The 288,358-nt window shown below is 41.8% G+C and overlaps 3 protein-coding genes, 1 long non-coding RNA gene and 1 other non-coding gene across 8 annotated transcripts; 2 read left to right on the top strand and 3 right to left on the bottom strand.

Annotated features, from left to right (window-relative positions):
* Window positions 1–2,705: 2,705 nt before the first annotated feature.
* Window positions 2,706–19,957, bottom strand: CPLX4 (complexin 4). The gene is made up of 3 exons (XM_036418312.2): window positions 19,599–19,957; window positions 14,401–14,488; window positions 2,706–3,928 (listed from the first exon to the last, which is right to left on the bottom strand). Exons 1-3 carry the CDS (start codon window positions 19,763–19,765, stop codon window positions 3,701–3,703), a joined length of 483 nt encoding a protein of 160 aa, XP_036274205.1. The 5' UTR covers window positions 19,766–19,957; the 3' UTR covers window positions 2,706–3,700.
* A 3,563-nt stretch (window positions 19,958–23,520) lies between these two features.
* Window positions 23,521–45,191, bottom strand: LMAN1 (lectin, mannose binding 1). 3 transcript variants are annotated; one of them, XM_036418309.2, is made up of 14 exons: window positions 44,920–45,190; window positions 41,433–41,587; window positions 41,242–41,349; window positions 39,787–39,848; window positions 38,474–38,573; window positions 37,081–37,204; window positions 35,471–35,529; window positions 34,908–35,040; window positions 32,909–33,102; window positions 32,700–32,770; window positions 29,356–29,509; window positions 27,216–27,337; window positions 26,860–26,922; window positions 23,521–23,594 (listed from the first exon to the last, which is right to left on the bottom strand). In XM_036418309.2, the coding sequence occupies exons 1-13, from the start codon at window positions 45,155–45,157 to the stop codon at window positions 26,886–26,888; spliced, it is 1,557 nt and encodes a 518-aa protein (XP_036274202.1). In that variant the 5' UTR covers window positions 45,158–45,190; the 3' UTR covers window positions 23,521–23,594; window positions 26,860–26,885. The 3 variants fall into 3 exon arrangements, with proteins under 3 accessions (XP_036274202.1, XP_036274203.1, XP_036274201.1); XM_036418310.2 differs by lacking the exon at window positions 23,521–23,594 and having other exon boundaries at window positions 23,651–26,922; window positions 32,909–33,099; window positions 44,920–45,191; XM_036418308.2 differs by lacking the exon at window positions 23,521–23,594 and having other exon boundaries at window positions 23,651–26,922; window positions 44,920–45,189.
* Window positions 39,370–56,131, top strand: LOC118707666. Its single transcript, XR_004984355.2, has 3 exons — window positions 39,370–39,448; window positions 52,689–52,695; window positions 56,120–56,131. It is a non-coding gene; the product is annotated as an uncharacterized LOC118707666 (long non-coding RNA).
* A 31,517-nt stretch (window positions 56,132–87,648) lies between these two features.
* CCBE1 (collagen and calcium binding EGF domains 1) lies at window positions 87,649–254,600 on the bottom strand. Of its 2 annotated transcripts, none has more exons than XM_036418581.2 (11): window positions 253,950–254,600; window positions 253,476–253,556; window positions 112,311–112,363; window positions 107,563–107,697; window positions 105,224–105,376; window positions 95,947–96,050; window positions 94,953–95,073; window positions 94,031–94,170; window positions 93,897–93,932; window positions 93,009–93,044; window positions 87,649–91,781 (listed from the first exon to the last, which is right to left on the bottom strand). In XM_036418581.2, the coding sequence occupies exons 1-11, from the start codon at window positions 254,078–254,080 to the stop codon at window positions 91,545–91,547; spliced, it is 1,227 nt and encodes a 408-aa protein (XP_036274474.1). In that variant the 5' UTR covers window positions 254,081–254,600; the 3' UTR covers window positions 87,649–91,544. The 2 variants fall into 2 exon arrangements, with proteins under 2 accessions (XP_036274474.1, XP_045430251.1); XM_045574295.1 differs by having other exon boundaries at window positions 91,612–91,781; window positions 92,947–93,044.
* Window positions 254,601–260,079: 5,479 nt separating this feature from the next.
* Window positions 260,080–260,214, top strand: LOC118708548. The gene has a single exon (XR_004984623.1). It is a non-coding gene; the product is annotated as a small nucleolar RNA SNORA20 (small nucleolar RNA).
* Window positions 260,215–288,358: the final 28,144 nt, after the last annotated feature.

Below are 288,358 nucleotides of genomic sequence, written 5' to 3'. Positions count from 1 at the left end.
AGATAATCTTGCAAAAATATAAATCAAATGATGCCACTCCCTGCATAAAACCCTTCACAGGCTTACTATTTTTTACACTTAGGATAAGATCCAAATCCGTGCATTTCTCTAGAACTCTTCCCCCTTCCCCATTTCTCAAATAGCCTCATTGAGCACTCTGGCCACTCTCCTATCTGCCCCAACTTGCTCTCCAGCTACTGCCACCTGGGCTTTTTTTCTCTTTTTGAAACCCTCCAGGCCCCTCCCGGCTTCCCGACCTTTGCGCAGACTGTTCGCACTCCCTGAAATGCCTGACCCCAAATATATACATGATCTTTCTTGTAATTTTATTTTTCTCATAGCACCTTCCATTCTCCACAACTAATTTATTATTATTGATTTACTTGTTGGTTACCCATCTACCCTCACTAGAATTTAAGCTGCATGAGGTTAGAACTTTTCTATTGGCATCCAGAATATATGTTGTGCAGAGTGGTGGTTGATTGAATGATTAACTGCAAGAACCTCTATTTTACAGATGAGGAGGCAGGTTAAGTAACTTGTCTAATTTCACACTGCTGTTAATTAACACGAGGATACATTTTTATTTTTATTTACATTCCTATAGTCAGTCATCAAGATTAATTCTTTCTCAGGTGTTGGGAAAATGTCAAACTGTTTTTGCTTTCCTTCCCAAATAGTCCACAGAAATCATTTGATCGTTTTCAAAAGCCAGTTGTGTCTGTTCAGGTCTTGTTAGCTTCAGCGCCGGCCTGGGTCTCCTCCACCTCCTTTGATGTGCATTTTCCTGGAATGAGGAGGCCAGCGCACTCAGCTCCCACCTCTCCTCTGAACGGGAAGCAGCATTGTAGGGAGTGCTGTTCTCCTCCCAAAGTGGCTCCTGTAACTCTACTGCAGGCTAATAGCTTTAGTTTACTTTTACAGTTGACAGCAGTTTGATAGACATTTGTTTGTCAATTTTTAATGTACTTTCTCCTTTGACCCCTTAATCCCCCAAAATGCTGATCTTATATGACCTGACCCAACTAATTAGCCTCATTTACCCTCCAGATGCTTTCAATAAGGCTCTCAGGATGCTCCCATGAAGGGTCTTCATTCAAATGTCAGGAGCTTACCACACTCACTGAGGGGTTAGCATCCTAAGTTAAAGGAAGAGCTTTAAAGAAACACAACTTGGAAATGTTTAAAGGTTTTCTGAAATGACATAAGAGAATGAGCAAGCATCACTTGGTACATTTATGCTATCATTCTACAGCTCCAGGAATTAGACATCATTGAAGAATGATGCTGTTAGTTTACAGACAAAGTTATAACAACATAGTATAGTGTCCCAAGGATAGCAGCACTTTAGGGCAAAGAAGCTAAACTTGGGTACATGTGGATTTGTTGTACTTATATTTCTAGTTTTGGTAAGGTTTGGACTTTTTCCATAGTAAACTTTTTTTTTCCAAACATATTATAAGATTTCTGAATGTAAATTTAATTTGTACAATACCTAATTTTATAACATTCTTCAAGCATAATTTTCCCCACTATATTTTCCCCATTCAATCTTGTCTGACACAATTGGATAGACAGAAAGTGCAAGGACCCTTTTTTCTTGCATCTGCACGGGAACCTTAGCAGCAACTCCAAGTATAATTTTTGTAGTTCTCCAAATTGCTCATTCTTAAAAAAAAAAAAAAAAACCCAAAACCATATATCTATATCTATCTATCTATATATATATATATATATAATTTATATCTAGTGTGAATCAATGGGTTGGAGTGTCATCCCATGCACAGAAAGGTCTCAGGTTTGATTCCTGATTAGAGCACATACCCAGGTTGCAAGTTTGATCCCTCGTTGGGGTTTGTACAGAAGGCAACCGATCCATGTTTCTCTCTCATATTGATGTTTCCCTCTCTCCCTTTTTCTCTAAAATCAATAAAAATAGCCGAAACCGGTTTGGCTTAATGGATAGAGCGTTGGCTTGGGGACTGAAAGGTCCCGGGTTCAATTCCGGTCAAGGGCATGTACCTTGGTTGCGGGCATATCCCCAGTAGGGGTGTGCAAGAGGCAGCTGATCAATGACTCTCTCTCATCGATGTTTCTAAGTCTCTATCTCTCTCCCTTCCTCTCTGTACAAAATCAATAAAATATATTTAAAAAAAAATAAAATCAATAAAAATATATCCTCAGGTGAGGACTATATATATATATATATATATATATATATATATATATATATATATAATTTATTTATTGTGAAGGATAGCACACATAGAGAAAAGTGATTAAAACATAAATTACAGTGAGTTATTACAAAGTGAATATAGAGGCAAGGTCAGCTTCATGGGTGTTGCAACACCTTTAGAAGGATCCTGTCCTTAGTTTAATGCTATACTGTAAATATTAAAATTCATAATTGTTCTTCAACAACCTTTCCCTTGGCATCTGGAAGCACATCTGGCTCCAACTCAGCATCCCTTTGAAAGGAGGTTACACTGACTGCAGAGACAGCCATGACCTTTTCATTTTGTACTAGGCCCCACAAGTGAATAAATAAAACTCTGCCAACAACTCAGAGAAGCTCCCGGTATTCCCCTCACTATTGAGGTAAGAACATTTTCGAATTACCATTGTGATATCTTTTGACTTGGGGTTACTTCAGAAGTTTGAATATTTCTAATTTTATTTTTATTGAAATTTTTCTATTTTTCAATTACAGTTTTACATTTAATATTATTTGTATCCAAGCTGCTATTTCTAATGTAGACAAAAACCTAAGGATGATTCAGCATTTCACAAAATTTCACTAAAAAAGTTGAAAGCAAGGACTAGAATATTTGTTTGCTCATGTTCATAGTACTTTTATTCACAATCATCAATTGTTAAAGCAACCCAAGTTCCTTGGATGGGATGAATGGATAAACCAAATGTGGCATATACTAGTATATCCAATGAAATGTTATTCAACCTTAAAAAGAAAAGAACTTACGATACATGCTACAAAAGATATGAACCCTGAGGACATTGTGCTAAGTGAAATAAGCCAGTCAGGAAGGATGAATATTGTATGATCCACTCATGAGGTTCCTAGGATGCTCTACAAGTCTAAGGGCTAATGAAGTCTGTTCTCTGCCTTCATACCTCATCTTTTATCACATCCCCACTACTGCCCCTTGGCTTCCAACTGTCCAAGTGCCACACTTGATAAAAAACATAACAATGTTAAGGAGCCTGGGAGCAGGGGGTGGTGTGGTCTTTCTCTGTTGGTGTTTGCAGCCTGGGCTCCTGGTGGCACCCTGACCTTCCACATCTTTCTCTGAAGGGCTCTGCAGTCATGCTAATGATTGGACTAATTGAGACTTTGAGGAAGGAAATCAAAGAGAAAATTCCATTTGCTTTTATTTCTTTCTGGCTGTCCTGAAGATTTTTAAGCAGATATGTGTTCTGTGTCATTCTCAGCTGAAATTCCATGTTAGCCACATTTATAGCTAAAAGGAAAGTATCATTTTCTGCTGCCAGGTGCTAAATAAATATTCTATCAGGAACAATTAGAACATTAAGTTGTTGTCTACGTGTCTGTAGAGAGTTTTGCCATCATGGGTTTTCTATCCCTGCTCACTGCATTGAATAAGTGCTGCTCAAGACTTCCATAGGAGAGGGGTCACCTAGCCTTGACCGGGTCCCCTCCTCCAGCCCCACCCGCCCCTCACATCATAGAACACTTCTGCTCTGCCGTTTGCTTGATTTCTGTGATCGTGGCCTGGGCTTTTTCTTTTATGGTGTCCAAGTCCATATTCTGAAGATTCTGTAACTGCCCCAGAATAGAATCCTTATCTTCTTCCTCCTCGTGATCTTCATCTACCATTTTCCGGAGGTCTTCAGGCAAATCCACATCATCTCCAGCCATCTGGATTTGGTTCTCATCCATTTCACTCTATGTGGAAAAACAAATGCAGAGACAGAGAGACCACTCTAAAACAAGCAAACAAATGAATAAACATTAAAAGGAGCAGGAAAACAAAGGTCTGTTGAGGAATGAAGGGAATGGCATGCCTGGCTGTCTCTCACCAGAGCCTGGGCCTGGTAGCTGTCATGGAGGCTGGGGGTCCTGGTTGAGACACCCCCCTTTCAGTGCACTTGGGTGGATCAGAACCTCTAGCACAGTGATTCCCTGGACCCAGCAGCCTCATTATCATGTAAAAACATGTTAGAAAGATAAATTTCCGGGCTTCACCCCAGACTAGTGAATCAGATACTCCCAGTGGGGCCCAGCATCTCTGTTTTTTTTTTTTTTTTAAAGTATATTTTATTGATTTTTTACAGAGAGGAAGGGAGAGGGATAGAGAGTTAGAAACATGGATGAGAGAGAAACATCTATCAGCTGCCTCATGCACACTCCCTACTGGGGATGTGCCCGCAACCAAGGTATATGCCCTTGACCGGAATCGAACCAGGGACCCTTCAGTCCACAGGCCGACCCTCTATCCATTGAGCCAAACCGGTTAGGGCAGCAATCTGTGTTTTAAGAAGTCCTCTCTGTTGTGCTGATGATGCAAAGCTTGAGAATCAGGCACCATCAGGGCTACGGGCTTCGGGCTTTGGCAGCTAACAGCCTCAGGCTGTGACTCAGTGGCCCTGGCTGTTATGATTCTGGAGGGTGGGGTTTGGGTGTGAAGTGGCCTGACAGTGCTCCCCCATTTTAGTCATCACTCTTGACTGGCAACTTCTACTTAACTATTACCCCTTCCGTCCCTTCTACTAGATGGGGGCTCCTCCTGGGTGCAGAATCTTGTCAACTTCAGCCTTCCATTCTTGGCACCTGGAAGCACGTCTGGCTCCAACTCAGCATTCCTGACTAGTCACAGTTTGCCTTACAACTTCATCTTGTGGTTCTAGGCATGGCTGTCCCAGATTTCTAAAAGCAGGCCACCTGGTATCTTTGTTTTGTAATGAGAAAGAAGAATGTAGAGAAAAAGTTTCCCTAGATGGCTGCAATGAGATAATTATCTGAGATCAGGTTGTAACAGGTGCTAAACTGGGCCTCAGGGGCAGAGACGATTTAAGAGGTTGTCAGAAAAGCAAATGATAGGAAATATCTAAGTAGAATTGAGGGCCCACCTTGATATGTTGTGACCAGTCTTGAGTTTGTCACCAAAGCACATGACAAATCATGTAAATATAAAATGATCATCTTAGTCTTAATCAGACCACACACTAGGTTTGGTTTTAGAAAGATTTTGACACCTGCTGAGTCCAAGGTGGAGTTCAATCAGCATCTACAGAGAGCATCCCTCCCGACTTGCCTGGTATTTAGTAGTGAGAACCATAACAAATACTGGTTGTCTCCAGGTCCAAATGGTGAGGCAGGGCCATGTGTAAACTTGAGTCTCCATCTCCAAAGTGGATCTCTGAGCATCTTCCCATTCTAACTGTCCAAGGTTCCATATTTCTTCAGCAGATCCTTTGAGAAACTGGAGGCCCCAGCCTTTCCACAGAGTTGCTTTCTGTATTTGTTTCTCTGGTCAGACTAACAGCGAGCCTGACTCTTATACAGCTGGACAGGCAGCCTCCTCATGACAGTGCCCCAGAGGCATGGTCCTCACACAGGTCTTCCTGGGTTCTCCTGAAGGCCATTGAGAAGGCCCATTCCCAGCATCGCCTCCTGAGGTCAGAGAAGCCTCTCCTGCACGTAGCCAAGCCTTGGCCCTTCAAAGTGCTTAATGGATTAATTAGTTCCTAGTCAAACTGTTGTGAGGATTAATTAGTTAGTTAATCTCCGGGGACTCTCAGCCAATCCTCTCTGTCAATTTTTTATTTATTTATTTACCAACCCAAGCGGTTGCCTTCCTGCTGATCACCCTCTGGGCAGTTTTGCTGGGAGGAGAGGAGACATGGGATTGCAGCCTGTAGAGTCTATGAAGGACATGTCAATGAGGGACATCTCTTATGCACCCCAAAATAACATGTAATGATTTGAAAAGGCATTCTTGGGAATTCGGACACCCCATCCTTCTAGTTGGTAATAAGATCTCTGCGGATGTCACCAGGCCCTCACAGGGGGTGGGGGTTTGCACTGGGTCATTGTGACTCCTGTACTCATGGTCAGCCCCATGAGAAAGCCTTGCTCTCTTGGCACTTTACCTCTGGCCTAGGAATAGCCTATTTTTGCTCAATAGGCTCAGCTTTCCTAGAAACCTGGGCCTATTCATTTTCCATTTGTTACTAGGCCCTCAATTCTGGGAGAAAGCCACCTAGACTGTCAGACCCAACCTCATGTTTATTGAACACAGAGGATGAGCACTGATAAAGGTCCCAGCTCATAACCTGGCCTTCCTTTGTCCAGGCTGTGGCTCCATCTCTCCCTGTGCGTATGCTTCCCAGACACCTGCCCTACTCTTCAGCCCTAGCAATACTCAGGCCAGCAGCTCAGAGTACTCTCAGGATAATAGAACAGGTGCCGAGGCCCCAGAATGCATTTAGGCAGGGAATTTGGTCCTGGGCAGATAGAGTATGGTCTAAAAGAGGGGTTTGAGCTCTGAATAGGCCCATCCCTTTGGCCTTGCAGAATTCTCACCCCATGTGAAGGAGTGTGGCCTGAGAAAAGAAAGCGGGGAATCCTATAGCATGGATCCAAGGCAGGTGGCCCAAGTTGTCCAGTGTAAAGGCAGTATTGGGTGCCATGGTTGGTGTGGCTCAGTTGGTTGGAGCATCATCCTGGGCATCAAAAGGTGGTGGTTCGCTGAAACTGGTTTGGCTCAGTGGATAAAGCATCAGCCTGCGGACTGAAGGGTCCCAGGTTCGATTCTGGTTAAGGGCATGTACCTTGGTTACCTGCACATCTCCAATGGAGGGTGTGCAGGAGGCAGCTGATTGATGTTTCTCTCTCATTGATGTTTCTCTCTCATTGATGTTTCTAACTCTCTATCCCTCTCTCTTCCTCTCTGTAAAAAAACAATAAAATATATATTTTTTAAAAAGGTGGTGGTTCAACACCAGTCAGGGCACATACCTAGGTGGTAGGCTCAATCCTCAATCAGTAATGCTGGGGTCAACTGATTGATGTCTCTCTCTCTCTCTCTCTCTCTCTCTCTCTCTCTCTCTCTCTCTCTCCCTCTCTCTCCTTCTCTTTCTCCAAATAAAATAAGTAAATAAAGGCAGTGTTGGGTGTGGTCAGTGACTGTGGTCAGAGTTCTACAATCACCATCCTTCTAGAAGGACAATGCTGCTAACCATCTATCAGCAGCACAGTTGCTTCTGGTGATATTTCTAGTATTGGAATCAGTTTCCTGGGTTGTGGACACCTTATGCCTAAGGGTAGGACAGGGCCGTTGAGTGGTTAGAGGACAAAATGACATGTTCTGGAGCCAAGACTGGACTCCTGGCCTCATTAGCCCTGGATCCTCACCAAGTGAGCCAGCTGAGACCTAACAGGCCAAGGGCCAGAGTCCCATTTGTAAAAAGCTGAAGCAGATGCACACTGCTTTCCTGCAGAGATGGCCTAGGACCGTGGAGAGATCATGGGGTTTGGAGTCAGGAGACTTGGTTTGTGCCCCAGTTCTGTCATTTGCCTACTGCATGACTTTGGGCAAGTCAACAAACATTTCTAGTGAGGGCCCCCTCAGAGGATTATTGAGCAGACTGAATGAGACATGTTGTGAAACAGATTTGTAAATGTCTAAGACTGGGACAAACAGTGTCTGTGGTTACTAATGTTTTAGAGGAAGAAGGGCAACTTGGTATCAAGGTCTCTGCTAAAAGGGTGCCTGGGGTACAGAAGGCATGGACAAGTGAAACAGTATAGGGGTATAGGCCCTTAAGAGAAGGATCTGGGACAGAGCAGGCAATTAAGGAGTATAAGTGGGGTTTTTACAGAGGGCCCTGGGCAGCCTTGACTTCTCCTGTCTAATGAACTGCCTGCCAATGGGACCGTGTCTGCAATACAAACAATGAATGTCTTGTCCAGACTTTCTGCTGCCCACTGACAGATCTCAGGTTGGATATTTTGACACTGCTCTCACATATAGGAAAGGCAGTAATGCCTCATTGCATCCCACAAATATAAGTGCAATTATAGCCAATAGGAATCAGCTCCAGGGAGGGGAGGCTTGGTGCTGAGAACCTAGGCATGCATGAATGAATCAATAAATAAAGGAAGGAATGAGTGAATGAAGTGAACTAGCATACAATTAGGGGATTGATAAGCTACACGGTATTCTTACAGGTTCTGTTTCAGAGGTCTTCTCATTTCTAGAAATCTTATCAATTTGGGATATTGTTTAATGCAGTTAAGAGCTCATTCTTTTTATGCTGACTCAGTTTTAATCTCTTGGTTTTTAACTAGATTTATAATATTAATCACCACATACTGAATGCCCCATTAAAATAGCCCCATATCCTGCCTTTGTTCTTCTATATGATGATTGATGACTTCTCATTGAAGGATAAGCACGAACCTGGATCCAGACTTCCTATGCCTTGGCTTTTGATCAACTGCCCTTCATCTTGTAGCAGACTTGATATATAATGACAAATTGTCATAGATGGTTAAATAGTCAAAATGGTTATATATATCAAAATGCTAAGCATTCATTAGAAGCATTGTTAGAGTCTAGTCAACCAGCGTGGTGTGTAAGCAACCACCAGTGTGTTGGATGCTAGCTAGCTTTGATTTGTTTTGGGCTTATCTATTTTGGTCTACCTGATACCAGGCAGCTAGGTTAATAGCTTTCTTTCATTCTTTCATTTTGGTGATCTAACATTTGATGTTTACATATTTGTGAGGATCATGGACTTCAACAGTCACTTGTGTTCATCAACCACCCCCCACAGCCTCTAGTCCTGGTGACGGCAACCCCTGGTTCCTGTTCTGCCAGAGCTTAGGTGAGTGGGAATATAGAGCAAAGAATACAGCCAGTCAACAAACACCTCCTTAGAAAGGAAAAGCAAGCAAAGTAAGGGGGATCTGGGACAGGCCAGAGAGGAGTAGGCATGAGGATTTTGGGGACCAGACTCCTGAAATATTCATCTGACCAGGGGATCTCATATTGCCCTGACATTTACAGACTGTGTAACCGTGGGAAGTCTCTTTCCCTCTCTCAGCTGGTGTTCTTATCTATAAGGGTGAATGGGAGGGTAAGCTGGGAAAGCTGGTATGGCTAAGAAACATGTATTACATTCCCACTGTGCAGCACCAGGGTCCCAGGATTCTTTCTTCCCTTCCTCATGTCCCCTTAGGATGTTCAGTCCACAGCTCTTTCAAGGGGGTGAGTAGGAGCAAACTGAACTGGGGTAGGATGGAAGGAGAAGGAACAGAGGGCCTTCGCTGCGCCTCTGATGGCCTCTTCATCAGCCCCTTCCCCCCCCCCCCCCCCCCCGCAAGCAACTGCTCAGAAGTAGGAGGTTCCAGAGTCCTGCTGAACAGCCCCAAATTCAAAGGAGGAGGGCAAAGAAAGGTTCACAGAACCACATTTTTCTTTAAGAGGCAAATTTTAAATTCAATTCTAATGGAGCTTTCAGTGTGATACTTTGAAAGACAATTCTATTGATAGACTGTCTTCTACCTTCATCTTTATTCAAACTGAACGGTGCCCTTAATACAGCAGACAAACACCAGGTGTAACTAAATCATGGAGCTCAGCAGGGGGCATGACATTATTTTTCAGTGACTAACTAGATTGACAATTCTGTTAATAGGATTAGGGTTCATTGTGGAACTGTTTTCTCTTATTAATTTGGCTTGACTTATTATACATATATATCTTGAATTGGCTAGGAAGAGGGGGGCAACTTTGTTTTTAGACATAATCTTGTGGCTTTATTTAAAATGTACCACTTCCTCTAGTTAAAGAAATATGGCATCTTAATTATAATGTCAAAGAGCCTTTGCATTTTATACAGAATTATAATTTTGTATTATAATATTATGATCACAAATTCAGACTTGTTCTTTACATGAAAATTTATTTTAATATAACTCTCATGGCAGATAGATTCTTTCTGCTGTTTCTGATACTTTGTTCTTTGGGTATGGTTTCTCCCCGCCACCTTCTCTCCTGCCCCCCCCCCCCCCCTCCAGCCCCAACCTCTTTTTACCAATAACAACAATCATAGTAAACCTTTTGCTTGTAACTTTCACATGCCAGGATCCATATATGGCATTGAGATAATGATGAAAAACTGAGCCCCTTTTCGTTAAGCAGCACAGTGTAGTTAGTGAGAATATTGAGGGTGGAAAAGGCATAAGAGACATGAACTTAAGTATTACAGGAGCAAGAAGGAGAGTGGGAGAGAGAGGTCTTGGAAGGTTCTGGAAGAAATGGCACTAGACCAAAGTCTTACAGGAGGGAAGGGGACCACAAGTAATAGGGTATAGAGAACAAAGTGGGAGAAAAGTACAGTCCAGGCAGGGAGTGGCACGAGGCAGGAAAGTCAGGAGCCACATAATGGGGCCAAGGGTTGTGACTTCATTCTAAAAAGTTGTGATAAGACTCCCCCCTCCCTCTCTCCCTCTCCCCCCTCTTTCAACAGGATCAGATTTGCCTTTTGGAAACCTCCCTCTGATGTTTTAAGAGGAACAAGACTCAAAGTCAAAAAGCTATTAAAGAGCTATTAAAATAAGAGGTGAGGAATGATGAGGCCTGAACTTGGGATGGAGTTGAGAATTGTTTAGGAGGTGAAATTAGTGTGACATGGTTATTTGCTGGAGAAGGGTTAAGACTTCCAGTTTTTTTTTGGGGGGGGGAGGGTGTGCAGTAGAAAAGTGCAGGGGATGAGGAGCTGGCCAGGGTGAAGCCTCCAGGAAGCCCTGTTTAAGGGATAATGAAAGACTCCGTTCTGAAGATGAGGTTTGAGGAGCCCCAAAGAGAGGTGACAGTTAGGGAGATAGTGTGGGCTGGAAGTCTGCACAGCAACACACTCATAGATGGTTGCTGGAAGCAACAGCAAAATGTAGCCATCTGGGGAAAATGTTTGACGGGAGAGGGAAAAGAGCAGATGGAGGGAGCACCCTCCAAATTTGGGGCAGGTTAGCCATGAAGAAGATGGAGGAGAAATAGTTTGAGGAGAATGAGAACCAGAGGGTGGTGTCCAGAAGCTGAGAGAGGGCTTCAGGGAGGAAGAAGTAACCAGTGCCCAACAAAGCAACGAGAAACAAAAAGATAATGGAACCATTTGACTGAGTGTCTGAAGAAGGCGTTTCGGCAGAATGATGGCCACCAGTCCTTTAGGGAGGACACCTAGAAAGCACGTTTATTCTGTGTGTTTTCGTTGGGAGAGATCCAACTCCTTTGTAAAGGAAAAACCAATAGAGAGGAAAACCTGAGCATACAGAATTAATGGACTGAGATCCAAGTCCAACGTGAGCATCACAGCTTGCCATAGCATCTGAGGCCCTCTAATTACTAGTGATTGGGACACCAGAGGAAATCAGCAGAGCGGACGTGGACATGAGCACGATCATGGCCGATGCATTTTCTTAGATGTGCTGCAGATGCTCCTCTAGTAAGTAATGACTCCTTGTGTCATTACTACAATAAAATGTGGTCATCAGAAGATGGGTGTGACATATAGGACTGTCACTGACAGTAAGCAATAACCTCAGAGAGGAGACCTTGTGTAGTTTGTCTCTTTCTTGCAGCCTAAGCTCCCTTTCCCTACTCAGCAACCCAGAGACAACATTATTTTCCACAGAAAACACCCGCCAAACAACTTAGAAAATATAGTGTTAATTCCTCAATGTGATATTGTTATCCCCGACAGCTCCTGGGAAGACAAATTCCTCAGGTCTGCTCTCTACTGGGCCTGCATAAAGGGGCCCAGAACCGCCTCCTGCTGGCTACACGATCATGAACAGACGTGACCCTGAGGAATTGTGAATGAGGCACTCAGTTGTCCCTTGTTAGCAGGGGAACATGTTGAGTGTGTCCAGCTCCCGGAGGACTGTTGATATTAGTGTGGGGGCTTGCCCACCATGGACTTTATAAGATGGCCCAGAGCTAAGAATTCTGCAAACCTCGAGGGAGGGGAAGGTTGTCATTAGGAGCCCATTAAGGCCTGGGTGACCAGATCCTTCTGCCCCACACCTTTTTTCTTGTTGTTAGACAGTTGTGTTCAGTTCTCAACTCTATTATACCATCCTGGGTGCAGAAACACAGGTGGACTTGGGGAAGATCAGATGAAACTCAATTTACAGGAGTTTCATGATTATGAGCCTATGCCTACATCATGTGCTTTTCTGTAGATAAAAAATAAGTTCAATAAAAAGAGAAATAACACCCAGCACTGGGGTGAATGAGCCAAAGTGCCATGGCAGCTCAGGAACCCACACCCTGTCTAGGAAGAGACAGAGGAAGAGGAAGGGGCTTCCATTGTGTTCCCCAGATGTTCCCGCCTACCCCAAAAGTTACTGCTGACTATTAATAGCAATACCATTTGCCTTACGGATGACTTTTGATCACCATTTTAAAAAAGTCATCATACTGTACATTACAGCCCCAGGGCCTATTTTCCTTCTAAATGAAAGTTTGTTCTCTTGACCCCCTTCACCCATTTTGCCCACCCCAACCCTTGCTTCTGGCAACCTGTTCTCTCCCTCTATGAGTTTTTTTTTTTTTTTTTTAAGACTGCACATATGAGTAAGATCATACAGTATTTGTCTTTCTCTGACTTATTTCATCTAGCCTAATGCCCTCAAAGCCCATCCACGTTGTCACAAATGGCAGGATTTTCTTCTTTTTTATGGCCAAATAATATTCCATTGTATATACACCATGGTGACCATTTTTAACTGCAGTAAGGAGATAAGTAATCAATTACGTACAGGAATCAAGGTGCCCCCATGAAGGAGATGTATGTGGTGACTTAGGCATCTGTTGTCCCATCTCCACCCTACCAGTTCCTCACCGGCCCAGGCCTCTGTCCACCTCCTGCTGCGTTAGGAGGGTTACCTTGGCCAGTCAGTCCCTCATACCTTTCCCTCCAATTCACTGGACATGTTGCCATGGTATGGAGCTTTCCTAATCACCATGATGCCCCTGGGCACTGCCTAGCCTTCCAGGGTCTCCCTGGCCCTCAGGGTGCATCTAGGAAATGAAAACCTGTAAGTCCCCATGGTTTTCAGATGGCACTCCAGAGTTCTTCTGCAGAATCAAAGGAGGACTTAACATTACACCCAGTTCCGTAGTAGTGGCAGCATGAGCCCCTCCACATGCAGGGACTTGACCCAGCCTGAGATCAAAGCATGGCATTCAGGCCCTCGGAAGTGGCTATTGCACTCATCTTTCCCCTAGTCATCTCCTCTCAAGGCTGCATATGCCAATTCCACAAGTACTGCCAGTCTTTCAAGACCCCTGACTACCCTGGTTGCTGTGGAGACAGCTAAATCTCCATCCTGGCATGCCGTGCATGGGAGCCCGCTGCTCAAATTCCCCCTCCCACCTGCCCCACCCAGGTCCCTGATGCGTGCTGCCACCTCTTGCTTTGTGACAGCTGCTTCTAAGAGGGCCCGCCAGGCTCTTCCAGGCTTGCTAGCACAGCCGTTTCAGAATAAAAATGTGCAATTAAAAGAATGGACTTTAAAAAATGATCCTCAGACATTTTCTGTTCCCCAACAGCACCACTGTCCCTGCTACAGCCCACAGTTCCTGCAGAAGAATGAAAACAGTCCCAGCGAGGGTGCGTTTCCCTGGGGCTGCCCGTGCCCTCTGCGACTAGGGACACCAGGGGGCGCCAGGGGCCCGGATTCCCATCCGGCACAGCTGTACAGACAGGAAGCCGCAGCCCGAGGTGTGATGTCTGATGGGTTGGGTGTGAGGGAGTGGAGACTGGAAAATGTGGCTCTCCCCCAGCGCCCCTTTCTAGCCGAGAGGCTATCGAAGGCCCTGCTGCACCCAGAGCCTCAATGGGGCGGATGGGAGGGGAACTGCAACCTGTGTCAGCCACGAGGCAGAGGAAGTGCCCAAGTGGGGGCTGGAGGCAAATGCAAAGTACTGCGTTGAGGTTGGGGCATTCGCCACATCTGGGGATAACTGGACAAAGTGGAACATGATGGATTATAACTCCCCCACCCCCCAAAAGCAACAGTTGTATTATTAACTATTTTCTACACCATAGGGAAATTCTTTTTTTTTTTAAATATTTTATTGATTTTTCACAGAGAGGAAGAGAGAGGGAAAGAGAGTCAGAAACATCGATGAGAGAGAATCATCGATCAGCTGCCTCTTGCACACCCCATACTGGGTATGTGCCCACAACCAAGGTATTCGATACATGCCCTTGCCCGGAATCGAATCCGGGACCCTTGAGTCCGCAGGCCGACGCTCCATCCACTGAGCCAAACCAGTCCCGGCGCACAGGGAAATTCTTGAAGCAAGAAATGGCTGGATGTTTATTGTGTTAAGGGTGCCTCACCTTTGGAAGTCTGTATTTTTCTCTGAGATGAACTCTGAGGCACGCCCTCTCTGCCTTTTTTTGTGTAAATGAAGCATCTCTTTCCATCCTAAAGGGAAAGAATAGAAGAAAGGATCAGAGGGTGTAGAGCTAAGGAATTCAGAGCCCAGCTCAGAGGAGCCAGACTCGGGGCTACACCTTCCAGTCCCATTGCCCTCAGACATATTTAACAAGCTCCTGAGTGACTTTCCAGCCGGCTCAAACATCCAGACCTGGGGCTGCTTTGGAGGCACATGGTATTGGGAATGTAATATACAGCCATTTCCCTTCCTTGCCACCCCCACCACCCACCTCCCAGGGGTGTTCCCTTCCATTTGAAAGGAGGCAGCCCTTCAAAATGAGACTGATTGTACACTGCTCTGGGGACCACTTAACTGGACTTGTGACTGTGCTGGTTTGAAATAAATTCCCTTGCTTATGATCCCGACAGAGGCAGACACCTTTGGGAATATCTGCAAAGTTCACAATACCACCTCCCCTCCACAGAAGTGTATCACTGGGGCTAAATTTACATACTCCTCTAGCTGGATTGGATTGGACTAAACTGGGTAAATGAAACTTCTTCTCTGGGAATTTGGGTGGGACTGAGGAAGTGGCTGGAGCCGGGGGCTGGAGCTGTGACAGGTGGACACGGGTCACCTGGTCTGGGTAACAGATCGAGGAGAGAGCTCCCTGTTGAGAAGGAAGAGCAAAGTTGCCTTGTGAGTTAGAAGCAACAGCAAGGGATGGAAAAGAGTGCTAGTGGCTTCCCAACTGCTCTCTGCATCTCCGATTAGGTCCAGGTGGGGCCTGATGGGATTTCTGCTCTTGGGTTTGGGGAAGCATCTTTGCATGAAGCACTATTTGCATTAAAATAAAGTGTTTCATTTTCAGGTGGCTAAACTAATTTCTATTCTCAACCGCAAGTTTTGAAATCATCTTAACCATGATGTGGAAGGCTGACTGCTGAAAGGGCTGGGTCTGAAGCACTCAGATTACCAGTAAACTGCTCAGTGGGCACCCCCTGAACCGACTGCCCGCCACAAAATGTCTGGCCTGGAATAGGCAGGAGTGCATGCTGGGTTCAATCTTCTCGTTTTGGAGTGGGAAACAGAATAAGCGACTTATTTAAGTAACTTATCCTGTGGCATGGGCAGAAGCAGGTTTTCTTGTTCCAATATGTTATCATAAAAAATTTCAAACATTCAGAAAACATACTCACCATCCAGATTCCACAATAAGCATCACTAAGTCATGTTTTATCATATATCTATCCCCCTCTAACCATTCATTTATCCATCTTATTTTTTGATGCATTTCAAGATTGTAGAAATCAGTACTCTCTTCCCCACTGCCACATGCATGACCTTTAATTATAGTTATGTCTTTGTTTATAGGTTTATTATCTATTTACCATGTATCTATCTGCCTATCTTTGTTCTATTGATTCTGTTTCTGTGTATAACACAAACTCATTTAAAGATATAAAAAGCACTGTCACTTGAGCACATTCCCTCATCATCTTTCCCCAGCAACATCTACTGTGTCCTTGTCATCACAGATTGGTTTTGCCTGTTCTAGAACCTCACCTATGCATTCTTTTGTGTGAGGCTTCTTTCATTCAACATAGAAAACTTTAGAGATTTACCCAAGTTTTTCATTTATCAGTTTGTTCCTTTTTATTACCAGGTGTATTCTACCATATGGATATATCACCTTTGCTTATTCATCCTGCTGCTGATGGACACCTGGGCTATTTCTGATTTGGAGCTACTGAGAATGAAGCTGCTGTGAACATTTTTGTACAAATCTTTTTGTAAGTATATTCATTTTTCCTAGGTAATATCTAGGCATGGAGTTACTAAGTGATAGGGTAATTTGGTTGTCTAAGTATAGTTTTATTAGAAACTGTCAGACCTTTACCCCAGTGGTTATATTCTCATACAGTCATCAAGCAGAAGAATTCTATCACATTTAGGCCAACTTTTAGTACTGTGTTTTTTTAATTTTAGCAATTTTGGTATGTGTGTAATGGTACCTTACTGTGATTTTAATTTTCATTTCCATGACAACTAATGATATTGGGCTTTTTTTTTTTTTTTTTTTAAATGTACTCATTGGCCATTAATATATCTTTGTAAAGTATTCTTTCTCTTTTTAAAAAATAAGTTAAAAAAGTATATTTTTATTGATTTCATAGAGGAAGGGAGAGGGAGCGATAGAAATATCAGTGATGAGAAAGCATGCCCCACATTGGGGACTGAGCCCACAACCCAGGCATGTGCCCTGACCAGAACTCGAACTGTGACCTCCTCGTTCATAGGTTGAGCCATGCTGGCCAGGCTAGAAATTATTTTTATATTCTAGATCCCAGTACTTCATAGACATGTTTTGCAAATATTTTCTATATTTGCGGCTTGCCTATTTATTTTCTTAATGGTGTCTTTTGATGCACAGTTTTTAATTTTGACATCTATTTTATTACTTAAAATTTGTATGGTAATTGCTTTCAGAGTATTGTTTAAAAAATCTTTGCCTACTAGATATTCTATGCTTTTTTCTAAGTGCTTTATAATTTTAGCTTTTATATTTTGGTCTGTGTTGCATATCAAAGTTCAAGTTACAAGCGTTACTATAGTAATTATTATACCATAGCTAAAATAAAGGGACATTTTAATGTAGAGACATGGAGGGATAAGCAGATTGCTGTTTTATTTAGACTTTTCCAATTGTTTTCTGTTTAGGTATAAACCTATTTCAGTATTAATCTTATCAGTAGTGGGGGAAAAATCTGAAGATAGAAGTAAAATAAAAACAAATGTGCAGTAGAATGCATTGTTAAGTAGGTTTCAGTTTACAATTAGTGAAGTCAACCCCACAACTTTTCTAAAATGATGAGGACAGGTTTAGAAGGTTTCTATTTACTAGTATTCATATTAATGATTGCATGTACTATGATGTCTATAGCTCTCTCTACATGAAACTTGTGATGAACCATTTTGATGCTCACATTTTTATGTTGTATTTTTGGCAATGAAGCTCTTGAAAGCTCAAGCAATGGACTAGAAGTCATGCCTCTTGCCATGGAGAAGCAGGCTGGTCCCATTGTCTTGTTAATCTTTCTTTCTTTAGATGACTACATAAATTTATAATATTCACACACACACATACACACACACACACAAGTAGTTGGCAAATAACCCAATTCAATAAATAAAAATATCATTTGAGTGTTTTGGTCTTTGATCTGTCTAGAAATAAAATTAAGGAAAACCAGGACATTAGTTAATCAAACAGATGCCATATCTTTGAGCAGATTTATTACTGAGACATATTAAATATTTTACAAGGTCAGGTGTATAGTCTAAATACGTGACCATTTTGCCCAACCAGTGTGGCTTGGTGGTTGAGCATTGATTGACCTATGAACCAGGAGTTCACATGGTTCAATTCTCGGTCACGGCACATGCCCAGGTTACAGGCTCATTCCCAGTGGGGGATGTGAAAGAGGCAGCTGATGAGTGATTCTTTCTCATCATTGATTTTTCTATCTCTCTCTCCCTCTCCCTTCCTCTTTGAAATCAATCAATCAATCAATCAATAAGTACTTGACAATTTTCCTTTTATAAGCCCACTTGAGCTGAGAATTTGGTGCTATTACTCTATTTCTATTTCTTTATTATACTTGTTTGTTTTTTTTACATGCCATAGGCAAAACTAGACAATATTCAAGGAATGCTGCTTTATTATTTTTCCTAAGTATTATCTTAGCATCAACATCACTTTGTAGTTGTATTTACTTTTTAAAGCTGACTTTCACTTACTGCAGAGCTAAGCATAATACCAGTCTAAGCCATGATTTCTTTCAGAATAATATATACAATTGACAAGATTTCCTTTCAGTGTAGGCCTTTGAACTTAGTTTCCTCCAGGTCATTAACCTTTTCATTTATAATCATCTTAGCAATAGGACTTAGGCAACTCTTATGTAACTGATCGTTAGCAAAATAGCCATAGTGGCAAAAATATTTTTCTTTTGTAACATATACTGAACATTTAACCTCAAGGTCAATGTTTCAATTCTTACTTGATTACTAAAAAACTCTTAAATTGATTCAACTTTGAACTTAAAAAAATTACATATAAATTGCATTTATTTAAAGATCAGTATTTAGTAGTAAAAAATTGTTGGTGATATTCACATTCCATAATACCCAACTAAAATATAATGAATATTTTATTTTTATTACATTTATATAGCCATCAGAATGTCCTTAATTTTTGGAGGTATATGGCTGAAATAGAGGTGTAGTATGATGATTCCTGTAGTTTTCTTTAAAAGTTGTTCTATTTATCTATCCATCTAACTAATCTATCTATAAGCAAATATGTCACAATATCATATGCTCTGGCCAGTGGGACTCAGTTGGTAGGAGCATCGTCCCATATACTGAAAGGTCATAGGTTCGAATCTTGTCAGGGCACGTGCCAATCGGTTTGCCTGCAGGAGACAACAGATTGATGCTTCTCTCTCACATCAATGTTGTCCAATCTCTCTCCTTTTCCCTCTCTAAAAATAACAATGAAAGTATCCTTGGGTAAGGATTTAAAAACTATATATAATAGGCATATATGGGTATTCATTATACTGTTCTTTTTCCTGTGTCTTTAAAATTTTCATAATATACAGCCCACAAATTTATTCATAGTCTGAGAAGCAAGTCACATTGTGCTTTCTAAGCTTTTATTTGCACATGTGAGATCAAGATGGCTGTACTCGATGTTCTTTAAGGCCCTCTTCCAGGTGCCAAGTCTGAAGTCTTAACATTTGAAAGCTTTCTATGTGCTAGGAGAATGAAGTTCAGAAAACTGATAAAGATAGGCTCACATTTTTTTAAATGAGAATATTTAAATTGAGGTTGATTAAAACGTGCCTGGATCAGAAAGTGTTAAGCTGCTTAAAAACGTCATATAGATTCACTTTTTCTTCTTTCTTTCTATTCATACAGGTAGGATGCTACAAAACTGTCACTTTAGCAGAACACTTTTCACAAGGTTGGAGGCAGACAGCACAAGGAAAGGCATCCACAGGGCAAAGAGAAATACTGGGGAGCTGGTGAAGGTAGGGCCGGCAGAAACTCCGGTTGGTTTTTAAGGGAAATGAAGTTGCAGGTACTCACTTATCCTCGATCATTTGCTTTTGATATTCCTCATATTCCTCTCTGGTCATCCCTTGAGCTGCGGCAGCATCCGAGGGCCCTCCTTCTTCTTTATTTTCTTCAGACTTGCCACCAAATCCTAAATTCTTTACCTGGTTACTTATCATAGTTTTCATAAAGAAAGCCATTGTTTCTGCTCCAGAAAGAGGAAACCTAAAACTCAGACTAAATCTAAAGAGAGAAAAAGACAAACTCTCCAAATATCTTCAATGACAGCCACGCCTTTAAGAGCAAAGGGTTTTGCAGGGCCTCATCTCCTCAAGGGCATCCTGATGGAGAAGAGAGGTTTGCGGCTGTAAGCTGGATTAGAGGCGAGCTACCTTGGATGCAGAGGCAGATGGTTCAGATTATGGAGGCCTACAATCAGATGGAACCGACTACTTTCTGAATTAATACACTAAGCTAATTTTAGAGGGGAAAAAATCCTTCCCATTTTCGACCCGCCCTCCTCACCCATTTTTAAATTTTATATTATAAGCACAGCAGGGCTTACATCCAGAGTTCTTCAATTAAATCAGTCTGACATTATATGGCTGTAGTATAATTTCCAAATTCTAGCCCAGAGCATAATGTCCTATTGAAAAGTGAGTCCAGTGAGACTCAAAACTCAAAATGCTCATTAAGCAAAAATAATCCTTTGATCCATCATTTTATATTATTGGACTTTGTGCTATGCAAGGATTTGCCTTTGGTTTGCTTGGATTCTGTTCTGCTTCAGTGGTTACTGTGTCCTATCTATCTATCTATCTATCTATCTATCTATCTATCTATCTATCATCTATCTATCTATAAAAAGCCAGCGATCATAATGCCATAACAACTCTAACAACCGGTTGCTATGACACTCACTGTAGCTAGTGAACCAGCCTACTTCAGGGGGTGGGGCCGGCCAGCCAACCTCCTTCGGCCCCTCCCCCCCAGCCGGCCCGCCCCTGATCAGACTCTCCCATCCCAATCAAGGGCAGGGCCAGCTGGCCAAATGCCCCCCAGCCTCCCCCCAGCCCCATCCCTGATCACCCTCTCTCACCCCAATGAGGGCAGGGCTGGCTGGCCAACCTCTTGAAGTCCTTACCTCTGTCCAGCCCCACCCCAGATCTACCCCCCTACCCTGATCAGGGGCAGGGCTGGCCAGCCAACCATGGCCCCTCCCCCAGGCCGCTGAACCCCTCCCTGATCAGTACCCCACACCCCATTTGGGGGTGAGGCTGGCCAGCCCACCACCCAGAGCCCCTTCCTACTGCAGGCCCCGCAGCCAATCAGCCCCCCAACCCCAACTGGAGGTGGGGCCCACCCACCAATCGTCCGTAGCCCCTCCCCCCAGCCAGCCAACCTCCCTCCATCTCCTCTTCCCAACAGGCCCAGCCCTGATCCCCACAATTGGGGCCGGCCGGCCTACCAGACCCCACCAGTGCATGGATTCGTGCACCTCTAGTATATAAATACTTAACTGTGGCAAGCCTAAAGGGACGGCCAGTGAGTCCTTATTTTACATCTGGAAGGTTCTCTCAGCCTTCTGCACTGAAATGGTGCACTCTTGCATGGAAGTGATGCTCTGGACACTTTCGGTGCTCCCATCCAGAGGGTAGGGACTTATAGGTCATGCCGTCAATGTGCGATAGATCGCCTTTTCTTACATTCAGTCCACTTCCTGGGTGCTCTCTTTAAGCTCAGTGGTGTACAGTACTTGGAGAAAACCTTTGACAATGTCTAGTCATGCAGCAGATTCTCAATGGTCCTGGTTTTCCTCAGGTCAAGGGAGGAATTGAGTACGGCTAAGACTTTAATCTACATTAGTATCTTTCTAATTAAATCATTCCAAAGCAGGGGTGAGGAGATGTAGGCTATTTTTTAAAATCTTTATTACTGAAAGTATCACATCACCCCCCCCACCCCTCCTATTAACCTCTTCCAGCCTGCTTCCGTTCCTCCCAACCTTACACCCCTAGCCTTGTCTGTATCCATGGGTTATGCATACAAGCTCATTGGTTGATCTCTTCCCACCCATCCACCCTCATCTGGCTTCCCTCTGAGGTACAACAGTCTATTCATGATTTTTGTCACTGGGTCTATTTTTAAAAAATATATATTTTTTTTTTTTAGAGAGAGAGAGTTAGAAACATCGATGACAGAGAATCATCGATCAGCTGCCTCTTGCACACCCGCTACTGGGGATACGCCCGCAACCAAGATACATGCCTTTAACCGGAATAGAACCTGGGACCTTTCAGTTCGCAGGCCAATGCTCTACCCAATGAGTCAAACTGGTTTAGGCACTGGGTCTAATTTTGATCATCAACTTATTTAGTTCATTAGATTCCATGTATGAGTGAGATCATGTGGTACTAATCTTTCTCTGACTGGTTTATTTCACTCAGCATAACAATATCGGTGTCCATCCATGCTGTTGCAAATTTGGGTTTTCTTTTTTATTGCAACATAGTATTCTTTGTGTAGATTTACCATAACTTTTTCATCTACACTTGTCTGCTGATGGGCACTTAGGCTGTTTCCAAATCTGTTATTGTAAATTGCGCTGCTATTATCGATATATAAACATAGGGGTATATATCAATATATATATTCTTTTGAGTGTATTGAGTTTCTTAGGATATATTCCTAGAAGTGGGATCACTGGTCAAATGGGAATTCCATTTTCAAGTGATGTGGGCTAGTTGCAACTTATGCCTATTTTAAATGTAGACATGAGCCTTTCCAGGAAATAGATGACTATCCTTCAGATTGTACAGAACTATGTCATCTGCATTTCTGCCTAAAATGCTTGTTATATATACTTCAGGATCTGCTTTCCCTTTTGCTAACCTATCTAAATAAAAATTTTATTTCCCAAAACAATGACTATTTGCTGAAGTTTTGTCCTATTATAATAGTTTTGGTCAGAAAGTGAAATTCCCCAAAGCCAACATGAATTTGGTGATTCTGACAAAACAATAAAAATTTGCTTCATTATATCCTTTTCTGTGTGTGTGTGTGTGTACGGTGGGGCAGGCCTAGCATTAGAGATCCTTAGGTGGTAGCTATCCTCTTGGGTATTGCTTTGTTTCATTAAGTCAAGTCTCTCATTGTCTCCCCAAAAGATAATTCTATTGAAAATGGGATCTTTGAAAACTTTTTAATCCTTATTTTATTACAATGGCCTTTCTACTTGGGACATTCAGTAACTGTATTTGCTGCTGTGTGTAGAATCATTCATCCCTCCAGAAAGGGAAAATAAATGGGACCACTAGGTGTTACCCATCTAAAGGCTTCTTGAATAACTCCCACATGTTCACTCACTCGGGCCTGCAAGGCCATGCCCCAATACCCCAAAAAGTGTATAGTGAGGGCCTTTAGAGCATCTAGTTTCCACCATACAGTTCCCTGCAAGTTCACTAATCAGGCCCAAGTTTCCTTTGATTTCTTTTAAACCCATCTAATTTATTTAAATGTTTTATTTTATCCAGTATTCTCATAAGAGGGGTCCATTTTCTTAGTCTACCATTTTCTAAAACCACTTTATAAAGATTCTCTTTTACATGCCACCAATCATGGGGGAGAGTACTATGGAAACTGAAGGTCCTCTTTACTGAGGGGTGGAGCAAAATTCAAGCCCAAATTTGTCTGACCTAAAGCTCTATTCTTTCCTTCTTATACTGCAAGACTCTCAGAATTAGAATTACTTGGTTAAATGGTGCTTGCTAAAAAGATTAAAAGACTTTTTTACTGCCATTAGTAATGAATGACTAGGAGTCCCAGATTAATTATACTTTTACCAGTATTTGATTATTAAAAGTGAAAACATCAAATACATTGTTTTAATTAATTTATATTTTTCATTATCAGCAGGTTAACATTTATCCATTACCAATTTCTACCTCTCTTCTTATGCTCCCATGTGGTATGCCACCCAGGGCTGAGCACACAGTGCATCATAAATGAAATACTATCACAAATCAGGGCCTATCTGGAAAATAAATAGCTACCGATTACTGGAGAACAATGAAGGAAAAAGTAAGTTTACTAAAATATTTCTTTATTTGAATAAGGTCAATGTCATTTCTTGAATTCCAGCTAGCATCAATAACAATCAAAAAAACAAAACAAAACACTTGACAAAATGTTATCCAATTAAAATTAACAGTGGGTAGAAAATTCTTTTAAACTTTAAAATATATTAAACAGGCAACATACAGATCTAAAAAGTTGCAAGTGGTGATTTCACATTAGATCATATATCGATAAATAAAATAATCCCTAATATAATCACTTGTTCATGATCTCCCTGTGAAAAGCACTCTGCAGGAAAAGATATCACATCTGAATATTCACAACTGTCACGTTCTTTACAGACACCGTGTCTCTACGATGCAGTGGACCTGGCAATCCCTTATTCAAGTAGTTTCTGTTTTCCCCAAGTTATCAAAAAGTACAACTGTCTGAGATAAAATGTCACAAAAATCGCAAGCAGGAAGGCAAAAAGCTTTAGCAGGCAGACATGAAGATGAGAGTTTTCATGGCTTGGCCATGATCTGAAAATGATTTTGTAAGTTTAAAAGCCATCAACTAAAGTACAAAGAGCTATAGGCAGCAATGTTTGTAGCTACTACTAAACCAAGAGTTTCAGTAAAAAGAACGTTAAACAAATTGCGAGTATAAAAGACTCAGTGCACAATGCTAATATAATTGACAACAAAAGTTATATTATGTGCTTAGCTTAGCTTTAAGCCAACAAAACAATGCTCATTTTCCTCCACTCCCCTTCTTAGTGGTTCTCAAACATTAGTGTGCTCAGAATTACCTGAGGTGCCTGTTGAAAACAGATTCTGAAGCCAACCCCTGAGTTTGGGTTTGGGATGAAGCCCTGGGATCTGCATACTTAACAAGCACTCCAGGACCCAAAGGTCCATGGACCACACTGAGAAACACTGCTATCCCTTTAATATTTAACCAAAAAAACGGTTTATTGTTTGTGGTTTCATAGGAAAGTTTCCAGATGCATAAAACATCTAAACAATTAGGACACAAATAGGCACATTAAGTAAGGGTGTCAACCATTGTGTAATTGCATTTTTTTTTTAAAGTGGCATCATAAGCATGACTTACAGTAAAATTTAAAAATCAATTTTGTTTTAATCCAAGGCACCTATAAAATACTTGCTGGTGTGAGACAAGTTAACAAATTCAATTATACAAAAATAGTACAAAAAAGAAAGAATCCTGGCAGTGACTGAATTTTCCCATAGAGCAAATACATTTTTCTTCAGAAATTAGCTCAAGTCAATTGTTTTGAGGAAAATAAAACAAATTTTAATTAATATGATCAACACCTGTGCAAACTGCTTTGCCAAGTAATTTTTAGCAAATTAAATTATTAAGTAGATCTTTCATAATAGCTGTCTTTGTTTCTATTAGGATGGTCAGAATGACTCCTCTGGAATTTCAGGCTGACAATATACACTGCATAGATTGGTATTCCTCACTAAGTCCAGGCACGTGTGACCATGGATTTGTAATACTGAATATTTGGAAGCCTTTTATCTCAAGAGGATTTCCCAGTACCTAGTCAGTCTTCAAACTTAAACACTTTTCTGAAGGTATTAATTTTTTTTAATAAAATAAGAGTAAATTCTGTGATGATGATGATGTCTTTCAAACATGAATTCAAAATGTTAACACTACCAGGAAAAGCAATAGGCAAGCATTTTCTACGTTGAAGTGACTGAAGTGTCAGTAATGATTAGAATATTCTCGTTCAGTGTTCTAGGAGAAATGCTAATATTATATAAAAAGCAATGTTAGGACTGTTGGGATATGTAGCTCAAGTTAGGTATTAATAGCATGTAGAATTCTTCAGAGTCTTTGTATAGATTTTAAGCAGTCCAATCTGTTAACGACATTTCAGAATAAACTTATGACGGCTTGGAAGAATTAAATAGCACTACTTTACAAAACAATGTTATTTTGGACAAATGAAAGATAACAACTTTAGCTAAAAGAGATAAAAGTATTTTGAAGCCAGCAAAAATAAGCCTACATCAGCTGTGAAAACAAAATGAAGTGCACTTTATTTTGTTTTAGTCTTTTTCTTTTAAAGTGCATTTTAAAACGTCATTGACAGACTGTTTCAATAATACCCAGGATTCTGTACAAAGTCTACACCAATACCTTCCATTCTGACATTTCAAGGTCAAGCTTACCAACAAGTGCTTCACAACATCCTCAGTTCTGGCATTAAATGAAGGGAATCAGAAATATTAACTCTTCTCAAATTTTGTCTTCAAAAATCTTAACACTGCTCCTGCCCAGCTTCCTTGGATTTACACAAGCATGCAGAGTCGGTAACACCAGGCTGTATGGACTAATGTAAACTAGGATGTCACGTGGGTTTTGTGAACTAAAATATCCTCTGAACGTGCAACCTGAGCTGAATTCACAAGCTGCATAGATGGGGAGAAGTTTCTCAAATCACAAATACAAATGCAAACATTTTCATGATACTGAACTGACACTGTTAGAATAAAGACATTCAAGCATATGAGTGATCATGAAATGAACACATTATCAGGCAAAATACCCATAAAAACTATTATCAGAGGAAGGCATTCATCTAATTTATTTTTTTTAGGCAAAGAGCAGCTCTTAATTTCCCCCAAAATTTCCTTTAAAGATGAAATATATAATTGATAATCGGAGGGAAAAATACTTCAATAAACATCATGGAAAATATTATCTAGATCTTAATTCTCTCAGACAACATATTCTTTGATTTCAGAGGGAGTAGTATTAGATATAGGATTGCAGGACTGGGTCTTAGAGTAAGAAATTCTGACCTTTAAAAAAGACTGTTACAAAATAATCATGATGAGGAGCTCTTAGACCTCATATGGGGGAGAGGGGCAGGAGAGAAGTGTGTTTTTATTAAATAAAGAAACCTCCAACATCCGAGACTTGGGGCTATCTTTCATATCTGAGGGTTGTCCCATTTTCTGTTATTTTTCCTCTTATTTATCAATATTCTGTTCAGTGGTTATATTCTACTGGCCAGAAATTCAGAGAAATTTAAATAGATTTTATGTACTATGAACAAATTTACATCTCATTGTCTTTATGGTCCATTCTTACTGCAAATCAGTGTTCAAAGTTATTTTATACAAAATTTAATAATTTAGCCTATGAGCAATTTAAATACAGTCCCTCAAAAAGACAACATTTTGTACATACATACATGATGTACACATATGAAAATGGTGGTCAAAAGAATTTTTTGGCAGCTGCTTCTTGCTGAGTCCTAAGGAAAGAGAAAAAAAAAAAACACACACACAAAGAATTTATATACACTTTACTTTGGAAAGAAATAGGACTGCTTAAAATAAAAATATATAGTATCTTTTGAAGTATAAAACACATTAAGTATACATTCTGCACATGCATTCCCATATGAACTGAAATAGACTAGAAATATTTGCTTTGTATAAACCTAATTTATAGGTACTGAAAGAAAGTTCTATTATGAACATGGAAAACTTCATTTAGTATTTCAAATTAAACACAAAAATGTTGGGTCAAGTTTTATAGACTTACCTATACATGATATAACCAATGAATAGCACCGTTTGTATCACTACGAATATAACGAAGTGAACCGTAGATAAACATGATGGAAATGGTGGTAGTTCTGGGCATTTTGGTCTTTCATTTGATGGCTATAAGGCAAAGAACTCTCTATTATAATTAGTCAAATTAGTATTTTAGAAAGAGAAATAAGAAATCTTTATAAAACTCATGGTCTATTGTGTAAACTTGAGTATCTTCAATTATTCATCCTATAAATATGTTCTATCCCCTTAACTTTCACCACCAGGAACTTTCTGATAGTTGGCACTGGATGGCCTCCACCTTTCACGGTCCAGTCACTAACTCACTGCCACCTAGCTCCCAGCTTCATCATATGACAGTAATTTTAGTGTCCCTGAAGGTCAGAGACCAGGCACTCCCAGCTGACGCTTGCTGTAATGGAGGAATTCTTAATAGCATCACCTTCAGATGGGTAAACCATGTAACTGTCTGAACTAGAACACTTGAGAGCATTCAGCACCACTCTCAAAAGTGCTCTGGTTCAGACAAGCACATGGCTACACTCTCAATGAATTGCTGACAAATCTGCCGAAACCGGTTTGGCTCAATGAATAGAGCGTCGGCTTGGGGACTGAAAGGTCCCGGGTTCGATTCCGGTCAAGGGCATGTACCTTGGTTGCGGGCATATCCCCAGTAGGGGGTGTGCAAGAGGCAGCTGATTGATGACTCTCTCTCATCGATGTTTCTAAGTCTCTATCTCTCTCCCTTCCTCTCTGTACAAAATCAATAAAATATATTAAAAAAAAAAAAAAAGAATTGCTGACAAATCTATTGGCTTTATTGTAGTTCTCAAGCATTTGACATTACTAGTTAGTATTCTAAAAAATGTTTTTTCCCACCCTGGCCAGGTAGGTCAGATTTTTAGAGCATTGACCCAATATGCCAAGGTTGCAGGGTTGATCCCCAGTCAGAGGCATATACAAAAAGCAACCGATGAGTGCATAAGTCAGTGGAACGATAGATCCATGTTTCTCTCCCCTCCTCACGCCTGTAAAATCTATACAATAAAAAAGGAAGAATGTTTCTTTTCTTATTTCCATGAGTATTCCTTCTATTATAAGGAGATAATTAAATATCAGAGACAAAGATTCCCTCAAGGTATGTAGACAGAATGGCTTTTAAGATTATTTGTTTTCAATATGTTTACATGTATGGGACAAAGTTCTTCAGTATATATAATACCCACAACGTCAACATGGTCCTTCCAACAAAGGCTCAAGTGGGGGGAAAATAATCTCCAACAAAATTAAGGAAGTAGATAATAATGATTAGGATGAGAGGTAGCGATCATCAATAAGAAACTACTGAGCCATATTTGGAAAACAGAAGAAGAGGCAAATGCTACCAGCATTTGTGAATTTTATAAGGGCTTTTAGAGCCAATAATTAAGAAAAAAAAGTACTAGAGATCTGTCTTCTAATATTGTCTCTTATGCATCTCACATTTTAAAAAAATGTTAGTTATTTTTAATATTTATTGACAATCTCCAAAAATGTAGGGGGCTTACACTATAAAAAATACCTAATAAACACAAAAAAGTTTTTAAAAATGAAACAAGACAGGAAAAGTAGCTGAAAAAAAGAATCTTGCTTAGAGAAAGCTGCTATCAGCTATAGATCTGTACTTCCTAAACATCCGAAAGAGAAATCCGGGTTACCTGGCATAGTCTAGACAGACTAAGATTTCAAAGTTGTTGTTGAGAGATATCATTACTGAAAACAAGAACTATTATTAAAATAAAACTTACAGAAAATAATCTTTAAAAAGTCTGAGATTAAGATAGTTCACTAATTGGAATAGCAACCAATTTTTAAAAATTCTATTCAATACACTATGGAAGCATGATATAAAAGTTGCAGACATATGTAACAATTCTATCTAATATGGGGGGAGTAGGTTAATAACAATAATAATACAAAAAAAATGGTAATATAAGAATAAACTATTTTGAGTACTCACAATGGTAAACCTACTTTTGCCCACCTGTATTATAAAAGAATATTAACTAAAAGAATAGAATAGAATGTATGTCCTCCCTTTCCTAAGGAAGGCTGGTCATTAGGAAGCTAGAAAGAAGAGAGCTCACCGCGTTCCGCAGCACTAGGGACTCTATGTCCCGCTTCACTACGTGAAGGTGCTCTTTGATGTCATTGAAGTGCTGGGTGGCCTCATACACGCCTCCTGCGGACCCAGGATGCTGGATGCTGCTGACTAGCCTGACAGTGTCACTCATGGAATTCCTGGAATAGAAAATTCCTTTAGGCAATGGAATCACCGGAAAGATGACTTTTTTTCCATTACAGATTTTCAAATGATTAGAATCACTTCCACGCTCAATTATTTCAGATAATAAAAACAGATAGAGAATATAAATATTTTAGAACACAAAATTATCTCCAACATTGGAAAATAATTTATAAAACTGTAACTTAACATTATGCCTTTATCTTTTACAAAAGGTCATCAAATCACAGAGAATAACACTAAACAAATTGTGTTAAAAACCAGTATTATAAATGGATATTATATAACGTAATGAATTCAAATCTTTCTAGATGTTTAATGCTGGGCAGTAAAGAACTAACCCTACATATTCCAAAGGTTTTTCAGAACTGGCCCTTGACCAGTCCCTGAGAGGTAACCTCTAAGCCCCTGAAATATTCTGCATGGTAAGAGTGTTTTTGTCTACCTGGGGCCTTGGACCCCACCACATAGTTTATGCTAAGGCTCCAGTTTGCCTGGAGCCTTAGGTGTTATATGTGTTTGACCTCTGGGGGACTGCAGACTGTGCAGTTAAGGTCAGTCACATGGGTGCTTCATGACTAGGTGACTGGCATCTAATACAAATTCCGGACCCCAAGGCTAGGGTGAGCTTTCTCACTGAACATGTCACAGGACATTCCTGAGAGGAACAAGCACTGTGCATGGGACTCCACTGGGGGCAGGAACAATTGAAAGTTTAACCTGGTTTCTCCAACTCTATCCTACTTACCTTTTTCCTTTGATTTTATTCTATCCTTTTGTTGTTATAAAACAGAACTGTGAGTATAGCAGCTTTTCCGAGTTCTGTGCACTTTTAGTAAATCATAGAACCTAGGAACCCCTAGGAACCTAGAGCCAGATGTAATTCTATTTCCCTTGCTGGAAGCAGGTATTTGGGATTTATTTATCTTCTATAATTGAAACTTTGTGGCCTTGAGTGGAGGCCAAGGCCAGCCAGGGTGGGCAGGAAGCTTGGCTTCCTCCATTGCTGGGGGCAACCCAAGCCTCCTGCTTGTTCGAGCTCCCTGGCCGCCGCCATATTTGTTGGGTTGACTTGCATACTCGCTGACTGGCTGATGGGCATAGAAGAGGGAAAGTCAATTTGCATGTTTCTCTTTTTAGTGTAGATTGATGGATACAAAAATAGAGAAATGTGTACATGTGTGGATTAGTATATGTACATCTATTCCCTGAGAGGGCCTAGAATCAATGGTATCCCAGTAGTTATGAGCACACCTAGTGCCAGATCTTGGTTCCTAAAAATACCTTTCTCCAATAAAAGAAACCAGATCTCAATGGAAAACTGGTTGATTCTAGAGCTGGAGCACAGAAAATACAAGATTTGCCTGAAACAGTGTGGTATCAGAAAGTAAAGAGATGCATAAGAAATGATGGTGGCTTGTTGAAAGAACACAAAAGCCAACATGGAGAGACTTCTAATGACCAGAGCTGGTACAATTTGAATAACAAAATAAATAATGATAGTATTGGATTACATCCCTTAGAATAAATATTCATGAGTCCATACTGATATAAATAATTGATTAAAGAAATAAATAGGGGAGGAGGAACAGCTAATCCATACAGAATTCCAATAAATAAATGTAGAAGAAATAATGGAAATAGAAAAATCTGCATTTGGTAAATACCACATTCTTGTTTCAGGCAAGACATCAATAATGCTAAAATCAATGAGCAAAAGTTTAAAGTGAAACAGGATATTTATAGTCTCAAAGTATCTTTCCTACAATATTTATTAACCACCAAGGGAAAGACAGTAACTTTAATGCAGTGAAACTGTGAAGAAACCATCACTTGTTGGCAAGTGATCACACATTCGGATATCATGAACATGATACACTGTTGTATTCTTGTAAAAAAAATAGCAGAACCTCCACCCAATCATGAGCAAATACCGATAAACCCAAATTGAGGAGCAATAAACTAAATAACTGATCAATGCTCTTGGAATTTGTATGGTCATGAAAGACAAAAATGAATTATTCCAGACTGCAGAAGTCTAACTAGAAATAACTTAATGCATTGTGAGAACCTAGAACAGAAAAAAGGCATTAGTGGAAAACTGGTAAAATATGATTAAGCTCATTAGTTAATAGTACTGTACCAATGTTAGTTTCTTGGTTCTGATAATTATACTGTATTTATGTAAGATGTTAACATTAGGGGAAGATGGGTAGGGGATATATGGAAACTGTACTATTTTTGAAACTTCTTAAGTCTAAAATTAGCTAAAAATATTTAAACAATTTTTACATGATCCAGTCTATTTCTAAAAGTATTTAACTATTCATTTAGCATCATATATATTTTAATCATGAATTAACAACTTGAAGATTTTTTTAAATGTTTGACAGTACAATTGAAAGAAATACAAATTTGCTGTTAAAGTTAGGTTACCTTTAATGTCTAGGTACTTGAGTTTCACCTTCTATTCAACCTAATCCTGTTTAATTTTCTAATCCTAAAGAACTCATCTTGACATTCCTGTTTGTCAAGGGTTGTACTGATTGGGGTAGTGCTCTAAAGTATTAGCTTATGAAACATGACATTTTGGCTGTTTCTTTGCTCCTGGTATTGAAAGCTGTTAATTATTTGTATAAGTGGATCCTCTGTAGAAACTTATCATTCATTGTAATAAGGATACAGTATCTTTTCTCTGCTCCAACTCTTTGTCCAGCATCTTACAATACAAGATGGAATGAAAGAGAGATAGTCATAAATTTAGCATATTTCCTTCAAAATGCTTTCATTCCAGTGTAAGTTCTTGCATCAGGTATGATTGTACTTCAGTCCTACAATGGTATGCATGCTTACTTGCTAGTAGTTTTCAAAGGGTTGTTATATACTACCCATATGCTTTTTATGTATGACTAGGTCTGCCTTGTGTCAAATACTTAGGACAAATTTATTTTTTTAAAGATTCTACAGCGTTTTTTTCTTATCTAGCTTAGAACAATTAAAAAATTTAGATGTTTGTAGTTTCTAAATGTCAAAAGTTCCTGTATTTTACATTAACTTTAGTATTTATAAAATGAATCTTGAATGTGATTCTTACCCTCATGCAGGAACCTTAATAATATTTAGAGAAGTCACAAATTTAGGATAAAAATAGCACCTAACACTAAGACATTACTATTGTAAACTTACTTCATTTCATTTACGTGTCTCAGAACCTCATGCTGAGTGTTCACAATGGTATCCAGTTCTTGCTGAGAGATCTGGAGGAAAAACAAAAATGAACAGCCAGCTCAATGATCCACATTCTATAGGAACATACAGCACAGTAGCCTTTCTTTTCTACCTCTTCTCCCATCAGGCCAACTAAGTAGGGCATATCTGCATATTTCAAAGCTCACCTGTCCATGATGCCCTGGGATTCCTGCTCCTCTTTTAGAGATCTCTTCTGTCAAGGAAGAGACATATTTTCTCTGTTCATCAAGAATCATATCTAACTGTCGGTTCAGCTGCTTGATTTCAAGATGAATACGATTCTGTCCTTCAAAGATTTGTCTCAGCTCACGATCTCCTACACTCTCAAATATTTCATCTGCTGAAATGGAAATTACAAATTAAAATTATTAGAATCACTTATGCACATGTAGTTTTCAAAATACGGTAAGTGACCCAGGTATCAATATATATTAAAATTAGAACATCACCAACATAGTGGTATAATGGTATAATCTCCCAAATAGTGAATATGCAGATAATTTCAATCATGATTAAATTATTATTTGTTTTTGTCATGTCTGGAGGTTGAACATTTATTGTAAATTCAGTCTGACTTTTTTTACCTAAAAATAATTTTCTCTTTCAAATGTACTGTGAGATTCTATTTATAATGGGCAGAACTAATTTATGTTAATAAAATCAGAATAGTGGTTGCTTCTATGGAGGGGGTTTGATTTGAAAGAGATACAAGAGAATTTTCTGTGTATTGATCTAGTGATGGTAAAATGGGTATTCACATCTTGTCAAAATTCATCAAACTATACTCTTAAAATTTGTGCGTAAACAATTAAAAAATGGAGGGAAGAAGACCTGATTTTCCTTTTATACCTTCATCCACATTTCAATATATACCGTGTTTCCCCAAAAATAAGACATCCTCCGAAAATAAGACCTACTTACAGGTTTCTTTCTGAGTGAAATATAAGCCCCCCCCCGCCCCCCAAGGCTAAACATGAGAGATTTGGTCCACTAATTCTGAAAGAAATAAAGTCACAAGAAATTCACCAGGAAATTTAGGAATTGGATTGTTATGATGATGTTCCAGAAGATGATGACATGATTGTCATTGAATAAATGAGTAAATTCTTGATACTGTAGGATTGATTCACAGTTTGTCTGGTTTGTGTTGACAACTATCGTACTACTGTACCATATACAGGTAATAAATTTCCTTTATTTTCATTTAACAATAAATGTGTACCATATTCTTCATGGAAAAATAAGACATCCCCTGAAAATAAGACCTAGCGCATCTTTGGGAGCAAAAATTAATATAAGACACTGTCTTATTTTAGGGGATACAGGGTAGTTTCATCCACATGTTACAATAAGCTTCAAGATATGCTCACTAAACACATGATACTTAAAACAAATTCGAGAAAAGAGTAAAATTTTTAACTTATTTTTAACTTAAGTGTGAATCATACTGTTGGTCACTTAGGAATCACACACTACAAACAGTTCAATTGTGCTGATGAAGAACAATTCAGATAGCAAAAGTTAGCACATAAAATAAAGTCATTCTATTTGGCCTTGACATGTTTTATTTTTGATATGTAGAGTACTTAGGTTCTTAATTACAGTGGCTTAGACAAGTATTTTAAAATTTTCAACCTTTAAAGTCCAGAATTCGGTTGCATAGTAAGGGGAAGAGAGTTAAGCAATCATTTCACACTACTCTCCCAATAGTTTAGTTTTCAAGTATTATCTCTGTATAAATAAGGTAATTGTGTGCCACTAAGAGACAAGAAATCAACTTTAGCCCATTTCCTTCAACAAAATTTATTGAGTTTTTCAACTACTAGGTCAGCATGGTTGCTTTTAGGTTTAGGGGACACAGAAGTAAAAACAACAACGTCCCTGCCCTCATGAGGCTTACACTGCACTGAGCACTGCTTATCTATGGCACCGCTGGAGTCCTTACTGCACACTGCACTATTTCACTGTGACTGCTGAAAACATCAATCTCCAAGACCTTTAACGACTGAAGATTTGCTTAGAGATTATTTCCGGAAATGATTTGGCAGGTGCCAGATAAGAGACGCTGAGGTGAATGAAAGTGTTAGGGCACACACAGGCCACCACCAATGCTGCAGTCCTGAGGACAGCTTCGCTACAACTCACCAGGTTGCCCTTGAAGGTCAGGGTGGCCCTTCTGAAATTCCTCCTTTTTTTTATCCAGTTCTTGTTGAAAGTGCTCAAATTCCTCCTGATATTTTTCTTTTTCTTTTTCTGAAATTTCTTTATCTGGTGTAGGCTTTTTTGGAAATTAAGGACAAATCATTAAAAAAAAAATTAAGAAAACAATAAACCTCAATAAATGTCCTTTTCTCATTTTAACTACTCCAGCACTAGTTGAAAGGTTAACATGAAAATGTTAATATATTGTTGCTACTAATAATTCCAACAAAAAATAATAACAGCCAATCCCATTCATCGAGAGCTTGCTAGAAGTACACTGCTTTATTTAGTGCTTACAGAGGTCCAAAGATAGCCAATACAAACACCTGTTTACCAGTGAAGAAACGCAAAGTAACTCGCAGAAGGTCAAACGGCAGTAATTGGCAGAAACAAGAGCCAAACCTAAGTCAGTCTCCCCAAGTTTTCAAGTTACAATTTCTCTTTAATCTGACTGCCTATCTAGATCTAACCTGAAAATAAATATTTGAAAACCCGTTTATACTTACTGGCTCTTTCCCAGGCTCAGTCAATTGGAAAGTCAGAAAAGAAAGGACATCATGGTCATCTATAAATTAAAAAAAAAAAAAAATTGGAAAAAGTTCCATAACAGGTTATTTTATGGTTGTAAATCTGTAGATAGTTATTGCTTTAAAAAATAATAATCAGTAAGGAAAATAAAAATTAGCTCTAATTTGGTAAATGCAATGGTGTTCTTTGAGCTTAAACAAAAATGCATCAGAAACATTTACATTAGAAATAAGCAAAATTCACTCTTTTCAACCCTAAATCAGAACTTTTAGCAGTGTTTAAAATAAAACAGATGTTTAATAGATGTCTAATAAAGGAATGAATAAGCAAATGAAGGGTCAAATCAAGCCCAAACTCCTAACCCTGGCACCAACATCCTACCATATTTTCCCATAAACCTTCATGGACTATATGTCCCACTCAAGTAAGACAAAATCCTGTCCTACACATATTTCCTGCACCTGTCTGTCTCTACCTACCTAGCACTTACCACTTCGTGCTTTACTTTCTATTTATAACCCTGACACTGGTGTCCTGGTTTACAGGGAGTATCCTGATTTATCCACATTGCCCTGGCATTACTAAGAGCATCTCCTTTTACTCTCAAAGCATTCCAATTTAGATAATATGATTCCTCTATACAGTATGCATAACTGTTTCCTGCACACAGCATATATTAACAATTTTATTTTATATAAAAAATAAAATTAATTTCAAGCTGTTTAAGCTGCAAACAGGGACCTAACAGATCAAACCTCCTAAGATTGAACTGAAATGCCAATCCTGGCTTGTCACATCAACAAAGCAAGAGCAATTAATTCCAACTGTGCAGCAATCTTGAAGCTTTCTGCCACTATGATGGAGATCTAGATATGCAGCCAGATTAAAGAGAAAAACGGTAGTAGTACAGTGTAGGTAAGGCTTAGGCGCAGTCATACAATGAAATAAAGCCCTGGACTCAGAGGAGTTAGAAATACAAACCAAGTCCTGCCTAGATCTGACCGTTACTGGCCATGTGATCTTTAGAAAGTCCTTTAATTCAAGATTTGGCAAACTCACCTAAAGTCAAGTAAAAATCTATAATGTTTCTCTCCCTCCTTGTGTAAGCAACAATTCATATATTTGAAAATAATAAAAATATTGTATAATGTACCATATAAACCAGATGGTATTAATGTCTGTTTATGATCAAACATGGGAAAAAAAAAAGGTAAATATATTTAGTCCTCAATAACATTTCCTCAGGACACCAAATCCATGTACATGTGTAGTGACACCGCTCAGGATCCTAAAACATTTGGCAACTAACCTTTATAGATTCAACTTTAAATGTCTCCTTCACTATGAAACGGCAGCCGCACCGCTGCTCTAACTTACATCAGTGTATGTAGCCCCAGCCAACTGTATTCCTGCAGATTCTAAGTAGAGAATAAGCAGTCCCAAGAAACCAAAAGACTGGCCCTGTTGGCTATGAAAAGCTTACTAGTCTTAAAGGTTAAAAGTAAACAAGTCTACACATCTCCAAAATATACTATTACCAACAAAACTCAATTCACAAGTTTTTAATGTTAAAGATGGCAAGATTTACCTGCAAGACCTCCAGTTGCAGCAGATATTCCAAAATGTCCTTGTGAAGGGATAAACATATTTTCCACTTTGGCACAAAATTCATAATCATTTTTATCTGGTGTGAAGCCATTATTGATCATTACCTAGAGAGATGTACAGTAGTTACAGCTTTTACAACAGACATCATAAAATGGATTTCAAGTAGTCAATTTATGTCTAATATTAATTGATCTTTATATTTGGTCTAATAACCAATTGTCAAAAAGCTATCAGCTTCCTCTCACTATTATAAAGGGTAGTTGTCTATTAAAAAAACCTCACTTATTTTTGGTAATTATTTCACTTAAGAAAATGGCTTTTGCCTTACTATGTGCCAAAGGCTTACAGAGAAAAATGTGATAATTTCCCGTGAAAATCTTTCTAAAATAGAATATGGTTCACCTTTTTTTCAAGAATTAGAAGGAAACCATGATTTCTTTGAATGGTTCACACAAAAGAGGGATCAGATTTGTTCTGAAACCCTCTGTGACAGAGCTCAAAAGAATAGGTTGCATTTACAACTTTTACCATAACTAATTGAAAATTAGATAGATTACCTTATTAGCAAATAGTGAGCTCCTCATTAAATTAGGAAGGTAATTGGACTGTCATTTGGTTAGCAGAAAAACAGAAGTGACAGAAGTCATATTGACAGAAACAATGAGAAATGAAAACACTAAAAAGACACTATTTTTGAAGAAATGAATGAGATGTCTTAAAGGATTCCTGGGATTCTAAGCACAAGAATCAACCTGACACATAAGTACTCTTCTCATGACCCAAATCTGATCATTTCATTTTCTTTCTTAAAACTTAAAGCACGTCGATGAGGCATGCTTGCTTTAAACTGTTTCTTATGATATAAACAACACGAGACCTGAAGAACTTGTTTAAGCTACACTCTTGATCCATTAAGGCTGCAGTCACCAACCTTTCGGACCTCACGGACCAACAGTGGTCCACGGACCATCTGTTGGCGACCGCTGCTTTAAGGGGTATCTGTGTTGTAGCAATCACCACCCAGCATAGTAATGCACACAAGTACCTCCTGCATTAGATTACAAGCTCTTTGGAGAAAATGATCTTTGCCTTTCTTATATTTGTATCCCGAAGGCTTGGATATGCATATAACGTGTGGCACTTAACAGGATGCTTAAAAATTTACTTACTAAATGCAAACCTAGAGGCCGGGTTTTATAACACATGACCACTTTCATCAAGCTTTGAAACCACTTCTGTTTTCTCATATTAACATTCATGAGTACATGAACAATACCCAAATTTAAATGCATTTAATTTATATCAAAGCTTCAAAATTAAAAGTTATATAAGAATACTGTTCATTTGATTATCACTCAATACATGGTACTTACTGTCAATGTTTGCTGGTAATATATAATCTTTGCCCGAACAGGGTAAGGTTTATTACGAAAATCCCTCTGGCAACTTGCTAAAGCTTGATCAGCACCATCACTAAAGTATAAAGGAAAGGAAAACAAAAAGAAACGTAAGCTTTTCAATATTTAAAAACTCATATTTAAAATCATTCATGTCTAGAAAGATTAAAATAATATTAAGTTAAGACAAAGTCTCTGGATAACATGAGGAGCCACTGTTAGCATGTGCTGACAGCGAGGAAAAAATTATAAATAGCTCCACAGGTGTCTACCAGAGTAAAAGAATCACCAAGGTAGGTAACAGTAAACTGGAATGCGGACAAAGAATTTTTCTTACAATTTCATTGACTGGCTAGAAGGTAATTCCTCCCACAACAAACATGTAGAATTAAATACATTACAAATACACTAAATACTTAGAAGCTTTGTGCTCGCTCCCCCCCCCCCCCCGAATCTTAAAATATATCAATAGCAATTCTAAGGTGGAAGAAGGTGGCATAAATTTCTTAGTCGTTAGTTTAGTCAAGGTTTCAAACCTTATTTTTGAAAGATCAAAGATCCCTTTTAATAAAAACAAACAAACATGATAAATGGCATCACTGAGAGCCAAGAACATTTCATTAACTTTTTAAAAGTATTATATAGCCCTGGCCAAGTAGCAAGGTGGGGGGACATCTGGCCCACAAAATCATTTGGTCTGGCCCTGCCAAGACATTAGAGGTGAATTAATTGTTTGAACAAATATAGCAGGCTAATTTTTAAGTTGATAATTTTGTATGGCCCTCAAATGATGTTACAAATATCCAAAAGGCCTTGCCAGCAAAAAGATTTCCTACCACTAGCCTACTGTTCATTTGATCATCCAGATACATTAAGGTTGAGGGTTTGACCCTGGTTAGAACACATACAGGAATCAACCAATGAATGCATGAATAAGTGGAACAAATCGATGTCTGCTTCTCTCTCTCTCTCTCTCTCTCTCTCTCTCTCTCTCTCTCTCTCTCTCTCTCTCTCTTTCTTTCCCCCTCTCCCTCCCTCCCTCCCTCCCTCCCTCCCTTCCTCCCTCCTCTACTCTCTCTAAAAATGGAAAAAATATCCTAGAGTGAGGATTAATAACAACAACGAAGAACCAAATTAAAATAAGACCTTTCCAACAAGTTATATAATAAATCTCAAGAAAAAGAACAATCTTATTTCATCTGGAAAATGTTCATTTTTGAAATAATATATTTTATAAGGTTTCCAAAAAGAAGCTGAAATCAGGAATAATGTAAAAAACACATACTTACTTTTGATGGTCATAATGGATTTGTCCATTGTTGCCTACAATTACTATAGCGGGATTATTTTTCTAAAAATAAAGACAATATGTTTGTTTAAAGCCCTTAGCCAAAGAATTTCAGATAATTTTGGATGTACTATAATGCTTCTTATATCTCTAACATGCTAGAACTGAAATTTAAAAAAAAAAAAAATATATATATATATATATATATATATTTAAATATATTTTATTGATTTTTTACAGAGAGAAAGAGAGAGGGATAGAGAGTTAGAAACATCGATGAGAGAGAATCATCAATCAGCTGCCTCTTGCACAACCCCTACTGGGAATGTGCCCACAACCGAGGTACATGCCCTTGACCGGAATCGAACCTGGAACCTTATCCACTGAGCCAAACCGGTTTCGGCTAGAACTGAAATTTTTAAATAATAGAAGAGATTTCTACATAATGTAGAAAAAATTTAGTAAACTCTTACAATCATTCAAAAAGTGTCAACACCCCAATAAAGACTGATGACATGTTTTCTCTTTGAATAATCAACTCAACATGTATTTGAGGACACACTGTGGGTATGGGACAAGTGTGGGACTTGTGGAAGCTAAAACATGAGGATGAACATGGCTTCAGCACTCAAGGATTTAATAAAGTTCTCTTTTAAATTGTTAATAATGACTCCAGTAGAGAAACAACCAGCTGAAATGGAGATGATCAATTTTAAGGCTGCTCAAACACAAGTTAATTTTCCCAATTTGTAAGTATATTTTGTTCTTAACTGTTTTAGGAGAGATGAGAGAAATTGGTTGATCAAAAAGAATGATTAATACAGGAAGAGAAAAAAAATACAGGAATAGATATAAACTTGTGAGCTAGTAGTAGCAATGAACATGGGTATTTTCATAAAAACAAGTTATAACACAGATAGTATGGCTCAGTGGTTGAGCACTGACCCATGAACCAGGAGGTCACGATTCAATTCCCGGTCAGGGCACATGCCTGGGTTTTGGGTTCGATTTCCACTGGGATGTGAAGGAGGCAGCCAATTGATGATTCTCTCTAGTCATTGATATTTCTATCTCTGTCTCCTCTCCTTTTCTCTCTCTGAATCAATAAAAAGCATTTCCAACAATGTTTAGTTGACTCTAAACACTAATGGTTTCATTGCTTACATCTAAATAACTCATGCTTATCCATCAAAATCACTGTGACATACAGGGTGCTAGGGAGGGGGGCATCGCAAAATTATCAGTTAGGGCTCCGCTATGATCTCAAGTTGAAGCAAGACAAATCAGGAATGCATAGCTTTAAATGTATAAATTCCCAGTTACATAAAGACTAATTATCATACTTTGGGGAGTTCTCTACTATTAAACTACTAAAGTATTAAGTAAATTGTATTTCTCACAGCTTAACTATTAGCAGATATATTAAAGTAGATAACAGTCCTGACAACAAATATACCTTTCCATCATTGTCAAAAGAATCGAAGAATATTCCAACACCATTCCACATATCAGCTGATCCAAATACAGGACCCTCCAAGCCTTGATTTTCTGTATACCAAATTGCCTGTAAATGTGCAACAGGGAACATTTAGAGGCTGGTGGTATATGCATTTATATACATTTTCTAAGTTAAAGAAATTATCATACCAGGCCATCAGCTCCAATTCGACCTCTTCCAGTCACTCGAAATGTCACCTCAATTTCCCAGTTCTCAAAGGCTGCTTTTGTCTTTGTCCACACTGATCCTCTTTGGCTTTTTAAGGATGGTGCTATTCGAATTTGATCTGAGCTTGGAATAGCATCTAGAACAAAAATCAGGGGAAAACTTTGTTATAATTAGATAAAACTCAATGAGTCCTCACCAAACTGTTACATATACTTATAAAGATCTAATTTTAACTTAGTAAGCTGCATAATAATTTTGTTAGGAAAAAAATTCACGTTGACAGTTTCAACTTTAAAATTTTAGGGCTTTCTAACACAGCTCCTCTTATCTTTTGAGTAATGAACTATCTCTGGAAAAAAACAATTGAAGCTGTAACCATATACTAAAAATGCAAGGACAGGAGGGAGAAAATTTTGGCTAAAGTCAAACCAAATATTTAATTCTTATTTTCAAATATTTTTAAAAACTGTGATGTTTTTTTTTTTAAATCAATCTTTATTGTTCATATTATTACAAAGGTTCCTCATTTCTTCCCCTTCCACCAGGTTCCCACCCCATGTGATGTGTTTTTGTCAGTTTACAAATGTTAGAAAGCTTAAACAGTGTGAAAAGAATTTATCACTAGGAATCAAGAGACTTATTTCTAGTCTCATTTCAGCTGAATGACTTTGAGCAAATAATTTCTTACCCTCTTGGGCTCACCATATGTTCACCTGTAAAACGAAGGGGTTGGCCTCAACCATTTCCACAAAACCCCCAAACGCTATTTGCAAAATTTTGTGTATATATATATTCTCCTAGGGCAGTGGACGGCAAACTCATTAGTCAACAGAGCCAAATATCAAGAGTACAATGATTGAAATTTCTTTTGAGAGCCAATTTTTTAAAATTTAAACTTCTTCTAAAGCCACTTCTTCAAAATAGACTCTCCAAGGCCGTGGTATTCTGTGGAAGAGCCACACTCAAGGGGCCAAAGAGCCGCATGTGGCTCTCAAGCCGCAGTTTGCCGACCATAGTCCTAGGGTGAGGGTCAACTGAATTTCAAGTCAGTGAATAGTGCTTCAGCATCAGCAATTCTCAGAGGGAAGAGGTCCCCAAAATGGTGGTTCCCATTTCTAAGCTAGTTTCAAGTCCTAGCTCCACCACTTACTAGCTGTTTATCAATAGGCAAGTTTTGCCAACAACCTCAGAGGTATATCTCAATAAATGTAGCTCTTCCTAATACTGGACTAAATAATTATTAAAGTAACGATCAGGCCTACATTTGAACAATTCTAGCACACACTCTAAAATATTAACCAGTTCTGACATTTATGCTGGAAAATAACTGTAGAAAACACTGACAAGTTGAGATAGTTTAGTAACACCAGCCACTGTTTGTCACCATCACTTTCAAACATTTAAGGGGGCAGGCAATCCAGAAAGAGTTCTAGTCTGACAACTAGCTATGCAACCTTTTTCAAGACACTTAACTTTTCTGAACATCAGTTTTTGCATCTATAAAAGAGAGAACAGCCGCCATGCCTACTCAGGATTAAATCAGAATGAAGGTGAAAGAGCTCTGAGAGCTTTTTATAAGGGGTTATAAATTGTTATCATTTTTTTGCCCTTATGGAACCACAGATGTGTACTGACAGTACAAAAGGTCATTAGAGTTAAGGCGAGGAAACACCAAAAATTTGTCCTAATTTGGGGATGAGTAAAGGGCCATGTTTAAACTAAATTTAAAATGTTTCTTTTCCCCCCCAAAATTGTTTTAAATCACAGTGACAACAAAAGCAAAGGATACCTATGGCAGTGTTTCCCAGCGTCAATAAATAGAGGTGTTGTGGCTAATACACTAACCCCTTTATTTCAAATTCAGTCTAGTCAAACAACTTTAATTCACCCACATACATTACCTGACATTTCTGCAGTAAACTTAGTTGGTTATAGGCTCTGTAGAGAAAGCCAAGACAACTAATGTGGGTAGTTAATTGACACTGCTAATTAGCTGGTTATGTGGCCTAAGCATGAGGGAAGAGCAAGCAGGCAATGGAAGGATGCAGAAGTGAAAAGGGTAAACAAATTCATCACCACTATTTACAAATTCATCATCATTCCATAAAGAAAAACAAAAAACTCCAAAGCTTGTGTCTGGTATATTAGCATCATCTTTGTGTAATTAAGAACGCTATTTTGATAACAAATGCCCAGGAAGTACCAGATGAATGGGCACATAATTATTGTCTTCTGAGTAACAAAATAATTGCTCTCTACTTCAAATACTTAATATCTTGGTCATTATGTTAAATTGAAATCTATACCTTTTAATTATACATTAATTTCAGTGAAACGGGTCTTCCGAGAAGTGTGCTTCCTAGTCAATAATCACTTTCTAGAAATGGAGCATTTCGTTCCAAATATTGGACAGCCTAAAATGATGTATACAAATCTTATATAAATGACTTCTTAACTACATATAAGGACAGAAGTCAAATGGCCAGAGGCAGCATGTCAAGTGCTGTGACTGATTCCTTAGTCAGCAATGACACATCAGCACTCAGGTACAGATTCGCTTCTTGCACATATGTAAATGTCTAGCAGGCAAACTCTTATCTACTAACAGTGCCAAACAGAGAGTGACTGAAACAAAACAGAGCGCAGATTACTTTGATTTTTCAAAAAAACCCTTTTTTTTAAAAAGCTGTAAATATAATAATAATAGAATCAAGTTCTGAAACAATATAAAAAAGATACTATCCGTTGGTCTACTAAATAAAGGGACATGTGTGACTATTCAGTTACATAATGGTTTAACACAGAGCATTCAAGGAAAGATCAAAGACCACACCAAGTCACTGAGAGTGGCAACTTTAAGGTATCGTTCCAACAGGGTTGCCAGAATATCCTCACATAAAAACGTAAAAAATGACCATAAACCCCAAAATGTACCATCTCTGGAACTGATATTGGATGTAATACCACTTGTTCAGGAGGCATGGGGTACAATCTGGAGCATTAACCTTTGCTAACATCAGGTTTAAAAAAAAGCAGGGGAGGGCCGAGGAGAAGGGGAAGGGACATAGAGGGGCAGGTGGTCAGATCTCAGGGTAGCATCGCCAGGGGTGGGATGCCAGACGTTTCCCCGGGGGACGACGTGGCGTCGGGGTGAAACGTGATGCCCAGAAGCGAGTTTAAGTGACTGCTTAGGAGTGCAAGTAACAAAAGACTCTCAGAACAAACGGAAAGAGCCGGCGAGATCAAGGAGAAGACCGGCGGAAAGAGGAGTGGGGGGAGGGAGGCCAGACTGGAGGGAAGCTGGGGGGCAGGTGCAGGGACCTCCTAGGGGCCCAGAGCCGACCTGCAGGAGGGGCTGCCTAGAGGGTCCTTCCCACCGCGCACAGGGGGAGCAGCTGAAAGGAGGCGAAGCGAAGGAGGCGCCAGGCGAGGATGGGCCCCGGCCCCCCGCCCTCGGCCCCGGCTTACTCCCCGCGTGGGCCCAGAAAGGCACGGTCCCGTCGCTCTGCACCAGGTGCGGCCCCTTGAAGCTGTATTTGTACTCGAAACGGCGGTGTGGCGGCGGGGCCAGGGTGCCCGCGGCACCGGCGGACCCGGGGTGGCTTCCCACGCCGTCACCCCAGACGAAGTGGCTGAGCGACAGCAGCAGGGCGCAGAAAAGTGGCCGGACTCTGGCCCGGGGACCCCTCTGCCTGGATCCCGCCATCTTGGATTCTGGAAAGCAGAGGCTCGCGGCAGGGGGCGGGGCGCAGGAGCCACGGTCGGCCAACAGGGCGCTTGCTGATTGGCCGAGCCCGAGGTACCCTGAGGGCAAGGGTGAGCTCCGCCCCCCGGCCTCCGCCGACCCGGCGGCCGCTGGCCCCGGAGCATCTGTGGGCGGGGCCACACCAAAGGGGGCGGGGCCTGGAGGCGGGTCCGTGCGCACGCTCCTCCTCCAATCCTGGGTTAGGAAAGAGTGGCTGCACTCTACCCACGTGACACAGGGAGCCCACTGTTGCAGGAGCCAACTCTTAACACTTTTAGAGGTGGAGTTTGGGGACAGCCCTCCAAGGCTATAGTAAACCTTTACAGTGTCAGTGTTAGAAGAAAGGCATTTCTTTGGATATAATACCACTTGTTCAGTATCTGGTTTTCTTTTCTTCTTTTTTTTTTTTTTTAAATATATTTTATTGATTTTTTACAGAGAGGAAGGGAGGGGGATAGAGAGTTAGAAACACTGATGAGAGAGAATCATTGATCAGCTGCCTCTTGCACACCCCCTACTGGGGATGTTCCCGCAACCAAGGTACATGCCCTTGACCTGAATCGAACCTGGGACCTTTCAGTCCGTAGGCTGATGCTCTAACCACTGAACAAAACCGGTTTCGGCTCTGGTTTTCATTAGGTGTTCTTTGCAGAAACAGGTCTTTTCAGGAGGCATAATCCCAGCCCATTGAACTCCACCAACCAGTGTTAGGGCATTTCAAACTGGGAACCAGTGATCCGCAGGGCTGTGGAGGCCCTAGGACCTTTTTGTTGATGTTGAATCGGGGTTCCTCTGGATATGGCACTCAGTCTTTACCTCTCTCAAAATTTAATTCCAAGAGCCAAGCATGATGGCCCAGGAAGCCAGAGGAGCTCCTATTTTAAGGATTTTGTTGAGTCCCTCTGGCAGACCAGGTCTACCTATCTCTAGACTTCTATTTTCTAAGATAAGACCCTGGTTCATTTAAGCCAGAATTTGTTACCTTCACTCCTGATACCAGAATTTATATGTATTGAGTGCTACTACATATCAGGCACTGTTCTGGGTGACAAATATGCATTCAATCACTTAAAAGGAAATTAATCTAAGGTTTTCATTTAATATCAGGCATTGCTGTAGCTGTTTCACTTATTAAAAACAGTCCTTTCCCCCCAAACCTGTCTATCTTCCCTAAAAGAACATGTTGAACATTTTAAAAGCTCTTCTTCAAGTTTTCAGCAATTGCAAATCAGTGGTGAAGCACAAAGGCTTTGGATTCAACTGGCTGAATCCTGATTTTCCCAGTGTGTGATCTTGCATGAGGTGTTTAACCTCTCTAACACTTGGTTTTCACATCTAGACAAGGGAAATTAATAACAGTAACCATGCCATTCTATTTTAGAAGGAATTCCGTGCCGGGTACCCAGTACGCTCCCAATAAACAGGAGCTGTTCTAGTGACATTTATTCATTCTTCCACTGATTGCAAAGACAAGACTGATTCAGCTCCCATTAAGTCAGTCACATTGTGGTTGCATACATTCCAACACATAGTCCATCTCATTTTCTTCTTAAGAAAACACAGCCAGTGCAGTCATATTTAGACAGTGAACACTGAAGTAATATAAAGTTTACTTTATATTAACACAAGCTGCCTAACTTCTTTTTTGGTAAGTGGCAGATATTTTATAAATAGCCTGAAGGTCATCACACAGATCTGGTCAGATCAGAGCTAATACAATGAATTTGGTATGTTTTAATTGTATTGTTATATATTATGCTAGTGTTAAAAAATTTGTTATTATAATTAAATTTCCAATTTAATTTTTCATGTTAATGAATAAAACATGTAGGTAAGAATTGCTTTGGATGAACTTTAGGTTAGAAAAGAGAAGAGAGAATGATGCTATATTTGCACAGTATGTATTGATATCTGTTGCTTATGTATTAACATGTTATGTGTGGGTTAAGCTATCAAATAGTATTTGTCATACAGTCAGTGTATGTGAAGATACTCTTCTTGATCCTGCTAAATTTACATAGCCTAATTGACCCCATTTTAACCTTTAATAATAATAATTATATATATATATTATTTAGTAAATGTAAAATCAGGGCTCACACTTGAAAGAGGATATGTTGCTTATTATAAATAAAAGCTGTTTAATTTTTCTTTGTATCTGAAAAGGTCAGGAATAATATGCCCCTTTACATTGGTATAAAACATTGTCTTTCATTCATTTGACAAATTTAAGGCACAGTTAAGTGGAAAAGTAGGCAGGATAATAGAAAGCAAAAGAGGAGAGAAAACAATGTTTGGAGAGGGAAGAAAAATGTTCTTATTTGAACTATGGTATCTGCACCATTTTGACCTCAGAATAAATATTTGTAGATATTGATTTCCCAATGTAGATTGACAATGGATCCATTAGAAGGAAGCTAAGCAAAACATTTAAACCAGGACTCAAAGCTGGATCTAAAAAAAAGAGGGCATGTACAGAGATGGAACAATTGCACACCTCCACTACATTAATGAAAAATTGAAACAGATATTTCAAGGGGCTTTTAAAAATCCATTCTCTAGAGACAAAGTCTTTTGCATACATTTGGGATGTTAGAGCATGTTCACGAAGTTCAAAGAAATTTCAATGACATGTGAGGTAATAATAAAAACTTTTTGTCAGTTACTGACTAGCTCCAAAAGTAAAGGATTTTTCTATTTGTTCCATAGTGTTACAAGTTGTGACACCCATGGCAAGATGACATTGGAAAAAGCATTGTCAATTGTGAACCTCCAGCAATGCAAATCTCCCACCAGACAAACAAATGCTTCAAACAACTTAGGTCAGAATTAGGGGTTTCTTCCTCTCCCCCCACAAAACAGCAAGCACATGGTAAAGCTGAGCATCATTTCAAACTCAGTAATTTGAAACATGGGATATTTCACTCAAATCAGCGTTAGCTGAAATTTGCCATAATTTGAGGTTGCTAAGCAAATTCATAGCAGCACATTAAATCTAATTCAAAAAGCAAACAATTTTAGCTTATTAATTATGCAGGAGAAATAATACATGCCGATAATTACAGATTAGTTAGCTTGCTCGTTAAAACAACATTGTAATTCCACTTGTTATCATTGTTACAATATATAACTGAAATAAATAAAACTCCATTAAAATTTCTGACAATGTATAAATTAATATTTCATGAAAATCAATCCTGCTTTAACATCTCCACTAAATCAAAGTGTTTTTCATCTTATTTGTTATGTTGAGTGAAGTTTTTTGTTTTTTATTTTTTAAATATTTTTTATTGATTTTTTACAGAGAGGAAGAGAGAGGGATAGAGAGTTAGAAACATTGATCAGCTGCCTCTTGAACACCCCCTACTGGGCATGTGCCCGCAAACAAGGTACATGCCCTTGACCAGAATCGAATCTGGGACCTTTCAGTCTGCAGGCCAAAGCTCTATCCACTGAGCCAAACCAGTTTTGGCCTGAGTGAAGTTTTGCTATATGTTTTAAAGCATAAGAATAAATCATTTATTAAATCATCTATATCATCCCAGAATTCAAGGAAGCTTCAATATTAAGAAATTTACTAATGTAATATACTACATAAAGTGATGATAATATCTCAATAGATGCAGAAAAGAATTCCATCAAATAATTCTCATTAATGACAAGAAGTTTTAGTAACTTAGGAAAAAAGATAATTCCTTAACTTGATAAAACTGATTTTTCAAAAACCTACAGCAAATACTATTCTTTTTTTTTTAATTATAAGTACCAATCTTAATGGTAAGCTTTTAAAAACTATTTTCATGACAGTTTCAAATAATGATTTTTATTATTACCTTTATTTTTTAATACTAGAGGCCCAGTGCATGAAATTCAGGCATGGGTAAGGTCCCTAGGCCTATTAGGTTCCCTGCCTCCTCACCTCCTCCTTCCCTTGCTCCCTCAGCACTTTGCCGCTGCTGCTGTTCGCCTTTCATGTTCCACACCAGCCCCTGGTCCTCAGCGTACATCATAGTGTGCGATTGAACTCCCGGTCTCCCAGTCAAACTCCTCAGGGGACACTTTGTATACACACACACACACACACACACACACACACACACACACACACACTAGGGACCCAGTGCACAAAGATTCATGTGCTGGGGGTGGGTTCCTCAGCCCCACCTGTACCCTCTCCAATCTGGGACCCCTCAGGGAGCCCTCTCCAATTCGGGAGTGTCTGTCTTCTTGCTTCATTGGTGGAGATTTCCTGGAAGTTTTATATCTTCCCTTTAATTTTTCCTAGACATTCTGATTTTACTTATGTCTCTCACCTTTGTTTTCCCTCCATCCCCCACCGCTACAGTAATTTGCTCCAGCCTCTAGTGTCTAGGGGAGATCTGTCTGCCACCAGAACTACGATTCCCAGCATTCCTGGTGCTGCCTGCGCTCTGGGCTTCTACTTCCAGTCGTGGGGCTGCCACCAGAACTACTAATACCAGAATTCCTTGTGCTCCCGGCACTCCGGGATTTTTTTCTGTTAGACAGACTGTTCTTTTAACTCTACTAATTATGATCATTTTTATAATGGCACAGGACTATAGAGCCCAATGGATCAGAATAAAGCCCATAAACACACACATGTATAGAAATATTGAAGTTTTTATTACAAGGTCTTAAATATATGTTGGACTATTCAATAAATGATGCTGGGAAAATTAGTAATTCATTTGAAATAAAAAAATAAAATGAATTCTTACCTTTCACCTTACATAAAATGAAATTTCAAGTGAATTGAAGATCAATATCTTAAAAAGCAAAATTAGAAATCTTTGAGAAGAAAATATAAGTGAATATATTTATATGTAGGGAAATATTTCTTTCAAATATATACAAAAAGCTCAACTCATAAGGAGGAAAGATTGATAAATTTACCCACTATAAATTCTCAAAAAACTTCTATTCAACAAAAGACACACTAAACAAAAAGGAAACAATATTACAGATAGGAAGAGTATAACTTCAGTACATAAATCTGGCAAGGGATTAGAATCTAGAATACAAAAAAAAAAAAAGAAAGAACTGGAAATCAAGAGGAAAAAATATACAACATAATTATCAAAACAAAACAAAGGTTAGAACAGACCATTTCTCCAAAAGGAAATCTGAATTGCCAAGAAATAAATGTTAGGTATTTATTTCAAGTAAAGTGAATTAAATCAGAAATTTGAATGAAAACAATGATATACCATTTCTTAGTCATTAGACTAATAAAAATTTAAAATTATTTTAATGTGAAATATTGGCTAATATAGAGAGGATGGGTACTCTCAAAAACTTCCCTCACCAATGGCCACATTCATTTTTTAAAAAAAATCATCACCTGAAAATATGTTTGTCTCCTGTATACACTTCAACCAGAAATCGAACCCAAAACCTAGGTATGTGCCCTGACCAGAATTGAACCTGTGAACCTTTGGTGCACGGGACGATGGCTCAAACAATAAGCCACACCAGCCAGGACTGGCACACAAATCAGAGGGAAAATCTATGGTCTATGAGACACTTCAGTAACCTTGTAATTGACCTGACTTTTTTTCATAAGCTAGCGGGAAAGGATTTCACTTAGTTTAAACAAAAATAGTGTTAAAACTAAAGTTGCACAATTCATTGTTTGCATTCGTGGATTAATTATTATTGGAACCTCATAATGATGTTGAACCTGTTTTATTTGTTAAGAGTAATGAACATGATAGCTGTTTGCTCCTTCAGTGTATGATCATTTTTTTCATTCATGCATGTGTCCATTCGCATTCACTCATCAAACATAATTGAATGCTCACTATACTAGAGGCAAGGCAGGAGGAATACCACCTCCTTGGGAAGTTCAGATTTAATCTTAAAATTTAGAAAACTATTATACATATTTAAATAAGTGGGATATTTTAGGCTGCAAGGTAAAAAAACAACAACAAACTTAATGCAAAGTGGCTGAAACAGTAAGGAAACCTGTTATCTCACAGGACTGTAAGTTAGAGGTAGGACTGGGTACAGGAGGACACAAACAGGCTCTGCTCTGCATCTTTGAGATGTCCCTGGCTCCATATTGCATTGACTTGATCTTCAGGCTATTCTCAGGGTTTTAAGATTGCAGTTTCTTCCTCATGTTGAGAGAGAGAGAGAGAGAGAGAGAGAGAGAGAGAGAGAGAGAGAGAGAGAATCTCTCTTTCAACCTTGGAATACAATTTCTGCCCTTCATTCTGATTAGGTCAACTTAGGTTACATGTCCATCTTTGGAACACTAAGGCAGCCTGGGAAAGGCCAGGCACTGTATCAATTATTGGCAAGGAGCATAGGATTACCAGGTTTGTTTAAGAACAGAGGTTCTCAAAGTGGCGTGATAAAAAAATCACCTGCAGCCGAAACCGGTTTGGCTCAGTGGACAGAGCGTCGGCCTGCCGACTGAAGGGTCCCTGGTTTGATTCCGGTCAGGGGCATATACCTTGGTTGCGGGCACATCAATGATTCTCTGTCATCGATGTTCTATCCCTTTCTCTTCCTCTCTGTGAAAAATCAATAAAATATATTTTTTTAAAAAATCACCTGCAGAGCCCATCCCAGGCATTTCTAGTTTAGTAGGTTAAGAATAGCGCCCAAGAATTTGCATTGCTAATATATTCCAAGTAAAGTTAATGCTGCTTGCCCAGGGACTACACCTTTTTGAGAATCACTGGCTTTGGTAGACAAATCATAACTTATCCCAGAAGTTGGGGATAGAGGTAGCTTCTCTAAGTCACATGGCTATGTGTGAGAGGGGGAACATTTGATCAAAGCAGAGCAGAAAGAAGATTGAATTGAAAGATTGAAAGGAAACCAACAGTGCCTCCTACACATATGTAAGCAAGAACATGGTATTGTCTTATAGGTTTTATAGATTATTTATTAAGGATGCAAAAATGCAAGAGTGATCTAGGTTAGGAGGACATGATAACATGAGTTTTCAATTCAAGATTACACCCCAGTTAAAATAATTTTTTTATTTTTTCTTTATTTATTTTGAATCAACAGGAAAACAAGAGGTAAGGTTTCTAAGGAGGATGAACATGGAGTTGAATCAGTTCTCTATGGAGAACTGCCACTTGTCTCTCCGGATCATCTCTATTCTGGGTTCATGGAGTAATTATTGTCTTTGCAAGGCTAGTGTGTAACTGCTAGGGCAGGGCTACAAAGCTACTTGCTTAAATTCATCTGAGGTTTTAAATTAGAGTACCTTTTTGTAGGTGAAGATGTGATAATGGAATGTTTGATTCGTCAAATTTTTTATTAGTTGCATTTGCACCTATTAACCAAAGCAGGGTAAGAAAAACCCAAAGGTGTTTCTCAAACTGTGCTCCTTAAAACTCATAGGCCCCAAGAGCTGCTATGAGGTACTACGAGAAGAATTCTATGAGCAAGTAAGTTTGAGACTTGACTTTTCACTTGCACCCTTTCAAGTGTTAAAAGATCAGGGAAGTTCTCTAGTGTGGAAGGTTATTTGATCACAGAATCCCTTTTACATAACATATTAATATATTGCAGGAGTTCTGTTTGTGGAACACATTTTAGGAAAAGCTGAACAAAGGTACTTTTAAAACGCTGTCAAAGATCTGTTTCCATTGGCAACCACTCCACAGTTTACCAAACTTCTCTTTAAATTCATTCTGACAGCTAATCTAAGCGTTCCATAGTCAAAGTCAATTTCCTGATGTCTCACACATACCAAGATTAAGCTGTGAGCCAATGTAATAAAAGGATTTTCCTATGACTTTTCTGCTAATTCTTACTCTGACTACTACAGTTGAACAAAATGAGGGCTGCACAATGCCTTATACACAATAGATGCTTAAACAGTTTTAAAGGTTGCACGTAGCCAAGGAATATAATCATGAATACACAAAGTGTTTTCTGTGTAACCAGTCAAGCATTCTGATTGAAAAAGATTTTAGCAATTTGCCAATGACTCCTTCAGAAATCTGAGTACCATAAGTAATTGGAGTGTTGCATCACCAGTGAAGTTTATTTCTAATACATTCAATTCAGTTCAGTTTCCTAAACACTTTTTGGGTGGATGCCTATGAGATTCCAGGCTCTGTACTATTTCTAGTTTGATACTTTGATGTTGTGAATGACAACATTTAAAATTTTAAGACATTTCCCCTCCTTAACTACATTCAATAATTTCATTATAGTAGATAGATTAAAATCTGATAATGCTGAATGTAAGCTCTTACGATAATTCTCAATTGATACCTGCATTTACTCATCTTTTACTTATTTGCAAAGACCATTGAAAGAGGCATCTCTTTAGCTACATTCTAAGAATCCTTCCTTTCCACTCATCTCCTTCTGAGGCCATAAAATGCTAGGCAGGACACTCTGGTGCTCAAACTTTCCACCACAAAGTGTTTACTTTCTGGTTTTTAAAAATGGTTTGGGTTTTTTTTTTTTCTTCAGTTCCCTCACTTGTCCAACATTGGTACCCGAAGCCTTGTAATTGTGTAAATGCAAAGAGCAAACCCCTGCAATTATGATTTAAAAATATGCCCTTCAATTTAAAGTAGTGAGTTATCAAAGATAAATGGAGGCAGGATCCTAACCAGAATGAATCTGCACAATATTGACATAGAGAATTGTCCTGAGAAGATTAAACCCCAACTAGAGAAGCAGGCGGAGGGACAGTGAGTGACAGGGGCTTTGTGGGAGGGTGGGGGGATGTGCCTCCCAAGGGGAGAGTTCATCTTCTTTCTCAAAGAGACGCCTTCAGGGATCATGGAACTTGAATTCCCTGCGAATTCAGTGTCATCTTAGCTTGACCAGCTCTGGAAGAACATATTAACCTTCGCTTATGATTTTCAGAAAACCATTCTAATTTAGCAAGTAATTAAGGGTCACATGGAGGATAAAGAGCTAGATAATCTTGGATTACCCACAGGAAGCTTTGTCTCCAAGGCAACCCCCGATGGAGGGGCTGTTAATGCGAAGGCCAGTCGGTTAATGAACTGGGAATGGGTACTGCCTCCCAGACTCTTTTGAGCCAGAGAAATGGAAATAACAATTATATGGCCATTGAAGGATTCAGCAATAGAAAATAAGTGCTTCAAAAGTCAGGGGAGGCAAAACATTTAGAGAAGGATATAATTGTTACTGTTCTGCCAGACCAAGCCTATGGATCTAAAATTAGCTTATCTTGAACTCAAGCTATGCCTATTTCATTTATGAATTTTAACCTGGTCTCCAGCTGAACCCTCTGGTTTCAGTGCTTCCTATGACCTAATTATTCCAGAGCCTTCTTTCTCCAGAGGGACACAGCCTCAGCATCCACATCAGGCTGGGAGATCAGCCCAAGGGACCTTTGGAAGAGAGACAAAAGTGGCATTGTCCAGCAGAGTCTTTGATTTCTCACGCCGGGCTGAAAAATAAGTTAAGGTTGCACAGATAAGCACCATAAGAGGATTTTAGACCAGGTTGGTAAAGGTGGAAGAGAAAAGTGCAGGCGACCTAATGAGAGTGCTGTGACAAATGAGAAGGAAACAAAAGCAGCTTCTGGGAGGGACTGAGTGGAAAACTCAAGCATCCACCAAGATTCCTCATTGCTTCTCTCAATTTTCTCCTAATGGCCAAGTTTGGGTCTTACATTCTCCATGAAGCTTTCTGCAACTCCGTGAGCCCTTATTCAATGCCCTTCTTTGAACACTTACTGAAACCCATTTCACACTCCATGGTAGTTTCTCTTTCAGGGTTCATTAAGTCTCACCTAGTTTATGTCTCTTGGCTTATAAGTCATGATATATGTATTCATATTCTATAAACATAAAGTAAGAGTCAATTGTGAGGTAGGCACTGTGCTAGGTGCTGGAGAGACAAAGATGAATAAAATATGGTCCTGACAGCAGGTGCTCACAGACTAGAGAAGAGGCAGGTAGGTAGGCAGAAATGTGTTATAAGCTCCCAGAGAGATGTAGACACAGCTGGACATACATCTGGCACTGTATGTCATTCTTGAATAGTGGGTAGCAAGAAAGAGAGCTAGTAACATGAAAGACATTTATCACCAACGCCAAGGCCAATGGCATGGCTGAATAAGACATTTTAAGGAAATATTGGCAGTGAAATATTTTAGCTCATAATAACTAAATCTAGAAATAGATGAGCAGCAGAGGGTATTGAACTTCTGGGTTAAGGCAGAAAAAGATAAGGAGCAAGGAAGATATATTGATGGAGATTTACTATGATTTCCTTACCAGGAAAATAAGACAAGTGTGATGTTTCCATTTGAGTGATCAGGGCCGGCACCGGGTACTGGCACCAGGTGCAAGCAGCAGCTCTGGCACCAGCAGCAGGTGCGAGTGCCAGGCAGGACCGTGGCACATGGGAGCAAAGAATTTTCAGTAACTGCCAGAGGCTCGCCCTCATGCCCTGATGATAGCAACTGGCACCCCACCTTGGTCTGGCGCGCCCCCCTACCCCACCTACTCCACCATCCCTCCATGGCCCATGCCCGCCATGTTCCCTAGCTGCCCCCTGGTGGTCATCACATGCATAGTAACTGGTTGGTTGGTTGTCCCGCCGTTCCATTTATTTGCATATTATACATATATGAAAGACAAAAGGAAACCTGGTAGAATAAAGCCCCAAAATTAAGTGATCTGAGTGAGAAGCAGGGTCCCAAACAAGATCCAAATAAATTCGGAGCCTTCAGGTCCAAAGAGGCCAGCTTCACCAAGGGAAGTGGAGAACACTTCCTTGTATAGTGGGGAAAACATGCCTCCTTAAGAGCTGACTTCGGGGAAAGCCCTCCTGGAAATAGATGACCCTCGGCTAAGCTGTTTACACAGCTGTGTGCATTTACACAAAAGGCAGAGATAGAAGGCATATCTTACTATCCTGTCTCTGAATATTTGTAAGCAGATAGAAAAGGGAAAATAGATTTAGAGTGGGAAAGGAAGTAGATCTGGAAGTAGAGACAATGATGAAGCCTATGGGAGGTTGAGATAAACGGAAACCATTTTTCTGATGACTGTTTAACTGGCCTGGGAGTATGCAGGATGGTACTTCATATCTATAATTATGGTAATAATTTATAACCTCTTCTGGGTTAAATTTCAGATATGTGAGGCCACATATGAAAACCATGGAGATGGGCAAAAAGGGTCTAAAACTGTCACCAATTCATTTAGTAATTCTTCTATTGCACACCTATATGTGCTGAGCACTGCTATAAACATTAGGGGTAGAAAAATGAATTATACAGAGGAGGTATTGGTCTCATACTATTTTACATGCTAGTGCAGATAGAGACTAAAACTGTGATCACATATCTTAAAAGAAAGTTTCAAATTCTGATATTGATAAGCAACCAACCACCACCACCACCACCAAAACAAACATAGTAATGGGATTGAGAGTGACTGTGGGTAGAGTGGGCAGGGGAAACCTCACTTTGGGGAGAGGGCCTTGGGGAGGCCTCTCTGTGGGGGAGACAGTTAACCTGAGGCCTGAGGGATGAAGAGGCAGCCAAGTGAGGATGAGGGGCAGAGTGTCCCAGGCAGAGGGGACAGGCGTGGAACGTCTCTGGAAAGCTGTGGCTTGTTCAGAGAGCAGGAGAGAAGCCCAGAATGATTGGAGCGTGGTCAGTAGTTGGAGAACAATGGAGAGGAGGCATGAAGGATGGCAGGGGCCTTCTGACCATGATAAAGTGTTTGCATTTTTTTCCTAATCATAGATGACAGCTACTGGAGCGCTTCTAGGCAGTGACAACTATAATCCTGTTCTGTGATCTCTGCCAATTTAAGAGCCTCGTGGGCCAGCAGCACCGGTGTAATCTGGGAATTTGTTAGAAGTGTGGATTTCTGATCCCACCCCAGACAGATTGAATAAAAATCTGTATTTTAAAAGATCCCCAAGTGTTGCACAGATGCACGAAACCTTACGAAGCACCGCTATAATCATGTTGACGCTTTGAAAAGACTTTAAGGAACACCTACTTAAGATGGCTACAATTTCTTTAAAAAAAAAAAAAAAAAAAAAAAAAAAGGAAAGTGAGTGTTGGTGAGGATGTGGAGAAATTGGGACCCTTATACATTGCAGGTGGGAATGTGAAATGGTGCAGTCACTATGGAAACCGGTCTGACTATTCCTCAATAACTTAAAGATAGCTTATCATATGACTCAGCAACTCCACTCCTGGATATATACACAAAAGAACTGAAAACAGGTGTTCAAACAAAAACTTGTACATGAATGTTCATCGCAGCACTGTTCACAAAAGCCAAAAGGTGGAAACAACACCAATGCCCATTAACTGATGAAGGGTCAACAAAATTTGATGACATTATTCATCCATGAAAGGAATGTAGTACTGATACATGCTAAACATGGATGAACATTGAAAACATTATGCTAAGTAAGAGAAGCCACATATCATATGGGTTCATTTATATGAAATATTCAAAATGGGCAAATCTATTAAGACAGAAAGCATGTTGGTGGTTGCCAGAGGCAGTGGGAAGGGATGCAGGAGGATGATTGCTTAATTGCTATAGGATTTCCTTTAGGGGAGATGAAAATGTTTAGGAGCTAGACAACGGTGATGGTTGTATGATAATGTAAATGTTGTACTTGTCACTAATGGCAAGTTTCATGTTATGTGTATTGTATTATTTAAAAAAAAAAAATGAAAAACACACCACATGGCATTTCCTCAAGGGTCATTTGTGGGTGGAGTTGCTAATTGTGTTTAAATTTTGTAACATTCCATTCATGAACAGGATACTAAAACTTTAGCATGCACATGCTTTTAGAAAACATTACCTTGTTGAATGCTAACATTAAAATGAACTTGGCCAAATTAGGCTAGAATCAAGTAGAATGCAGTTCCACAAGGTTAAGCAGATAAATAAACAGTTGCTGAGGGCAGGCGAGAGAGGTACAAGAGTTTAAAAGAATCGAGGCGCCAGAAAGTATGGCTAGAGAGAACTCTGTGGACAAAAATTGGTTTTAGTATCTGGATTCATGTACTGGTGAACCACAGAGACACCACCAGGCTCCTTTGTCATTCCATTTAACATCCCTTGGATGCATTTTCAAATTGTGCTTCCAATTCTGGGATAAATTGGGGAACCCATGAGAGCCATGAATTGGTTGGACTTAGATTATGAACCTTACCAATATGATGAGAAGTCTTGCATATTCATGTATTTATTTGTCACCCACTTCCCTCCTCCATCCAATCTCTCCATGTCCTGAGAGACAGTAGAGTATGAGAGGTCTGTGTCTGGAGTGGTCTTGATTCACGCATGCCACCACCACTTATTACGTGTAATACTGTGCAAATCACTTCATCTTGTGTGCCTCTGTTTTCTCATCTGTAAAATGGGGATAATGATTCAGAGTTCAGAGAATTAACTGAGTCAATACATGGAAAAAGCATGGAACAATGCTTGGGACCTAGGAATCACTCTACCCCATTAGCTGCTATTATTGTTACTCATCTGAGCATTTGGGATTATGGAGAGAATAAGGTGTTTTTCCTGCTATGGCAGAGCGCACCTCTGGTGGGAAACAGACCACAATATTGCCTGGCAAACACAAAGAAATAGGTGGGCACAAAGTGCTTTTGGGTCCCAGAGGGTTTTCATTCTGCTCAGGAGGAAATGTGAGGGTTCAAAGACCAGAGGGCATCTGAGCAAACCAGGAGATGGATGGCATTTATTGTAGCCCAAGGGAACAATACACGCAAAGGTCAGAGGTGTGTAAGACCTGACTCCCTGAAGGAGCTGTGACTGCTTTGTGCAGCAGAAAGGTGTGAGGGAGGGATCTCTGCAGATGAGGTGGGAAGCCAGCTCTGCTAGCTTCTGGAGGTTGTGGTAAACCTTGGCATTTCTTGGCTTATGGATACATCATCAGGCAAATTTCTAACTCCATGTTCAGATGGCCATCTTCCCTCTGTGTTTCTGGGCCTGAATTTCTTTCTTCTATGGACTCCAGTCACTGGTTAAGGTCTTCCCTAATCCAGGATGATCTCAATCTAACTTGATTACATCAGCAAAAACCCTGTTTCCAAATGAGGCCACATTCATAGATACTGGTGATTGGACTAAAACAAATCTTTGGGGGTTGGAGGAGAAAAGGGATACAATTCAACCCCCAATAGAGATTGGCCAGTTAGAACAAGGGAGAAATGCACATCAATAACACACTTTACAAGGATGAGTCTGGAGGTTTGAGGTGAGGAGACTAAAGGACTATATAACACTGGAGGATCAGTTAGGAATTTATTTCAAAACAGTAAAAACTGCCGAGGCCCTGACAAAGGCCATGCCTGAAAATGCTGAGCCATCAGAAGCACTGGCCACCCCAGCCAGAATTTTTGGCAAGAATCATTCTTAGGCTTTGGGCCATGTGTGCTTCCACTAGCAGCCACTGACAATTACTTCTTGGATCCATTATTTAATTAGGTTTGATGAGATGTTTATATTCTAATCCCATCATTTCTTCTTCATTTTTTTAGTTGGATGCTTCCATAAAAAGAGACTTCTCATCAACTATTTACTTTGATCTACAGTTTATTTAATGACAAGAAAACTGCTTGATTCTTTCCTTTAAAAACAAAACAAAACACACACACACACACACACACACACACACACACACACACACAAACAGTTTCAAAGCTAGAGTTAGTTCCCAGGCATCCTTCAAAAGTATGTTTTTGTTGTTGGGTGTTGTTTTCCTGTTTATTGTAAGGTGTCATTTTGAACTCATGTGGGTTTTTTGTTTTGTTTTGTTTTTTTGCCTTAAACATATTGATGCATTTTAACCCAGTTCAATTATTGTCCTTTTTAATGCTCACATCGTTTCTGTGGGTCCCCCTTCAAGCTGCCTCCTCAGTCCCGTTGATACAATCCCAGGAAACTTTGATAGGTTTTCTTGCTTTCTGGTACAATTCATTGAACTTTTCCAATCTCACAGGTGAAAAGTGTTACATCATGGAGTCATTTGCATTTCTTTTATTAATCCGAGTATTTCATGTATTTAATTGAATGGATTTTCACTTTGCAGCTGACCAATACATGGGCCAGACAGGTGTCAGGGTGACCAGGAGCCCTGCTGTCTAATGTTACCATTGGTTTGACCTGTAAGGAAGTCACAGATCTTCCTGGAACTTTGTTTCTTATCACACTGCGGGAGAGGGGTGTCTTTACAATCTTCACATTTTAGCTAAAATGCTGAAAACTTAATTCTTGGCTCTCGTGTGTCCCAAAGGTTTTTGTTTTGTTTTGTTTTGATTTGTTTTGTTTATTCAGTAAAGGCAATTGAATCCTATATAATAAAAGGCTAATATGCAAATTGTCCCCTTGAGAGTTTGACCAGGAGACTGGGAGTTCGATCACTCATTATAACATGCGCTGACCATCAGGGGATGGCACCAAACAAGGTGAGTGACCAGCGTGGTGGTGGTGGGGCCCTGAGGGAGCAAGGGAAGGAGGAGGCGAGGAGGTGGGAAATCAGATTGGCCCTGATAGCCAGCCAGGCTTAGGGACCCTACCTGTGCACAATTTTTGTGCACTAGGCCTCTAGTTCATTTTAATTGTTGTCTAGTGCAAGTTATTTTGTCAAATTAATTTGTAAAATGGAACAATTTGTGAGATTATGTGCTCTGCTTTTTAAAATTATTTACGATAAAATGTAGTGGCTGCCCTAATAGAGACCCTCAGCTTGCTCTTTTAGAAGTTGCAGCCCTCTGCAAATAGCATCCCAGCATCTGCTGGTGCTCTCAGGTTGTTGAGGGTGCTCCTCCTCCAGCCTCCCCACCCTCCTCTTCAGGCTGCTCATTCACTCATTAGAAGCTGCTTTCATAGCAAGTGGTGTGTGTGTGTGTGTGTGTGTGTGTGTGTGTGTGTGTGTTCTGCTGTTTGCTGACTTGTAGCTCAGGGTTTTCAAAGCATTTGCCTCAATGTCACCTGGAGTCTTGGGTAAATGACGTATAGCATTCACCTGCTCTGGCATCACACCCTGCTTTTCCTCCATAGCACTCAGCACAACGTCAGGAATCAGCCCATTCCTTGTTTAAGTCTTTGTCAGGCCTGCCTCCTGCATGGCACAGGAAGCTCCATGAGAGCAGGCTGTGTCGGGCTATGTTCTGGTTTTGCTCACCTTCAGATACCCAGCACTCAGCTTAGGTTATGGTATTTGCAGGCGTCTGAGTATTTGCTGGATGCTGAATGTAAGGGTACATGAGTGACCAAATAAATCAGTTTGGTGGAGAGTCACCCAGATATACAGAGACCTTCCTGTTGATGTTTAAATTGTCCATGAGAGTTTAAAGAAGGAATTCCCCCCAAATTGGGGCCAACGTGTAGGTCTAGGGACTAATATGTGTGTGCAAATGCATGCACATGTATGCAAGGACATCAGAGCGCTCCTGTTCTAATCTCACATTATCAGGAGCTTCAGTGGAGGAGGCTAGCTCATTCCTGGTCCTATGGGGCTGCTGAGCACTGGCCTGGCAGGCTGGAGATATATATAAAGTCTGGTGTGGACTCCACCACTCGAGGTGACCTGGGCGATGGTGAGCAACTTCTTCTTCTGCACAGCAGTGGCACCTGTAGGCATCTTTGCACCACTGTCACCTTAAGGTTCTCCACAAGGAGAGTGTTGTCTCCCCAACCTGGAGCCAGGACACTGGTGGGCTACCTTCTCAGTCCATAAATGACAAACGATTTTCGTTACAAATATCTTCCCACAAACCAATTCTTCCTTAGATTTACAGTTTCCCAACCACATGCAGCATCTTTTCCCTTGCGTGTCAGTTTTGTCTTTTAGGATTTTGCTTCCCACGGTTACCTCTCTTCTCATTCTCAGTCTCCACGTGTCTCTCAACTGTAAGTTACTGACTCCTAACTGTGTGCCAGGCACCGTTCCAAGCACTTGACATGTATCGACTCATTTCACAAAGGATAAAATTCAATCCCACTAGGATTTGCACACATCATGTGCTCGACCTGCAGCATGTCAATTTCATATTTTTTTATGAAAAAATATGAAATTGTGTGTGTGTGTGTGTGTGTTTCTGCTGCCTGCTGAAACACACACACACACACACACACACACACACACACACACACACACCTCCCTAATGGCCGCTTCTCTGTGACCAGCCGCCAGGGCTGGAGCCCGCTTTCTCCTCACACAGTGTTCTTTAAGTGTTCTCTTGCTAGCATGGCTGGATTTTACATTAAGGCAGCTTGGAAAACGTAACATAAGCCCTTGAATACTTAGGCGGGAATGGAAGAAGCTGGGGGGAGGGAAAGGGAAGACCCACAGTTTAGCATGACACATGCTTCTATATACTCTCTTCTTGCAGTTTTGGAAAGGAGCCAGAGAGTTGAAGCATAAAGACTTTAGCCTGAATTCAGAGAATTGTGAGAACTAAATATGAGAATTGAAGGGAAAACACAGCTGGGCTAACCAGATTATTCCCTTTCTAGCTTAACCTCTGAAGATGCTTTAGAAAGATTTTTAAATAAAATATCTCTGCTGCCTGCCCCTGTCTCCCATCACGCCTCTCCCTGTCACCCCTCCTAGACATGGCAAATGACAGCTTTATTTTTTTGTCTAGCTACACTTTGTAAGTTTTTTCTCTCTCTGTCTCTTTTGTCTCATTAACTCCACTCTCTCAGTCTCCCCAGATTTCCCAATGATTAAAGTAGTGGGCTTTTTAAAAGAGCCTCCAATTTGCACCTCATCAGCTTCAATTAGGGGAGACAAAAGCAGGGTAAAGATAACTCAATGAGAGAGGCCCGCACAACCTCATGTAATCACTTAAGACAAGCATTGAGCATTCTCTCTGCTGACCACGCTGGGCCCATTCACCTTTCTTTCTTCCCTTTGGATGCATTTAAGACTGTTTTGCTGGGAAGACAGGCCTCCCAGGAATCTCATAATTCCTTATTCAGAGGCTACCTGTTTACAGCTCCTGGAGCTCAAGGACCTAAACAATCCCACATTGTCTGCCCAGGGCTCCCTTAAACCTCGCCTCCCTAATGGCCGCTTCTCTGTGACCAGCCGCCTGGGCTGGAGCCGGCTTTCTCCTCACAGAGTGTTCTTGTACTGTCTTCTAATTACACGGGGCAGCCACAATGTATTTTTTTTTTTCAATGAGAGTTCTTTGGAGCAGTTAATTTGGTGCCTGTCCTAAATGCCCCCAAACATTAATTAGGGTGGAAGGAACCCTAATTTCCCCCGCAGCTTTCCCCTCCACTTACTTCCCTCGTTTTCACATAGGCCTGGATGAGTCTCTGTAATGAAATTACCTCATTAATGCCTTTATTCTTCACAGTAACTCATTCAAAACCAACCATTTAGCTTTAATTTAATGCTGTCAAAAGGAAAAAGGTGCATTCATGGCTTTGATTAGCAAAAAATTTTCCCCCCTGAGGGGCGGACAGATTTAAATTATGAAGATGGTAAGTAGTGAGTTATAATTGGGCACAAGCAGCACTTTAGGGAAGCTTAACTGCTTTCAAAGCCTAGCCTGGCTGGCCCGCAGACTATTAACTGTGTCCACTGCCTTGTTCTATTTGAATTGATGGCAACTTAACTATAAAAAAGAAAATGGGGTTTAATTTTTGTTTAATACACAGTGGGGTTGTATTTACCCACAGAGCAATAGCTTTGTTCTCTTAATAATTTATGATCTGGGCTTTTGAACATGCGTTTTGAAGGGCGCCATGCAGGCCTCCCTTTCTAGGGGGGAAAAGAACCCCTAAGTGCGCTGGCTGGGCAAGACAGTGGTTGACCTAACACCTCGGCCAGGGCCACGCCAAGTACATGGGCTCTGATAATGTACTTCATAATGATTTTAAAGTTACAGACCTGCGAGGAGTTAACCTTCAATAAATGCGTTCCTCGACATTTTCTCGTTTGCTAGAAAATTCCTATGAAGTAAGACTTAGATATTAAGCGCCCATGAAAAAGCAGAGGTTTAGAAAGTCTGAGGGATTATGCTATTATGGGTTGACTTGTCTTCCCCCCCAGATAATGATTGAAGTTCTAACCCCCCAGAACCTGGGAATATGACCTTATTTGGAAATAGAATCTTTGCAGATGCAATTAGTTAAGATGAGGTTATACTGGAATGGTGTGGACCTAATATGATCGGGTATCCTTATAAAAAGGTGAAATTTGGACACAGAGACAGACTCACAGGGAGGACAGATGATGTGAAGACACAGGGAGAACACCATGAGAAGAGAGAAGACTGGAGTGAAGCACTGACAAGCACCAAAGATTGCTGATGAGAGCCAGGTCCTAGGAAAGAGGACTTCAGAGGGAGCATGGCACCGCCAACACCTTGACTTTGGACTTCTGGCCTCCAGAATTGTGAGATAAGTTACTGTTTCTTAAGCCACCAAATTTGTGGTACTTTGTTTTGGCAGATGGAGGAAACAAACACAGGTTTGATACTGAAGAACAGTAACCTCCATCTTGAATAAAAAACCCCTGCTGTTTGAAACTCTGCTATTGTTAGATAGTCCCTAGTCCTGTAAACTCTGTCATTATACACTCTGCCACTTTAAGACAGTCTGTTATTCTGTAAACAACTTTGTTCTTTAGTTCAAATAATAGAAAAAGATAAACTTAACTGTCTGACCTTGTAAGCTAGCCATCTAATGTAATAGAATAAAATAGACTAATACTGATAATAATTATGCCAAGTACAAACTCATCATGTATTCAAGGCTACAACTGTCTGTAACAATAACTCACACAGAGCCCTTTGTAATATCTGCAAAGAGGCTCAAAAAGTATAAATAAGAAAAAAACTTCCTGTGTGAGCGGCTCAGAGATTTGGAAGAAACACCTCCCTTTGGGCCGAGTGCAATGAATGATTCAATTAATTGACTCCTTAAGGGTCTTGTATCTCATTCGATGGTTTACAATACAACAATACAAATACTTTTAGAGTTGATTATTTCACTTTGTAATAAGTAATGGACCTTATCTTTCTGTCATCATGATTATCAGTAGTACAGTGATTTATGATATAAATCATGTTAATATATCTTATTAGAGCAATACCTTTTTGTTAATATAATCTTTCCCCCCAAAGACCTTTAAGCAAAAACATTTTGATCATTGCAAGATATTTATTAGAAAATATATTCCTGCCGGGACCGGTTTGGCTCAATGGATAGAGCGTCGGCTTGGGGACTGAAGGGTCCCGGGTTCGATTCCGGTCAAGGGCATGTACCTTGGTTGCGGGCATATCCCCAGTAGGGGGTGTGCAAGAGGCAGCTGATCGATGACTCTCTCTCATTGATGTTTCTAACTCTCTATCTCTCTCCCTTCCTCTCTGTATAAAATCAATAAAATATATTTAAAAAAAAAAAAGAAAAAAAAAGAAAAGAAAATATATTCCTGAGGCACCCTCTGACACTCCCCTTTTTCACCCCCCAAATCAAATACCATATGCACAGGCCTCCTCCATGTCCTACCTTTTCTCTGTGGTGTTCTTGACCATAGGGACAGACCATATGTCCAGGCGACCTTCTCACTAACAGGAAGTCATTTTCATCTTTGTTAAAATGAAGATAATATGTACATTTCAAAAGTTATAGGAGAAATTATATATTTATAGCATCGACAGACCCAAGAACCAAGGAGTACATGAAAATCTCCTTAAGCAAGTGAGAAACAAGGTTGAAAGTGTCTAGTTCAATGGTTGGTACATAGTAAGTGCTTAACAGATATCCACCTCCTTCCTCCTCTCCCCTCTTTCACACAATCAGGCAGCAAATCCACTTGTAATTATAGAGCTAGGTGGGAGATGCTTAAAGAATTTTGTAAACTATTTAGTGTGTGTTAGGCATACTCAGTGCACTTGGATATAACCTTTTCCAGCTCTGAAGGGCACCTTGACATCTGGTATTTTTCTGTGGTCAACAACACATAGCACCTTGTTCCTTTAAGCACAGCCTGCTGTGGCTACTATTTGTGTTCATTAATGAGCTCGTCTAACAGACTGTAAGCTCCTAAAGGGCAGGAGTTCTTTTCCTCTTTTTTTTGGTTTTGGTCCATGATTACCAAATCACTTTCTATCTTGCTCCAGTGTTCTCACTCCAACCCTCTCTACTTTGTTTACATATCTGCCTTCTCCAATAGGCTGTGATCTCTTCAAAGGCAAGTGCAAACACTCAGGTACATTCTTATTATTTCCTGCTCTGGGCCCTGGCCAACTTCATGCCCATTTCAAAATCACTCTTCTTTCTGGCAAAATCCTCCTGGACCTGCACTGGCTTCCTCTTTTGGGCCAGAGCCAAGAATTTGAACTTACTCCACATGAAGTGTTTCCACAACATAACTCAGGACTGGGCACCTTGTATAGTCCATCCATACATAATTATACGAGTTATGATTTGGCATATCATAGTTCTAAATTGCCCAGTCCTGTGATATGTGATGTTCATAAAGAACAGTTCATATACAGAAAAAAAAAAAATGCCATGGTTGTATGGCAGTGTAGGGAGTGAGGTTAACTGAGGACAATTAATGAATAAGAAAACAAAAATGCTAGCCATCCCTAAAATAATAGTGTTTTCACTTTACAGGGCATAATTTTCTATGAGTAAATGAAACTGTGAGCCATTAGGGGCAGTCCTCACAGTCGATTGCTGGCTCATTTGATTCATACAAACTCAGGGTCCATTTGGAAGAACCGGGAGACAGTCTATAATTATGCCTTGGAAGTACACAATTTCATCCTCTTCACCACGGCTACATGGAAGGGAAGCCGAACACAAGCCCCCTTTTTCTCTCTCCTCTCTTCCTTGTTGCATCTGGTCAATTCCAACAAACATTACTAATGACCAGGCTATATCGGCATTACCTAGTCAAGTAGCCCATTCAGTTTGTTCAAAAGAGCACAGACATAATCAAGCATTTGGCTGAATGCACAATTCACACTGAATAGGGCAAATATTTGGATTCAAGTATAGGTCAGCCTCAAGCAATTGAAATATTAATAAAGGAAGCCTGTGGGAACCAAATGTACATAAAGGCAGGACAGAAGGAAAGAGAAAAAAGGAGGTTTTCAAAGGGTGGCCACAAAGACCACAGGGGCGATTCGTCTCTTTGCCTTAGCTTGGGAGGGGAGCAAAGCCAGCCCTGACCATCTTATTCCAGTTTCAGAAAACGGTATGTTCAAACTGTTTTTGTTTGATTCCGAAGTGGAATTCATAATATGCTACAAATGCATCATGAAGCTTTCTAATAGGAACTCCCCTGCCCCAGGCACCCAGCTTTATTTAAAAAGAGCAGTAGGCTGAAGCCTCTTTATGACTTCTTTATATTGTCCTAGTTGGCCACCAGATCACACCAGGGTCAATTTTACTGACTGGAAAACCCTGTTGGGCCCAGAGAAGGTCTTGGTAACCTCCTGTACTCCAACGCCCGTCATCCATTCACCCGTGACACTGCTCAGCACATCCAGACCTCTGCAGCCCAAAGTCAATGTTTGCCACACACACAGCTCATTTATAATGCCCTGCTTTATGAATGGCTTAATTCTCAAACATTCACTCTGCATGTGGGCATTCATGTGCCCCAGTGCCGCTCTCAGCCACACCCTTTCCCTCCTGAAAGGGCCAGAAATCCCAATTTCCAACTTCCCCAGAATACTTGGCTGTTTTAGCAATCCCCTACTCTGCCAGGCACCAAGCAACTCTACCTGTCTAGCTCAATCCCTCCCTCCAGTCACCCCCTAGCTCTTTGAAACCCACCAGTGAGCAGTGGTTGGAAGGAGTTCTGAGTTCCAATCTTACCCAGCTTGCTCCCTGCCCTTGGAATTGTGGTGGCCACCTTGCCAGCAACTTGTGCCAGCAGCACCCAGAGCTTTGCTGAACTTGTGGGGTTGGAGGTAATCGTTTGGCAGCCAAGGCTCACTCCTTGGGAACGAAGGTTCTGCCTCCAGCCTGCAGAGTGAATCCAAATATGTGCTTCAGGGAAGAGGGGATGTTCAAAGCTTGTTCAGCTGTATGGGGAGCAGGTGAAGGGAAATGACATCAGGCCTCAGGTTATTTCTGGGGGGAGGTATAAAGCCTGAAACTAATAAAAGCACACTGGATACACATTTAAGCTCTCAGAAATTTCTCCCCAAATCCAGGTATATAAAATGTTGATTATTTGGCATTCTATTAATCTGCCTCTTAATTAAACTTGGAGTTTTAACCTTATTGGATGAAGACAATTGGTATTAAGAAAAAGGAGCTATGCCCTGACTGGTTTGGCTCAGTGGATAGAGCGTTGGCCTGAGGACTGAGGAGTCCCAGGTTTGATTCCAGTCAAGGGCATATACCTTGGTTGTGGGCACATCCCCAGTAGGGGGTGTGCAAGAGGCAACTGATTGATGTTTCTAATTTTCTATTCCTCTCTGTAAAAAATCAATAAAGTATATATTTTTAAAAAAGGAGCTGTAACATGCTCTGTGGTAAAATGTGCTCAGAGTAAATTGTTCTGTCTAGTTCTTTGATTTTTTCCTTTTTTTGTTTATGGCATATATGATCTTTATATAATAATCAGAATATTTATCTTGACCACCTCCCACTCAATCAGATATCTTATTGTCCTTGACTTATAATAAATGATCATTTAAATGTTAAATGTAAGACTCTTACCCCAAACCACAGGCCAATCAATGGAGTGTATCCTAGAGAGCATACACATGGGTCTCTCATTCAGAAGATTCTTGCTCCCTCCCAACCAGCACATGGGTATCCTGGGCTATTAGAAGCTTGGACAAGAGGGTGTGGGTGAGTCAACAAAACCCTTGATCATACCTTGAGAAAGAGGCAACGTCTGAACTGGAGAAGTAGAGTAATGGGTGGGGCTATGCATGCAGCAGTCATGGCTTAGCAAGACTGTTACAATATCAGAGGTAGAACCCCATTGAAAAAAGTAAAAAAGGTAGGGTGAGTTTTTGCAAGGACAACAAGAGTCTCAGAACAGGAGAAGCAGCTGGGCTTTGCAAGGAAGATAAATAATAAAAGACAAGGCCATCAGGAAGGAAGGCACAGGGCCCTGGTCCAACCCCCATGCCTTCTGCCTCTCTGTGATCTGTGGGTATCAGTGTGATTTCAGAACATTCACATCATGCTGATTTCATTTATTCTTGACAAGAATTGGCAAGTACCATGCCTTATCTTTTCTAAGATGCCTTAGGTTATAAGACTTAAGTCTTACTAAAGAGGAAAAACCACTGCCCATTGAACACTGATACCATCTTAAACAGTCCTTTGCAATGCATGAATTGATGTCACTGGCTTCTGATTGCTTTGACATTTCTTTCATTCACCCTGAGGAATTTGACCCTTTTTTCTGCCTTGTATTGCATTGTTTGGAGCCTGGTAAGTAACCTTTCAGCATGTTTCTCAGTAGATAATAAGTGAGGAAGCTTTACTTGTTTGAGAATATCTACATTTCTTAAATCTTCTAAAGTGATTTGCAAAAAAAATATAGAATTATGATCATACTGCCATGGAAGAATATTAGCTTTATTAATACTTGCCCAGTTGTTCTAGTTCTGTGCCTTTTTGTGAACACAATAATTTTTTGTTTCAATATTGAATCAGAGGGAGTTTTTTTGAAGCCACCATAAAGGGCATGGAGTACCAATAATCCATATAACTCAATGGAAGTGGTGATAATGATGTGGCCAGCTATGGGTAAGTTGGCAGATACCCAGGTGATACAATTACATAAAGACTGTCACCTGGTTGACAATTATTATAAAAAAGCCTTTGGTTTGTAAGATGCATATGCTTTTGTAGATGTTTAAGTGGGAAACAATGTGCATCTCATTGAAGAATTGATTAAATATAGTATGTGCATGATGAATATTGGGAATAGAGATCTACAAAGGGGACAAAGATGAAACTTCTTCCAGAACATAACTTTATATAGTGCTGTGAGAAGGCTACTTGCTAGGAGGGAGTGTCCACTTCTGGTGTCTAGTGTAACCCAGGAGCTTTAAAGAGCTGAGAACCTGGAGCAGTAGGGAGACAAAGGGCCTGACCAGATCACACCATCCATCCCTGGGTGGCAGAGACAGGTTGTGGAGCTTAGATTTGTGTGGCTCCATGTGTGCTTTCCCCATGCCACCCTGGGATGGAGAGTTGGGGACAGTTAAGGACTTGCAGGGATTCTGCATGAATGAATGAATCACAAGAAATAGCTTAGGGCTGGAGATGAACCTTTGATAAATCAAATTTTAAAAAGAATAGTTCCTTCAGTAGAGAGTAATGTAGGTGATAGTTGAATATTCCCCAGCAGGTCTTGGGTAGAGAATATATGGAACAGTAGAGAAACCATTATCTGTTGGGGTCTTGAAATTTATGCATATCTATCCATCTATCTTTGCAAATTATAGATGTGAAATCAAAGGAGGCCATCTGTGATTAAGATGATGTTCTAAAACCATTCTTAACAAATGTTTATGGAATGAAAGGATCTAGCCATGACCTTAAGTTGACCTTCATGTACTCTATCCATTGGAGGAACATCTTGTTGTTTTTGCTACTATATCATAAATTAAACAAAAATAGTGATGAGTGCAGTTGTACTGTGTTTAACACATATAGAGCCTCCCATGGTAAGGAGTAGTTGGTTGGCTAATTGAGAAATTCCATCAAATCACAGACTTCTTAAAAAACACACACAACACATTTCATTTGGCTTAAAGCATAGACATATATACTCACACCAATCTTGAGATGTAAACTTATTGTCTTTTCTTTGTGTAGGACCCATTGATTTGAGCTCTTTATCATTTGTTTCGCACAAATCACATCTTTAATATATTGACAATGATGTCCAGAGATACTGCAAAACAATAACAGTGTAGAATTCTATTAAATATTAATACATTTTCCCTAAACTTTTATAGTGATCTTACCCATATGTGATAAAAAAAAAAATGTCTGAGTGACTACATATTTGTTTTTACCCAGTGTCTTCAATGTGTTCAATTTTGTTTTCTTTTTATGTGTACTCATGTGCTCATAGATTTAGTCAATAATTAATTAGCTTCATAATTATGCCAACAACTATATGCATTTATACTTGCATGATGACCTGACCACTCTCAATCAGGCCTGGTTCCTTCTTCACTTTCTCAAACAGGACTTTCCTCTAAAAGCATCTATGTACATCAAATTCCATATTTGCATCTGCTTCTTCCTCAGACTGACACAGCACACACTACATTTATTGTAGAAAAAAATTAGTGTGGCAGAAATACACACTAAAACTTGACTAAACTTTCAGACTTTCTGAGACCTGGATCCACACTAACAAAAGGTTAGTCTCCAAAGGTGCCTGTTGAGAACTGCTCAGAAATAGGAGCCTGAATTTCAGTATTCTTAAACTTAAACAAAAGCTCAGTGCTCTGGTTTGGACTATGCATTAAGCCAGGAAACTGGGCTTGTGTGTTTACTAAATATGTCTACTACTATAGAAATATCGTAACTCCTTCATGAGAGATTAGAAGAGAAGAGAGAAAAAGGAATCTTGCCTGCTAACTAAACTATTGTTATTTTGGTGAAGGGCAAATTAATGAATTTTAGAAAAGTTTTACAAAGATTGAAGCAAACAGGATTGTGGATTAACCTTCAAGTAACCAGAACATCCAGGAACCCCTCGGCTGTTCTCAAATAATTGCAGGACAGCCCTGTTCTGTGGGAATCTGTAATGGACCCAGCTTTCTAGTCCTTTCCTTGGTGGCCTGGCAAGTTGAAGTGGAGTGGAAGGTAGCTCAGGGGACAAACCAAGTAGGTATCCCATTTCCCAGGCTGACTGTGGTGGACTGAAGTGTTGTTCCATCTGATATCACAGCTGCATCATCAGACAGGAATCAAGGGCTCAGCCCCCTGTGAGAGGTCTCCACCCTGTGTTGTAATCAAATTCAGCACCAGGTGTGCCAAAGTCTTGGATTTTGCAGTTGAGAGAGGTGCTAGGTAATTACTGCAAAACCCGATGCTTTCTCAGAGTTTTGGAAGGCAGCTAAAGGCACTCCCCATGCTTTGGGGCACTCCCTGACCTTCTACACCAGTGGCTTGTAACAGTGGCAATACTGCTTCCTAGGGGTTTTTAGGAAATTATGAATGGCGTGTGTGTGTGTGTGTGTGTGTGTGTGTGTGTGTGTGTAGGAGGTGAAGGAGGGATTGTCACAAGTAATAAATATCAGACTCTGTTTTAAATATAAACACAATTTATATTTTATATATTTAATCTACAATAACTCCATGTAAATTAAGAAAATATTATACTTATATTTGATTGGAAATTTACTGAGAGTTATTCAATAATACAATGCAGCTCATGGTAGTTGAGTTACCACCACCTATTCTGTGTTGTGGCTGTCACAGACTACTGAGGACGTACAGGCACAGACATCAGACTACTCCCTTATGTCTTCTACCTATAACTGTGGCTCAGAATTTACATGTTGAAACACATATTAATGTATTATGACGACTTTGTTTTTATTTCTCCTTTATATACCGTTACGTCATTAGAGTGAGTGAAATATTACCTGTGTAGATAAGTTGGATCTGTGCATCTCATTTTAGGACACTATAGGGAACACTTATACCATATTTGTTATGAAAGGGGGGCATTGGGTCTGATAGGGTCGAGAAGTGCTATTCAATTGAACTTGCAGTCCCAATAAGGCTGCTGTGCTGGAATAATCTGGCATTTTGTGGTGCTCTGGGATATGGCTGCTAGGGGCTCTGCCCTGGCACACAGTAGTGCCTATTCATTTGCTGGACATTCTGCAATTTTTCCACAGGTGCCCTGAGCTCAATCCTCCACTCTTCATGTGGGTCTAGTGCTTACCCAGCTTTCAGAAGCCTGGCAGACCAGGACATGTTTTTTGGATCCTGGAAAGTTAGGTGCCGAATTCAAGCTCATAAACTTCTGAGAACTGGCATAGGAAAGGTGGCCCGTATAAGGAGCTGCCTGTGGATGTCCTATTCTAATCTGTACCCACCCTCAAGCACCAACTTCCCTTCATCCAAGTAGACTGCAAAATGGGGAGACAACATATTCCCCTTGATTCCAAAAGCCACCTTCATGAAACCCAGGTATGTAACAGTCTTCCTAACAGAATATGAACTGATAAGAAGTTGGCCCCTAAAGAAGCACCTCTGAAGCTTGTCTGAGAGCCTGCAGAAAAGCAATAGAGATTTGGCTTCCCTGCCCCAGGCATAACAGTGACTGACTTTGCATCTATGAGAGCCTCCAGGTGGCTCGGGGTTCATGGGAAACCTCAGACTGTATTTCAGCACTGCTGTTGCTGCCCCTACTAGGATGGATGCCTCATCTGATGGACATTCAAGAAAGAATATAAATGGGCAAACAAAATAGGAACAAACTCATAGTTACAGAGATCAGACAGAAGGTTACCAGAGGGGATGACAGTGGGGGAAGGGGGAAGATCTAGCTCAGTGGTCGGCAAACTCATTAGTCAACAGAGCCAAATATCAATAGTACAATGATTAAAATTTCTTTTGAGAGCCAAATTTTTAAAACTTAAACTTCTTCTAACACCACTTCTTCAAATTAAACTTGCCCAAGCTGTGGTGTTTTGTGGAAGAGCCGCACTCAAGGGGCCAAAGAGCCGCATGTGCTTGCGAGCCGCAGTTTGCCGACCACGGGTCTAGGTGAAAAAGGTGAAGAGATTACAAAATACAGATAGGAAATATAGTCAATAATATTCTAATATCGATTTTTGGTGCCAGGTGGGTACTGGAAATATGGAAATATCAGGGAACTGAGTGGTTAGATAATTCACTATGATGTACTCCTGAAACTAATACAAGTAATACTGAATGTAAACTGTAATTGAAAAAAAAGAAATGCATTAAACTTTATGAGTGACTCTGGCATTCCCTAAGAGAGAGAGGGGGGGAGGGAAGGAGAGAGAGAGAGACACACACACACACACACACACACACACACACACACACAGAGAATGAGAATGTAGGGTTGTCTCCAATGAGAGCAGCACAGGGCAGTTGCTTTTTGAGGAAGTGACTCAGGCCAGCTGTGCTGAGGCTCATCGTGCAGTTCAATTGCTCCATCTGCCGGGTCAGCTAGGAAATGCAGAACCTGCTGGAGAAAGGAGGGATATAGGAAGGAGGGGAAACAGACAAGATAACTTCTGGTCCCCATATTGAGTTGTCCATTACATTTATGGTACAGAGAAATCCATATGTATAAGGAAATTATTGTTATACCCATTTCAGAGGCACGGAAAGTGAGACGCAGAGAGACTGAATTATTTTGTTCAAATTCATACACCTGTTTACGTTAAGGTGACCAGATTTTAACATTGGTAAAGTGGGACACCATTGACTGGGAAAGGGGAGGGAGGGTATGGGGGAGGTTTCTTGATTAAAAATTTGGTCTATATGGAGCAACAAAAATTTTCATAGAATACAAAAATAGTATTGTAATTTTTTTAAAAATTTCAACGTAAGTACAAGTTACAAATAAAATTATGTATAATATTATTTTATTCTTTGGCATATTTCTCATTTGAGGAAAGGTGGGGGGTGAAGGGGTAAGAGATCAATCAAAGGACTTGTTTGCATCTATATTTGCATAACTAATGGATACAGACAGTGCGGGGGTGAGGGCCTTAAAAATATTGATGCATAGAGCAAAATGCCCTTCTAAAATGTTTATACTTACTAGCAACATCTGCCTTTCTTATTAACTTTGTTAATTGGCACTTTAAAATGTTGGCAATCTTTTGGGTGAGAGTATCTTAATTAAAAAAGTGTATTTCTCTCATTCTTAGTGAGTCTAAGCATCTCATGTTTATCAACCAATCCTATCTTGAATTACCCATTATGCCTTTCTTTCTATAAAATTGTTTATTTTTCATTGTTATATATAGTTTTTCATTTAAATAAATGTATTACCTTTTAATATAGTCAAATTAATCTTTCCCCTTTATGACCCTTAGTTTTTATGGGTTGATTAAAAGGTTTCACATACAGTATATAGGTTCCTATATAGCATTTTCTTTTAATACTTTTATATTTATATTTAAATTATATTTAACTTATATTAGGGGTGTGAACTTAAGAACAAAATAGTTTTTCCAAATGGAAAGCCTATATTCAAACAATATTTATTAATGATCTACCAAATGATTTAAAGTGCAAATTTCATTATGGACTACATTTAAATATATACCTAAGCCCATTTCTGATACCTATTGTATCCTTTATTGATTTTTCTATTTATTCACCTTCTGGTATAAAAATATTATGCCTTTTTAATCATGGTGGTTATATAATGTGTTTAATATTTGTTTGGGCAAATCTTTTCTTGTTTTGTTCTTGTGCTTTTCAGTTTCCTTTGGGGATTTTAGGATGAGCTTGTCAAGTTACAAGAAAATCATGGGGAAATGTTGTTTGAGGTTTTTTGAACTTATATATTAAATTTGGGAAATGTAAAAAACTTACAATATTGAAACTTTCTAAGAGCATTTTTTTTAAAATCACCATTTTCCAAGTTTGTTTTTAAATGTTTGTCAGGAAAGTTTATAGTTTCTACATAAAGGCCACATACCTTTCTTGTTAGGTTTACTCCTGGGTCCTTTATAGTGTTTGTTGCTATGGTGAACAGAATCTTTTAAAAATGATCTTTCTATTGCTTATGGCTGACACCTGGCTAATAAAGGTAGTTTGGCCTAGCCTTTCCTATATTTGTATATATTTTTTTATTTTCTTGAGCTCTTCAATTTTACTATATATAGGTCAGTTTTCCAATTAATTGTATTTTTGTTTGGCTTCCTGAGTCTGAGAAATGCTCTCTCTCTCTCTCTCTCTCTCTCTCTCTCTCTCTTTTTTTAATAGTTTAGAAAAATTTCTCAGCCATTTTCTCTTTATCTTCAATTTATCACTTTTTAAAAAAAATTAAATTTGTTTAGTTTTTACTGAGATAGAGGTAGGGCGAGAGAAAAAGAGATATTTGTTGTTCTACTGATTTAGGCATTCATTGGTTGATTCTTGTATGTGCCCTGATTGGGGATTGAACTTGAAACCCTGGTACATTGGACAAAATCCCAATCAACTGAGCCACCTATCCAGGGCTCTATCACTTTCTAATACTTCCTTCTAGAATTCCAATTAGTTGTATTTTAGTTCTTGTCATATTGTCCCATATGTCTCTTCATATTTTCCATATCTTTCTTTGTCTACATTCTGCATAACGTCTTTAGCTCTCTCTTCTAGTCCATCAATTCTGCTATCACTTACCTATATTTAAACCACCCATTTCATTTTTCAAATAGTGATTATACTCTTTTTTATAGTTTTGTTGATTTCTTTTCTAAATATTCCTGATTAAATTTAACAGTCCCATGTTCCTCCTACTATTTTCTATGCCTTTCTTCTTAAATTATGTTGAATATACTTAATTTATATTTTGCATCTAGTTTCCATATCTGTGTTCTTTGCAGTTCTCATTGTTTCCATCAACCCTCACTCTTGTTTCCTTGTGTTTAATGATTTTTGAGCAAGGGTTCATGTTTCTTGGAAAGTTATCTGTGGAATTTTTCTTTAAGATCTGGAGAGATTTGTGATTGCTTCTGCCAGGTGCCTGGGAACATTACCAGGCTGAGGGTCATTCTAACCAAAATTTTCAGCCGTGAGTACTTCCCTTCTCAGGAGTAGTTTAAAGCTCAGCTTGTGATGGGTACATCTTGTGGTTCCTCTGTGGGTGCTTTCTCCCTCTCCTTCGCCTACTGAGCTGGTCATTTTGTGTGTGTCCAGGCTTTGGGTGGGATGCAAGTATCCAGTCCAGTCACCTCCCACTCCCCAACTCTCCCACCCCCATGTTAGTTTCCTTGGGCTGCCTTAACAAGCATCACAGACTGAGTGGCTTTAACAGCAGAAATTTGTTCTCTCACAGCCTGGAGGCTGGGAGTCTGAAATCCAGGCATCATAGGGTTGGCTCCTTCTGAACTGTGAATCTGCTCCATGCTGCCCCCTGGCCATCTTCAGTATTCCTTGGCTTGTAGAAGCATCATCCTGATCTCTGCCTTCATCTTATATGGCTTTCTCGCTTGCACAGATGTGTGTCCAAATTTCTCCCTTTTATAAGGACACCAGTTATATTGGAGTAGGGCCTACCCTAACGAACTTAACACTTAACTAATTGCATCTGCAATGACCTTATTTCCAAAAAAGGTTACCATCTGGTGTAGGAGGGGTTAAGACCTCAACATATTAATTTGGGTGGGGGCACAACTAAACCCATAACTCTCTGCTTGGTCCCAGACTTTGTTTCCAGTCCACATGTACATGGTCCATTAAAATGGAATTTCAAGGTGACCATGGACTAATGGATACCCAGAGGTAAATGCCAACTCAAATTCTCACTTGTCTGTTAGGATTTGTCACTTTCAATCTCCAAGTAATTCCTAGTTTCCTGCTATGTCAACCAGCTATTAAAAAAAAAAAAAAAGTTGACAAAATTGTATCCATCACCTCAAAGTTCACAAAAAGAGTGTTTTTCCTGAATATCTGCTCCAAAATATTCCTGCAAACGGGAATGCCTTATGGTGCAAGGTGAATGCAAAAGTTCTCCATGATTTCTCCTTGGAAAGAAGTAAGAATTTCAAATGATTGGTTCAATGTGACCAACATTATTTTTTTAAACAAATCTCCTAAATATTCTTCATGTTAAAATAGCACAAGATATGAAAATTAAACAAAATACAATCCTGGCAGGAATTCTATGTTTAGAAAAGGAAAATATTTAGCAATCCTGAGCATCCTGTTTGAACTGGTGGGATGCTAATATGAATTTGCAACTATTCAAGCTTAAGTTAGTTTTCTCTGCTCTGATACATTAAACATTTTTTAAGCAATCCTCCAGTAACTATCCTAAGGGCACACTGTTTGGCTCCAGAATGAGGACTATTTATCCACACATCAGATCCAACTATAATAATGAATGTTGCTTAAATGGTTTGATGCTTACAAAGTCTTGATGCACTTGCTAGTTCTCTGGGTGGTGAGTATTGCATACAGGGTTTGTGTTTGCACCTGCCAGTTACAGTTTCACAATAACTCTGTTCTTTTAAAAGATTGATTTGCTTCTTTCCCACCTACCTCTTTCACAACAGTGAAGTTAATCCTTAGCTTCTTTGCTCCAAGTCTCTCTTCCCTGCCCTCCACCCCAAGGCCTTGGTTACCAGCACTGCCTTTGGTCATGCCTCTGCAGAGCCTCCTCCAAAGGACCTTTTCCTCCCTCTCTCAGTGTTTTTGAAAATGAGATGCATTCTGGGAAAGATTCTCTTTTCATTAACCCTTCTCATCTTCAGTTCTGCATTTGGGTAGAGTACCTTGACACTTGTTAATTATTTCTACCTGGTTATATTTCCACTGGTCAATGAGAAAACCAATATTGAAAGGAGTCACCTATATGTTATTTCTATTCATAGTCAAAGGCAGGGGTTCTGGAAGGGTGGCTTATAGAACTTGCTAGAGACACAACTGTTCTGTTCCTATCCCAGAACCACTGGATTGCAAACTCTGGATGTGGGATCCAGCAGTCTGTTTTTAAAGAAGCTCTTTGAGTGAATATGATGCTCGCTCAAGTCTGAGAAGCTTAGGGCTAATGTCTCCCTTTTCTACTTTCCTTCTCTTACTAAGTGTGTATGCAGCCCCTGGAGGTGCTGACAAGCATTGGGTCTGGGGAAAGTGAATTCCCAAAGAGCAGCGGGCAGACATGTACGTTGTAGCATTTAGTTGCACCACCCACCCGCAATCTCTTCAAGATTAGTCTTTGGATGGGGGGAAAAAAGCAAGTCTGGGAGCAAGCAGCCACTCAAAAATGACTCAATGCCACAGCCAAAGAAAGTAAGATATCTCCAGTCCCCATCTTTTCAGAACTCAGTTTACTAACCCTGGGGCAAAAGGCCAGGTGCTGAATGACTGTCTCCTCACCACTGAAATATGCTAGGGAATGTTGTCCATTCCAGACCTGGGGCAGAGTTTCGGAGAGTCTCCCAACTGGTCTGAGGATTTGCTATTTTTCATTTGGAAAGAATTTGTCTGCTGAGGGTTTTATCAGATCAGATAAGGTTTAACTGCACATTACAGAAAACAAAACAAAACAAAACAAAATACCAGTAATTCAAGTGGTTAAAAGAGATAGTTCATTTTCATCTCACATATAAGGCCAGAGTTAGGCAGCCAAGGATTAGTGGGATGGCTCCAAGATATCAGGGATCCTGGCTCCATTTTCTTTCTGCTTTATATATAAAATAGCTGCTTACGGTCTCTATATTACGCCTGAATTCCAGCCAGCAGGAAGGAGGAAAAGAGCATGCCCCTCCCTTTAAGGACAAATCTGGAAGTTAAATATAAAATTTTGCTTACTGGTACTTAGTCATATGACATCTCTTATTGCAATGGAGTATGGAAAATGCATTATTTATTTAGGATGGACACAAGCCCAGCTACAAAGCAGGAGATTTCATACTAAGATAGAAGGTTAAGGACAATGAACAGTCTCTACAGAGGTCCAATTGTAAGGGCTGCTGATCACACCTACATCACTCTGGATCTCTATGTCCACCCAGAGTCCCTTGCTTGAGCTCTTTTGGGGTCCAGTTCTGCTGATAGACTTACCTCTCTGTTTTTCTCATTACTAATTAGATTCATCAGCTGCAAGAGATCACTTGGGTCTGTTGGGTAGTGAGGAAGTTCAGAATTGCTTATTAATCCTTTACATTATTCCATGCAGCTCACTTTGTAGACTTCTGAGGCTACAAGAATTATTCTGTGATTCTCTGGGGAAACAAAAGCAGATTATCATAGTTCTTTCTATAAGAACATGAAAACAAAACAGTCTTTACTGGGCCATAGTATGATCATGAATTTGGCATGGATTCCACCCATGGTTACGTGTGTTCTAGGCAATTGAGACAGTTCACTCAAAAGCTTCAACCTTTGTACTTTAACTCCAAAAAGCAACTCTTAATGTTGAGGTTTTGTAAACATTCACGTAGTTTAGCATTACCACTCTATCCTGAGCCTGTCCATTCTTAAAATGCCTCTGGGGTATATTCTAACCATTACTCAAAGCCTTTGTTTTGGTTCACATGTCTCACAAATATTACATCTCACAAATTTCTGATGGCAGTTAGCTCATATTAGAGGTCCTAAGAACTGATTCACTGTACGTTCCACAGCCATATGGACCCATTCATAATGATTGGTCAGACCCATGAGAATGAGCTCAGTAAGGAATCATGACTATACCACCTAAGTTATTCTGTAGTAACCAACAAGTCCAATAGAAATCCAATTCAACTATTTTAAGCAACAAGGGAAATGACTGAATCATATACCTGAAAAATGCTGGGGTAGTCTTACTCTGGGTCTGTTCCAGGTGTTCATCTTATTGTTCAGATTCTTTTTTTATGTCTCTTGGCTCTGCTTTCTCCTATGCTGACTTTATTCTCAGGCAAGCTTTTTCCATGTGGCAGAAAATATGACTTGCTGCCATAAATGGTCGCTCTTTAGGGTATTCAATAATAGTTAAAAATGTGACAGGGTGTTGAGGAGAAAAAGTTTGAGAATTGCTGGGATATACACACCAGTGAATTGATCACTGGAGTCAAGATTTCTTTCACTATCAAGTGAAATTCTCATCCTTTCATTCATTTAGTTTTAACTGTTCACCTATGTGCTCTAGGCACTGCTTGGCAGCAGAGATACCATGTAGATAGGCCTGGGTTAAATATGTATCCTGCTCTGTGGTAGAAAAGGGGGCAGCCATACTCCAACCACATCAAATGGGTTCCCCAAAGATTTTGTTACCAGGAAAAGATAGAATTGCTGGTTAATCAACAACAGAGATACCCTCTCAGCACTGTAGATGCTGTGTTTGTTTAGGCCAAAGGATGCTATATCTCACAATGATGAAAGAACATGTCTAAATGTTCAGGTCCACGGCTTATTGGGTACTTGTGTTAGATTGTGATTGGATCCTTCAAAGATAAAACAAGATCATCTCCAGGCATAAATAAAAGTAACTGGGCAGGCCTTACAGCTTGCTAAATCCACCTGTAATACATTAGTGTGGGAAGAGGCAGCAGGAGAAGCAGCCTCATCTTACTGGCCATTATGTAAAGGTGGATTCTTTTCCTAAAAAGGGGTGAAAGTCAGAAAAGGTGATATTATCTAGGATGCAGAATCCAATTTTGAGTTGCAAAATAAATATTCTCCAGGAAATTCTGTACAGAGGAAAATTAAAAAGCTGGTGGGGCTTCAGTGTGTGTTGACAGAGCTTTGTGACTTCACTCACTAGACCATAATTCTACCCACACAAGGACTGGGGCTGATCTTTGCATCCATTGTATTTCCAGTGTGTAAGTCATATTGAGGCAGTCAGTACATACTTGTTGAATAATAATTGAATGAACAGAAGCAATTGGGGAGTGGGGTGGGCAATAGTGGCTGTATTCTTAGCAATCAGTTTCTTCCTGAGAACATTTCCTGAACTCTTATTGTGCACTAAGTATTGTCCTAAGTCCCTCAGTAGCTATGAAGATGGTTAACATTCTTATCCTCAAGAAGTTTATGAGTAAGGGTAGGAGATTGGCACAATTACCTCCCAATAAAGTGTCCAGATTCCATTAGGGAGAAAATAAGACCCTGTCTTTGAAGCCAGCAAGGAGTGGGAGATGGAGAATCCCCTGACACAGCTCCTACATGGGCACAGAATGGTCCAAATTGTTGTGAGGCTGGATCTTTGCCTCATGTTCCCCTAGTATGACAGGGGGGTCGCCTAGCTAAAAATGGAAGTGACCCAGAACACCCCCCCCCCCCCCGCCCAAGTTTAAAACGATGGTTAGTGGAAAGAACATTCATTGTACTGGAAGAGAAAGTGCATTAGAGATAATAAAGCTCATGGGTTGCTATCTTGGCTTATTTTATAATCCACTGCCTTCCTGGGAACTAGTAATGCCTGAGTTTAGCTCTCAGATTAGATCTGTTTCTTTCTCTTCACTTTATCTCACTAATTCTCTCAAAATTGCTTTCTGTTGGATCTTAACATGGAGTCAGGTGATTAACTTCTGCATGTGCCTGCTGGTTATTGGATAAATCAGTATCCATAACCAAAAGCCGTAGCATGTGAATGGTCCCTAAGAAGGGAAGTTAGTGGTGAGAATTGCAGGCTTGAGGCAGACTCGTAGTGAGGCACTTGGTATTTGGGGTTGTCAGGTGCATATTCCCTATCCCCTCAGAGGGTGGCTCTTCACTTCTCTGAGGCCCATTCTGTGCAGATTGGATGAGATCCCCTCCATAGGCCTGTGTGATTCTGTGTGTGTGTGTGTGTGTGTGTGTGTGTGTGTGTGTGTGTGTGTGTGGGAGGGGAGCAACACTCCCCTGAGAACATTCACCAGATTACTTGGTCTCACCTGGGACCTTGGAACCAAAGCAAAGGCAAAAAAGAGACTGATTTGCCTGAGGAAGCAATGCATGTGAGCTGCCCATATACCTCTCCAGAAAATGGGTTTAGGGGGACAGCGTGCCTGCAGCCCTCCAGTCCCACCTGACCATGAACCAAGAGGAACTTCAAGTCCAGTAATCAGAGAACTGACCAGAGGAAGTACCAGAGGCAACAAAGTGGGTATTATGACTCAACTAAGAGTTGCTAAGAGAAAGTGACTCCTCCATGATCCCGGGTTTTAACTGTGGTAGAAGGATGCCGGTGTAGCTGGGAAAGTCTATCCTTTTATATTGTTTTTGGAACACCCAAACCAAATCATATTAACACAGAGGCTTTCATCCCACCTCATGTGAATATTTATACATAAAATGTGTCAATCTGGCCTGTGGTGTTGAACCTCAGCTGCCAACAACACTATCGAATAAGCCCAGAAAAAAACTGTACTTGGCTGCTGTCCCAGGAAGCTTGTTTTGAAGGGACCTCTTCTTGAAATGTTTTGCAGCTGTTATTTCCTTTCTGAATGATCTGAACCTAATTCAACTTGTGTTACCTTCTCTCTTCCAGACCTTTGCAGAAAGCCAGTTACCGGCATACGGCTCTTAGTCATCTCTAAGTTCCCTGGTTTTGGCTGAGACTTTTACTGAATCGTAAATCAGTGGCCCTCAGGGTACAGGGGAAAGTATTCCACGTCACGTGATCTTTCAATTACAGGCGTGATAGCAGCCTAGCGAGATGCTGTGTATTATCTGCAGGATGCTGGGGGTAACACGGTTGACAGCCATCCCCAAACTGACTCGCGGTAGATCCAGCACGTTACTGGGTTTCAGCGAGGGAGACAGGCAAGGCAGAGAGAGCCAAGGACACCCATGGATCACAGTGAGAAAAAAAATACAACAACAGCATTTGACTGTGGAAACAGTTCCATCCTCATATATCACCAAAACTATTTATAAAGGAAAACATGACTCCATAGATACGACTTTCCTTTTGGTTGAGTCATTTCCCCACAGCTCCCAGTCCAGTGTGGCCCTCAGCAATGTTAGAGGTGGAAGAGGATACACAGCCACAGAAAATGGACTGGAGGAGAAGTGAGAATCCAAAACATAAGTTGTCACCTTGTCAGAGTGGGAAGAGTCCCTCCACCTCCTGGGGATGCTGGTGAAGACAGCACACCATGCAGGAATGGGGCCTTGTCTAGTTCTGCTGAGTTGGTGGATTGTGTGGACTTCATTTCTGCCTTCCTGTCTCTGGACCCAGTCTCTACAGTCTTGTGAACCAAATCCATAAAACAAATCTCTCTGTAATAATAAGCACACACACATATACATCCATCTATCCACATCACTCACACACACACACACACACACACACACACACACACTCATTCACAGTTGTGAGTACACAAAACACATTTTCTTCTTGTATTATTGTTTATTAATTATTGTATTATTTTCCAGTCAAAACCGGTTTGGCTCAGTGGATAGAGCGTCAGCCTGTGGACTGAAAGGTCCTGGATTCGATTCCGGTCAAGGGCATGTACCTTGGTTGCGGGCACATCCCCAGTAGGGGGTGTGCAAGAGGCAGCTGATCGATGATTCTCTCTCATCGATGTTTCTAACTCTCTATCCCTCTCTCTTCCTCTCTGCAAAAAAATCAATAAAATATATTTTAAAAAATTATTGTATTATTTTCCATATGAACAACTGTAAACCTACTTTTGCCCCAACCAGTATATAGACATCCATTCTATGGGTTCATTTTCTCTGGAGAACCCTAATAATACATTTGTCTGTCTTTCTGGACCAGAATGCATAGTCCACGAGAGCAGGGACTTTGTATTTTCACTACTTTATATCCTTGGCCATCAATACATTTTCATTGAGTGAAGTGGGCAAGTAAAAATTTCAGACTGTCCCTGGCCAGTTTGGCTCAGTGATTAGAGCATCAGCCTGCAGACTGAAGGGTCATGGGTTTGATTCCCAGTCAAGACCATGTACCTCAGTTGGAGGTTCTCAACCCTAGCAACCAATCAATGTGTCTCTCTCACATCAATGTTTTTCTCTCTTCCCCTTCTTTCTCCCTTCCACTCTCTGTAGAAATCAATGAAAAACATATCCTCATAAAAAAAAAATTAGGTTGGAAAAACCCTGTTAAAGGAAATAAGCAGGGTGATATGAGCCAATGGATAGAGAGAAAATTTCCTTTTGCACTGGGTTGAAGTGTCGCCTTCCCCCAATTCATGGCTACCTGGAACCTGAGGATGTGACCTTATTTGGAAACAGGATCTCTGCAGATATAATCAGTTAAATTGAGATGAGGTCATACCGGATTAGGGTGAGCCCTCATCCAGTAAGTCTTTACAAAAAGCAGAGACATGGAACCCACGGCAAGAACACCACGTGAAGACAGAGAGACAAAGGGACAGGAAGGAGGAACAGCATGTGACATCACAGGCAAATAACACCAGGATGGCTGGTGACCACCAGAACCTGGACAGAGAGCCTCTCAGAGGTAGGGACACCTCTTGGACTTGCAGCTTCCAGGACTGTAAGAAAATACTTTTCTGATGTTTAAGCACCTGGATGTAGTGCTTTGCTACCACAGCCCTAGGAAATAAACACACACTCATCATCACATTTCTGCCAGTTCCCCAGAACCTTTCAATTCAACTGCAGTTGCCCACACATAACTTTCAAGGTTTCCTTGTGACTCCAACCCCCAGTAGCTAAATGCAGATTCGCACCTGGCCACTCTGGAACCTGGAATCTGGACCTGAGCCGGTATTTAAATCTCCAAGTGCAGATTTTCTCCAGGAGCTGGGGGTGTTTCTGAAGCATAACATGCTCTTTCAAAACTGCGGTCTACCAGGTAGGGAGAAACTGGCCTCAGGTTCCACTGGGATCCACACTAGAGCGTGAGGTTACCATGCGGGGTGTCCAGAAGCAGTGAGGATGTTTCAGCCAGTGTGGGCTCGTTGAGCTGCTTTTTAAATGAAGAACAGGAAATATGAAACATAAAGGGGCATCCCAGATTTCCATCGACTGCTGCTTCACCCAGAGGATTAGGGAAGCTTTTCTCTGTGAGGGCCGAGGTCTGCTGTGGTGGTGGTATGAACACTGTTGGGTCCTGTGGGGTGCTCCATTAGTGACTGGGAAGCAAAGGGCGGGTCCTACTGGCATGAGCTGCTATTGGCTCTTGCAGCACTTACAGCTCTTCATAGCACTTATCAGTTTGTAATTGCATGTTTATATGATTTATTTTGCCTGGAAGGATTCTTGCCTGTTTTGACAAAAATCCCCAGGAGGACGGGGATTATGGCCTTTTTGCTCTCCATGGTGTCTGTAGTGCATAGCACAGTGCACAGCTTTCAGCAAGCATTTGATAAATATCTCCCAAAGGAAAGGGAGATGTGTAAATATGGATGCCTTCAGGATGCTAAAGGCACCCTCTGGGGTGGGAAAAATCCATTAGAAGTAACTTCCCTTTTTATTGCTATACTAGAGGCCTGGTGAACAAAAATTGTGCACTAGATGGGCAGGTCCCTCAGCCTGGCCTGCACCTCTCACAATTCGGGACCTGTCAGTGGACACCCTTAGTGCTGCTGCTGAGGTGGGAGAGGCTCCCACCACCATCACTGTGCTAACCATGAGCCTGGCTCATTTTTAGATTCACATTTGATAGAACAGTGCATGGGTCATAGTGACTGCTCAATAAATAGCAGTATAAGCATTAAATACATGAATAAATTAAAAAAGAATACATTATTATACATTACTATAATACTATCCTATATAATAAAAGCCTAATATGCTAAGTGTCCAAAAGTCTGGTCAGCCATTTAACCAATCAAAGTGTAATATGCTAATGATATGGTAAGGCTGCTCAACCCCTCACTATGATGTGCACTGTTGACCAGCAGGCAGCTCCTGCATTGAGTGGGATTGTACTGAAACCAGCTCTCCAACATCACCTGAAGGTCCAGGAGAGAGGGTGTAGGCCAAGCCAAGGGACCCCACCAGTGCATCATCAGGATCGGGGAGGGATATAGAAGGTTGACCAGCCAGGAAAGGACTACAGGAGAGCTCCAGGACATGTCCAGCCTGTCTCACTCAGCCCCAATCAGCCAGACTCCAGCAGCAAGCTAACCTACCAATCAGAGCATCTGTCCCCTGGTGGTCAGTGCACATCATAACAACTGGTTGACCAGTTGACTGTCTGCCCCTTATGGTCAGTGCACCCCATTGCAAGTGGTTGAGAGCCTTAGCATGTCATTAGCATATTACACTGATTGGTTGAATGGACAACTAGATGACTAGACACTTAGCATATTAGGCTTTTATTATATAGGAGAACTGCCTCCTATATGGCCGAGCTAGTGAAAATTCCCTTCCTCTGATCCTCACATAGGATCCTCACTTCACTTACCAACTCATGGGGCTTCCTCCCCTCAACTCTATCTATTTTAACCATTTTAAGGTAGTCATTTTTTTTTCCCTCCGAAGGAAACCTAATGAGAAATTCTAATCCAAAACCAACTAAAAGTTGAGTTGCTTGAGGTGCAGTGTAGGTAAAACCCTCATAGGCCCTCCATACATGAGTGCCTTAGGCACCTCCAGTGATTCCCTGGGGGTCCCTGGTTTGAAGACTCCACCCTGTGGTCCCAGAGAATCCCATCTGGGGAATGTGGGTCTCTGAGTGGGACCTAGACCTTCAGACCTGGATTCAGGCTCAAATGTTGGGACCATACTGGTATCCCAGGAGGTGGCCTACCCAGAATAGAAGTTCCAGCTCTGGAGAGAGCTCCCTCTCTGCATCCCTTGTCTTCATCTTGTAGAGTGACAACACATTGCACCGGACTGCATATCAGGACAAAACACAGAACAACCACATAAGAAAAATAACTTTGTTATTAAGCATATACAATCTTATAAAAAGTACTTCATAGTATCACATCCATTACTATTGGCATACTAGCTCAGCTGTTATGTGGACCTCTTATAAATAATGAACAAAATAGTTGCTGAAGAATAAGACTAGTCCCTGGGCAGTAAAGGCAATCCCCACACGGATGACACCCGCCCCAGGGCACTTGCTTTGGGGAAATAACAAAGAACACTGAGGTCCCTGGGGGGGTGTGGAAAGCTCTTCTTCCTATGGTTTCCCTAAAGCACTGAAAGTATTTGTTGAAGGAGCACGTGAAACCCAAGATTTTTAACAATTATGTCATGGTCGAATGTTTTTTTTCTCAAATGGAAAATCATTTTTTGATTTGTTGTGAGACATACATGCTGACAGTGCCAGGGAAAATCCATCAACTTCCCTGAATTCTCATTATTAATAGTTTCAGATGGCTCTATACTAATTGTTTGGCCCAGATTCCTGCAAATACACGTCTTTTTCAGGAAGGCTAGCTGATAGATGTTAAATTTGCACAATGAGGCTGCTTCTCTCTGTGATAGGCTGGAGTGGGGGGGAGGGGGGCAAAGACAGGGGGAGTAACATTCAAAGTATGATGAGGGATTTGCTCTCACCCCAAGGACACGTCTGGCATGGAGACTGTCTTTCCCAGCATGTCCGGAAATGGGGCTCACAAGGCCAAAGCAGTCACGAACCCTAGAGAGGGAGCATGACCAGAACCAGGGTGCCCTCCACCTAGTATGTGGTGGGGTAATACTATCACTGATGCCCACGTGCAATTTATCATTTACTTGTTTAACTATGGACACACCTGTCTGCATTTATACAATAGAAATGACTTTAGTTGGTCAATTCATTTTGTGGCAGGTGTGGGAATTAACAGGGAAGAAGAGAGAAGACTGCCTTCCCTCTGTACCCCATGCTCTTTGGCATAGTGAAGCTTATACTTTCTTTCTCTGGAACTGGGAAGGAAGGGAGATATTCCCAAACTAAAATGATTGCCTTCCCTGCATTGTTTCTGATAGCAGATTTTTATTTTCATCGCTGTCCCGAAACAGAAGCAATCTATTTAAGTCCTATTCACAAGTCCTAGTTATCAGGGTGCAAAACATGGGAGTCCACATTTCTGCTGGAGGGGTGAAGAGGTTACAAAGATCTTTTTCCCCTTGAACCATGAAGTGGTTTAGCAAAAATGCAGCAAATTTTACCCCCAAAATGGCTTTTCCTTTTGGTTTTGAGCAGCTGGCCTGTTTAGATAGCGAAGCTTTGGTTTTCTATCTATAACTGAAAGATACGTTAGAAATAACAGTGCCTTATTATGTCTTATCTTTGAAAAATATAATTTGGGCATCCAGAGTGCATATTTAGTCCTGTGGTCTTAGTCCAACTGTTGAAAATCCGAGGATGAAAAATTATTTTATAAATTGACCTGATCCAGCAGACTGAGATGATAGAGGTTATTGTGTGTTTATCTAGAATAGTCTCATGAATCCAAGATGTTACTATCATCAGTTCACACTTTTAATATGTTTATCCTAGCTTCTGCATGTCCACCATGCAGCTTGCTTGCATTTTGTGAGCATTTAGCAATAAAGATTATAGTTCTAAACACAGTTCACTGTTAAAAGAAAAGGCAATAACATTCCTCATTAAAAAAAAAAAATCAAAGACAGACTTAATAATTTCTCATAGAGCTTGTGCACAATTATCTTTAGCATTCATCCACCCACACCCTTTAAATACTGTACTCCACAAGCAGGCAAACATTACATATATTCCAGATGCGAAGCAATAGCTGCTCAATTCATTGCCTTGTAAACCCGTGCCGGCTGGGCTGGAGAGGGAAGGGAAGTGCCACGAGAGGAGCGATGGGAACCTGTGGCTTTCAGCTGTGACATTCTGGTGGACAGTCCTTAGGAATTTGCACAAGAAAGAAGGATGGACATGCTTGTGAAAAACTTGGCCGTTGGCTGACTGACTGGAGTCCCGAGTCTCTAATGATGGGAGGGAAGGCTGCTGTCACTTGAGATTCTCAAACAGAAGCCCTTCCTGTCAACCTGAAGCCAGCTGGAACAGTGACATGCAAACACCAACAGCAGTTCTCTTGAAACCAGTTTCCCAGGAAGAGAGTTAAATGATGGGAAAAGAAAACTGCACATGAATCTCCCAGAAATATGGGGGGAGGGGGAATCATATAGGATGGGAAATGGAAACCCCAACACAAGCAAACATGAGCTGTGGCAGGATAACTGGTGAGGTTCACTGTGAGGATGAAGGGCTCTGGACCAAGTGGATGAAAAGCCAGTCCATGTGTCAAATGAGAACTTGTACTTCAAGGAAGCCGCACGCTGCCCTCAAAGCTAAGCGGTTCCCCAGTGATAGAAGGGAGAAGCCGCTCCTCTGGTCCTTGGGAGCGCTTCCTCTCACTCCTGCCTCTGCGATCCAGAGATAGCCTGCTCCTGAGCCTGCTTCCCCTGGGATCCAGTGGTGTACAAGCAAACACTGCAGATGAGAGGTGGGAATATACCCCTTTCCCAGGCCTTCCACATTGGCTCGGAAAGGGAAATCAACGAGAAGGCCTGCAACATCTGGAACTTGTTGTTGGACTAAATGATGGACAATTAAGGAAAAAAAAGGACTAGTGGGGAGGAAATTTCTGCCACACTGGTTTTTCCCCTTCCTCATCTAGAGCTTTTAATAGCATTCTCTATGCTGGCAAGCTCTGCTGGCCCCAGATGAGGACTTCTAATCCCCAAGGAGAGCAAATGACTTGTCTCTGTGGTTAGTGTGCCCTTCCTGAGATTCCCCTTACCCCTAACCAATAACCGGAGCCAGCCACCTGTGCATCGACTCAACCTGAATCATAGTCTAATGGCACCTCTGTTTCTTTAATGGGCACCCAATCAGAGCCTGGGAATGTCTGCAACTCTCTCTATGGGTCAGCCACTTTTGTTCAACCAATAATTTGTGATTTACTGAACAGGCCCACTTGTTTAATCAAACAGCTCTAAAATGTCCTGGCAAAACAGGAACCCATTGTCCTAATGCAAATCAGGATGCTTATTCATTTATATTTTTTGAAAAGAGGACTTAGTCCTACATCTATGTAACTTCCTTCTCTGAGGAGGATATTTATAGACAAGCATGACATGAACATTTAATAGTTGTATTTGAATTTAGAATGCAGCAACCTATATAATAGTAAATATTATGACTAATTGTTTCCATCTTCCCTAATCTCTGCTTTTTCTTCACTTTCTCCTATCTTTCATTGAAATTGGGAAGTGAGGTTGGACAGGAGACTAGAATATTGAACATCTATTAGATCAACAAGGACAAAGAATTATCCACCAAAGTAAATATACACTGTTGTCTTGACCTTTTCATTGAAGAGCCTTGTTTTGATATTGAAGAGTTATAGTCTCTTTTGGACACGTGTCTAATTTTTAAAATAAGTTACCTAACATTTCTTGGAGCTGACCCCTTGCCACTTTTCCCTTTTATTCTATCAAATTTAAGATACTGTGAGAGTACTTAACTCAGAAACCCAGAAGTTCCAAAAATATATATAAATAAATAAAAGAGCAGTTCCAATGTCAACTGCTCTCAGAGGGAGGTATGTAAACCAATCATTTTCTCCCTCATATAACCAGTACCTCTAGGAGGGGCCTCTGAAAATAGTATTTGGGAAGAAAAAAGTAGGGAGAAGGCAGGAAAAGAGCAAAGGCAATTAAAATGTATCTTTTCTAGGTCTCCAGTGGTGGGTTTTTTGTTTTTGTTTGTTTGTTTGTTTTTTGTCTTCTCTTTAGATGATTTAATTGCAGGTGTGCAAACTTCTCTTCCTCTGGCATGAAGATGCTGGCCTGTGCTAAGGATAAAAGTCCCTGGGGGTCCCCACGTCTCTTGTCTCAGTCCCCTTTGAGTAGTCATCTCCAGAGCCCAAGTCCATGGTCTCCGGATGGCTGGCAAATTCCTGAGGTAAGAACTCCTCTGCCGAAGAGTGGGGAGAGTGAGTCTGGTGCCTGAACACCTCCTGCAGCTCAGCGATGTCATTGCGGATGTCAGCCAGGATCAGCAGCAGGAAGTCGAAAGAACCAGGTGGCCCCTGTGCAAGAGAGGAATCAAAACCAGAACCACAGACTCAGCCCCTTGCAAAGTGAAGGTTTGCTATGTCTGCTGTGTGCTGGCAGCTACTGAGACAATAATTCTGGGTCCCAAATGGAGAAGACACACAGACTGTTAGCATAGCCTGGGGGATTCTTTAGATTGCCTTCTGATTCCCTTACCACGTATATAACCTTTGTTCCCTCCCAATTCTAGGCTATATCAAATCTGGCAGAATGAAAGAATAGGAGAATAACCTTTCCAATGTGATTTTCCAAAGAAACCTGGACGATGCTATAGAGGCAGAAAGTAGGGGTCAAGAGAGTGGGGCTCTGTTGGGCTTGAATCTCACCACTGCCGCTTACTAGCTTGTCTTGGACAAGTTACTTAATTTCTTTGGGTTTCCATCTCCCCATCCATAAAAGGGAGATAACAGACTCAAGTCACTGGATTTCATAGGCTTCCAAGGGCGTCTATAAATGAGTTAATAAATGCAAAAGGCTGAGACCATAGTAAATGCTAAAAAAATGTTATATTTTAAGGCAAAATTATTAGTGTTTATAAGGATGCCTGACTATAACTACAACCTAAATGAAGTGGAGAGAACCTCCATGCTGCGCTAGAAACAGCAGCTCACATATGCAAATACTTTTTTCAGAAATGACGCTGGCCTCTTCAAAAGCAATGGAGTTAACTTGAATTTTCTGTGCTTTGGATAAGAGATTGGATACCACTGATTTTCATTTTCAACCTCCCAGATACTATACATTTATCCAGCTAGTTTCTTCTCAGTGGTCCCAACCTCCCTGCATGCATCTGTACTCTCTGGAGGGGATGGTCACCTGACCTGCTAGAGCTATAGCAGTGGCTAAATTCTGAAGCGTTGAGTCAGGACTTAGCCCATAGATTTCTCTTCTCATCTCCTTCAGATGTTTCATGACATACTTAAAAACAGACTCATGGCATTCTGAGGTTTTGAAGCTTAAGACATTCCAAATAAAGATTAGCCATGATAAAAAGAAAAAGAAATGGAAAACAAAATTTCAAAATAAATTCCAAGCAGCTGCTGAAGGCCTCCGTGATTCCCCTCCTAACCACCGCGTTCTGTTTGGGCAGGCTGAGTGACAGCCGGAGGAAGCCAGCTTTTGCTATTAAGACCAACTTACAGGCTTCTCAGAGCTGCATTCCCGGGATCATTTGGGGAAGCGAGGCGGATGGTACTACTCACCGGAGACCCTCTGGGTCCAGGAGCTCCTTTCTCCCCCTAAAAGCAGAGAAAGGTCAGGGTTAGCTTCTTGATGCTACCACCTTAGTCTCCGTGTAGACTCCCGCCAGGACCATCTCCCTGCCCAAAACAACAAATATTTTCCATCGGAAACAAATGTAAGCTTAAGCTGGACTCATGGGACCACTTATTTTAACAGGCTGCTAGGGTCAAGTGTCTCTCATTCATTTTTCCCCCGAGGTCATATGTTTTAAAACCAGATCTGACAAGAGGAATGCCTGCATTTCCAGGCAGGGTGTGGGATAATTTAGGAGTTTTCTAAAGAAACTCCCACTGACTTTATGAGGCAAGGAGCAGGCAGCTCTCAAAGTGAAACCACCCCCACTTGCACAGAAGGGACCTGCTGCTGTTGACTTAAGCACATCACACACAAAATAGCCCTACAGAAGAACATTGGCTAAAGAGAAAAGCATGTGCTACTCTGACAACACAGGGGCTTGTTTAAAATTCATAAGAGGGGGTGGGGGGAAGGGGCCCTAGTATAAGGTGACAGGAGAAGATTTGACTTTGGGTGGTGGGCACACGGTGCGATATACAAATCTTGCAACATAGAAACCCACACCTGAAACCTATATGTTCAGGTTGACCAATGTCACCCCAATTAATTTAACAAATAAAATGTCTCTCTGAGGAGTGGTTTTGGTGGTTGTTTTGTTATTATGGTTATTTCATATCTTAAGGAAATTGCTTTTTAGATTTTCTTCCCAGCATTGGGGGGAAAAGTGTATCTGTGTCTCAATTTTGTCACACACAATGGGGACAGTAAACAGTGCTTGAGTTTTACTGAACTTGGGAAACCTTAGGCTGTTAAGGACCACTCATGAGACTTACCTTAGAGCCATCTCTTCCTGGTGCACCTGGTGGGCCCTACAAGACAAAGGAATCGCATTCAACAAAGGAGAAAGCAGGGAGCAAGAACACAATTTCCTCAACAACAGCAAGTGGATGGCTGAGAAAATACTGACCACAGGGCCTCTCCGGCCTTGCTTAATGTGGGATAGGTCAGGGGGTGGTCCCATGGGTCCCATGGAGCCCCGTGGGCCCGGCTGCCCAGGAGGGCCTGGCATACCCGGGAAGCCTGGGCTGCCCTTGGGTCCTGGCGAGCCTGCAATCAAAGAACAGCTCATTAGCTCCGCATCCTGCGAGGAAGGCCAGGGTGCTGGCTCACAAGTCTGTGAGCCCTTGCAGCCATTTCTCTGTGCACTCTGCTTGTGCCTTCTGACACCTCCTCTGGGATTCTCCCTGGCATTTTAAATTTAACCCAGTCTAAATGGGCTTCCGCATCTCCCTCTCTTGTCATAAACCACCTGCCCACTCAAACCAGAATCTTGAAAGTCTTCCTATAGATTTCCTTGTTTCCACAGCCCCTCATCCAATCTGTGACCAGTTCCTCTACATTTTGCCTCTTTCACATCTCTTAGAACTGCTGGCTCCTCTGAATCCCATCAATCATAGCAGGGTGGTGGTTACCACACCTGGAGAGTGGTCAAGAGTGCAGGGTTCAGCATCTGGGAGACGTAGGGAATAGGGGACACCAGGCTGGCCCTGAGTTCGCAGAGCTGGGCAATAATCTGTAGTTCACTACACCAATCTATTTTTATAGAGATCAATGTTAAAAAATAGTTTTCATATTGTTTCTCTGTAGTTTAAAATGGTCTCTAAGAATCTTATCCAAGCCCAGGACAATGACCTTTTTCTCTCAAATTACTATTGGTTATTAGGGTTTCTCAGTCTTGAGGGCCAACTTCCCAAGGCCCTCTGGCCACACAGGTGTGGGTGCTCCCTGGACTCCTGCTTCTGCTCTCATGCATGGAAGCTAGAGAACTCCGTCAGCACCCACTAACCGTGAACCCTTGGCTGCTGACTCTTGTCCTTGTCCACACTCACCAGGAGGGCCCTGACCCCCAGGCAGGCCAGGTGGCCCTGGAAGGTAGGCGTTTGAGGCCAGCACCTTGTCACCAGTGTTGTACTTGCCCAGGTCAGCAGCACTGTTGGGGAGCAGGGCGATCTGCAGAGAGAAGAGAAACCCCACTCAGGAAGCGATGGCTCCACTGCCAGGAGACTCTTCACACTATTGATAATTTCCCTCTATCTGAGCCAGTTAGAGCTCAGAGGGGATATAGAGATCCTCCTTCTAAACCCAGAGTTTATGTTTTATCAGCATAAGCACAATGTCTGAGCTGCTGGCAAACAGGTGAAGTGATTGATTGACTGTAGGTGTAATGGATACCATTGATGTGGGGGAGGACGCTTGTTTAAGAAACCAGGTCAGCAGGTCCATCTCAGGGCATTACCCACAGCACATCGCCATTATTAGGACCCTGGTGTTCTGCCAGGCATTCATGGGAGAGTCAGTCCTCACCCTCAGTGACAAGGGTACCCAAACGGCTGCTATCCGAAGTGCACGGAGACCAAAGCACAGGCTATCATTTTTAAATGTGAAAAATAAAGCTGCCACAGAAAGTCATCACCAGCTTAAGGAAGTGTATAGAGAGGATGTTCCTGTTGACAGAAAATAGGCAAAATATCAGATAAAATAGAATCACCTATGTTGGCCCCAGGGCCATGTGTCTGGATGATCATTTCACAAAAAGTCTCAATCATCTTAATTCATCCTCCACAGCTCCACCACGTCCCCTGACCTGGGGGCCTGTTAGTCACCCAGTCCATGCCCTGCCTTCATTGTGTTCTGCTGCCCCTCAGACGGTCAGCTCTGAGGATGGAGGGCAAAGCGTTCAAGCCTAACCCTAGTTGGCATCAACCCCAGGGAATGCTCAATGAGGTTGCAGATTTACTTCCTTCTCATTTTTAAGCATTCGTCCACTTTATTTCTGCCAAGTGCTCCCGTTCTGTGATTGTGTCTAACACGTGGGGCATGTACCTTTTGCTTCAGCTGCAGCACCGTCTGCTTCATCTGGTGAAACTCCTTGCATGAAGCGCAGCAGGTTCCGGCTCTCACCGCGTTCTCAGCCTTCTCATCGTGCCCTGAGAGAGGAGAGGGGCTTTGGTCCATCTGGGAGGCCGAAGGACACCCAGTCCCGCAGACAGCATCACGGAAGGCAGACGTGGGCAGACTGGCTGATCATGGAACGTGCGAGGGTTTTTTGGTCTTCAGGGGAGCACTGACAGTATGCCCAGATGGTAGAGCGAGCGAGAGGGACCTTCTATGTTTGGGGCTCAGCTGTTTCCATTTAGGCATCCCTGCCTCTTTCTCTTTCGTGTGGGAAAATGTGAACCCTCGCCCTTTTATCAGGACTTTCCGGGAGGCAAGCTGCATCAACGCGACATGATTTATACTCCCTTCCTAAAGCCAATGCTCACACGCCGTAAATTATCCCCAAGCTTAGGCAGTGGGCTCACAGAGCTGGTCCTTATCACCTCTGTCATCCAGCCGATCAAAGGCAGCATTGCCAGACCAGGTGGGGTCACAGGTCAGGGCTAGGCACTGACCTCCATGGAGGTGTGAAGCTGGGATGGAAAACGTGACAGACACTCTGAACGCACCCACTTGGGGACAAATGAAAGAGGCCCTGAGAAGGCACCCTGGCTGGCCGTCCACTGGGAAGGATCCTAATGACATCTTATAGAGCACTGGGAGCTCCAAGGGCTTTTTGTAAAATTATATTTCACTAAAGAAAGAGTGGGTCAAATGGTGCCGTGGCCAAGAATTTACACAGCTCTCATCCTACCGGCACTGAAATGCCTACAGACACCTGCGTGCTGGAGACTAGACCCTGGAGCAACCTTGGTACTGATGCGGAGGTGAAGACCACCAAGGCTGTGTGGAGGCAGCAGTGGTGTGGGCCAAGAGTAGGGTGCACGGATGTTTTCTTGGGGCGGATAGGGCAGTGTGACTCCAGGTAAGTGGAAACCCTCCTCCTGGCTTAGGAGGCCTTTGGTGTGGGACCAGGTGTGCTGTTTGTGATGGATAATACTGCTACCTGGAATATAACACAGGGGCAGTAGAGTAACGTCTCTCCCAAGCCATTTCCCGTGCCTCTTGGCCCACGTTCTTTTCTTATTATTCCTTTCTGGGAAGGCCTCTTGACTGCCTCCGCTAGTGAATTCTACCAACTAGCAAGACCCAGCTCGAGTGTCTACAAAGCCTGCCTCTCTGTCTACAGAGATCCTTCAGGGCTCTGAGGTCAATGGTGTTGACCACGTGTCCCACTCAAGTGGTGGGTGCCCCAGGCTTCCCTGCAGAGGGGATACTGGTGCAGAGTGGGAGCCACCTAAGAACTGGAGTAGCTTCTTGGTAGCTCACAGAGTGGATGCTCGAAAAATGTCTGTGAAACAGAATGTTAGATGTTGAATTGTCCCCGCCTCCCAAATTCATATGTTGAAACCTGAACCCCCAGGCTATCACGAACAAGTTTTATTTCTACTTTTATATACTCAATTGAACGCACCAAGAGGTGGTAATAACTCAGGTAATTTGGTATTTTCATAAAAGAAAACCTTTTTACCAGGTTCTAGACTATTATTCATTTATATCACGGAGTGTTAGGACTAATGTATCTTCAGTTCAGTCTCCTTTACAGATAAGGTCTCCCAGAGCGCCATGTGCAGAGACTGAGCACTGTGGGGGTGCAGGGAGTTCTGAACCACCTGAGGACCATCTGCCAGGCTGGCTCTAGGGCAGTGGTTCCCACATGTGAGCAACAGACCTGCAGCAGCACCAGCACCATAACACGCGGAGACCTGTTCTTTGAAATCTAAAATCCTGGGAGTAGGCCTAGAGCCTGTCCATCAAAGCCCTCCAAACGACCCACATTCACTGACCCAGAGAACAGCCCCACTGAGTGACCTTTGACCTAGAAGTACTCGGCCTGTTTGCAGTCTCTTTGTGAAATGATCAGAATGAGATCAAGATGAACTTTGCTCTGAGATTTTCAAATCAAATGCATCAGGAAGATATTGACTACAAACTTTTTAAATGAATTCCTCAGGATCCATGGACATAATCTCAGAGCTCTGGGGGTTCCCTGTACGAAATTTTTCATTTTATGTTTTTAAAAAATAATCATTAAAAAATTTACATATTCTAAATTATGTATATGACTGTCTTATAATGAAACTGTCCCACAGACACACACAAAGATAAATTTTGCTCCAAAGACATCTGAAGCTTCCACAGAAAAAGAAACATACTAGTACTGTGTTTCCCCAAAAATAAGACATCCTCCGAAAATAAGACCTACTTACAGGTTTCCTTCTGAGTGAAATATAAGGCATCCCCCCAGAAATAAGGCCCCCCTAGGCTAAACATGAGAGATTTGGTCCACTGATTCTGAAAGAAATGGAGTCACAAGAAATTCACCAGGAAATTCAGGAATTGGATTGTTATGATGATGTTCCAGAAGATGATGACATGATTGTCATTGAATAAATGAGTAAATTCTTGATACTGTAGGATTCACAGTTTGTCTGGTTTGTGTTGACAACTACCGTACTACCGTACTGTATACAGGTAATAAACTTCCTTTATTTTCATTTAACAATAAATCTGTACTGTATTCTTCTCCCTGGAAAAATAAGACCTAACTCATCTTTGGGAGCAAAAATTAATATAAGACACTGTCTTATTTTTGGGGAAACAGGGTAGTAGCAAGGGGTGTAGGCTCTGGTGGAGTCCTGTGATCAGGACGGAATCCTGATGTTGTTGCTTTGTACCTTTTGGGCTGGAAGTCACAGCCTCTGTGAGCATCCTTCCTTTGAAACATGATAAGTGACAATGACACTTAACACGTGGAATTGCTATGAATTCCCAGAACAGAGCCTACTACATGACAAATGCTCTGTAAATGCTGATATGATTGTTGATGCTGGTATCTTTTAAAAATGATGTTACCTACAAAATTACAGATGTCTTTCCTTTGGAAAGAGTTCTTAGAGGGTTTGAAGATAAATAACCGTGTATAGATCAGAGCATACAATCTCTTCTGAATTGGGGCTTATCTCTTCTGGAATTTGTCTACAGTACTGTCAAATGTGATAAATAATCCTGTGGGTGCTACATTAATAATTCATATAAAAATCTGGGTAGGAATCTTGAACTTTGTTTCAATACTCTCAATGTAGTCACTGAGTATCTCTGACTGTGACTATGACCATGTCCAGTGAAGTATGCTACATAATAAAAGGCTAATAATATGCAAATAAACCAAATGGTGGAACAACCAGAACAATGAAACAGCTGAACAACAGATTGTTATGACATGTGCTGACCAGCAGTGGGTGTGTGCAGAACATGGCAGGCATTGGCTACAGCAGGATGGTGGAGCAAGTGAACAGGGGCACCAGACTAAGGCAGGGCACCAGTCACTGTCATCAGGGTGAGCCTCTGGTGGTTACTGAAAATTCTTTGCTCCCAAATGCTGCGGTTCCACCCGGTGCTCGCACCCACTGCCAGTGCCCAGCACCCGTTCTGATCACTTGGCACCATCAGCTGGTGTGAGCAGCAGCTGCCAGCCCTGATTACCACTGAGGGCTTCTCCATCTCCCCCTGCTCCTGTGGGGTGGTCAGGGCAGCAGCTGCTGCTTGAACACACTGTCAGTGCTGGCCCCACTTGAACCCGCTGCTAGCACCAGCCCCAATTGCTCCACGCCATCATCGGGTGTGAGTGGGGCCAGTGAGTGAGACTGGTGGTGATGGCTGTGGGCTGCTGGCAGACAGGGGACCAGGGCAGCAGTGGGTGGAGGCATAGAGGATGGGTCGAGACCTGTTCCTGAGCCTACAGCAGCCTCACAGCCCACAGTTCCTTTCAAGGTGCAAGAATTCATGCACTGGGCCCCTGGTCACAATATATTGCTCCAACCTGCTCAGATAAAGGTGCAATATTATCAATTAGCCACATGGGGGCAGATAGCTCTAATTTTTACTGACATTGAGCAGTGTATATATCCTAAGCACTAGAGATAGAATTCCTTACATACCAAATTAGTAATATTTAATAAACTTAGAAAAACTAAAGAATGTTCCCAACACACTTCATACCAGCAGTGTCACAAATGAACAAAGCATGTTTGTTTTTAAAAGTCGATGGTGCAGATTTGTGCCCTGGCAGCAGTTCTCAACCCTGGTGGCACATGCAACTGCTTAGGGGGCTTTTAAAAATTCCACTGACTGTTTTGTACCCCTCCCAGCAGGGAGTCACAGCACGGGATGGCATCAGCATTTTTTCAAGCCCCCCAGGGGGAGAACCACTGACCTATGGATTAGTGGAGCTTGAAAGTTATATGAAACACCTGCCGTCCCTGACACTTTGAACTGTACTAAGTGGCACTGGGGGTCACGGTCACTTTATCAGAAAGTAAACAAAACTTGATAAATAGCTAATTACTATGGAGCCGACTTGCCCTTAATTCTTCTCCTCACAGGGGCTGCATAGACTCCCTGGAGTGAATCAGCTAGCTCCAGCTACATATTTTCAGAGAATCAAAGTGACTGAGCGAGCCATTCTTGCCTATTAGCCAGCCGAGACACTGCGCCTGTGTGTGCACAGTGACCTTTCCATTATGAGACACAGTTCCACGGCCAGCCCCTTCTGCTCTCCGCCTGCTCTCTGGATAAAGAGCTGAGGCCGTCCTTGACTTTAAATTCCTCTAACTGTAACGTTACAGACATTGGACAATGCAAAGTTTAAAAATAAAACAACACACACACAGGAGGAGGCAAGGTTTTACATCATGTGTTTATACTTAATAATCATTACCTCCTCATCCAAAAAAAATTGACCGTGATGAAATATTGGACTTATTAATTAGTCCAGAACAGATGAAATCACTTAACTGCCTCTGATGTTCCAGATATGAGGCTCATCTGGCCCACAACTTTTCTTAGTGCTGAGCCGAATAGCTGGACATTGGTGCTTCATCTGTTGAGATTCAGTAAGTTCTCTGTTTTGCTAGTGAAGCTGTGCATGTCTTGGAGTCTTGGCATTGGCTTATATGCAGGATAAAGACGTGACTGCACAGGGACTCCCAGTGCTGGGAGAGCTTATATTACTTTTCCTGAAGCTACATCACACCACACTGGAAAAAAAAATATTTGCAAAGGGCAAAAGGGTCTTCAGAGCTCCCCTTGTCCAACCCTCTTGTCTACAGAGGAGGAAGCTGAGGCCTGGAGACCAGCCCACGACAGCTGGTTAATACTAACGCAGCTCCAGCTACCAGCTCTCCTAGCTTCTATGCCAAGGAACTTTTGGGGCGTCACTGCTGTCATCCAGGGCTCTTGCCTTTTGTGGCCAGAACCGCCAAAGCCAGCCCCTCACTTTCTCGGTGGCCCAAATTATGACTTTAACATTCCGGGCAAGCAATGTGCCTGTCCTTTTTCATAATTTTGTGTATGAATTACTCCTCTCAGGCTGTGACTCCCTGATTTCCTTGGTTACGCGTGTTGGAATGTTTTTCTTAGTAAAATGCTAAAACCAAATGCTAAGTCCTCTGCGCGTGTGTGGTGAATTCAATAGAGACCAGTTACTGAACATGAAATACTGAGAAATTCTTTTATAATATTGCTTCTGGAGCGGGGCGAGTAAGATACAACTGACAGTGACCTTTCAGGTTTTAAAAAGTCATTTGAGGCTGTTATATGTAGAGGAGGAGGAGGAGGGAGAGAATCGGCAGTGAGGAGTTCGTTACAATGAAGCACAGCGGTAGAGCCACCAGACAATTCTTTCTGATTAAACAGAAGCGCACCCCCTCCCAGCCCCTGTAAATTGAACCTCCTTTCTCTCGGAGGAGGAGTACCGCCCTGTTTTGTTCATCAGATACTCTGCTGTCTGCAGCGAATGGCTTCCCTCTGGACTTCGTGGCTGCGTCCAAAAACAACCTTCCCTGAAAATCGACCAGATGACCTACCAAGTTGAGCCCCAAAGCTCAGAGTTTTGATGCTAGTTGCTGGAAACCGATTCCAGCATGTAATACTTACAAGAGTTCCACTTCCCCCAAACCTGAATAGGATTGCTAACTGCCAGACAACTCAGGGAATGTTATTGCCTCCTGTTGGCCAAGCACCTGAACAGCTGTAAACTATTCCCCAAACTGATAATGCTTCTATATTCTACCCTTTGATACTTTACCCTTTGAAGTGTATATGTCCACCTTGCCTTAGGATAAATCGTGTGAATAAAAGCACGGGTCCTTGGTCAAGGAGAAGTCTTTAGCTCCCTTCAGCTGAAGCTCCTCTGACCCCCAATGCCTTTCAAAATTATCTTTTGTCTCCGGACTCTAATCATTTACGCACAGCCCCTTTCTCTAGAATGCTGAACACTTTGTAAGGCTGGGAAAAAACCGCAGCACTCGTAAGTTAGAACTTTCCAAACTCTAATTTCCAGAACACCACCAACTGGGAGATGTTAGAAGGTATTTCTTAAGAAACTAATTTTGGGTAATTCAGGTTTCATTAAAATTAACATTTTTTTTTTTGTAGGAAATGGCCATCTCTCAGAGCTTTTAATGCACTGGCATCATGAATCCTTAAGAAGTGGGTGCAGTAACACATTCTTCCCCAAAACTCTGAACACAGAAGCTCCTTAAGGAAGAAAGGCTCAGCAATACCCATAGGACCCCAAAGTTGTATAGAACACAACGTGAGAAAATGCTGTAATAAATGGTTAAAGTCACATATGCCTTTACATGAAAGTAATACTAGAGAAGATACCCAAAAAGCTGCAAATACATATCCCTTTTAATTATGACTGCTTAGGATTTTACTGAACTCTCAGCTGCAGAAGTTAAATGGTCATTTCGTAACTAAAATTCTTGATCTCTTGAACTGAAACTTTGTGTGTGTTTGAGAAATTGTGTCTCAGGGACAGAAACAAGAGCAGGGTCTCAAAACTGAGCACTATCAGCTACTAATTTCATCTTTTAAAAAATATATTTTTGTATTGATTTCAGAGAGGAAGGGAGAGGGAGAGAGAGATAGAAACATTAGTGGTGAGACAGAATAATTGATCGGCTGCTTCCTGCATGCCTCCAACTGGAGATTGAGCCTTCAACCCAATCTTGTACCCTGGACTGGGAACTGAAACATGACCTCCTGGTTCATAGAGTGATGCTCAACCACTGAGCCAGGCCAGCTGGGCAGGTTACTAATTTTAAAGATGCAGCGAGACCTTCCCGTACCCCTGCCCTGTGGCTGGGCCCCTCCTGCGTGCACACTGCAAAGCAGGCAGTGAGTGCCACCAAGGCTACCTTGCCCTGCTCAGCGACATCCCTCGGGAACCACACAGCAGTACAATGTATGAGACGGAAGAGGGATGTGGTTGCAGAACCTAAGAATCATTGCAAGAGGTGGAAGCCACTGAGACCAAAGAACCAGTAAATCCAGTGAATAACATCTTACACTAGTCTCTGCTTTTCTGGTATCTGCTGGTTAAGACCAGGTCACTTTGCCCCACCTGGAGGAGCGGGGCCAGGTCTTACCAGATCCCTAGCATCAAAGGCCACCCTGACACTCGGTAGTAAGCACTGGTTGCTGTTTCTGATGGTTGTGCTCTAGACTGGTTTGCTCAGCATTGCCCCTCATGCCCATGTAAAGTTGGCAGGCTGAGTAGCCCATAGCCTCTCTGGCTGCCTGGCTCAGAGAGCAGCTAGAAATCCAATTCCAGAATGAAAAATGGGAATGCTGCTCTCTTGCTGCTAATTCTTAAAGTCGACCCACACGTCAATGTACCAGTGATGTAGAGGCTGCACCTCATTTTTTCAGTGAGATTCTCCCTTTCAATATAGGACATAACCTAAGAGGTAAGTTACACATCCCACCCTTCCCCCACCCTCTCCACCATGAAACAAAAATGAAGGGATTTTAAAGTGAATTATAAGAAAAGCCACCTGCACACATTTTTTCCCCAAGGGGCCTCTGCTTTAAGCACCTGTGAGCACTTGGGTCCTGCGTGCTTCCGGCTTTCAGTAGATTTCACAGGGCCCTCTGATTCATTCACATTATCCCAAATTGCCCAATTCTGAGCTAGATCCAAACAGATATTTTGCCTCTATTTCTAATATATGGTGGCTTCCTCATGACTCAACCTTATAATTGTGCTTTGTAGTTTTTCCTGTGGGAGGCAGCTGGTCCCCAGCTATTTGTTGTAGTGAGCTGATGGCAACTGCCTTCCAGCCCTTTGTGAACCTCAGACTACGTCCCAAAATCGCTAACTAGCTCCTGAGTACCCAGACAGTTCTGGCCTTTTATTGCCTGGTACCTGGGGCTCGCTCCCTCCCCACCCACAGATGGCCCAGACCCAGGCAGCCTTGCCACCGCCAGCATCCAAGCCCCTTTCCCTCCTTAGGATGACAGAGAGGATCTGAGCCCTGGGTCCTGGAAGATGAAAACTTCCTGGCCTTGTGAGCCTTGGATAGGGAGAACAAAGGCTTCTTCTTTCCTTCCTTTCCCTCTACCTCCTTTCTTTCCTTCTGCCCCCCCCTTCCCCTCCAAACTTAAATAACGAAGTAACTCAATATGCAAGCTAATCATATCCTTAGGGATCAGACATCTCAGTTCAATCAGCTTCTCAAATGCTGCGAAGAAGGGCCAGCTTTTAAAAATATCCACTCCACTGTGATTGTATTTGCAAAATACATTTAAAACAAATTGCTAGAAAAATAAAGCATAAAATATCAGCAGAAATCTTTGGATCTAAACAAAATTTCTCTGTCAAATCAGAATAAAAACTTCTAAACACTCTCAACTTCTGTTTCTATCCTGTCCTGAACCAAATCACAAATAGCTCATCGGCAGGCACAGGGCCATGGACTATGCACTTTGAGCCTCACTGATGTAGATAGCTTCCTTACATGGAAATGTTTCATATTTATATTCAGCCCACTCTCTTTTGAGAGAATGTAGTGTTTCTGGTCTCTTCTTTGCTCATCCTAGTTTGGTCTAAGCAAGTAACTAAGCTCTACTAATTATCCATGAGCAACCACCTCTGCTTGGTGGAGAGCTTCCTCAAATGCACACCAGTTCACAACCTTGCTGTTCAAGGTCATTGCTATCATCAGGTCTCTTTAGGAGAGACTTGACCTGATGTCCTACCCTCTTCTTACCCAACCACACCTTCCATTCATATAAATACCTCTTCTTAGTGTCCAGCCAGCCAGCCACCCACCCACCCACCCACCCACCCACCCACCATACTTGCTCCACTCACCAGTGTCATTGGGATATTTGTCTCCCTTGATGCATGTCCTCCCATCGTCCTCCTGGATGTAGCCCTCCCGGCATTCACAGCGGTAGCTGCCCAAGGTGTTGACACAGATGTGTGCACACAGAGTCTCATTGCTGGTGGCACACTCGTCGATATCTAGGTTTGGACCAAATGCAGACAACACTTAGTTTCCAAGAACTGACTTCCAACACAAATGACATGTTTATGTCTGCAAAACACATTTTGTCAGACTTTAGCAGAGAAGCCTGGAATAGAGCAGGAAGCTAGAAACCTGAGTGACAGGAAGATATCAGGCAGCTTCACCATGGTTACAACTGATGGGGTTCCTGGTTGCGGCTCTGCCATTACCAAGTCAGGTGGTTGGCACAGGCATCGCCAGCCTTCACAGTTCTCACCTATAACCCGTGATAATGCAGACTTCCCTACACACTTCATACGGCACCTTAGGTGAGAAAACAAGCCCCCCAATGGCAACATACTTTGAAAAATGAGCATCATAGAAACAGTTTTCTGCAAAAGTGAGCATTATGGAAATGGTTTTCTGCAAGGACCCAGTATGCACGGGTTTTAGGTTTTCTTTATGTTTAGCTATCATTCCAAGTAGCATTTGGTGACCCAAGGCCACTTAGGCAGGACTTCTTCCCAGTTAAGAGACATGATAGTCCCTGGGAAAAGCCACTTCTGATAAAAGAAAACAGTCCTAATGGGCCTAACGGAAATCTCCCTAGGATATTTCAGCCTCATCAATGGCCCAAACAGACTCCTTGTGAGCTCTGGAAATGAGCTGTGAGACCATCAAACACGTAACCGGTAAGAGTCCATGTGAATGGAGCACATCACAGACTTGCTCCCCTACTGAGTGGGGTAGAAACAAAACCATTCCCCACCAGGAAGAAGAGAGAGAACCCCAGTCTGGTTTCTCTCACTCTGGGTGGCAGTGAGTGGGAGACTGCACATGTGGTAGCTGACTCAGCCCAGCTCTTGCTTCCGGATTCCAACAGGAATTCCAACTACTCCCCCGACCAGCTGCCATGGACCCACCTCTGGCAGGCCATGTGTGTGTGCCTAGGGGCATGTGGTCATTTTTCCCCCTTGGCAGTACATGCTACGTCATCTGTAGATGATGTTACATAGCTGGATCCTCCCCTGCAGTTCTCAGGCTGACCACGCTCTCCACGTGCCCCTGCCCTACACCTAAGCGTGGAGCTAACCTTTATGTCTAGAGGAGGCTGAGAGGTAGAAATGGATGGAACTCAGCAGAAAGCTGGCTTTGCTGACCTCCAAATGAAAAGAACAGGGCACCGTACCAGAAATATGAGCCCTTGTGCCTGGGACCTCAGGGTTTCAGAGTGGCATCCTATGCTTTCTGTAGGAGAGACCATGGGTCCCCACTCCATTCATTTGGTTCCCTCAATTCCATTCCTTGTCAGCATGGGGCATTTCCAAGGTGCCCTAATATCTAGAGACCTAATATCTAGAACTTCTTTTGAATGATTCTCTTTAAAGCCCTTGTTCATTGCAGCTCCTTTATTTTCCATGTGGGTCATGCACCAGTCTCCTAGGTTCATCCTTAAGCTGATGGTCTTACTTGACTGTGCCTGGGAGTCACGAGAGGTATTTGCATATATGCAGATTTCCAGTCCTACCTTCAGAGTCTGGAGGGGAGGCCAAACACCTTTTTTTTTTTTTGAGAGAGAGAACCTTAGATGCTTCTGAGATAGGTTAGCCAGGACCAATCATACTTTGAAACATGGCTCCAAGGGACAATAAAACTGACTCAGAAATTCAGAGTGCAGGCTTGGGGAGGGAACATGCCCATGGCAATGGCAGCACTGATTTTGCTAAGCTGCATTCCTGGCGGCTGGCTCCAGCTCCCTCTGACTCCCAACCTATCTGCCACATGGACGCCCTCTTTCCCAGCCTCTCCCCCTAATCCTCTTTTGAGAGGATGCTTAATCTCATTTCTGTTTTTATGTTTCTTCCCACTTAATGTTCTGTTTTATACTCTCCTTGTTTACATTTGCTAATGTTCTCCTTTTCTTGCTCATATATCTCACTGCCCATGAAGACCTGAGTGGCACCAACTTCCTGAAGAATTCTGTGGCCATCATTCACTCAGTAATTGAGGTGAAAGGTAGTGATCCCCTAGGATAATGCCAACACACTGCATCTAACAAATATCAGGGGGAAGGGACAGGAATCAAAGGTCAAAGCGACCCCTGGGAGCTGGTCCCACTGATGAAGAGTGTCCACACAAACATAGACTCATCTGAAAGAGGCACAGTGTCAGGAGCTGAAAAATATGAGCATTGCAAACACACCCAGGCAGTAGGGCTTTTCCCGTTTCCGGTGTCTCTCACGGTCATAGCGGTATCCCGGATAACAAGTACACAGCACGCGGCCGAAGTTATCTGTGCACTGCTGCTCACAGGGGGCCTCGGCACACACATCGTAATCTGAAAGAGGAAAGTGTGAGTTCATGTCAATTGCAGTCACTCCGAGACAGAGGGGGGTCGGTCACCTGGCTCTAGCTGGAACAGACTTTCTGGGCTGTGCTCTGTTCTAGGGCAACTGTGACGTGTGAACTCTTCCAGTCATGGGGGTCTCTGAGAAACGTGGTGTCCAGCTTCGCAGTGGTTAGAAGCTAACATCACTTGTGATTTCCCCCTGGGGGGTCACCATCTCATCCTTTGGTCTTTGTCCCTCATCCCAAGAGCAAAGGAGCTCTAGTTGGCCAGGCTCTGTTTTGCAACATTACCAGGGCCTGTTTTGTTGTTGTTTTTAACCAACTGCTGTAGAGTCAGGGAGTTCCTTCTGGTGGAACACTCAAGGACAGTAAGCCCTGGTGATAAGTGTTGTCCCTATAATGTGGAGAGCAGGCTGGCTCCTAGGAGTGTGAGGGAGGCTTTGGAATGGAGATGTGTGTGAGTTAGTGTGTGGGTTGAAGGTGTGCATGCCAGGGGTTGATTCTGCATGCTGAGAAGGGGCTGGGTAAGGTTGAATAGCTAGAGATCTCATTCTGGCCCTAAGCCTGTGTGGATTGGATGGGTGGTCTATTACTTGTAAAGACTTAGAGCATCTCCTTGTCTCCATCCTTACAAACTGGTAGTTAATGAGCCTCTGAAGGGATTTGGCTCTCTGTCAGGTGCTCAGGCTGAACATTTACTTGCCGAGTAGATCCAGCCTCTCATTAATCACAGCACTATCTTCCCCAGTGCTGACAGACAAGCTACCCTTGGCTTTGCTCTGGGACACATGAAGGTGGAATGTTGGGCTGGCAGCTCCTGCTTTAGGAGGGGTCCTTGTGACAAGGCTCATGCCATTTTCATGATGACCTGGGAAGCCTCCCTGACTAAGTGCTTCTCCCTAAGATGGGGATTCCTGGCTGCTTTGCCTGTGTGTGTCCCTGGTCAAACACACCTTCCTTAACTAAGCATCACCTCCAGGCATCAGTGTTCTGTGTCCTGCATTTCTCATGTTCATGGGCTTCCACATGGTTATCAAATGTCTACTCTGTGCAGGCCCTATTCTAGGAGGGTGCCACCCTGAGGTGAAGTGTGCAGGTTCTGGAGCCAACCTTGCCAACTCTGCCACAATTTCTGTGATCTTGGGTTCTTTAAACCTTCGCTTCCCTACCTATAAAATAGGTAACAGCAATACCGACTTCAGGGTGTTTTTATGAGATTACATAGGATGATGCATTAAGCACAATGCCCGACACACAGGGAGAGCTTCACCGGCTCTTCTGCTTTTTAAATTCTTAGTTCTTACACTTGTTTGGGTACCTGACAGGGACTGAGTCCTCTGGATTGCCAACAGGTGGTCCATGGACCATTGGTGGTCTGTGAAGTCTGAAAGGCTGGCGATTGTTGGTTTAAGGAAACCTTTGGAGCAGCGGTTGCCAACCAGGGGTCCGCAAATCACTGGTGGTCTGTGAGGTCTGAAAGGTTGGTGACCACTGCTCTGGAGTATAGCACCATTCCCCTCCTATAGTTTATACTCAATTAATAATGGTTGAACTGGAACAAATCAGATCATCTTATCACTTGGCCAATTAAGATAATACAGCATGGTGGTGGTGGTGGTGGGGCGGATATATCTGGTTGGCCAGATAATATTTTTAGCTTTGCAGGCCTTTGTTGAGACTATTCAACTCTGCTGTTGTAGGGCAAAAGCATTCACAGGCAGCACTTAAATTGATGGGTAGGACTATGTCCCAATAGAACTTTATTTAAAAAACTCACAGTGGGTCAGATGTGGCCCATAAGCATAGCTTGCTGACTCTTGACTTCCAGAACTACAACTATAATATGAGGCAATAACACTGTTTTAATTACAGCTTCTATTCTTTATTTAGCTTTAAATAAAATGAAATAAAATAAAATAAAATAAATTCTAGTCTCTTTTTACTATCTATGAGGTTAATTTATGTGTCAACTTGGCTAGGTCACACTACCCAGGTATTTATTTAAAAATTCTAGGTGTTTCTGAGGAGATATTTTTCAGATGAGATTAACATTTAAATTAGTAGACTTTGAGTAAAACAGATTGCTCTTCACAATGATGGTAGCATCATTCAATTAGGCCTTAATAGAGAAAAGATGGACCTCCCCTGCTAATTCTGTCAGCAGATGGTTTCTGGATTCAAAGTCTGACTCTCTCCTGGGTTTCCAATCTGCTGGCCTACTCTGTGGACTTTGGAGTTCCCAGCCTCCACATCTTGTCAGCCAATTCTTTAAAAATTAATATCTCTCAAGAATCCTAACTAACACACCATCTTTTCTGAGATCCTATATTTATACATTGCATTTTTGGGCAATAGAAACCTTTATGACTAAATATATTTTTAGTAAGTGATAAGCCAATACTGACTTATTTTTACAAATTAAAAGGAATTAACTTTAAAAATGTATATTTTATTGATTTTTTACAGAGAGGAAGAGAGTTAGTTAGAAACATCGATGAGAGAGAAAACATCGATCAGCTGCCTCCTGCACCCTTCCTCCCTCACTGGGGATGTGCCCACAACCAAGGTACATGCCCTTAACTTGACTGGAATTGAACCTGGGACCCCTGAGTTCACAGGCTGATGCTCTATCCACTGAGCCAAACCAGTTAGGCAAAACGAATTAACTTTTGAAAGTGTTCTAGCAAAAGCAAGAGAGCAGAGAATTAGCTACGACAGAGCAGGTTTCAGCTCCTGAGACCACTTTTCCTGGAAATACTCAGTTCTAGGCTACATTAATCATATGTGCTGTGGCCCCACCTCAGGATGAGGGAGATTAGTTTTGTCCCAGATGTTTGAAACCACAATACCTAACATTTAAAGGAACTGTAAGTATGTGGTATCCATATAATGTGTTTTTAATTAGTTGGGGTAAGGTCTTTAGCTGGGATCTTAAAATGATTGGCCTACACTTAATTTTTTTTTCAGTAGCTGCCACATTGAAATATAAAAGACACAGCTGGTGACTAAGAAAAGCTTGCTTATAAAAGAATGCAATTACTTTAACTTTTGTGGTTTTTCTCCCACCACGCTCTTAGCAATGGAATTGGCTGGCTGTGAGAAAGTCAGTCTTTCAGAGACCCGAGGCCATATAAACCATCGTGGGGGAAGAGATTTCCTAACAGCCTTCCTCACCCAGCTTCCTCAGAGGTCCCAGCTATGGATTAATGAACTCGCCCTCCTTCCACCGAAGAGAGCAATCAATGGGAGGGATTCATTTATTTCTAACAGATAAAACAATTGCTCTTCATGAGATAACACAACATGCAGTTGGCTGGGCTCAGAGACCTGGGTGCTGGGGCAACAGTGAAGAAACGCATGTCACATCACTCTCTCACCTGCCTGTTCCCAGCTTTGGGCCAACTAATCTCACGCTTTTCAAATGGTTCTTAGCCTTCCCTGTGTCAGTGCTGAATCCTTTGCAGTCTTCTTCCTCCTACTTGTCTAGGTTCTTGGCAGCCTCCCCAGATAACCTAGCTCGAGTCTCCCTCCTCTTAGATACCACCTCTGACCGCGCTGGTCCTCTGTGAGATGTGCCCCCCACACCCTTGAACATTTGCTGCACTGCAGGCCTCTAGTGCACATATTTTAGTTATTATTCATAACAACAGCAACAATAACAGTAACTGCTACTTACCAAGCTTCTAAGTACTTTAGATGCGGTAATAGTCTTAAACAACCACATGAATCAAATACTGATACTTTTCCTGCAAAATCTAATTTAGAAAGTAACTTGCCAAAGATCATTACTAATAGGGAAGTGTGCTGTGGACTGAATGCCTGCATGCTCTTGAAATCCATAAGGGGAATCCTAACCCTCAATGTGATGGTACTGGGAGGTGATTGGGCCACGAGGGTGGAGCCCTGATGAATGGGATTAATGACCTTGTAAAAGAGACACCAGTGAGCTCCCTTGCCCTTTTTGCCATGTGAAGACACAGCAAGAAGACAGCTGTGTATTAAACAGGAAGCTCTTTCCAGATACTGAATCTTGCAGCACCTGGATCTTGGACTTGCCAGCCTTTAGAACTCTAAGACACAAATGCTGGTTATGTAAATCGCCTTTATATGGTATTTTTTGGTATAGTAGTTGGAATGGACTAAGGTGGCATGGAACCATGAGGAAATCCAGTTCTGATTCTGTGCTGTCTAGACCCTGTCTACTTAGCTGGAGGGTGAGGGTGTTGAGGACTGGGCCTCTGTCTCCACAGAGCTGGGCTGTACACAGGGCTTGCTAATGGTCATGTGAAGGGATTTCAAGTTTAACACATGAAAAGCAGGTAGAAAGGTAGGGGAGGGCAGCTGTGTTCTGTGTGTGATATGCTGATTAGAGAATTACTCAATATATGATTATATGTTATGTAATGATTTAGACAGAGCATGCTACATGTAACCAAATCAGCATTGGAAGGATATAATGCCCCCACACAGAAATTACACATACACATGTACAGATAATCAGACACAGATAACACACGTCATTCCAGGCACACCTGAACGTTACAGACATCTGGTGATTAGTCATGAAGAAGGTGAGAAGGCAGAATCTTCCCTATGACATACCTTCTGGAATGCATTGTCCGAGAACAAATTTATACCCTTTGCAGCACTTTTTCCTAAGAGACAAACAAATAAAACACATTTTAAATGGACATGTTAGATAAAAACATCATTCTTTCCAGTTACTGGTCTTGAATTAAATAACTTGTGCCCAGAAAACACTGAAGCAACACTGGGTGAGTTGTTTTAAAGGAAATCTGAGATAAAAAGGGAAAATATTGTCAATATCACATGATCACATCTTCTAATAGCAGAATGTTCTTCTCATTACATAATACATGGAATTATTCCTTTGAATCCCACGAAGTGAATTCACTCAGAGATTTCAAGATACTATTTAAATTAAATAATTCCATATCTGCAGAATTAGGTATGAAAAGAACCTTCAAGGCTGACCTGGCCCCTCATATTACACACTAAGGATTCACAGAACTTGCTAATTATAATAACAGGTAGGGGCCCAGGGCACAAATACTTGCATCTTGAAAGGAACTGGCCATGAGGGCCACAGGGTGTGGGAGGCACAGGGGCGGGCCTGGGCCTACCCTCTGCACCCCCACCCAGCCCCTCCTGCTGTGACCCCCTGATCCTCTGTCTGCCAGCAGCTCAGCTCTCACAGCTGCTGCTCCCACAGGCTGACAGTATCAGACCTGCTTGCATCCACTGAAGGCGTGGGCCGGTGCCAGCAGTGGTACAAGGGGCTGCTGCCCTGATTGCCCCTCCGAAGCTGGGGAATGTGAAGAAGCCCTCAGGGGTGATCAAGGCTGGCAGCTGCTACTTGCACCCACTGATGGCACCTAGTGATTGGAACCAGCACTGGCAGTGGGTGTGAGTGGCGGCTTGAGTGGTAGCTTCAGCGTCATTGTTGGCAGTGGGTGTGAGAGGCAGCTGCCAGCCCTCAGGAGCAGGGGGAGGTGGAGAAGCCCAGAGGGGTGACTGGGGCTGGCAGCTACCACTTGAACCCACTGATGGCATTGAGTAATTGGGGCCAGTGCCAGGTGCTGGCAGTGGATTTGAGTGGCAGCTTCAATGCTGGCAGCAGGTGCAAGCAACAGGTGGTATTGTGGCATGCAGGAGCAAAGAATTTTCAGTAACTACCAGAAGTTTGCCCTGATGACAGTGACCAACCAGCACCTCGCATTGGTCTGGCACCCAGGCTCGCCTGATCCACCATCCCACCATGGCTAACGCTTGCCATGTCCCATGCATGGCCCTTGGTGGTCAGTGCACGTCATAGTGACTGGTTGGTTTTTCTGCTGTTTGGTCTATTTGCATATTAGCCTTTTATTATATAGGCTTAGCTAAGTATAATCACCACTGGATAATTATAACATGATTGCTAGTTATAGTAGAAGATGAGGACTGGAACCCAAGCATTCTAACTCCCACTGGAGTGCTTTTTTTAATGCCCATACCACGGAAGATACTGAAAGGGACCTAAATTAGCTAAGGATGAAAAGCTGCCAACAAGCAATTACTCACACACATATCCAAGTCTTAATCTCTGTCTGCGGTAGAGAAATGGTGCTATCCATTCCAAATGGGAATCTTCCCAGTGAAGATTCCAGCTCTGGTAGGAATGGGGGCGGGCCCTCCTAACAGGCCCGACCCTCAGCTGATAGCAGCTGCACCCTCCGGACAAAACAAGTACATCAAGTACATGAGAGTTCCAGAGAGGCAATCAAACAGGCAGACTTAGGAAGAGAGTTAAAATTTTGAACAGGGGACCAACATGAGGTAATTATTATTTTTATTAGAAATAATCAAAGGTGGGAACTAAAGCAAGTGCCCTCAACCATGTTAGACAAGACCTGCTGTTGAAGAATAATTTGTACACTTAGATGTCTTTTTTCTATCACATTGTAGTAAAAAAAATAAATTAACAGTATTGATTTCTACTTTTGCATATAATATACTCTATATACTATTGGTCAAATCCATTCTTGTAGACTGGTCTGCTAGATGGATTTCAATCTGTTGGGTGAAAGAAAAACTCCAGCAATCTCTTCCTATGACTTCTAATATTTAGAAAAATTTTATTCAATCTGTCACAAGTTTTACATAAAATTTATGAAAAATGTATACATCTTGTAAACATTGCATCTGGCAGGAGAAGTTTCTGGGCCTTATCAAGTGCTGCTATACTGCCTCCTTTCTCTCTGCAATACGTCTCATGTGCAGCCCAGCTGCGAGAGATAATCTTACTTCAAAGGCATAACACTGGACTTCCACTGGAAAACACAATGGCATCTGGGATGCTCTCGAAACCGACTTGAGGGAACTAGCTCAGGGTCCCCTGTGCTGCAAAGGACACATTTGCCTATTCAATATAGACTATTTTGAATCTTTCTTCAGCATATTTATATCAAAAGGGAGTGTATATGTATTTTATGTATGTATTTTAATGTATATGCAGGTATTTCTTCATATATAAATAAAATGTACTGATATAAATGGCGTGTGACAATGTCCAGAGTTTTCCTATTAGATATATGTCATACCATCTCCAGCTGAATTATAATTTTAGATGACAAAAGAATCCCATGGGGTATGAATTTATGATAATTACTATTTCTAACAGAATGTAGAGGATCTACTTTTATATTCCATGAAAACTTACTAGTAAATTCTACCTAGTTCTCCATAGTTTAACAAAGACCAAATTCCTAACAACCAAGAAGAAAATTGGCTTAATTGAGCATTCATTACAATGTTATGGTTATTAGTTACTGTGCTACATGAGGCTGTCCAACAGAAATCTATAAGAGGAAAAGCGGTACACTCCATGGTTTGAAACTAAGTGATTCATAGGAGAGTTAAATGGAGGGGGAAACATGTGTTTTTGATACTCATGTCTCAAGGATAACACCACATTTAAACATATGGTTCTGTGTTGCTCTTCCTACTTAAATGATGCATCCAAGGTACAGCTTCAGAGGTATTGGATAGCATTTAAAATTCATGCAAATGGATGCAATCCTTACAATCTCTCTTTCCACATCTCAGACATTCAACTTGGGCATTCTGACCTTGTTGAGCATTTCAAGGGCTTCGGATTGTCCACATGGTGGAGTCCAAAGTAACCTGCCTTTTGCCTTGTTACAAAATTAAGTGAGAACGCAGTGATATGATATGTTTTCAAAAGGCTACGGAGCTCTGTCGGAAACAGATCTGAGCTTCAGGATGGCCGCGCTTCATTTAAATACCTGCTCAGCTATGATTAACCTCCCCCTCTGCTGCTTTTTCTTAATTGCATAACTAATGCCATGTCTCTGCTCAAGAATAGGAGGTTTGAGAGGCCTCCACAACCTCCTGTCTCCCCCAGAATTCCTGGGGATGCAGCATTATTTTGCATGTTAAACACACATCCATCATAAATCACCATTTAAAATAAACAATGAAATATTCCAAAAACAATCACTGACTACACATGTTCTACCAGTTCAAAGATTACTTAGAACATAATTTGCGCATAATGAAGTTGAGATAGCCCACGTCAAATCCCTTCCTGGTTATGCAAGCACTTGCTAGTCCTAACTACACACAGGGCTGTGTAGTTTTTATCTTTAAGCAAAACAAACTCAGACGGGGGAAAGCTCATGTGGATTCAGGGGAGGCCGTCCTTCTTAATATGCTTCACGTGGCGCAGCTTGGTTTTCCAAATGCAAATGCTTTCCTCATTTCTTGGCAAGAGGCCGTAGCGATTAGACAGTTGTTACGCAGAAAGGGTGACATCTGGTAATTAGGAAAGTCTGTGGAGCTTTCCCCTGGGTGCCTCTGAGTAAGTAACACACATAAAAAAATCATAAATAAAAACAGTGCAGCCCGAAGTATATCCCATCAACCAATGTGTGCGAGAACTTTTGGAAGGGAAAACTAAATCAAGGCAATGAAGATAACAGAGGTACGGCCATCCACCGTCTGCTGTTAGCTATCAGATTCTAGAAAAGAATTTTAAAAAATAACATTAGAGGACTACAAGGGACTTCGAAAGGTCAAGTGAATTAGTAGGCAAGAAATATGTCAACACATGCTCCAAGGCAACAGTAAATTTTCCTATGATTTACTTGGGGTTTTCTTTCCAGAACTGCCTAGACATGCACCAGATAGATCATTTTTTTTTTATTTTTTTTTTTAATGAGAGACCTGCGCTTTTGTGAGTTCTTGGTGCCAAGCTCTGTGCAGTGGGTGAAGCAATGGCTTTAGGGTCAAGCAAACCAGGCTTGTGGTTTGGAAGAGCTCAGGATGTGGCCTCAGGCTCATTTCTAAAACTCGCTGAGCTTCAGGTTCCTCATGGATGAAACATGAATAATAACATTTGCTTCACAGGATTATCACACTGATTACAGATATCAAAGTACCTAGCACAGGGCCTGGTTCAGGGTCAGAATAGTGTGCTAGCTGCAGCTTTCTTTTCTTTTTTGTTTTTTACTCTCACCCAAGGATATGTTTTTATTCATTTGAGAGGGAGAGGAAGGGAGACAGAAAGAACCATCATCAGTTATCTCCCATACGTGCCCCAACCCTGATCTGGGATCAAACCCACAATCTACGTATGAGCCCTGTCAGGGAATTGAACCTGAAACTTTTTGGTGTAAGGGATGATGCTCCAACCAACTGAGCCACCTGTCTAGGGCTTTTTTTTTTTTTTTTTTTTTTTTTTGCTTTATAAATTACTTATTCTTCTTTTGTTTTTTTAATTGAACTTATACGGGAACAGGTTTCAAGTGTATTACTCAATAAATGATCATCTGCACACTGCATCGTGCACCCATCACCCCTAGCAATAAGTGAATAAAAAAAGCTGTGTTACTTTTCACAACAGAATACTAGCTGCAGCTTTATGAACATGGCAAGAAAACAACAAAGCCACTCCACCCAGATGCCTTCATCTTAAGACTCATATCTTTCTTCCACTTCTTATTCAGTGGTAGATGCCATGTCTTCTCCCAAAAAAAGAAGGGGGGAGAAACTTCTGGTTTCAAGATGATGGAAAAGTCATGTTTTTTGCCTTCTTCTTCCACAGGTTAATCCCAAATAACAAAATGAACATGAAATGAAAATGCAAGCTCATATCCCATGGATTCAGGAGTTTTCTCTAACTTGGAACATGGCCAGCGGATGGAAGGATGGGATGGATTTTGCAGACTGGAGTAACTCAAACCTAAGTGTCTCCAGAGGAGTTCATCACAGAGCAAGGCTTAGTAGTTGCAGACACCAGGCATCGAAAAAAGTGGAGGCCAGAAGAGAGCAAGATGAACTGATAGTCTGGTGAGAAGTTGGATTCCCAGTCCCCCACCTATACCCCCCAAAAATCCAAGCAGTTAGCCTGATAACCTTTCTTACTCCTGCAAAAGGCAGAAGTTTGTGAAAACTGTACGGGAGAAACTCAAGATTAGGACACCAAGCCAGGGAACTGAGTGGAATCCTGACATGCAGAGTTCCAGATGTTCTTAAAGAACCCCTTCAATTTAATATTTCATATTTCATTTTAAAACATTGAAGCTCTTCTGATGATAGCTTCTAAAGGCAAACTGATGGTGGCTTCCTCTCATCAACTAGTCAGTTCCAAAGGAAGACGCATGAGACTGAAAATCTGTAGAGCCCAACTTGCTTAATCCATGTTCACCATTCCAACTGTGGCATGCTGTGGAGGGGGTCCATGAGAAACTTTAGTCAGGAAGAACACAGGACAGGGATTCCTTGAGGCTATAATTAAGGGCCCGAGGATCTAAAAGTGGTCCTGAATGTCCTTGTCAAGCTCCTAAGTGTGAGGAAGCCTTCCTCTCTTCCTTTTAACCTTCTTGCTTTCCAAAACTTTTATTGAGCTTTGCGTGACTTCCTGTGAACTATTAGGATTCCTCTCATGCTAGAAGTCCTGAGAACAGAACCCAGTAAAATGACTCACCTCCCATCTCGGCATGCTTGGTTCCAGCCATTAAACCAGAATGTACACCCCACCCCCCGAAAACGGAATATGTTTACTACAGCAATCAGTAAACTGAAGACCAAACAAACCTACCCATTTATTCATCTATGTATTATCTTGTTACTGCTGCATCAATGTCTATACTAAAAGAATTGTAAGGAATCTGTTATGGATAACTTGCTGTAGTGTATGCAATTTCTGATGGTGAAGATCAAATGATGGAAACAGTATGGCAGTTCCTAAAAGAATTAAGCAGAGTTACCACGTGATTCAACAATTCCACTTCTGAGTAAATAGCCCAAAGAGTTGAAAGCAGATTTGAATGGATGTTGGTTCTTGGCAGCACCTTTCACAGTAGCTAAAAGGTGGTGACAACCCAAATGTTCATCATCAGTTGACTGGATAAACAAATGTGCTATATACACACAACAGATATGCAGATATGAAAAGGAAGAAAATCCTGACACAGGCTACGATATGGAGAAAACTTAAAAACATTATGCCAAATGAAATAACACAGGACAAATATTGGGTCATTCCACTTATATGAGATACCTAGAATAGTCAAACCCACAGAAACAGAGAGAATGGTGGTTGTCAGAGTCGGGGGGGGGGGAGGAGGGGAGAGGAATGGGAAGTTATGGTTAGGGTGTTAATTTGGGAAGATGTTCTAGAGATGAATGGTGATGATAATTGCATGACAATGTGGAAAAACTTAATGTCACTGTACTAAATACCTAAAAATAGTAAGTTTGATGATGTACATATTTTACGACACAAATATAAAATGATCAAATGAGGAAGGAACATCATTGAAGTTACTCCTCTAATCATTAATACCCTGGTCATGGTGTCATCTGGGTTTTAGCTATGTGAATTACAGAGGGAAAGTGTGTGGGGGCTATTCTTAAATGGAGCTAAGGTAACAAACCAGAAGTTATTTACCCCCACAAGACTGTGGGTGATAATTATTTCTTCATTCAACAAACATTCATATTGCATCTACCCAAAGGCAGAATAGCTGATGGTGAGGGCCTTGGGCCTTGGGGATGTATCTTCTGGGTTTGAATCCAGGCTCTGCTGCTTTCCAGCTGTGGGACCTTAGACAAGCGACTTTAAGTTTCTCCTCATCTGTAAAATGGGAACAGCTTGGTGTGAGGGTTCAATGAGTTAGGGTGCAAGGACCTTAGTACTTCACTGCTGGCCTACATTCATTCCAACAGAAAATATAAGAAGAAATATGATGGGTTTCCTGTTGTGTCACTGCTCTGCCCTCACCTTCAAGGACCCTGGAATGTTGCAGAGGAGGGAGGGTCAGGAAATCTGCGGCCCGCCATAGGCAGACTTCCCATGGGCCTGCTTCAAGTGAGAGGCAGAGCAATCAATACAAGGGCCGGTATCTTGGCCATATTTGTTTCCACGCAAAAGCCTGTGTGCAGATGATCTTATCGGATCATCTTGCAGGAGAAGTGAAACCCTAAAGCATTCCATCTCCCTCTCTCTGATCAGCATGGTATCTGTTCTCAGTGATGAAATGCACATGTTTGGAACTCTGACTGTTTACTCAAAGCTGGCCCAGGAGCACACGGCAATTCAGACGACAGCCCAGGGTGCGGGCTGAGAACACTTATGGTCACTTTTGCAGGGTGTTTCTGCCGGCACCTCCCCACCTCCCTGGCACAGTGTCCTCAGACTCACAGGGTCAAGGACCTCCACAGCAGGCCACCTGGGATTGATTCAACTCCTCCTCTTCGTACCTATGCCAATGTCAGCTCAACCCTCTTCTTGAACAATCCCCCCCCCCCCCCTTATTTATGTCCCCAAATGAGCTTCTACCTCATCAACCTCAATTGTCTTGTTGGCTATCTGCCTTTTCCCAATTTCTGAAATATAAGAAAAATTTTTTAACAAATTATAAAAAAGTAGCTTGGTATTATATTTGTAAAAATGTAAAATTGTATCTATGTACATACTTAATATATGTATAGGTTGTGAGATAATTTTATATTATTGTAAAATACAAAGATCACATTGGGTAGTCATTAAGTTGACTTATGTGGATGTGATGTTTTTCTCATGTTCTTTTCTGTGTGTTCTCTGGTTTTTCTGTAATGAGCAGGTGTTGATTTTGTAGCAAAAGAAAATAGAGGGAATAAAATAGAGAGATCTTTAGGAACTTTCAGGTGTCTTGGCACATTTTGAATGCCAGGCTTGGCAACAGTTTCAGAAACTCTGGATTTGAAATTTGGTTAGGGTGTAATGCTCATGAACACATGTTTGAGAATCACTGCCTACAGGGTTATTTAACCAATCCAGAGACTGAGCAGTGACATTTTGGAACAACTTGACCACTGAGGTTTCAACCAAACTGCTTTTGACCAAGTCACCTGGAACCAATATATGGTATTTATTAAGAAACTAGAGGCTCAGGGCACAGATTTGAGCACATTGAAAGGAAATTAATTATAAGAAATGTTTTAGAGGCCTGAGAGTGACTGAGGGAGGTTGGCTCCAGGTAATGTCCAGCCCATCTTGCCCAGTCGTGATTGTCTGGACTCCAGCAGCAAGCTAACCTACTGGTCAGAGCATCTGCTCCCTGGTGGTCAGTGCATGTCATAGCAACTGGTTAAACAGTTAAACAGTCGGACACTTTAGCATATTAGGCTTTTATTATATTATAGATGGCCTGAGGGATTTAGTGCACCATTTGGCAGGATATTCATTATTTTTTCACCTCAAGTAACTGGTTTAATAGAGATTTCTCATAGAGAGGATTTTAATGAACAATTTTCTCTATTTGTGAGACGCATTTAAACCAAGGAATCTCTGCTCATGTTTAGAAATAAACATGCTAATTTTCAGAAGCACTGATGGCTGTGAACTGTGTCTCATTGTCCCTGGACAGTACAGTGACACTGTGGGACCCAAAGCTCTCACTGTTGACTTATTTTTATTCTAACCTTAACTTTCTCAGCATTCTAGAATCACCTGAATGGCATTCTCCAAGAAAACCTATCTTCAAGAATTGAGTTATTCATGATAAATTGAGCCATACAAGTTATCTACGGTGGTTACCAAGGTATTTCTGGAAGTTTCCTGACTGCTCCTCCACCTTCTCCTCCCACTCAGGGCTTTCTCTATAGATGAGCCATTGTTTCTTCACTCTCTCTTTTTCAAAGGGTAGTTATAGCCTTAGGATTTCAACTCTCACCTCTCTAACTCATGACTCTTAAACTGCAAACTTACAAGGATCTTAATGGCCTTCATTTTGCTTGTCTGCATTTTCTAAGTTTTCTATAATTATCAGATATTACTTTCGAAATGAGAAAATGTGCTATTAATATTTTAAAACTAAGTAGAAAAATATTATTTCTCACTGCCAAGGTTGAATAGAATAAAATCCTTGATGGACTGAGAGCATAAAGGCAAATAATCCATAATCCTGTTTTATAAATATTGTCCTCTAATTTTTTCCCCTAGTAGAAGCCCCACAACAGCTGCCTTTTCAAAAGCTCACTACTGGGTCAGAGATAACTAGCTGTTTTCCTAAATCTATCTTCTCTTTTTTGTTCAGTAACAAAATCCCAAATTACATCTGAGTATATAACCACCCAGAATAAAGGAAATGTTTCCCAGACTCTTGTTCTACCAGGCATAGCCTTATGAATAAGCCTGGCCAATGGGAGGTGAGTGACAATGACATGTGCAACTTTGAGGTGCAGCCCCTAAATAGAAGAGGCACACGCCCTCCATTTTTCACCTTCCCATGAGTGGGAACTTAAAAGAAGTGGTGGTGAGCCATCTTGGACAATGAGATTGACACCTTAACAATGAGTGGATGGGCATACAAGGGAGCTGAGTCAATGATGTTATTCACCACCGTGTGAGCTAAGGTTTCCTGATAGTTTTGGTAAGAGAAACAAGCTTCCATCTTGTTTAAGCTATTATTTTTGGTTTCAGCTGCAGGAGCCTAAGCTAAAATAACTGATGGAAATGAATCCTTGGGGAAAAGTCTATTGAAATGCAAGGTTCATAAGTCAAAAGGGGCCCAGAGAAGACATGGCCTTTCATTTTGCTCCAGTAATAACTGTGCATGGAATCCTTGAGTCTTATAAAATACTGACCCTTGAAATATAAATGTCTGGGACCTTCTCTGTAAATTATCCAAAGCTACAGAGCTCTCTGCTTTGATAGGAGTTCTCTCCACACAGTAGACAGAATTTTGTTGGTGCTCATCCCCCTTTCCTATACTTCACCATGTCAATGAGGCATTCCAGAGAGATCTCAGCATAGGAAACATAAATACAATTCACTGATTCAAATTTTTACCCACAGGTCAGTCACTTGGGAATTAAATGAGGCAGTTTTAGAGAGTGTTACTTGTAATGATGTGGAAAGACAGAAAGGATCCCAATCTGAGATTTTCTCTTTTAGGTTAATTAATCATGATGTCACACAGCCCATTCCTCACATGCATAAAACCCTCATGGAAAAATAAAATACAACTGACATTGATTCAGATCTAGGTTACTGGAGGGTAGAAATTCAAATAACACTGAAAATGGGATTTCTACCTACACATCACTTACAGATAAGAGTAGGAATCTTCTATTTGCTTTAGACAATATCAAGCAAAAATTTCAATTCATATTAGTTAAGAACTGGAAGCACTGAGTCTGACTTAATTCAACACACACTTATTTGAGAGCTCACTTATACACTAAGCCAGCATTTTCCATAGATTGTTTAATTTAATTCTCATAACCACCCTTTCTAAATATGGGAAAACTGAAGCACAGAACACTTAAGTAACTTGTTCAAATTGGTAGCTGAGCTGGATAAATTAATCCCAGGCTGCAGGACTCCCGAGGCCACTTCTTCCATGAACTGGGTGTTACAGGAGAAATGGAAATGATTAAGATTTGCATTTAGCCCTTGAAGACAATGTAGGAATGTAAGATATATATATATATATATATATATATATATATATATATATATATATATATCCCGAGAGAGTATTAAAAGCATCCTAACACAAATAGAATGTGTTCTTTCGGAAGAGTATTAACTCAGTTTCAGCGGCTGCAGAAATTAGGACCCATTGGAATTGGTCCTGCCCGAGAAAAATATACCAGGCCCCGTATAAAGGGGCACCCGCCCTCACAACCTACCAGTCTTGCCTCTCCAGCTTGGTCCCAAATTCAGTTTGCCAGCTGGTTCGCTATCTCAGCTTCCCTCTGGGGAAGATGTCCCTGTCTTTGGTTCAGGGTGTCCTCAGACCACCTTTAGGATCTGCCTTTCAAGCCCAAACTTTATTTAATCTGTAAGCCAGAGAGTCATATATAGACTCAGCAGAGAGGTAGAAAAGACAAGACTGTAGAGTCTACAGTGTAGACAGAGAGAGCAGCTAGAACCAGAATCCAGGGGCTGCTTAGCAGCTCAGCCACCATTCTAGGGTAGTTAGCTCACAATACAATATACAGATGTATTATAGAATGGTACATTTGAAACTTATATCCCAATAAACCCAATAAAAAAGAAAAAAAATCAAATGTGTTTTACAAGCCTGAGCTTGCTTTAAATAACATGGAAGTTCTAGTATCTCTGGCAATATGAATGCATAATTCATTGGCAGTACCTCGGTGCTCTCTGTCTTCTGTTTGGCTTGCCCTAGGTCTGGATCCTTACTCTCAGCCAAAATAAATCCTTCTGTGGGTTCCATTAGAGAGAAGGGTTCAGACTGATAAACAGATGCACTGTATCATGTACTTGACCACTCCTTGTTGTTGAATTATTAACTGACTCCACTCCTCCAGATCTTTGAAATGCTTTCTCATCTGTTCTTCTGATGTAACCTCAGGCCATCGGGCTCTCAGAAGTTGGAGAGAGCAGTTTTTCCCCCCCATTCCAAGAATGGCATTTAAGATAAAGAGAAAATAGTGCCATACAATTAAGTGTAATCTGTAACCTTGAAAACCTGCCATAGTGGCTTCAGTATCATTTACTCACACATCCCAAAGCATTGCTAGAAGGTCTAGTCTATAGTGACAGAGGATTCCTTTTATTTAATTTTAGGGGTCAAACAAAAGTCCACCAGGAGAACAGGGCATCCTCAAAAAAGACCACTATTTCAGGGCATCAGGGCGTGTTCAACTCAGGGGAGTAACTCTTTGATGGAATTCCAGGCTCTATAATAAAGGACAGAATCTGGGTATTGTGGTGGGAGTGATGCCTTATAGTAAGTTGAAGTCGAGTTGCTTTCTGAAGTCTAATAAAGGACACCAGTAGCTGGCTTTTCTTGCAGAACTTCTGGGACTGACGTGTGCTTGGTAGCAGGATGGAGGGATGGTGGTAGAGCACAGGTATAGATGAGATGGCCCTTTCCCAAGGAACCATAGTGCTATAGGTGACTCCATTTGGGGCCAGTATCTTCCCAGGGACAGGAGCTCATGGGGCCTTGGACAGTTGTGAAAAAGGCTAACACAGGTATATATTATGAAATCAGAGTCTACTAGATGGCAGAATTCTACAAGGTAGGCCTTAACCCTTACAGGAGCTTCCCTGAGTCAAAAGGTAACATCCAGAGTAGAACAAGAATACCCTGACAACCACCCAGATGAGCCTCAGCTCCAGGACACCTGATCAGCAGCAGCCTGAGGCTGATCCTACTGCACAACTGTAGGCTATATGCTGACCAGCTGGGCCTAAGCACGATGCTTTCCCGCAAATCATGGGAGACCCTCTGCAGTGCCATTTTCTCACCTGTGATTTGTTCTGGAAGATAATGATAGCAACACCCTTTCTATATTTCCACTGACACAGAGAAGGCAGCTCTGACAGCAGTGGGGACCTTCAGGTCTAGCAGGTTCCCGGTATGTGACTTTCCTTTGGTTTGTTGGCTTTTTTCTGCTGACAGAGACCATAGTTCTAGTTGGCCTCCTGAGCATTCTTCTAGAAAGAGTCTCCCAGCAGGTGCTGCTTCTTCTAACAAATTTCCAATGATACCATTCAATATCCCCATCCCACCTTCTAACGAGGAGGCTCTGTAAGACCCACTGTCTGATAAAACCTGGACAGCAGGCTTTATGTTGAAAGGCAGTGGTGGTAGAATCAGCAGAACAGTGGTAACATTTACTGCTTTCTGTGCACAGCCTGGTACGTCATGCCCTCCAGCAGAAGCCAGCAAGCCAAGGAGAAATCACATACCCAGGTCCTGCCCACCTTTCCCTAAAGACTGTGTTCCTGCTGCCGCCGGGCTTCTTGCCTTGGGGGTCTCACAGAGAGTTACAAGGTAAGAAACTGCCCCTTCTATGGTTTCCGTGAATCATCAAGAACAGCAAGATAATCTATGACTATCCCCATTTTACAGGTGAGGAAATTGAGGACCAGGCAGTTCAAGAATCTCCCCCAAGGTCACACCATGAAGAACAAGGACAGCCGAGATGTCAGTCCCCAAAGAGAGAAGCACAATGTCTAGTTCTGAATGGTCACTGATTAACATCGGAATGAAAAAAAAAAATGCAGATGTGGAAGTCCTCACACCACCATGAGCAGAGCCCACTTCTGAGGCCAGGAGTGCTAGAGCCACTCAGCTGGACCATCAGTCTGATGGCACCGTGTGCTGGGCTGCTCTCTCCTCCTGGGCACAGCACCCATCGTTCCATCCCCTGGCTCTAGGCGGGGAGCTCTGGACACATGGTTATTGGGTTAGGGCACAAAGGTGGGTAAAACCAGTTTGTGTCTCGCCAGCGTGGCCGAGGGTGAACCTGAGTGGGGGCGGCTGAAAGGCTTAGAAAGGACAGACAAGGGAATGAAAGCTGAGTCTCGGTGGGATGCTGCTTCTCTGAGAGACAGCGACTATGCCCACATATAGCAGATGCTACCATGCAAAGTAAGGGCGTAATCAAGATGTTTACAACATGAGTTTCAGTCCTACTCAACTACATGCACCTGAACTCTATCAAGCATACATTACTTAGGCACGTAGGGCCATGTGATCGGACCATAGGTTCAAGCTTACAACTGCAACTGTTGGCTATAATTGTGCTGGGAGGGCCCTGCCCTCCAAGCTGGGACTTGCACATGGCAATGAGAGGACTGTGTCCTCTCATCAGTCTGAGGCTTGAACCTGTCCAAACACTGTAGCTGCTCCCCACACCAGTTCATCCTTCCTAGGACACAGTGAGGATGATGGGCAGTTCACATTCTGAGTGAGTGCCAGGTTGAATTGAGAGGGTTTCAGAATTACTAGAAAACCTGCTGAGATGTAGAGGAAATCCCTCCTGTTTTGACTTGGATTAAAATGTAAATAGCTTTCCCTGTCTGATCCCAAACACATCTAATGCACTCTTCAGAGGCCCTCCTCCTAGAAGCCTTGGAATTCCACCCCAGGCAGGGGTTTCCACTTTCTCTGAACATTCACATTCTTACAACCTGCATCCATCCCAGGATATCTAGAAAAAACAAACAAACCAAAGAAAACAGTGATTCTTAATCCTGGCTGCATGCTATATCTACCAGAGAACTGTTTAAAAATAAAAGATGAAAAAATATTTATGCCCAGGCCCAGCCTTGAAGTAAATAAAATCAGAATCTCTGGGCTGGAACCAGAGAACTGGTATTTTAAGAAAAGTTCCAGGGGGTACTGAAGGCCTAGGTGGTGGTGGTGGTGGTGTGGGCTGGAGGGGGTCAAAAGGGAGGGAAGAAGACATATGAAATACTTCCAACAATAAAGAATTATCCTATATAATAAAAGGCTAATATGCAAACTGACCAAACAGAGGAACACCAGTCACTATGATGTGCACTGACCACGAGGGGGCAGACGCTCAATGCAGGAGCTGCCCCCTGGTGGTCAGTGCACTTCCTCAGGGGGGGCACCGCTCAGCCAGAAGCCCTGAGCTGGGCTCACAGCTGGCAAGTGCAGCTGCTGTGCCGGGAGCCTCTCCTGCCTCCAAGACATCCCCTGAGGGCTCCTGGACTGCAAGAGGGCACAGGCCAGACTGAGGGGCCCTCCCCACAAATGCAGAAGTTTTATGCACAAGGTCTCTAGTTTAAAAAAAAAAAATCTTAAAAGAAAAGAAAAGCACCAGGACTGAGAAGAAACGCCTTGGGATTTCACTATATCCTTTTCCCCACCCAGCTGGGCACTCCTCTGAGAAAGGCCCCAGCCTGGTGTTGTGCTGCCCTCAGCATCGAGCCCAAGCCTTACCCATAGTCAGCGCTCCTCAAATGTGTGCTGAGTAACTGCATCTTCGCCAGAAAATCAAGCAGTGCCCCAAGGGGAGAGGGAGCATTGCTTTGATTGTAAGGTAAAAGCTGTATGTGTGTCATCTCCTGGGTTGGGCAATCCGAGTACATGAATTCCAAGGAAAATAAATTTCCCCATGTTAACATCCCGAGGGAGGAACAAGCTATGTTGTTGGTTATCTCCTGCTTTCAATTAAAGAGCCTGCAGCCAGATTCCTTTGTGCTCCTAGGTTTGTAAATGGCACACTCTCAATTATTTATCTAATTAAAGGTGAGCCAGAGGGCAGCGCCAAACACTCGCCTGGTGAACCTGAGCACCACTTCGAGCCCTTGGAATTCTCAAGCTTATACGACTCGGCTTTGTGGATCCAATTTCCAAAAAAAAAAAAAAAAAAAAGGAAAAACAAGGCACAGTAGATAGAAGGCCATAAATTCCATTTCAGAAATGAAAGCATGCAAGCCGGCTGGCATGGAGCGGTGAGGATGCTGTGCAGTGTGGCTGGCGGTTTTGTTGCTAGGCTGCCTAAATCAAACAGCCCTAACTCCCTGGCAGGGAGGCAGTCCTAGGCATCCCTACCTCCCAGGGTTGCGCTCTCTCTCCCATCAAAGGATGCTTAACTTTTTAAATCACCAATGAACAATAAATCCTCTTAAAAAAGGAACAGGGACCAACCCAGGGTGATCTGCAAGTGGAAGTGGAGGAAAGAACATCTTTCACATGCAAAGACAGGCTCCGGGCTCATTGTCAGTAAGACAAGTGTTGTGAATTGTTGTTAGTGGGGTGGGTCTGTGCCAATTCTTTCTAAGGACCAGCCTGTGATGTGCATATGACACAGCCTGCTGTGCTGTGGGTACAGTTGGTGGCTGTGGAGTGAGCAATGAGAATGACCCCAGCGGAAATCAAGTGTCTCTCCCCCGGCCCCCAACCTTTACTTGCCATGAAGTGTCAGCTGCTGCGAAAGAGTGATTTGGGAACAATAACCCAGCTGGAAGTCAGGATACTTGGGTGTGAGAGTACCAGGAGCAGTAGTAACAATAGCTAGTGTTTTTAAAAAATATATATTATTGATAGTTTACAGAGAGGAAGGGAGAGGGATATAAAGTTAGAAACATCGATGAGAGAGAAACATCAATCAGCTGCCTCCTGCACACTCCCTACTGGGTAGGTGTCTGAAACCAAGGTACATGCCCTAGACCAGAATCGAATCTGGGACCCTTGAGTCCCCAGGCTGATGCTCTATCCTCTGAGCCAAACCAGTTAGGGCAATAGCTAGTGTTTAATGAGCACATGCTATGTGCCTTTCATTGATTGCCCTGCACTATAGTACCATGAAGAGGCATTATCCTTACTTTACGGATCAGGAAACTGAGGTCCAGAGTAGTTAAGCAACTTGCCCAAGTCACACAGCTGCTAAGTGACAGGGCTGGAACCTGTACCCAAACCTTCTGGCTCTAGACTTCCTAATCATCCTGTTCTATAACCTCACAACTGGAACCCACCTCTCTTCTCCATCCCTGCTGCCACCTTAGGATCTCTTACCCTTACCCTTTTTAAAGCTTCTTCATTCATCTTCCTGCTTCCAATCTTTCCCTCATCACATCAAGCAGGTATTTTAAAGCATATCTACTTAATTCCTCTGTATAATGTCTCTTGGCTCCCACCGCCTGTAACTCAAGTCCAACCCTTAGCAAAGCACAAGCAACCCCATTCCACCCTTTCAATCTTTACTCTGTCATTCCCCAGCATGATCCTGTCCCATCAGACAGGAGATCCCTTCAGTAAGGCATCCTGTTTTCTCCTTCAGTCTCATCTGTTTACGTGTTTGTCCTTCTACCCAAGATGTGAGCTAAGGAGGCAAGAGACTTGCCTTGTTCACCTTGGTCATTTCCATAGGGGTTGGCAGAAAATACATGCTCATATATGTTATATTGTTGACTCGCTTACTGACCAAATAAACAGAATCTCATGGGGGGTAATTAGCAAAGATCATTATGTTTTTACCAACTGACTATATATGTAATCCTAACAATCTCTGTGCTACAATTTGAAATTTTACTTATTTTTGGAATAAACATAAGAAACTGGAGTCTTTGGGGGTCTTTGATGTCTTCCTGTCTTCTGCACAGTGAAATGGAACTTAGCTAACCTCTGCCCACACTTCAATTTTGAAGTTTGCTCCATTTCTTCTTCCTTTTTGACTCCATCCCTGGTTCTCAGAGCCTAGCAGGAAGTGACTTCCTCTCTCCTTGAACTTCATAGCACTCACTCACGGTACTATTCAGATTTGTCAAGGTAACATGCAGCACCTCAGGGGGGCAAGGACCCTGCATAAGATCACTGTCCCTGCTGTAACACGAATGCATCATTGACTGTGGGTGTGGAGTCACCTCTCTGGACCTTCATCTATTCATTACAAAATAGCTGGGGTACACGGCCGTTCAGCTTTCTTCCAGCTCTAAAATTCTATGAAAAATGCCAGATATCTTGATACTATTCAAAAACTCCCTAGTGGGGTGCATGATGAAGTGCAAAAGTATAGAACTTTGGGTCACATTCAAACTATTGAGTTGAAGGGATTTGGATGTTATATTCCTCTTCATTTTCCAAAGGACATTGGCATTCTCAAACTAAGCATGCAACCAAAAGATGGCCAGCAGGGAAGACTTACTGGGCCTGATGCTGTGGGTTATATAAGCTATGCTGAGAAATGTGCATCATGAAAAGGCTGGGTTATCACAATTATTCACAAACTCAGCATTACACACAACAAACACACACACACACACACACACACACACACACAGAGAGAGAGAGAGAGAGAGAGAGAGAGAGAGAGAGAGAGAGAGAGAGAGAGAGAGAAACCAAACAAACTCCATTCCTTTTAGTCATGATCAACCATGGAATTCAAGACATAATTCTTTAGATTAGCCAAATGTACTTCCCCCAAAATGTGAAAAATAGCTGCTTGAATATGATTCCTCTGAGGGTAAGCTATAAATTGTAAGCAATCTGGCAAGAGAGAGGAAGACTTGGAGAACCAGCCTTTTTCTTACTAAATTATACAATTTCATATCTTTTAAAATAATTCATAAAGACACATTAAAATGAGAACAAAATAACAGAGTCATTTGAAAGGAAAAGAGCAATAGAGCAGGACTTTAAAGAGAGCTTCTGTAGTTGAGCACTATGTTCAGGGCTAATTTTCCAGACAGCTGATCTCCAAAAGGGGGCTTTGATGAGTTCATTTTAATATAGGTTTGTATAAGATGTAAGACATTTACCAGAAGGATGTTCATCAGTCAGATCTTCAACTGAAATAGAAAGGAAATAGAAGGCATGGTAAAATTAGGGTAAATCCATCAGTGGTCGTTTATGAAGGGACTAAAATACAAATACATGGGCAAGGTGTAGGGGAACCATAAGATCACGTGCAGGGACATAGAGCTGACCACAGAAGAGCTGTTACCTCCTATAATAGGTTGAATAGTGCTCCTATCCTTCCAGCCCCATTCATGTCCCTCCCAGGAACCTCAGAACATGACCTTATTTGGAAATAGGTTCTTACAGATATCAGATTATACTAGATTATACTAGATTAGGATGGGTCCTCAATCTAGTGACAATCCTTGTAAGAGACAGAAGAGGAAACATAGAGACAGAGACCCAGAGAAGGCAACCACTTAAAGATGGAAGCAAAGATTACAGTGAGGTGTTTACAAACCAAGGAACATCAAAGATTGTTAACAACCACCAGAAAAGAGAATCATAAGATAGTATCTTCCTAAGAACCTCCAGAAGGAACAAACCCTGACAACATCTTGATTTCAGACTTCTGACCTCCTAAACTGTAAGAGAATGAGTGTCTGTTGTTGGAAGTCATTCCGTTTGTGGTGATTTGCTGTGGCAGCCCTGGGACACAGACACACCACCCCATCTCTTCAAGGGGTGAAAGGATGGCTAAGAAAGATGTTATAGTGATTAAGAGCTTGGACTTTGGAGTCAGACAGACATGAGTTAGAATTCAAGCCCATTGATATACAACCTGGGTTACCTAAAACAACTTATTTCCTCCTGTCTGTGCCTCCGTTTTCTCAATTGTTAAACAGCTTTTTGAAACTTACCTCATAGTGTTATTGTGAAAGTAAGAATGGATAATTTATGTAAGACACTTAGCATAGTGCAGCATAAAATTAGGCTGTTAATACAGTGAACAACAAAGACATGTAATTTATACTCAAGGCCAATAAGTGAATATAGTTTTTAATCAGATGCAGCCAGATATGGATATTTGGCTGCTGGTCACATAGAAAGCCAACATTTTTGCTCAATAACGATGGAGTTCAGAACAAGCAGAAATTAGTTTCTAGATCAGAGTTTTTCCAAACAATGAAACCGGGAATGAGTGTTTCCATTTATCCTACAGTGGATAGTGGCTGTCATATTATTTTCATACTTATCAACATTGCTAGCTGCCTGTAGGGCAAGCATGTCAAACTCAAAGGCTAACATGGGCCAAATAAACAAGGTTTAAGTTTATGTGGGCCACAAAAACAAACAAAACACACAAAAGCTTCTCTTTTCATAGAAACATGGGTTTATTTTGATAGAGACATGCTGAATACAAAGGGCTGAAATAAATGAGTAATCATTAACATAAAATAATAGAACATTTTAATAAAAATAAATATTTTTTCTTGAACATTAACTTACCAGACACTGAAGAACTGCACAAATTAATAAACGTAATGCAAATAAACCTATTTTTCTTGTTCTCTGAAAGTGAAATAGTTCCTGTTTCCCACACCTAACAAGTCAGTCCAAGACTAATGCTGTGTCAATTGGCTGCTAAAATATTCACTGCTACTATCACGGTAGAGAAATGGTGCACCTGCGAGTAAGGTGTGTAAGGGAAATTAATTCAAAAAGATTATAGTAATCCGTCATTAGCAAACGTTGTAGTTCATTATTAATAATTACATATAATGGGATATTTTAAAAGTTAAATTATAAAATTTTTATTAAAATGTTTCTTACAGAGTGCAGAGGAGGCTTTGGAAGGAGTGGGGTGGTAAAGGGAATGCTTCTGATTCTGGATACCCAGTGAAACTGCAGCCAAGAGCATTTCCAGGACTGGCAGGAAAATGCTGCAGTGAGTGAAGAATAAAGTCTCAAAACAAAGAGAGAGCCCTAGCTGTTTGGCTCTGTGTATAGAGCATTGGCAGCTGATCAATGATTCTCTCTTATCATTGATATTTCTATTTCTCTCTCCCTCTTCCTTCCTTTCTGAAATCAATAAAAATATATTTAAAAAACACACACACACACACACACACACACACAAAACAAACAAACAAACAAACAAACAAAAAAACAAACCCAAAAAACAAAAAAAACAAAGAGAGAGGAAGGGAGAAGGAAAGAGATAGAAAACTCAACGATGAGAGAGAATCATTGATTGGCTGCACAACCTACAATATACTAGGGATCCATAACTTGGGCATGTGCCCTGATGGAGAATCAAACTGTGACCTCCTGGTTCATAGGTTGATGCTCAACCAATGAGCCACACCAGCTGGAAAGAATTATGCAAGAAACTGAAAATAGTTGTTGCCTCAGGGAGGGGAATTTGATGGCTATGCTGCATAAATACAGAAATGGAAATTCTGACTCTCAACTTCATATGGCAATCAAGGGGCCCCAAATAGCCAAACAATCTTGAAAAAGAACAAATTTGGAGGACACAAACTCCTGATTTAAAAACTTACTACAGTGCCCAGCAGCAGATAAGTGGATTAGAAAACTGTGGTACATCTACACAATGAAATACTACACTGCTGTAAAAAAGAAGGACTTTTTACCATTTGCAACAGCATGGATAGAACTGAAGAGCATTATGCTAAGTGAAATAAGCCCGAGAGAGAGAAATATACAGGATCTCATTTATTTGTAGAATATAATGAGCAATATAAACTAATAAACAAAAACAGAATCAGAGATATAGAAGCATCAAACAGACTGTCCAACCTATGAGGGAAGGTGGGGAGTGAGAAGGTAAGAGATCAACCAAAGAACTGGTATGCATGTATATGAACATAACCAATGGACACAGACAATAGGGGTGTGTGTGAGGGCATGTGTTGGGGGTGGGGGTGGGAGTGGCAGGGGAGAGGTCAATGGGGGAAAAAGGAGACTCATGCAATACTTGAAAAATAAAGAATTTAAATTAAACAACAACAACAACAACAAAATGTTTCTTATATATTATTATATTGGCTGGGCCACAAAAATATTCACTTTGGGCTGCATGTAGTCTGTGGGCTGTGAGTTTGACATGCTTGCTCTAGGGCATTACTTAATAGTCAAAATCAAAGGCTAAATGAAATGTTCCCTATGTAAACATGAATGAAAAATTTATAAATATATATATATTTAGTAATAGCTGTAATGGATAGTAATCTAGTCTGATTAAAAATTTTAATGATGTCATTTATAAACTAGAGGCCCAGTACATGACATCTGTGCATGTGAAAGGTCCCTAGGCCTGGCCAGTGATCAGGGCCTATCAGATTCCTTGCCTCCCCACCTCCCCACCTCCCCAACTCTTCCTTCCCTCACTCCCTCAGTGCCCAGCTGCTGCTGCTGCTGGTCGCCCACCATGTTCTGTGCTGCCCCCTGGTGGTCAGCACATGTCATAGTGAGTGGTTGACCTCCCAGTCTCTGGTCAAACTCCTGAGGGGACACTTTGCATATAAGCTATACACACACACACACACACACACATACACACTAGAGGCCCAGTGCACAAAATTTGTGCACAGGGCTGTGTGTATGTGTCCTTCAGCCCAGCCTGCATCCTCTTCAATTGGAACCCCACCAGGATCAGGCCTAAACAGGCAGTCAGACATCCCTCTCACAATCCAGGACTGCTGGCTCCTAAACGCTCGCCTGCCTGCCTTCCTGATTGCCCCTAGTGGCTTCTGTCTGCCAGCCTGATCACCCCCTAACGACTCCCCTGTCAGCATAATCAATACCTAACTGCTCCCCTGCTAGCTTGATTGCCCCTAACTGCTCTCCCCTGCTGGCCTGGTCACCCCTAACTGCCCTCCCTTGCTGGCCCGGTCACCCCTAACTGCCCTTCCCTACCAGCCTGGTTGACCCCAACTGACCCCCCCTGCAGGCCTGGTCACCCTTAACTGCCCTTCCTTGCTAGCCTGGTCACCCCTAACTGTCCTCCTCTGTTGGCCTTGCCACCCCTAACTGCTCTCCCCTGCTGTCTTGGTTGCCCCTTATTGCCTTCCCCTGCAGGCCTGGTCCCCCCAACTGTTCTCCTCTGTAGGCTTGAGTTCCCCCAACTGTCCTCCTCTGCCAGCCTGGTCATCCCAACTGCCCCCCCTTGCAGGCCTGGTCCCTTCCAACTGCCTTCCCTTGCTGGCCTGATCACCCACAACTGCCCTCCCCTGATGGCCATCTTGTGGTGGCCATCTTGTATCCACATGGGGGCAGTCATCTTTGACCCCATGGGAGTGGTCATCTTGTGTGTTGGAGTGATAGTCAATTTGCATATTACCTCTTTATTATATATTGTAGGATTATTTGCGATGGCTTAATACATAAAGAAAAATTCCATTTTTATTCTTACTGTTGTGCATTTACAGATACATGATAAATACTAAGAAAATTGTAACATTTTTATTTTGAGTATAATTAACACAAGGGGACAAAAAGGAAAAACAAAGAATTTGGTCCTTAACCAGAACCCCTCACAGTCACATACTGAAACTGTAAGATTTTGGACATATTGAGGACCTAGCACATTTCTGATGTTTGCAGAAGCACACCACACAAAAGAGGACCTTCGGTGCCCAGTGGAATCAGCCAGGTTCATACCGGCGGGCATTAGGAAATAGTTTTTTCATATGTGCTGTCTAATGACCTCCCTGAAAGCCAGATGGTTCCTTTGCTCTGAAAGTATTTGTAGATAGGACAGATTTATTGAATGTCATTATTAATGAGCTGGGTGAGAAAAGAAATAATTGTTTAAGTGACCCAGCATGCTTTCCAAGCGATGGAATGGCGATCTTTAGGGGCCAGGCTGGGGAAGGGAGTGACTGTGCAAATCATGTTATACAAGGATGCTGGGCTGCCAGAGGCAGAAAGCCAGCGGAAAAATCCATGAACCTGAATGCCCGGCCACAGCAATGCTGAGAGTTCATGTTGTGAAATGTGAGCCACTGTCACCATGGAGTCCAAAGGCTTCCCACCCTGGAAGTCCAGCCCAGGACACTCTTTGGCCATGAAAGGCGGGGATACCTGGGGATCAATGCCTCCTATTTTGGCAAAGTGACCACATCTGCTCTTCTACATGACCATCCATTCTTTTCTTTCTTTTTTTAAAATATATTTTATTGACTTCAGATAGGAAGGAAGAAGGAGAGAGAGATAGAAACATCCGTGATGAGAGAGAACCATTGATCGGCTGCCTCCTGCAAATCCTCCACTGGGGATTGAGCCCACAACTCCGGCATGTGCCCTTGACCCGAATCGAACCTGGGACCTTTCAGTTTGCAGGCTGATGCTCTATCCACTGAGCCAAACCAGCTAGAGCACCATCCATTCTTGCTGCTGGTGAATGGTGGAGAATGCTGGGACCACTGGCTATATTTTGCTATGTGAGTTTTGAGGGAAAACACATGCTATTATTTTTATTAGGCTTTAATTGTATTTTTTCCATTTTTCTGTTCCAACTTTCCCCGTCTTCAGTCCCAAACCCTTATCCACCTCTGGTCTCTCTGCCTTCTTTCCTTACTACTGATATGACTTTGTTTGCCCAGTAAATAGAGTGGGTGCTTTTAAAAACGGCAATTACTCTTCTGCCTAAACTCCCTCCCACCATCAGTGGACACCAGTCTTGAAGGCCTGACCCCAATAAACTGGCCGATCCAATCAGGAGTTTCAACTGAGAGACAAGAGATTGAAGGAGGTGGCATAGAAGATAGCCCTGGTTACCCTGCAAATTGGCAAAGGCTACACTTTGACAGAAACCAGGAAGAAAGGCTGAGTAGCATTTATGTGAGAGAGCTTACTCTCAAACTGAGCAATGAGCCCTGAATTAGAGATAAGGAAACTGAGGCTCACAGTAGGAATACAGACACATGCCTGAATGGCCCTAAGTCCCTGTTCCCGCTGTTGTCCACAGTGTCTTCCACTTTGGGGCAGCCTGCATCCCATGCTCAGGCTGCGATGGCTGCTGTGGGCACAAGGGACTTGAATGACCTTGCTGACCATTGGACAGCTGCAGCTTGGAGGTCGGGGACAGGAGTAACCATCACAAAAACAGCAGTGTGACCACCACCATCTGGCAAGGGCCACCGCTTTATTATCATTTTCAAAGCATTTTCCTCAGGACACCACTCGCCTAAATAAGCTCTTCAAGGGATGGACCACTCCTGCATCTTCTGAAGCACATAGCAGACACTGCTAGGTGGTACAGTACACAGTGGCGCTTAATAAGTGCTGATTACCATGCCTGGGAGGCCCCTTGCTTCGCTCCTCGGTTGGCATGTGGCCCTCCCAAGTGAGTGAACTTGAGAGCCGTGGGGCTCTTTGATCTGTCACTTTGTTTTCCCCAAGCTTAGCCTTCGGGGCAGCCAAGACCAGTGACCGGACCAGCTAGACTGCCTTGGAAAGGCGAGGGCGACATCGTCAGCTGGCTCAGAGCCCTGTGTGTGGAAGGGTAACTTCTGGATAGGGCCTTGTTTGCTGTGGAATATAGACTTCCCTTGGGGGATTCAGGCATGTTTTCTTCTTTTTGTCTTTTCTTAAAATAAATAAATAAATAAATAAATAAATAAATAAATAAATAAAATAAAGCCAAAAGCCTGCAACCCTAATCTTAAGTGGCATCTGCTGACTTTGAAGAACACACACTCACTCCTTACCCCGAGCACCCTTGCCATGGCACAGAATGCCATTAGGTTTAATCATTAAAAGATGAGGGAAAAGTCATCTGTTTTAGTAGGTATATTTGAAGTCATTTTGGCCACAATTCCTCAGCTTTCTCTGGGGGTGCTGATAAATCTTTATACTATAACTCCAATTCTTGACCCTCCTGACCCTCAGTTGTACTTATGGATGACGCCTGGAATAACCAGGGGGCCAGGTTCAAGTGCATCTGGTTTTACTTTCATGATTACAACGCTGGGAAGCAGAAAGTGCTGATATTTATTTGACTTTGAAAACACATGCATATCATGGCTTTCTCCAAAGAAGATATAAAGTCGTGTAAAGTGGCACATGAAAATCACGAGAACAAGGAGGGAAATTAGGGGTGCAAAGAAAAGGTGGGTGGGAGGGAAAGGGGATGAGGTTCGAAGGGGAAAATGCATGACCATCACAACCTACCTACCCCTCACCACGGGGGACCACGTGACTTCTAACATTTTAAAACTGGCACTGGAGTTGTGCAAACAGCAGCTATAGTATCGTTAAAGACAACTTGCTTGAAAGTCAATATGATAGATTTTAGTAATTCAAACATCAGCTACTTATTAAGTGCTTACTGCATGCCGGGGATGGCACTAAACATGTCCTCTATAAACATGAGGGGTACTTCTCCGAAGAAGGGCACTGAGCTGCACTTTGCCCATACATGGTGTCATATCCAAAACTGTGCTGTTAGGGCTGACCTCCACCCTGTCTTTTTAGGTCTTTGCAGAGCTACTGTGCTCTGTGTTTCTGAGACCAGCAACTCCCAGTGCTCTGATTTTATCTCTGAGCAGTTCTTTGGGAATGTCAACATGGACCCTCCTGAAAGTCCATCTTGGACACAATTTCAGGTTAGGAGGCCAAGGTAATCTTTATGTTGGATGAAAATTAATTAAATAGTAAGAAAACTGATCCTTTGGGGAAACAAACATTATCTTCAAAATCATGCTGGCTCTATGTTGCTTTCTTTTAGTCCTTATAAAATCATCTTTGGAGAGAGGTAGGAGAAAGGTTGGGATGTCAGGTTGACTGAGTTCAAATCCTGCTTCTGCCACTTTCCAGCTGTTTCTCAGATAAGCTAATCTCCCTGAGCCTCAATCTCTTCATCTGCAGAATGGGCACAATAGGGTCTACCCTAAAGGTTTGAGGGGAGTTGCAGGAGATAATGCAAGGAATACTTAAATGTGGTACCTGCCTTTTCTTGTATTTTTTTTCCTAATTAACTTTGCAAAGCACACTACCCTTCTTCACAGAAGCCATGCTGCCAAAGAAAGAGAACAAGGTCAAAGGTTTTCCTCTTCAGAAAGACCTCTACTTATTCTGCTCTTTAGCTAGGAACACACACATCTATAATTCTTCATCAAGGTCGAGGGAGAAGAAGAAGCCAGGAGAATGAGAAGGGCCAGCAAATCTGTCAAATGGCCGATTGTAGCTGCCAATGTTTGTTGCTGCTGTGGCATTCTGTGGACGGAGTGAGTCATTCACATTCCACTGATGGGGGGGCGCATGGTCTGTGCTGGAATGGCAAGTTGGGGAGTCAACAGCCACTTTATCTTTGTTTACCCTCCTGTTATGACTCATTTTCAGAGTCTGTTTTTCTTCTTAGGAGATGAGTCGGCTCATTACCATAGGCCTTCCTGGCTTGCTAACCAAATTTCTCTTTAATTGGTTTCCATGTTGTGACCTCCTTCCTGAGACTCCAGATGCTTCAGAGGCCGTCAGGCTTCTCGGGTCGGGTTTCAGTGATATGTGACAGGCTAGTGTGGTAACTTACATGGGGCCGCCAGGATATCACAGCAAACACTGACAGTGTGCAGGGAAGTGTCTACAGTGGCTGTCCACACACTATGTGCCAGGACAGAGTCTTTGTCCCAACTTAACCTTTTCATTTGGTCTTCTGTAGAAAGCATGGTGTAACCATTTTTTCCTATCGTATCTTATGTTCAGGTCTTGAAACAAACTAGGTATTGATCAAGCTCTTTATTGCCAGCCAGATCACCCAATTACCCCCCCCCCCCCCCCCGGTACATTAGTCCGTATCATAAGTTTTAACTACATGAAATAGAAGTGTCTAAATCAAGCATTTCCACTTTTCTCATGGCAGGTGGGACAAGTCATTGGAGATAAGGTCTGATTCCACCTACAGGGGTCATTTAATTTTAATGCTTCTATTTCCTTGTGTTTGCAAACATGGGAGTAGATGAGCTTGCTAAGGCCCATTCAAGCATAGGATGCTGAGAGAACGGGGCATGAAATGGAATTGTATCACTGAGAACTAATTCAATGGTTTGCTCATAAACAAGCTGTTCTTTTCTACTGTTGCTATCCAACTGAAAGGAACCCTGAGCATTTGACATTCTTGGAATATTCAGTTTAGCCTTAGGGGCAAGGTTCCATTTTGTTGGGGTAGGGGTAATTTTCACCTATTTTTAGGTGTGTTCACAAGGATTAGGGTAAAAATTTCATTTATTCACATATGAAGAATATAGTACATACACCTTAAACCAAAGCTCCTCGACTCGCCCATAACACACACCATTATCTTATTTTTCACCTGTCAAATATCATTGGGCTCCAGAGCCCCAAGTCCTATGGAAGCCCCATTTTAAGAAGTGAATGTCCCTATTAGGTGAAACCATCTGATAAATTCCATTCCCTTCTTTCTAAAGCCATTTGTGAATTTCACTTAGAACCTAAACTCCTATCAGCAAGGGTGGGGAGAAGTGGGCCCTCAGAGCACTGGGTTTTTCTGCTGAGCCATTAACAGGGGGTTAGAGCCATAGCCACTGAATGTCAGAGGTCTTGAGTTTGGAAGCAATAATAATTTTCTCGACCACACAACACACATGGTCATGGAGATGGGGAAGATTCAAAGAGTAAAAAGGAGCTATGTCACAGATTCAATGCGTCCTAGATTGCCAGATGGCATCTCCCACAACACTGTCCGTGGTTCTGAACCCAACTGGGCACTTCTCTAGGAAGCTGGGGTGGAAGGAACTTATACCCCTGTTGCTAGGCCTGTGATCAGCATCATGAGAAAAGAGGAAATGATGTTTTGTGGGTTTGGGCACAAAACAATAGGATCAAATGAACCATGGGACTTCCTGGTGGCTCACAACATTTTTCTGATATACTCATGGTATTCTATGAAAAAAGAAACACCATAAAAAGAAAAACTTTCAACAATAAGTACTTAATAAAAATTTTTTTAAATGAAAGTATAATTGACACACAATATTATATTTATTTCAGAAGTACAACATTGTGAATTGACATCTATATACCTTATAAAGTGGTCATCATGAGAAGTCTAATAACTTTCCATCACTGTATACAGTTGTTATATTATTGACTATATTCCCCATGCTGCCCATCACATCCCTGTACACATGCAGTGCTGCTTTTCAACTGTTCACCTTCTCTAAACACTTCTTGGTAAAGGAGTGTCATACACTGGAGAGTCCCCAACAAAGGCACAAGATCCAATGTTCTGCAACACAGTATTGGATCAGAATGAATGTTATGGTATCTGGCTGGTTACTGTATTTTTCTATCGGGCTTCTGTACCAGTTACTGGTCACTTACCAGTAGTTGAGATAAAATTGAACCCAGAGTAGATTAAGCGGCAAGAAAACTTACTGGCTCAGACAACGAGAAAGATTACATTTAAGGGATGCTCAATCCAGAGTATAAGCACCATCAGGCTCCATCTCTCAGCACTATTGCTCTGAGTCAACTCCCTGCAACTTCAGGCCCATATCTTCACAGCTCCAGGTCCAACAGTCTTACACAACATGCTGCACATATCCTGGGATCTTCTCTCTTCCACTGGCCCAAACTGGGTCATGTGCCCATCTCTGTACTAATCATGGCATGAAGGCTAAGGCTTTGACTGGCTCATGTGTCAGCCACAGGCTCTAACATTGGGACTAGCATGGGAGGTCTATTCAACTTGATGTACTCAGAGTGGGAAAGAACAGTTTCCCCAAACAAAATGAGAATATTACTAATAAGAGAGAATGGGTGCAATGCAGTATAAAAATCAAGTTAACTAAAATTGATAATATGTTTTAGAGGGGGGGAAAAAGCTGGTTAAATATATCCTCTCTGGTTATTTCTAAATTATAGAATTTTTAATTAATCCAGAAATATGCCCTTCTCCGTTTTAAGACATATTTGATTTTACAGCTTATGTAGAGCTGTATATAAGGGAGAATGCATTCATTTCCGCATATGTGCATTTGCATACACACGATGCAAAGCGTTACATTTTTGAAAGTTTTACTTCCATTTTTAAAAATGTTTCAGGCCCAGCCAGTGTTGCTCAGTGATTGAGCATTGACCCATGAACCAAGAGGTCACTGGTTTGATTCCCAGTCAGGGCACATACCCAGGTTGTGGGCTTGATTCCCAGTAGGGGGCGTTTAGGAGGCAGCTGATAGATAACGTTTCTCTCTCATAGGTACTTCTATCTTCCTATCTATTTCCCTTTCTCTCTCCTAAAAATCAATAAAAACATGTTTTTAAGAAATTAATTACTTGGATATTTTGAAGGCTCTCTCATAGCAGGAAAATAAATAAGAAAAACAGCTTATTCTACACATTTCAATTGAAAAGTAACATCTAAATCTATCAACTTTTATCTAAATTAATAGCTTTCATTAAATATCCAGGAGAAGTGGCTTTGATAAGAAAGATCTTACTCCTCTCAAGGGCAACATGTCACACATTATGTAGACTCATGCCATTGCCAAAATTAAGGTGTTGAATATAAACTCTAGTTCATTAATGAGATGTTTTGGATTTAGTAGAAGTCAACACAGACTGTGTTTACCTGCTTCATGATGATTCAATGGCAGTTTCTAAGTAAGCACGTATGTTTGAACTTTTTCCAAGTGACTTCTTGCAATGCGGACTTTTCAGATAAAGGCCAAAATATCCACAGAGGGAGGGTCAACGTAGCAATTTTGCACACAAAGTAATTGGCAAAACTCACAGAAAGAACACAAGTTGACTCTAAGATTTAGAATAATATTTGAATTCGTGTTTCCTGATGGAGTAGTATTGACCAGAACCACATGTTTGCAATTTTCATGATGATTTTGAGCTGAGCTGATTTGGCTGATTGCCAACATGAGCTTCATGCTCACCATCATTTTCTGCTCTGGAAAACATTCATTCAAAGCCTTAGATCCAGACTCTCATAGACACAGACAACAGAATGATGATAACCAGAGGGGCAGGGGTGAGGGGCTACAGAAGAAGGTAAAGGGGGGATAAATAGTGATGGAAGGAGACTTGACATGGGGTAGTGAAGACACAATACAATATGCAGATGATGCATTATAGAACTATACACCTGAAACCTGTATAATTTTATTAACCAACTAGGAGCCCAGTACGCAAAATCGAGCAGCCCTGCCCACCCACCCACCACCCTACCTTGGCATCTGAACCTCTCCACACAGAGCTCCAGTGTGCCTGGCCCAGCCCCCCCTGCCCTCAGTCCCTCCAGTTGCCTTGGGGTGGTCCTGCCTTCTCTGGGTGCCTCCCCATTTCTGCCCCCTCTTTGGAGCAATGTGGTGGCTCCATTCTCATGGCACTGGAGGAGAGCATGGAAGCTTCCCGCCTGCAGTGCTGTGCTCCTTCCCCTGGCAGATGGGCGGCGGGGCACTCTGATTGCAAGCAGGACTGGTGAGGGGTTGCTACGGGCTCTCACCCCACCCTCCCCAGCACGGGATGGTCCTGCCTCCTCTGGGCACCTCCCTGCTTCCGCCCCATCTCTGGAGCACATGTGCAAGCAGCCTGCTGCTATAGGTGGTTATGTATTGTGGTGTCCCGACCATTAGCATATTAGCTCTTTATGATGATGATGATGATGATGATGACTAGTTCAATAAAAGGACAGATACAAAAAATGTAAATATAGATGTGTATATACACTTACTCAGTATTTCCGCATATATTCCAAAATGTTAACAAACTCTAAATGAAGCTCTGTAGGAAATCTCTATAATATTTTTGCCAACTGTCCTGTAAGTCTAAATTTATTTCAACATAAAAGCTGAAAAATAAAAAGTGAAAGGCTAGACTAAGAGGCCAAATGACCTGTTAAAATGCTTGAGTAAACAAGAAAAAAACTTGCTATAATATAAAAAAAGAAAAAAGATCCAGACATACTAAACACTATTATAAATTAATCCACTTTCGCAAATGTCTCTTAACTGTAACAATGTACACATTTGGTGCTTTGTTAAAATAGTGATTTTTAAAAAGTAATACATTTTTGTTGGTTTTTCTCAGTCATGAAAGGGCTGTAACACTATTTTTCTGGAAAGATATTCTCTGAATGCTGAACTTGTCTCGTTACTCAATCCATCTGCCTTCATCCTTCAGCCAGATATGCAGACTTTACAGTCCAAAGTGGAATCTTCAACCCTCCCTGCCAACAGCTAATCCCATGTATTGGACTCACATTCAAATATTGCTCCATTAGAACTGAGATGACTATTTTAAGCACACAGGAATTTTTACTAAGTTGAAAATTAAGAGCCAAATTCGAAAAAAATATTACACACATAAAAATCCCCCAGCTCTGACTTTGATTCGCATCAGCACTGTGATTTTGGATTTATTATGTGATTTCAACACAGTTGTTTTTTCAATACAGATTTTACTGTTTCTCGGTTGTGGTGACAACGAAGAGATGTATTTATGAATTATGTGAACCACAGATGAGTCTGGGTGGAATGCATCCTTCCTTGGGAAAAGAAATCACTTTTGGTGGGAGTATTCCCAAAATATGGAGGGTCAACAAGGAATTCCAAAATGATTTTGGAAATGGCTAATAGTCTTTATAACCATATTGGAGCCAAGGGCTCTTATGCAGAGTTGGACCCAGCTTCCCATCCATATCTCTCGGTATGGCTGCAAGTCAAGGATTCTTTCTGTGTTTGCCTCACTCTAAGTTCAGGTGGAAAAACACTGATGATCTAAAAAAGGAACCAGATATTACCCTTGACCTCTTCTCATAAGCCAACCTGTCATACCACTAGATCTGTTTTTGTGTATGTGTTTGTTTCTTATGTGGAGAGAGTGCTTTAGGAAACCTCTTGGCTTTGCAGAAAACCACTTGTGAGAAGTTCATGCTTTTAAAAGAAGACATTCATTGGAATTAATGAACAGTTTAATGAGAAAAAAAATAAAAGTAATGCTTAGTGTTTTTTTCTAAATACTAAAATACTATATGATGATTATATAAACTTGGAAAATGTAAAGCATGAATAAATGACAAATGTTTCATAATCCCACTTGTCATGTATAAGTAATATTTACATTTTATTGTATAAGACATACATACTAAACAAAATCAGGACTGTGTTCTTAAAATATTTTATTTCTGGCTCTCATTTGAAAATCTTATATTTTCTGCCGTTAAAGATCTTGTGAACATATGACATTTTTCTGGCTACATTGTGCTCTTGCAGATGGCTAAACCACAATTTAACCTTTCTCTAGTTATTGTATATTTGACTAGAATGAGGTTCTAAGACATATAATCTTTTAATAGAACTTTCATGTGAACTCTGGTTATATTCTTATTACCTATTTCTAAACAGGACTTAGAGGCTGTTGATTGCCAAATGGCTCTCCAGAAAGTTCTATCATGGAAAACGCCTATCATCACAATGAAAAAGTGTCTCTTCCCTCACCCTTCCATCACTGAGTTTTAAAAATTGTTTCCAGTTGGCAAAGCATATACTAAGATTCATTCTGGTGCAGGGGATTGAGGGAATGAAGACATTCCCAGCAGAGGCTCTGCTTGGGCTTCAGCAGAGAGGCAGTGTATGGACCAATAACAAGCACAATCCTCAGTCAGACATTCTGGATTCAAAACCTGGACGTATAACTCATGGGCTGGTGGTCTCAGACAAGCTACTTAACCTCTTTGGGTCTTCAACTGTATAATGGGAATGGTAATAACATCACAGGGCTGGGAAGTGTAAGTTAGATAATGCATAGAAGGTGCTTTCATTGCTAGCTTGCCAGTACCTTCAGGCTTTCCCAACTACAAAACCATGGGATGCCTGGGTTCCAAGAAGCCTTCAGTAAAGGAAGCCTTGCTAAGGGCTGAGCAAGAAATCCACTGTTCAGGCAAAAGGTTAAGGGAGCACAGGACACAGTATCTGATGGCTCACCTCATTGAATCACATTCGCCCTGCAACTCTTGTTTGCCTGCAGAGTGTGTGCATGTTCTGCACTGTGTCCTCTCTGGAGGCCTGCCCTGCTAGCTCACGTCCACTAAGTGCCCTTTGGAGGCTGTACCTCCCTGCCTGAGACTCTTCTTATCCAGCTAAGTAAGCTGTTTAGGAAAAGAAATCTGTTGGGAGATGACTGATGCCAGCTTTAGCACTTAATTGATGAGTTAGCGATAAGAGCAAGGAGAGGTAATGACAGGCGGCTCTGTCCCTTGGGCAGACTGCCTTTCAGCTCTGGAAGAACAACAAGGCCCTTAATTTCAGCCTACATCTATACTAGCAGAGTCAAGGAACCAAAAGTCAGTGTTTCTCCTTTGCATTTGGCTAAGCACCAAGTTGTCTGGTGCTATTAAACCTTCCTTAAAAACATCTACACCGCTAAAACTGGTTTGGCTCAGTGGATAGAGAGTCGGCCTGCGGACTGAAAGGTCCCGGGTTTGATTCTGGTCAAGGGCATGTACCTTGGTTGCGAGCACATCCCTAGTAGGGGGTGTGCAGGAGGCAACTGATCGATGTTTCTCTCTCATCGATGTTTCTAGCTCTCTCTCCCTCTCCCTCTCTGTAAAAAACCAATAAAAAAAAAAAATATATATATATATATATATATATATATATATATATATAAAGCATACACAGAGACACACACACAAAAACAAATAAAACATCACCACCAAAACAAACTCGAACCCCAAAATGACAGCATATCCTTGTCCTGGTTAACCTACTTCACAAATTTAATTACTTCACCTTTGGGTTTCAGATATCTCAGGTTTCTGCTTTGTTTGCAGCTACTAAGTCTGGGCTGAGTTTTGTGAGTTAGTGAAGGGCTTGTCTACTTGGACCCTCCCAAAGAGGAAAAGTAAGCAAGGCCTCATTAGCTTTATGGTGCAAGTCTCTAAGGACTATAGCTGTCAAACTGGGACACCTGGTCAATCCAGCCTACTATCCACAGATGGAACTTTCCTGAATGAGTTTAAACATTAGAAATAGGAGTGGTCATAGACCAGCTTTTTCATTCCATATGTGCTTTCTCTTTTGATTGTTTCTTCCTTCTTGTATACATCATGTTTGGTAAATTGGAGCCCGGGGTCCCTAACCTCACCTCTCAAACACCAAGTGAAGTCAGGATTGCCCAGGGCCTGGTGTGGGAGAATGGAAAACCCTACTTATGGGGGGGGGGGGGGCTCTCAAAGCAAATTTAACACTGAAGAGACTTTCTTCTTTGACAATCAGATCCTCTCCTAAGTTATTTGCAGTCTGCAGGTTAGAAATAATTTTATTAGCTTGCACTTACTAGAAATTAGGCTTAAATTTCCTGTTTGAAATATATTTCTCTTTCCAAAAGGTGGGGTGTAATTCCCCTTCCCTTGACTGTGAGCTGGACATCATGACTTGTTCGCTACAAATAGAATATTGTGGAAGTGACAGAGGGGACTTGGTCATGAGCAGCATTGCAATCTGAAGCTATGGGGAAGTCAGGGTCCTGTGTGCCATGCTGAAGAGCTGAGACTAATCTTGTAGGTTGTGAAGAAGTACTGACATCTTCAGGGAGGGGAATGGCATGACCATGTGTGAGTTCTAGCCTAGTGGCTCCAACTGGAATAAAGTGGTAGAATTTGATGGGGACAAGACTGAAGTCAGCAGGACCGGTAGGAGGGGAGGCCATCAGAGAAAGATGACAAGTGATAAACATCATGGGATGGATTCAGAAATAATAACTTTGGAATTTAAGTCAGAGGCATGCTGAGGGATTGGATGTGGAAGATGAGGAACTCCTGTTTCTAATGCAGGTCTGGGTAACACTGGAAATAAATAATGAGAACCAAGTAGGTGGGGGGCAGAATAGATGAATTCAGTCATCAGTGAGCCTTAAATAGAGGAGAGATGAATGTTGGTATCCTAAGAGATGTGCTACCAGGAAGCATAGGGAGAGCAGTGAGCCGAGGATGGCACCTGGGAAACATTAGTGAATGCACAGTGGAGAAATGGGAAAATGGTCACAGTGAGATGAGAACCTGAGAGAGCATGTTCAAGATGAAGAGTAAAGAGCCTCAAGGAGAAACAGTGCCTCAATAAGAGAAGAATTGAAAAATGAACACTGCATACAACAAGAGGAGCTTTTTTCGACTTCAAGAATAATTTCAAAAGAGCAGTTAGGGTAAAAGTCTTACTACTGTGGCTACTCTAGAGAAGAAGGTGGAAAAGAAGTAATGGAGAGAGTTATACACAGACTATTCTTCCATCAAATTTGGATGCTAAGTGGGGAGAGAGACTGACAATAGTCAGCATACTGTCAAAGCATTTTTTTAAGTGAGAAGGAGTCAGAAGATAACCAACAGAGCAAGGTCTTTGAGGCAGCAGAAGGGAAAGGGGTCAAGGTTGGGGTTGGCCTTGATTCGAGGTTGGACATTCCATTCTCTGATGCTAATTTTCAATGTCATTCCTGTCTCTGTTAATAGCTGACATTAATCAAAGTGACATGGCTTCTGGCATTTTCTGGAAAATCTGGTTTTATCTATGGTTGATGGCACAAAACAGAATAACTAAGAATGAGAAAAGAGTGATACATACAATCAATAGGACTAGGTATTATTATTATTGCTATTGTAGATACAGCTTTCCAAATTATTTTGACATTTTGTTATTCTAGTACTGGATCTAATTATTTCTTGAATTACCCATAATATTTTTTTCTTAAACAAAATATTTAATGGATGCTTTATTACAATGAGCTAACTCTTCTATTCTGACTATGCCAGATGTCTAAGTAATACTAATGAATTGATGAGTTCAAAACTTTTCATGTAAAATACCAAAAACCCAGTTGGAATGTCTGCTAAATGAGGGCTGTCTTCATTAAATACACCGGAGAACTTCATGTTCTTCCAACACAATAAGGATTGCAGGGTGAGCTGAATGATCTGATATCCCTCAAATCAACTTGCTGGCTACACAATTACTGAACAAAGCAGAACTCCCAGCACTACAAAAGCAATGACCCAGACACTGGAAATATGGCCTCACCAGTGCCCCTGCCCGAGTGAAAGATGAGAAAACACATTCAAGATAAAAATAAAAACCACTTTTACTTTCAACCACATGTGATCTTTCCTTCTGTCCAAACTTTCATGGACTATTAAATCAGGCATCTTATTAGAATAAAAGAAAAACACGTGTGTGTGTGTGTGTGTGTGTGTGTGTGTGTGTATGTGTGAAAGAGAGGCAAAAAAAAATGTCTCCATTAACAACAATAATAAAAAATTATTAAATACCTACCATGTATCTAAGGGACTCTCTATAAGAAGGTGATGCCTTCAAATGGCAACTCATTTGGGGATCAAGGCATAGCAGTATAAAATAAGGAGTGATTCAAGTTGGTGTCCAGCCAGTCCAAGTGAGTAGCAGAGACCGGGAAGGTGGAGGTTTTCTGAGAGTGTGATCTAGCAGGGACAATAGTCATGGAAGTGTCTCAGAAGACATAAGAGGAGAAACGTTTGTGAAATTTCAGAAAAGGAAAGTGGGTGAACAAGAGATAAGTCCAAGATTGTAGTTTCTCCAGGGTGTGGCAAGGGCAGAAGAAGTAGAGAAGGTGGGGCTCCTTGGATACAACAGTTAGAGCTTTTGATGTGAGGAGTGGGTGTGTGTGTTAGTAGTGGTAGCAGTAGTAGTACTGATAGTTACAAATAAGCATGCTCATTTTCTTCATCATTTAAATCCCATCTTGTCCTAACTAGGATTCCAGAAGTACAAATAGTACGTTAACTAAAGGGAGACAGAACCTAAAAGATGATCTTAAGGACTTTGTAGTGTAATAGAAAGAACATTGGGGTTCAGGTTAGGCTATCTGAACCCAGCCCCAACCCTGTTACTGCTTACCCTCCTGCCCCAGACAACACCTCTGCCCACCTGCCCGCCGATTTGTTCATAAAGGCAGTGTGGATCAGAGGACCACTAAATCAGAAACCTAGGAGTTTATGTAATAGCGTTTACCTCGTAGGGTTGTTGGGAGCATAAAATAACAAGGCAGGTAAAACACTTATAAAAATACCTGGCACATAATAAGCACTCAAAAGATGTCTGTTGCCTTTGATGTGGTATTGTTAATAATCATTTTAGCATTTGGTTACTACATACGATTATATGTGACTCAACATAGAATTCAATAGACAACCTGTCCATTTGGGGATCTGAGTAATAAACTGGAATGGTTGGGAGTCTACTTACAATGATCTCATAATATTGCCCATTTCACCTTGAAACTAGCATGTATTGATTGCAGGGTATTCTGTCTCACACTTTCCACGGAATCACTGTTATACTTACACCCAAGAAAAGTCCATACGCTAACAATCAGAAGGAGCTCAGAGGTGCCTGACACATTGCAGCAGGCATTACTGGAGTGTTAATTATTACTCCTGTCTGGTCACTGTTGGAAATGGATGGCCCTCCAGTTCATCATGGATGTACTGACCAGCCACAGCAAAGATAGGCATGAAGATGGGTGATGAGTCCTGATGTCTTGATGAATTGAAAACCAAGCAACAAATAAACAAAAACCTCAGGGGATTAAAAAGAAACAAGAAAGTAGTCAAGGGCCCTGGACCTTGTTCTTTTGAAGAGCTCCACAGCCCCTCACTCAGCTTCTAGAAACATGATCCTGTGAGAATATTATTGCAATATCGTAAGAACATTCAAACACGTTGGCTGGGGCAAACCTATAGGTCGTCCATTTACTCAACTACCAGTGACTCATCATCCAACTAATGTTCTGAGAATGAGTAACTTCTGCATTCTAAGGATTGGGGGAGGGGACGTGCTGAGCAAGCCAGCTTGGTTATATGGCTTCTGAAAAGAACCCAGTGCACATGGGTTCACTGCTCACTTTGGCCTCCAATCCGACCATGTGCCATTTCAATTAAGTTTGCTTTAAAAACCTATTTCTATATCATTTTCATCAACTGGGCAGTAAATAAATACAATCATGACCACCTACACCTCTTCATGTAATGTTCTTATGTTTTAGTCTCTTTATGTGGACAATGTCTAGAAAGCAGAATTTGTATCAGAAAAAATGGTTGGAAGCACATCAAATTCATTCAGTGATTGGGCCAGGCTATAGCTGGGGCCAACAGCCTACTTAACCTCCAAAGCTGCTGGCTGGGAGGGTGCTGGCACCAGGCACCAACCATACTTCAAAGACCAAAGGTTTGAGCAGAAAGAGATGGGAAGTAACATTTCAGCAACTTGCCTTCACTTTTCTCACTGTTGACTCAAATCCTGTGACATATTATGGTACCTACTCTGCAGACTGAAGAGGCATTCTCACAAAGGTCATGGTTAATTAACTGGGATTAAATATATCAGAGCCAGGAACAGGAGGGAGGGGAGTGCACATGTCTGTCTGATTTCAACGTTCATGTTCATAGAGATTTCACAGCAAACTTTCCTCCTGAGAGAACAGTTCTAAAATATAAAGCATTATTCTGGAGGCTATCTAGGGCTGGTCCATTTCCCCCAAATCCCTCAATGTTGTGTCTGCCTGGGAATTGGAACCTCCTGTCTGGTAGGTCACGGGTGCCCACAGGCTTCAGAGCACTTCCCCGAGGGAGGGGCGAGGAACCAGAGCCAGAAGAGCAACATAAAAGGGAAGTGTTGCATTTGATTGTTTCCTTTTCATAATATTTTGAAACCTTGATCCTAGTTTTCTTACTCCCCAAGCTATTCTTGGTTTCCATTTCATTACGTTTAACATATGTTCAAATAAAATCTTAAAAGACAAGAAAACAAAAAGTAGCTTACAACTAGAAATTACATTTTATTCTCAGCACAGTAAGTCCAAAGGAAATGGGCTGTTAGAATCGTTAGGTTGAAATGAAATGCCAGTGATATCAGAGTACATGCATACAGATTTCCCATTACTTCAGATTGTGAATCTATATTTGTCTTTTGAAATAAAGAAAATAAAAATGTAAACCAAGGCACATTTTCCTATTAGAAAACTTAAAATAATTAAATCCTCCCATGTAAGACCAGTTATTTATTAAAAGAGAGATTATAAGGAGAATAACACTTTATTTCCTTATTTCCTTATATTATTTTTAACCCACATTTTCCACATTTTATATTCATATATATACCAACTGTAATGACTACATATAACTCCCCTAAAGAAATATAAGCAGCCTTGGTCAAGTAGTTCAGCTGGCTAGAGTGTCATCCTGATATGCCAAAGTTGCAGGTTTGACCTCTGGTCAGGGCACATACAAGTGTCAGTGAAGAAGTCAAACAACTAATCAATATTTATCTCTCTCTCTTCCTCTCTCTAAAATCAATAAAAAATGTGAGCAATATAAAAAAAATGATTTGGTTTTAACTTTATTCATATTTATCCATATTCATATTGTGAAACATAAAACTAGTATGCAAGTTATATATTCAGTGTAACTAATGTTTATCAAGAAAGACCTGTGTAAATATCACCTAAGTTAAAACACAGGCTTTCACCGGCATTCTAAAATTCCTTCTCCATACCACATGTCTGCTCACAATTATAATTTCTTTAATCTTATGGCATTAAATTCAGATTGATATATTTTTGCCTTTAGTAAGAATGAAATCAAGAGCATAATGGAATCTTGATGAAGAGAAGGTACTAGAAAATGTGGAGACTGTCAAAGTTGGTGACTGTAGACTATGTTGAGATTTGACAAGATGAGAGTACTCAATTAGCACTAGCTCTCTTTTGCACAGTAGTAATTATAAGAACTCAAATTTATTTCACACACATCAGACTGGCAAACATCCCAAAGCTGGATATAACCAAGTGTTGATAAGCACATAGAGCAACAGGAACTCTCATACACTGTAAGTGAAAATTATCATAATCAATGGAGAGCAGTCTGCAATGCTTAATGAAACTGAAAATGTGCTTATTACCCCAGTAGCTCGGTCAACTTCTCTAACTACACTGAGTACTGGAACACTGAGAAATTAGTGCTCCTGAGTGCAAGAGCTCACATACAAAAAGGTTCCCTGCAGCATTTTCAATAGTTAAAATTTTGGAAATAACTCAAACATCTATCAATAAGAGAATGAATATATAAATTGCGGTTTACTCATACTAAAAAAATATCACATTTTGATCATGTAAAATACAAAAATCAAGCTGTGGAAGAATAGGTACCTTCATGATACCATTTATGTTAAAATCTAAATACATGAAAATAGTAGTATTTATTGCCAAGGAATACATACATATATCAGCATAAAGACATTTCTGAGAAATAATGCAATCCAGATTTGGGACAGAATGTACTTCTTCAAAAAGGATAATTATATGTATATAAGGATATACATAGACTTTCAATTGTTTGTAATATTTTATTTTTGTCAGGTAGATATAAAATGTTTTCATAGTATGTAAAGGGTCTGAAATATTTTATTTAGAAATATGTTTTGAATCTAGAGAGATAAAAATATCAAGTCTAGTGATTACTAATAGCAAGACTTTGGTCAAATTAACCTCCATGAAGCTTAGTTTTCACATCTGGGAGAGTTTTGAGATTTTAAGAAATCTTTGTGTCCTTCCATAGGTTCACCATCTTCCTTCTTCCCTCCCTCCCTCCACATCCTCTCCTGCAACATGACCACCATCACCAGCTCTTCTTATTTCTTGTCAACTGTATTCATTCATATCCTGTAGCATGTGTAAGAGGGACAATGCAAGAGGGAGATTTGTATGTACAAAAGAAGAGACAGTTATCTTATACTGGGGAAACAAACTTTCCCAGAAAAATGAAGATGAGATAATAAAGTGCCAGGAGAACCACAACTTGCTATTGAAGACAGTGCAGAAAACAAATGAGAAGAATGATGGACATAAAAGTAATGGAGGAAAAATTACATTAACTGGGCATCTCTCCTTGTTTCTTGACATGAAATCAAGAAAACAAAAGAATACTTTGTGTTTTTATTTATTTTGCTAGCTTATAAAATGGAGAAAGCAAAATAATTTTTAGTGCCAGTTCTTGGGTAAATTTGGGATGCCTCTGACCTCATCTGCTAAGACTTAAAAACTATCTTTGGGTTTGGGGTTTTTCCAATCAATAATGTCATTCGTTTTGTATTAGCTCTGATCCATTTTCAAGCTGTCATTTTCTAATCTTGTCCCTAAATTCCAAACTCAGAATTTGGAGTGCTTTATATTATTTTTATAGTCTCTGTGGCACAATGCCAGCCAAACCAAGGTGGCAAATACTTGGAATACAGCTGCCAAGTTTCTTACTTTAGCAAGAAAATAATTTCTGTATTCAAAAGGAACTTGGCTAACCCCTCTGTTTTCAACACATTTTTCATCTCATCATAAAACTTATAGTTGAACTACATAATGTACCTTAATGGAATCCCATAGACAGCCTCACCCCTTCCCTACCCATGCGTCATTGGGCAAGTCACTGAACATTTTCTATGTCTCCTTCTCCATCTGGAAAATGGAGATAATAATAGTTATTATTTCATATGGGTATTATGTGGAATAAATGAACTATTATTTTAAAATATCATAGAGTGTGTCTAGAACATATAAATGCAATTTGTATTTCTAAATAATATGGTTATAAATAAGCTCCATAGGCAAAACAGGGTGATATTTCACAAAACATATTGGTTTTCATTAAATATGACCAATAGATAATGTGTCTAAAGATCTATAGTCTTGCATACCAAGGATGTCAAGAATGATGAGCACATTTAAGTATATTATAGAATAGCTAAAAGTTGTGAAATGGATGAGTTCATTCTCAAAAAACCAAAGATAGTTCCCAAACCTCCAAGAACTTAAAAAAATTACCCCTCTTCATTTGCCAAAATATACATGCACATTTGATTTCTCCATTTCTGTTTCTAAATGCCTCTGATAAAGCCATTATTCCTCAGAATTTAGCTCCATTAAACATAATCATAAACAGGTTTGTATCTGTTATTGAGATACTTTGAAAAGAAACAAAGCAATGCTAAAAATCAAGTGTTTCAGCAGACATCTCTCAAACCTACCACTGCTGCCTTCTCTCTATAGAACACATGCCTTTTCTTGGCTAGCTTCTTAAGTACCACAAATTTCCAAAAGGAAAATTAAAGAACATGAACATATTTGTACTTAATTTTGAGAACTACTAGCCAAAGGTACTACACGTGACAACCTGAAAAATCAGTGCCTAACATAAAACAGGACAAGAGAAAACAGCTAAAAGCAAGCCACCTGTTGTGAAAACACTGGTGAAGCTTACATGCAACTTCTTACAAAGACTGGATTGACCTGACAGGAAAGAAGTTAGAAGTCTATAGTGGGCAAACTTCTACAATAACCCTAGTGGTTCCCATTCCTAGTATTTGCATCCTCCTGTTCTGGGTAGGCTGAGTGTAGTGACTTATTTAGAATCGACAGATATAGCAAGAGTGACAGAATGTCACTTCTTTGATTAGGTTATAAAAGACTGTGTTGTCTATCTTGCTGGTTGACCACTTCTAGCATCTGCCAGGCTTGCATGCTTTGATGAAGCACACTGAAGAGCCTACTTGACAAGAGGGGCTTCTTGGCCAACAGCCAATGAAGACCAAAGCCCTTGAGCAACATTCCATGAGAAACTGAATTCTGCCAACCACCACGTGATCTTGGAAGCAAATCCTTTCCCAGTTGAACCTTGAGTAAACCATGGTCCAGCTGACCCCTTATTATAGCCCATGAGAGACACAGAGGAAGAACCCAAGCAAGCAGTGTCTGAATTACACACCAACAGAAATCAAGGTAATAAGTATGAATTATTTTAAACTGCTAAATTTTGTTACACAGTAATAGATAACTGCTAGAAAGTCTATCAACTAATGATTAAAATCCAATAAGGCATAAAGCTATTTGCCATCCTAATTTTCCAGGGCTATATGAATATGACCTTCATATCTTCTGGTTGCTCAAAACCTCTAAACTTCCATTTATCAGTTTGAGAGTTAAAATAGTAAATTCTTGTTCTTCCAAGTTTGTATTACCAAATACACTCTAAAACCCACATAATAGTCAAATAATCATGATTTTCAATTTAAAAAATATGTCATACTGGACTATGATTTCTGTTAAGTTTTTCTTCTCTCTTTTTTTTCTTTTCTTTTTAAATATATTTTATTGGTTTTGTACAGAGAGGAAGGGAGAGAGATAGAGAGTTATCGATAGAAACATCGATGAGAGAGAGTCATCAATCAGCTGCCTCTTGCACACCCCCTACTGGGAATATGCCTGCAACCAAGGTACATGCCCTTGACCGGAATCGAACCCGGGTCCCTTCAGTCCCCAAGCCAACGCTCTATCGGATTGAGCCAAACTGGTCCCGGCTTTTCTTCTCTTTTATTGTTTCTGGAATATAAAATTATTTTATAGTAGTAAAACAGGCTTTTTCAAATTCTACATGCCCTTACCCCATGGGGAACTCTAACTGGCCAATTCTCCCTGAGGGGTCACACCTCACTCCCTACCTCTTGAATCTGCTTTAATGGACTTAGTTGACTTTAAAAATCATGAATAATTTTGGGCCCATAAAATTTTGAGTTCTGAGAACCTCTCATTTCCTATGATGAATAAAATAGTGGAAAGTAGGAAGCATTATAAATAATCTGGTTATACTTAACCCCCCACTGCTATCTCTGAAAAATTGGTGGACTTACTATAAGCACTCTTATATTTCCTGCATAGAGAAAGGCAGCTAAACATTACAACTGTAGTTTTTGTTTTGTTTTGTTTACTTGTTTGGGGTTTGTGTGTTCTTCACATTGACTCTAACCCAAAGGAGCCATTTTCATCCATTATCTGAGAAAATTATATACAGGACCCAGAAAGCAGTGCAGTTTAGGTCTCTTATAAATAAATTGGAGTAATTCAGAGTCAAACATGTGCCAGTGAGGTTGAGCTCAAATTTTTCCCAGATTTTGGTTGGACTGTGGTGTTATGTGAGTGGTAATAGGGAGTCTCTGCTGTCATTCTATTTTTTTTGCAGGGCGGGGGGGGGGGGGGGGGGAAGATGGTTTTTTTAGTTTTTTTTTTTTACTTCTTACAGTTTCAAACAGTAGTGATTTAGGTTAAAGTGCCAATGCAATCTTTTCCCCCTATTGATTTTCTTAACATAAGCATTTTCACAAATGAAATCAATCTTTCTATGTCTTACTTCTAAATGAATTCAAGTTCTAAAATAGGTGTCAGGCCTTCCTGTTCTTAGAAAGCTCTATTGGAATGCAGCCACACCCCTCATTTACATATTGCTTATGGCTACTTTCATATTACCAGGACAGAATGGAACAGTTGTGACAAAGACCATATGGCCCATAAAGTATTTAATATCTGGTCTTTTACAGAACAGATTTGCTGATTCCGTTCTAAAAAATCAAGATAGGAACTCTAAGGAGTAGATAGTCTGTCCAGCCAGTGCTTTACAATAAAGTAGATAGACCTGTTAGAAAAATGATGAGTGAAAGACTTAGACTAGTTATCTCTTCCCTGGAGGTGGGACTAAAGTTGGAGTTCAGAGAATCACATTTAAATCTTTACTTCATCCCCTCTAACCCAAGAACCTTGGGCAGGGTTCACTAAAATTCTCTGAGGCTGTTGTTTCTCATAATACAATGAGATTAATATCTGACCCATTTCTCAAGTTTGCTTAATGACATAATTTATTTATGACAATTTTGTAAAGCAATCGTCTTTTTTTTTTTTTCATTATTGACTGGTATGTCTACTATTTAAGTTGAGGAATTAGGTGCAATTGTCTTGAAAGAACGTATTTCCTTTAAAAAACACAAAAGAAAATCACAACAAATGTCCTGATGATGGGAAACTGAAAATAAGGACAAACAGGAGAAGGTGAAATTTATAACCCCATACCAGGAAGATTTACAACCATCATAAGCAAAATTGTAGATTAAGTTATTTCCATGGAGGTTTGTAATAAGGAGACAGCATGATGTAGGGAAAATTTGGAATAAAAATGGATTTATTATACTAAGAACAAGCACTTTCAAATTCATTGTTTTCTTGGAGACAGTTGTCAGCCTAGTGAAAGTGAATGCAACACGTTCCTAGCATATCTGGATTTCAACAAGACACTTAACAGTCTCTTACGATCTCCTTGAGGAGAAGCTGGAAAAACATAGTGTTGTAGAGGGAAGGTACCATTACACCCGTTGTTCCAAAGAAGACCAATGGATTGAAATGCATTGTTGGCCTGGAAGTTCTACATACTTATTAATGTCTTGGACAAGATAAGTGACAGAATTGGAATTTAATCCCATGTTTTGATGACAAGTCCCACTTTCTCTACACTATGCAAGAGCTGAGACAGGACCCAAAAGGATCAACAGGCTGTAAAGAATAAGCCAAATCTAACAAGGTAACAAGTATACTGGATTCTAACAACCAATTTCAGAAGGTTAGAATGGGAAAGAAGGAGCTCAATAGAAGTTAATAAGCAAACATGTTAAGTTCTTAGCTAACTGTAAATTAAATTGGTTGCTCTATGGTACACTTTTATAAGAGAGAAGTAAAGATTATTCAGCCATAAAAAAAGGATATCCTGGCACTGGCTACAATATGGATAGAACTTTAGGGCTTTATGCTAAGTGGAATAAGTCAGATCTCACTTATATGAGGAATCTAAACAAAACAAACTCAACAGATCAGATTGGTGGCTTCCAGAGGCAAGGGGCAGAGTGTTATGAGATGAATAAGTTCTGGGGGTGCAATGGATAGCAAGGTGACTATAACTAATAACACTGGTACATTTGAAAGTTGCTAAGATAATAGATCTTCAAAGTTCTCATCATAAGGGAAAAGGTAATTTATAACTATGTGAGGTGACGGATATTAAACTTATTGGTGATCATCATTTTCAATATATACATGGGTGAAATCATTATATTATATACCTTAAACTTATACAAAGTTAGATGTCAATTATATTGCAAAACAACTGGGGAGGGGGAGAGAAGGTTACTTTAGCAGGCCTAGGGAATCCAGAAAGGGGGTAACAGTCCTGCTGAACACTTCGTGCAGACTTGCTGAAGGACAGGAGTGAGTCCGAGGTGTCTACATGTTAGGGTCACTGATAACTGGAGTGTCTGACATCTATCGTCAGGAGGGTGAGGGGCTGTGAGAGTGACCCATGGGAGGAAGCGAGCTTGAAGAGGGAAGACATAGGGTGATACACTCATTGTATTCCAATAGGTGATATGATGTGATAGAGAAGACATTCTACCTTTCCCAGAAGGTCAGAATTAGCTAATTAGTCAAAATGCCAGAACATTGTTTTCCAATTAATTTTTTTAAAAGCATTGCTTACAATTAGAACTAGCTGTCCCTAAAAGAACGGTGCCTTCTTGGTGTGATTTGGGTCCCCTGTTGCTGAATAGTATCTTGTATGTGCTCCTATGAGAAGCCCTGTAGAGTTTAGGTGGCATTTGCACAGTATGAGATCTGACAACCTTTCCAAACATGAGTTTCCAGAATTTCTATGAACAAGTAGTCTATGTAACATGATACATTAGTTCTCATACAAAGGCAGAACTCTGAATCTCAATGCAAACCTGAAGCACCACCGAGATGAGATATACTACATGAACTGAAGACATAGAGTTTTTAAATAATATATTATAGGTGTTTAAAAATAATACCACAAGGGATCAGGAAAAATGATACTACCACTTTAATAGGACTGATGACAAAGTCATTCTTAATGTTCCTGTACTCTGAGTTCATGTGAAAAATGAAATATACTAAAAGAGGCAAGCCCTGTATTAAAGAATTTATGAGCTATTACTGGGAAGCTAGTCACAATGTAAAAGGTCTCTGGCCAAGACAGTCCAGGGAAAGCAGGACTGAAGGGTTTCTCTGAAATGGTGTCGGAGCATTGCAGACCACAGAGCCCTTCCTCCCCGAGGGCAGTAATTCTGGCTCTGTCCTCCTGAGGCCCCAGGCACCAATGCAACAGGCTCCATGTTACCAAACCTTCCCTGAAGCTCTGCCCTGCCAATGTCCCTCTTCTCTTGGCCACTGCTGGTTTCCTCATCCTGGCAATCCTCTTGAACCTCACTACAGAGGAAGACTGATTCCTCCAAGATCCCGCCAAACCCAGGCCACCCAGAAGTGACCTCTTCCTTCTTTTCAAAAAGTATTTAAAATTTTATATGGAACAAGCCAACAAGCATAATTAGCCTTCTCCTCAGAATGTTGGCTTCCTTCTTTGGAAGTCCTCAATTTTTCTAGTTCAATCCTAAATTTTTCATACATTAAAAATTACCTGGGGAATAGTTTAGGTCAAAAGGTCAGGTGGGCCCCCAGGGGAGTGACAGACACACACTGAACCCATCTAAGGTGGTCTCCTCATCTTATGAGGTTGTTCAGTGACCCATCCTGGCCAAGACGTCAAGCTTCTTTACTATGAGCTCATAGTTCTTCCATTGAGAAGAAAGGTATCCTTTTTATAAGACCAAGAACATTTGCACTGATATGAAAAAAATAAAATTATATGGAGACTTCCAGATTGCTCTGGTTTCCATTGTTCAAACATGGTCAATTCCATTTGTCTTAGATCAGACTTCTATAACAAATTACCAGAGACTGGGTGGCTTAAGCAACAGAAATTTCCTCCTCAAAAGTTCTAGAGGCTGGGAAGTCCAAGATGAAGGTGCCAGCAGATCTGGTGTGTCCTCACATGGCGAAGAGTGGCGAGAGCACACAAGCACGCTTTCTTGTTACTTCTTGTGATGGCATTGATCCCTGTCACGAGGGCTCTATCCTCATGATCTTGGTATCTTCCAAAGGCCCCACCTCCTAATACCATCACACTGGATGCTAGGATTTCAGAACATGGGTTTTTGGGAGGACCCAAACATTCAGTCCATAACTGACTAGGTAAACACAAAGATTCCTTTGAAATCTGGCAAGAAATAAATGCATGAGAAGGAAAGCCCTCCTGAGAGACCCCAGACAGACAAAATCAACTGCTGCCACAACAAATGCAATCAGGGGTCAACAAACTATTTGCAGAAAGCCTTTAAAACTAAGAGCACAAACCAAAAGAAATATACTTTGCACTGTGAGGTTCTTCATTTCACTTGGAAATATAGACCAGACTATGTTTTAAGTGTGCTTCTAAAATATAAAATAATCCACACTTCAAAATGGCAACATATGATTCACATATGGCAGCATTTTAGAAAAGTAATATTGCTGAAAATAATCCATCACGGTGAATGTAGAATTCAACTAAACTATTCTCATTCCGACAAAAGAATTCCAGCAAAAATAAATCAAACAAACTAAGTTTGAAGGAGCAAGCAATACTCACAGGCACTTCCATGGAGGGATACAAGAGAGCCCCAGAAAGCAAGTTGAATTAAGAGTGTGTAATATTTGATCTCACTGATTGAGGCTGAGTTTTAAAATAAACCATCTGGTGCACCTGGACCCAAGAAGGTAACCTCTGTCAATCAGCTGCTCAAATCCTTGAGGACAACAGACACTGAACCCACTCTTGCCCTGTTGCCTTCTGTTACCAATTGAGTGAACTGCCACAGGGAGATCCCAAAATGTAAGACTATTAGCTGAACAAGAAAGGCCAGCAGTCAGCAGTGTGGCAGTGATACGGTGTCTAGTCAAACAATTAGCATGCCCTTAGCAAAATGAATGGGCAATAACTAATGACCTACAGCTGTTCTCTACATTGGGTGATGAGAGCATTGAACTGGACTCCTCTCTGTGAGCATGGGAAGAAGACAATACCAGCATGACATAAAGAACTCCCTCATTTGCTGAGTTTGCTCCTTTTCACATATCCCCCATACAGATAAATATGCTAAGACTTAAAAAGATAATTTGCCCAAGGGCACACCTGTGCCAGATGGCTGTCTGCCTGCTGCCTGGCTTCCTCAGGAACCCACTGGGATGATGGCACTATTGGAAGGGTGCGCCCACGAATCCTTGGAAAGCAATTCTTGATCTGATCCTGTTGGCTGTATCTACACCCAACTTTAGTTTGTCTACACAACAGCTACCTAGAAGCTATGCATTCACTCAAACCTGATAGAGCCCAGGCCAGCAGCACAGCCACCATAGCCTTCTGATGGGAAGGCAAATGATGACCCATGGGCCAAATATGGCCTGCTGCCTGTTTTTATAAATAAAATTTTATTTAAACACACCTATACTGATTGATTTACATACTGCCCTTGGCTGGTTAAAAGTGTCATAGGCAGAATTGAGTAGTTGTGACAAAAACCATCTGGCTTTTTACAGAAAAATTTTCCTGTCCCCTAATTGGTGGCCTCACTCTTCAGATGGCCCTCACCTCTAAGACCTCACAAGCTTCAGAACACCAGGTTCTGCAGCCACTAACTCCTGGTAAATATTTTCCTTCATCAGGTATATTAGACTAGAAAAGGCCTATATTTCAGAATGTTGTGCCTGCTCATGCCCTGTGATGTCAGAAAATCAGCAGCCCCAGAAACCTGTGAGATCGAGAATCCTGTTCCCAAAGAGCAGGTGATACATTCTCAGAAGGTGTTTTCAAAAACACTCCCTAATCAAAACCAAAAAAAATAGACTCAAATGAAACAAGGTGTATTTAACTAATAGTTTTTATCATATATATATATATATATATATATATATATATATATATATATATATATGTGTGTGTGTGTGTGTGTGTGTGTGTGTGTGTGTGTGTATATATATATATATATATATATATATATATATATATATATATAAAAGCCTAAGCAACCGTTATGACTGAACAACTGCAACGACCAGTCAACCAGTTGCTATAATGAGCACTGACCACCGGGGGCAAAAGCTCAATGCAGGAGCTTTCCCCTGGTGGTCATTGCACTCCCAAGCCAACCTCCCTCAGTCCTCCCCACCCCTGGCCAGCCCCCTTATAGGCCCCAGTCTGGTGGGGGGGCATTGGCCATTCTCCTGAGGTCCCTCCATCAGGCTGGCTGCTCCCCCCCCCCCCCCCATAGGCCTCAATTGCCAGCCAAGCCAAGGGACCCCTACTGTGCATAATTTTGTGCACTGGGCCTCTAGTCTATTATAAGAGACTTGTCCTTTAAAAAACATTTCTAATGAATCAGGACTTTTTCACTGAAGTAGTTTTGATGTAGACAAGCAAAAAGGACATGACATCATGAAGACATAGTTTAAATCACAACTCCACCACTATTGCCTCTACAACTCTTGGGCAAGTTTATTTGACCTCCCTGATTCTCAGTTTTTTCATCTCTAATGTGGGGGTATGCATCTGGTATCTACGATTGTAATCCTAAACCCAGTGGCTTAAAACCACCACCACTTATTTGATTATCATTCTCCATTTGAGCTGGATAATTCGCATTGCTTTGACTCACTTATGTGAATGTAAAATTTGGCAGCTGTCCTTGAAAGTATAAAATGGCCTCATTCACATGACTGATGTCTTGTCATTGGCTGTCATATAGATCTCTCTTTCTCTCTCTTTCTTGGGACTTGTCATCCAGTAAAAAAAAGATTGGACTTCCTTTCTTTGGGGGCAGGAGCATTCCAGGAGGGGAGATGCCCCTTGTGGCCGAGGCTAGGGAACTCATACATCATCACTTCTGTCACATGCTATTTGCCAGAGGAAGCAACCAGGGGTGGAGAAATGGACTCCACCTCTTTAATGGCAAGAGCTGCAGAATTCTGTGGCCATGTTTTCCCCAGGATATTCATGCCTTTGTGTTTATTATGATTACTGAATGAGGTAACACATGCAGAATGTTTCATCAGAGGGTCAAGTTCATGAACTATCCAGAGCATATAAAAAGAACTTCTCTACTCTTCATCCAGTTTTTGGCAAAGACTGCATGCATATCTTAACAAAGACATTCCTCCCATTAGCGTGCATCCTGATTCTGGCAGGCATGGAACTAATCTGGCAACTCCTTATGCTTCAACAGTCCTGAGTATTCATTTGCTCACTTAACAATTTGAAAGAAGTGTACGTCAAAGTTGGCAATAGTTCCAATGCTGTTTCCCTATCAGGAAACCTGGTTTGGGAAGATTACTCTGGGAAGTTGTCTAAATAAAAAAGGAAAATACCCTATCAAATTCACTTTGTATCACAATAAGTAATGCTAAGAAGCAGCCTATGAAAAATGTCAGAGTATTTTTGCTTGATTCTTTAGTGACAGGACCCATGTAATCAATAATTTTTTTGGGGGGGAAATCATTGTCTATCTATGCCCTTGAAATGAGTGTTTAGACTTGGTTAAGGGTGGAGTTTTTCCCTTTGAGCTGACGCTGGCCTTCCTCTGATCCTCTAGTCATCCCACATGCCTAGCCAGTCAAAAATAAAATAGTAACATCGGGAGACATGGAGAAGATGGAACACTGGTCTCTGCTAATTACACAGCTGCACTCTGACAGCCTTTTGCAGATCTTCTCAGTGTCAGGACATATCCTTACTCTCCAAAGCTGGTTGCAGCCTATGTGTTATCAGAGGGTTGACCATCCTATTCTTAGAATCAATAAGAGAAGACAGCAAATCCCTGGTCAAACGAATGAGACAATTTTAAATGGCCTCTTTGGTACTCATCTGAAGCAAAACAGTCTTATTTGGGGGAAAGTCTCTGCTTATTTAATCACGGTCATTACTTTGAGATTGGGTGAAGGTGCGTTTCAGCTAATCTGAGCAACCCAACCTCATCCAAGCACCAGTACCCATGACACCAGAGACCTCAGATGTACCAGGGACCCTCTTAGTTGACAGATAAAGGGACTGAGACCCAGTGAGATCATTATATTACCAACCACTGCTCAAGCCAGGCATCCGTAACCCAGTGACAGTCCCGCCTTGGAAAACAATGAATGGGCAGTCAGGCCCTGAATGGGCATGGAGATAGTTATAGTGCCTTATCAGCAGCATCATAAACCCAAGTCATTAAAATACTTCCTGTTCCAGGAACAAAGGAAAAAGGAGAAAGTTTGGGGCAAAATCCAGACCTACCCCAGGTACCATTTCTCTTTGAGAAAAGCACACTTTTTTAGTAGGAAGATTCTGCCTTGCAGTCAGTGTCCTGTTATCGAGTCCAAAACTAAAAAGACAAGTGGAACTGAAGTGCCACCACTGTTTTCAATAACCTTGATCAGCCACCGACTCCAAGCTGCTCCTCCAACACTGCAGCCCTTTTCACCACAGTGGTAACATGGAGGCCCAAGGAAGAAAGTTCTGGAAGCTTTCTGAAGCTTTACCTCAGATGTAAATGAAATACATCTGAGGTATTTCCAAGGATGGCCAGTGATGGTGCAGCTTTCGATTCCCTTCCAGGCACTGTTGTGGACAACTAGCATCTAGAAGAGAATTTTTGTTGCCAATCAATAGTCAATGAAAAGAGTATACATCTTTCCAAGTCGAAAACTTGACCTGGAGTAAAGGAGTTAGGAAAGAGAGCTGGCTCATGACTTTTGTGTTTGGTTTGAAAGACCTGAATACAGTTCATCACATTCCATCATACACCTCCTTTGTGGACCCTGATCCATACGGTTGTTCTTCATGATCATCTGGCTTAAGACAGGTTATCCAGCTCAAAGCATTTCTTGACTTCACTGTAGACCAAAGGTCTTTGAGTGACTGAAATAGCTCTACTGTACTGATAGCATGTATGTCATTCCCACTTTCCTCTGGGTCAGCAGTCCCAAGAGGCAGGGAAGCCAGGAGACTTCCAATAAGAGATGAGCTGTCGGGTACAATGACAGGCCAAAATGGCCAACTCTTAAGGACTCAAATGGTAGACCTGCGAGATATCCATGAGCTACTAGAGTCTCTTCTCTCCCTGTGACATCAGAGGCTTTGTATGAGAAGGTGATAAGAAAGTGTTTCAGAGTCCAGCAGGTGAGCAACCTCCTCTGTGCTAGATAAGATACTCCTGAGGAGGCAGATGATGGGGAGAGGTTCCTGAGGCTACAGGAGGTGGTCCAGTAACCTCATGGAAAGGTACCCAGAAAAAAGTGGGACTATAGATCTCCAACTTAATCTCCCATTATCTGGAGAGAATAACACAGCTTGGAGGTGGAAAGGGCTGGAATGCGAGCTCAGTTTTGATCCCCTGCCCATGACCCGCACAAGCCTCAATAAAGCCAGGCATTGGTTTAAAGTCATCTGTATGAGGACACAGTTGGAGGGCATGATTTCTTTGATTCCTCTGGCTCTGGCATTCACTTTATTCTCCCCAGCCAACATGATAGGCATGTATGTCCTTCAGATTTCAACATATAAATTGGAAGTATTACCCATTCCGCTCTAATAATGCGAACTTTAGTTGATAAATGATTTCATAATATGAAACTTTTGTTCTTGAAATGGCACATTTAAAAAAAAAATCCTTCAACAAGAGGATTGCCTAATGTTCAAAAGTAAAAGACGAAAAGTTTAAAAGAACACATGGATTCCTGACTCTTTGTCTGGGGAGGGGATAGGGGAAAGAGAGCTAGGCTTGATGGCAACTTGGAACAAGCACGTTACAGTCATCAGAGCTGTGACTGTACCCATCACCTGCCTCCTCAGCCCTTGCTGTCTCTCTCCTTATGTTTGCCAACAGGTCGTGTTTAGCTTCTGCTCCAGCAGTCCAGGTCAATGGCATAACTCAAGAGTCTGGCTCCTGTGCCAGCTCCTTGGTTTTTTATTTCAGTGACTAAAGCAGGCCATGCAGTTACCTTAGAAACAAATAGTCAGAGAGCTCACTGACTGAAAGTTTTCAGTTTCGCCCGAAATATTAAAAGTTGGACAGAAACACTGCCTTATCTCCTACAAGTGCCAATGACCTGGAGTCATTCTTTATGTTGTACGAGGGAAGTCAATGTTCCTGTCACATGGGGACATTCTGAAGACAGAGACCAACTCTATCTGTTATAAAATAATCCTTTCTTGGCAACAGAAGCTCACAGAAAGCACAGGAGTGCTTTGCAGCTGCAGCCTTGATAACAAAATGCCTTCTGCAGCATCTCAAGGCCTTCAGATGCTCAACATTTTCGGGGTTCACTCAGAAGCATGACATCCAGGTCTCAGCTATTCAAGCTCCCAGGTGAGCCACACCTGCCCCAGGACCTTTGTCCCCACCTCCTCCTGTCTGGTTCCTGGCTTGACTGACATCTCAACTGACCGACCTGCTATGGCCTTGGTGTGGGCTGCTTGGGGAAATGCGTGGAATGCAGACAAAGCGCCTTGTCCTTAGAATGTCCCTGAGATCTCAGCAGAGCCAAAGCCCAGCTGTGGACAAGTCCCCTAGGGTGTGTCGGGTCCAGCTGTGTTCTGTCTTCCAGGAGCAATGTCAATAAGGGCTGATCCAGTGCAGAGCATGAGGAGACCTTGGATCAGCAGGTCAGGAGAAAGTGACCTGCAGTAACCTTTGCCTCCCTGGCATTCTTTCTTGGAGATGATTAATGACAGCTCTGGGAGTGACCTTAATCAGAAGCTCTGTAATTCCTTATTGAATGTGACCCAGCTGCAGAAGACAGGGGTTTATGCAATGTTAAAGGTAGCTGGAGGCAGAGGCCCTGGGGCAGGGAACAGGTGGAAGGCCCAGCAATGACCTTGTGTGTCAGAACTTAATTAAAAGGCTCCTTTCTGCTCAAAGAACCAGCCTGTTTAGGAGGATCTAATCAGTTCTCAAATTAATAATTACTTGGGAAAATCAATATATCACCAGCGTGTAATGTCGCCAGCCCACACTGAGATTTTAGTGTGTTTTTTTTGTTTTGTTTCGTCGATGTGATAGTTTCCAAGGAAGGAGGTTCCATAAGTCCATTTTATGGATAACTTCTGCTTTAAGCAAGACAGAACTGTTTGCGTTGTTTATGGAAACACACATTTTCTGAGTCTGCTGCACTCCTGCCATGTCAGCTCAGCTCAGCTGGGACTTCATTTCTCAGAACTCCTGGCCCTGGATGCTTTTATAGTAACACTGGTCACTAGAGGAAACCCGTGTGCCATGTGCAAGGGGAAGTGCAGCCCAGCCATGCTCTGCGTGTTCTCAATATCAAGCAAGGAATCAGCTGCTGCTGGGGTTTGTGGGCATTAGCTGGGACTCTATGTCTCCCAACTGACATCTCATTGTCCTTCAACATCTCTGCATCCCAGGCCAGCGTGTGCAGCTTCACCACATGGTGAAATCTGGAGGCCTAGAGGCAGCAGAAGACAGACATAGATTCTAGCTGGTCTTTGCTCTTGCCCATTTTGTCCATCTTCCTTTGCGATGCCAGCCCTGCAGACTTCAGGTTCAGCACCGGATGCAGAAAAAAGAGCTTTATAGAGACTGTTTAACCATCACCCACAATTGCATATGATTAAAGCCCTACAATCTCATTTTATCGTTGTGTTTCTTCTTTGCCAATTTCCTAATGGATACATATACCTGTATTAAACTGTACATGGGTATGACGGAAGTTTGTTGTGTGTGACTATGTTTTTATCATGACTGCTCCTACCTGTCAAAGATCAGACACAGTTAAGTGTTGGGAAGAAAAACTCTCAAAACTCTCCCAGGGAAGAGCAGAAGGCTGTTCTATATTTGGTTTTTTTTAGGTTTCCTTTCTAAGTGATTTACAATGCACCTTGCTTTCTTCAAAGTTTTATTTTTTCGTAAACTTTATTTTATTAATAGTACAAGTATTTATGTATATATGCATATGACTATTTACCATTGTGGTAAAAACACACCAGGAGATCCACCTCTTAAATTTTACAGCACAGTATTGTTAACCATAGGTATGAAAGTGTAAGGAAGATCTCTAGAGCTATTCATCTTCCATACCTGTGACTTTATATCTTTTGAACCACTCCCCATTCCTCTTTCTCAACACCATTCCCAGTTTGCTAGCTGATGGAAACACAATCCCCTGATTTATGAAACCATCAAACTTCATTTTACAGATATCCAAGTCCACTTTGCAACAAAATGGGAAAAACAGTTCTACTGTCTACTTGAATTAATTACAGTTTTGTAGTTAGTTGAGGTTGCAGGAGGACAGGACTCCCTTCCCAGTGTCATTCATTGCATAAAAGCTGAAAATCAAAGAACCCAGACGAATATAATGAGATCTGCCCCAGATTTGCTTGTGAATTCTTAGCTCCATGAAATATGTAAAGTCTATGTGTGCCCAAAGGCTGATTGGCTTGGCATAAGCACCTGACCCACAGGAAACCCATCCATTGGTGAATTGGGAACCAATCCAGGCCCACCTTTCTAGAATACTAAGACATTTAGAGATGTAAACCTGTTATCATGGGGAGGAGAGCAATCATTTTCCACGCTGGGCAAATTGATGTATTTTCAGATAGACAAGAATATCAACCAGAGGCAGAGAGAATCAAAGACCATGTGACTACAAAGAGACCAAAAAATGGAGACATTGTGGGCCAGAGGAATCCCAACACCTGAGTGATCCAGTGTCTTTCCTGTACCGCACTTACAGGATAATCCCCCAAATTTCAATAATGCATGGCTTTTCATTTGAGTGTCTTGGAAGGAATCTGTGTCTTATAACCAATGAGTGCAGACCAGAGTCCAGGTGTCGCTCCCCAACCCACACAGTGTACAGCTTCATTATTGCGCGACTCCTGCCTAGGAGTTAGGTGTGCCTTACATGGGTACGGATCTGCCCTTCCTCTGGGACCACTGACAACTCAGCTGCTCCTATTTCACCCTGTGACGCTACGGAAGGTCTTTCTCGTGCTGTGGTCACATACGATGTGTACAGTCCTTGGGGATGTCACTGAACTTGCAGTGAAGCCATCTTAAATGTTTCTACCTGGTCTCTGCTAAGCCATTTCTGCTTCCCTAACTGAGAGCAACGTTCTAGAAAGAGGTCTTCCAGGTGGATCAAGGGTATGAATTACCGTATTTCTCGGACCATAAGACGCTCCGGACCATAAGACGCACCAGTTTTTAGAGAAGGGAAATGAAGAAAAAAAAGATTCTGAAACAAATAGTGTCCTAAAATATTTTATGTGCATTAAAACCCAACATCACAGTCATAAACACATGTAATCAACCCTGTAAAGTAAACAGCAGCATTTAGAACCATTTTAGAGCCGGGCAAGCACACAGAGACCACACAGAGCCGGGCAAGTAAAAAAACTTTTTTTTAAAAGTATATGTGTAGGCTATATTTGGACCATAAGACGCAGAGACTTTTTCCCCCCACTTCTGGGGGGAAAAAAGTGCGTCTTATGGTCCGAAAAATACGGTACTTAAATTTAAAGCAAAACCAAACTGTTGGCCTGAGAATGGGACAAATTACCCATTTTATTCTCTAGTGGCCCTGTCTCCAGAAGGAGGCCAGGGTGGCCCCTTTCTCTGCCAAGTGGGTATGGCATCAGAGCCACAGGTGGCAACTGCAGAAGGGCATGCCCAATAGAGCATTGCCTGATCCAGACAGAACATACAATACAGTTTTGTCTTGCTTCCAATATAAACACTCAACACTTGTTTGAGAGAGAATAAGAGTTGGGGGAGGGGAGAATCAATTTGCTGAAATAATTGCTGAAATAAACATGATTAGCTGTATTTATTTTTTTTTAATAATATATTTTTTTGCTACTTGTGCATTCATTTGGCCATCTGGCCAACACTCATAAGCAGGCAATTAGTGGCAAACATCAGGGTGTTTAAAACTTTGAGAAATTTCTGTGATACCTTTTTTTCTCTATGAATTAGGAAAACAATGCCACTATTTGACTTTGGCTGTGGCCCTTTTTGGACCAGCTCCAAGGTCACAGAACCTGGAGCAGCACTGAGCTCACAGGGTGAGGCCTCTTTTGGTGTGAGCCAGCTTTAGTACATGCTTGAAAGCTAAGCTCCCTGGGTTCCGATTTAGCCCCCAAAGTCCTTGTTGGGTGCCTACTGGGTGCACAGAATCCTCATGCTACTGGAGACATAAAAGATTATTAGAATCCAGCTCTTACCAACTAAAGGGCTTAAAATCTAGCAGTCAGTAAATCTTATGCAACAGGCCCACAAAGGTAAAGGTTATTAATGATCCTGACCCCAAATCAGGGGTGCATTAGTGTTGAGAAGAAATAGCATTGTCTGGGGCCAGGGCAGAGACATGATTAAGAGCAGGTCTGAGTAAGCGAGGAGGAGGTCAGGTTTCTCAAGAAGAGGAGGAAGAGGAGGAAGAAGAAGAGCATGAGCACCAGCTCTGATATAGAAGAGCTGTGTGAGAGTACAGAACCTGTGCAGACCGAGTGGAGAGCTCCAAGAACAGGATCCCAGATAAGGCCTGGGGAGGGGCAAGCTCCAGCCCCAAGGACAGTGGCTGAGGAGGGCTGTCATGACTTGTATTAGGGCCACTGCAGGAAAACAGGCCATCACCTAGGTATTCAGGCGGGGCCAACCCTGAGGGGTGAGAGCAGGCAGAGTGCAGGGTCTCACATTCACTCTCCATGCCTGATCTCATACAGGCTATGTAGGAAGACTGATGTCTGGGGTCCCTCAGGGATTAACATGTGCCTCCCCAGCCTGAAGTCAGGGGTGGCTGAGGCTGTAGGCAGGGCCAGCTATGTTTCTGCCAGGAGTAGTGCAAGGTGAAACTGTGAGGACTTCTCAAGATGGTGATAGCAGAGCGTTAAACTAAACTCAGGGCCCTCTGAGCATGGGGTCCCCTGCAGATGCAAAGGCCACGTGGCTGTGAAGCCAGCCCCGCCTCTGAGGAAGGACAAGCCCAGACTTTGCACTAAGCGAGAGAGGTGGGCTGTCAACACTAGACCATTTGTTTTCCAGCACAGATCAAGATCCTGCTAAATTCTCAAACATGCTGTTGGGTTTTCAGACTTTTTTCTCCCCGAATAAAATCAAATGAATCACCCAACCTCATGCATAAAACAGTCTAAGGCTACTGCTTCAATCGCTCATCACACCGCCAAGGAGCCCTGGGTCACAGCCCCTGACCTCTGAGCTCTGAAGACACAGCTTTCAGGCCATTGCGGTGGGCTCGACTGTGCTCCCAGTCAGAAGTGCGTCTACACTCGGACTTAGGCAGCAGAGTATCCAGGACACACGCTGCAGGAGCAATGACAGCAACCAGGGGCCACAGAAGCAGCAAAGCAGTCCATCCACAGACGTGTGGTTTTTCCACCCCTGTGGGAGAACTTCACTCCTCTTCCAGGCCCACTCATAACACATCCATGTTCCATTATGAAAAAGGTCCCTGATCACTTGACTCTTGTGACCATTTCGGGAGGAAATTTCTGGGGGAGAGAGAGGATACTTGATATTGAACATGTTTGCTTAAGGCTCATCTGCACAATTTACTAGTAAATCTAATTCAACTTGTTTTTACAAATGCTGTAAAATTTAGGCAAAAGAAAAAATTTAAAAAAATGAACCTAAAAGTGCTATGTCATTAAATCCCTGTAACTTTAAAGAGCCAAGAGGGAGTGAGTACCTCTCTCTGTTGAATGCTGCCAGAAATATTTGCTGTTGCTACTATCTTTTCTGGACACATTCACAAAGCCCCTTCATAAGAAATGCCATCATTGACACTGTGACTAACATTTGGTTCTTAAGAAATATCACTCCCTCCCTCCCCACCACCACTTTTATTTTTTTCCCCAAGAAAAAAAATTGCCGCTGCTTCCTGGAATGTCTAGCTACCAACAAATCTTTAAAGCCTCAGAAGACATTAAGTGGAGAGATGAAAGCCAGGGTGAAAGGCACAATTAAGATGGAAAAAAAAAACCAACCCCACTTAGTTTAAGACCCCCTTGTGAAGGCAACCACGTGACCACCACAAATCACTCGGCACATTTCCCCTCTCTATCTGTAAAATGAGGAGGCAGAGGGACAGGTCATTTCCAAGGCCTTTCCTTGTTCCAACATTCTGGCTGTACTGAAAAGGGCAGTTTCCTTCCTTCGCTGTCTTTAGTCGTTAAACCTTTCTTGCTGTGCGCATCTCTGAGGCTCCACACTCTTCAATTAGCTAGGAGGGAAACGAAGCAGGAAGTGGTGGGGGAACAAATGTTCCCATTTTTTGCTTGACTCCACCCTGGAGTGCCCCCAGCTACCATCCAAGTGGATCTGGTGCCTGTGGTGATTTTGCGCTGGCCACTGCCTCTGCTGGTGCCCGAGGTCCCTTCTACATGTCAGTTTCCAGGCCTTGCTGTCCCGTGCTCTGCCTAGACGTGTCTGGAACTATAGCCAAGACTTGCCAACAATGTGACTTTGCTAAACAACACACATAAAACACTGTCCTGCTTCTGACAGGGATCAAAGTCACTGTCAATAACGTGCCAATGGAAAGCAGAGCCAACTCCAGGTTTTATCAATAGACTCATATTTCATGCACCAGAGCATCGACCCAAGCTATCCCTTTCCTAATGCTATTTTTAAATTGTGCTATTTTTAAAAATGTAACTTGTGTTGAACTTTTCATTTTGTTTACTTCTCATAGGCTTTTAAAAATGACTGTTGTGGTTTAATATTATTTTTCTTAATTTTTGAAACCCAAATTCATACAGAAAGAATCACAGTGAGGAAACTCCCCCAGGGAAAGATGGGGGTCCCTGCAGGGGTCCTTTCAGCCCTTTCTAAACCAGAGCCCTCCTGCATTAGTCTGCTCAGGCCACCATAACAAAGGGCCACCGGTTCATGGCTTCAACAACAGAACTTTATTTTCTCATAGTTTTAAAGACTAGAAGTCCAAGGTCAAGGTGCCAGCAGGGCTGGAGTCTAGTGGGACCTCTCTCTGGGTGCAGACAGCCGCCTTCTCTGTCCTCACATGGCCTTCCTGATGCTCAGTCACACAGACAGCGAACAGGGACACTCCTCTTATTGGATCAGGGTTCTATCCTTTTGACTCATTTAACCTTAATCACCCCTATAAAGACCCTTTCTCTAAAATAGTCATGTTGGAAGTTGGGGTTTCAATATATGAATTGGGGAGGGAGGAAGCATAAACACCTAGCCCAAAATACCTCCCAATCCTGACATCTCAATTAAATTACTTGGGAGAAGTGAGACGCTGGCGTTTTCTGCAGAATAATGTTCAAGTCTGCTCTGTTGTCACAGTGCTGTCTTCTCACTGCTATTCAGTTGGTTTATAAGAGAGTTGATCCAGAATTCCTGCCTTTGCTCTGTCCAAAGACTGGTTTGCATGGGCTGTGTAAATGGGCCAGTGCAACTGGAGGAAGGTGGCTGGGAGTTCAATACAGATGTGGCTGAAAATGGTGCTATTTTCCCCCAACTACTTCTTGAAAGATACCAGCACAGAGCACTGTGAGGAGTCCTCGGAGTGCCCAGCTGGCCTCCAACAAAATCAGTCCATTGAGTCTTCTCAGTAGTGTTTCAAAAGAATCTCTAATAATGTAAGCCTTCCAATTTGTGCCTCCAATAATGTAACTCTTTCTTGACCAGAAGAACTATGGAGAAGATGGCTAAAATGAAATGACCGGGAGCTGGTTTTTTACAAGCCAGGCTGTGCATCTGGTTGGATTACGTGCTCAGAGAAAGAACAGTGCCTGCTGTAGGCAGCTCAGCTGACCGCTCAGGACTGCAGAAGCCCCTCAGCTGGGCATGTCCCTTGTTCCCATCAGGCCTCTGCCTTCCAGGACCTGTGCACTGAGCCCAGAGGGGCTCCTAGGTGGGCACCTGCACACCTCTGCTCACTTGCCAAAGGTGGACAGGATGCTTGCTGCTAGGGCCAGACTGGAGTCGCACAGCAAGCCAACTGACATACATGGTCAGGGCATAAATTCTCTCAATATATTAATAGTTATATCCTCACCAACTAATGCTCTCACTTGCCACCTCCACCTCAAGGACCCACCTGAGTGGGTTCTCATCAAGAGACTTTCTGGGAGGTCACTGCCCTGTTTCTATTTTTTAATGTTTTTTTTTAAATTTATTTTTTAGAGAGAGAGAGAAGAAGGGGGAGGGGGGGGAGAGAGAGAGAGAGAGAGAGAGAGAGAGAGAGAGAGAGAGAGGGAGAGAGAGGGAGAGAGAGGGAGGGAGAGAGAGAAACATAAATGAGAGAGATATATCATTGATTGGCTGCCTCCTGCACACCCCCTACTAAGGATCAAGCCTGCAACCCGGACATGTGCCCTGACTGGGAATCAAACTAGCCACCTCTTGGTTCATGGATCGACACTCAACCACTGAGCCACACTGGCTGGGCCATTCACTGGCTGTTTCCACGTGCTTTCCCAATGGCTTCCCTTCAAATTTCTTCTGTGTAATGAGGCTCATCTGCAGTTGTCTCTCCCTCCTTTTATTCTGCAATAATCTTCCTCACCTAAGTGCCTCTCCACAGTCTAGCTCTCCCTCCAGCAAACCAGGACAGAAAGTTATGGAACCCACTATAACAGGAAGGGCTGACCTGGCCACTACCCTCTACAAAGGTTTTCAACACCTCACTGCACTGGCCTGTCAGAAGTTCAAGACTCTCTGCAGTCTTTGTGTAGCGTAATTTAAGATTTACCAGCATTAACTCTGAAATGTTATATCCAACATTAACATAAAAGGCAGGTACAGTAGGTCCTCGGGTTATGTTGGAGATCTGTTCCTACGGCGCGACTTAACACGATTTTCACCATAAGTCAGAACCCACCTACATAAGCACCTACATAACTCACTTGGAGCACATACACAGCAGTAATGAAGTGAAACAGTAAACAAAATATAATAATAATAAATAAAGAAAAGAAAATAAAGAAAAAGAAAAAGAAAGATAACAATTTCTGACCTTTACTTGCGGTAAATAAATAATAAAAAATATAAAGCACATATGCACATACGTCAAAATGATGAAACTTTTTTTAAATAAATAAATGGGAGATGGCGACATAACCACAAAACGATGTAAGTTGAGTCTGATGTAAACCAGGGACTGCCTATATTGTCTTCTGAGCACCTACTATATTGTCGGTGCCAACAGACTCTCCATTAGTTTATTTACTTTTGCATATATCCACTGAATCCTCTAATTTTTGCAAAATCCCTGTAAGGTAGATTTAATTCTCATTTTACACACACACACACATACACACACACACACACACACACACACACACACACACACACACACACCAGATCCCACCAAGCTGATCCTTCAGCCAAGGGGCCATATTGCTCCAATTTCACGCTCCATCATGAAGTAAGAGGGCTGCTGAGTTGAAGTATGTGAACTTGACTTAGAAATTCTCCCTACCACTTTTGATTACAATTGTCAACCCCAAGCATGAAATGTGCTCCTTATTATTTTCCTTTTGGTCCATGGTGGAGCAAGCCAGGATTCACTGAGCTCCTTTTAGAGATACGCTTGCCAAGGGCATCAGGAGAGGCTGAAGTGCTCTGCACATGAGAGAAGCCACTCTGCATTTTCAAATGATTTTCCCTATGTGTGTGCTTCCTTTTGTTTTGTTTCATTTTAAATAGATTGTAAGGAATTCGGTGACAGTGATTTTTAAAAATAACTATCCATATAGTTGTCCAAGTCAATGAATTACTAGATGACGTAGACAATCAGGAGAACTATCTGGGCCTTACCACAAGGTTGATTTGACATCCTTATATATTCCACCTCTGGTATACATAGAAGAGAGATTCTCAAAGTATGGCCCGGACCTGGGAACCTGTCCAGTTCTGAGGGCCCACCCAAAACCTGCTGAATCAGATAGTCTGAGCCTGTTTTATACTGGACAGAGCCCACACTTAAGACTCCTGGAGAGTCTAGTCTGGACTCTAGTCACTGGAGAAGCCCAGTGACATCTCCATCCTTTTCAGAATCATCTGAGGTTAACACCCACGAGGGTCTCTGCCATGGTTGTTTTGGCAAAGGTGGTATCTGGGGGAGAAAACAAAAATGAAAAGAACATATTACTTGGTATCACCCTGGCATTTTCATAGTTCCTGCGCATGAAAAGAAATAAACCATGAAGCGCCTAACAGTGAGTGAATGTGTGTGTTTTTAAAAAATGTCTCACGGCATCAAATCAGTGCCCTTATCAGCTTGCTGTTGAGTTTAATCCAGCCCGGGCAGTATTATTGTACAATAGCTGCCACAGATTTCACGTGTTTTCTGCCTTGTCCCGTGAAGCTGGAACCAATTGCTGTTATAGGGAGACTAAATAAAAGAGGGCCCGGATTTCCTGCTATTACAGGAGATGCTAGAATAATATAATATGGGTGTTTGGGGGTTTTTTGTTTGTGTGGTTTTTTGGGGTTTTTTTTGTAACATAATTAAACCCATGTGAAATGGCACTGCACAGACTTTGCCATGGATTGTTTTGACAATATGTCCAAATGAAATGCTTCAAGGAAGAAAAATGATTCTATACCATATTTTCCCTTAATACAATATCTCCTATCATGAATTTATATCACATTATTTGAAAAAAACAATGTGTGTTTTTTGTGAAATGTCAAAATATGTAAATCAGTCAAGATAATTTCAATTGCCTGGGCTAGCTTGGATGGATTAAATTCATTCACTTGCAAACCTCAGCCTGTAGCGATAAGCAGGGTGGCCCAGAGTTCCTGGGGAGCCTGGAGACAGTAAGTCTCTGAAGCTGGGTCCCAGGACAGTTTTCAAGAGAATCAACTTGGGGTGTTTGTGCTTCATTCAGGATGCAATGTCTTGAAAAACAGTGAAGACCATCTACAGAGGTGAACAAAAGTAGATTTACAGTTGTGAGCATGAGAAAGAGTTTATTCTTGTATTATGGGCTAATTTGTATTTTTCCATATGAACAACTGTAAACCTACCTTTGCCCACCCTGTACATTTGTGTCCCTGAGATAGGTGATTCTGCCTGTCCACTTGGGTAGACTATCGAGATAGGCTGTTTGTTAAGTATTAGACTAGAATAGACGTTTCTGTAAAGTTATATTTTAGATGTGATTAACATTTAAGTCAGTAAAACTTCTAGCCTCAAGAGCTATGAAACTATAGATTTCCCTTCTCTGAGCCTCCCAGGCTGGGGTGCTTGTTATGGCAGCCTTAGGAACTAACTCACACTCCTACCTACAGTGCCCACAAACTCATGCACGACACGCAAAGGGATGGGCTGCAGGAGGCACCCGTTGTGGTGCCAAAGGTTTAAGAGCAGAGCAAGGTTATGAGTGTGCACCTTCCCTAGGTTACTCCAAAAGTCAGCAGCCAGCGCCTTACCAAATACATTTAGGGCAACCAACCTATAGGAATCAAGGATTTTTAAAATAAAAATGACATTTTTATAAAAGTGACCTCAGAGGCTGAGAAGTTCAACAAATAATCATCAGAATTTTGATACTAGGAATATCTAAGACACAATACGTGTATAATAGACTAATTGACTAGCACACTAGGATTGGCATAAGCAAAAGAACTTGAAAATGAGGAGAGCCCCACCAGTGTGGCTCAGTGGTTGAGTGTTGACCTATGAACCAGGAGGTCACAGTTTGATTTCCAGTTAGGGCACATGACTGGGTTGTGGGCTCAACCCCCAGTAGGGTCTGTGTAGGAGGCAGCTGATCAACGGTTCTCTCTCATCATTGACATTTCTCTCTCCCTCTCCCTTCCTTTCTCTGAAATCAATTAAAAAAAAAAAAAGGTGAGTAAATGGAATGTTGACTAGATGACCCTCATAGAATCTTGTTAATAAGTTTTACTTAAGTCAATTGCATAGTTTTTATTTCTTTTATGTGCCTTCACTGTATTCTTAACCGATGCTTTGCTAGTCATTTGTAAAGACCTGAGTGAAAACAGTTGGAATCATCTGGAAGACTGGACCCAACTTACTTTGGTGGCTGCAATCCTAATGCTCCAGGAGGGCAATATTGGATAAGAACCCTTCTCACCTCACACAGGTGGGTTTCTTCTCCCTATCCTCACCTTTGTTTTATTTCTATATATTAAGTTATAAACTACATACAGTAAAATTCACTTCTAAGTGTATACTATCTGCAAATTTGGGGGATGTACACCTTCAGTAACTACACTCACAAGACAGAATACTTCCATCTTCCCAAGTTCTCCCCTCATGTCCCTTCCACTCCAGCCCCAGGCAACCATTCATCTGTTTTCTGTTCCTGTAACTTCGTCAGTTGAGAATCTCACATAAATGGAATCACACCGGAGGTGGCAGCCTTTCAGCATTTGGATTTTTTTTTTCACGTAGCATAATGCATTTGAGATCCATTCATGCTCTTGTGTGTACCCACAGTCCCTCCCTTTAGTGCTGAGCAGTATTCTGTGGTGTAGATGTATGCCATAGTATAGATACAGCACAGCTTTATACATTCCTCATATGAAAGACACCTGGCTTGCTTCCAGTTTGGGGAGGTGACAAAAGCTACTGTAATCATTTGCACACCAGTTTTTGTGTGAAACCAAGTTTTCATTTTGGGTAAATATTCAGGAGTGGAATTTTGGAGTCAGATGATGGATGCATGCTTAACTTTATAAGAAAATGTCCAAGTGTTTTCCAAAATGCTGGACCATTGAAATAGTTGTTTTTAAAGGACGTTTTGTTGTTGTTATTTTTTAACTACATGGGATCTACATTACCCTTGACATTTAGGAAAAGATTAAAGTCAGTTGGTAAACAATGTCAGTGAACAGCTTCATTAGAAATGGGGAAAGCTGTCAAAAACCATAACATTTACGACCGAGGCAAAAAGCAGATGGAGCAATGCTGTAAGTGGACAGAGACTAAGTGAAGATGAAATGCTACTTCTTTCTGCCTCTAGTTTGCTTTTGATTAAATGCGGGACTAAATCACTCTCACTCCTCCCCTGCAGTGATGAGCTGGGAGTGGAGCCAGGACATGGTTCTTACCCTGGAGGTCCCTGCCTGTACACCCTCCCACCTGCCGCTCTCACCACGGCTTCTGTTTTGGTGTCGAACAGTGAGTGATCACTTCAAAAGAACTGAGAATGTGAAACGCATCCATCTGTGAAGAGCTCCTGCGTGTCTCACCCAGACAGCCTCTTCCCCTGAGAGATCTGCCTCTTTGGAAGTGAGGATTCCAGCGGCTCTTCGGAGCGCTTTTGCCCCACCTGAAAGAGGTTTTTTCCTTACTACTTCCTAATCACTATTTCTCTCTGAGCCTGATTCCAGTCACGGATGTGCCTCCATGTGCAGGACCAGGAGAAATCCCGGTAGTAAGTCCAAAGGCCAGCTGGCTAGGACGCAAAAGAAACAAATCTGATACCCTTGTTCTTTCTCTGAATGGTCCTCCTGTGAACCTGTGTTTGTGGAAAGCAGGAGTTTAGCAATTCTGAATTCTGGATCTGGAAGTGGTGGGGAGAGGCAGAGTTTGAGAGAGAAAGGTGTGAGCATTAAGGACATGTGCAGGCCACTGCATACTCAGGGAGAGAATGTGTAATAGGGTCACCAGGCAGAGCAGCCCCACCTGGGGGGTTGTTTTAAATCTCTGGGCAAAGGCTTCAGCTCGAGCTGGTTTTCGCTCCAACAAAAGCGAAGTCTGGCAGGGCAGTGGGTTCAAATATTGACTCAATAAAGGGAAAGCCCCCTGGAAAGACACGAGGGACCAGCTTAAGCTGCCCTTGATTGATGGCACTTCTGTTATTCCCCAAGCTCTAAAGCTAAGTCATCAGAAATCTACCCAAAGGTCTTCCATCACATTTGTTGAAAATAGGCTCAAACGGGTTTGCCATATGGAAAGAAGCATTCATAAGACTTAGGGATTTTAAAGGATCAATTCTACAGGCGTCTATGAATAAATGTGGGCAAGGGCTTATACAATTCAAGCCTGTGCCTACACACATGCCATGTATCTTTTTTGAAAAACACGCAGAAAAGTCAGCAATTGTAATATTGCTATATCAACCTAATTTTGAACAGATGTAAAAAGGAGAAAAACCAATTATGTAATTTATTTGACTGAAGGAAGTGGTCACCCAGAGAGCCAATGTACAGAGCTGTAGTGCTTTCACTAGAAGATACTTGCTTTATTATTAAGATCATGAAGAAAAGCACAATACAAATAGCTGAATGACAGATTAATTCCAACCTCATTGACAAAAGTCTAATCACTGAGTCTTAGACTCTCAGAGATAAGATTTCCTATTCAACTTCTCTCAGATCACCAGAATCTCCTCGGCAAGAACCTCACAGGTCATTCATCTTTTTGTGACAACTTCTGAATCTCTTCTGACAACTGCTGTTAACTGTGTATCTTGCAAATGCACTGATTAGCCTCCTTATTAGTTCAAATTAGCTAGAAAAGCAAAAATAAGCAACAGTTTTATAGTACCATAAATGCACAAACCAGATCATGTACCTGATAAACATTTCCCAAGAATGGCTTTCTCAAGCTCGGCTGCATGCAGCATTTGATTTACCAGCACACACAGACCCGACTCTTCCGTACTACAAAGGAACATGCCTGCATATGCTGAGCCACCAGTACCTGCCTTCACTGAACATCTGGTGACCCTGAGCCCCTGGAGAGAGAAAGATGCCTCCAGCATCTGAAGACAGGAGATTAAGAGCCTAAGAAAAAACCTACCTGAAGTTGTTATATTTTTCATAATTTGAGGAGAGCAAATCACATCTGATTTGAATATAATTTTTTTTCAAAAAAAAAAAAAAAGAAAGTAAACTCTCCTGAAAGTCTAAGAAGGTGAAGCCAGTTATCAAATCTTTTTTTAGAAAAGCTCTGGACATAATTTAGTTCCACATTCTCATCTGTGCCATTGAGTCATGGAGTCCCAAAACATAGTGACTTGTCCAAGGTATTGTCTGGTGACTGGGCCAGGACAAAAGTGGGGGCCCAGTGACATGTGTGTGCCTTTTCCACTGGACTATGTACTTGCTTCCAACTTCCAGTCCTTGCTGGGATGCTGTGTGATCTCTTAAGGACCCGGGAATTCTGACATGTCCACAGCGTGCTGGCCAGACCCGGCAAAGCCTGGCTGTGATTCTATCCACCCCTGAGTGCTTTCCATTTGGAGCTGCCTTAAGGGCGGGTGGGAGGGGGCACCAGATCTCTGTGCCATTTCCTTTGGCAAATTTTATTTATTTCCTTTAATCTGAGCAACAGTTGCCAACACATCTGAAATGGATGTGACAAGTTTTCATACCTCACTTAACACCCAGAGGAAGCCGAAGAGAATGCTCACTGACAGGAGAGATGTCAGCTCACCCAACAGGCTTTCTATTTCCTGTGGGAAATGTTCAAGGCACTCCCACTCATGTCTCCTCAGCTTTCTTGAGAAATCCCAAAGTAACAAACATTGGATATGAAGAGAAGGAGTTATGCCCAAGGGTAGTTAACAGACCCCAGCTTGCAGATGCCCAGATTCACAGGGTAACAAAGAACACTCTTGTTTCCTGTGTTTAGAAATACCCATGGTTGCTACCATTTGGGGAAACCTAAGGAAAATTTGGGGTTGAATAGGGCTTTCTGGACCCTCCAAATACCTTAGGACATTCTCTCTTCCCTTGTCTCCAACAGCTAAGTCCCACCCACTCTCTAAGATCCAAGACAAAAGCAGCTTCTCCCATGGGGCCTTTCTTCATCACCTCTCCTTCCTTTCACTTTCTTATACTTTCTGTTGAACTTTGATTCTTACGGGGAACAGAAAAACTGCATCGTGACCCAATACAATGTGGGCTGCATTGACTTTTCATGATAGGATCTTAGCGTGTTAGACCTCAGAGCTTATGGTATCCATGCCTGAGGCTTTACCAGCCTTACTGTGATCACCAGACCATGATGCTAATGCCAAGTACTTGATAAGGAAAAGCTGGAGCAGAAATGTGCTTTGTGCAAAAAGAAGGAGAGTTTGCTTGGAGACTCTCAGCAGAGACTGAGGCAAAAAACACTGTTGGCTTAAGATGTAAGGCTCTTCCAGTCAGCACCTCGTGTGCCCTGGAGCATCAAGGAAGGAAGGAGCTGCTGAGTCATTGGGGCCAAAAGATCAGCCCCCACAGCCAAGGAGTGGCCAGCAGCACAGCAGCCACACATCCCCACACCCATGCCCTGGATTAGGATGGCTTTTTGGACTCACATTCTATCCAGTTCATTGGAGAAAGTGAATTCTCTTTTCCAACCAGCTAAACACACATACTAAGCCTTCTATCTGAAAATTGCTTATGTTCTTTTTGTGAGGGAAAATGTTAAGCTTTAAGGTGAATGCTATCCACTTTTAGGCTAAATTTTAAACTGCACAGGTTCATCACCTGAACTCAGCACATTGATGAGTTCTCCCAATTAAGTATCTTCATTAAATTGAAATTTCTGCTTTCAGCGATAATTGTATGTCCATAGAAAAAACATAAAACACACAAGCTTTCCCTAAACTTTCTAAAGATATAAAATTGAAGACTCTCACAGATGAAAGGGAACTTCAACTCTCTAGCTGTCCATTTTAATGTTCATTATATCCAAAATGTCTCCCACACACCTAACCAAAAATTGTTTCCTGTGAGGGTGGAGGGCAAAACAGTTTCAGGTAAGAGGCTCAGGGGACAAGAATGTGCTCCATCCTTTGGTTTAAGGTTATCATTATCCACCCTGCAGCCAATGCCTCTTTTCTAAAGAGCTCTGTAACAAATTTCCTTTGGGAAATATCACTTAGCAACCAAAGGCCATCCCTAAATAATAGCCAACTGCCTTGCACCTTCACTGACCTTTGGGACGACTGAGTCAAAGCAGAGAGCTTCCCACACAGAGAAGGTCAATTCTTTGGTTCCAAGTGTGTCATGGGCTTCACGCTCCCTTGGAACCTTCCAGCAAACTCAGGGCCTTCTCTGTATAAAGCCTGAGAGAATCTGCTCAAAAGACAACTTTGATTGATTAGTCACTCTTCTGCTCAGACCAGCGAGCAAGTGGTTTCCTACCACTGCAAGGCAAAGAATCAAAACTCAACACATATGTTCTGTCTGCTGACATTTCTCAGAGCTGCATGCACTGTGGACCACACCCCTCCTGGCAGTCTGGGCCTGAGCCACACTGGCTTTCTTTCAGCTTCTCCAGCATGCCACGTTTCTTCCAGCCATGCGGCCTTCCAACGTGCTGCTTCTGCCACATGGAACTGACCCGGCTCACCCTTCATTTCTCATAAATGTCACCTCCAGGAAACCTTCTCTGATGCCCACTCCTCTCCCAGGTCGCTCATATAAACACTCTCATCTCAACGAAATCTCCTAAATACCACTTCCTACAAGGTAATTTTACATTTATTCAGTGATTGTTGGATTATTATTTGCCCCTACCCTATATACTCCTGAAAACAAGGAGTCACAAAGGTCCTGGTGAGGATACGGAGTTTGTTGGGTTTTGCTGCCTCTAGGTCCCCAACACCAAGGTCAGGGCCTGATGCATCAGAGAAGCCCAGAAAATAACTGGTGGGTGAGTGACTTCTGAGTCAAACCCATTAAAATTTGTGGAGAGCAGATTCTTTAAATTCTAGCTTCTCCAATTAGAAGTGGAAGAGTAGGGAAATGTCTTGTTTTGCCAAGTGTCAACAAAATAACTCATTAGCCATCATAAACTCACTTGAGGGTAAAAGCTACAAACAGACACAGCAAATGCCTGACACCATAATTCATTTCTCACCCAGCATCACATTCCTCATCATGTGTCATGCTTGTGCCTTTTGTTAAGTGTATGCAACTACCTTACACTATACGTGCAGGCTCCCATTTTCTTTTAAAAATAAGGTAAAAGGAGCTGCTTAATAAAGGAAGCATATATTAGATAAATAGCTTATTGCTGACAGCACCAAGAGCAAGTGTTATAACCCACATTAAAAAAAAATCCTATATAATAAAGAGCTAATACGCTAATTAGTCCAAACAGCAGAACAGCCATCTGGAAGCTGGGGTTGCAAAGGTTGGCCAAGGCAGGCAGGGGCGAGGCAGGTGTGGATGTGAGGGCCCAGCCCCTTGCACGAATTTCGTGCATTTGGCCTTTAGTATTGATATAAGATTCCAAAGACAAAAGCAAATAGAATCTAATGTCTTATTTAAAAATAACATACCATGGTCAACTGTATGTAGGAAATCCCAACTAAGATATACTTCAGGAATGTTAGGTTCAATAGTAGGAAATGCATCAACAAACATAGCATATGAACAGATCTAGGATGAAGGATCATAATTTCCATAGTGGTAAAGAAAAAGTCTGACAAAATTCAACACCCATTCTTGATTTAAACACACATATACACACTCACAGATTGGTGCTCAAGAAAACAAGACTCGATGGACATACAGCTTAGGCCTAAAACCACCATGTTATTTTACAAATTTCTTTTTTTTTAATATATATTTTATTGGTTTTTTACAGAGAGGAAGGGAGAGGGATAGAGAGTTTGAAACATCGATAGAGAGAAACATCGATCAGCATAAGCCCTTCCTGGGGATGTGCCCGAAACCAAGGTACATGCCCTTGATCGGAATCAAACCTGGGACCCTTGAGTCTGCAGGCTGATGCTCTATCCACTAAGCCAAACCGGTTAGGGTTTTAACAAATTTCCTAATGGAGAAACATCAGAGGCATTTACACTATGGTCAGGAACAAGGCACAAATGCCACCTCCACTACTATTTGACATTAACATTATTCTATTTAGCCAATTCAACTAGACTAGAGAAATCAGAGACATCAAAATTAAGAATTAAAATTATCCTGTGTGCAAATGATATGATACTATACCTAGAAAAACAAAAAGTTTTTTAAAATCTCCACAGTAAAAAGATATTAGTTAAGTAACATGTAACATAGCTACTTAAAAGGTGAACTTGGTGAGAAATTTGCAAAGTTTATATGAAGAATATTTTAATATTACCTTTGGAAGACAAAAAAGTACCCTAGAACATAGATGACATTCCTTGTCCTTGGACAGAATGACTAAACACACAGATGTCAATTCTCCTTAATTCACCAATTTCAATAAAATTACCAACTCCAAAAAAAAAAATCAGGACTTTATTATTATTATTATTATTATTATTATTATTATTTTACTGATTTTTTACAGAGAGGAGAGAGAGAGGGAGAGGATAGAGAGTTAGAAACATCAATGAGAGAGAAACATCGACCAGCTGCCTCTTGCATATCCCCTATTGAGGATGTGCCCGCAATCAATGTATATGCCCTTGACCAGAATCTAACCTGGGACCTTTCAGTCCACAGGCTGACGCTCTACCCATTGAGTCAAACCGGTTTGGGCAGCACTTTTTTGGTTTTGTTTTGTTTTGTTTTGATGGGTCTAGACAAGATGACATTAAAGTTCATATGGAAAGACAAACATGAAAGAATAGTTAAGAAAATACTAAACAAGAAAAGCTTGGGTAGGGGATGAGAGGGACCAGCCCTGTCAGACAGTAAACATAAAACAAAGTGTTGAAGATTGAAAGAGAATTTGAATTAAAAATGAGCAAATTCTAGGGTTTTGGAAGGCACAAGTGTGTGACAGAATTATGAAGAAATGCAAGAAAGTATTAGGATCGTAGTTATTTTTTGGAGGAATGGGAGGTTTGTATTTTAGGGTGTGGTACATGGAGAGACTTCTAGGTGGCAGACAGTTATATTTCCTGACCTGCGTTGTGGCTACAAAGCTATCTGCCTTATATTAGGGTGCATGGTTGTGCTCAGTGGTATTCTATGTCATATAGTATTTTATTTTACAATAGAAAGCCCTTTGAGAAAAGACTCCATGCGTGGCCATTTCTCAGCTGTCCTTGGCATGCTTATCTGTGGGCATCCTTACATCTCTAGCATTTTTCTGCCACTCAGTACAACTGTGCAACACATGCCTTCCATTCAGTGTCGCGTGATCACAGAACATATTCTAATTTTCAGATTAGCTTTAAAAAATGGATAAAAAGCTTTAAGTATTGCCAACAAAACTTTTGTAATACATTCCAGTACCAACTATAAATTCTAAATTGTTTGCCCTGTCAGCTGTTTTAAATTAGCCACATTGCCATCCTCCCTCAAAAGCACAATGAAAACAAAAATGAAAATATAGCCTCATTTTCTTAAGAGTAAAAAAGCAAAAAGGTAAAAGAAGCCTAGTGTGCTTACATAAGACAAGGCCTAAAATGTTGGGAACTCACTGGACACATTTATAATCTTTGTAATCCCAGCTGCAGGCAGTTTGGCTGCAGTATTCCAAAGATTCTTGATTTGTGCTGACATTTGAACACTTAAAAACATTTGGGGAGAGAGGGAAAAAGCAAACTCAAGGCTGTTCACATTATCCAACTTCTATCAGTTAGTTGTGCAAACTGTGACTAAGTCTGGTACACAGCTGTCAACCCAATTGGTCACTGGAGGCGGCATCCTTCGGTCCAGAAAAAGAAAAGCCACAATGGCTTTGCGGGTACCTGCAGGGGCACCATTTCACAGTGGAATGGGAGTCTCATTCCAGTGGCAATGTCACATTCATGCTCACCTTGCACATTTGAGAACCACGGCCCCTCGTAAACCCAGGCAGACTGACATGGGCTCCCTCTTCTGTCACCATCCTAGGACCGTGGTTGGCAAACTGCGGCTCTCGAACCACATGCGGCTCTTTGGCCACTGTCCTAGCCAATGGTCGGCAAACTCATTAGTCAACAGAGCCAAATATCAACAGTACAACGAATGAAATTTCTCTAGAGAGCCAAATTTTTTAAACTTAAACTTCTTCTAACGCCACTTCTTCAAAATAGACTCTCCCAGGTTGTGGTATTTTGGGGAAGAGCCACACTCTTGGAGCCAAAGAGCCGCATGTGGCTTGTGAGCTGCAGTTTGCTGACCTCGGTCCTACACTATCTACTGAAGGCAGGGGAAATGACTGCTCAGCAGAGCCCAGGCAGCTGTGGCGACCTCCTGAAAAACTCATGCTCTCTCTGCAGGGTTCCTGCTACCTTTAGGCCCCAACAAAGGCCAATTTGATCTCTATCCTCCTCCTTAAAGATAAAATAGCCATTGAAAAATTACCCCAACATCTTCCCTATGTCTTTCTTCTATCTGTGCAAGTGAAGATGCTAAGGTGGTTCTGGACAATTTGTGTGTTAAGATGTTAAAAAATGTCCCACTTCTGGGTATTTACCCAAGAGAACTAAAATCAGGATCTTGAAGAGATAGTCGGTCTCCTATGTTCACTGCAGCTCTAATCAGAATAACCAGGATGTAGAAACAAACCTCAGTGTCCTCGAATGATTGGTAAGAAAAATGTAAATACACACAGTGGAATACTGTTCATCCTTAAAGATGAACATCCTGTAACATGTGACAACCTAGATGAACCCTGAGGACATTATGTAGAGTTCAAAATAGTTCAGTGATTTACTGCGAGAAGGGATGGAGGGAAAGATGCTTGGACAGAAGGTCCAATGTCAGGTCCATGGACTCTACTCCAGGCCCTGACAACAGATCACAAAGACAGAAGTCTACTTTTTAAAAATAATTTTGCCAAATAATTGTTAGTCTTCCTTGTTTAACCTAAAAATAAGGTATATCTGGAAATGTTTACATGAATTGACCCTTTTGAAATACTTTGCTTTCAATATCTGAATCCTTTTTAAAAGTTTTAAAGGAAAGAAAATAGTATTTCAGGCATGTGCTAGATCTTTATTCACAGGAAATAATTCCTGGCTCTGATATATGAATGGGGAAGAATGTCCTGAGAAGTATCAATAGCAAACAATTCAGTGTTATTGTAGATGCTAACCTCCTGTGCCCAGTGTCCCGCTCCTAAGCCCAAGCTCTCACAGGTGATAATGAGGAGACCACCCAAGCCAATTCTCCTGTTTTATAAGATAGAGATTACAAGGGTTCAAAGAAGCCTTTTGTCTATTTCTATCATGTAGTGATGGCTAGATAAAGCATTGCACTGAGAAGGCAGTGCAATTCATTTTGTTAAAACAGGACTCATCTGGAAACAAAGCCACAGGTTTGACATCTAAGGAGCCTCCTACCTTGCAGAATCACACTGCCTCTGCTGGATACAGAAAGGCACCACGGCTGGAGGAAGCCGCCATATTGTGAAATTGCAGAATGTGGGGCCACATTGGCATGGACGTGGCACCATGCTGCACACTACTCGTCCCATGATCTCATTTAGAACTAATTTAAACATAATACGTGTCAAGTAGTCATTGAGAACACATGCAGTTTGGGATCCAACAGGCATCTGCAATGAATACAATTATCATGCCCGGATAGAACAGAAGCAGCCCTGAATTACAGAAAGACTACAGTTTAAATGATTCTTCTGTTGTGGTCCATTTCCTTGACCATCATCGCTTCAGTGTAGTGAATAGTTAGCCAAACATGGTTTATTCCTTTAAGTCTCATGTCATCCCTGGGCATAACTGTAGTACGTCATTGTGATAGTATATGCCTTGCGGCATGGTGGCTCAATGGCCAAAGTTTAGAGTCGGATCTGGGTTCAAATGTCAACTGCATCTCTTCCTGACTGTGAGATCTGAGCAGGTCACTCTCTGTGCCTCAATTTCTCCATCTCTACCACTGGGATGCCAATTCCTGCCTAAAGAACTAATGTGGGCTATGTACAGTCTGGGATCTACAGATGGAGTCCAGACACACGAGAGACTTCCAAATGGAATAAGGCATTTCCAGGAACTGGAAACTCATTTGTGGCATTAAACCACATTCAAATATATATAATTGACTTCAGAGAGGAAGGGAGAAAGAAGAGGGAATGAGAAATAGAAACATCGACTATGAGAGAGAATCAGTGATTGGCTGCCTCCTGCACACTCCACACTGGGGAGGGATCCTGCAAGCCAGGCATGCACCCTGACCAGGAATTGAACCATGACCCCCTGGTTCATAGGTTGACACTCAGTCATTGAGCCACCCTGGCCGGGCTGAAACCATATTCTTATTGGAGTTAATGCCATTTCAGTTTATGAAAGAACAATATCACATGACTTTGGACACCTGCTGTTGGTTTAAAAAAAAGATACCATGTCATGCCAATTCTATCCACCATTTGAAAGCAAAAATTTCTTTTTTCGTTGTTGAAGATCGTTCCAGAGTGAGAGCCCTCATCTCCAACGGTTTGGGTTTTTTATGTCAGAACAACTGTCAGACATTTTTGTTTCTTTAAATGAACAGGGCACGTTCCACTGAAGGATATGTAAGATGAAGGAAAGGCTCACAATACACCGTGGTCAGCTAAGCCCCTTCCATATCCTAAAGTTCCTCTCTTTCCAACTGCACCCACTCTAGCCCCCCTGGCTAGTTACTAACTCTTCCCACCCAGAGTCTCCTGTCTGAGCAGCCAGCTCCCTTTTCTTACGTAGAAAAATTTGGACCTCTCCTGATTTCTCCAGTTAGCATCCTCACCCCTCACCCCAGCCTGGGAATTGATATTCCTTCAAAGATTTCAGGCGTGGAGGAGTGGCAGGCAGGAGAGTATACCTAATAACATTCCGTTTAGGAGACTTCACTAAACCCGTTTCCCTACTTGGGGGAGAGAAAAGGGGGCCCATGTTCTGCTTAAAACAGGAGGCTGTTTTATTAGCTGTCTCAGTTTTCTTTTAATTGTATTCAGTACCTATCATCTAACAGCAAAACTTGTACTGAGAAAGTCTGTGGAGCCAGAACATTATGGAATTGGTGGGGGGGGTGGGGGTGGGGGAGAGATTCTGTTTTTGTTAAGCCAGACATTTTAATTAAACAATATCTTTGAAATTTTAGAAGAAACCGCCTTTCCCCACACATTCACACCCTTCATCACCCTCTGTAGCCTGCTAATTTTTCTAAAAGATCTTTTCTTTTCCACTTGGCCCATATTTAAATAATTAGCAAGTTCAACATCTGATCATCTTGCTTATATAGGAAAGTTAAAACATCCACAAATCTGAGACATTTTAACATCAGCAAAATACAAGATTGAAATGAATAATAGTGAAGGGGTGCACCCCAGTTCTTGAGAGCGCACATAATTTACAGAGACTGTTTGTTATTACACATGTGAGTTCTCCTCATTTTACTTTACAAATGCCACCTATTGGGTCCCATAAAGCTAATGAAAACCTAAGAAAAGTGCAAGCTCTTGGCACCAGGGTCCCTCTAGGGTGCCGGGGTAGGGGCGGGGGGGGGGGGGCACAAAGAGAAGCTGAAGGAGCAAAAGGAGCTGATTTTTTCCCCGTCTCCCTTTCATCTTTTTTCTCTATTCTGCTTTTGCCTTTCAACAGCCATGTCCAGAGACAACAAACATTATCATCTTCATGTGATCTTGCCTTCATTTACCCCTTCTTCCATCAAGATTTATCAGCATGGCATTACAGATTTAAAGTACTGCCCTTGCCCTTATATTTCATTTGTATCCCTGGTGCTTATGCACAGAGCACGAATTCAATATAAAACCACTGGATGGATAAATGAATAAATAAATGTTTGCATCTACAAAGACCTAGCTATTAAAAACATCACATTGCAGAAACAAAAAGTAGATACAATACAGAAAAGGAGAGAGTGAGAAAAGACGAGAGAGAGAGAGAGAGAGAGAGAGAGAGAGAGAGAGAGAGAGAGAGAGAGAGAGAGAGAGAGAGAGAGAGAGAGAATGGCATAAAGAGAAAAACTCTGAGTCCTGAGGGGAAGAATCTCAAGAAGCAGTACTCACAATACACTGGAATAACCATGAAAGGCTATATGGAAACTTTGAATCATGAGTAGGACTTGGAAAAGTAAGAGGAAAAGAATGGGAAAGGGGTTCTACAGGGAGAAGCCAGGCCTGAGCCAGTGGGCCACCCAGGAGTATGATTGGTCAAAGCAGCCCAAGGAACTCTAAGACACAGATGGTTTTGCCCAATAGCAGTGGGAACCTCAGACCATGGAGAGGAGGGACATACAACGTCACCGTCTCCAATTCCAAACCAGAACAGGTGGTTTCACAAAACATGAGACTGTGCAGCCAGATGTGTAAAAACTCAGGTTCAAAGTCAGATTTGAGATCAGAACCTGGCTTCACATTTATGGAGTCTGTGCCCTTGGACAACTTGCTAAACCTCTCTGTGCCTATTGTCTTGAACTGTAAAAGGAAATGATAATACGTACCCCAAAGGGTTGTTGTGGGGCCTTCAAGGAGATGACACAATTGTGCTCATGTGCTCCCAAGAATACAGAATACTAAATTTGTTAGCTATTACACATAGAAGACTAGTTGGACAAAATATTTAATTTTAAACTATCCTTGGAAAAATGTGCGCATCATAGCCAAATGCTCACCACTCACTCAAGATGAGCACTAGAAAAAAACAATCAGGACTCCTGCAGTCTCAAGTATCAGTGCATAGAACTCAGTTCCTGGGCTTAATCTCTTCTTCTGAAGAGCTGAAGGATTAGAAGAAACTTAGTGTTTTGAGGATTCATCAATTTTTTAAAAATATACTTTTACTGATTTCAGAGAGGAAGAGAGAGGGAGGGAGAAATAGAAACATCAATGATGAGAGAGAGCCATTGATTGGTTGCCTCCTACACACCCCCTACTAGGGATCAAGCCCAAAACCCTGGCATGTGTCCAGACTGGGAATTGAACCGTGACCTCCTGGTTCATAGGTTGATGCTCAACTATGGAGTCACACTGGCTGGGCTGGATTAATTAATTACTGTCAGTGGGGCCCTTCAGGTCCTTGGCCAAAAGGTTTCTGTATATACAGTTGTTTGTAAATAAGCTTTCTCCTCCATCCCTATGAAAAGGCAGAATTGGGTCTTTGGATGTAGTGATGGCTCGTCCGTCCATAAAACATCTGATTTAAACAGTCTTTGGCTTTATTCAGGGAGCATGCCTCTCTGCTTTGAAATCTTTTGCATCCTGGGGCAGGTCCAAGTTTTTGCTCTGCTTTAAGTAATTAGAGAATTATCTACCAAGCAATTATGTGTTCCTATCTTGTTGCCCTATTCAACTGGAATGCAAAATGAAATTAGTGTCCTTTTCCAAAGCCGTTGTTATTTTTTCCTCCCACTCCAGAAAGATCTCCTTTATCCTCTATAAAAAAGCATACCCATTTTATTTTATTATTATTATTTTTTTAGGAGTAAGAGAATCTCTTATCCTTGTTAAAACCCAGGAGACTGAGCCAATAAATCACCACACAAGGAAGATATAAAAGGCAGTCCGGACATGACAAGGGGATCTGAGGAAGCACCTGCAGCCGAGAGGACAGGGACATTTCTACTCTGCCTTCCTCCGGCTGAAAGGTGCGCAGGCTCTCTATGCCTCAGTTTCCACATCCAAACAAGGATGACTTTGCAGGGCGATTCTAAAATAAAGACAAAACCTGACACTTAATATGTGCAACCACTGGTATTGTGACCAATTACTTGTATAACAATGACCGGGAAGAGGTCCCCTATTTCTCGCTGGCACTTTACCACACTCAGGCAGGCCAGTGAAGAAGGGGCCAATGGAGAAAGGAGGCAGAGGAAACTGAAAACTTACCCAAGTGGGCCCTCCACTCCATGCCGAGGTTCGAAACTACAGGGCCACACAGCCTCAGAGAGTTCCTGGGCAGAGCCATGGTACTTGCTGAAAAACCAGGGGCATAGGGATGACACAGAGCCTCTCTACTCACCCGGCACTCTCAGGGACCCCACCTCTGCCTCTCACATACCCCAGCTAATGTTCCCATGTGGATGACGAAGTACCAGGACACCTCAAACATAGTTAAAATGTACTTGGTTGTCATCAGGGAAGAAAAGGCAGAGGAAGACTCAACTCTTCCAGAGCCAACTGAACAACTGCCCAGGGAGGCAGCCTTAGGGTGACCTGTCTGCTTTCTAGTGGTTTTATGGGAAAGGGAGAAGTTAGAAGTGACCTTCTCTACTTGAAAACTGCCTGGGCCAGGCCCCTAGAAGTGGGCCAAGGCCATGAATCAAAATGCTTGAAGTTCCCTGTCCAAACTGTGTTACCACCACCACCACCACCACCATCTCCATGCCACTGATCTCAGCTCCCACTGTGCTTTGGGATAAATGCTAATTTACCCCAAGTTTAAAGATGGACAAGTATAGCTTTCTTAGTAATGCAAGCTTAGTTGTTAACTGCTTATTAACTGTATCACAAAAGTGCTTTGTGGCGCTCTCAGAAGGCAGGGGTCACATTTGCATGCTCCATGGCAAAACTTTAAAAAAGAAAAAATGTTACTTAGATGAAATCCCTCAGACGTGACAGATAAGGACACAGTGATCCCTTCAGGAAAAGCAGAAAGGCATCCGTAACAAGGAAATGTCCATTTAGCAAACCACAAGCTACACGAGTGCAATGCTGACTTTTTGTTTATAAACCAGACTTTGTTTTAATTATCTACGTACTTAACAAGCCTGTTATGACATCGCATTGCAAACTGCCTTCAAATAGAACAGTAAGCATGGCTTTAGTCTTTAAGATAGAGCCCATTTGTGACTCCTGCCATTTAGACCAGCTGAGCATCCGTAAATCAGGCATCTCCATCGGGCCACAGGGTGACATAAACACCCTCAGAGGGTGTCAAGAAACATCAAGAATAATCTCTGCAGATCGTATTTTATCTTGGTTCTTCTGTCACTCTCGCTCTTCGACCACAAAAAGAAAACCAACTTGTTTTTTGGTTTTGATTTTTTTAATTCAAGAATTCTGACTTTGAGCATGACCGCTTTCTAACTAAAAAGGTTTAACTTAACATTTATAAGCGTGAATGCTAGTTCTCTCACGTTCCATTTTAGAAGCTGCTTAGAGAAGCCTTTTTCAATGGATGCCTCACAGGTATCTCAAATTCAACCAGTCCAAATCTCAAATCATCATTAAATAAAGGTCAACCCCCAAATCCTCTCCAATACTCATGGAAATGTACAGTGTTTTTGCAATTGCGGATTTAGTCCTTTATTTTTGTGCAGTTTGGGCTGGCATTTATAGAAGCAGCTACCAATCAGCATTGTGGATGAGCTTGTCTACGACATGAAGTTCCTCCTCTTAGTGCCCAGAATCAGATAACCTGTGAACCAAGAGGATGGATTATTTACATGCGTTTCAGTGAAAGCCCAACCTTTATAATATTGTTCAGATTGCAGAATCGTGCCAAATTTCAAATCACTGACATGGAACTGATATGAACTATGGGACGCAACTTTCAAATCACTGACATGGGACTGATATGAACTAAGGGACGCAACTCATTAGATGGGAACTGCCTATGAAGATAGAACTGTGAGTCACAGTTGCTACCATCCAATAGACCATCGTAAGCAAAGAGAGAGATGGCCACTTAGTTGAATCTCAATATACATTGTCCTCCTTTTTTTTCTTTCACTGTTCTCCTTCCCTGACCTTCAGCTGTCCTTGAGGGCCTCAGATTTTATCCCAGAGCAGAATACTGGGGCTTGGAAGCTCATGAAGCACAGTGGTTAAACACAGGTTGTGAAGTTGGTAACCTGAGTTCAAATTCTAACAATGCTATTAATCTCTTTCAACTCACATTCTTCATTTTTCTTATGTAAAAGGGGGATAATAAAAGCACATATGTGATTGGGCTTATATTAAAAATAAAAAAGAAAGGTCTATAACAAGCTACTCAGTGGCTTGAGGAAGTGATGTTGAATGACTAGTAAGCATTTGGAAGTGTCTCAGGATTGCACTTTCTTGCTTCTTTTATTGGGACTCTACTCTCCATGGTGCTTTATGGGCATCTCTTAGCATTCTACTGGGTTGTCTTCAGCCATTTCCCCTTCTCATTGTACACACTCCTTCTGGAGCCTTGTCTATCTACTTGGCTTCATCCACCATTCACATCCCAATGACTCAGAAGTCTAGCTCCAGCTCATACATCCTTCCTGTTCCCCAGACTCATATATGAACTTAATTATTAGACATCTCCTCTCTCAAATCTCACAGGTATCTCAAATTCAGCAAATAAACCAATCATCATTATCCACCCTCATCACCATCTAAATGGTTCCTTCCTAGGTGTTCCATATCCTAGAAATAGTTCCATTATTCACCCAATAGACCAAAACCAGATAGAAATCATTTCCTCCCTCCTCCACTTCTGGTCCACCAAGTATTATAGTTTCTACTCTCTTACTATTTCTGAAATCTTCATACTTCTCTCAATCCCCACTGCCACTGTTTAGTCATGGACTTCACACTTTCTGGTCTAATTCATTCTAAAAGCATCTTTACCTCACATCAGTTTTACCCTCCTCCAATTCAGTCTTCAGATGATCATATTTGAACATTTAAGTAAATTTGCAAAGGCATTTTCCATAGAGGATCTACTCTTCTCCTAGTAAGAAGCATTACCAAAACACACATTTTCCAAATCATAAGCTGGACCAGAAAATCTACCCATGTTGGCCATGGTCCATTTTGGGGGAACAATATTTCAGTATGATTATGCAAGACAAAGACTTCCATTTACTACCAGGACAACATGAATGAAACATTTCTGTACCAATCAAACTCTTTCTCTGACTTTGGCTTATGCACACATGGGAATATCAGAAAGTGAAAATGGTAACAAGAGCTGGCTGGGTCAACATGAGCTGAGCCTCAAACAGAGGCCAAAGGTGACAAGGTGCCCTCTCTGCAGAGCCAGCTGGCACAGTGAGTCCCAGCACACAGCTCCTCATGTCTCTGCCAAAGCTCAGGACAGCGACAAGTGTTTCACTTGGGCACAATCCAAATGCCTCTCTATGCACAGCATCAACTTTTGAGATGTCCCCAAGCCAACACCCTTTGAATCAGGTTCACCCAGCTTTCTGAATTGCTTTCACCACGTGGCTCGCATGCTTCAGCACAAAGAAAACAAGGAAATGAAGAAACGCTACAGCAGCCTGCTTGGTTTCAAAGAACTGGGAGGTCAATGCCCTGAAAGGAACTGAGACATAACTGACAGAGCTCACAGCTGACTCTGGCTTGTCAGACATGAGAACCATGCACTCAGACACCACACAGCAGCACTACTCTCAATGCATGTCCCTTGTAAGTTTTTAGGTACTACCCAGCTGGTACCTTCAACTCCCACACTTGCTTCCAATTGATGGCTGGCAAGCCTGTGGGTCAGGACTAGAGAGACAATGAAAAAGGGAACTCCTAGAACACCTGTAGCCTTTCTCTTTGATTTGACCCATTTGAGCACAGCTCAGAAAGAAAAGCTCAGCAAAATTTTTCAGAAAGATGAAAGACAACAACTCAAAACTTGTTAGGAGAAGCCCACATGTGAGCAAAGCAGAGGATTATCAAAAAGCATTTCTTTATTGAGTACAGAAAAATGACATTCATGACGCTGAATTAAGAGCTCCAAAACTGTGCCTGAGATTTAAGTACAAGTTCAGAGTGAAGTGCAGTCACTGAGAAGAGAGATGCCTGAAAGTCTTAGTAGCAGGGTGAGGTCCATTGCTGGGATGCAGCTATGCAGTCTACATACACTGAGTCCTGCTCAGATGTGATGACTTTGGGCTTTGCATGGTTTCTGACACTCCTAAGCAGTGGAGTCCCCTTGGAGTTCCTGGATTTCACAGAAAATCCACAGGTCAATGCGTGGTCTTAATGATGGTCTTCATCAACAGTCTTGGCTCATCTTTGAACAGGTTGTCAACGGGGGGTAAATCCTAAACCTCACACAAAATCTTAGTCCTTTGGCAGAATTGCTGGTTCTTCACACTCTCCAACCATTCATCCATCTAACAATGTGGTGGCAGTTTAGAACAGAGAGGACCCCAAACTCCCGCCTGCTCTGGGGCAGAACAGGCACAGCAATTTCAGGACTACAATAGGGGACACAGGTGCCACTCAGCTGCCCATCTTCCCTCTGGCCTTCTCAGAGGAGAGGAGCCTCTCTAGCTGGAAATGGAGCCGTTCCCTTCTTCCCTAGAAGGTGGAAGCTTCTGCACAGCTGGCTTTGCCAAGAGTAATGAATGTTTACGGAGCTTCATTACTTCCCAGGCACTGGGCTAAGGGGATGCTGACACTGAGGGTTGGAAAGCCTCAATTAATTAGCCAAGTTCACACAGCTAATAAATAAATGATGGAGCCAGACAGGAAGCAGGGCCTTCTGAAGCCTAAGCCCCGTACTGTGCCACAGAGTAGATTCTTAAAATGATCCTCATGTGATTTCCTTGTACCTAAAAGTCATCGGGTAAAAGAACTCGGAATGCAATCAGTCAAACACTGTGTGCATCTGCTTTTTCGTTCATTCCTTCTTCTCTTTTGAAGCCTATCTCTCAGATGGCTGGTTGGAGCTTAGATGTGAGGAATGAAGAGATAATTCGCTCTGGTTTAGAAAACTAGCCTCACACACACTGAAAGAATTAGACTGTGACCAGAGGGCATACAATTAAGCACTAAATTGCATGGTATGGATTTTAAACCCTAAAGGGATTTAAAGAAAAAAGACCTCAAGGGAGCTCCCTGAAGTGGGGAGGGGGTGAGTAAGGGCAAAAACCTGCATTTCAAAAAATGACAGGAGAGTGTGCGTGTGGAGGGGGGGGACTACACAACCAGAGGCCAGGCACAGGAACATTTGTCACCATTTATAAGTGACAAAATACCAACTAGAAAGTATGATTCCTGTGGGTGTGGGTTTTGTACTCTTGAGAGTGGTGTCTGCATGTACAAAAGAGCATTCAAACGTTACTTTTGACTTTTTATTAATTTTAAATATTACTATTCAATGCATCCAAGTGAAATCCAAATTTAAGAAATAAAATTCAACTCACAAATCTTCTTCTAGACAAGCACATTTTAGCAATTATTCTTAATGGGGAAATGATACCCTCCAAAAGTTTTAAACCACATTCAGAAATGTTTGGTGCCCATTATTTTAGAGTACTTCAACTGTACAACAACTTAACTTTCAGAATTTTAATTTGAAATGCCAATGTAATTCATTCTTCATGTCTTTCATGCTTCCATACTTGTAAAACTAAGCCCAAGCCTTTTATCCAATTCACTATTCTAAATTTAAGAATAGTCCTAGCTGGTTTGGCTCAGTGGATAGAGCTTTGGCCTGAGGACTGAAAGGTTCCAGGTTCATTTCTGGTCAAGGGCACATGCCCGGGTTGCAGGCTCAGCTCCCAGTGTGAGATGTGCAGGAGGCAGATGATCAATGATTCTGTCTCATCATTGATGTTTCTATCTCTCTCTCCCTCTCTGAAATCAATCAAAATATATTTAACAAATAAATTTAAGCACAAGGATGATATTTCTCTCATGAGCAACATTTTTATGAATTTTAATTATGACTAATATTTGAAATAGAAAATGTACACAGATGGATCTTAACAAAAAAATAAATGAATTGATTGACTTTATCTTTTTTTTTTTTTTCTTTAACATAGTTCTCACTTAAATTTAAAACACAATCTACTTAGTAAATGAGCAGGCCTTTAAATAATTTCTGAGTTGCCTTCCTAAGCTAATTCTAGGAAACAGTTTTCAGCTGGCTGGTTCAGATGTTTACCGGAAGCTGGAGCATCAAACAGCTGGGTGATTTTTCAACACCTTGTCTATGGCTGTCATGTCAATGCTTTCCAGAAGGAATGGCCTCACAGCCTGAGCATTTACTAGTAGGTACAGGATGCCAACTTCTCAATCCTGACTTGTCTGAACACTGGGTCTCTGGCTAACTTCCTTTAATCCTAGGACACAGTTTTTATTTCTTTGGCTCTTAACCCTTCTCTCTTAAGGCTTTGTTTGGCCTCCATGGCCACGGTTCTAAAGTTGAGTTGATGTACTGACTTCCACTGAGTTGGTACAGAATGGATGGCATTATCCCACCTACATACTATATGTGTCAGGGTTAATTTCAGAACAAATGTTAACATGCGACAAAGAAACATGTGTCTCAGTCACAACTCATTATGTTCCCTGCATCTCCACCTCAAGCCATAGCACATTTATTCTTGGTTAATGGCACATCCAGCTGTCCAAGCTAGAAACAGTCTCCTGACTCCTTTCCTGACTTGCTTAGCACATCCAATTACCAATGACGGATAACCAGGCATCCAGTTGTTTTTTTGCATCCTTCTCTCTTCTCCATTCACCCTGTCTATGATGGAGACTAGAACCTCATAGTGGCTTGATTAGACTCCCCATAGCTGGGCATCCTAACCAGTCTACTCTGTACAGGTCCTCCACTCTACTAAAGTGACCTTGGCAACGCGCCTTTTTAACCACTAAGCTTTGAAACCTGGAATGATTTCCTATTATGTACAAGGTCACCCCTTAGGATTGATACAGCTGTTCAAAGCTTTATTACCAGTTTCTTTCCCAGGAAGAATCCCTTGTTCTTGTTTATTCCCTGACACTGGGCTCATTCATTGCTTTGCACTTCATCCACCCAATCCTCCTGAATAGAATGGCCTTCTCTCTGTCTACTCATCGGATGCCAGTCCTCCTTCCCAGGTCATTTCCAATGTCATTTGCATTGGTCAAGCCTTTCCTGATTAGCTGTTGGAAAAAGAAATGGACTGCCTCTTACATGTGTTTCCATTGCATTTGTTATTCACTTTGACCATATTAAACTATACTATTACATTTATCTCCTAAATAGGTTGTGAGCATAGAACAAGGGGCTGTTTTATTTATCAACACAATACTTAGTTTAACCTGCTGCCCCTCTTCCATAAAGTATATGGGGTTATTTCTGACTCAAAGTAGGTGCTAAATAAATGTCCTCCCCTACCCAATGCAGATATCACCTTAAAAGACAAGGCCTACATGGGAACTTTGTTTTGTTTGCTGGCATTGCTAAAACAATGAATTACGAAGCATTCAATATTTGCAGAAGAGAAAGAAAAGTGAAAGCAGATAAGCAAGTGAGTTTCTTTAGAAGAAAGGGGACACTTCCCTTTCTATTAATAGTAGGAAAAAAATGACTTTAAAAAAAGCTTGCTACCATGGTCATATTCTGATCACAAGGAAATTCTAAAGCCACGGAAGCCAGAGCAGCCAAGCCCTGCTGTAGTCCCATAACAAGGTACAGGTAGATCCATGAGTGGGTGGCCTGGCCTCCTCCTGGCTGGCATACACCTGGTGCCTCCTGACCTGAGGATCTGCTTGGGGGCCAGTGGAGACGTGCTGCAGAGAACCCCCCCCCCCCACCCTACCCCCTCACCCCCAATTCTGGAAAACATGGGCAGCCCTGTCCAACAGGTGAGTTGGGATCTGTGCAGGGGAACATGGGCAACTGGGTGGAGGAAGAAAGACCAAGAGATGACAGATTTAAGGGAAACCTGCTTTAAATGCAAAACTGGCTAAATATGGGGGTGGGGTAGGGTAGAAATCCACAAAGGTGATCCAGAGAGGTCTTAAAAATGATGGCTAACTGACTTATAGGGAACCTCAAATGTGGTTAATACAAACTCTGAGGGAAGCAATTTCGGGTTAAGTGGCGTTATCTAAAACATTTGGAAAATTGGATCAGTTTCAAGTCTAGATATCAAGAGCATGACAGGGAAAAGCTGCCCCTCCTCTTCTTTGGGGTTATGGCTCCCCAGGGAGGAAACAGGTCCCTTGGGCGAGAGGGAGATAGTTCCATCTCGGCTGGAGTTTGTCTCTTACGAAACTCTCGCTCAGAGGCTCGGCGCCAAACCCATTCCTTCAGTCCTGGCTCTTGCGAGGGCTGGTTGCCTTCATCTTTCTCCTTCCCAGCGAAGGCTTGGTGCATGGGAGAGTGTCCATTAAGGTTGGAGGGCTTCCAGGACTTAAAAGTTGCATTACATTTCCCAGAAACGGACTCTTAATGTAATAACCAAAGAATTTCACACAGTGTGATAAATGGGCGGCCAATTTTCATTAGGAAGTCCACTCAGATGGAAGCCTTTATGTCTCATACCTCCTCTGCCACTGGCTACTTGGGTAATGTTGGGTAAGTCAGTTCATCACTCTGGCTTCAGCTTTCACTTCTGCTAAGTGAGAATAATATTGCCTGTCTGGTCTGCTTCACAGAGCTCATTGATCATCAACCTTGGCTCCAAATATCAAGCTGTCCAGATTTCACCCACACCAATGGCATCAGGATCTTTGGAGGTAGAACCTGAGCATCAGTATTCTTAAGAATTCCCCAGGTGATATGCAGCCAAAGTTGGGAACCACTGCATTACAGGAATTTACAATATGATGATGATGATGATGATGATGATGATGATGACCATAATGCTCAAGGTGATCACTCGATCATGACTTCACATGATTGAGAAGCTGGAAGAATTATTCTGGTATCTCCTTAGGACAAAATTTATGTTTCTTTTGCATTTCCCATTGTTCTCTATAAACTCTAGGCATTCAGTCACTCCTCCTTTGAGGTCACAGGTGATTTTGAAATGCTCACAGATTTTAGCTTGAGCTTCTTTGTTTAGCCAAACTGCCTTTGAAGAGGGCACCTGCAGGACCACACGCCCAGGCTCTGGCAGAGGCACCACCTGCAAACATGCTCCTTAGCCCAAAGGTCAGCGGCTGAGATAAAGAACAGGAAACATGAGAGTGGTGGTTTTATTTTAGATGAAGAGAAAGGCAATTTTCCATCAGAAAAGTGACTGCCTGTCTTGGTCTGGTCAAGAGCAGGTCACAGGGCAGGAGGTGAGATAAAAGGAGGTAAGCCCCCCCCCCTCCCCACAAGGGGACTTTCTCAAAAATTTTTCCTGATGGATTGAAAGTAAGGCCAGTCTTGTCCTGGCTGGCCTTTGACTTAGACCAATTTCTTTTCCTGGAGAATTTTATAATCAAGTTTGTGTTTTGTTTTGTTTTCATTTTTAGGCTTGGAAGGCAGCTGTATTGGCAGATACTTTTTTTGAGACAATACTTCTCTGACTCCAGGATTACTAGGGTCAGATCTGAGCCAGGCTGACCTTGGGGGCCTCCACATCTAGAAATGCTCCTGTCTGCTCTATCTCTGCCCACTGGAAATGACAAGGCCCAGCTCCTGAGCTCATAAAGTCAGTGTGTGGCCTTCATGCCGTGCAAGGTTAATCAGGGACTCGATAAACTAATGGATCATACCATTCACCTCAAAGTAAGATGTGTACAAATGGATCTAGGATCCATTTATTGTTCAAAGTTAAGTACTTAAAGACTGAAGCATTCTTAGAAACATAGCCAAGTAGCCCAGCCGGTGTGTCCCAGTGATTGAGTGTTAATCTATGAACCAAGGACATCATGGTTCCATAATCAGTCAGGGCACATGCCTGGGACTCAGGCTCAATTCCCAGCAGGGGGCATGCAGGAGGCAGCCGATCAATGATTCTCTCTCATCATTGATGTTTCTCTCTCTCTCCTTCTCCATTCTTCTCTGAAATCAATAAAAACATATTTAAAAAAAGAAAAGAGCCTTAATCGGTTTGGCTCAGTGAATAGAGAGTGGGCCCGAAGGCTGAAAGGTCCTGGGTTTGATTCCAGTCAAGGGCATGTACCTTGGTTGTGGGCTCCATCCCTAGTAAGGGGTGTGCAGGAGGCAGCTGATCAATGTTTCTCCCAGTGATGTGTCTAACTCTCTATCCATCTCACTTCTTCCCTGTAATACCCAATTTAAAAAATAAACATCTTTTAAAAGAAAAGAAAGGGAGGATCTGTGTTTTGGAGGGGAGTGGGGCACAGCCACTGTTCCTTCATTTTTTTGTCTTAACATCAGAAATATCAGCTTAATTACCCATGGAGAACCTATCACACAAGTGGCAGGCCGTAGGCAACTCACAGACCTCACCCTTGGTGACAAAGTACAGCCATGACCTGAACTCTCACATTCCATCTGAGACTCCAGCACTATCAGACACCCCCATAACTGCTGTGTAAAGAAACCTGCCTGCACGTGTCCTCTCGGACCCCCCACCCTGGCACTGAGTAAGGCAAGGCCTGCCTTCTCTCAGCATCTCCTCACTTCCTTGTATCTGTCCTCCTTCCACCCAGGTCCAGACTTTCGCTTGGTATTTTCTCCTCAGTGACAATGTCCAAGGATGCTTCCAGCCTCCTATCAAAGTGTTCAGGAGGACCTCCTTTACCAGTCGACACGAGGCCACTCATCTGAAATCTTTCAGGGATGAAAAAATGCGCATAGCCCTTCAAGGTAGAAATGCAGTTTCATATGGTGTGAAGCTGCCTGCCCACTTCTCAGAGCTTCTGGTAAAACCAGTCACCATAGCAGCTGCATATTTATTTCAACAATCCAGCCATTTCTCAGAATTTTGGGGAAACTCATCTACTGAGATTATTTCCAGAGTCTGGAACATCTTCTTTTAAATATTCTCTTTTAGATGTATTTAGACTTTTGGTAAGAGGCAAACATTATCCAGGGCCAAATCTAATGAAAATGTGATGAACTGAACACCGTTTGGGATTTAAAAGGAGCTATCAATGACAGGATGAGGCCAGCGGACCACACTGATCACTGCGGCCAGTGAGTGCCTGCACGGGTCCTTGGAAGGATCTCTCAACTCTTGCATTAACTAGGAACACTATCACTGTCTCCCATTTTACAATATTCAAATCCTGCTCTCGCATACCTCACCAGCCATACTCTGTGCACTGGCTACCCTGCTCCTTAATGAGACAAGTCTGTACAGGGACAAGGTACTACCTGGGTCAGCAACGTTGAAGGACCACACCTGGGGAACAAGTACCTCCATGTAGCAGTGAAGGGTCTTAAATTCTCCTGAATCTCATCCAGCCAGTGCTAGGATCCCACTGACCCAGGGCAGCACTTCATGGCTACACCTTTGCCGTTATGGTAAGCAGTAGATCCTGAGGGAATCTGTTTACTAATGATTGTTTGCCATTTCCTCCCCTCCGAAGAATAAACACACCCACCATCAGCCACAGAGAGGGGTGAGGGGCGCTATTGAAAACACAGCTGGTTTGTTTATAAGGGCACACGTGAATTCAAAGGAATGCCTGATTTTGCAATCAAAGAACACAAACTGAAAATAGAGGAGAGTAAGTCACGAGCAGCGACTCACTTTGGGAGAAATGGGCCAAGTCTGTCAAAATGAATTGTGTGGTTTTCATTAAACATGTTCCCCAGTGGACACAGACCCAAACCACAAGGCCACTGGGAATAAGTTGTTCCAAATGATGGGGGGTGAATGTGAACTTAGTAGCAGAATCACCTTTCCGCATAAAGAGGAGGGTGGTCTGGCCAGGCTGAGCTCGCTAGAAATTCAATTTAAGATGATGTGTAGTCGCCTGCCCCGTCTCTGAGCTTCCGGTAGAGAAGTGCTTTGCAACTCTAGCTGCCCTGACTCCTCACTGAAGGGGTGGAAGAGAACATCAGGATATTTCCTTCTCCTTGGCTGGGCTGTAACATGTAAGGCTCAAATTCTCTTTGGCCTGTGATATAACCATTCCAAGGCTATGATAGAACTGTTGGGACTCAGCTACAAATAAAAGAGCATCCTGGAGTTGAGATGAGAGGACCTCAGGGGTTAGGGACAGGAAGTGGTAAAGAAAAGATGTAGGCATCACTTCTGAAACATGCAATAGATGTGAATGGTTTTCTAATGTTTTAAAAATATATTTGTGATTGTTGGAACTGCTGACATCTAATGAACACAACTTTCCAACCTCGTTACACTCCAGGGAGCCAGGGAACAAAATAGGCTTCCTGAAGGTTATGCAGCTGACACAATCAGGTTTTCAAATGTTGTGATGAGGTGGTGACTACAAAACAGGATGACCCAGAAACAGTGGGTCCTCAGCTTCCCGTGACTATAAGCACACAACCACAGCGGTTTCAAGTCGGAGAGGCTTTCTGACATAGTGAGCCTCGGGCAACTTAGAGACAGACTTTTGCCACCAGCCCCTAGCATGACATTGGCCAGGTCACTCTATCTCCCAGGCTTCATCAGTGTCCCACCACCTCCCTCATTCCTGTAACTCCAGACTTCTGGTCTTCAGAATGTCAGAGGATAAATGTCTGTTGTTTTAAGCCACCTAGTTTATGGTATTTTATTATGACAACCCTAGGAAATTGATAGAGGTATCCTGGAAACAATACCTGTAAGTGGATTACACATGCCAGGTTTGGACATCCATCTTTTGGGATAATATTTTCAATTAATAAATAGTACACAAGGATCAACTAAGTGAAAGTGCTAGTTTTTTGTTTTTTTTTAATGGAAAAAAAGGACAAATAAGACAGGAAAAAGTGCTTCTTTTATTGGCTTCTCTCAGAATAAAATGGTATTTTTCCCAATTTTTTTCTTCTAGTTCAAATTTTCTTACCCCCATGTGACATGAGGTGATGGAAAAAAAATTGTCTTTGATCTCTCCAAACTTAAATACACGCAGGCTCAGAGAAGACAGCTCTCTATCTGATCATGCCAATAGGCCAATCTGTGTGCCAGGCTGACCCTGTTGTCACGGACAACTCTGGATGGTGCTGTGAGACATCTTGTGTTTCTGTCACCATCACAATGTCCACAAGTCTGTGGAAGAGATGGCAGTCATAAGACCAGATGGGCTAGAGAACATTCTGGTACCTAGTGATAAAGCGTGTGCGCACTCTGCTCTGAGAACTAATCTAACCCAAGTCATCATGCTGTCCAATAGGAAGGGCTCTATCATTAAAGCCTGTTCCTGGCTTAGTCAGTGTGGCTCAGTTGGTTGGGTATCATCCTGTGCAATGACCAAGAGGTTGCTGGTTCAATTCCTGGTCAGGGCACATGCCAAGGTTGCAGGCTCCATCCCCAATAGGGAGCATGCAGGAGGCAGCTGATCAATGTTCCCACCCAACCCCCATTTCCTCTCTCTAAAAAGCAATAAAAACATGTTTTAAGCCTGATCCTCACCTTTGACCACTAGCCCTGCCCATCCAAGTGCCTACTCATAGCTCTATTTGGTGTCTAACAGCCTCCCACAAACATGCAGAATGGCAACTGCTCATCTTCTCCCCAGACCTGCTTTCTCAGCTGCCCCATCATCCTGGTTACAGACCAAGAACTTCAGATTCATCCTTGACCCTTTTCCCCACTCCAAATATTCCCAACCCATTAGCAAATTCTGTAGGCTCAGTCTACCTTCAAGATGCTCTCAAAATCCCATTATTTCTCACCTCTTCCATAGTTACCTCCAGGGGCCCTGCCACCACCATCTCTCATCCAACACTCTCTTACAAATCTCTTGTGTATACCCTTGTACCCTACAGTCTAGTCTTTTTAAAAAATATATATAAATTTTATTGATTTTTTACAGAGAGGAAGGGAGAAGGATAGAGAGTTAGAAACATCGATAAGAAACATCGACCAGCTGCCTCCTGCACACTCCCCACTGGGGATATGCCTGCAACCAAGGTACATGCCCTTGACCGGAATCAAACCTGGGACCTTTCAGTCTGCAGGCTGAAGTTCTGTCCACTGAGCCAAACGAGCTTCGGCCTACAGTCTATTCTTAAGTAGCAGCCAGAGTCACCTTTCTGAGACACAAGTCATCCTGTTCCTCCTCTGTTCAAAACTCTCCAACAGTTCCCACGTCTGTCACAGGAAGAGTTCCCTACAATGGCCCACGTGGTCTCTGACCGATCTACTCTAACCTGCTTGGACACTCAGAGACTCAGGCTTCCTTGCTGCCAGTTTAGCTCTTTTCACGGAGAGTTCCTTCTTCCCAGAATAACTTTCCCCCGGATATCATGTAACCTAATGGCTCCCTAATCTCTGTTGGGTCTTTGCTCAAATGCTGTCTTCTTCATGAGACGACCTCTCTGACCACACCATCGATCACCGCAATCCCATCACCCATTCCTGACCCTGCGCTGGCTAGTTTGCATTTCAGCTACAGTTTCCTAACTTGGCAGTGTGTTTTATGTGCTCATTGTTTGCCTGCCTCTCCCTTTCCTCCACTTCAGAAGGTAAATCCCGCAACCACAGGAATTTTTGTCCGTTTTGCTTGCGTACATATTCCCAGAGTCTAGAGTGCTTGCCATCTGGCTTGGTGTGTGAGCTCCGTGATTACTGATTGATTGAGTGAGGAGGGACAGGCAAGAGGGGATACTTGTATCCCCTTCTTTCCAGCAAGAAGTCCCTTTGTATCTGCTAAGTGGGAAGGCGGGAATAGAAGGCAGTGCAGTCTCTGGGGGTCCAGGGAGCTCCAGCTGGGAGACTTCTCCTAAGGAGGACATTGTGGGTTCCCAAGCACACACGTGCACATGCGCCTCCTGGTTCTGAACAGTTTAGGGGAAGCTGGGAGCAGGGCCTGTAGGTGGAGGGAGAGGGAAGGCCAGGAGAAACGCACTGGGCAGACAGAAGGGGTCCCCCCCAAATCGCCCTAGTTCTCTTCCAGCCCTCTCATTAACAAGGTTTGGAGAAAGGAAGAGGCTGTATGCCTTGGGGGAGCAGGGGAGGAGAGGAAAAAAGGAATCAAAATTCTAGGAAGAGAACCTCCTTCCTCTTTTGTAATATACTAATAAACCTCAGTGCACTTGCCCCCAGAGCCATCTGTCTGAGGAAATTCTGCAGGTCCCTGAGGACCTGTAAGCCCCCACCACGCGTGGCAAAGCTGGGACAGCCAGCAGGCTCAGCCTTGCCTCTTGCTTTCGCGCTGCACGCTGCACGGGCTCCCTGAGATATAAGGAGGCAGCCCGCCAACAAGCTGCTGGCAGGAGGAAGACATTTATTTATCCAAACTTATTATTTGAAAGCCTTTTGGGGGGGAAAATCATTTAATCTTTCTTCATAAACAGCTCTTTTTATAGCACATTTGTGTTGAGATCATAGTCAAAGTAATGTGCAGTGTGTCTGGTCTTCACTTGCTCGTGAAGGTTGTTGAAGAGACAGCATTTTGCTCCCCTTGTATTGTTACTGATAGGCTAACCCAAAAGTTAGCAGCTTCCAACCACCTCATTTAGTTAAACCTGACACTTTGGTGGGTCAAGAAACCAGACAGGGTTCTGCTGAGTAGTTCTGTTCCATGTGGTGATGGGCTCAGCTCCACTCTCATGGCTGGTACTGTAGCAGGGGTGACGGGAAGGCTGGGCTCATCTGGGACCGTCCTCCTGGGACTGGCCTCTCCAGGATGGTGGTCTCATGCTGAACTTATGTGGTGGATCTAGGCTGCAAGATCAAGTGTCCTAGTGAACAAGCTGCAGGGTCTTTGATGATGCCTTTTTTGAAGTCTCATAGCGTCACTTCTGCCACATTCTGTTACTGATGCAATTGCAAACCCACCCAGATTCAAGGGCAGGGAACATAGACTGCACTTCTCAGTGAAAGGTGTTTTAAAGTGCTGGAGGCTAAGTTTTAAAAGGACAGCAGTTTTAAAACATAGAACCTATCCTCAATTTTCTGCCTTCCCCTCAGGTACCCAGTGACTTTGCTCACTGGCTCCCTTCCCACGTATTCCTCAATTATTCATCCAGTAATTATTAAGTACATCCTATATAATAAAAGCCTAATATGCTAAGTGTCTAGTCATCCAGTCGTTCATTCAACCAATCAAAGCATAATATGCTAAAGATATGCTAAGGCCACTCAACCATTTGCTATGACGTGCACTGACCACTAGTGAGCAGACGGTCCCATGGGTAGGTTAGCTTGCTGCTGGGGTCCAGCCAATCAGGACTGAGTGAGATGGGCCAGACACACCCTGGAGCCATTCCACAGTCCCTCCCCAACTGGCCAATCTCCCATGTCCCTCCCCAGCCCCGATCATGCACCAGTGGGGGTCCCTCAGCCTGGCCTTCACCCTCTCACAATCCAGGCTGAGGGATACACTCCCAGTGCACAAATTTTGTGCACTAGGCCTCTAGTATTACATATCTAGCAATGTGCAAATATTTGCAGGTATCAAAACAAGGGCCAATGACATGGGCATCTGATCTTGCCTATTTAGCATCTAATCTTACTTCTTTTGGAACTCATTTCATTTGGGGAATGAACCCTTGCCTTTTAGTCCATGGGATTTAGGTGGGCACATGATTGAGACCTGGCCAACCAGGCTTAAACTTCTTCCTCTACCCTCTTTCCTCCCTGCAGTAATTGGTTCAGGGATTGATACATGGCCCAATAGCAAACCCTAGGACTTTTACATGATTTGGAGAGAAGGAATAAAGTAAGCTTCAGGGCGAGGGTGGGAGGGGGTAGGTTGGTAGCACTAAGTGAAAAATAAGTGTCATTAAGTAAAGCCAAGAGCAGAGCCAAGAGACAGATGGGAAGAGGCTGAATCCTGATGATGCGGTTTCTGATGTCTGCAACCAGCCTATCCCTGGGCTTTCCAGGTACATAAGTCAATCACACTCCCTTGGTTAGCTTTAAATAAGCCAGAGGCTGGGTTTCTTTCCATTGTAACTGACAGTCCTGACTTACATCCAGGAAAATGAGCAAAGGCAACACAATATTGTAAAGAAGCATTTGTGGAATGAGCCTCTAATACTAGATGTGAAAGGTCACTGGGTAAGGACCTCTGAGCAGTAGAACCCAAATTAACTCCTTCATGTCACATGATGCAGACGTCAGCCAACTATACTATGTGTAAGGACACAATGGTCCTAGTCGCACTGCTGCAACTCACTCCAAAGTTCCTACTTCTCATCAATTAAAGAAGCAGCAGCGGGGTGGGAGTTGGTGGGGGGAGCATGGCACTGAATAGCCTACAGTTGCCACTTTCTCCCACTAGGTGGCAACCCTGCATCAAGGGAGGAGAAGTCTGGGGTTTGACAAGTAAATTGACCATAATAATTAAGAGCCCTAATATTAAGCATTGGTGGTTGGGATGGGAATCTTAGAGTGAGAAGATAATCAGAAATATTTGATAGTAAAGATCTGGGATAGCCATCATTTTTTATTACCTACTTTAGATTCAGCACTGGACTGCCATAGTTTGTCCAATGGATTCAAATAAAATATGACACATGTCCACAAGAACTTAATCAGGATGTGAAGCCAAGACAAGCCTGCAATATAAGACAATGAATAATTTTGTGCCAAAAGGGCAGTAGGATTCTCCATAGACCCTGAGTCAGGAGAACCATTCCAAGCTACTCATTTCGCTGATGATGAAACAAGAGCCCGCAAAGGGGGCACAAGGACATCAGAATCTCAAAAGAATCACTGAGGGCTGGGGAGTCAGAGAAGGGCCCATACTAGATGTAGGTTCTTGGCTGCGACTTGACATTTAAAAATAACTTTACAAAGTAAAAGGGAATAGAGTTAACCAAGGAGAGAATCGTAAGGGAAAGTAAAGCATTCATTCTTAAGGCTATACAATTGTTTAAATTTGCTTTAAGTATTCTGTGCTTAAATAACTTCGTCATTAAGAGAAGGTGATCCAAAGAACTTTCTTGCTTTAACTGGTTTGCTCAGTGGATAGAGTGTCAGCCTACAGACCAAAGGGTCCCAGGTTGGATTCTTGTCAAGGTTGTAGGCTCCTCCCCTGCCTGGGCCCTGGTCAGGGCACATGCAGGAGGCAACCAACTGATGTGTTTCTCTCATATCAGATGTTTCTGTCTGTCTTTCCTTCCTTCTTCCACTCTCTCTAAAATCAATGAAAAAATATCCTCAGGCGAGGATAAAAAACAAGCAAAACAAAAACAAACAAATAAACAAACAATAACAAAGAGCCTTCTTTCTTAAGGACACCTGGATAACTCATACTCTGGAGCTCACTCATACTCCAGAAGAATATCTTGTAAAATCCAGTTTATGACAGAAATATCCTGTGGTAATGGATGTAAACAGCAGCCAAGCACTCTGCAAGTATTTGTGTTGCTATACAAGCATAACAACTTTCTTCTATTTAGAAAGGCTCCCTCCACCGAGAGAGAGAGAGAGAGAGAGAGAGAGAGAGAGAGAGAGAGAGAGAGAGAGACTCCCTGTTGTTTAGCTTATAACCATTTAGCTGAAAACAACTACTTGTAGCTTCCCATCCTTTTTTCTTACATTTCCTCTCTGGCTTCAATTTTCCCACTAGGATGACTGCTTTGAGAATCACTGCAGATCATTTTTCTGAAGATACATTAATTTTCTCTAGTCCAAATGCAGACATATTCTCTTCTTTCATTATTTATTGCATTTAGCATGAGTTTTTCCTCCTGCTATCGGGCTCCCGTCCCTACAGACAGTGGGAACACACACTTCTCTCCATTAGCATCATCTGTACATTTCATTAAACTAGGTTTCCAGGTTTTCAATCCCTGAAGGTGTTATTAAAGGACCTTCAGCCAGGAACAGCCCTTGAGACAAAACACTGAGAGCAATTTAAACTGTTCAGAGGTTAAGTAGCCAGGAGAATGAATGGCCAGCCAACCTATCCAAAGACAGGCTGCTCCTTCCTGTATTACACACATTCTGATGTAATGTAGAATTTGTAAAAACTATTTCATACATAAAAATATATGGCAAAATATTAGATTTCTTTTATGGTATTAACATTCTACTTGATGTGGGGCCCAAACATAAATAAGTTGTATAAATGCATCAAAATAAAGGGTCAGACCTTGATTTAGCATAGGAAAAGCTTAGTCAAATTCTGGATGAATATCTGTGACCTCAAGGGAAACACAGCCAATATGAAAAATGAAACAGGGCAGGCAGATGTGCCTGTAAAATTAGAGAACTGCAGTAAATGTATAAAAGTGAAATAAAGGACTTCTTAATCATTTGGGTCTCCATAACCCAACTGGGAAGTGAAATCTAGAACAAACTCAATATGTTAAACCTCAAACTGAAGTCAAAGACAATCATTTTGCCAAATGGCAACAGGACCCTCAAAAGGCTACATTCTCAGAAAAAGGATAGGCTAGAAAAACTTGCTGACCAGCAGTGAAGTACAACAAGGAAACCTGTCTGGGCCTCAGCTCAGATGGAAAGAAAAAAAAATTTCCCCTGTGAATCTGTAATCAGAGATGATCTGTGTTCACACAACTTCAGGGTTTGCTTTTTTTCCCCCCTAACTCTATGATGTGGGATCCGCAAGCTGCAAAATTAACTGAAAGCAGTTCCAATTCAAAAGCATTTCAAGGTACCTGGCAGAGGCAGACCCTCAAGCCAGGCTTTTTGGGATTCCCACAGATCACAATATGAGTTCACAATAAAAAATTACAAAACACTAAGGAAACAAAATTCCATGAGCTGGAGTTAGCAAAAAACAAAACCAACAAAATTAAAAATTAGAATGCCCTAGGTCCGGAAATCAATCTGAATTTTCAAATCATAATATAAAATACCCAAATGTAAAATATCATTGATTTTGAAGAAATAATAGGTGAAACTAAACATGAGCAAGAAACAAATTACTTAAAGGACCAAGAAGATTTTAAAAAGGAGCTACACTTTCTAATTATGCAAAATATATAATAACTGATATTAAAGACTCAGAAATAAGTTAAATAGGTTAGACACAGCTGAAGGTTGAATTATAATTATCTGTGGAAACATCCCAGTACACAGCACAGAAACTGAAAAAATGAAAGAAGGATTAAGAGACAGGAGGTCTGCCCTGGCTGGTGTGGGTCAGTGGTAGAGCGTCGGCCTGTGCACCAAAGGGTCTCCAGTTCCATTCCTGGTCAAGGGTATGTACCTGGGTTTCAGGTTCATTTCCTGCAGTTGGGGCATGTGCAAGAGGCAACCAGTAGATATGTCTCTCTCTCACATCAATGTTTCTCTTCCCTCCTCCCCCCTTCCTTTTACTCTCTCTGAAATCAATGGAGAGAATATCCTTGGGTGAGGATTAACAAAAAAAAGAGAAAGAGACAGGAAATCTATAGGAATGAGAAGGTTTAATTAGAAACCCAAATAAAGAATAGGAAAACAGAATTTAAAACCACAAGAGCTGATAATTTCCCAGAACTGATGAGAGACAAAATTCTCAGATTCTGAAACCACAAAAAATTCTAATTAGTGAAAAAAGGGAAGGCGATACAGCACAATAAAAATTTAGAAAGCAAAGACAGTTTGCAGACAGAGCAAAAATAGATTACTTCAAAGCAATGACAATTTGACTGAGATCAGACTTCAGCAGCTATAGATGGAAGCCAGATGACAATGAAATAATAACTTCAAAATGCTATAGGAAATAACTATTAATCTAGAATTGTGTGAACAGCTAAACTGGCATTCAAGAAATAAAGAAAAATAGAATTTTCAAGAAATAAGAAGTTAAATTTGAACAGCACATTGCAAAAGAAATTGCCAAAGGGTTTTATTTAATCAGAAAGGACAGTTACTGTTTTGAAAGGGAGGTCTGAGATGCAATAAGGAAAAATAAGTAAAGACAGAATAAACATGTGGTGAAATCTAAAACTAAATCAGCCACTGTAAAAACTAATAATAAAAAATATAGTTTGAAGGATTGGAAGATATATCCAAAATACTGATCAAAACTTACAAAAGGTATGATTATAATTTTAAATATCCTAATAAAATATTATTTAAGAGAAGAAGCAGGTATTTATTAATGATAGACTTGAAGATCAGTGTGTAGATCCAAAATTTAAGAGTAACCCACCAAATGACCAGAAATAAAGTGTTTAACTTCCAAAAAAAGATAGAGGGAAAAATATTTAGATGAAATATCTAAAAAGAAGACAGAAAAATAAAAAGATGGCAGCATCATAAAAAAAAAAAGGAAAAAAGCACAAAATGATATGGTAGAAATAATTTTTTTAATCCGCAGCCGAGGATATGTTTATGTTGATTTTTAGAGAGAGAGATAGGAAGGGGGGGAGAGAGAAACATCAACGTGAGAAACATCGGAGGGCTTATTACAATGAAAATGAGTCAATAACATTATAGGGGAAATTATTATTTAAAACACAATGTTGAAGTAATAAAGCAGCTCACAGGGAGTATATTGAAGATAAAATAATTTAGGACAAATGTTATTCTTTTAAAAATTAGTGAATTTACAATATTCTCAAGGTCCATCCATGTTGCTGCAAATGACTGAATAGTATTCCATAGTATATATATACCACATCCTCTTTACCCAGTCTTCTACTGAAGGACACTTTCGTTGTCACTTATGCTAAGCAAAATAAGTCAATCAGAAAAAAACTAAGAACCCTATGATTTCATTCATATGAAATGCAAAGTCACAGGTAATAGTATGTTAGTTACCACAGGGAAGGGGGGTGGAGACATAAAGGGTAAAGGGGACCAAATATTTGACTTTGGATGGTGGGCGCCACACAATGTAATATACAAATCATGTATTATAGAAACCTACACTTGAAACCTATATAATCTTATTAACCAATGTCACCTCCATAAATTTAACTAAAAATAAATTAATTTTTAGAAATTAGTAAGTGCATGAGTGGATGAGTGGTTCCAGTCCAGACTTTGATAATTTACTATCAATGTCCTTTCTTTCTGCCTCCCCCAAATGAACTTTAATTTGCTATTAAACTCCTATATATTTGTTTTTAAAAAAGATCTGTTACATTGGAGCCAAGGTCCAGCCATAGCTTCCATCCTCAATATTTTAATCTAGAGCATAGTTAAAACTAAAGACTGGTTTTGGGTGTATTAAAACTAAAGACTTGTATATTTTAAATGAGTTATTTATTTCCATGAGTTATTATCAAAGTCCTATCTGAAACTCCTTTTTCTTAAACTGCACTCAAAGCCTGAGTGGATGTATACACACATATATAAACATATTCGTGTGCATTTCATGTAACTAATTATTTCATGTTATCTAAGCCCATGAAATATTACTTAATCCTATTTATCTTTTTATCAGACCTTAACTTAAATATGTGGTTCTCTCTAATTTCAAATTGGCCCTCGAGATAAAGAAAACAAACCACTCTATAGAGGCCACTTGAGCATATTTTCCATTGATTTCAAAGCAATTTAACCAGAGCTTTACATGCATCTTGAGTCATAGCAGCTGCTTAGGAAACAGAATATTCCCATGAGGAAATGCTCGATGTCCAAATGGCACAAGTCCTAACACTTGAGGGGTAGGGTGTTCCTTAGTTAAGAAACTTTGGGAAACACTTCTTTAACTAGACAAGTTCCTGAATGGTGAGTTTATCAGAACTATTAATGTGTTAAAATGTACCACGAATGCCCAAACCAGGGATGCGATGGATGCCTCCTAAATATCTCTCAGCATAACCCCTTCCTCTCCCTGTGTGAAACATCCACAGGATTGTGTTCTGTGGAACATAGCTTGAGACACACCTACTTGGATCACCTCTAAGGAGTGTCTATTGATAGATAGTATAAAGTATGTTCTTGCTATGCTCTTTGACTACAGAAAGCACCCCTTTGAGACCCAATCCTAGCAAGCCATTTCAACTTGTAAAGAGCTGCATGCTCTGAAATTACTATTTTTCAGTCTCATTATTTCTTTAGAGCAATCACCCTCAGGAGAACAATTTGATTTTCTAATTGAACATCCATGTGGATAATCCTTTTCAGAGACCACTTGCCATTTCAAAGCTTCTTAAATGAAAAAAAATCTCTAACTGGTACAATGTGTGGTGTTTCTTGGTATAGGTGTATCCCTGATACCTCTTACCTCTCCCTCCATATTATTATTAACTCCTAGCTTGAGAGGGAGAGGATGACTAGGGACAGAGACTCTTCCTCACCTCTTCCCCATGGGAATAACTTTACCAATTCCTAAATGAGTAAATTAAAACCCAAAGAAAAGACTTCCCTGCTTCGCACAAGGGATCAGTGAAAAATAGGAATCCCAAATTCTTGCTCTCAAATATCTACTTTTACTAAATATCGTATATATTGTAATAAAAGCCTAAGATGCAAACTGACCGAATGATGGAATGACCAGTCGCCATGGTGCACACTGACCACCAGGAGGCAGATGCTCAATGCAGGAGCTGCCCACAGGCCCCAGGCCAGCCAAGGCAGGTACCAGTAGGGGGCTCCCCAATTGCCCCAGCAGTAGCCCCACAAATCATCCCTGATCACCAGCCAGGCCTAGGGACCCTACCCTGGTACAAATTTTGTGCACTGGGCCTCTAGCAAATAATGATGATGAAAAATTATATCCATCATATCAAGATGCTATACTTGCTCCCAATGTAAGTCATCTGTTGGTTTAGGGGTCTCAGGAATACTCAAGCCCACATGTGGCTTCTGAGAACCAGAATTTCCCATCTGGATATTTAACACACGCAATAACAGGTTGTGGAAAATGTCATGCTAATGTTGGACATGTCCCTTCTGCTTCTCAGTGAGGGAAAATAGGAGCTGGGTTAAAACACTACCTGTTCCCTTTCAGAATCATTCCTGTAGGAGCATATCCATTGCACTTCTTCCCAAGCCAAACGCATTCCCTCCCAAATCCCATTCTATTGTGGTCCTACTTTTGGCCATCTGCAAGGAACAACCTAGGTTAAGATGTTAAAATTGAATACTTTCTCAGACTGTCCATAAACTAGGACAAATAATATGTATTAATAGCAAAGACCTTTTCCCTTATTTCTATGAAGCAGCAAACACACTATGTAAGGCATACTAAGTGGTTTTGGAACCACTTTAATTAGACTTGGCTCATTACCTACCTTAAGAATATCACAAAATAGCCACGTAAGAGAGAAGTAGAGAGAATCTCTTTGCAGGAAGCTAGTGGAGTCACTCTCTCTTTGCCTCAAACCAGTGAGAGGGGCTCCAGGAAACATGGTGTGTCCACTGGAGTTTGGAGGCCACAATGACTAGTGCTGAACTCACAATGTAAAATCCCAAAAGGCCACCAAGATGGATGATCATCCTCAGAATGTGTCAAGGCCAAGGATGTGTGAGTTTCCTGCAGGACTAGGGAAGGGAGCAGGACTTACCTGGCCTGGGAGGGACCCCACCCAAGAAGAACCCCACCTGAAGGAAGCGATGATCCTAACCGAGAAGGGAATGAGCATGGTCATCTAGAGAGGACAGTGCTCAGGCAATGGTTGTGCTATGCAGGATAGAGCTCAGAGTATCTAAAGCAAGACTTATCAATGTGGGGAGAAGCATGGGTTTGGGGGACTACAAACCCTGTAAAATGAATGCAGAATTTCACATGCAAGTGTCCAGTTGTTTTGACTCTTACATAGGTCTGTGACCTAATATGGTTAAGAACAGATGCCCTAACAACATAAATATCCCTCATAAAATCTCTCAGCAGGTTTTTGATTGAACTTGTGCAACCATGATTTCGAAACTGTGCTTCCTGTAGAGGGCCTGGTGTGCAGGGCGTCTTGGATGCTGATGACGTGCTGATCCATATGCTTTAACCATCAGCTGAGCATGGGGCTGTCCATGACATGTGAAGCTGAAGATGAGGACCAGATCCTCTCAAAAAGTCACTTTGGGTCCATGTTCATTCCTAATCCAGCACCAGGGACCATCAGCCTTGGCAAAACAGTCAATAGGCTCAGATTATTCCATGTTTTGACGGATGGGAGCATAAGTCTAGAAGAAATGTGCTGTGTTGACTTTATCTAATAATAGAAATAGTGACTCAAGCAAAAAGTTGATGCTGATGCTATACTCTTTTTAAACACACACACACACACACACACACACACACACACACACACAAACACACCAAAAACCAAAAAGCTTTGGTGACAGTTTCCCAGACTCTTTTTTTCTTTAATTTCTATTTACATTTGGCTTCATGTCTGCCTAAAAATACCTTCCATGTATTCAATGAAAACAAACTCAGCCTTAAAATATTCTCAATAAAATAGAATGTGTTAAAAGTCATCCCCAAATGTAATTATTACAAATTATCTTAATTTCTTATAATTAATACCATGGGAAATATTCACCATGTATGAAAAAATAAGATTAACAGTATGTGCATATCACAATAACAAAAAATGAACATGTGCACATATACACAGAAAAAAAGACTGGAAGGATATACACTAAAACATTAGTAAGGCTACCTCTGGATGATGCAATAATGGATTATTTTCATACTTTTATAGTTTTCTGCATTTTCCAAGTTTTCAACAATGACCATTTTGCTTTTGTAATCAGAATCTGTAATGACCCTGTTTACTCTGCAAGGCTTGCTCCTACCAATTGGATTAACAGAAAATGCTGTTCATTTCCTCTCTTTGAAAAATTCTGGCCACTTTGCATAATTGAGTCCAGAGTCACAGAAATAAATGAATGCATTGTATTATAGACTTGCCCCTCCACCTGTGAATAATAACCCCCAGTGTATTCAAATGTGCTATTTTCAGCTGGTACTTGTGGAAGAAAAGGCAGAATTTTCATAATTTTCCATTATTTTGGTACACATTTCAATTGTTTTCATGGAATAAATGAAATATAAATTTGGTTTTGCATAAGAAACCAAGGCTTTCAACCATGAAGAGTTTTAAGTGAATAAAAAATTAAAAAGTGCTCTCATGGTGTGTGTGTGTGTGTGTGTGTGTAGGTGAGAGAGAGAGAGAGAGAGAGAGAGAGAAGAGAGATTGATTGATTTAGGGAATATACTGCCAAAAGCTGAAACAATTTTGGATTTTGCATATACCATTATCTCCATACTCTCTCAGAGAATCACCATAACAGTATATCTGAGAAAATCCTTACATCAGAACTGAAGTACATGACAAAGAGGAAAAGACAGAGCGAGGCAGATGAAGGCAAAGAATATGTGAAAACAAAAAGCCTGAGGTTGACCTATGTCAGGTCTCCCACGTATTGCAAGGAATGATGGGCTTGACTAACAAGTGTGAGGTAGCAGCGTCACTCCTGTCCCCTCATCCCCTCCATCCGGTGATGGAGAAGAGAACCACATGGAACTGGCTGGTTGTCTTGAAGACCTTAGAGAACCTGTGGCCAGAAACCATGGAAGAGACTCAGATGTTTCTAGAATCCCTTGGCTGACGAGTTTGTAAAGCCAGGTGCCAGCAGCTGGAACTGGAAAACTTTTGATGCCTATAAACCAACTCAGCTAGTAACAGGCCACCTCCCACACAGCCCTGAAGGTGGCCATGTACAGGGCCTGACCCTTCATCTCCCTTTACTTCTCAGCCAAGGCTAGCCCCCTTTTAGAGACGCCCAGATTAGAGTGGTGAGCATCTTGTGCTAATTGCTGTCATTTGCTGATCCTGCTTAAATCTCTAGGTCTGATCTCTCGACACATTTCAAATTAACTATAGGACTTTCCACATGCCTGTGAAGTGGACAATTTGAATGGTCCTGTTGAGGCTTTTTAAAGTTCATTGTATATTTCTGAGAGTGGAAGGTTCCATGAAATACAACACACATTTATTGTTTTGTTAGCGGACACTAGAACCTTCGTTAAACTCCTATCCCTCCCTGTATCTTCTGGAGAGGAGTGGCTACCAGGAGATCTGTGTGCCGCCTGCTTTGAACCTGGTGGCCAGGTCTCTAGGCTCGGCTCCTCCAGTCCCTAGAGAAGCCCAGAGAGTACACTCTGCATGGCCATTAGTCAAAATCCACACCCAGCACTCCTGCTTAAATTTTCCAAAATTAAAAAGTTGTTTAAAAGTTAAGGCTTTATGCAAAAGAGCAGCTACTGTTCACGGAGTATTTTAATAACACATGGCAGGCATTTTACACACAAGAGCCAATTTCAACCTCATGACAATCATTTCACAGAGGGGGAAACGGGGCCTCCGAGAGGGTGAGGAGAGGGCCCCACTGCCCTTGTAACTGTTGAGCAGTGAGTCTGGATTCAACTGTGTCTTAATGATTCCAAAGGGCACTCTTTCAGCCGCCTGGGCTACTGTTCAATTTTCATAGCACACACACCCTCCACCCCTTTCTCATAACAGAAAAAGGGGGTGGGGTGGGAGACAAAGGTTTCATAAATCTAAACCTTCATGGAGCATGTGGTGCAGTGATGGGGCATAGACTCCCCCAGTCCAGGTGCAGGAGCTCCAAGAGTGACTGTGCCAAGGCTAGCATCAAGGAGCTCAGTCAGAGCTTTGTGGTCCCTAGTGGCAGGACATGACCATGACAGGGTAGCCTCGAGGGGCATATGGGAAAGAGGCTCAGGGGCACAGGCTGGCTTTGTCTACTTGTTCGGCAGCAGTTTGGAGGAGATGTGAGCCAGCTGAAGAGCAGTCCCCTGCAGCTCTCTCTTCCCAGTTTCAGTGCCATAAAGGCGATCTGAAATATGGCAGAATCTATGGAACTACTCCCCAGAGAAAGGTTTCTGCTACAGAATGAAAATAATTCCCATAGAATTATTAATATCTAAGAGAATTTGCTTTTATTTTTTAATATATTTTTATTGATTTCACAGAGGAAGGGAGAAAGAGAGGGGGGCATCAACGATGAGAATCATTGATCGGCTGCCTCCTACATGCCACCCACTGGATTGAGCTCGAGACCCAGGCATGTGCCCTTGATGGAATCAAACCTGGGACTCTTCAGTCCACAGGCCGACACTCTATCCACTGAGCCAAACTAGCTAGGGCTAAGAGAATTTGCTTTTAGAAAAATAAGTCAGATGCATAGCAGTAGAGGCTAGTTTCCTGACCCACCTCTGCCTGAACACCACTTTGAGTGGAATGGGGAGGGACCACAGAGCATCATCAAAACATAGGCTCCAAACCTCCACAGAGTGCCCCGTTTCCCTCCAGGTTCCTCCTGTGGGTGACATTTAACCTACTGTTCCCCTCAGCTTGTCTCATTCCATGGAGTATCATTCTAAATACTCTTAACGTGAGTAGACTCAGAAAGTGCTGTGTGGAAAGTGCCTGATCCCTTCGGTGTAAGTCTGGAAAATCGGTTCAGGGAAAACTTCAGCACCAGGGTACCTTCAGTACAATGTCCTCTAAGTTATTATCTCAGCTGGAATGTGAGCATTCAAACATTTCTGATGCCCTGGAAAATTCCCCAGACATTCTAGAACCAACCAGACGTCACTCTCTAATCCACTTTCTGCTTGGACCTTACAGCCACTCTTGTGGGCTACTGCACTTAGCATGTTTGTTTATTATGACTTCCTCTATTCTTACTGCCTTGCAGGTCCCACCTGAAAATATACTCCTGTCTCTTTCCCACTTCTCCCCCACCCCCAAACTACACCTGGGAAAGTGACGCTGAAGTGGGAAATAGGGTTAACCATCTGCAGTCAGGAAGCAGAAGAAATAGATGCATTATAAGGAGGCAAAGGATCTCTTCCTGTGCATGGGAGCAGCCACAGGGCCTAGAAGAAGAAAAAGACTAGTGCAGCCATGGGGATGCAATGTACTGCATAGGGAATAGACTCAATAATATTGTAATAACTTGGTATGGTGATAGATGGCAACTAAACTTATCATGGGGAATTCATAATGTATATAAATATCTAATCACTATGATGTACACCTGAAACTACTAGGATATTATATGTCAATTATATGTCAGTGTTTTTTGTCGTGTGTGTGTGTGTGTGTGTGTGTGTGTGTGTTTAAGAATGGACTGTTGCCAGGTCATGGAAAGCTAATGAATCTGAGTACTGGGTAATATTTCTTAACTTCACTGAAAATAACTTTTAAAAATTAAATCTATTGGGGTAACATTGGTTAATAAAACCATATAGGTTTCAGGTATAATGTGTTATTCTATAACACATTATCTACACATTTCATTATGTGCTCATTACCGAAAATCAAGTCTCTTTCTGTCAATATTTATCCCCCACTTTGTCCTCTTAGACCTCGCCCAATTTCCCTTTTCCCCCCAGCAATCACCATGCTGTTATCTGTGTCTGGGGTTTTTCTCTTCTTAAGCTCTTCACCTTTTCACCTAGCCACACAACTCCCTGCCCCTCTCACAATTGTCTGTTTTCTGTATCCATAAGTCTGTTTCTATTTTGTTAGTTTTTGTTCATTTGATTCCACATATATAAGTGAAACCATGTTCAGGCCCATCCATGCTGTTGCAAAAAGGTAAGCTTTTCTACTTCTTTTTTTAAAATATATTTTTGTTGAGGAAAGGAAAGAGAGAGATAGAAATATCAATGATGAGAGAAAATCATAGACCGATAAGCTGCCTCCTGCATGCCCCCTACTGGGAACTAAGCCCATAATGCAGGCATGTGCCCTGACTGGTATTCTAACCATTATGCCCCAGGCCTTCACCACACTATTGTCTGGGTTATCCAGTGTTTCCCAAACTTTTAACATATGTGTTCCCCTTCTATAATTTTCATAACGCTGAGTACCCCTCGTACTCATGAGAATGTAGAATTAGGCACAGCTAAGCATGGTGCAGTGCGTAACCCCACCAAACTCTTCCTGTACCCCTGGGGGTAAGAGTACCACACTTTGGGAAACACTGGACTATGCATATAAGTCAAATCTCAGATGTGGGTGGGTGAGTGGATGGGAAGAGATCAATCAAAGAACTTATATGCATATATACATAATCCTTTTTTTAACTGAATTTATTGGGGTGACATTAGTTAACAAAATGATACAGGTTTCAGGGGCACAATTCTACAAGAAATCATCTGTACACTGCATTGTTTTTATTTATTTATTTATCACCTCAAGTAAAGTCTCTATACATCACCATTTATCCCCATATATCCTCTTCCACCTCCCCCAATGCCCTCCTCCATAGCAATCACCACACTGTCGTCTGTGTCCATAAGTTCTCTCTTTTATCTCTCTTTATTGCTCAATTCCTCCATCCCACACCCCAACCTGATATCCCACCCACCCACCCTCCCCCTTCTCCCCACCAGAAGCCTCAGCCTTGGAATCAAAGAATCAACTCAGCCCTCTTTTATCACTGATGAGTTTGAACAAGTTATGAGAATTCCAGCTGAATCTCTTTTTGACAGATGTTGCCATTCAACAGTAATAGATCTGTCATGTGGCCAGGAGTCTAGCCTGACCCTGAAGAATAATGGGATAACTAGGCTCTTTCTACATCCTTGGTTTCTGTGATCAGCAAAGTTGACCTACAAAAGCATTTTGTGACACTAGGGTAAAGAGGTAAAGAGAGATTGCCAGGACCATCCCACTTTGGCTTAGAGCCAAGTGAAAAGGAACTTCCAGGCGTAGAAAGGAATTCCAGTTCCAGTGCAGCCCCAGCCCCGGTATAAAGGTGCTTCTAAATGAAACTCTGAAAAGAAAACAGTGCAGGACTATTCTGATTTTACTTCTCAGCCCTCCTCCTCACCATGTTCCAAAAAATAATCATGTAGATTTGTGGCATGAGCCTGAAGAAACATTCCTGTTGACATAATACCCTTTCCTTCAACTCTCTCAGGGAATGACACTGTTCTTGTCTCCAATGCCACAGAGCTGGCCAACATCCCTCCTGTCCCCAGGGGCCGGGTGAGAACCAACTAGCCTTCCACAGACACCCTGAGGCCACTGGAGGCCACTCCTTCAAGAAAGGAGACATCAAAACTCTTCGCACCCTATTAAGGATAAACTTAACTGGTCTTTTCTTTCTTTTTAAGTCCACCTGTTTAATAACACCACTATATCAGAGGGCTCATCACTATCTAAATAGAAAACCAATAATTAATCACATAGTTTAAAGGCTTCTAATTGGACTAGTTACCCCAAGCATGTCAAACTCGTGGCCTGCAGGCTGCGTGCAACCCACAATGAATATTTTTGTGGCCCAGCCAATATAATGGCATGTAAGAATGTTTCCATAAAAATTCTGTAACTTAATTTTTATAATATCCTGTTATATAATAATACATAATTATTAATAACAAACTATAAGGTTCTCTAATAACTGATTACTATAATAGTGTTGCATTCATTTCCCTTGGCGCACCATTTCTCTCCACTAATACTAGCAGCCAATATTTTAACAGCCAATTGCCACGTCATTAGTCTTGTCCTGACTTGTTTGGTGTGCACAACAAAATATTTTGCTTTCGGAGAACAGGAAAAATAGGTTTATTTGCGTTATGCTTATTTGTGCAGTTATTCAGTGTCTGGTAAGTTAATATTCAATAAAAATATTTTTTATTAAAATGTTCTATTGTGTTAACGATTACTCATTTATTTCAGCCCTTTGTACTCAGCATGTCTCTATTGAAACAAACCTACGTTTCTATGAAAATCAAGGCTTTTGTTTCTTTTGTGGCCCACATAAACCTTGTTTATTTGGCCCAGGTTAGCCTTTGAGTTTGACATGCTAGAGTTATACTATGCTAAACACAGTACCAAGAGCTTTCCACTCATTCTGCCATTTTTTTCCTCAAGCAATCCTATGAAATTAGTACCATTGTTCTACTTTACAGATAAGGGCTCTAAAGCTCAGAGAAGTTAAGCAGTTGCCCAAGGTTAAGGTCATCCAGTAAGCCCCCAAATCCATTTTCTTTCTTTCTTTTTTTTTTTTGTTAATCCTCACAGGAGGATATTTTTTTCCATTGATTTTTAGAGAGGGAGGAAGGGAGGGGGAGAGACAAAGAGGAACATCCATGTGAGAGAGACACATTGATTAGTTGACTCCTTCACAGGACCTGACCAGAGATAGAGCCTGCAACTGAGGGATGTGCCCTTGACCAGAAGAGAACCCGAGACCCTTCAGTCAGCAGGCCAATGCTCTATTCACTAAGCCAAACCAGCTAGGACCCTAAATCTACTTTCAATTTCAATACTGCTATAAACAGATTAAGAAATTCCATGCTGATAGTAAAAAGTAAAAAAAAAATCAGAACTAGTAACTGCCTTTCACTGAACTAATCTATTATTTTGCTGAAAATCAAATATAAGTGTAAATATTAATTACTATCCAATTTGAAACTGACTCTGTTGTGAGAATAAGAAATTATATCAAAAGTGGATTATTTAAAAAAAAAAGTGGGTTATTTGATGGCTGTCATGTTAATTATAAAAATTGAAATGTTTATAATGCACACACATCATAAAAAAATCAGCTCTCTAAGCAACACTAATACATAAAACTGCTGATTTGTGGTTACATAAGTAGCCAGAAAGCTTTAGGCATTACTAAAATTGCCCATTAAACAGAAAAAAAAAAAGCATAATTTGATGGTTTAAAACTAGGCTGGTTAGCATTAGAATTACCGACAGGAAGAATTAAAAAACACATTTTATTGTTTGATGGCTGAGTCCTTGGAATGAACAGTGAATAAACATATCCAGCGTTAACAGGAGTTTTGCTTTTACTTCTGAACATAAATCATCTCTCTCTGGCCAACCTGGATAAAGTCACATACAGTAGAAATACTGATAAGGAGGGGAAAAATGCCCAGCCTTAACTAAAAATCACAAAGCACATGTTTAGTTCCAACAGGGGCATTGTATGGCAGCAATGTGGCATTTGTGGGGAGAGAGCTAAAACCTGGGCCAAGAGGCCCAGTGGGGACCCTGACTGTCATTACCTGGATGTGTGACTGAGGGCAGTCCCCCAGCCTCCTATGGTCTCGACATTGTCATCTAAACAAAGAGGAAGCTTGATCATGAAGGGCTGGTCTCTTCTGGTTCTAAAATTCAGTGTCCTACTTTTAGATGTTAGTTTGTGACTGTAATATTATAGGCTCCATTCAACATGGAGATCCAAGGACCAAGTCTCCGACCACAGGTTAGCAAGAGAGCCTGACCCCAAGCACAGCTTCCAGACTGGTCGCTTTGGGAGCAACATGAGGAAGCTCAAGGAGGTGAGGCTGAACCACTGAGCAGAGAGGCGAAAGCATCAGTGCATAGGTGACAGAAGCCAAGTTTTAAGGACTTGTTTAAAAACAAATAGAATAGAAGGTGGGCATGGGGGTGTGGGTGTGAAGTAATCAACCAAAGACCTTGTATGCATATATGCATAGCCTATGGACACAGACAATAGGGCGGTAAAGGCCTGGGGTGGGTGTGGGGAGGTGGGGGCGAGCTGGATGGGGTCAATGGGGGGAAAAGGGGACATCCTAACTAATAAAAGGGTAACATGCAAATTACAAAGCACTCCATCACAAAGATGGCCGTGCCCAATCCTCTCAACCCTGCCAGAGTCCCCCAGGCCCGGGGGTGCGTGGGGGCAGCTGCTGAGAGTGGGCAATGTGAGCGGATTGGCAGAATGCACAGATGGGCCTCTGGACAGGCTGTGGTGTGGGATACTTGTGTCATTGCCCCAACCATGAGGCAAGCATTCCGTGCCCAGCCATGGATGGGCCTCTGGGCTGTGGAGAACCTCTGGGCAGTGGGTGCAGAGCTGTCAGACCCCATAGAAAGCTACTAGCACACAGATTCATGCACAGGGCTACTAGTATGCAATATTTTCAACAATAGAGAATTATGTTTAAAAGGTCATCAAAACAAACAAACAAACAAAAACTAATATGATATAACACCTTCTGGCAACTCTTTAGTGAAGGGTCAGGTGGCAAATCCTTTAGACTTGATGGTCCATAAGTCTCTGTCTCAACTACTCAGTTTTGCTATTGTATCAGGAAAGCAGCATTGACACCATGTAAAGAAACTGGTGTGCTTATGTTCCAATAAAACTTTATTTACAACAACAGCAGCAGCCAGATTCAGCGCATAGGCTACTGGCCAACCCCTGAGGATAGAGGGTGATTCCCTAGTCAAAACATCGCACAAGAGGCTAGTGGGGCTGCAGAGAGCCCACGGGCCACAACTGTTAGCCGAAGCCTGTCTCCACAAAAGGTCACAAAGGGTTTCCACTCAGCCATCAGGCACTCAAGCCCCATGTGAACAAGCCAAAAACAAACACTCAGAAAGCAAAGAACACGGCGTTCACTTTTTCATGAATCCCCACCGTGGGCCTAGGAGGTTTTCATAAACCTGTAAACAATCTGGTCTGGCAATTTATTCCAAATGTTGACTCTACTTTAAAAGTGGTTCCCAGGATCATAGAACATAAGGGAGCAGTGAGAGGAAAGGGAGGGCAGGATAAGGTGCTCTGAAGGTAATTTCTACTTCAGCATCTTTTAAAAGACTGATGACCATTTCCCAAGCACGTGAACTTGCACTATAATTTTACCATTAGATTTTCAATGAGCAGGTCCATTTCCAGAGAATCAGAGAGAAGAATGTCCATTTCAATGAGATGGGGGTAGGGTTGGTTTCAGAGGACACAACAGTTGACTGAAATTCTCATCTTTCATGACAAAAAAACAAACAACACACGCCAATTGTATTTTGTACTATTTTTAAACAGTGGAGAGAATTTTAAAAACCTTACAAAGCAATCATGATTGTGGCTCATTTCACTGTACATTAGATAGGGTATAATAAGTTACATTAAATCTTAGAAGAATGACTATGCAACTTAATTATTTTCCTGGGTTTTTTGTCATTACTAGTTTGCAATGTATGGAAGGAGGTTAACCTACCTTTCAGAGAGTCACTGCTCTAAATTGGTCTTAAAGGGAGATTTAACGATGCCAATCTGAGGACATGAATTCCAGGTTATTAGTTTTAGTTCTTGATGATCAGGAATGGCATCTGGGCCTAATTATTTGTAAGTGCATCTAGTGGGCAATTGCTTAGCTAACCAATATATTTTAAGAGGTCAGCGTTTTTAATGATGGAGTTGTAAACACAAGACTTATTATTTGTCTAAAGGACAAAGTTCCTTATGTACCGAATGCTTATTTCACAGACTTCCTTTACTATAGAAATGACTGTTGGTTCAGTATAACTTCATACTAATGTGAACCTTTGGTTAGAGTGCAGAGAGGACCACAAGCATCTCTCGAAGGGTGTTTAGGACCTAGAGGCCACCACTGTAATCTATCATTAGCTAAACCTAAAGATTCTGAAAAAGCAGAAAAGAACAATTACAAGTGAGAAGATGAATTTAGGGTCTCAAACTGTTTCTTGATCTTTCCCCTGGGCCAATGGAAGAGACAGGTCCAGACCCCCAAAGACTTCTACCCCTATCTTTCACAACCTAAAATTCTACTTTGAGCCTTCCTTTCCTTGGTCCCATTGTGTCTAGTAGTCCTGTACAAAAATTAAATTAATTTCAAAGGCCACCTATCACATACATACGTGGCAACACCAAGTGGTACAGATTTGCCCATCTACCCAGCAAGCATCCAGGAAGCTGGACCTGAGGCAGGTTTGGATGCAATGGAGGGGAATGTTTAGGCTTCCAGGCACACCTGAGACAGGGCTAGTTCTTTAGTGAAGGGTTGCAAATAGCCAGGGAATACTAAGAAGGTTGTTGAAAGGAAGAAGAGAGAGAAGGAAGACCCCAAAGATAAACGTCATCTCCTCCATGTGAATCCCACTCCGATGGAGCAGGCACAACACAGCAGTGGGCACATGCAAGGTGCATCTAACTCTCAGAATCCTGGGATGCTTTTGACCAAGAGGGCTGCTTTATTAATTCTTCACTTCATCTGTAAGCTTAATAATAATGATTATCCCCACTTATTTAGAATGAAATTGAAAAATTTCTGCAGATTCCGTCCTCTCCCATGACCACCAGCCATCTAGTCTGGTGTGTGTTTGTTATTTTATTTGTTGTAAACCATTGGGGGGGCCTTTAATGCTAATACACTGAGAAGAAGTCAACATATTTTCTGTATCATCACCAACAAAATTGGGTTCAAAATGTTGAAACAGGGAATAGCCTCTGGAGCTAATAAGATATGATTATTGGCTTGTGAACAGAGGGCTTTGCCTGTGTCCTCATGAGTGAGCTTCTGTCTTAGGGGCACAGCACCCTGGTCAATGGGGACACAGGTCGGGCCATCTGGTTTTCAGATGGTCCACAGGCACTGAGAAGAGAAAGCCAGATGATGCACTTAACTGCTTTGGCCTTTGTGTGTGGTTACTCCCATGCAGAAACCACAGGGAGGACACAGCAGTGGAATCTTACTTGAAGTCAGGGCTGACATTTGCTTTTGGGCGTACCCTTCAAGTAAATGCAGTCCCCAAGAGAAGAAGGCAATGGGGGAGGTGATTTAAGAATGTAGACACTCTTATTCTTGCTTATTATCATCTCCTTCCCTCTGGCTAACTCCAACCTAAGCCCTGGGACTGGGCTTAACTGTCCTCCTCCTCCTGAACCTGCTGGTAGATTATGGTCCCCCTGCATGCCTCCCCGTATCTTCCACATCATGCAGTTACCACATTTTGTAATTACATATTTGGGTGATGGTTAGTTTAACTTTACCTACCACTGGACCACTAGCACGATGAGGAAGGAACCTGTCCATTCTTGTCACTTCCTACGACAGTGGCTGGCATTGATAAGGCTCTCAGTCAATATTTAGGGAATGAGTCAAGTACAGTCACTCCTCATTTTTTGTGGAGTGTGCATTTGCAAATTTTTCTACTGGTTAATATTTATTTGTAACTCCCAGTTAGTCCTCACGGGACTGTCGTGGTCGCTCACAGACACATGCAGAGCAGTGAAAACTCTTGAGTGTCCCAATGTGCACACTTCCAATTGAGGCTGACCAAGTGAGGCTCTGCCTTCTCATTTCAGTTTTCATCTTGGAAACACGTGTCCTTTTTTAACACCACTTTTTTGCATTTTTTGTTTGTTGGTGAATTCAGGATTGTAAATGTCCCCCAAGTGTAGTGGTGTAGTGCTGTCCTAAACACAAAAAATGAGCAATGGGCCTTGGGAAAAAATACGTGTGTTAGGTACACTTTGTCCAGGCATGAATTATAGTGCTGGTGGGTATTCATTAAATAAGGTGTTTTAAGCAGAAACACATAAAAGAAGGTTATGTATTGATCCATTGGCAAAAATGCTATGACTAAAGGCTCACAGAAGCCTAACCCTGCATTTTCCATAGACTCATGGTCAGTATTGGTTAAATGATGTTTGTAACAAACTCACAGGATATAACTACCATGGAGAAGTGTCTGTACGAGTTCCATTTCTTTAATTGTGGAAATGAAAGTACCAAGAATTTCAATGTCTTGCCTCAAGGCACAGACAGCTAGTGAGCACAAGACTTGAAGCTTTCATTCATTCAACAAATATTTATTAAGCCCCTCCTCTGACTCAGCAATTGTATCCATTTGACTCTCCAGATCCTTAACCCCCAAACCAAATGGATGTGAACAAAATATTCTAACTTCTTCAGTAAATTATTTAAACAAATAAGCTCAGATGCACAGACCCGCCGAATGCCTTCCGAGCTAAACCAAAAGCTCTTTACTGTGTGCTTCTGGTCTCCAATCTGCAGGTCCACAGAGACGCCTGTTAGAGGGCTGCAATGTTTTGTTAAGTTGCAAAATTTTCCAGATGAATTCCACAATGGGAGTATGTTAGCAGTATGTTGTTGGAACATTTCCAGGGAACACAGCTTTGGTCAAGAAGGAAAAAGTACACATAGAAAACCCATGCTCATCAAGTAGTCATGGATGGAAATAGTTTACAAAGATATATCTATTTATACATCTCCTCTCAGTCTCAAAGTTGGCCAGGTATTGGGATGTCTGGGGGGCAGGGCATTTGTAGACCTGTGGTTGGCCGTGAAATGATGAGGTTATTCCAATGAGGGAAGAGTTCCAGCTGAATCCTTCTATGAATCTAATTCTCTAAGCATTTCAAGAGGAATATTTGTATTATCTCATATAATCTTTGAAAGCCAAATTGGGTTGGGTTTTCATTTATTGCTTATATAGGCAGAGTCTTTTTTAAAATTTATCTTTATTGTTAAAAATATTACTTTTTCCCTCATTAACTCCTTTCTAGCCCACACCTGCACCACTATACACAGAAGTCCTGAGCCTGACGTGGCCATTTGAAGAATTATTATGGACTCAATAAACTCTGGCATTGCCTGCCCACTCAACTTAAGGAGACAACTCAAGAGAAGAGGAAACTGTTCCACAGGGAGGTGCTAGGGATAAAAGGACTTGCTGTCACAGATACCGAGAACTTGAGGAGACCTCTGAGCCCCGTTTTGTCTGTATTAACCTTCTCATTTTACAGATAAGCAAATTCTGGTCAAGGAAATTTTCATTCATGTGTTTGATAATACAGCTCCTTGCTGACGATGGGAAAGGTTTCTGCATTAGTCCACCTAGAGCAGATCTCCTATTTCCTCTGCATCCATATGAGACACAGCCACATTTCAGTGGACTCTGTGGCCAGGCCCAGCCACATTTCCTGGGATTCAGGCTCTCTAGAAATGTTGATACTGTGGTCAGGCAGAGCCATGGCATGGTACTCTCTAGCTCATACTAAGAGCCTTGATGGATTTTGCTTCATATCATTTTTCCTCCTTCAGTTGGGCATGCAATGAATAAATTGCTAAAAGTGCAACCTGATTGCTTCTTGTAAACTCTTAGAAAGGCTGGGAGTAAGTTTCTGCCTGCCCACCTCCCCACCTTTTGGTACCCATGAGAAGGCATCAAGCAGCACTTTTGGGAATTAGTTGGCTATTTGAAAGCCATACAAAAAACCTGTGTTGTTGTATTTAATAAAGTCTATACTGGCTTCTCATTCAAAATTGGCTCCTGTAAAAAAAAAAAAAAATCATGTAAATTCTTTTAACTTAATGTATTAAGAGCATTTATGGAATGTGTTTACACTTCAATGTGGGAGGCCTCATTTCCTCATTTAAGTTCTCCAGTAACATAATCCAGTCTTGACATGGAACCTTGTCTCCAAGGAGGTCAGAGGACTTGCAATTATTATTTCATGACCCCCGACCCCTGTAGTGTGTGTGGAAGCCACTCACAGAAATGTGTGGCATGCGTGTGGAAGGGTAGATGGTGTCAGATAATGTTCATTGAGTACATGTGCCAGTCTGTTCTCTGGGTTTTAACTCACTGAGTCACCATAGGAGCCATATGAGGAAAGTAATATTGCTATTCATATTTTGCAGGTGGGTAAAGTGACATGAAAGTTAGGGTCTCACTGAAACCGGTTTGGTTCAATGGATAGAGCATCGGTCTGCGGATTAAAGGGTCCCAGGTTCGATTCCGGTCAGGGGCATGTACATTGGTTTCGGGCACATTCCTGGTGGGGGTGTGCAGGAGGCAGCTGGTTGATGTTTCTCTCATCAATGTTCCTAGCTCTCTATTACTCTCTGTAAAAAAATCAATAAAATATATACTTTTAAAAAAAGAAAGAAAGAAAGTTAGGGTCTCTGCCCAAAGTCACATAGCTCCTGTGTCAGAGTACTTTAAAACTTGGGCCATCTGCTGTCATAGCCCACATTCTTAGCCTCTCTGATATAATGCCTCCAAAGCTGTAATGCATGCTCCTTTCCACCAAGATGTGTAGAGCCTTGAATGTGTTATTATTTCTTATTTCATGAGAATTTTTCCTTTAAAAAGCAGATTATGTGGTTAAGATTAAATATTAGCATCAACAACCTTAATATTCAAATTACCCGAAGAATTAACAAAAGCAGTCCTCTTCATCAAAAGCACCCCAGGATTCTGAGAGTTGGGTGCACCTTGAATGTGCCCACTGCTGTGTCTGAGATGAGGAAGTGTGGACTTAGGATGGAAAAAGTGATCCGAAGGGAGATGTTATCAGCTGCCTTCATAATTAAGATTTACCTCATAGCCATGCATGTGTATGCACAGTAATGTCATGGCTCATACCTCTACAACTTCTATAGTCACCCATGTCTTAGACAACTCCAACTGAGTAACCACCTCCAGAGAGGCACTACTTTAAAGTAGATCTGCTGTCTCCTCCTTAGCAAAACATTCTGCTCACATGCCAGGCATCCATGATCCCACATCAATATAAAATCAAAATCTAAACCCATGACGAACATTCAAAGTCATGTCACAAAGTGGTCGCAAGCAGAGCTCTGCAGACAGTGGCTGACTATGGGAGAAGGCACGCTTAACTACTCCTGAGTCTGGGGGTAGCAGGTAGTAGCTGCTGACAGGTCCTGAACACGAGGAAAGCAGTTCAAGTACCCAGCAGCATGACATGACTGGCGGGAGGTTCCTTGGGGAGGAAAATGACAGAATGTAGGTTTCATTAAGAGCATTTCTAAAGACCAGCAGCTGCGGGAAGAGGAGAGTGAAGTGGGGGAGATAAGAATGGGAGAGTGATCACTTTGAACCCTGTGTGAAGTGAGGGATGAGGTGCTACAAGCCTGAACATGAGTGGTGAAGGGAGGAGAAAAAGGCATGTTCAAAGGCTGTTATTATGGATTGAATTAGATAGAGAAAAGGAAGGAGGGGAGCTAAGAAAGGGATCAATACTCCTTCCAAGACAGTAGGTTTAATGAGCCCTGTTAGCAATAATGACAAGGCTGGCAGGATGCTGGTTTGGAGATAGCAGATCATAAGTTCAAGCAAGAGAAGAATGGAACCTGAACATTCAAAAGGACAAAAGAAAGTAACAAGGCAGTTAGCTGTGGGCATGGGGACTGTCTTTATTTGCATAAAATAGTAAGCATATTAATGCCGGTATCATTGGACTAGACCTTGGGGCCAAGGGCTCCAAACTGCTATTTTTGTAAAGAAATTAACAGGGAATATGAGATGTAGCAAAGACGTGGTTGGAGTGGCTATGTAGAGAATCACAGTAACCATATGAGATTAGAAGTCAAGAGAGAAAAAGTCAAGTGAGGAAGGATTATGGCTCACAGGGTGGTGTTTAGAGATCTACAGGGAAGCGTGTCTGCAAGCATGGCCTCATACAACCCTCCCACCTCAAGTCTGGCTGGCCCTGTCCCTTGCTTTGATCAATAGTATACAGAGAAAGTGACCTGTGCTAGTCCACTCTTCAGTAGTTGATGGCTTCAAAGCTCCTACCTCTGACTGCTTCCATCTCTGTGCTCCTGGAATGCTTAAACTGCCATGAAGCAAGCCCCATCTAGACGACTGACTGAAGAAGAGCAGATAGAGAAAGGTCACTCTACAGAGGGTCCCCAGCTGGCGGCCAACACCAAGGCCTCGCATATGAGCAAGGCCATGTTGGTTCCTTCAGCTCTAGCTAAGACTCTCCAGCCAACACCACACGGAGCACGGCCAGGCCATCCCGTGAGCCTGCCCAAATTGCAAACCTACAGAACCGTGAGCAAGAAAATCTGTTTTAGGCCACTAAGACCTGGCAAGTTGGTTATGCTGCAGTACATGACTGATAGAACAAAATTCTAAGAAATGAATAAAGGATAAACTATGAAAATTGAAAACACTACTCCACCATGGCTCCTCCACTTAAGAGCTATGTGACTTTGAGAACGTTGCTGGCTAAGCCAAAACCTTAATGTATCTCATCTGTAAAATGAGGAATAAAAGCAGTTTGTTGCTCCCAAGATTGACAAGAACATTCAAGAAAATCGTCTATTTTGCTCCATAGAGCAATTGGGACACAGTAAGTGTTCAATGCATATTACTTACAATTGTTATCATTAAAAGGTCAAAAAGAATATTTCTGAACATCACCATAATTAATATCAATATGTTATTAAGTCTGTATTTGGTACCATCTAGAAAAATGTACCAAACACAATCCCTTCTGCTGTTTGAGACATTACATTTCTAAGGAATCTTGTGTAATCAACAATTATGTTATAAAAATAACTGCTTCCATAGGGAAACCGTGGGGATTAGGGCTATAAAACTTAAACATCCCTGAGCAAATTTAGTATTTAATCACATCCAGGTTGTGCTCAAAAGGCCTTTTTTTTATCTCCACCAAGACTACACTTGCACTTTCTTGTACACATTCTCTTTATTAACTAAGGCTTTTCATAAAGTTGAAATATGAGGGTTAACAAATCCCCAAAGTTAAAATAAATTGCTCTTAGAATATAATAATGTTAAAGGGAAGAACCCAAAGCTAATCAAAGAGTCAGCTGCTCAAACCAAGTATTGCGGACGTTTGCTGCTGTGAGTATCCTAGCTCACTGTGGAGAAGGGAGGCTTCTTTACCCACATGACAGCGTGTGATAGAAAAGGTGCTCTCCAGTTAGTCTGCTGCATTATAACCAATTTATGGTATTAAAGCTGATCCTGCAGGAAGTTTTTCTGTATTGTATGCTAACCAGGGTACTAAATAAAAGATGCTAGTTCTGCTTATCAGCTAGAATAATGATTGCTTTCTGTAATGATCCATTTCATTTTGACTTCCTTATGGTGAAAACTAAGCAATACTAATTAAGATCTACTGCTAATCCAGCTGCGTTTGCTGCTGCACACACAGGATTACGGAACTATCAGGTAGGCTTCTGCCTCTCAATAAGTTTTGCTCTAAGCAGTCTCACATGGACAACTCCCACATTAAAAGACTTACTTTACTCTTCTTACAAAGGAATATAACTTCCTTGGTCTCTCATCTCCATTCTCTTTAGAATCCCAGTGGCTGTGAACATACATGCAGCAGCACTACTGAGTGCAAAGGATGTCCCACAACATTCAAGAGTTGGTCCATCCAGAGTGAAGAGACACTTATCAAATATGAGGCTAAAGAAAGTTTTGTACATTCTCAAAATACAGTCTGGGAGATGAGCACTGGGATCTAGAAGATGCTGCTAGAGGAAGTGTGCAGCAGACCCAGGGACAGGCTAGAAGGAAAGGACAGAGAAGTCTGTAAGGAGAGGGGCGGGATCTCAAAAATGTTAAGCAGGAGCAAATAAGCAATAACGCAATAGTAAAAGCCAGCAGTTTAGGTCAAAGAAAATAACAAATATGTGCTTCTCCTCATGCCCCCACCCCATAGGTAATGTGAAGCAGGCAGCAGCAGAAACCAAAGCAGCAGTGACACTGTCATACAGCATGTAGAGCCTGGATAGCTTCATATTGGGCCCCATCAATGGGCCTTAACCATACTGCTCTTGGCAAGACAACAACTGACTATACTTGAAGGTCATCACCATGGGCAACTTACCATGCCCATCATAGGGGTGAGCACTATCACATGATGTATTGTTCTTTTCACCATGACCCTTGGATGAAATTTCTCTTTGGTCTGAAGAACATAGCAGTCATAGTCCTGGGCATTTTACCGTATGGACCAGTTTGACATCTTTTCTCCCTGGCTGCTAAGAGAGCTCAACGCCTCATGACCCACCCATCATCGCAAGCCTGTGTGCCTTTATGGCATACATGCTTACTATCCTTAATCCTTGGCTCCCTTTCTTAAATCTCCAATTTTGTTTTTGCTTTTTGGTCTTTTTAATGGATGCTATCTTCTCATTTTATATATTATAAACTGCTTTATATATCTGGAATGTTCCAAGTATAAATTTAAACCTACACATACAAAACGTGGCTCTGTTTCAGAGGATGATCTTACTATACAGTAACCATGTGGATTCATTCACTCTTCCACAAACATTTATGCGGCTGCTCAGAAAATGGACCGGCATCATGATACAGGGGATACAAACTTCAACAAGGCAGGCCTGGCCGTTGCCCTTATGTCTAGTCAGGAAAGATACAATATAAGCTACAAATTATTTCAGCACTATAGCAAAATAAAACAGGGACCTAAAATGGACATCCATAGACTCGAGTGCGGAGCACTTTTGAGACCCAGCTGAGGTTCTAGGCACAGGGGCTGACAGGCACTACTTGGACTAGTTCAGGTTATTCCTGGTGAAGGAGTCAGCCCTGGATTCTACTTCAAGTTTAACCTGTTCCTGAAGAAAAATCCTCAGAAACCAGTGCGTAAGGCCCTGAGACCAGCAGTACACAGGATATGGATATGCCTTCCGTTGGAAGCCCACCTGAGGCCAAACTGGTGGAGCTGGACTTCCTTGGAGCAGCAGACCTCCCTGTGCTGGGCCCACCTCTGTGTGTTCCTGGGCCTGGGGGCTCTATTGTGGACATGCTGCAAGAATGCCAGAAGGACCTGGGGGAATGCAGGAAGCAGCCGATAGATGCTTCCCTTTCATCCATGTTTCTTTCTCTCTCTGAAATTGATAAAAACATATATTCTTAAAAATGTTAGATCACTTATTAGTGGTGACAAAAGGACCACTCATCCTTGGCAGAATTCAATAGAAATAACTTCACAAACAAACCCCCGTTTTATTGGGGGGGGGGGGGTGATGTTTAAAAATAACATTCATATTGTTTTGTTTTTTGTTAGTTTTTGGTGTCATTATGACATTTTGGTAATGTATGAAGACTCCACATATCTTAGAAATGAGTATTGAAATATGTAATAGTCAAATGCCATCATGTCTGGGATTTGCTGTAACATACACTCGCACAGGAAAATGGGATGGATAAAGCACATGGTGCAAAATCTTGTTGGGGATGAGCAGGTGGGCTCTTTCTAGAGCATATTTGAGTTTCATAATTCAGAATCACATGTTGAGGGAAAACATGGAGAGCTTTTCTTCATCTTCAAAAGGAGTCTATTTGTACATTTTTTCTTTTTTATCCTCACCTGAGGATATTTTTCCACTGATTTTTAGAGAGAGGGAAAGACAGAAAGATCAATGTGAAAGAAACACATTGACTGGTTGCCTCCTGCACGTGCCAGGGTCCAGGCCAGAGAGGAGCCTACAACCGAAGTACGTGCCCTTGACTGGAATTAAACCCAGGACCCTTTAGTGCTACAGGCCTATGCTCTATCCACTGAGCAAAACCGGCTCGGGCATGACATTTTTTCTTTGTAAGTGATTTATGGTGCAAGTGAAATCCATTGAAAAATAAAGGCTGCAGAAAAGATTCACTTTCATCCATTAAATTATAACCCCAATCTCATTTAAACTCCTTCCAAGGGAACATATGTTGAAATGAGGACAAAGAAGTCTAGTGTGCAGACAGAGCAAGTGAAAGAATCAGGCTTCAAATATGAAACTCACCTGGACACTCTGCTAAAGGGAGGCTGCCTAAATGTGGAAAGGGAGGGACAAATAGCAGACAGTTATCTGGATAATACAAGAGAAGCCTCATCCTTGTATTTGGGTAAATGGCTGGAAGAAAAAGCTAGTGTCCCAATTACGTAGCTGACTGCCTTACTTCACCGTCTCCTTGGTGGTTCTAAACAGAACCAAATATGGACCCAGAACCAGGACAGTGAGAAGGCGCCAGGGCAGTGGGACTGCAGCACGTAAACTCTTTACAGGGGCCCTTGGAGAAATCAACTCAAAAGGATATGAACTTGTTGACTCGTAAGTTTGTAATAATTTTTTTTCAAATATTAAACCTATTATGTTAAAAGATGTGAAATTTTATAAAAAGGCCTTCTCACCTGATGTCACCTTTTCTTTCCCCTTTCTTTTCATGAGTCTTCCCGAATGAAATAATTTCTCTTTCTAGAAGGGGAGAGGTCACCATGGAAGTTTAGGTCTCCCTAGGTGAGGAAACTGACACCTCGCCCTCCTTGCCCCATTTTGTGGGAAGCATGCCTTTAAAGAAAGCAACAGAGAGCAAAGCAAGCCTGTGGGGATGGGGGGCGGGGTGTCCCTAACCTTTGGCAGAATAAAATGATGGCTCCTAAGCTCACCCAGCATGTTCTTGCAGCAAAGAGAGGAGTTAGCTCCCACTCAGTGTGGCTCAGTGGTTCAGCTTCAACGTATGAACCAGGAGGTCACAGTTCAATTCCTGGTCAGGGCACAGGCCCAGGTTGTGGGCTTCCTCTCCAGTAGAGGGCATGCAGGAGGCAGCCGATCAATGACTAATGTTTCTATCTCTCTCTCTCCCTCTCCCTTACTCTCTGAAATCATTAAAAATATTTAAAAAGATAGATTTTTCTAATAAACAAACTTGTTTTTTTAAAAAAGAGGAACTGGCTTTCAAAAGTGTATATCTGGAAAGTAAAAAGACATTTTCCTCTTTAAGTAAATAATTGGGATAAGAAAAACTACCCAAGGCTCTGAAGAGATGCAGCTGACAGCTCACGTCCTGTTTTTAGGGCAGATTAGAGATAAGTGTCCAAATATCCCACAGTGTCTTCACAGTCAAGATTGTCTTCCTTCTGTCAAACAAATCTCCGGGGCTGTAAACTAAACCCGCTTCCGTTTGCTCTGCTCACATTGCCGATCCTAGGCGGAACTCCATCAGAGTGCCCGCCCCCTTCCTCCCCAAGAGAACCATAGGGTTTTGAGGACCCATAGCCATACCTTCTAGGAGGGCAGTATCAGGGCTAGACCCTAAAGGCCATATCTCAAAGATTCCAGACCCATGTGCTATCCGGTGACACTAGATTGTTTCCTTTTTCTGATTCATTTAGTTAAAGCTTCATATATGTGAAATCTGCATCTGAAGTTTAAACCTGAGCCCTTAACATCAGGGAGGGCCCCAATAGCATCTGAAAATTGCCTTATAAAAAGTGCAGAGATGAATTATGATGCATCCGTGCAGTGAAATACGCTATGAAGAATACCGTGCTGTGAAAATGAATTGGCACTCTATGTAATGATGAGTAAGCATCTCTTACCCATTGTTGTGTGACAAAGCAACTGAGAACAGTAAGTAATGACTGCAAGTAGGGAAAGGTCACAAAAAACACATTTAGTCCCTTGACAGTGAACCTGGAGGGCTGAGATTAGGGAGGCCTGCCGTCCTAAATCAGACACTGCTAGATGTAAAATGGGTGAAGAGCAAGTATTGCTATCATCATCCCCAAAAAGATGAAGTTTTAGAAAGGGAGATTTCCTCTTTCTTGTGCCCCTTTCCCTGCAGGAACTGCAAAGCATGACTCTCTGCCCTTTATAAATTCTTCCCTAAAAAATAAAAGAGCATTTCCCCCTCATTATCAAGGCAGTTTCCATCGAAAGCCAAGCCCTCAGTTGTAAAGTCCTAAAAAGAGTGGATGAAACCCTCATCTGTCAGGTCCTAGGGAGTTCAATGCGGTCCCAGCGGCACCATGGGCTTCACAAAACAAAAGCTGCATCACATCAAAGGTACACATACGAGCACATTCCAGTGTCAGGGCAATCCAACAGAGCCAAGCTGTGGATAAGTGAATGGATAAATACATGTCCAAAAATGACACAACTCATATTTTAAAGAATGCATGTGAAAAACGCATATTAAGAAACAGCAATGGAAGGATTAACTGAAAAGGCCGGACTTGGAGATGCAGCTTGAACAGAACGGGATAGCTAAGGGGGTGGGGGGTGGGACTTCCCAAAAGGGGCATCTCCTCATCACACCCTCCCAGCCCTGACTGCCCAGAAATGGCTCCAGATGTGTGAGGACCCCAACCTCCTTCTGCCCTAGAACAGCATTGTGGGAGTTAAGCTGCCAGAGCTCCCTGGGCCAGGCACCTCTAGCCTGAGCGTCCGCTGTCATTGACCTCCACGTGCCCTCCACAGATGACCGTTCTGTGTGCCTCAGTCAGAAAATGTGCTTCCCAAACATGAGAGGTCTCTGGGAAAGAGTTTGAAGAAGAGAGTGAGGGTGGCAGAGGTGTCGAATAAAGTGTTGGGATTCTTTCATGCCTTCACTTAAGATTTTAAATATCCAGCTCTAGCCAGGTGGCTCAGTTGGTTCAAATGTCATCCCAATCTGCCAAGGTTGTGGGTTCGATCCCCAGGTCAGGGCACATACAGAATCAACTAATGAATGCATAAATTAGTGGAACAACAAATTGATGTTTCTCTTTCTCTCCTCCTCCCTCTCTCTCTAAAATCAATAGATTTAAAAAAGATTTTAAATATCCATTCCTATTATTTCCTCTCTAATAGGGTGTCACACTCATATGCTATCAAACTCCAAGATCACTTACAAACCACTTCACATCTTGCCAGCTCCAATTCAAAGAAATCGCTCAGTAAGGAATACAATTACAGTTCCTTTATTTCTGGGTTTATAGTAATTTCTATGATTTAATCAGCTGCTATTGCACTCAAAAGATGCAGTTCTATGAATGTAACTATGCAGCACAGTAGACATTACTTCGGGGCTGCCTGGCTTATGGCCATATGGTAAATATAGGGCTGGGATGACAACTACACAGTCAAACCGCAGAGAGCATTGTCTCACGTTGCATCAAGTTAATGCAAACCTATAAAAAGCCTTGCGCTTCCTGGGGGCTGAGAAGTGATTTCAGTTAGCACAGGGGAAGACTCGGGAGACTGCTGGCCAGCACATACATTTTCTATCACACTATGTGGGAAAAAGTGTGTTTGTGTTTGATGCTTGCAAGGAAAGAAAAACACAGCTTGACACTGAAACGCTTTAATTTATAATATTCTGAGCCATGTTTACATCTTGGAAGAAGGTTTCATGCAGTGCCGCAACAAAGCAAAATATTTCATAAAAATGTATTTGAGGTCACTAAGTAGCTAGAGACACCAAACTGGGAGCCTGCGTAGGAAATGAAAAGTGATGGAATCCGCATATTCAACTTAGAACTGATCAGCTTCGGGAACTCAGAACTCTCCACCCTTCGTAATCCACCTTGGCCACCTCATCGCGCCCTGACTGCCCTCCAACCCTCCCTCACTGGTGGAAAGGAGATGCCAGGAGAAAAAGACTGGCACCTAGCAGACAATGGATGGGAGACGTCAGGCTTCTGATGGCCCGCCAACACAGGCTTTAGCTGTACACATACCTGTCCAGGGGCATGGACCTCAGACAACTGTGAAACATACTAGTGAGTAGGACATGGGCTTAGGGGCCACAGAAGAAGAACCAGGCTGCTCACATCTTTTTGCTGCAAGGCTTTTAACCTTGGCTGCATACTGGAATTGTGAAAAGAGCTTTAAAAACCCCTGGCACCCACCTCCAGAGTTTCTGGAGTTTCTGGTGTGTCTGGTGTGTCTACCTGAAGACTGGGATTTAAAAAAAAATTTTTTTTTTTAAGTTCATCAGGTGGTTCCAATGTGCGAGTCCAGGCTGTGAGTTGCTGCCATCAGCTTTACAAGTAGAAGAGCCAAATGAGAGTGAGGAGCCCTGGAATGATGCAGGGCTGACCATCAGGGCATGTAATGTGCATGGGAAACACCCAGGAACCTCGTGAACATGCAGGTTCTAAGTCAGTGGATCCAGAGCAGAGCCTGAGTGTCTGCAACTCCAATGCGACGTCCTGAAGGCACTAGAACAGGTGATGCCTGCAGTCATCAGGCACCGCCCTGCAGAGAGAGGTTCCACAGAAGTCATCATCCCAAACATTGTGATTTGTGACATGTTAGATACAATTTAATCCTTTTTCTTCTTCGGGGGTATTGCTGAAGGTTCTCTAATTTTATTGGCTGGCTCAGGAGCACCATGGTGGATACAGTGTGTGTGAAAAATGTCCCCTTTATTACATGGCCCCACTGTGTGGGATTTGTTTGTATTTTAGGGAGTATGTTATGGGCTGAATTTTTCTCCCAAAGTTTGCTGGCTGAAGTCCTAATTCCAGTATTTCAGAATGTGAGCATATTTAGAGACAGGGGCTTTAGAGTGGTCACTGAGTTCAAATGAGGCCATTAGAATGGCCCCTAATCCAATGAGTCCCAACGAGGTGGTGTCCTCATAAGAAGAAATTAGGACTCAGACATGAACAGAGGAGAGACATGTGAAGACACCGGAAGAATACAGCCATCTATAAGCCAAGGAGAAAGGCCTCATAATGATCAATCCTGTCCACACCTTGAGCTCAAACTTCTAGCCTCCAGAACTGAGAAAATAAACTTCTGTTGTTTAAACCCCAAATCCACAGTAGTTTGTTTAGTGGTCGGCAAACTCATTAGTCAACAGAGCCATATATCAACAGTTCAACGATTGAAATTTCTTTTGAGAGCCAAATTTTTTAAACTGAAACTTCTTCTAACGCCACTTCTTCAAAATAGACTCACCCAGGCCAAGGTATTTTGTGGAAGAGCCACACTTAAGGAACCAAAGAGCCACATGTGACTCGAGAGCCACAGTTTGCCGACCATGGGTTTAGACAGCCTGTGCAAACTAATGTGGGGAGAGGGGGCTTTGTGTCTACACTGAATGACTTATCCAACTTATGTTTTCACCAGCCTTTATCAGTGGGATTGCCATCCCTATTTCTAGCAGCCCTCCCTCCCTCTTCTAAATGCCTCCTTTAAATCTATGGTTGGCAAGGTAACTGCGATTTCAGGCCTTTCAGGAGAGCCCAGTGGTTAAGAAGAATATAGGCTCTGGAGTAGGACTGCCTGGGCTAGAACCCCGCTTGGCCACATACTTGCTCAGAGACACTGAGTGAGAACTTGTATGAAGCTAGAATATGTTCTGCCAAATGCATGCATGCAAGATGTTAAAAATGGGTTTGTAAGTCTGTCAACCTTCACAAGCTTAGCCTGCCTTTCTTTTAAGCTGCATTTAGTCGAATCAGTAAAAACAGCTGTGATCAAGGTCACAAGCTCCCACATGACCCCCCCCCCCGCCATCTTTATATCCACAGGATGCTCTTGTCAAACTTTCATACCCCTATTTTTCCTCTTTGCTATACCCCCCAACATCTTAATCTTCCTCGTATGTCAAGTGGTGCATTCCGACATGTTTCTTCCTTTCTCCAAAACACCATTGGCAAACTTTGCTTCTCTCCCCTCAAAATATTTCTTTTAAACAGTTCTCTCTCCTTCTCCACTTTTCCCCAATTCTCAGTATCAGAAGGCATCACTATTTAGGGCTCTCCTCCATCTTTCACGGGACAGAAGAGTTGGCATCATGTGATAAACACACAATTCAATATACAGTTGATGTACTATAGAACTGTACACTTGAAACATGTATAATTTTATTAACCAATGTCACCCCAACAAATTTAATCAAAATTTCTAAAAAACACCCTAGGAGAAAAGAAGAGTTAGCATTGTGAAAAGGCAGTTCAGAGTTTAATCTCAAAATTTTAATAACTGATGTACAGGGTGGGGTCAAAGCAGGTTTACAGTTGTTCATGTGGAAAATACAATTATTAATAATACAAGAATAAACTGTTTCACATACAACTATAATCTGACTTTTGCCTCGCCCTGTCTTGTATATAATGCAGTTGTGTAATGGTATGATGCTTTTTAGCCATATAAGGAAAACATATAACATTGCAACTCTGATTTAGAATACCTTTCATTGAAACTGAAACCGGTTTGGCTCAGTGGATAGAACATCAGCCTGGGGACTGAAAGGTCCCGGGTTCGATTCTGATCAAGGGCATGTACCTTGGTTGCGGGCACATCCCCAGTAGGGGGTGTGCAAGAGGCAGCTGATCGATGACTCTCATTGATGTTTCTGGCTCTCTATCTCTCTCCCTTCCTCTTTGTAAAAAAATCAATAAAATATATTTAAAAAATAAATAAATAGAATGCCTTTCATTGAAAATGACTTTTCCTAGACGTTCTTCAGGTAAAATATATATTATCATTTGATTTCTGAATGTGAAAAGTTTCCCCCTGTACATGAAGTTTATGGCTTCATAGGGTGGCTTTGAGTCATCAAAGCATGTGATGATCAATAAGTATGTTCGGGAATTAAGTAGGGCATTAGGGAAGGTGGGAGGACAGCCCTGGCCATCCCAGGATTGCTCAACAGGTAAGGAATGCTCACCTTGGGAATGCAGAAAAGCAGCAACGAATTAATACTTAACTACCTGCAATAAAACCCAGCTTCTTAATGTTCTGGCAAGTTACGTTTATTTCGCATATCACTGAGGAGGGATGATTCAATAAAGTTCCAGCTCAATAAAAACTATTAAGTGATTTAGCAAACCAAGTCACAGTCAACGATGCCCACTCAGACCAGGAGGTCCCATAACAATAAAATGAAGCGATACACAGGCAAAGGACCCAAAGATGAAGCTGACTAAATGCCCCCCGAGTCACCTCTTTGAGGACTCAGACCTGTGGACGAGGTTATGTGTGGCAGAGAAATCCACTCCTGGTCTCTGTGTTCTTCTGATGGTTCTTTAGAAGTTGGCAAGGGGCCAGATAGTAAATATCTGAGGCTCTGGGGTCCAAATAAGGTCTCAGTTGCATAGACTTTTCTTTTACAACTCTTTAAAAATGTAAAAAGCATTCATAGATCATGCATTGTATAAAAACATGCCATGGGCTCTACTTTGTCCATTCCTATTCTCTACACCAAACTCCCAGGGCCATATCTGAATGCAGAGGGCCCTCCTGGCATCCTCCCAGTTCAGGTTGACATTTGCCCCTTCCATTCCCAAAGATCTAAAGATGGGAGCTTTACCCTGATAGGAGTACACAGAAAGCACCCCATAGAAGGAGCCAAGAGGGAAAGGGTAAGAAGGGATATGAAGGCTGAGGATGGATGGGATCAAGTTTCTGAGATCATAAAGGGCATGGAAAGATGTTCTAGTTCCTGTTCTATCCCACCAAACAAGGAGGCAATGTATAGACCCAGACAAGCTCTCTCACACCTGCCACTGACTTGCACGGATCACCCCTTGAAGCCGGGAAGAAGATAAAGCACTCCTTTGCTCCATGGGGATTATCATGTAGACATTATAACACCACTCCTCCCCCGACAGGTGTTTCAGGTCCAGAAACTGTCCAGAAGGTCCTAATACATTTACAACAATAGGTCTATAATAGATCATTAGGAGTATCAGGGAATGTACTCTGCTTAAAGTTACTGTTGGAAAATACAAGGTGAACTGGCCAAAGTGTCTGTCCCTAATGGGCCAATTTTGATGCCACTGGCTACCTGTCAGGACACATGACCAGAGAATTCGCCACCCCCTGATAATGCTTTCACATTCCAATCATGCTTAGGAGAAACTTGTGGCATGTGATAATTTCTTGCTAACACTTCTTGCAGAAAAAAATCTTTGATTCCCACCAATCTCATGTTCTCGTGTCCCTCTTTGGACCTGTGGTGGTTCTTTTGTTGAAAGGGTACAGCTGGGCCACAGGAAATTTCAAGTCCCTAGCCCCCAAAATGTGATATTAATCAGATGTGTGCCAAAAACAACTTTCTTTAAAATGTCCCAAAGCTCATCTTTGGCTCAAAATTCCTTTACTGAAAGATAGGTTGGACTAAAATCCATAAATTCCACAATAACAGAAGTTCATTTTTTATCTGCTCTATTCACAGACATATTCCAAGTGCCTAGGAACTGTGCTTGGCACACAAAGCAAGCTCCCGGGTATTAGTTGAATAAATGAATGAAAATTGTTGGAAAAACTTTAAGAGTGGTGAATGGCTTCGTAGAAAAGGAAGAACCTAGCTTGGCAAAAGAGAAGCTGCAGATGTTATAGCAGTTTACTTTTTCATCCCCCAAATAAAAGCAATAAACTGAACAGACTGGAGACCTTTGTTCTCCCGATATTCTGCAACTGCCCCAGCAGGCAGACCCTCTAACGCACAAAAGTGAGAGTCCTGCTGAGCAGAGGGGTAGGAGCTTTCGGAAGCTGAACCCAATGACACGGAAACTACTGATTGAAATGCAAGTTTTCTCCTAAGAAGATCGAGTATTCTAAGACAAAGAAAGAGCACATTTGCTTTTTCCGGGTGCACCCACCCCAGCTTTACTTAGAAAAGATGAAGTGAAGTAATGTAGGAAGTCAGGCATCAACTACTTCAGGGACAATGAGAGTAGCAACTGGACCCGGACTCAAAGGACACAACAGTGAAAGCACAGCCTTTGTGGCCAGTTCAATTGTTAGCTGTTTCCTAACACGTTGTGTTGTGTCTCCAAGAATGAATGAAAAGTGATACAGAGGCTGCCCTGGCCAATGCCCGCTACCTTCCCTCCTCTAACACCTGTTCTTCAGCTTAAAAAATAAGAGAGTGTGGGAGGAAGCGGAATTCCCTTTGAAACTATCATCCTCCCCATCAAAGCCAGTGTCTATAGGGCAATTGTCAGGTGAGCAAGAATACCCAGGTCCTCTTCAGGCATTATTTAAAATAGCAAGCTCGTGGCATTACCAGAGCTGCCAGAATCAGCCCTGTACTAACTACATCAGCAGTTAAAATTAAGCCAGTCAAACTGGGAACCAATGTACACCCTGGCAGCACCTCAGAGAGGTGCAGGTAATCAGTTTGCTGCAAGGCCTCAAAGACCACATGATTATTTACTTGTAATGTTCACATATTCATTCTCATGGTCATTTGATAATGTGCATGCAGGACTGTCCAGGCACAGAGCTAACCTACAGGGATATAGTTGTGGTTGAGGGGACAGTTGATTCAGGTCCTCTGAGGGCTGACTGCCCAATGGGAGACAGGACCAGCAGAGGGAAACAGAGGCTGCCTTCAACATGCCTGTGACTTAGGCAGTTTTGCACAAAGCCGCCTTCACTTGTCCCCTGCTCTGTGCTTCCCAACATCTATTACCACTTTCTCCTTTACGTTAGGATGTCAACAGCTAAGATATAAATGCTTTTTGAAAGGGGGATCGCAGGCCCTAAAATAAGCCAACAATTATTCACAGAGCTGTCCTCCAGTGCCCACCCTGAGCTATGTGAGCCACAAGTCAGGGAGACAGCAGAAAGAGAGACCAAACTGCACTGAGGACTTAGTGATCTGATTTCTAGTCTTCTCTCTGCCAACAAGACTCCTTCATGACCCTCCCCAAGGGATTCACCTCTAAAATCCTCTAAAATGGGATAACTGGGCCTCTATCTGATCCTATGGTCACACAAGTTGGGCACCTTGAATGGTAGAAGGCAGGAAGCAAAGATATGTTCTTCTGTAACTTTCCCAATCTGGGCTACCCTACATTTGGAACAGCATCTAGAAGCAACTGGTGTGTGACTGGTACATAAACACCCTCAGTGTTTCTGGCTGTCATCAGAATTTGCATTTTCAAAAATGTCTACTAATAAGTCCCAAACTCACAAATAAAACTCAACAAATGAGCATCTACTATGCGTGCACTCACTACCCCAGACACAGGGAGATACAGGAGTGATCATGAAAGGTAATAGTTGTTTTGCACTTCCTACACATGTTAACTCATTTCATCTTCACGGTAACCCTATAACTCTAGTACTAATGTGATCCTCACTTTACCAAGGAGGAAATTAAAGCGCAGAGGTTAAGAAACTGTTCAAGGTCACAACACAAATGGTAGAGCTGGAATTCAAACCCTGGCCGAGTTTCTAACTATTGTGCATGTTTGACATTTCCGAAGTCCTCTGTAGGGACCCTGTGACCTACTAGATAGTGCATTCTCCAGGCTTTCCTGCAGCGTAGTCTTCGCTACAGTCCAATGCTCTCATCTGGCGATGCTGCTCTAATTAAGTGACCTTCTTGCTCACCAAATTCCAAGTAAACACATTTGCAAAAATATCACATTAACTTCCAAGTTTTAATAGGATTTGGCAATGCTGTTGTATTATCTCAAAGAGAAGTGGGAGGTTTGCCTCCCCGTGTCATAACTTCCTATGGGAACATGACCCTGAGCAAGAGCAGTGCCTAGTAAGACACCATTGCCTGAACAAATACAGCTGAGTGGCAGCTGGGGGCCTCCACTTGGAGGTCCATGAACCTCGACGCTGAAAATCGTAGCTAATGAAAGTTAGACAAACATCGAGCGCACTATGTTAAACAGCCATGCTAAAAAACAAAGCTGTGTTCTCTTACCCATAAACTCGCTCCCAGCTGTTTGAATCTTTCCCTGATCATTGATAGTATAGTATAAACTACATGACTTTGAACTCATTCATGTACCATGTGTGTTGGTTATAGTTTCAAAGGGCTTGTCTAAAAATCAAGTCTGTAAACTGTAACCAGGGACTGTAGCTTATTCTTCTGTGCTCATTTTCTAGGACTATTTTTTAAAAATATATTTTTATTGATTTCAGAGAGGACAGGAGAGGAAGAGAGATAGAAACAACAACGATGAGAGAGAATCATTTATTGGCTGCCTCCTGCACATCCCTACTGGGGATTGAGCCTGCAACCTGTTGCATATGCCCTTCACCAGAATTGAACCCAGGATCCTTGAGTCTGCAGACCGAGATTCTATCCACTGAGCCAAACCAGCTAGCGCTCTAGGACTATTTTAAGCTAGTAATAGATGTTCAATAAATCTGTAATAGATCAAAAAAGTTAACTAGGATGTTTATTAGACATAGTCTCACTCAGTAAAAACTGGATTTTACTGGCAATTCATACACATAACATATGTATTCCTTTTGTCTTATTTTAAAAAAGCCTTTAACATCTCCTTTTATTAATATGAGACCCATAAAAGGAATGTAAAGTTAAACACAAAACTTTTATTCAAGCTACATGGTTTGGGAAGTGGGGATGAGTGAAAAGGAAAGTCAGCTTGTGGGAAAAGCTTTAATAGTCACAGGAGGAGTAAGGCCATGATAGCTTATATGCTTCATTTGACTCTAATAAACTCAGCTAAATCGCACTCTAACTCTGACATCTTAGCTGGGAAAGAGTACCCAGTATGCCTTATGTCAGATGATAATGTGAAGTAAAATGAACTCTTGTTAAGGTGTCATTGGCATTCACTCAACAAGTGCTTAGTACATTTTGGGTATTGGCACAATATACATTGTCCTACAGCAGTGGTTGGCAAACTCATTAGTCAACAGAGCCAAATATCAACAGTACAACTATTGAAATTTTTGAGAGCCAAAAACCGACTTCTGCACATGAGCCACGAAGTTTCAATCGCACTGTACGTGCACACCTGCATGTAGTATTTTGTGGAAGAGCCACACTCAAGGGGCCAAAGAGCCTAATGTGGCTCAAAAGCCACAGTTTGTCAACTACTGTCCTAGAGAATCTCTAGATATAGAGATTTACCTATGATTAAGGTAAAATCCTACAAGGAAGGAAAGGTATACATGTATGAACTAATTTTGTGTAGAACATGATAATACAGAGTTAATTCTTTAAGACAGATCTTTAGGGCATGAACCACTATGGCCATGGTGAATGTTGGGACCCATCTAAATGGGTAAGTACCATGACCCAGGTTTCTATTAAACTGTCTTTTTGAATTTATAGTCACTTGAATTTAGTCTTCTTCCTTACTTAGATCCCAGGATCTGGAAAGTTTGGCCTCATCTATAGACACCTCTGGGAGGATAAAAGGGCCCAGACTTTGAAGTCAGACAAACTTGGGTTTGAATTGTGGCTCTCACATGCATTAACTGTGACTCTGGCAAGTTTACTTAATCCCTCTGAGTTTGGGTTCCCTCCTCTGCAAAACAGAATACAAATGCTACATTGTGGCTTTGAGGATAAGACAAGATGTATGCAAAGTGCATAGAACAGTGCTAAACACATAGTCAATCCTCAAGTTGTCATTACTTAACATATTGCAAAAGGTTAAAGCGGAGAGATGCTGCTTATGTGAAGCCACGTAGAAATGTATGGGGTGGGGGACAGGACAGAACAAAGACTATTCTCATTTTTTTCATCTCCCTATCTTTTTAGGTAGGAGATCAGATTTATTGCATCTACTATACTCATTTTAGTATTAAACCCATCCTCCATATCAATAATAATCATTAAGTCATTTTCAACAAGTTCAGTTCTTTCTCTCGTGCTCAAGTTGTTCACCTAAAGACAGCTAGTAAAGAGTGGACCTACATAATCAGATAGTGTTCCCAGAGCAGTAGCTTTGTTGAGGTACTTCCAGCTTACTTGGGGGTCATCTAAGAGCTGAAGAGTTGATTTCCTGGAAGGCTGTTTTTCGGTCTGGTTTAAAGTGAATGTGGTCCATCTGCAGAGCTCCCCCCCTCCCCCACTACTAAAGGACCAAGCTAAATGGGTTCACACCATGACCCAGTTGAGTGAGGAGCCTGGCTTCTACAGCAGAAGCTTCCCCAGCTTTAATCACATTTCATCAACCTGCAGGTTCTGGTTCCAGAGGTACAAGACTCTAACAAGCTTCCAGATGATGCCCACATGGCTGGTTTCCAGACCACGGAATTAGCAAGAGCCAGGATAACCACAATTCACAAACCAAGACGTACACTGTATGCCCCCATTCTTAGGGTTCAAAAACAAAATGGAGGCAGCAACTGCCAAGAAATTGCCTTTACAAAATGACTAACTTTGGGTGGGATGTACTGATTGGATGACCTGAGATAGCTTTTAAACTACTGGAACTGCTCTGTATTGTCCCTGAGTGGAGGTTGCATGGATGTACACATATAGAACTGCAGAGTTTCAATTTGTGTGCTCAATGTCACTTATAACTCAATTTTGGGGGGAAAACAGAAAATAAAGGAATGAGAATACAAAGGAAAAAAAGCACTAAATTATGGAAGTAGTGTTAAATCAATGGAGTATTCCTAGAACTTTCAGTCCCATAAAGTAATTTAAACACAAATAACTGAATATTCATGGGACCATTCTCTCCAGCTGGAAACATCCTCTCCCATTCCTCTTAGTGGAAACACATCGAGACACTGTTCGTGTCTCTTGCCGAGAATCTAGGTATGAAAGAAACCCTGCTGTTTAAAAATCTGAAGGGAAAAAGAAATGACAGTAACAGTAGTAACAAATGAAGTGAGCTTAGGACACTCAGCAGGCACTCCTGAAAACTGGACATGCATTCTGTAACTCGCTAATTTACGTGCAGTTGGTCCTTCAGGCTCTGAACAAATGAGCAAACCCCTTCAGGGACACTTTCCATGTTAAATTAGAGGCTTTATACCATGGTGATAGGAAAACAATGGGTCCAAAGAAATACTGTGGTCGTGTGGATGAAACACGGGGCTAGAACCAGGCAAGCAATTCTGGTGCCAGTACCACCAAGTCATTTCACCAGCTGGGTGACCTTGCTTACCTAGTTAACCTCACCCAGTCTTTACCTGTCCTCCTCCTTCCCTAACCCTCATGTATTTTGTTTAGTGGACACACACACACACACACACACACACACACACACACACACACACCATGTCCTGGAGACAGCAGCCCTTCCCAAGGAGTGACTATTGATTCTCCTAAAAGGCCAAGGACAAATTTTAAAGCATCATACCTGGCATAACTGATGGCGCCTTTGTACCACTAAACCGATCAACCCTGAATCCACTTATACCAGAATCTTTGAGCCCGTGAAATACCATGTTTCTTAAAGCTGAAAACAATCATGGTTGGTTCATTTGCTATGACATTATAAATTTCCTTTTCTTTCAAGTTCATCTCTGGGGATTGCAGTGTTAGCTAGTACTACCCAATATTTATCCTGGCACCCCACACAGTGTACAGTTCCCATAGACAGAGATGAGTCCAGTGTGTACGGGGGAATCCCCGTATCTTCCACAGCACCTTTAGAAAGCAGGCAACAAATATACGCTCATGGGTGCATGTCTCCTGCATGCAGTGAGAGCACTGGAGTAGAAGCCAAGAGCACATGATGAAAAACACATCAACCCTCACCTCCAAAAAGCTGCATGCAGGAAACAGTGCCTCCCCTTCCTTTTGTTGAAACACACACACACACACACACACACACACACACACACAAAAATGCTGGGGAGCATTTTCTGAACTACAGATTCCCTAGCTCCATCCAGGCTTCGTTTTAACAAGCAGCAGGTGACTGATTTACCAAGCACCCAGGTGGTCTGTGGGCCATGCTTTAGGAGACTGTCCCTCTTCTTGTTGGCTCAATAATCTTGACATTTGTTTTTTGTTTTTGTTTTCAATCAATACAACCATCTCTCCACCCCTTTGCCCACAGAGGTCCTGACGGTATTACATTCTGTCCTGGCAGAAGGTCACGAGACAGCCCAAGGCCAAGTATTTATTTGTTGATGCTATGTTTTCAAAACAAGATACGAAAGCAGCCATTCGTCTTTGCCTCGCTGTTTACAACCACCATCCGATCCACTTTCCTTATAAACTTTCCACCTCTTTCCCCTCCAACCTCTGCCACGCAAATATTCCCGAGACCAGTAAACAGCCTCCGGACCTTAGGGCCAGACTCCAGGCCCTGCTGCCCTGGCCCAGAAAACACAGAGAAAGGTTTGCACGGAGATGTCACCCAGCGCGTCCCAGCACCACTGTGGCACGCCCCCTCCCCACCTCACCCCCCACTCCAATGCCCAAACCCACCTCCAATCCCGTTCTTTGCAGCTCCGCCTTCCCACAGCCAGGGTGCCAGGCGGCGGCGACAGGACACAGCCTGAGGCTTACCTGAAACACGTGGTGAGCTCTCCCGAGGCCTTCAGACACGGGTATTTGGTCGTGGCGATTTTGTTTTCTGAGCAGACTTCCCTACGAAAAAGTTAGGCAAAGTCGTTGACTCTCCACGTGAGAGCGCAGGCCAGTGCGCGCTGGGGATCAGGCGCGCGGAGCAGACACTGGTTCCGAGCGCGGACGCCCAGCGGCCTACGGCCAGGGTCCCCCCTATCGAACCCAGACCCCGGGGCACAGGAGCTGAAGAAGTCGGTCACAGGAGAGGGGCAGGAGTAGGGGACAGAGGTCTCACAGATGGGGGGAAGCCCGGGCTGATGGATTGGAGGCTGTCACCCCCGGGCAGCGCTGAGAGCCGCCGGGACCGTTGAGCGCCCAGCCCGTGACGGATGGTTGGATGGATGATGGCGAGTGTGCGGGTCGCCTGCACCCCGAGCGCCTGGCGTGCACCCTTCAGGGACCGGCAGCGCTTACCTGTCGCTGTTCTCGGGCTCCTCGCGGTAGCTCCACGTGTGTCCCAGCGCCAGGAGCAGCAGCAGCGGACCCAGGCTCTTGCCCAGCTGCCCCGTCGCCGCTCCTCCCCGGCTCGGAGGTGGCGGCACCATCGGGGACGCTCCCGACTTCTTCCAAGCGCCGGAGCCCTCTGCCCGCCCTGCGCCCGGCTCCTCCGCGCCCGCCGCCGCCGCCGTCTCTCTCCCCGGCAGGGGGCGCCGGAGGGCAGGGGCGTTTGCGCCACCTGCGAAGGCACAGGGGCTGGGCTGCTGTGGCGCTGGGGGGCTAGGCTAGGAGCTGGGGTGCAGCGCGCAAATTCCGTAGACCGGCTGATGAACAACCTAGGGTGGCGGGCGGGGTCCAGGTCTCCTTGGCCGGGATGGCCACACCGTCACCAGACTCGCTGGATGGACTCAGCCGTGGGCTGCGCTCTCCTCCTTGCCTCTGTCCTCGGCTATGTGGAGCGCAGGGTGAGGAAAGCGGGCGGCTGCACGCATCTTAACACCAGGGTCGCTCCACCAAGAGGAGGAGGAGGAGCCGCTTCTCCCCTAGGGAAAAGGGGGGCCGAGGAGTTAACACGCTTCCTTCCTGTCGTCAGTTGGCTTCTTAAGACCAGGATCAGGACGTGGGCTTTCCCGTCGCCGTTTTCCCTGGACGGAGGAAGGAGGTGGTGGGGAGACTACGGCTGCTTTTGCAAACTGCCTGTCATGCCGGATCGCTACTCTGCCTCCCTTAGAATCCCAGGAGAAAGCTGCCCCCCTTGCTTCGCTTCATTCGTTAGCAGAGCCGCTGGATTCAGTAATGAGCTCTCAGCGGCTCTTTCCAGGGGTTTTTAAATCCTCTTACCCTGAGCTGCTTGAATGCTGTTTATATGTCACACGTGAGAGCTGGAAACTCCGGGAAGATCAGGTGAGAGACTGAAGTCCACCCCTCAATTCCCTCCAGTTAACACAGCGGGGTAGCCTGAAAACCAGGCTGGGGGCGTCCATCAGTGCATTTGGTGGGGATTCCTCTGTAAGTCGTATATGTCTGCATTTTAACACTTTATTGCACGTTGGGAGTTCTCTTCTGATAAAGAGAAGCTCGTGATATAAACGCGCCCCGAAGTGCCAAGCAACTGTTCTGGCCCAGAGATGGCAGGAAGAGCACGAGGTTGTAATGTCTAATTCCACCCCTAGGACCCTGAGGCGAGAGGTAGCCTGTCACAAGTTGTGAGGATGCTAACTGGTTGGGTAGACAGGTGTTTTGATTCAAAATAGTCTGATCAACTGAGAATGGCCGTGCCTGTCACATATGCCTCAACATTTTTAATAGCAGTGACATCCTCGTGCCTCCGTAGATACTTCTGTGTTTTCCAAAGGTTTTTCCACATTTCTGATTTTATTTGACACTCACAGTAGTTCTTGAAGCTACGAGTCTGACTTTTTGGTTCAGTGAAGTGTTTTTCACCCCCTGCAAATCTTATCTAGACATGGAAGACCATAAACTACACAGGTATTTAAATACGGCACTACACAAAATAAGTGTATTTCCACGTTGTGATTCAGAGGGTACTTCAGATGTTTGCAAAACCTGAGAGTGGCCGGTATGTAGTCAGAAAAGAGAAAACACCATAGATTCAAATCCAGGCTGTGAGTTTCCTAGGTGTGTGGACTTGGTCAAGTTACCTTGAAACTCAGTTTTCTCATTTGTACAATAAAATGGGGAAACCTCCCTCAAATATTTGTAAGTATTAAATGAGGTAATGCCTATAAAGCATTTTTTATCGTGCCAGGGGTATATTGAATGCTCAGTAGACATTAACTATTTTTTGTGTGTGTGTTTTTTGTTTGTTTGTGTTTTTTTGTTTGTTTTTTTGTTTTGTTTTGTTTTGTTTTTTTGCATAAATCATCGCACAGAAATTTCTGTTTTAACTTTTAAGCTTCCCCTTTCTGGCTATAAAAGAGTTTATTTAACAACAGTTGTTTGGGTTCCTAAAGAGACATGCATCTGAAAAATAAACCCATCCTAGAATTTACAGAGACCGTGTCACTCCCAGATTGACCCACAAAAGTGTTTAATCTTCATCTTGCAGGGAAGAGGCCATTCTCTAGCACAGTGGTTCTCAACCTTTCTAACGCCTCGACCCTTTAATACAGTTCCTCGTGTTGAGGTAACTCCCAACTATAAAATTATTTTCATTGCTACTTCATAACTGTAATTTTGCTACTGTTATGAATCATAATGTAAATATCCGTGTTTTCCGATGGTCTTAGGCCACCCTGCTAGTGGTTCTCAACCTGTGGGTTGAGAGTCTAGCGGGTCCTGTTTTTATTTGCTTACCCATTACTCTATTTTAATATCTTGTTATCTCCCCCCCCCCCATCATTACTCCTTTTTTTCTACTGCAGCATTGTGGATGCTAATTCTGCAAATAATAGAGACCGGTATAGGAGATTAGCTGTCAGCTTCATTAAATAGTAAGCCACATATGGGGACACGCAGCATTGCAGAAAAAATAACTCGGGCTGCAGATGATAAAAGCAAAACTGTCCATATGCACAGCTGTGTGGCAGAAGACTGGGGACCGAGCCAACTTTGCTGCTTCCTTATTTTCAGCCTCTCACACTGAGCACAGATAAGAACGAGGTGTCAGAGAAGGTGCCCCGGCCACGCAAACAGCCCGGGTTTGCCAAGGGAGAGTGGTCGGAGCATTTATGAAGGAGGTGAGCTGCAGCAGAGACCTCTTGAAAACTTTTGCCTGGAGGCCTGGAACTTAAATGAATTGGGAGCTACTGGCAGTGTGACATTCAGCTTGGGGCTCGAGGTGCCAGCGAGAGAGCAGAGCCAAGCAGAAGGGGATGTGACTGGCCATGTATGGATAACAGTCCCCTGAGGAGGTAAACACTCCCATAAAAGACAAAGCCTGCATCTGCTCAACCTGCAGCCTGCATGGGACACATGTCAGAATGAGGCTGAGTGTAATAGGGACCTCCAGGGTCTTAGGTTTGCTCTCCTGACACCCTAACTCTCTCCCTCCCCATTTCCTTGTTACAGAACAGAAAGTTCATCCCCTTGGCACTAGCAGAGCCCAAGAACTCGATACCTGAGAACTGCAGTGGAGAAATATTGGCTCTTTTGTAATGAGTGGTGCCATCCAGGAGTACGGGAAGCTAATGCTCAAAGCCCAAATCCCCCAATGAAATGTAGGTTACAGATGACATAGGGCAAAGTCAAGGGGTTTGGGTCTTGCTGGGAGCTGATTGGCCGGAGGTGAGGAAAGGGTGGCGAATCATTTCTTCAAGTCTTAAGGACAGCTCTGAGGTCCTTCCCAGCGTCCCTCTGTCTGGTTCTTGGACAAGTAGCCAGGGGGGTTGTTTCCTCTTAGGGCTCAGGAGCTGAAACACAACTTACGTCAAGAAGTTTATCTTTAGCTGCCAGGGGTCTGGACCTGGGACCATTAGGCAGGTCTGGTCAACCTTCCTCCGCTGCCTCAGGGGGAGCTGATTATTCGGGGCAAAGACCAGGTCCCTGAGGGATATAGACAGAGAGACAGAGATGATTTCTAGAGCTGGAATTTAAAACAAAATTTAGTCCAAGCCCGGAGGACCCTCGGTTTCCCTCTCCTCCCTGAAACCCTGGGTGAGCGGACTCGCCTCCTGCCTCTTCCTTCGGAGTGTTACAAAGATTAATGATACGGACCTGAGAGCTCCCCAGGGGAGGCCCTGCATGATTATTTCTTTTCAGCATACCACTCTGCGATGTTTTCCACATAGACCTGTCAGCTCCCCTGAAACAAACCAGAGAGTGGATAGTTATACAGTTTACCTTGCTCGGGGCTTGTGGGCATGGGCTGTGCTGTGTTGGGCTCCCTGGTGGCCCGGGTGTTGTTAAGGGCCACTGAGTGTTGTCTGGGGGCAGTGGGGTGGGGATGGGGAGACCGGCTGCAGAATACAGAGGCCAGCATACAAAGCCAACGGGAAAGAAAAAAAGAAAAGAAAAGCTAGGGATGTTGAGCAGAGTGTCCTTCTAAATAAAATCAGTGGCCTCTTTCACTCATTTTTTTTTTTACCTTTTTTTTTTTTGAGGCCAAATTGACATATGACATATTATGATAGTTGCAGGTGTACCATATAATGATTTGATTTTGTATACATTGCAAAGTGACCACCACAATAAGTCCCTTTAACATCCACCACCACACAAAGTTACAGATTTTTCTTGTGATGACAGCTTTTAAGATTTACTCTCTTAGCAATTTTCAAATATACGATATTGACAGTAGTCACTATTTGTATATTACATTCCCTTGATTTATTTATTTTATTTTATACCTGGACATTTGTACCTTTGTATCATTCATCTTCACCCATTTTGCCCACTCCTTTTCAAGAAACCCCAGGATCTCATTTGGAGACAATCAACATAGTATCACAAGAGAAAGATCAATAAAAAATTTAAAAAAAGTTACCTCTAAAGAGAAAAACACACACCACTAATTAGGAGCACAAATCATTTTGCTATTGCTTGTTTTAAAATGTCCTAATTAAAAGGATTTCTGGTGGCTGACAAAAATACTATTATACAGTATGTATATTTCTGTGCATATTTAGACATATTATGATAGCATAGAGCAAGATTGAATGAAGCAATTAAGGCAAAGGGGGGGGGAATCAAGACTGAATAATAAAATGAAGCTACAGGATTGTATAAGCAGAGAGTCCTGTGCTGTTTAAAGTTGATCACACTCAATTCTCAGGTTCTCAGAAGTCTATTCAGGATAATTACATGATCAGTTATAAGTTTCAAGGTAGTCATAAAGGAAAAACCTATAATTCCTCAAAAAAATTTACAGATTTTTTTTTTTCTGTAGATCTCCTTGAAATGTTACAACAGTCACCTACTGTCAGGTAAATGTCTTTCATAGAAACAAGACTCAACAAGCACGGGTCGAGTTCCTACTGAATTGTGAGTGATGTACATACAGCACAGGTTGCCCTGAGTTTTGATGGACAGACGTAGAGAAGTAGGGCTACACCTTGAAAAATGGTAATGTGTGTCAATTTCCAAGCCATTGTGAGGAAATGCTGGAGGCAACAACAATCAAACTTGTTAACACAGTAAAAGGTCATTAAAGTCCTGCTTTTGGGGTGTGTACATTATCTTTGCACTTACTCTACCTTAGTTTTAACTTGCAGTATACTGAAGCTATCGGTCTCTGGAATTTCCTCCCAAGACAGAAAGAAACACCTGATTCCTATGTTTGTAACAAAAATCAAACCATTTTTGCTTAACTTAGAAATAAAAGCAAATTTAAAAGATTAGTTAGCCTTATCTGTATACAAGCTGTGGAAAGAAAAATGTTCGAACCATACCAAAAAAGACACCCTTCTTGTTACTTGGTTGAATGTCTCAACAACAACAAAAAAAAAAATCAAAAAAAGTATTCGTGTGATTTGAGTATCATGTTCTTTAAAGTTCTGATATGGATTCCCTGTCTCAGGTTTCTTCCGAACCAGGAGCTCCTTGAGGCAATAGGAGCTGGCTGTCTTGACCAGGGAGAACTAACTGTAGGACCAAACCCTGGGTTTCTAGGAGAACCGGGTTTAACACCACTCAGTTCTGTAGCTCCTTCCGGGACAAGTGGAGACAGCAGGACATGCGGTTGGGATGGCGCCATCTCTGTGGTCCCCACGGCCTGAACAAGGGAGGGTAAGGGGCCAGCACGGAGGCAGGGCTGCTGGCCCATACGACAGAGTCTCAGATAGAGGAAAGGGTGTTGGGACTCTCCCAGGATTTATGAGCTGGCTCCTTTGAGTGTGTCAACTCCAATCCCACAGCGTCTCTGCTTTCCTTATGCAGAGCTAATTCTGTTTATATGCCTTAACCCCTTGAGGGTAAGAGTTCTTATTTGATATTTAGTGAGAGCTGGGAGATACTCAGCCCTGTAATATGGCGTAAAGCCAGGGTGACAGGTAATAAGAATGTAGACTTGGAAAGTTTTCTGATCTGAGCATGGGTACTTGGTATCCTTAAAAACAATGTTTTCCTCAGGATAGGAGGTTGACTTTACCTCCATCCTTTAAAAAATGGACTTTGAGAAAGTTGGCTTCCCATTTATTTGCTGCTGTAGCTTCCCATTTATTTGCTGCTGTAGTCTTTTCAGTGGTATGAGCAGTTATACGCATGGGATAAAACAACATTAGACCACTGTCAATTGAGATGGAGTAACCATTTCATCTCTTCTGCATGCATGGTCTAGACATATGTAAAAAAAAAAAAAAAAAAAAAAAAAAAAAAAAAAAGAAAGAAAGAAAGAAAGAAAGAAAGAAAGAAAGGAAGGAAGGAAGGAAGAAAGAAAGTTGGGAAGTGGGAAGAAATTAGGTTTGAAATCCTGTTCTTCCACCTAAAACCTCGAGGATGCTGAGCAAATTGCATAGCCATCCTGGGACTGTTTATCCTTAAAAAAAATATAGAAGCGACAATCTCCAAGTCAGGATCGCTGAAAAGAGTAAATGAGATATATAACAGGCATGAATTCACATTGGAGATGGTGATAGCTAATGCATTTTAATTGCTTTTCTTCAATAATGTGGATGTGATTATGCAGTTATCCACCCTGTCTCATCTCATTTGCTTTGTGTAAGAGATACGTTGTGAAGTGGATGGCCAGCATGGAGATGCCCTGTCACAGAACAGACTAAACTAAACTGCTGGGTTGATATTGGTGTCGTTTCCACTGTGCTTTAGTTAGACGCTGGGGAGGGATTGAGGCTCTGGGTAAGTGAAATCAATAACAGTGGCTGGAGATTATAATGTAAATATTTCCCAGGGAATAATAGCTGTGCTTCTGGGTACTGTGTCTGCCTGACTTTCATACATTCTAAATGAAATCATGGTTTAAATGTAAAGGAGCTGGCTAGTGAAAACCCAGCTGAGCTCAATTCTAGAATGGAGCAAAACCTTTCTTCAAAGCTATCCATTGGTGGGATTGAGTTGTTCCTGTGCAGCTTAACCGGGTCAGGCCTGGAAAATTTGCACCAGTGTAAAGGGCCTCTGCCTGAGGAGGCCACAATCTCCCAGCAGGGCAGATATGGTTTAAGAAAATGTTTTAGTCCTAATAGGTTTGCTCCATGGTTAGAGTGTCAACCCACAGACCAAAGGGTCACAGGTTCGATTCCCTGTCTAGGGCATGTTCCTTGGTTGTGGGTTTGCTCCCTGGTAGGGGCACAGGGCATGCGCAGGAGGAAACCAATCAATGTGTCTCTCTCACATCAATGTTCTCTCTCTCCCTCTTTCTCTCTCCTCCTCCTCCACTTCCTCCTCCTCTTCCTACTCCTTCTTCTCTTTCACTCTCTCTGAAAATTAATGGAAAAAATATCCTCAGGTGAGGATTAAAAGTCAAACAAACAGAAAGATAATAGAGAAAACATTTCAAGCCAATTGTGTAGCAACATTTTAGAGTTCAAGTTAAACATTGTTAGATTCTATTAGAACATGGGATGCATGAACTAAAATGACACCTATTCATGATATAATACCAAAAAAGCCACATTCCTGCAAACTTTTAACGGATTGTGATAATTTTCCAAGAATTTAACACAAAGAATCGTTTTTGAGCACTTGAGACAAAGCACAAAGCTTTTAGTCCTTATTATAGTCTTCTGTCACTATTATTTGCATTTTACAGATGAGGAAACTGAGGTAGAGATTGCAATTAATTTGCCTCAGATACAGAGTTATGAGTAACTGAGCAGGGTTTAAATTGGGGCATTTTGGACCCCCAGGCCCATGCTCTCACCACTACACTAAGTATCTGGGCAGTTTTGTCCTAAGAGACAAACTGCATCCTGGAAGTTTGTACAGGGGTATAACGAGAACCAGGGAAGCCAAATGACTGCCACCATAATCCATAACCTTAAGGATCTACCGTATTATGGTTCATGCTCAGTTACAATATAATCCTTCTGCTGCTCTATGCCAACCCATTTGCCATGAGTTCTCACCTTTGTGTATCAGCTGACCCCTCTCTTTGCAACAGAGCTGAGCTAGATGCCCCAGACTGTCCTCATGGGGCAGACAACCTGCTGACTTATGTGGGCATGTGGCAGAACTCTTAGAGCTCAGAACTTTTGGAGCTCCAGCACGTTTGCAAACCATGCTTCCAGTTCTATTCCTGGGCCTCATACTGGTCTTTCTCAGATCTAGAACTGACACAGAATTTAGAGATTAGGAAAGCTCTTTCTAGGTTGGGGGAAACATTTCTGTCATCATTACAAAGAAATACCTAGGCAAATTGTTTTTGAAAACTTCAGAGTCCTGCATAGTCCCATGCAATGTCCTTCCAACTGGACACTGATTCTTCTCAAAGATTCAGAAAGAACAGAGGAGGGTAAGCAGTTGCAATCAAAGTTGGAAGAGTTTGGGATCTCCCCCACCCCCAGCTCTCAGAGGCTGTGGGCTAGTCTGCAGGGGATGTTTAGGATCAGCATGGGTTTGCATTCCTCAGTTCTAATCTTCACCAACAAAGCAGAAGCCCCAAGGAATGCCAGATAAAATAAGCTGCCTTGGTTCAGATTCCCTTTTGGTTGGGGCCTATCTGAACAATTGTTTGCCTACTTTCTGCTTGATCAGTGATGTTTAGACCTGAGTGTATCTTTTTTGTGTTGTTTACTTGGTTTGATTGCTGATGAGCATCCTGACAATTCATCAAAAAGGGAGTTTAGGCCTTTCGAATGTTCCCTGTTCCAGCATTTATCTATGGTATAATTATAATGAGCCTGAAAGTCATGTGTATGCTGTTTGACATGTATTTGGCTTTCGAACCTTCACCTCCTGATAGAAGATTAATGGGCCCTGACCCTTCATGTCAGGAACCCATCATTAAACCCCACGAGTGACCTGCTTTGAAGTCAATTCCCTCTCAGGCTGCATCCTTCCTTCTTGGCCCATCATCCCTAATTTCCTTTTGAGTCCTGTTTGTGCTTTTGGCTCCTCTCCTTGTTCATCCCTCTCTTTCATCAATCATTTTGCTCTAATTCCTCCTTTGGTCAGATTCTGCCCTTTCACCCACCAACTTTCACTTTCTATCTCCTTATCTTATCTGTGTTATTTTCTTTCCCCTACTCTGCTGTTCCTTAGTGTCCATCCCTCCCAAAGTACCCAAGCATCAAGTATTCCCCCCCAATCTTATGTCTTCTTCAAAATTACTGGTTCTCAGCTTGCCAGTGGCTGAAAATCAGCACAGATGTTAACCTGGGTTCAGGAACCTTGGTACTTGAGTTCTGGCTAAGAGAAGAATTCAGAGCCAAGATTACAGCTATGAAAGATAGTTTGTTTAGGAAGTCACAAAGGTAGAAGTGAGCTCAGGAAAGCATGTACAGCTTAGGAGAAAGAGAGAGACAAAGAACAGAGAAAATGTGCCTGTAGGTCAGAAGTTGGGGAAAGGTTCCCAGCACACGGGGAGTGGGGAGGGAGAATAGTGCAACCTGGGAAAGATGAGGGGTGGGGAAAGGCTCGGGCATGCCCCATAGAGAGAGCCTACCTGGGTCCCTGTACCAAGGACTTTTATTTGGGGGCTTCAGGGGGGAATCAGCTTTCCAGGTTTGCTCTCCTCATGGTCTCCACTAACTGGTGGGTGCCAGGGCAGGGGGTCATTGGTCATTGTAGCTGGTTCTTATGTCAGCTATGGCATCACATGGAGTGGTTTTGCTGCAAGGACTTGTAGTTTCGCCCCTTGCTAAGCACCTAGGGGTCTCCAACCTGGTGACCCTCTGCACGCAGCTATAGTTCCTCCTTTGCTCATGCCTAACTGCCTGCTACAAACTGGGGCACAATTTATCACCCCATAGAAATTTGGCAATGGCCGAATTTTAGTTGCCACAACTGGGGAGGTGGGTGCTGCTGACCTCCAGTGGGTAGTGGCCAGGGTGCTGCTCAGCCTTTTGCAGTGCACAGGCAGCCCCCTCTCACAACAAAGAATTGTCACGGTCAAGAGGTCAATCATGCCTGAGACTGAGAAATCCCACCCTAAACAGACATCTGTATCTTTCAACTCTATTTTTATCTCCTGTTTTCAAATCCCAGTTACTTAATCTCTTTCCTTCCTTGGCCACCCTGTCATTTATTTCCCATATTCTCTCTCTTGTATTTTTTAAAATATTTTTTATTGATTTCAGAGAGGAAGGGAGAGGGAGAGAGATAGAAACATCAATGATGATAATCATTGATGGGCTGCCTCCTGCACGCCCCCTACTGTGTATTGAGCCCACAACCTGAGCATGTGCCCTTGACCAGAATCAAATCTGGGACCCTTCAGTCCTCAGGCAAACACTCTATCCACTGAGCCAAACCGGCTAGGAAAGTGGTTGGCAATGGGCTAGGGCTATTTCCCATCTTCTCCTATCACTTCCTCCTGGCCATGCATTCCTCTCCTTGGCTGTGTCTCCTTTATGCCTTTAAATTTGGTCAGTTCTCATCTCCTAAACTCTCTCTCCTCCTGCCTCTGTGTTCTCACCTTAGTTCAGCAGTTACCTTATCTCTCAGCTGGAGGAACTGTGAAAATATTTTTCTTAGAATTCTGTTTATTTTCCAAGTCTTCACAAATCCAATGCAGCTCTTAAGCTTCTGGTTCTAAATTCTTTCGAGCTTGTCACTTGCCCAGTGACACCACCGTCTGCTCTGAGCATCCACACTCCTTCCAGCCATGCCTCCTTCCGCTCACCTGCTGCGGGCCACACAGGCCACCCTATCGTATCTTCATGATGTTGATGGTTGTGTTGCTTGCATTGGCGTGGTGTGGTAGTACCGGCTCATTTTCTGCTGTAAGAGGGGGGAGAAATACCTTCCCCTACCTTCATTCCTTTACTGAAAAAAAAAAAAAAAATCAAATGAGTGCTTGCTGTTTGGCAGGCAATACTGGGCATGGTAATAACAAAAGTAAACAAGAGAATAACTGTCTCCAGGAGCTCCAGCTCTAATGGGGAGACAAGCAGGGCAAGTGCCCACATCTGGACTCGGTGCTGTGTGGCATACGTTCTTTATATTAGTTCCCTATGGCTGTTATAAGAAGTTAGCACAGCCGAAACCAGTTTGGCTCAGTGGTAGAGCTTCGGTCTGAGGACTGAAAGGTCCCAGGTTTGATTCCGGTCAGGGGCATGTACGTTGGTTGTGGGCACATCCCCGGTAGGGGGTGTGCAAGAGGCAGCTGGTTGGTGTTTCTCTCTCATCGATGTTTCTAGCTCTCTATCTCTCTCCCTTCCTACTGTAAAAAAACAATAAATATTAAAAGAAGAAGAAGAAGAAGAAGAAGAAGAAGAAGAAGAAGAAGAAGAAGAAGAAGAAGAAGGAGAAGAAGAAGTTAGCACAGTCTGGCCAGTGTGGCTCAGTGGTTGAGCATCAACCCATGAACCAAGAGGTCACCAGTTCTGTACCTGGTCAGGACACATGCCCTGTTGTGGGCTCAGTCCCCAGAAGGGCACTTGCAGAAGGCAGCCTCTCAATATTTCTCTCTCATTGATGTTTCTGTCCCTCTCCCTTCCTCTCTCTCTCTCTCTAAAATAAGTAAAAACATTTTAAAAAGAAGGAGGAGGAAGAGAAGAAGTTACCACAACATGGTGGCTTACAACAATACACATTTATCATCATGCAGATCCGGAAGTCAGTAGTCCAAAGTCAGTCTCACTGGGCTAAAATCAAGGTGGTCAGCAGGACTTTGTTCCTTTTGCAGGATCTGGAAGAAAGTTTTGATTGCATGCAGGAAGGAAAGAACCAAAGAGCTTATTCTTTTTTCTTTTTTCTTTTTTTAAGACTCCAGTGTAGGCCCCTGGCAGTTCTATTATAGAACATCATCCCAATATGCTAAGGTTGTGGTTTCATCGCCAGTCAGGGCACATGCAAGAATAATAAATGAATGCATAGATAAGTGGAACACCAAGTTGATGTTACTCTCTCTCAAAATCAATAAGTAAAAATTGAAATAAAATAAAACCAAAGAGCTTATTGATTAAATGTTTGCAGGCTATGAAAGCTGAATGAATGTGTGAGGCTATAGCAAAGCAAGGACCAGGAGTCAGAGTCTGCCAATCATCAGTTTTCTTCCTGGTATCCAGCACCCCTCTTTGATAGATGAATATAGAGTAAAGTGCTGCCATCCAGTTGGACACGATGTAGCTTAGTGGAACCATCACCAGAACCCAGGCCTGCTACCTTCTGTCAGCACGAAAGCCCAGCATTCTGGGAAAGACCACTGTAACTGGAGATTCCTATGTGTGACCCCAAAGCACAAAACACCATGACTCTTTCAGGAGCTGTGACAGCTCCATGGCTGTGTTTTTGTTTATTTCTCACTCCTTACAAAAACACTATCAATGTCCAAGCAAGTCTCAGAGGAAGGGGTCCGAAGGCAAGTGGTTTTAACTACCTACACTAACCAGCCCCTCCCTACAAAAAATACTTTCTCCAATCCTGGGGCAATTACTAAATCAAAGCCACTGAGCTGTGTTGCTACCAAAGTAAACTCGACCCTGTCGGCAGCACGAAGGCTCACCTCTGGAAACCAAGACATTTACGGAAAGTGGGAAAGCTGCCCCAGCTTGGGGATAGGACATCTTCCCAATATTATGGAATCCGTAGCCAACAGTAACTATTTTGAGGCCGGCTTTATTTTTCTTCTGGCCTCACTTCCCTGAAATATAAGGGCAAGGTTAAGAAAACTTAGAGCATCAGTTTAGGGGATTGAAGGAAAACAGGAAGAGGTAGCCTAAGCCTTCAAAACACTATCATTCCTGGAGGGGTCACTTGGGTACTGAAAAGCCCCTGAAAAGGAAGAGATCGCCCCCCCACTCCCACAGTCCCCACCTCCTTTAGATCAAACTGAGACCAAAACCCATTTGACACTCCTTTCCCTGTGCATTCACACCTTCTGTTTTCCCACGAGCAGGGCCTTTCTCTGTGGGTGTGTGGGTGTCCCTGAAAGGACCATAATCCTGTTTGTGATACCACTATCTGCTGCCAGGCTGGGGTGCTGGTGCCAGACTGAAGATTAGAGGCACATTCTTCACAGCTCTGTGCAATAAATGTGCTTGTGGTGAGAACACGGCCTCCTGATGTCCCCATCATGGGAGAGCTTGTGCCCTGTCATGACCCAACAATAATTTTGACAATTCTTGATGGATCATTCACTCCCCCCCGAAGGCGGTCCTAAGTGATTTAGTGATGTGCCGTCATCCAGTCCTTAGAACAAGCCTGCTGGGTGAGTGTTATTATCTCCATTTTCTAGATGAGGACAACTGAGGCATGGCCATGCCAGTCACTCATCTAAGGTCACCTGGCTAGTAAACGGTGGGGCCCGTATGGTCTGGGAGAGCACACGCTTAGCCACTATACCACCCAGCTCTGGCTCTAGACAAAAACACTATTGTGCACAAGGAGTCACTGTCTAGGCTACCCCTCTACAGAGTCACCACTGTTTCCTGACATGTTTGATCTCCACTGATCCCTTAGAGACCTGAGTTCCCAAGCAGCCTGGGCTTTGTCTGCAAACAAGTTCTGAGAGTCCCTTAAGGAAAGAGGAAGGGAATCCAGAGTTCACTCCACACAATGTGCTGTGGTGCCTTCTTGATACTCACGATCAATTGGTCTACTTGGGTGATTCATGGCACCAAGGTTCATAGAACAGTTCTCGTGTGAGCCAGACAGCTGTGCTGAGCTCTGTGGCCACAGGCTGTGTGCGTAATTCCAGGCAGCCATCTGCAAATTCATGAAGAGTCAGGAGGGACCTTGTGAGCACATAAAAATGGCTGATTGCAAACATGACCACAACCAGAAAAGCTACTGCAAGCATGTCTGGGGACGAGGGACATGCATGTGAACAAAAGAACATGTTACTACATTATTAACAAGAAAACAGTCATGGTCGCTGGGGATTTGCCTAAAGCCTGAACTCCAAGTTTAAGACTCAAGACAAGAAACTTTAGACATCTTTGAATATTTTCTGTAGGCCTTATACATAACATACTTCTAACAATTGATTGTTGGATTTAAAAAAAAAAGATTTATTTAGTGCATGGTAGCATTCTTCATATAGGATGTACATCTCCTATATGTTAAATGATTCCATCATGGTCAGAAGGAAGTGGTCAGAGTCAGATAAGAAAGGATTTGCTAAGTTGTTTGTTTTTATCATCATCATCATCATCATTGTAGTGAGAAAGATCAGCTGCTATGGGCATGAAATTGAGAGCTAGTAGACAGTGTCCAGATCAACCTGTCTCACCCTAACATATCCACCTCCTCTTCAGCTGGCTGGAGGCTATAGGAGAGGCTGGCTGCCTTGCTCAGTCCTTTGCTATTTGGTTTTCTGGTTATTTTCCATCAACTCAGCTTCTGGTAATTTTCAGCTATAGCTGGATTTCCTGAAGAAAAACAAGCAGCAGAGGAATGACTGGGTGTGTGAGTACCCTAAGATAAAGGACTTACCAGAACCTCAGAGATAGAAATGGGCTGGTAAGCTCTATTGGAAAGAGACACTAACTTCAGCAGGGACTGAGAGCTGGCACCCCGGGTGGGCAGAAGGCTGCAGCAGAGGCACCTGCATACAAAGTCCTGGGCTCTGTCTGCAGCCAGTGTTAACCTGTTAACCCAGGAGTTCCCTTTTTAAATATATATTTTATTGATTTTTTTTTTTTTTTTATTTTTATTTTTTACTGAGAGGAAGAGAGAGGGAGAGAGTCAGAAACATCAATGAGAGAGAATCATCAATCAGCTGCCTCCTGCACACCCCCCACCGGGGATGTGCCCTCAACCAAGGTACATGCCCTTGACCGGAATCAAACCTAGGACCTTTCAGTCCGCAGACCGATGCTCTACCACCGAGCCAAACCGGTCTCAGCAGGAGTTCCCTTTTTAATTACACTACACAACATATAACGGGCAAGTGCGTACTTTTCACTAGGATGTGTCAGTGCGTCACGCCCAAAGGACGTAATTTCATCTTATTATTTTTTTTATTTATACTTAATTAAAATAAATGAAAAGACTATGAAATATATATATTTTTTCGTTTCTTTATATATAAGGCACAAAGGAAAATACAAAATTACAAACAAATAGAAAAGAATACCAACAAAAAAATGGAAACATCGAATTAAAAAATTATAAATTTTACAAAACATTATAAAGATTACAAAAAACATATATATTTCAGGGCGCAACATATATTTCAAGGACGTATGCATATGTCCTACCCATACCCAATATTGTTTACGTTTGATGTATTTATACGTCCCGCTCTGTTAATAGGATGAGACCTGGGATTAGGACTCCATTCCCCTCTCCATGAATCTGAGTCAACCCTCATAGCTAAATCAATTATTATTATTCATGTTATGAACAGATAATGTAGGTTTCTAGACCTCTAGATGCCAGTTTTCCCTCAAGTTCTTCAATATATAGCCACCTCACCAGAATCTACAAGCCTGGGGGAAGAAAAGGAAATAGAATTAAAATTTCATCAGAAGCTTTCCCTATTGGTACAGTTCTGCTCGGCGGCCCAAAGGGAGAGGTTGGAAGTTGTGGTTAATGAGGGGCTGTGTTTGTTGGAAGTGGCCTGGTCCCTGATGGGAGATTACTGCAATCATGGTGAGGTCTGCCAGAGGTAAGGATGAGCAGACAACACAGGGATGGGGTGGGGAGGAGACATCTGTATGTTTCGTACTCAATACACCCCCTTGTGGGCAACACCACTTCTTTGAGAAGCTATGGCCCCAGTTTTAAAAATAAAAGCTGCATAAACATGAGTATCAGAAGGGAACAGTGCCTCCCCCTATTCTCCATGGCCCACAAACCACTGAGACCATCTCTTGCATTCCCTATCAAGGGATGTTAGCCCAAGTTTTCTAATACCTCGTGTAACCCATTCATGAAGTCAGCCATTGGGTTCTTTTATTTGGGTTTACTTTGCCTTTTGGGGGGCTATTTCAATACATGAATGGCACATTTTAGAAACAAATCAGAGAGAAATGGTGGTCCCCACAGCAGCTCACCATTACGGTTAAGTCTGACTTGAAAACAGAAACACTCTGACTTCAAAAGGCATGTTTTGGCACAAGTCACAGCTGGCCAAGGTTATTCGTACTTACTCATCTTCCTCCAGGCTCCCCGAATGTTTTCCTGTAATATGCTTACGGCGAGGGTGGGGGTGGGGTGTTATTTATAATCTCACATAATTCTCGTTCTCATACTGAACACATCCAGGGATTGCTTTCCACAGGAAGAATAGCAGCTCATGTGACTTGGGAGGAATGCATGGGAGGTACTTGGCTCTCCTGACACCTGCAGCCTGCTTCCAATTTAGAAGAGGCTTGGCCTCCTGGGGAGGGCTAGGAAATGAAGGCCTCACACACAGACTTGCCTGAGCCCAGACTTCAGTGCATGCCTAACCTTCAGGAGGGGCATCATGGGCAATCTATGACAATGGCGGTAACAAGGATGCTGGTTCTAATCAGATGCTGCTTGTTGCATTTTTGAGCCTTAACTTTTCAGCTCACATAACTAAGGTCACCCCTGAATCTACAATGAATTCTGGAATGAGCATTGACTGGAAACACAATCACAGGATGTATTCATAAGAGGCATAAGACACAACTTAAGGATGCTCTGTAGAGGAAGGGAAATAAACCAGACTTAAGAAGAGAACAGATTTTGGAATTGCCCCCATGGGTTCATATCCATGCTGTACCTTACTAGCTAGGGGTCATAGTCAAGCCATTTAACCTTTCTAGTTCTGTTTCCTTTTCTTTAAAGTGGAGTTGATAAATCCTATTACGTAAGGTTACTGTGAGGTTAGATAATACGTGAAAGTCCCACACAGGACATAGTACTGAGCATACAAAGTGTGCTCAGTAAACATTCTGCACACAATTTTCTGTGAGTGTGCACTTAGTGACTGGAGAAGTCATAAATAAGGATCTAAATTTTATCTGACACCCAAATCATAAGAGAGTCACTTAATTCGCTCTTTGTCTCAGAGTTTCCTCCTTTAAACTGATGTGCCTATGATGGGGTAGCAATTAATGAAATAATATTTAGATAGTGCTTTACATTCTAGTGAGAGGCATATTATTAATACAAAGTGTCCTTCTGCTATCCTTCATCAGTTCTAATGTAAAGAAAAATTATCTTAACCTTTGTTAAGTCTCTTTGTTGAGATTGTTCTAGGGTTATTTTATAAATTATTCTACTAGCAAGCTTATGTTACATACTGCAGATTCTTCATACCACCATGGGTATTCTATAAGCACAGTTGGTTAAATAAAGCATGCACAATTTGGCTACAATGTCTGTGTATAATTATTTTATTACATGATAATCAATTCATCAATGAGCTTTGGGTTTAAATGAGTGCTTTCTGAAATAGCCTCGTGGCCAGTAATTACTTATCAAGAATGATGAGGAGAATGATGAGGAAAGCCACATTGCAATGCTGTCTTTGGTGACTCAGGACATTGCCAGTTAGCCTGTAGCTGGAGTACATTGGGGCAGACTTTTCTAATCAAGGCTCATTCTGGGAAACATCTTCTCCTTTGGCTCTTGAGCAACTGAGATGGACTCAATCGCAAATCAGTTGAAGAGCCAGGAAAATGTGTGCCTTCCAGCCAGATCACTCTATATCACACAGTACTGTTACTCTGGATCATATCACTCATATTGAAATTCAGAGAAATCTGGGAAATTCCAAGAAAACAGTAGTTAACTCAGGAGGTTCCCTTACTAAGTTTGTGACCATGATATGTAGAGATGCTACACTCTCAGAATGTTCACATGATACTCTTGAAATTTGGAATTTAAATAGCATGTGGGTTGGTAAGTGACTAAAGGAGAACTTTCCATCATTCTATTAATTAAAGCCATCCCACAATTGTAGAAACATGTTTTTATTATTTATTCACTCTTTCCAGCTAAGCAGTAGGAGCAAATACTCACATGGGGAATTTCAGTTACTCAGGGCTTTAACTTTCCATTTCCCAGTGCCATAGATTTGAGTTGTGTCCTTCAAAAAACTGAAGTCCTAACCCCAGGTCCTCTGATTGTGGCCTTATTTGGAGATAGGGATTTTACAGATGTAATTGGCTAAGAGGAAGTCATACTGGAGTAGGATGGGTCCTTAATGCAATATCTCTGATGCCCTTATAAAGTGGGAAAAAGTCATCCACGTGGAGATGGCCACATTGACATGTCATTGAGACAGAAATGGTAGTGATGCATCCACAAGCCAAGGATTGCCAAGAACTGCTGGAAAACACCAGAAACTAGAAGAGACAAGGAGGCTTCTCCCCTACAAGTTTCAGCAGGAACATGGCCCTGCTGACACCTTGAATTTGAACTTTCATCCCTCATCTCTATGAGATAATGCATTGCTGGACCACTTGTTTTAAGTCACCTAATTTGTGGTACTTTGTTAAGGCAGCATTTGGAAACTAATACACCTAGTTTGTACTTTTAGTTCTATTGGGATGTCTATTTTTAGTAAATAAAGGATTAGTTAGGTTAAATATTCAAAAATTAATCCTTAACCAATTGCATCTACTAACACTTCCAGCCTCATCAATAAATATTGCTACACCCTAAGTGGTCCAGCAGAGGGCTACACATCTGCTAACACTTAAAGTCCTCATAATAAAAAGCAATTGGCATTATAAACTATCAAAATTCTATGATTTAAAATTTTAATATGACCCTTCATCTAGTTAAGCAATCACCAAATAGAGTTTTTATCAAACTGTCAGTCCTTAGGAGAAAATCACTAGAAAGTATCACCAGGAAAACATATGTTACTATTACTAGGGTAATAAATGAGCCAGGTATAGACTTTTAAGGAATTCTTGTGACTTTTGTTGGCACTGGTGAATTTTGGCTCCCATCCTGATTAGCCTGGCTAATAGTTGAGTTGTCTAGTAGTAAATATTGTATAAAACTAGAATTTTATCATTATCTGGGATATACTCCCTTAATCTTTACCTATTTTTTTAAAGATGTGCTTTATAAACAATGCAGAAAGCATTAGCTTAAGAGGATTGACAGATGAAGATAAAAATAGTTTACATAAGTGATTGGATTGAGGACCTCTATGTGCTGGAATGCTTGACTGTTGTTAATATTTTGTTTGGAAAGCATGTTTAATGATATAGGGAATGCTTAATATATATTTTGGAATGAGTAGTGGTGATGATTTTACAACATTATATATATTTTTTAAAAACTAGGGTTCTGTTGAGAGAAGAGAGTGAAAGAAAAACTAGAATAAAGAAAAAATTATTCACAATATTACAATCTGCCAAAAACAACCATGAATGTTTTAGTGCATTTAATTTTAACATGAAATTGCTTTTGCATTACAGAAGTCATTTTTGACAATGTTGAGAATTTAGAAAATATTATAGTATAGGTATAAAGTATAAAAATATATAATATAAAGAATAAAAAATTCACTTGAAATCCCACCACACAAGTTGTTTTTGTTAACATTTTTCAGTGCCCAGATTTTGTTTTACTTAATTGATACCAAACTATATATGAATTTCTAACCCTTTAATCAAATGAGATAAAGGCCTAAGCTATAGCTTCAACATGCTCACACCGTCATCCTGGGTGTCAGTGACTGATTCTTTGTCACCATTCACACTGACAGGCCACACCACCAAGGCTCCCACCAATTCGTTCCCCACCACCTGCCCTGCCTCTCCTCTTCAGGGTGGGCATCTCCAGGCTTTTACCTTCAAGGACATGATGCTAAGTTTGTTTGCTTTAAAATTAAGATGTAGCCATAAAATTCCAATTCCTGATTTATTCATTTTTTTTAAGTTTCTTCCAACTCCCCCACCAGGGAGTTAGAATTTGTATCCAATTTGAATTGCTAAAGATATTTTTTTAAAACGCAAATAGGCTGATCGTGGGGAAATGAACTGGGGGAGGCAATGAAACTCTTCTAAGACATGCTCCACAGATCCACATTCCTGTATCTCGTGGGCATACCAGAAATACTTTATTTAGTTTGAGTGGAAAGATCCAGCACTTGGAAAGAATTACTTCTAGCCTTGTTTGTTCCAATAAACAACCTAATTTCTTGTTGCTCAATAAAATATCAAAACGGACTTGTAAAAAACCAGAAAACATCAAGTCTTGGACTGTGTTTAGGGCTGATAGATATTTCCAGACTCTTGATGATCCTGAGGGAGAAGCCTATTTTGGTTTCCACATTGTCAGTAAAAAAAAAAAAAAAAAAAAAAAAAAATACCTCTCTGGAAAACCCTCAAGTAATTGGCTAAAAGTTTTTTATTCCAATTCCAATTTGTATCTATTGAAATATTTTGGGCCCTTGGAGCAGCATTACAAGGAAGTAAGCTTGCATCATTATAAGTTGAAAGATTCATTCTGCAGGATTCTCTAATTTAATTATGATTTCAGTTTTCTTAAAATAGGGTCTGGGCATATTTTAAAGATTCACTTGACTTAAAGATACTTTAGCTATGTCTTTCCAGGAGAAACAGAGAAAAGAATTGAGCTCAGCAATTGTCTGACTAATGCAAGCAAAGAGAACTTAGTCTTAGAAGAGAGTTTCTGTGAAAGATCCTAGACCAGGTCCATTGGGTAATATGAATGAATAAGAAACATGGCTAACAATGAGAGCTTACTAGAGACAGAGTTCCAAAATGAACTTGGAAGATTTCCTGCCCTAATTGTTGGAACTGTGAATATGGTAAGATATCACATTTATGCTTATGTTATGTTACTATAGGCCTGGTGCATGAATTCATGCACATTGAAATGAAATTAATTAGAAGAAACATTTTAATATCACTATTCGCCCTTTCTCTATAATAGAAGTGTCAACCAAATTCACTATCAACAATGACAAATGGAAACACATGCATGTAATTGGCACCAGCGAGAGATAGATAGATATAGATAAACTTATTTAATTATTCCTGCTTTCTGATTTAGCTAAACCTTTTCCAGCCCAGTGAAGTACCCCAACTTCTCTTTCAGGTAATTGTCAGCAACACAGCAGTAAATAGTAACATGAAACAGATTATTATTGTTGCTCATTCAGGGAAAACAAAGGGGAAAATATTTAACTGCAGCAGTGTTTGACTATATTTTGCACAGTGAAAAAATATAAAGTCATTTTTAAAGTCCACCATTTCTTACTTCTTTTCAATCGGGTCAAGTTTCTAAGCTTTCTAAATTTCCATTTTCCTGCTAATGAAAGAAAATAGGATTCCACCAAGTCACCTATCTACTTACTCCAGGACTTCTGTGAAGATCAAAGCACGGGAAAATGCTTCACAGACATTTGATTAAAGCGTAAAATGTTTTCACCTGGCTATAAAGCAAGTCGTGTTTCTAAGCTGAAGAAACTCCAAGGAGGTTAGTCACTAGGGAGAGGAAGCCAAGCATTGCTAGGTGATGTCATTACCCAGTGCCCACAACCACAGTTTCCAGGCTTGGCTGGGCTGTGGGCCGCATTTTGCATCAGCTGTGATTTGGTGAGCTGTCGCTCTGGGATGGTGGCAGGGCCTGTGTCCCATTTGGGTTGAGTGTTGCTTTGTGAGTGCCAGATCCGAAGTGCTATTTCTCTGTAAATGGCCAGAGCACAGTCACAGCAGCTCCTGCATTGAGCATCTGCCCCCTAGTGGTCAGTATGCCTCATAGTGACTGGTCAGGTGGCTAGATGTTAGCTTTTTATATATATATAGATAAGGCAAATGAGATTTTGTAGGTGTAATTAGATTATTGATCAGTTGACTTTAAACTGATCAAGAGAGAGATTACCTGGATGTTTCCAACTAATCATGTGTCTTTTAAAAGCAGGGACATGGCAGGGGGGGAAATCAAAGATTGGAAACTCCAGAAGGATTGGGCACACTGTTGCTAGCTCAGAGAGGGATGCCACCTGTGAGCAAGAACAGAAGAACAGCCTATAGAAGCTGACAGTGACCCCAGTCAATAGTTAGCATGGAAAATGAACTTAGTTCTACAAGTTGGAACTAAATGCCAACAGCCAGGAAAGACTTGGAAACAGACTTCATCAGAGCTCCCAGTTGTACTCCAGTCCAGCCAAAGTCCTTATTCTTGTCTGGCCTTGTTGGGACCTAAGCAGAGAGTTCAGTTGAGCCCACCCAGACTTTTGACTCACAAAACTGTGAGAATAAATGGATATTGTCTTCAGTTGCTACATTTGTGATAATTTGTTACACATATCTGTATTAGTTTCAGTATAAGATCTAAAATTCCATTGTGTGCTATGGTATACTAGTATTACACTAGGGAGGGATTTTGTTAATTAACATTTGTAATCATGGAAAATTTCAAACCACATATTTATTATTTGTTACCCATTTGTGTGTGCATGTGTGTGTGTGTGTGTGTGTGTGTATGAGAGAGAGAGAGAGAGAGAGAGAGAGAGAGAGAGATGGCTAGAGGGATATCTGTGTCAGCATCCCTTGCGAACGTTCTAGAATACACATTTGAGTCACACTACCAGAACTACCAGAACTATTGAAGAAAGGAAGGAAGGAAGGAAGGAAGGAAGGAAGGAAGGAAGGAAGGAAGGAAGGAAGGAAGGAAGGAAGGGACTCTCTGGCAGCCCAGTCTTCCCCCAAAGCAGTCTCATTCCTCGGTCTCAGATTGGATAAGGATCCACTTGCTGGTCACCCCTCCCCTCTTGCATGCACAGTCCTGCACAGAAGAGGAGACAGGTGGCAGTGCACAGGAGCAGAGTAGGTGCTGGGACAGCGCTGGCGAACCACTGAGCCTGGACTCACAAGTCCCAGCACCAGACTTCGCATCCCAGCTCTGCAGCTGAGCAAGGTGGGTGCTCTTGGGCAGGTTACTATAACTCCCTGTAATTTAATTTCCCCATGCTTAATTGAGAATGATAAAATGACCTACTTTGTAGAGTTGTCGCAAGGATTAAATGAGTAATTACAACTGAAGTTCTTCCAAGTGAAACATCAGAAGCCCCCAGCGAGTGGAGGGTAATATCATTAACCCTGTTCTCTTGGCACTTTCCAAATCCATATATTCTTTTCAGTCAGACTCTACAAAAAACATTCTAGGTAAACGCCCAGAGTCAGAGTTAAAATTTCAATTAATTTATGTTACAATAAACTAGCCTACTGGAGTGAATATCAAATTGATTTTGGAGGGAAGTTATTGTAATGAATTGAATTGCATGGGGTATCATTATCAGTAAAAGAAACAAAAAAACAAAAACCTACTGTTCTTAACATTGTGCTATAGTTCTCCCTGTTGTGTGTCTGAACAAATTAGCAGGAGTTTTATATAATAGAGATATTTTTTGTTTTCCTATAGAGAAACCTGATGACTCATTGAACTTTTACAAACAAATAATTGGACTTATTTTAACATGATAATGTTACCAAACATCATTTCTTTGGGTAATCCTCTTGGTGATTATAATACCATCAATGAGATATCAGGTTCTTTGTGGTTTGTTTGTTTGCTTTTCCCATGACTCAAGAAGGAAATACTCCTGAGGAGGAAATTCTGTCTAAATAAACGTGGCAATGAGTTGAAAGAAACTTAGCGCTCTTGGCTATGACATTATTGCCAGTGAGCTCACATGGATTTCTTGGCCCTTTCATGTCCTCTGTTCATTCACTCATTCTTTTTTAAAAATATATATTTTTATCAGTTTCAGAGAGGAAGGGAAAGGGAGTTGGATAGAAACATCAATAATGAGAATCATTGATCTGCTGCCTCTTTCTCACCCCCTACTGGGGATTGAGCCCCAAACCCAGGCATGTGCCCTTGACCAGAACTGAACCCGGGATCCTTCAGTTGGCAGGCTAAGGATTTATCCACTGAGCCAAACCAGCTAGAGCCACTCACCATTCTTTCATTCAAAATAATATATTGACAGTTCACTACATGCTGAGTTAGGAAACAATGATAGAAAGACAGACAGTCCCTACTGTCATGGAGACTAAAAAATTAAAAGCGCAAATATTTCTCGACAGCTTACAAGTCCAGGCACTGTGTTAGGTATTTAACTTGGGTTGTCTGTTCATCCTCACAGCCTGATGAAGAATGCAGCTCCAACTTACAGATGAAGAGACTGAGACTCTAAAGTTTAGTAACTTGCTCAAGGTTAACAGCTACAAGGAAATAGAGCTGGGATTTAAATCTGACTTTGAACCTATATTCTTAAATGCACTACTCACCATCCCTTTTTCTCAGTTACTCCTCAATATCAAACCTATTATTATTATTTTTAATGTCATTTATATCTCATTTAATTTATATATATATTATTGATTTTTATTTTTATTTATTTTTATTTTTTTACAGAGAGGAGGGGAGAGGGATAGAGAGCTAGAAACATCGATGAGAGAGAAACTTTGATCAGCTGCCTCCTGCACACCCCCCACTGGGGGTGTGCCCACAACCAAGGTACATGCCCTTGACAGGAATCGAATCTGGTACCTTTCAGTCTGCAGGCTGACGCTCTATCCACTGAGTCAAACTGGTTTCGGCCAAACCTACTATTCTTGTTAGGTAGCTCACTCTGTTCCAAAGATTCCCTGTCTTTCCCTTTACCAGGATCCAGATTTCAAATGCAAACCAACCTTATACATCTAACCTGAGCCCTTCTCGGGATGCATTCCTGGCTCCCTAACCCATGTTCCTTCTCTAGCCTCTCATGCTACATCATACCCCTATCCCACCCCTTTAAGCATCAACTCATTTTGTATGTTCATCTGGTGTTCCAAACTAGAACATAAATTTCAAATTAGATTATAAGGTTCCCCAAAGACCTCTATTTTATTTTCTCTCATCTTAGCCACAGAATTTAGGCAGAGAGTTTAATAAATTACAATTGTCTTTCCATTGTTAAATTGGTTCTGTGATCCTAAAAATATAAAAAAAACTCATGGGGGGGAAATGGTAGGTGACCTATTTAAGAATCAGCTAATAATATGTTCTTGCTTAGCAGAGTCTCCTTCAATTAATCACTACCATTGTTAGGATACTGCCTATATGACTGGTTTTACAACGGCTGAACAGTCCTGGTTTACATAATGTAGACAGAGCTTTTATCTTTACCTTATGTTTTTGGGCCAAAGCCAAAACTAGAGGTCACTGGAGCACCCTCTTAATCTGAAATTAAAGGCCAGAAACTCAAGAGTCTGTCCTTGCTTGTCTCATGCTCTGAAAATTCACAGACCTTTGTTTTAGCCCTTTGTAACTCAACTCTTACAGCCTTGAGAGGTTATTTTTAATAGCTGTGTGTTCTACAAATTCTTGAGCAGTGGCATGGATGAACCCAGCAACTGAGAAGATTGTTGCTGGGACCTCTACTATGGAAATTGCTACTGTGTCACAAGTGCTGGGCTGACATCTTGACTTCCATTATCTCCCTTTCCCACTGCTTCCCTTTTGGAGTATCAAATGCTTTGTGTTTATAGTCATGACATCATAGAATTGCCTTGCTAACTCATGAGACAAAGAAAATTCTTTGGGATCTCACTCATTTTCAATACATCTCTATATTATTTGCTATGTCTTGACTTCAGCCTGAAGAGCTTGTATTTCTTTTTCTTCTTGGGAAGGGGAATGGGCATGAATTACAGAAGATCTGCTTCCCTGGGAGAACCTTGGATCATTGGCCTGAAAACAAAGCAGTCCTCCCACAGACTCCTCCTAAGGGGACCTATGGGAGCTATGTTCCATAGGGAAACCAAGTGGGAACTTCAAGCTGGTCAATTGTTGACATTTCCCCTCCTTCTCACCTCTGCCAGTGCTGTCCCATGTCACGTGTAGATTGTTTTAGGGATGATGTAAAGTCAATACCTCCAGACCTCACTTTATCCTTCATACTCATCCAAGTAGATGATAAAGTATGCCTTAATGCCATTGGAAAGGGCTTCGTGATAAATTTTCTTTTCTCGTCTGTCTCCCCAGCCTTCACACACTCTATTAGATACTGTAGTATTTATGTCCTCTCTAAGGGAGGAGAAGGCCAAGTGATTACATAGTAGGGGAATTAGAATTTCCCCTTTGTGGGTTACTTTATTTTAAATGAATATTCCCAAATTCCTCACTCTGGTCTTTCATGGACTTGGATTCCTTGAACAGTCTTGAACCACTTCCTGACCACACATTTCCCCATTTGGAAAATGCTAACAAAGGCTGCTTTAACCCTGGGCCTTATTTATCAGCTCTTTTCACTCATCTCTGGTTCAGTCCTGGGGGTTTTCCTTGGCTTTCTGCAGTTGATGGTCATTATGTCCTGAGCAGAACAGATTTGTGATGTCTCGGGGGTCCTTTCCTCTCTCTCTCTCTCTCTCTCTCTCTCTCTCTCTCTCTCTCTCTCTCTCTCTCTCTCCCTCCTTCCCTCCCTCCCTCTCTCTCAAAAGCTGCTGCCCCTAAGGCACGCTGGGGAATCATAGTTAACAGTTTAATCTCATACTCCAGTGGTCAGACAAGACATTAGGTCACCTCTTAATCATCATCAGAATAAAAACGTGTTGAAGATTTTATAGAGACCCGACCCCCGACCCCCGCCCCCACAACCAACTCTTTTGCCCTTGCCAAGAAAGATTACTTTACTTTTCAAATAAGTGTGGTTCTCCAGCAGACCTTTGAGGATGGAAGTTTCAGTACAAATGAGATATCAGTTCCTTCAAGAAAGCCCCTGGTTGCCAGGGCCAGTTTGGCTCAGTGGATAGAGCGTCTGTCTGCGGACTGAAGGGTCCCAGGTTCGATTCTGGTCAAAGGCATGTAACATTGGTTGCGTGCATATCCCCAGTGGGAGGTGTGCAGGAGGCAGTTGATCAATGTTTCTCTCTCATTGATGTTTCTAACTCTCTATCCTTCTCCCTTCCTCTCTGTAAAAAATTAATTAAAAAAATATATTAAAAAAGAAAGAAAGAAAGAAAGAAAGCCAGCCAGCCCCTGGTTGAGTAATTCTGAATGTACTAACCATTCTGTGGCAATTGTGAACTGCAGGACAAAGTCCTCTAGCATATATATTTTTTATTGATTTCAGAGAGGAAGGGAGAGGGAAAGAGAGATAGTAACATCAATGATGAGAGAGAATCATTGATTGGCCCTCCTGCACGCCGCTGCTGGGGATCGAGCATGCAACCCGGACATGTCCCCTTGACTAAAATTAAACCCAGGACTCTTTAGTTCACAGGTCGATGCTCTATCCACTGAGCCACATCAGCTAGGGCTCTTGTCTTTATTTCTTGATATAACATGAAAATTTGGCCAGTCTTCCCATTTAACACTGAGGTAGAATAAAATGAGATGCTACTGGTTTTCATGTCAATAAAATGGTGAAAAGGGGCTGAGCCAAAACGACTTTCTGAAAATGTCAGTTGATAAAGGGACCTAAGGCAATAGTCTTAAAGTGGACTTCTTGAGTTTGAGTATCCCTCCCATCCTCCCTCCTTCCCCACTTTACTTCCTCCCTCCTTCTCCTCTTCCTCCTCTGCCTCCTTCCCCTCCCCTTTCTTTTTGTGGATACAGTGCATGTTGTGTTTGTTAGTCATCTGTTCTGTGAAGCAGCCTATCTGTGATTCAGCAGGATGATCCCATTAAATGGGTTCTATTGCTATAAGACAGCAATGGGAAACTAGAAATAGAAATTGCTCCTATTTATTTGAGTATTCAGCTGTGGCCCATTCAAACTCTTTGTTTTTAGCTACAATAGATATAACAAGGAAATATTCCTCGTGGGTATGCAAATACTTAACATTTAAAAAAAAGAATTCTAAAATTAGAGCTCCAGATTATCTCACTAGTCAAAAATGGCTCAAAAAAATAAATATGAATTAATTTTTAAAAATATATGCATTCTACCTTGAAGTTTTAAGAGATCCAGGAAACCAAGCAACCTTTGTGCCCTAACTCAGAAAGAATTGAGTCAGATTAATAGACACTCTCTGTGATAGCTGGATAACTGATGGACTTGTGGCTCAGAGTTGATGCAACCCAAGAGAAGGTTTTGCTTGATTTGGAAGAAAACTGCTATCTCAGGTGATGGCCAAGAAGGCTGGGCATATTTCCAAAGAGAATGAAAATAGAATCTCAAAGAGATATCACCACTCCTATGAAAACTGCAGCATTATTCACAACAGCCAAGCCAAGGTATGGAAACAACCAAAGTGTCCATCAATGGATGAATGGATCAAGAAAATGTGATATATTGTATGTGTGTATATATAGATAGATAGATAGATAGATAGATAGATAGATAGATATAGATATATAGATATATAGATATATAGATATATAGATATATAGATATATAGATATATAGATATATAGATATATAGATGTTGCTATGAGAGATAGAAACCATCTTTCCTGCTCTACCCAAAGGCCTGGCCTGCAGATTTTGGATTTGCCAGCCTCCATAATTACCATATGTGGGCCAATTCCTTAAAATAAAACAAAATCTCTCTCTGACTTGCTCTCTCTGTCAATTGAGATATGTAAATCTTCTTGTTTCTGTTTCTCTGGATAACTTTTACTAATACCGTTATTAAGCTACCTTGTCTGATCTTTAAGAGCTTTTTGATCTTTAAGGACAGCATAATTATTCTCTTGATATATTTTTTACATCAATAATTGGTGTTATTGCTCTCCGTGTCCTTTTATTGAGATCTAAGACAATTTCTTTTATCTTAGATCTTTTTCACAAGTTTAAAATCAATAACGTGGCTTTATTATACTCCTAAGAAAATTCAAAGTTTCTTTGCAACTGTTTGAACAATGCTTCCACTCATTCTTTACCTCATTACTAACCAATGACAGTCAGCACTGGCAACTCTCTGTTGGCGGCATGCCCCCGTTGTCTGCTTTATTTTGTAAATCAACACATCCTTTAATATAGCAGATTTAAATATGTTACAGCTGAAGTCTGGCAATTTAAACCCATTGATGTTCAACAAATTAAATAACATGCTTTTGTTGCTCCTTTTGTTCTTAGTCTAATTTTTATTTCATTAAAGTGTGCTCTGTTTGGCACCTAGCCTCCTTGCCTATAATCTGGCCCCGGAAAGTGGAATTCTACAGAAAAATGAGTTTGGGAAGCACTGCATGTTACATTCCACTTACAAAGTTTCATAATACACACAACATATTAAATATTTGAGAAGTCCTATAGTAACCTGTTTAAATTAATTTAATCCAATGTGTCCCAAATGTATTTGACCACAGAAAAAAAATGTTCCTGCAATATCTATTGGAACACATTTTGGAAAATGCTAGTCTCATGCTGTAACTTACTGTCCTTGTTAGTGGTCATAAAAATGCTAAAAAGGATGTTGCCTTAAACAAAGAATAAAGAAAAGCACATTATTTTATGAAACCTACTGAACAATCAAGGTACTAATGATCCCTGATAAAGAGAGCAGTGAATTAAACAAGCTTTATATTACTAGCTGTTTTTACTTAAATATAGTGTCTCATCTTTAAACCATTACCAGGCTGGCTAAGAGGACAGTCATTTTCTTTGCAAAGCTCAGTAGTATATTTGGCCCAAGTTTATAAAAAGAGAATGTATTCTCTGTTTGCCTGTTTTAGAAATTCTAACAATGATAAATGTGATTGGACAACTTGAATGAAAGAGCGTAGTCCATATCGTCCAAGAGAAGAAGAATTAAAGTCATATATATGCTTAGTTTGAGCCAATTGCTTCTCTCTTTCCTCCCCAGCTTTCCTGTATTATAATTGGCATATAACACTGTGTAGATTTAAAGTGTACAGGTGATGATTTGATACACATATCCACTGAAAAATGATTACCACAATAAGGTTAGTTAACACATCCATCAACTTACATATTTACCATTTTTTGTTGTGGTGGTGGTGAGAATATTTAAGATCTATCCTCTCAGCAACTTCAAGTATGTAATACAGTATTGTTAGCTGTAATCACCATGCTGTACATTGGGTTCCCAGAACTTACTCATCTTATAACTGGAAGTTCATATCCTTTAACCATCTCCTCATTTTTCTCAATCTGTGTAGAAAGCAGCTGGTAAAGCACCAACATGATAAAACTATATAATTAGGAACATGCATGCAAATGTGGTAAGTTGAAATCAAGAATATATTAAAAGACCTTAAATAGGCAAATTCATCAGAACATAAAATGGAGTAATGGTTACTAGAAGATGTAACCATTGGGAGAAACTAGGTGAAGGGAATTTGGGATTACTTTGTAGTATTTTTGCAATGTCCTATGAATCTATACTTATTTCAAAAGATAGCAAAACTAAGAGAAATCATATGATCTTTTCAGATGTTTATAATTCTCTCATTCATTCTAATGAATTTTCTTATAATTGATTTTTTTAATATCACCAAAAACATCTATCTAGAACAAAGAAGCTTAACACTCTAACATTGTAGTTATTTTTAATAAAACTGAGAATTATATAAGGATGCTCAACATCATTGTTACTTAACATCTTTCTGGAAGTTTTGGTCACTGCATGGTACATAGTTATAACTGACAATATGGAGAGACCATGAGAAGCTGTTTTCTACTGCAACATCATCTGCTTAGGTCTTAGATGTCTTTTAGCTTCTTAGCCTGTTTTCTCTTTTATAACAGTAGAGGATTGATTGGACTAAACCATTACTTTTAATCCTCCTTTTTTGTTTCTTAGTATTGGACAATTTCCTTCAAAACATTTTCTTTTATGGGATACCGAACTATAAAACAGGTAAAACTGCAGTTGCTCTTATGGAAACAGGGGTGGGACATCCAGATCCTGGTCTATCCTGACCCTTCTCTCCATCCCTGCCCATCCTGAGCTTCCTCCGCATGAAACAAGCCCCTAAGACACTCAAGGAAGCTGGCAGAGGCCATACTGTGTCCCACCAGTACTAATATGCTAGAGCTCTTTGAAGCATTGCTGGGTGAACTGCTTTATGGAAATTGAAATAGAATTCAAAGTGACAAAGAAGCGAGAGAACTATGTCTGTCTCTAGTAGAGTGCTTGATCTTGGACCTGGTACAGGTCTTGCTTTGCACCTCCCAGTGAGGGCTTTCTCCTCTCTCAGCTTCAATTTCTTATCTGTTCATTCAACAGAGACCATGTCTCTAACCTTGTGACTGGCTCACTTTTGTCAGTGGATGCTGACATCTGAATGGGTATCCTTCAGCTACTGGGAGCACAGACAGAGCTAACTCATACGATGGGTCTCAAGATGAGCTGCATATATTATAGATTCCCCAGAAGGAGCTTTGAAGACAGGCCCCACTTTGTCCCATCTGATCAGAACTCTATCCATGACACCTGGGGAATCGCTGGTTTTAGAAGTTCCCCAGGTGATCCTGATGAGCAGCCATTAGAGTTGGGTAATTTCACTTAAAATACAGTCTGCAAGGCTGCATGGTGATCTCTTCATTGTCTTGGTGACAAATTGTTAACATTTGTCCTTTAAGGTTTTCAGATCAAATGCATCTCCATCTTGCTTCAGGGCACAGAAAGTGGAGCTCTTAATCGAATACATGCCCACACACCTGTGAAGGTTCAAAGGCCTGTCTTGAGAAATATTTTGACCCTGCCAGAGAAACTTTTTTTCTCTCTCTCTTTATTGATTAATATTACATATTGCCCCCTCCCACTCATGCCCTCCCCCCGCCCTGGTGTCTGTGTCCATTTGTTAGGCTTATATGCATACATACAAGTCCTTTGGTTGATCTTTCCCCTTTGCCCCCACCTTCCCCTACCTTTTCTCTGAAGTCTGACGGTCTAATCAAACTCTTATGATCAGCACAGAGTACTATTCTTCTAACTTCTTCCACAGGATATGTGCCATGGCAATGATTCCCAACTCCTGGGACAGTCAGAGGCAAATCCTCCCATGTTAAGTGATTAACTAGCTTCCCCTCAAAGGATGTTACTATGCTTGAATGCCAGAAGTATATGTGTGTGTGACTTTGCCTAGTAACTGAGGCACTGCCTTGCTCATGTTGTCAGGGTGTTTGGCTTCCCGTCAGCATTTCTTGGATCATGATCGAGGAAGACCCATTTATATGGCAGGAAGGCTGGTTCTAGCCTGTCTGTGGGTATTTAAGGAGGAAGGCAGTTTTTAGTGACATGCTATAAATCACTTAGACCTTTTAAGGTAATCCACAGTTTTTGGAGCGACCCTCCATCTATCTTAGCTTTTTTTTTTTTTTTTTATCCCTATTATCTTTGTTCCAGTTTTATGTACGCTGAGGTTCAGAAAGCAGTACTGGAGATTAGAGTAAGTTGCATAACTCCCTAAAAAAGAAGAGACTTGAGCACAAAGGATATTTAGGGCAGTGAAACTACTCTGTATGATACCAAAATGGTGAATACATGTCATTATATTCTTGTCAAAACCCATGGACAATAAATACCAAGAGTGAACCTTAATGTAAACATGGACTTTGGGTGATAATGATATATCCGTATAGTTCATCAATTGAAACATTATAGGGGGGCATTGGTAGGAGCATTGATTGGGGGGAGGCTGTGGGTGTGGGAGGACAGAGGGGTATTTAGGAATTCTTTTTACTTTCTGTTCAATTTTAATTGCTGTCCCCCCACCCAATAAATAAAGTAAACTTGAAAAATAAAGAGGAGAATTTGAACATTTTAAAAAAAAATTTTGATCCCAGAAATTGTGGGTAGGTGATAGCGAAACCAAACCAAACCAAACCCCAGGAAATAACCTAGACTCCTGTTCTATCTGACCCTTACTGAGATTCTGATCCCTCCCAGTCTTTGCTCTCCTCAGTGTCTCCTCCCTACTGATAACTTGCATACATCTTTATCTAATCCAGAATTATCTCCTAAACTCCTAACATCTCCAAGAAATCTCTATTTGCATGTTCCTTAGGAACTTCAACAGCAACTTGTCCCAAATGGAAATCATTAACTCCCCACCCTAATTCCCCCTACCATATTCCAACCTTGATGCAAAAGAAGTATGCCCTTCTATATGGATGAGATCTCTAGGTGTCCTGGTAAATATCATGCTAAAATAACCACAGTCCTCACGTCTGGTTCAATTTAGTGAATGAAATACTTGTGGGTATTCCTGTTCCCACCAAAACCCCATCAGAATTGCATTACAATAAAAGCACTAAAAAATAAGCATAAACCCACAAGGATAATGAGACTGTGAAGAGAGGACAGCTATACAATCTCAGAAGGTGAGCACATGGATAAATAGTCAAACCAATGAAAATCAGAACCTAATTGGCAGAAGGGAAAAGCCAGCAACAAGCAATCAACATGGGTGAACCCCAGAAATGGTCAGAAAGAGGAGGCTCCAGGCACCTCTTAAAGAAGCAATCAAATAAATAAAATTGCAAACATGTGAGGTCTCACAAGCATAGCCTTCTGCCTCATGTTTACTTTCTCAGAAAGCATCTGGAGCATGTGTTCCACCAAAATAAAAGAGTAAGCCAAGAATCAAGATGGCATGGGATTTAACACAGAAGGGAGGCACACGGTGTTCTGGGTTGTTGCTAAAGGACTGTCCCGGGGTAACAGCTATCTACTCTCCTGGCTTGTTCATTCTTTTAATTATTTGCACGTAGGTTTAGAAAAGTAAAATAATGTATCCAAGTTCACACAGCTAGTGTAGTAAGTTTAAAGTTAAGAATTAAACCCAAGTATATCTGCTGCAGTCATGATAAAGTAATTCTATAATTATGGGATTCTGAGCAAAAGAATGCCTACTGTGGATAGTATCAGTTTCAAGACATGAGCTTCCAGTGATATTTAAATAAGATAATCACCCAAAGCATTTATCCAGCATCTGGCACAATGGGAACCTAAATATATATTACTGCCTTACTTCTAGTTAAAAATGTCATCTATGCTCTAGCTGGTTTGGCTCAGTGGGTAGAACGTCAGCCTGTGGACTGAAGGGTCCTGGCTTTGATTCCAGTCAAGGGCACATGGCCAGGTTGTGGGCTCAATCCCCAGTTTGAGGGCATGCAGGAAGAAGCTGATCAATGATACTCTCTCTTTATTGGTGTTTCTATTTCTCTCTCCATCTCCCTTCCTCTCTGATATCAATAAAAAATATTTTTAATGTAATCTATTATTATCATTACATTAAAAGGAAATTAATTAGAGGAAATAGTTTATTGCTATTTGCCCTTTCTCTATAATAGAAGTGTCAGAGATGAAAGAAAATTATAAAATGTATATGAAAATCTCCCTCCTGTCAGAGTCTGGGGGGTGCCATAGGACCCAGAGTCAAGTACCCACTCACCCGTACACACCTCGAAACCACGAGACCCAGACCTGGCTTAGGGCAGGGAATGCAGCCTCAGGTCTCCTGTCAAGCCCTGCTGGGTTGGGGGGCCACAGCCTCAG

Source organism: Pipistrellus kuhlii, unplaced genomic scaffold, assembly GCF_014108245.1.
Source record: "Pipistrellus kuhlii isolate mPipKuh1 unplaced genomic scaffold, mPipKuh1.p scaffold_m20_p_6, whole genome shotgun sequence".
NCBI lineage: Eukaryota > Metazoa > Chordata > Mammalia > Chiroptera > Vespertilionidae > Pipistrellus > Pipistrellus kuhlii.
The sequence above is the reverse complement of the archived record's forward strand: the minus strand, read 5'-3'. Positions and strand labels throughout refer to the sequence as shown.

What these genes read in the sequence shown, in the direction of transcription:
- CPLX4 (XM_036418312.2), bottom strand. Translation starts at nt 19,765, where the DNA reads ATGGCTTTCTTTATGAAAACTATGATAAGTAACCAGGTAAAGAATTTA. An exon ending in AAGCAAATGATCGAGGATAA is followed by an intron (nt 14,489 to 19,598) that starts GTGAGTACCTGC and finishes CTTTCCCTTTAG; the next exon opens with GATGGAAAGAGATGCTTCAT. An exon ending in AAAAATACAGACTTCCAAAG is followed by an intron (nt 3,929 to 14,400) that starts GTGAGGCACCCT and finishes TTTTCCACATAG; the next exon opens with AGTGAAATGGATGAGAACCA.
- LMAN1 (XM_036418309.2), bottom strand. Translation starts at nt 45,157, where the DNA reads ATGGCGGGATCCAGGCAGAGGGGTCCCCGGGCCAGAGTCCGGCCACTT. An exon ending in CTTTTGACAATGATGGAAAG is followed by an intron (nt 39,849 to 41,241) that starts GTATATTTGTTG and finishes CTTTATTTTTAG; the next exon opens with AAAAATAATCCCGCTATAGT. An exon ending in CCCTAGTGCTGCGGAACGCG is followed by an intron (nt 27,338 to 29,355) that starts GTGAGCTCTCTT and finishes TTTGCCTTATAG; the next exon opens with CCATCAAATGAAAGACCAAA.
- CCBE1 (XM_036418581.2), bottom strand. Translation starts at nt 254,080, where the DNA reads ATGGTGCCGCCACCTCCGAGCCGGGGAGGAGCGGCGACGGGGCAGCTG. An exon ending in GGAAAAGCCCTACTGCCTGG is followed by an intron (nt 105,377 to 107,562) that starts GTGTGTTTGCAA and finishes GTCCAAACCTAG; the next exon opens with ATATCGACGAGTGTGCCACC. An exon ending in CTGGACCCAGAGGGTCTCCG is followed by an intron (nt 91,782 to 93,008) that starts GTGAGTAGTACC and finishes TCTCTTGCACAG; the next exon opens with GGGCCACCTGGTTCTTTCGA.